Here is a 288,358-nt window from a genome sequence, read left to right on the forward strand (position 1 = left end):
TTATGGCTAAATACCATCTGTTGGCCTTTCAACGCATTTAGAATAAAATCTAATGATTAACATCTACATGAGCTAAGCCATATCCTAATCTGATCTCATCTTCTCCAACTTTTTACCTTTCTTCCTTCCCCTTAATCTACTTAAACTACTTCAGCCACACTGGTCTTACTGCTCCTCAGTGCATTAAATATATTCTCTTTCTGGACCTTTACATAGGCTTGATCAGAAAGACTTCCTCAATTACCTGTATTAATCAGAGTTCTTCAAAGAAACAGAACCAATAGAAGACATGTGTGTAAGTATGCGTGTGGCTGTGTGTGTGTGTGTGTGTAATATATATGTATATATCTATATATGCATATGTAGATATATACTTGTATGTATATATCTCTCTATATAGATATATACATATGTAGAGAGTGGGGGGAGTGAGAGAGATTTTAAGGAATTAGTTTGCACAATTATAGAGGCCTAGAGGTACCATGGTTTGCTGTCTGCAAACTGAACACCCAGGGGAGCTTTTAGTGTAGTTCCAGACTGAGTCTTTACTCCTGCGAACCATGAATGATGATAGCATAAGTCTCAGTCCAAGGGTGGGAGGAGACAAACATCCCAGCTTAAGCAGTCAGAGAGAGCAAATTCTTTCATCCTCAACCTTTTAGTTTGATTCTAAATTCTTGGTGGGTTGGATGACACCCACTTGCATTGGCAAGGACAATCTGCTTTACTCACTCTATTGATTCAAATGCTGATCTCATCCACAAACATCGCACATTCATACTGAGAAATACTATTTAACAAAATACTGGAACACTCCATGATCAGTCAAGTTGATTCATAAATTTAGCCATCATATCATTCCTGCCTCAACTATTCACCATCAACTTCTATCACAATGCATCCCTTTATCCTGATTTATTATTTTTTTACATTTAATTGCATTTGGTTGCATTATAGGCAGCATTCAAACTTTGTTTCTCTCGTTTATTATAAAATATGGGGAAACGATTTAATTTATTATCCTCAGTTTCTACATGTGCATAGTATTGCACAACTTGCCTCATTAGGTCATTGTAGAATAAATAAAATAATAACTTCAGAGTGCTCAGCACATATTTGCAAAACAAATAAAAAAAGACTGGATCATCATGAAAATAACCATCAACAGGTGCTTCTAATTATTTTCATTATTCTTCCATAAGTATTTGATTTTGTAAGATAATATATATTTATGTGTATCTCTGGGTACATTCCTTAGGGAAATTATTATGATTTTATTAAAATATAGTTTATTGAGATGTATATGTAGGTACACATGTCATATATATAGTAAAATATATATATTTACCATATATAGCATAGTAAACTATGCTACATATATATCAATAAATTATATTTTAATTTAGTGATTTTTTACTAAATTAAATTTAACAATTAAATTATTAAGTTTTTTACTAAATAAAATTATTTCTTGTGTTCCCCATGGGTAACCATTGTTCATTGTAATATACAGTATTTTTAAATTTAATTTAATAGTTTTTTCTTTTTTCTTTTTCTTTTTTTTTTTTTTTTTTTGAGCCAGGGTCTTCCTTTGTCACCCAGACTGGAGTGTAGTGGCATCATTACAGCTCATTGCAAACTCAACCTCCGGGCTCAAGGAATCCTACCACCTCAGCCTTCCGAGTAGCTGGGATTACAGACAAGCACTACCACCCCTGGCTAATTTTTGTATTTTTTTTAGAGACAGGGTTTTACTATGTTGTCCAGGCTGGTCTCAAACTCCTGGGCTTAAGTGATCTGCCCACCTCACCCTCCCAAAGTGCTGGGACTACAGTTGTGAGCCACTGCACCCAGCCTAGGATATAGGTTATTTTTTTTTAATTTTTATTTTAGGTTTGGGGGTGCATATGAAAGTTTGTTACATAGATAAGCACATATAACAGGGGTTTGCTGTACATATTATTTCATCACCCCAATATTAAACCTAGTACCCAATAGTTAACATTCTTGCTCCTCTCTACCCTCCCACCATCCCCTCTCAAGTAGACCCCAGTGTCTGTTGTTTCCTTCTTTGTGTTCATAAGTTCTTATTGTCTAACTCACACTTCTAAGTGAGAACATGTGGTATTTGGTTTTTGGTTCCTGCATTAGTTTGCTAAGGATAACAGCTTCCAGCTCCATCCATGTTCCCACAAAAGACATGATCTTGTTCTTTTTATGGCTGCATAGTATTCCGTGGTGTATATACACCACATTGTTTTATCAAATCTGTCATTGATGGTCATTTAAGTTTATTCCTTGTCTTTTCTATCATGAATAACACTGCAATGAACATTCACGTGCATGTGCCTTTATAGTAGAATAATTTATATTCCTCTGGATATACACCAAGGAATGGAATTGCTGAGTTGAATGGTAGGAAATCAAGACATGAAAATCCATTTAAAAGATCAAAGAATCCAGGAGATAGTTTTTTGGAAAAAAATTATAAAATGGATAGGCCACTGGCTAGACTAATAAAGAAGAAAAGAGAGGAGGTCCAAATACACACAATGAAAAATGATTGCAGGGAATGTTACTACTGATCACACTGAAATAAAAACAACCATCAGAAACTACTACAAACACCTTGACACACAAACTAGAAAACCTAGAAGAGATGGATAAATTCCCGGACACATACACACTTCCAAGACTGAGCCAGAAAGAAATTGATTCCCTGAAAAGACAACTAATGAGCTTCAAAACTGAATCAGTAATAAATAGTCTACCAACCAGAAAAAGCCTGGGACCTGACGGACTCACGGTAAAACTCTACCAGGTGCACAAAAAAAAGCTGGTACCATTCCTACAGAAACTATTCCAAAAATGTGAGGAGGAGGCCCACATTTTAAGTTCTCCCCAACTTATTCAATTAGGCCAACATCATTTTGATAACAAAACCTGGCAAAGACACATAAAAAAGAAAACTTCAGGTCAATATCTTTGATGAACATCAGTGCAAAAATCCTCAACAAAATACTTGCAAACTGAGTTCAGCCACACATCAGAAAGCTAATCCACCATGATCAAGTAGGCTTCAACCCCAGGATGTCATGTTGGTTTAACATACGAAAATCAATAAATGTAATTCATCACATAAACAGAAATAAAGACAAAAACCTCATGATTATTTCAATAGATGCAGAAAAGTCTTTTGATAAAAGTAAACATTGCTTCATGTTAAAAACTCTCAACAGACTAGGTTTTGAAGGAACATACCTCAAAATAATAAGAGTTATCTATGACACATCCACAACATTATACTGAATGGGCCAAAGTTGGGAGCTTTCCCCTTGAAAACTTGCACCAGACAAGGATGCCCTCTCTCACCACTTCTGTTCAACATAGTATTGGAAGTCCTAGTTAGGGCAATCAGGCAAGAGAAAGAAATAAAGGCCATCCAAACAGGAACAGAGGAAGTCGAACTCTCTCTGTTTGCAGATGACATGATTCCTTATCTAGGAAACTCCATAGTCTCAGCCCAAATGCTCCTCCAGCTGATAAAGAACTTCAGCAAAGTCGCAGGATACAAAATTAATGTAAAAAGATCACAAGCACCTCTATACACCAACAGCCAAATCACAAATGAACTGCATTTACAATTGCCATGGTAAGAATAAAATAACTAGGAATACAGCTAACCAGGGAGGTGAAAGATCTTTACCATGAGAATTACAAAACACTGCTCAAAGAAATCAAAGAAGACACAAACAAATGGAAAAACATTCCAGGCTCATGGATAGAAATAATCAATATTATTAAAATGACTATTCTACCCAAAGCAGTGTACAGATTCAGTGCTATTCCTGTTAAACTACCAACAACTTTCTTCAAAGAACTAGGAAAAAAAAACTATTTTAAAATGCATATGGAACCAAAAAAAGAGCTGGAATAGCCAAGACAATCCAAAGCAAAAAGAACAGGGATGAAAGCACCATGCTACACAACTTCAAACTATATTTCAAGGCTACAGTAACCAAAACAGTATTGCACTGTTATAAAAACAGGCATATGGATGAATGGAAAAGAATAGAGAGTCCAGAAATAAGGCCACACATTTATGACTACCTGATCTTCAACAAAGCTGACAAAAATAAGCAATGGAGATAAGACTTCCTAGTCAATAAATGGTACTGGGATAACTGGCCAGCCATAGGCAGAGGATTAAACCTAGATCCCTTCCCTATACCATACACCAAAAAAAAAAAAAATCAACTCAAGATGCATTAAAGTCTTAAATGTCAAATCCAAAACTCTAAAAACCCTAGAAGACAAGCTTGGCAATACTACCATCCTGGAGATAGTAATGGGCAAATATTCCATGACAAAACACCAAAAGCAATCACAACAAAAGCAAAAATTGACAACTAGGAACTAATTAAACTTAAGAATTTCTGTACAGCAAAAGAAACTATTAACATAGTAAACAGACTGCCTACAGAATGGGAGAATATATTTGCAAACTATGCAACTGACAAAGTTCTAATATCCAACATCTATAAGGAATTTAAACAAGTTGATAGGTGAAAAACAAACAACCCCATAAAAAAGTGGGCAAAGGACATGAACAGACACTTCTCCAGAGAACACATCCATGTGGCCAACAAGCATATGACAAAAAAGCTCATTCTCACTGATCATTAGAGAAATGCAAATCAAAACCACGATGAGATAACACCTCACACCAGTTAGAATAGCTGTTATTAAAAAGTCAAAAAATGACAGTTGCTGGCGAGGTTGTGGAGAAAATGGAACACTTATGCACTGTTGGTTGGAGTATAAATTAGTTCAATCATTGCGGAAAGCAGTATGGCAATTCCTCAAAGAGCTAATAAATTATTATTAAACGTATTTTTTTCAGAATACATATTACATACTCCTTTGTACTTCTAAAATCTTTAAAGAGATGGAGGGAAATGTTTAGTGGAACATAAACAATAATATTTGGAATGACTTCCTTTAATATAACTCTTACCATGTGGCAAGGACTGTGCTATTTGGCAAGGTTTTTTTTTTTCATAATTTCACAAAAAGAAAAAATTACACATGTTTTCATTTAAAATCTGGATCAATAACTTTAAAACTCTTATTACTTTATCCTTTTTTATATCTTAGCAAGAGAGAAGGAGAGATCTGTATATTAAAATCTTAATAAAGTTAAAATGATTATATAGACCATATTGCTTCAGCAACTTCATTTTCAAACACAGGGATTTTATTTTAGGGTTTTTAGAGTTTTGGATTTGACATTTAAGATACCACCCAGAAAACTTTAGAGTTCCATAACCATGAAAGGTATTGGAAAAAGAGCAAAAGTGAAAGAAGAGAGTTTTTGTTGTGGTGGTGGTTTCCTATGGACACTATACAATAAAACAAAGAAATTAAACCAGGCTTCAATTGCCACTTAAGCATTCAATTAAAATTGTTAACAATGGTGTAACGCATCAGCAAAGCCACTGATGAGGATACACACCTAGCTGAAACCATCTGCTCCCTAATGGAAGAATGGTAACATTTACAATCAATAAATTGTTTGCTTTGGTCCATGGCCATTTTTCCTGAGTTATTGCAGAAATCAAGCAACCCTTTACCATAAATTGACTACCTGTTTAAGTATTTAATACTTGAATATATTTTATTTCAGCCTATGCCTAGTAATTTGGAAGATACTCCCATCAGTATTACTAAAATATTTACTATTACTATTCTAATAAATGCAAATGCAAAAATCAACAATCCTCTTCTAACTTTAATTATACTGAACATTTTTATTCTCTTACTACCTTTATAGAATGATCTAGCCTTAACACTTTTAAATATTAAAATATACAATTTTAACATAATTTTGGATAGTTTCAAGGCTTATACACAGGGATGGTTAATATTAGGTGTCAACCTGACTGGATTGAGGGTTGCCTGAATGGATGGTAAAATATTGTTTCTGGGTGTGTTTGTGAGGCTGTTGCCAGAAAAGATTGACATTTGAGTTGGTGGACTGGGAGAAGAACACCCACCCTCGAAGTGGGTGGGAACCATCCAATTGGCTGCCAGCATGGCTAGAACAAAGCAGGCAGAAGAAGGTGGGAAAAACTTTGCTTGCTGACTCTTCTGGATATCTTTCTTTTTCTCTGTGGCCAGTGCTTGCTTCTGCTCCTCCCACTCTTGGACATCAGACACCAGGTTTTTATTAGTCCATTTTCACACTGCTATAGAGAACTACCAGAGACTGGGTAATTTATAGAGAAAAGAGGTTTAACTGACTCACAGTTCCACATGGCTGGGGTGGCCTCAGAAAACTTACAATCATGGTGGAAGGTGAAGGGGAAGCTAGACGTGTCTTACATGGTGGCAGGAGAGAAAGAGAGTGAGGGGGGGAACTGCTGCACACTTATAAACCATCAGATCTCATGAGAAATCACCCACTGTTAAAAGAATGGCATGGGGGAAACCATTCCCATGATCCAATCACCTCCCACCAGGACCCTCCTCTGATACATGGGGATTACAATTTGAGATGAGATTTGGGTGGGAACAAGAAGCCAAACCATATCAAGGTTCTTCAGCTTTTGTACCCTAGAACTGGCAGCAGCAGCTTCCCGGGGCCTCTTGGGCCTTCAGACAGTAGAATGTAGGTTACACTGCCTGTTTACTGGCTTCTTTCCTTCCCCAACTTGTAGATGGCCTATCATGGTATTTTGCCTTGTAATCACGTAAGCCAATTCTCTGTAATAAACTCCTCTTTATATATACATATATCCTATTGGTTCTTTCCCTCTGGAGAATGCTGACTAATAAGTATCCCAATGTATTATATGAGAAATACATTTTATTAAAAAATATCTGTTAAACCTCGAAGATAAAGATTTATTTCACTTCATTTCTGGAAAGTATTTGCTATATAGCTGAGTTGGAAATACCCATCCATATCATGAAACTCATCAAACAAATTAGAAATAATTCCTTTGAGAACAACCTAACTTTATTTTTAAATTTAAATAAACTGGTTAATAAGCATCCATATGAAAATGTTCTCACTTCCGTATTTTAATTTTAAAACAGAAAAATAGATAAATCAATAACAAAGTGACATTTCCCTTCGAATATCTTGTTAAATCTCTCATGTTTTACTTCAGTGGTTCTTAGCTTTAGGGGCAGTGCATTCCCTAACTGTGCTTTTGTTTTCTTCCTTAGAGAGTCTCATACCTGAAACAACACATCTTTTGTCTGAAAAATGGGAGAAATACAACTGTGAAAGGAGAGATGGAAATCAAGGGCTAATATATTGATATTCAGTCTTGTCAATTTCAGAAAATTCTACTGCCTTAGTCCATTTCGTGCTGCTATAACAAAATACCTGAGACTGGGTAATTTATAATGAACATAATTTATTGGCTTCTGGTACTGGAGGCTGGGAAGTCCAAGAAGAAGGATTAGATACCTGGTGAATGTCTTTTTCTGTGTCATCTCATGATAGAAAGCAAGGAAAGAGCAAGAGATTGAACTGGGGTTCAAGCCCTTTCTTTTTGTTTTTTTTTTTTTTTAAGAGAGAGGTTTTGCTCTTGTTGCCCAGGCTGGAGTGTGCAGTGGAGCAATCTCAGCTTACCTCAACCTCCCTCTCCTGGGTTCAAGCGATTCTCCTGCCTCAGCCTCCTGAGTACCTGGGATTACAGGCATGCACCACATCTGGCTAATTTTGTATTTTTTTAGTAGAGACGGAGTTTCTCCATATTGGTCAGGCTGGTCTCGAACTCCCCACCTCAGGTGATCTGCCTGCCTCGGCCTTCCAAAGTTCTGGGATTACAGGTGTGAACCACCATGCCTGGCCTCCAGCCCTTTTGTAACCAGCATTAATCCATTCAGAAGGGTGAAACTCTCATGACGTAAAGCCCTCTTGTCAAGCCCCACCTCCCAATACTGTTGCATTGAGGATTAAATTTCCAAAGCATGCTTTTGGGTGGACATATTGCAGCCATAGCATCTATCTATGGAATTTAGTATCTGGAAATTGCTATTCACGATCAAGCTAACACCTGAAAGTCTTCTTTTTCTTCAATTTGAAGATTTTTTGTTTAAATCTTCTCCTTTGTGTTTTCTATTATCTCCATTAAAATCTTATTGCAATTATATAAAATGAATTATAAAACATTTAGAGACAGGATGTGCTTTCTGGAAATGTTTTCTTAAAGAAGGGGTGTAATTAAATTCTGATGACTACACCTATATGCCTAATTTTAACACCTAACAAAATTTTTGACCAAATTGCTTAACAGTTGATTTGTAAACCCCAGGGTCACAGAAATATCAGAGGCCTAATTCACGTCAACTTAGTCTTATTTATTACTCCATTCAAACCTTAAGTGGGTGGTACCATACACACTTCTCAGGCCAGAATTTACTTTAAGGTGACAGGGAATTGCTTCATGTGTATATCGTCACTTCATTTTTAGCCCTGGGACTCTTCCTATACAGTGGCCACTTGAAATGGCAAGAGTGCCTCAAAAAGATAGGGAAGTGATCATTCAGGGGCCTTCCTCAGTAATGAAACAAATAAGAGCTGATTGGAAAGCAAATAGCTGTTGGAGGTATTCTGTGGGCTTCGCCGAAGATCCCTGCTGAAACAACCCTCTCATAGTGAGGATCGCAATAATTATCCCTTGTACAGGCTTTTTCTTCTTCCTCATCTCATGTTCTCTCTTCCCCAACTCCTATTTTTTGGAATAATCTAATAAACTAATTTAACATAAGACCTTGTTTCAAATTGTGCATTCAGAGAACATAAGCTAAGGGACTATTGTGGAGGCTAAAGCAACTCTATCTTTGATGCCAACCTGCTATGTTGACTTATGATTAACTCCAGTTCAGGAAATGTTTCTAAGATTTTCACTTTCACTAACTTACTGCAAATGCTGCCTTAGGTCAAAACAATCTTGATATTATTATAAATACTCACTTGCCATAAGCCCTACCCTAGGCAATTTCTCTATAGTATGTAAATCCTGGGTCCAGGGGATAATGGCTGGGGATCTATCATCTCATCTCACCACAAGACATGACTTCTGTTGCTAAGTCTCTTGAATGTTTCTTTCTGAGAAACTGGATTTTTGACCCTCTTTCTTCGCCTCAGAATGTTTGGCCTTTGGGGGTAAGTTTGCATAGACCTGCTTACCACAGAATAATCATTAACAGGAGTAACTCTAGAAAGCTGACCCTGAGGATTCTAGAACTGTTTACTCACTGATTAAAAAGTAATAAAGATTCCCCTACCAGTACGGAGTGAAATTGTGATAACTCCTGGCACAACCATTAAGACCCTCATCTATAGTGGACTGGAACAAAGCACAGGTAAAAGGATATCTTTGGATTGTGCTTTTGAACAATTTTGTGTTTGCCTTACTTTACCGTTTTGATAACTTTGTTAACTATTGCTAATTTGTTAACTTCTCTTATTTTAGAACTTATAAAAAAGAAAAAAGTGCACATTCAGTTTAATGAGGTGTTAATTCAAGGAATGCTGTGAGAGTCAGAAGTTCTAAATGCCAGTGTTTAAAAAGATCCATGTCACAGTGATCTTGGGTAGGCTGGGACACACCAGCTCACTGACGGACCTGAAAATGGATTGCTGTGGGACTACAACCCTACTCAGGATATTCTGAGTTATAAGTGGTATGCTTGGTTGTTTTGTCTTACGTACAGGGAGGAGTCACCTAAGGTAAAAAAAAATATATGTATAAATGCCTTGGAAGGGACAAATGACTCAATGTTTGGTCAGGGTTCTTGGAAGGTTTGACAAAATGAGATCAGAGAATAGGAATATGGATGGATTTACAGGAGCGAGCAAAATATGTGTATTTTTTGTGTTTTATATTAATGCCCAGCAAACATTACTCACTATACAGGAAGCACTTAACAATAAGCCAGGTAGACTAGTGTATCTTTACTTGAAGGGATCATTACTTCTCATACTTCCTGTTACTTGTATGATGATTCCTTAAAAAGAATCTAAATTGTAAAAGGGATAAAATCTGTACATTGGTTCAAGAGCTTGAGCTCCCCTTAACCAAAGCTAACTTCACTACTGATAATGCTGAATGTACAAACAGTCATCAGCACAGAACAATGGATATGGCACTTGCTTTTGATATAAATAAATAAATACAAAGTATATAATGATATGGTAGGTGGAGTCCAATATTACAAAGCAAAATTAATCAGTATGACAGAGAGGTGGATGTCTTTTTGAAAAGGATGAACAGAATTTTTGAATAAGAGGAGACTGGAGCAGAGACCTAAAAGAAAAGAAGGAACAAGGGATATGGATATTTGGAGAAAGGATATTTCAGGAAGGTTGAAATTTAAGTTCAAAGTCTCTGGGGCGGAAGTAGGCCTTGTGTGATGAAATAACAGCCAGTATGCCAGTGTAGCTCGTGTAACTGAAAAAGAGAATATAACTATATGAAGCCCACAGTACATTTGGAGGGATGATTATAAGACTGCAAAAGTCTAAGTTCATGGGTATTATTATGAGTGAAGTGAGAAGCCATTGGAGAATTTGAGAAGAGGAGCCATATGACCTAAATGATAACTTAAGAGAATCTCTCTGTGAGGTGCATTTTGCCCATGGAATAATAATAATACCAGATGCAGGAAGTTACTGTAATAGTCTTTTTGTTTTGTTTTGTTTTGTTTTGTTTTTTGAGATGGAAGCTCACTCTGTCACCCAGGCTGGAGTGCAGTGGCACGATCTCGGCTCACTGCAAGCTCCAGCTCCCAGGTTCACACCATTCTCATGCCTCAGCCTCCTGAGTAGCTGGGACTACAGGCGCCCGCCACCATGCCCGGCTAATTTTTTATATTTTCAGTAGAGACAGGGTTTCACCATGTTAGCCCGGATTGTCTCGATCTCCTGAGCTCGTGTTCCGCCCACCTCAGCCTCCCAAAGTGCTGGGATTACAGGCGTGAGCCACCACGCCCAGCCTGTAATAGTCGTAGAGAGAGATGATCATGGTTTAGACTAGGTTAGTACAAAGAAAGATGGTGAGGAGAAGTGGCCAAATTCTGGATATACATTTGCATACACACACACACACACACACTCTTATGTACACATTTTTAAAGAGATCGACCTAATTAGAAGGGAGATTAGGAAGGATGGGCTCAAAAGTCTATTTTAACTCTCAATTTTTTTAGCCATGGGTCAAAGGGATTAATCAGACAAATATATTTTGTTTCTCTATATAATTAGTAACTGTAGAATTTGGATTATATATATAAATGTACATAAGCATAGTAATAGGTAAAAAAATACATATTTTCAGATTAGACTCAACATTCACTTTTATTCAATCTTTTAATTATATGTAAATATTTGGGTAAGCATGATGTGTGACTTGGATTTTCTTTCACACAGCCCAGAGATTCCTTAAAATTTCACTCACAGCTTTAGGGTTAAGAATATGTGTTCTCTGTAGGTATTTAATGCTTATGCATTTTTATTAACTTTTTTCTTTAGATTGCCAATCTTTTTATATTACTTCACAAAGAATTATGGGAAAGGACAAACTGTTTAAACTTTACAAGTTACTATTTTAGAAATAGAGACAGACTTACTGTGACTTTTGTTAGAGATTGCTTTTATGTCATGATTTCAGCTGATGCACTTTCAGAAAACCTGCAACCTGGATATATCACCATGATGTGCGAGATGCCACATCATGAGTCACAGTTGAGATGTAATTCATTTCCACATACACACGTCTTCAACTTTTACAATAAAGTTTATTGAAAAATGTATTTGTTAAAAAGATCAACTTTCCTCAATAATATTTTTCCCTTGATTTTAACATTTATATTCCTTGTCACCGGTTTTCCATTAGTATTTTAAATTGACATTTGAAATGACTTCTCTAAAGATAAGAGTCCAAACAGCAGAGACACTAACCTCCATTCACCTTAGGGAATTCAGGGTGAACTCTTTCATCCCAGGTCTTCTTTTCTTCTCCAGAAATCCACAAATTCCTTACCTCTAAAGACTTCTGCCATCCTAAGCTCTTCCCTGTGTCTTATGCTAGCTTTCCTCTGCAGCTGCCATAAAAATTTTCTATCATATTTCATGGTTTAGCAGATCTAGAATTAAAAAAATGAATTCGTAGAGTTGAACTCATCACCATTTTAAAGTTTCACATAAATGCTTCTCCCACCAAAATATAATATGCTTGGTTGACAGAATGGTTGTGTGGTTAAAACGCAGAAGAGGAAGCCAATCTTTGACTATATGTGTATTATCTTTATGGATCCAACTAGCATTTTGCAAGTCACCCACTATCTTTTTTCTCCTTACTAGTTTGAATTGGCTTATATATGTATTCATAATTATTTGGGTTATGCCTTAGATCAACGCTCATATTCATACAGACACAGAGGTTATATGTGTAGGATTGCATGTAACATTGAGGATGAAGATTTAACTTCTGTTAATAAATTAGTTGCTCTGGATACCTATTTGTCAAAGAGTTTTAGATCAGAAAAAAAAATAGCATCCAAACTTAATGTTCAATTTACAGATGAGAAAAACAAAGCCCAAAGAGAGGAAGTGACCTATTCCATGGTAGATGGCTAATTATTGAGGGAGCAGTGTCTAGAAGTCATGTCCCTTGTCATTCAATTACACATTTTTTTGATCTATAATACCATAGTTACCAATTGATTAGGGTGTTTGCAAAACTAGCAAACTAATGATGTATTTCCTAACAATGTTAAATTTACAGGAATAATTCATAGATGAAAACATCTACAATTTCCTATTAGGAAAAATATCCAGCACGCAGCCTACAGCATGCTTGTACGTTTTTGAACTGCAAACAAAACTAATCCTCTCGATATTAACCTCAAGTTTAAATTAGTAAGTCATATGTAATTACAGTTCAGTGTTTAAATAGGATTTACTTGAGGAGGGATTGCTTCAGTTTTACACAGAATCTGACAGAATGCCTAAAGTCAATATACTCCTCCAGGCTAACATTGCATCTGCTAGGCAAACTTTGTCTTTACTCAAACTTCAGAGGTGAGGAATGTGAATTATTGCCTAGGTGGATAATGATTATTCACTACAACCTATCCTTTTTTAAAAAAAGATGTTTCTCTGCATAAGACATAAATATTAATAAAGGCTTTTGTTCAGGAATCAGTGCTATGATCAGAAAAGTATGAAGAATCCATACTTCTAGAGTTGAGTTAGCCTAAGGGGAGACAGAAATACCTGACCTATATTAGATGACTCTAGCAATCACTGAGGGAGATAACAAATCTCAGGAATCAAATAAGCACCATTTCCTAAGGACGGAAATACTTCTGAGGACAATGGTAAAGCAGAAACATTTGCTTTGGAACTGCCCTAGAAACGACGCATAAAATTAAAGGGGTACTCCAAACAGACATTTTGTGTAAGACAAAAAGAAAGGTGAAAGAGTGAGATACATGTATGTTGAAAAGTATTCAGAACTCACACACAGCAAAGCCTCTCTTGTAGCCATATGAATTTCACACATCCAGCTCTCTTTATTTTTAGTTTAAAGGAGGCACTTATTTCAAAACTTTATGCTTGAAAGATAATACAAAGTCCAGAAACAAGGACCTTTAGACTTTATGTGAACACATCATCTTTTTCTTCCATAACTGCTGAGGCATTGTCCGTATGTCGCTTTGTGAAACATGTTAGTCTAGTACCTCACTCCTGTATTCTTAGAAGGGCCTAATGTTTGAAATAAATATGCTACTTAATTTCTGCATAACTCATATAAGGTGACTTTAAAATATCAGAAACAATTTTATTCTAAGCTACTCCATTATACTCCTTTTAAATTGGGGTGTGGAGGGGACAGACATTAACATATGTCATAAAATAATTTAATAATCCACTCTGTTGAGCATATTTCAAGTATATTTGCATTCACTCTATTTCCTTGACAAATTGCCAGTCTGAAAACTTTAATATACAAAATTATTAAAATTATTAAAGTATGTCTTAAATGTCCTCAAACTATGTAGCAAACATATCCAACATGTGTATGATGACCTAAATGGAAAATATGGACCATAATTATAATGTAGCAATTTATGAGTAAGGATGATGCGCTGGCTTAGGACCTGCATTAAATCGCTCTACCTCTAAATCCTCACCCTGTTTTTCCTCATGTGTTAGATATAAGTCTTCAGTGTGAGGTCACTCAGACTCGAATTTTATATGAATGAGGTTTTTAGCAGTGATGAAACTATTGAAAACATTCTAAGTTTTTTTATTCAAATACTTCAGATTGTCTCTAGTAAAGTTTTATTTTTATTGGAAAAAACTTTAAAAAATAACATACGAGTTGTTAGAATTACGTTAGCAATGCTAGACCTACAGTAAGGTGCATTAAATGCTAATTAAAATGAATAACACTCTAGGGTAACACTTATTTCTTAGAAAAGTATCTCCAGTGCCCTGAAAACATTAATTAGTAAGGAGCTAGATTATTGATGGGGAGAGTTCTTCAAAGATAACTGGGCAGTTACATCCTTGGGACTAGAAAAGAGAAGATTCCGTGGCTGTAGTCATTGGCTAGTCACTAAGGGAGCAAAAACAAAAACATCAAGAAAGTAAAAACAAAGATTCAATAGTATTAATAAGAAACATTCATCTGGCTCAAGCTGTTCTGTTAAGTAGTAATTTTAGCTTAGTCTCAAATGTCTCCCAAAGAAGTCTGAGATTTTTCAAAACACATGCCCATTGGATGACTTCTACTGACATCCAGGTGGCATGCTTACCACTTAAACCCCTTCCCCATATATCTCTTGTAGGTTCAGTTAATCTCTTCTTCTGGGCAATTTGTGAGCACCTGCCAAACTCTGAGATTGACAATGCTTAATGTGGAGGGTGAAGATGTCTACCTTGAGGCATTGTTTCATCTTGCTGCCAAAGCAGCTGGCAATGCCTTCCATCGCTGCAGAGGCTGCTGGCACCAACACCATGGCTGCTTTGTGCTCCCCAAGTCCTATGGAGATGTTTGAGCTTTTACTCACTTGTTAATTACAGGTCTTAAAGACTCAGGCATAAACCAATGGGATATCATGGGAAGGGAGCTGTGAATGACTAACTGAATTCCAATTGAGAATAATTCCTCCAATCTTATGCTGGTCTTTGAACCACATTTTTGCAACCAGTTTTTCTTAATAAAAATCACACTTTCCCCAGAAATTCTGTATTTCTGGTTTTGGACTGTTCACAAAGCAATTGTTGGCAACTCAAAACTTCCCAAGGCTTAGCTATATTATACCAGAGCTCTGTTTTCAATCAAAAAGTTTTCTGTATAGCAAAGTCAATATTCCTGTTGTACATGACATTCATTCTAAATAATGCTATTACTTGAAACTCTTTCATAAGGCTGATATTTGCAGGACTCATGGGTTACACTGCAAAATAATCATCTTTTGTCTTCCTCATTGCCTCATTCAATCTGCTCATACAGTAGTTAATCTTTATTCATGGTGATAGCTTGGAAAAATTCCATGTTTTCTTTAGTAATTTTGGGTTAATTCAAAGTTCTAGCGTCAAATTTAAATATGAACACAGACTTAGCAGTTAAAATACTGGTCCAAGACATTAATTAAATCATGAACTTAAAGTGAAGTCTCCTCCATTCATTGATCTGGGATCTGCACTAGGTAGGCAGCCTGTCCTAGACAAAGAGGTCATGGTGAGCTCCTTCTAATATCCAGTAAATGAGCTCTAGCCTTTCTCTTTTTTCAATAAGGCTTGCTAGAGATATATTAATTTTATTAATTTTCAAAGGACTTAGTTTTAGCTTTATGATTTTTGTATATTATTTGTACAAATTATTGATTTCCATTCATATTTTATTATTTTCTCCCTTATACTTATTTAGTTCAATTTGCTCTTCCTTTCCCAGTCTTTTAAGGTAAAATCTTAGGTGTTTATTTTCCATTATGAGCATTTTAACTTATAACACTTAAAGTTGAAATGTACATTTTTTGATAAACACTGTGTGTGTATACATCTCACAAGTTTTGCTACACTGTGTTTTCATTATCATTCAATTTTACTTATTTTCTAATGTGCCTTGTTCTTTTTCATTGTTCTAAAATTTATTTAGAATTGTTTAGCTTTATGCTCACATATTTGGGACACTTTAGGTACCTTTTCACACTGACTTCTAATTTGTTTATTATTTATTTTTTAATTTCGTTATTGTTTTTAAAAATTTGTGTGGGTACACGGTAGGTGCATATGTTTATGAGGTGCATGAGATATTTTGACAGGCATGCAATGTGAAATAAGCACATCATGGAATTTAATTCAGTTGTGCTCAGAGAACATATTCCATATTATTCAAATCCTTGGAGATGTATACCATTTTCGGTTCTCACATATTGTCATCTTATTAACCTTTCATGTATGTTAGGAAAATAAGGAATATTCTGCATTGGTTGGGTATAGTATTGTATAAGTGCCAATTAAGTCAGGTTGGTGGTGAATGTCAGAATTTCTATGTTCTTATCACATTTTGTTTTCTTATCCTAATTATTAGGAGATGCATTTAAATCCTAAATTTTACTTGTATTTCTCCCTTTAGTTTTGTCCATTTTCTGTGGACCTGAAGCTCTGTTACAAATGGGTAGATATTAAGGATGACTATATTTGTTGATTAATTGACTCTCTTATTATTGTGAAATGATTTTCTTTTTCTCTATTAATACTCTTTGTCTTGTAATCTACTTTATCTGACATCTACAAAGAAACATTCTTGTGAATACTGTTTGCATGGATTATTTTTCATATTTTTCATTTTATTCTACCTGCAGCTTTATATTTAAAGTCTTTCCCTTGTAATAATCACTTAGATTGGCCTTGCTTTTTATCTAGCCATACCATCTCAGCTTTTATTTAAAATGTTTAATGTATTTATATTTTATGTTACTATTAAGATGGGTTTGAATCAACCATCTTACCATTTGTCATTTGTTTTCTGTGTTCTTGTTCTATCTTTCCGGCAGTATTCCACATTAATCAAACATTTTTAATATTTCATTTTATTTTATAATATTTTTGCATAAATACTTGCTTTATTTATTTAATGCTTACTCTAGGGATTGTTGTATGTATTTTTATATTCAGTGTATTTTGAAATAATATTATACAACTTCAGTTTTAAAGAACCCTACAAAAGTATGTACCTACTTAAATCCTTCCATTCCTAAGAGCTATTATTGTCATATATTTTACTTTTACATATATGATGAATCACAAATTATGTTATTATTACTATCAAATAGGCCACTTTTTTAAATAGAGAAAAGCTCATATTTTTGCGTGTTTTTATCAGGATAAATATGCTGGTGTTTTAAAAACAAAACAGTAAGAAATGGGTGAATGTGGCAATTACAGGTATTAATTTAACACATAAATTTTGAATACTCTTAGAAATATTAATTATATACTAAACAAGCTATGGTTTATTTGTATTTCTGTCTACTACACTTTATCTGCATAACACATGTCTTCTGTTTTAAAGAACAAATTAAATGTAAAAGTAACGTTTACTTTTCCAGGGGATTTGGAAATTTTTTTAATTTTAAATAAGAGAGGGATCCTGGATAACTTAAAAGAATATAAAGCAGCATACTTTATATGGATTTGGATTTAATTCTAATTCTAATATTTTGGAGACATAGTTTTATTTCATTAAAGCTTAAATGGAAAAAATCAAGTTACATTATTTCCTCCAGGGAATTAAAATTAGTTTAAAAATAACTGCCTAAATAATTTTATACTTGATATAATGTCTAATCTCATCAGAAGCCCTATTGCTGCTTTTGTCATTAAATACAGTAAATACATTCTAGCACTCTTCTTATGTCCCTTTTTTGTTTTTTAACAGACCTCATCGAAAGCAGAGTCTGGCTTTAAGTTGAATAAGTTAATGAATTTAGTCAATCTATATTAAAGGAAAAATTAGTTAACATCTTTCTTACCACACCCATGACAGTTAGATTTCCATTTGTCTATATTATTTGGAGAATTCAACTCTTTATTATCAATAGGATGATTGACTATCAGGCAGTTAAATTTTGAGAGTTGAGAGCAGAGGGAGAGGTAAAGGAGAAGCCGAGTAGAGAATAACTGAGCATTTTATGTTTGTTTATTAAGGAAACAAAAGAATGCTATACTGGATTTATTCATTTTCCAACCATTTGTGTTGAGTTCAGTAGCTCCTAAGTATTTGTTTTCTTTAAATTTTTGTATTTTCCAAATGTCACATTTTTGATGAATGTGAATTGGTTTATAAATAAGTAAAATGCATTGCATGAACTCTCGGTATAAAATAGGAGTAAATACAATGAAATCTTGTCATTGCTCATAAAGCCTTCAAATCCAAGGTTTCATTTGCCAGGAAAAGAGAAACTGAATGTAATTTCTTTTCAACACTGAAATGAAATGCTTGTGTTCTAGGACATTTCAGTTTTGTGTATTGATGGGCAGTGGGGAGGGCTGATATACTATTGCTAAATTGCTAAATGTTATTAGGAAGGTTTCCTAAGGTTAAGGGTATAAAAATGTCAGTCAACAAACCACACTTGTGGTGAATCATTCAACAGTATTAAACCTGATGTGCCTCCTAGGTTTAATGTTGCATTAACTTCATCTTGCATTAACTTCAAATCCATTACTGAGTTTTGCGTCCAAAAATACCCTCTTTTTGCCAGCATTTATTTGTAAGATTCTTCTGATTGCACTGAGTTTCCTCTGCTGTCTTCCAATAATGACATTGTTTCAGCTGTGAGAACATATTAGGAAATATATGATGCTTGCAGTTTTGCAGAAGTTGATTTCCCCCTGTGGAATAATCTTCATTCTAATTTGACTGTAAAATCCCCCATAAATTATTTCAATCTCATTTTAGACTGGGACATATTTCATTGATTGGTAATAGCCTTAAATTACTTTTTATTGTGATTGTAATGTTTTCTTGTCAAATAGCAGGAAACAGTAAATTATAGAGTAATTTAACAGGTGGAAATATACACAAGCAAAAATTGTTAGCAACAAAGATAAACCATTAGAACAAATTCTAGTCTGCGCATACCTAATCAGTTCTTCCATGTCTACAGTTTAAGAAAGCAGTTCTGTCTGCCACAAAGTTTAGTTAATATAGAATCCTGAACTCATTTTTAAAATGTAATCTGTATATTTGAAACTCATGGAGCCGTAAAATTAGAATGCAACAAAATATATTTAATGGTATTTATTTGGGGTAAGGTTGCTTTAATACCAGAGGCTCCATATTGAAAGCCTAGTATTAAACTCTTATGCTAGCCATAAACCAGTAAAGACTCCTTGACCTTAAATGAGCTTTTCTAGTACACACTCAGTCAAAATGATGTCATCGCTTTTAGTGAAAGAGAAGTGGGTTACATACAAGAAATATAATTGCATTGAGAATACTGTAACCATAGAGTCTTCATGGAATTTGTTTGCACATTTCTGATGGAAGTCCTCAGGGATTTCTAGTCGGCTCTAATCAGAAATAAAAAGTTATGAAAATCAGTTTTCTTTCATAAGAAGCCTGAATCCGCAAAACCTTCTAGTTATCTGAGTGGCACTGTTGTCTAATCAAACATGAGTACTCCATTTCTAAACCCAAATCAGATCCACTTTAGTGTCCTTAGAAAATAGCTCAACATTTCCAGAATCCAGAGACATAATTAAAGAAAAACATCACTTTGGAGAATTTCAACAACCCTTAATCATCGACCTGTCTTTTTGGAAATTTTGAAATTATTAAATTTACCACATTGATTAATGGAATTAGCAATAGTTGGATATTATTAAACCAGATCAGTGAAGAAATGAGAAAATCCAAATGCAATGACATGACAAATATTTTACTTTGGGAAATGTTAAATAATATTAAATAATTGTGTGTGTATGATAGTATGTAAATTGTATGCTTGACTGCATTTGTGTATCTGCATATCTTTAAAAGTATCTTCAATTGAATATCACATTACATTTTTAATCACTAGAATAGCATACATTAGCATTAAATAAAGCTAAAGAAATGTACTATATGATTTTTTTCAATGAAGTAATGGAATGTGGTGGAAATTATATGGATTTCTGAGCCAAGAGGCTTGGATTCAATTGCTGGTTACAATATATACTTTTTATATAATTTTGTTCATGGAATCTTTTTCTGCATAACTATAAAAAGGGTAAGACTTATTTTAAGCTATGGCACTAAGATTAAATATCATATTTACACCTGCCTTAAATCCATTCTGAAACAATAAATAATGACATAAATTGTTTAGCATAGAGTGGATGCTCCATAAGTTTTAGCCATATTATTTTACCAAGTCTAAACTGTTACTCACATATGAGTGGGTTCCATTGCTTGGCAGGTGACAGCTCAATGACTACAACCAAAGAGGTTTAAATAAGAGGATTTTATTATTTATCAAAAGTAAGAAAACCAGGGACAGTTCCCAAAGCAATGCCTCTTCGAACGAAGATGAAAGTGAGGTATTTATTGTGTTGTTCAGCTGAGTCATTGTACGTAAAGGAAAGGTAAAGGCAGCACAGGCACCGTCATGGATCATGCTTCTTCACACATCACATATATAGTAAATGGTGAATAAGCTCCTCCCTGGGGATGGATGTTAGTGTGTAATATGGTTTGGCTCTGTGCCCCACCCAAATCTCGTGTCAAATTGTAATTCCGTGTTGGAGGAGGGGCATAGTGGGAGGTGGTTGGATCATCAGGGCGGATTTTCCCCTTAGTTATGATTGTGGGTGAGTTCTCATGAGATCTGGTTGTTTGAAAGTGTGTAGCACTTCTCCCTTGGTTCTCTCTCTCTCTCTCTCTCTCTCTCTCTCTTTCTCTCTCCCTCTCTTTCCTGCTGCCATGTGAAGAAGTGCTTGCTTCCCCTTTGCCTTCCACCATGATTGTAAGTTTCCTTAGGACTCAACAGCCATGCCTCCTATATAGCCTGTGGAACTGTGAGTCAGTTAAACCTCCTTTCTTTATAAACTACCGAGTCTCAGGTAGTTCTTTATATGAATGTGAAAACAGACTAATACAGAAAATGGTAATGCCGAGAGTTCACCAAAGTTTGCCTCCAATTTAGGCATCTCTGGATCCAACATGTTTTTGTTTGCCAGGGCTGGGCTTCTTCCTGTAACTTTTGGATGCAACAAAACCTCAAGGTCCAACAGTTACTAATGGGTACTTTTTCACACTGTGCATCTGAAAATATGGGGACCCTGGATTGCAAATCTCCCCAAAACATTCCACTCCTGATTCTTGAGGGGTTAGAGATGGAGCTCATTCTTCTGTATCTACTTCATGTTGTGTCTTCTAAAGTTAGAGGAGTGAAACTCTCCAGCTGCTGAGTTCACATAAGTTTTTGGGTCCTCTAAAATTGCTTGAAGGGGCAAGTATTGTATTAGTAATACAAGCTCAAGATGGAACTGCTACAGTTTGGAGGACACAAAGTTTACTATCAATTTAAATGTACAGGGACTGAAAAGTAACCTGAGAACAATGGCCACTAGGGGCCCCAGCAGAGAAAGAAACCAGGTGAAGTGAGAGTGCATTCTAAACTTGGTTGGTTGAGCTACACTTTTTGTTGAAGGAACACAGCTATTCTGCTTGTTTAAACATTTCCTTTATATTAACCTCTATTTCCCCAAAGGCATTTACCCAGGTGCAATAGAAGATATTGGTGACTGCATGTATCCCTCCTTGTTCTGTTAGTAAATAGTCTAAATCCAATCAGTTATTCAATACTACATTAGCTAGTGAATTTAAAGAAAGATGCATATTTCGGAGATTCTCCATCATTTTAGCTTCCAGATTCTCAAGTGTTCAGGTTAAATTTCTTAGGGTGACCTTAGTCAAAATTCCAACAAGAGGCAGCCACAATTAGTGCAATAACCCTTTGTGGTCTATTATAATGGGTGGTCATATTATGAAACGTTATCTAATGGGCCCCAGAAGGCCCACAGTACATTGTCCTAGCTGTATTACATTGTCAACACAGGGGTGAGCCACTGCAAGTAGCAGAGAGGAAAGAACCATAGAGAATTTATAGCTAAGGAGCTTGTGGTGGGGTGAGCCACAGATGAAAACATATCCTGGAGGTGCACACACCCTCGTGGGAGTGATGAAGTTTAACAACCAAGCAATTGGAGGCCCCAAGGGGCACAGGTAGTCCCATCACATTAGAGGAATAAGGATCCTCCATAAGTCAGGCTAAGATTTACTTGTCCTGTTGAAGCTCTTCCATCAGCTTTGAGGGTGAGAAATAATAGTTTCCAATATCAAGGAATTTATTTATCTCTTGCCAAAGTTTACATTGATTATGATAACCAGTGTTATCGTCTATTATGTCCCCACAGACCTCTGTGAGAAAACACTAATGGTTGGTGTTTAGAGTGCAATGGCTAGTGAGGTTAAAGTTGAAAAGTACATAACAGATTCCTCTCCATAACATATTTGATACTTTACCCCTTTTCCTGAACTATTTAAATGAACAAGGCCTATTCTCCTGGTGACACGGCCCTTAGGGGTGAATTCCACACAATCTATAGGCCAGGAAGGACCTATTCAGATCACAATGGGCACAGGTGGGATCTGGGATTTTCACTTTGCCACCCTGAGGTTAATGTCTCCCCTCAAAGATAAGTAACAAGCCACCTCATAGGAGTCTGGAGATGCCTATGGCATATTCAACATTGGACAGGTTATTCCCACTGGGTATAACATGGGAGAAGTTTACTATGCATTGGCTTCCCAGAGACCACTGGCTGAGAAGCCAATGGTCTAAAGTGGCCAACCAGCATAAGGGAAAGAGAGGGTTCATTCTAAAATATTATATGGAGAGATTCATCACCAACTAAGAATCTCAACAGAATATAAAAGGGCAATAAGCATGAAGATTCCTACAAGGATAAGAAAGATGTCTACTATGTCAAAAGAATGACAAGGAAACATTTTACTTATCTGAGCTTTTTATTCTGAAAACCAATTTGAGGTCTATGACAGGTTCACAAGTGTATGCTGCAGAGGTGTTCTCTGGGAGCTCCTGGGCTTTGTTCACTCTGGAGTGATGGATCCAGGGAGTTATTCCCTGGAGTTTAAGGGAATAATTTGTAGTTAGAAGAGTTAGGCAGGGCCCTATCTTTATGGGGCTGAGTTGATCCTGGGGGAACATTCTCTTCCAGGTCTTGAGCTGTACCCAGTCCCCTGGGTTGTATGAGTGAAATTTTCCCTTGGAGGGGACTGTGAGGCTTAGGTTGCCAAAAGGGTTAAAGAGCAGCTACCATGAAACCCAAATGAATGATGTGCTTTTGTGTCTCTTTCTATATCCTCGTCTGGGCAAGAAAGGCAGCTGGTCAGGCCCAGATAAGGCCTTTCACATAACATTTCAAAGCGCTAAGTCCCACTTTGCCTCTAGGTGCTGCTTGTATGTGGACCAAAGTTATGTATAATAGCTTCAACCAGTTTTCTTTGGCTTCCTGACATAACCTGGCTAAAGTACCCTTGAGAATTCTATTAGCCCTTTAAGTCTTCCCTGAGAATTGTGGTCTCCAGGCAGCATACAACTTCCATTGTTTGCCCAAGACATGGGAAGTTTTTGCCACTAAGTTAGAAGTAAATAAGGACCCATTATCCTTCTGGATGTACCTAGGAAGACTGAATGGAGGGATAGTGTTTGTAAGTAAAGCCTTTATGACTTTTCCTGACTTTTTGGTCCAGCATAGAAAAGCCTCTATCCAAACGGTAAGGATATTAACAAGTACCAAGGACTATTTAAATCCTCCAGGAACCATAGGCCTAAGAGTGAAGTCAACATGCCAGTCTTCCTTGGGCAGTTCCCCCTGAATTGTATCACTTTAGCAAAAGGAGGTATGGGAGGTCTGGTTTGGGCATTGTTTTTCTGACCATATAAATATTAGTTCATCACTTTGCCGTTATTTCCTTGGGGTTCTCATTATGAGAAACCATGCATAGCCTGAGGAGTCAGGTGAATGTTTTACAATAGCCCACCTCAGATTTTTGGGCACTCATATCCCACCACTCTTGCTTAGGGCCTACTGCACTGAGAGGGAACTGATGATATCCTCTTGTGTGACCTCCTACAATTCCCCAGGGGACACTTCAGCTTATATTTGTAAAGATGTACTGAAGAAAGCAAGGAAATTTGGAGGACCTCCCCTCTTCTTACAACTCTTTTAGTCACAGAATCTGCCAGGTTGTTCCCCATTAGTATTTCAGAGTCCCCATCTCATGACCCCAGCAATGGACTACAGTAATCTGTCTAGGCATTTCCATCACCTGCAGCATTGCCAATATTTCTATTGCATATTTGATTTCTACATTAGTGGCATTGAGAAGTCCCCTTGTCTTCCAGAATGCACCATAGGCATGGACCACAAAGAAAGTGTATTTTGTGTCTATGTGAACAAGTCAAGGACTTGTCCTTTCCTAGTGCTAGGGCTGTGGTTAAGACTATTATCTCAGCCTGTTGGGCTGAAGTCCCTTCAGGGAGGCCCTTAGGCTTGGTAGTTTCTTGTAGGGACACAACTGTGCATTCTGCCCTTCTTTGGCATCCTTCCTTGAACTGACTGCCATCTACAAGCCATATGTCTTCCGAACTAGGAAGAGGGTTGCTCTGCAAATCTTTTCTACTGATATATATTTCCTCTATGGTGGTGGAGCAGTCATGGATTAGGGTATCCTTGGTAATGGGCATTAGGTTAACAGGGTTTAGGATTTGGCATATATGCAGCAGAAGTTGGGGGTGTACACCAGCAGGGCCCAATACTGCAGCATTCTGCTTCTTGTTAACCAGTGATGCCCCCTTGGCTTCCAATACACTTACTTGTCACTTGGTGGGAGACCTGAATTGTCAAATCTTGGCCCATTGTGAACTCTCAGCTTCCTGGGTAAGTGTACAAGTGGCAGCCACTGCCATAGTACAGGGGGATCACCCTCTTGCAATACCATTAAGTAGGTCACTAAGGACTTGCTTTATGAATCTGGGTGCTCCTGTATTGGGTGCATATATATTTAGGATAGTTAGCTCTTCTTGTTGAATTGATCCCTTGACCATTATGTAATGGCCTTCTTTGTCTCTTTTGATCTTTGTTGGTTTAAAGTCTGTTTTATCAGAGACTAGGATTGCAACCCATGCCTTTTTTTGTTTTCCATTTGCTTGGTAGATCTTCCTCCATCCCTTTATTTTGAGCCTATGTGTGTCTCTGCACGTGAGATGGGTTTCCTGATTACAGCACACTGATGGGTGTTGACTCTTTATCCAATTTGCCAGTCTGTGTCTTTTAATTGGAGCATTTAGCCCATTTACATTTAAGGTTAATATTGTTATGTGTGAATTTGATCCTGTCATTATGATGTTAGCTGGTTATTTTGCTCATTAGTTGATGCAGTTTCTTCCTAACCTTGATGGTCTTTAAAATTTGGCTTGTTTTTGCAGTGGCTGGTACCAGTTGTTCCTTTCCATGTTTAGTGCTTCCTTCAGGAGCTCTTTTAGGGCAGGCCTGGTGGTGACAAAATCTCTCAGCATCTGCTTGTCTGTAAAGTATTTTATTTCTCCTTCACTTATGAAGCTTAGTTTGATTGGATATGAAATTCTGGGTTGAAAATTCTTTTCTTTAAGAATGTTGAATATTGGCCCCCACTCTCTTCTGGCTCGTAGAGTTTCTGCTGAGAAGTCAGCTGTTAGTCTGATGGGCTTCTCTTTGTGGGTAACCCAACCTTTCTCTCTGGCTGCCTTTAACATTTTTTCCTTCATTTCAACTTTGGTGAATCTGACAATTATGTATCTTGGAGTTGCTCTTCTCGAGGAGTATCTTTGTGGCGTTCTCTGTATTTCCTGAATTTGAATGTTGGCCTGCCTTGCTAGATTGGGGAATTTCTCCTAGATAATATCCTGCAGAGTGTTTTCCAACTTGGTTCCATTCTCCCTGTCACTTTCAGGTACACCAATCAGACGTAGATTTGGTCTTTTCACATAGTCCCATATTTCTTGGAGACTTTGTTCCTTTCTTTTTATTCTTTTTTCTCTAAACTTCTCTTCTCACTTCATTTCATTCATTTCATCTTCCATCGCTGATACCTTTTCTTCCAGTTGATCGCATCGGCTACTGAGGCTTGTGCATTTGTCACGTAGTTCTCATGCTGTGGTTTTCAGCTCCATCCGGTCCTTTAAGGACTTCTCTGTATTGGTTATTCTAGTTAGCCATTCCTCTAATGTGGAGCCAAGATGGCTGAATAGGAACAGCTGCAGTCTACAGCTCCCAGCATGAATGACGCAGAAGATGGGTGATTTCTGCATTTCCAACTGAGTTACCGGGCTCATCTCACTGGGGAGTGCCAGACAGTGGGTGCAGTGCACTGTGCATGAGCCAAAGCAGGGTGAGGCATCGCCTCACCGGGGAAGTGCAAGGGGTCAGGGAATTCCCTTTCCTAATCAAAGAAAGGGGTGACAGATGGCACCTGGAAAATCGGGTCAGTCCCACCCTAATACTGTGCTTTTCCAACGGGCCTAACAAACGGCACACTAGGAGATTATATCCCGCACCTGGCTCGGAGGTTCCTATGCCCATGGAGCCTCGCTCATTGCTAGCACAGCAGTCTGAGATCAAACTGCAAGGCAGCAGCAAAGCTGGGGGAGGGGCACCCACCATTGCCAAGGCTTGAGTAGGTAAACAAAGCAGCGGGAAGCTCAAACTTGGTGGAGCCCACCACAGCTCAAGGCCTGCCTACCTCAGTAGGCTGCACCTTTAGGGGCAGGGCACAGACAAACAAAAGGCAGCAGTAACATCTACAGACTTAAATTTCCCTGTGTGACAGCTTTGAAGAGAGCAGTGGTTCTCCCAGCATGCAGCTTGAGACCTGAGAACTGGCAGGCTGCCTCCTCAAGTGGGTCCCTGACCCCCAAGTAGCCTAACTGGGAGGCACCCCCAAGTAGGGGCAGATTGACACCTCACATGGCTGGGTACTCCTCTGAGACAAAACTTCCAGAGGAACGATCAGGCAGCAGCATTTGCAGTTCACCAATAACTTACTCTTCTTTTTTCTACTTTCCTAAATGGAAACATAGGTTACTGATTTTAGATCTCTCTTCTTTCTCTATAAATGCATTCAATACTATAAATTTCTCTCTAAGCACTGCTTTTGCTGCACACCACAGATTTGTTATGTTGTGTTTTCATTTTCCTTTAATTAAAAAATACACTTTTAGTTTCTCTTGAAATTTTCTTTTCTCTTTTTTTTTTTTGATGGAGTCTCACTCTGTTGCCCAGACTGGAGTGCAGTGGTGCGATCTTGGCTCACTCCAACCTCTGCCTCCCGGGTTCAAACGATTCCCCTGCCTCAACCTCCTGAGTAGCTGGGACTACAGACACGTGCTACCACACACGGCTAATATTTTGTATTTTAGTAGGGACGGGGTTTCACCATGTTGGCCAGGATGGTCTCCATCTCCTGACCTCGTGATTCACCCACCTTGGCCTCCCAAAGTGCTGGGATTATAGGCGTGAGCCACCCCGCCCAGCAGAGATTCTCTTTTTTACTTTATCTTTTAGTTTCTTTGACTCGTGTTATATAGAAGCGCATTGTTTTGTCTTCATGCACTTGAAGATTTTCCAGTTATCTTTCTGTTATTGATTTCTATTTTAATTCCACTGTGGTCTGAGAATAGACATTGTAAGATTTCTATTTTTAAAAATTAACTCAGGTGTGCTTTATGGCCCAGAATGTGGTATACCTTGAGTGTTGTTTGACATTAACAGGCAATATGTCAGAAGGGACACAATATGTATTTGTGAGATGTCATTTACTTAAAGAAGTGTTCACAGATTCATTAAGTGTAAAACTGAATCATATGGAAACAATATGAGATTATAAAATAAATATTAATGAACTATATTGCAGGAGACAGCAAATCGTTTATGGAAACCAAATGAAATGCTATGCCAATAAAAAACAGACAAGAATAAAGAGATAAAGTGCAAAAAAAGAACAAATGACTATAACATCACACATAGGCATTGGACTAAACTAATCAGGAAACTGAAATTATTATGAAGGATCAAAGCACAGGAAAGATGGTTTCTGCTCTACAGCGGTGCAGCAATTTGCTGTGTTATTTGCATTCCATGTATACTTGTTACCTATCTTACTATCTCACATTAAAACAAAATGTTCCCTAACATTTATCCATTTTGGGAACCATCAAGAAAAGACGAGGTCAGACTTATGACAGAGCATGTTTATAATTGCTGAAAACAAGATCAGGTATCTACTGAAATTTCAGGAATTTACATTGATACATCTTATAGCTGGTATCTAAGAAGATCATAAAATTAACAATTTTCTAGAAACATCTTTAAAAATAAATAAACTTCTTATAAACTGATATTTCCCCTTTTTCAAAGGCAAGTTTCAACATTGAGTTGGAAGTTTTGATCTGCATCTATGTCATCTGCTAATATCAGACAAATATCATCATTCTTATAGGTGTGGCCACACATTTTTTTGGATTCAAAAGTTGTGCATATCAATTATTAAAATGTTTTAATTTTTTAAGTTGTAAAGAGAAGAAGTTTCCAATATTGTTTCTGGGTATGCTAATGAGATTACATTATTTATGACATGAAACAAATTATTAAGCAGCTTCACAAAAGACATAAGTCTTAGACCTTCCCTTAAAGTTTGAACTTTTCTCATTTACAAAATTACACTAATCCGGGGGACTAAAGTTTCCCAGGATATGCAAATTTCTGAATTCACTACACCACTATGTCATTTATTTCTATGTTTCTATGTGTGCAATAGGCTTTCCTATAATAGTTTAGGCCACAACACCCACAGAACACAGATGTGTGCCTTTCTCAAAGTGAATGAGCTTAACCTGAAATGGCTTATGATTCATTCTGTTAATATCTGTGCAATTAGAGGAAGCAAAGCTACTTTTGGTTTTCCAGACTTAGCAGTAAAACTTATACTTTCGAAACCCTTTCAATTTGGGAGCATATTAACCACTACATTTCTTTTAAGCCTGACTTAATCTCATCATCTACTTAATCCATAAGTTGTATTTCCTCATTGAGAGCCTCTTCTTTCTGCTTTAGCACTTCTACTGCCCTGCAAATACTGATTATCTCTCAGAGTCCCATGATGACATGACATTAATATGTTTGTTGTTTTAAAAAAATCTCAAGTCATAGAAGAATTTTAAGTTCTGAAGTTTGTAGCAAAATTCAAAATGTCTTTTATAATGTATTTTCTCATTGTTGCTTTCATTTTTTGCTTTCAACACTATTTGGCACACTTTAATGATTTAATTCTGGTTGAGACTAGATTTGATTCTCTGATTTGACGCAGAATAAAATTCCTAACCCTATGAACTATCAATGCTCTATGTTCTAGGACATTGATAGAATAAATCAATGCTCTAGATACTGATGGGAAGGCTTCATAATCATGGCAGAATAGACTGATAGAATATATCAATGCTGTAGATACTGATGGGAGGCTTCATAAACATGGCAGAATAGACTGATAGAATATATCAATGCTCTAGATACTGATGGGGAGCCTTCATATTCATAGCAGGATATACTGATAGAGTATATCAATGCTCTATACTGATGGGGAGGCTTCATAATCATGGCAGAATAGACTGATAGAATATATGAATGCTCTAGATACTGATGGGGAGGCTTCATAATCATGGCAGAATAGACTGATAGAATATATGAATGCTCTAGATACTGAGGGGGAGGCTTCATAATCATGGCAGAATAGACTGATAGAATATATCAATGCTCTAGACACTGATGGGGGAGGCTTCATAATCATGGCAGAATATGCTGATAGAATATATCAATGCTCTAGATACTGATGGGGAGGCTTCATAATCATGGCAGAATATGCTGATAGAATATATCAGTGCTCTAGATACTGATGGAGAGGCTCCATATTCATAGCAGAATATACTGATAGAGTATATCAATGCTCTAGATACTGATGGGGAGGCTTCATAATCATGGCAGAATAGACTGATAGAATATATCAATGCTCTAGACACTGATGGGGGAGGCTTCATAATCATGGCAGAATAGACTGATAGAATATATCAATGCTCTAGACACTGATGGGGGAGGCTTCATAATCATGGCAGAATATGCTGATAGAATATATCAATGCTCTAGATACTGATGGGGAGGCTTCATAATCATGGCAGAATACGCTGATAGAATATATCAGTGCTCTAGATACTGATGGGGAGGCTTCATATTCATAGCAGAATATACTGATAGAGTATATCAATGCTCTAGATACTGATGGGGAGGCTTCATAATCATGGCAGAATAGACTGATAGAATATATCAATGCCCTAGATACTGATGGGGAGGCTTCATAATCATGGCAGAATAGACTGATAGAATATATCAATGCTCTAGATACTGATGGGGAGGCTTCATAATCATGGCAGAATATGCTGATAGAATATATCAGTGCTCTAGATACTGATGGGGAGGCTTCATATTCATAGCAGAATATACTGATAGAGTATATCAATGCTGTAGATACTGATGGGGAGGCTTCATAATCATGGCAGAATAGACTGATAGAATATATCAATGCTCTAGATACTGATGGGGAGTCTTCATAATCATGGCAGAATAGACTGATAGAATATATCAATGCCCTAGATACTGATGGGGAGGCTTCATGTTCATGGCAGAATAGACTGATAGAATATATCAATGCTCTAGATACTGATGGGGAGGCTTCATAATCATGGCAGAATATGCTGATAGAATATATCAGTGCTCTAGATACTGATGGGGAGGCTTCATAATCATGGAAGAATATGCTGATAGAATATATCAGTGCTCTGGACAATAGTAAATATCTATCACAGGTTCAACAAATAAAAGCAGAGAGAAATTCAATCTGTAGCCCCAGATACAAGTTTTAACATTAACTTTTAAATTTGACTTTTTTGTCATGGAAAATTAATGTGCAAGAATAAAGAAGCCAGAGCTATTAAGAGAACTATCAAAGGTAAATCTCCTGAGAGGAAAAATACTGGATTAAAATATATTTGCCCAAATATATGCCTTTGAATAATGGCAACAAATATAAAAATGTTGCATGGCTCAAGAATAATCTATAAACTTACCTTCCTTTTCTAATAATATACACCCAGAAGAAGCTATAAAAATAGTTACATATAGGGTATTGGATAAATAACACTAATAATCTGAATATTTAAAATCCCTCGTTTATTCAAACATTTGTGAATTACAGAAATTCCTTGTTTATATCATTTACAAATAAACTTTGAGTAAATGTCTCATATGACAAAGATTTCACTTAATATCTCCGGAAGCAGTCCCTACCTTTGTTGAACAGTTGTAACTATTATAATTTTACCAAATATTATGAGATAATAACCCTTTTCTTATAATTTTCAATCATTGATTCTATTCCTACATCCCTGAAAAACACGAAAGGAGTTGGCTCCGATTTTACATGGTTATTTTAAAAATATTTTGATAACTTTGATGTCTTTACATTTTCTTTGTCCTTCTAAATAAATTAGATTTCTTCAACCATCCATATATGTAGCACAGACTGTAGCTAACCAAATGAGTCTCTCTGGCTCTTAAGTACTCTTTTTTGTCAAATTTCATCTTAAAATGTGGTCTCAAAAATTGAATCAATATTTTATAAATTGCCTGATTAATTTGATATTCATGGTAAGGCAAAAGTAATTGGATTAACAACTAAGACCTTATGTGGATTTGCAATATAATTCTACTGCAAAATTGACTTCAAGACAGTATGTGATAATTGTTCAAGAATCTTACACTTAGGCCTGGTGTGGTGGCTCAAGTTTGCAATCCCAACACTTTGGGAGGCTGAGGCAGGGGGATCTCTTGACCCCAGGAGTTTGAGACCAGCCTGAGTAACATATTGAGACCCCATATATACAAAAAAATTGAAAAATTATTAGCTATGTGGTGCATGCCTGTGGTCCCAGCTACTCTGGAGGCTGAGGTGGGAGGATCGCTTGAGCTTGGGAGGTTGAGGCTGCAGTGAGCCATGATTGCACCACTGCACTCCAGCCTGGGCACTAGAGTGAGACTCTGTCTCAATAAAAGAAAATGATATTAAACATATTCTTAAATTCTCCTTATAAGCTTATAGGGAAGAGATTTCTGATTATACAAATACTTTAAAAAATATTTTGTTTTGGTTGTGTAGGTGGAACCAGTACATTTGGTCTAACTCATTACCATTCTTCCTTTCACCTTTTTGCTGAAATAGAAATTTGCTCCTCCCCAGACACTGCTTTTTCCGCTTTTCTCTTGAGCCACGGAGGCTTTTGTTTTTCCTTCTACATCCTCCATACAACTTGTTCTTTATTTAGTTTCCTTTCCATCTCCCTAAAAACTCTCAGCTCCAAATCTTATGTTCCAACTTTCCCACATAGTGGCCAAGATCTGTGAACCTACTGTCATTTCTCAATTACTTAAGCTCCTGACACTCTATCTTATTTCTTTGTGATTAAAATAAACCCATAGATCACCCCTTCCACACCTTACCTCCTCAATTCCTTTTTTTATCTTATCTTACCCTGCACCCTTTCTCAGCTATTCCTCCCTATGTTCATACTATAGAACTTCTCATTACCTATAACTACAGTTCTTCAAAATTTTAATTCCATGCATCTCAACAACCACCAAATTTTATCTTTCAAACCAACTCTTTAGCACCTTGTATTAGTCCGTTTTCATGCTGCTGATAAAGATATACTGGGGACTGGGCAATTTACAAAAGAAAGAGGATTAATGGACTTACATTTCCAAATGTCTGGGGAGGCCTTATAATCATGGCGGAAGGCAAGGAGGAACAAGTCACATTGTACATGGATGGCAGCAGCCAAAGAGAGAGCCTGTGCAGGGAAACTCCCATTTTGAAAACCATCAGATCTTGTGAGACTTATTCACTATCATGAGAACAGTGCAGGAAAGACCTTTCCCATAATTCAATCACCTCCCACAGGGTTCCTCCAATGACACATGGGAATTGTGGGAGTTATAATTTGTGATGAGATTTGGGTGGGGACATAGCCAAACCATATCACACCTGGTTCCAACCATCTTTACACTCCACTGAGATCTCTGATTTTGAATTTGTCACTCTTCTCTTCAATACCTCTCTCCTCTCCTTTTCCTGCTTAAATTTCATAGTCATTGTCACCATTTTTTTTGCATATACCATAGACTCTTGTCCCTGTATTACTTGGCTTTTCTCCATTGGCTTCAGATAAGTTAGAAGCCAATTATCTTCACAGTATATTCTTCCCCAGTTATGCACTCATCTATAGCTATAGCAACCTCCTTGCTATGTTCTTTGACAAGAAAGACATGCTCCAGCTCTGGGAGCAGGTCAGAGGAGCCTATTTGAGTTTGACTGTCTCTTCTGCTTTCAATGTGCTTCCAAAAGATATTTTTGTGGGCTCTTACCTCCTCCAAGTCTTCTTGTCTTCTTGTCACGTCTTCTTGTCACTGAAGTCTACACTGACCATTTACTTAAAATTTGCATCTACCTTTTGCCACCTCTATCTTGTTTTTTTTTAAACTGTTCCTTTTTTTATTCCTTTATTATAGAATATACATTTTTTGGCTTTTCTTCACTGGAATGTAAACACCATTAAGGCCATAAATATTATCAGCATATTTTTCTTTTTAAATATGTACCATGCACATAAGATATTACCCAATAATGAGGCATTTAATAATTATCCATTTACTGAATTAATGGGTATTTAAATAAGCATTATAAGGTTATGTCCCACTCATTTATTATTTTATGTTTTTTACATCTTCTAAACCAAATTCATCCTTAGGTAAATCTACAATGAACATGTTCTTTAAGAACAGAAATTAACATTCTCACATGTGTAAATATCTATTCTGGCTCTAGATGCTAACTTTTTAATTTAAAAGAAAAACACCACAAATGAGTCTTTTCCTTTGATATGACTGTCTTGGGTGACCAAGTTTTTTACCTAGTTATGCTGCCATATTTGGAATAAAAAAAAATCTGCTTTCGGAATCAATTTAAAAAGGTAATGAAGAAAAAAAGTCTCGTAACTATATATTCACATTTTATTTCTTGACCATAAATTGTGCTATCCAATTTGATAACCCGTCTTATTCTTTATGTTTAAAACAACATCTGGTTTTTATCTAATTGAAAATCTACTCTTAAGGCATAATTATTTGCCACCATGTAAAATGTTCAAAAGAATGAGTAAGAGATTCGGAAGGCAATTCAAAATATACATCTCTGGAAATAGCAACATCATTTGAATGCATTTTTAGAAGAAACCCTCATTCGAATATTTGAAATTTGGAATGTTTGTTAAAAGATAAGTGTATAGATATACTCTGAATCCTCCACTGACCTCTAGATATAAGGCTCTTTCAATTTTTCAACAAGACAATAATGAGAAAATCAAGCAGGATCTCTCCTAATATTGTTCTCAGACAATAATATTGATAACAACGATTATAAAAGATGAACTTGATTTCTTTCTTTTGTAAAATCTCAATTTTAATTGTATATCCACAGTTTCTTCTTTTCTTAAGTCTTCTCAACTACTAACATCCTGGAAATACTGGTTTCTGAAATTTTAAATATCTTAGTCATTTATTTTAAGTATGTGCTCTACAATCAATACTTACTGTTGTTCCTCATCTAATTCATCATAAATCTACTAATTATGTATATTTTGAGAATGCACATATAAGACAAATTTGTGACACACTCTGACCCACAGATAGATTAGCACTTACTTTAGAAAGTATAAAATGAACAAATATCACACAATACATAAATTTATATTTTTATTATTTATTTCTTAATGATCTACCTTTATAATTTATTCATTGTATATATGAATCTCCTTGGTACATACATCTCTGAAAGTCAAATCTTTCAGATTATTTAGAAAAAATAAAGATTAGATGAAAAAATGTGAATCAATGTGCATTTTATATTGTCGGTGTTATACGTCTTATGTTTTCTTTTGTCTTTGAGCTTTCTCAACATTAACTTCCCAAGTCATGAGTGTGTGGAACCAAACATATGTGACAGGATAAATTCAACAGTGTCTCTGTTTTTCAGGTGTATTTTAGTTATCTCTGTAAAATAAAAGTACACTATGATGCTTTACCTAAGCAACTGTGGTATTTACTTCATAAACACATAATTCCATTCATGTGCCACGTATTTGTTTGGTGGATTCGTTTTCTATTGCTCAAATACAAATTTCCACAAAACTAGAACTAAGTCTTTGTATTAGAAGCTCACTGAAAATAATTGAGGGTAACTATCTAGGTTTATTTAATCAATAGTCCCATTTCCTATAAAATTCTAAGACTCTAAAGGATGTCACCTGTTTATGCCAAGCTGATTTCCTATGAGGTTAACAAGTGATTTTTATTCCCACAGAAATATCCCTGAATTGGAAATTCAGAGGATGTCAATTTGACTTGGTAATAGTTTGGTTTGTTTAATGGTGTTTTGCTTATATATATCCTTTGTGATTTTTATTGTCAAAGATGAGTGACAGATAAGACGGTACGGGGTTTGAGCATGTTGGAAGTTTTATTTAAAGTGTGGGCTTTGTCACCTCACTTTTTACAGGAACTATTTAGGACAGCAGGTGACTTATGGAAGAATAAGGGGATGTCTGTTGAAGCCATTGTGAATGGATTTTCCATGTTTTTATTTATTTTCCAGAAAGTTTTTTTCCATATGGCATAACTGGAAGGCTTCTTGTTTCAAACTCCACTAAGAGTTCTCTGTAGTTGGCTCCTACCTTAGTTATCCTACCTTAGTTATTGCCTCCTTCTTCTCAAGGAGGTTTTGAAATGTCTTTGAGTAAATGATCGGGAAGTCTGGTAGCCTTGGGTACTTGTAAATTTTAATAGATTTTATTATTTTCACATAACATATTTTATCATTATTTTAAAGCAGTTATAGTTTTGCAGAAAAATTGCACTGATAGTACAACTAGTTCCTATATACCCCATCTCTCACCACACAGTTTCTCCTATTAACATTTTGCATTAGTGTGATATGTTTGTTACAGTTGTTGAAACAATATTGATACAGTTATTATTAATATAAGTCCATAGTTTACATTAGGGTTCATGCTTTGTTGTACAGTTCTGTGGGTTTTGGCAAATCCATGTCATGTATCCACCATTAAAGTATTAGGCAGAATACTTTTCAAGTTCTTCATGTTTTTTGTTGGCTTGATAGATCTTTTTATATATATATATATATATATATAATGTACACATATATATATATAAAACAAAACAATATCCAGTTTCATGGATGCACCACAGTTTGTTTACCCACTCACCTACTGAAAAACTGCTCACTTCCAATTTTAGCAATTAAAAAGAAAGCTCCTAAAAACATTCCTGTGCAGGTTTTTGTGTGAGTCTAAGCTTTGGATTCCTTGGGGAAATACCCACGAGTACCATTGGTGAATCATATGGTAAACCTCTGTTTACCTTTATAAGAAACTGCAAACTGCCGTGCAAAGTGGCTGTACTATTTTGACTCCCAACCAGCAATCATTGAGAGTTCCTGTTGCTCCGTATCCTCACCAGCATTGTCAACATTGTGTACTTTAGCTTTTCTATTATGTGTGTAGTGATGTTTTCCTGTTGTTTTTTGATTTGTAATTCCCTAATGACAAATGAGGTTGACCATATTTTTTTCATATGCTTATTTGCCATCTGTATGTATTCTTTGATGAGTTGCCCTGGTTATACCTTTTTAAAAAAGCTTTATAATGTGAACATTATATAAAATTATCCTAGCTCTCCTCCTACCACAAATAAGTGAGCTTTTGGAGCATTGAACCTTCTATTTTAGGGAAAGGGCATATGTTTCCATTTGAAAGAAGCGAAGCAGTGGTTTGGAGATCACAAGGCAGACTACAGCTGAAAAGGGCTATCTTGATACTATATTTTCTCTTTCTTCTTAACACAGACTAGGCTAAATTTGTTTCCCTTCTCACAGTTAGATGTAGACTTTGACTGTGTTCTAATCAATAAAAATGAGTGAAGGCAATGTAATACTTTTTTAGGCCTAACCTACAAGAAACTTACACAGATGATTTTCTTTTTTCTACTTGTGTCGGATGGTTATTGGTCACCTTTGGAATTAAATATTGAGGATACCAGATCCTTCATCAGCCTGGGGTTCTGGCTGACTATATGAAACAATACAGTGTCAGGACCACCACCACCACACCAATCACACTCAGTGATTGCACCGATGTGAGCAAGAAGTAAACTTCCATTGCTTAAATGACTGAGACTTCAAGGTTTATTTGTTATAGTCTCTAGAGATACCTTAATTGATATAATAATGAAATCCATACTCTCACACCTACAAAGGCCTAGATGCCACTTCAAAGTATATTCAGAGGAAATTGGTCTAATAAACAAATTTAATCGCATATATGAAATTTATATTTATATGAAAAGTCTCATTTGTTTGCATGTTTAAATTTGCTTTGATAATTTTAAGGGAATTAGCATCCATAAGGCATGAATGGACTTGAAAAAAGCAAGTAAATTGGTGAAGGATTTGGTCAAACACTCGTGTGTCAACTAAGGTCATTATTTTCATTAAAGTAATAAAACTGGCTGAAGCCTCTTACACACATCCACATGCATACATACACATTATTACTCAAGGTTTCTCTGAATATGGCTGACTTCACAGAAGGTTTAGTAAAATAATGACATCATACAAAAACTAGCAACTCAAATTTAAATAATAAGCATATCTATCTGTTAAGCAAACTCCGCCATCCTGACACTGAGAATTTTTACTGCCTTGTTCTTATGCCAAAGATAGCCTCATCCTCTCTTCATCTCGAGTCTTCTTTTGTTCTTCTCTTTTTCTCTGTATTCCTTTTGATTCTAAAGAAATTTAGACTTTCCTTTGTTGTTTTCTCTTTTTATATATATATATACTCATAGAGTATTAAACTCTCTTCATAAGCAAGACACTTTTTTCTTGCAGGAAAAATTATTTGTAATGCTAAAAGTAATTAATTTATATTATTAAATGTTACAGTTACAAAAAGTTATCTGCCTTTCCAGTTGCACACATTGAAATAGCACACTATTTTAAAATTTTCTGTTTACTCTTTCTGTTGAATACTAATGAAACACATAATTGCATACTAAATGCACTATTTAAGTTTTATTCTTCACTTCTTGAGGTTAGACTTAAAAAACCGTAACAAATTTTTTTTGAAGACATGGAGCTTTGCCTGTAAGTGGCAATAGTTTAAATAATTTATTTAAAAAGTCAGTCTTTCGGCCGGGCACGGTGGCTCACGCCTGTAATCCCAGCACTTTGGGAGGCCGAGGCGGGCGGATCACGAGGTCTGGAGATCGAGACCATCTTGGCTAACACAGTGAAACCCCGTCTCTACTAAAAAAGTAAAACAAACAAACAAACAAAAATTATCCGGGCGAAGTAGCGGGCGCCTGTAGTCCCAGCTACTCGGGAGGCTGAGGCAGGAGAATGGCGTGAACCCGGGAGGCAGAGCTTGCAGTGAGCCGAGATCGCAGCACTGCACTGCAGCCTGGGCGACAGAGCCAGACTCTGCCTCAAAAAAAAAAAAAAAAAAAAAAAAGTCAGTCTTTCATTTTAGTGTAAAAGTACATCTAAGGAACAGTGAAACTTTGTAAACTGTTTACATCTTACACGTTTCCTTGTTGGGAAATGTCAAGGTAGAGTTAAGATATTTAAGATCGAGTGAGAAAGTACAAAGATGAATGAGGATATCATATAATGTAATGACAGCAGACTTCAGCCTCACCAGCATTCACTTTTGTGTTAACATTCTTAGGATTTCAACAGAGCCTCTTATTGTCATGTGGTGCATGATGCTCACTCATAGGTACCAACTGAAAATAGTTATTTTTCAAATCCTATATGTGTAAGCTTGTGAGGCTTCAGATTTTTTTTCATGTTGTTCTAAAATCTTGGCAACAGTGAAAAATGTTCAAAACTCTCCAATAAAGTGACTGATAGCAACTTCTATGCCAAATTTTAGTCATAAAAATGCTCTATTTGATATAGCGTACACATCATTAGACAAGAACCTACAGGTTTTATATTATACGGCTGGGAGCAAAGGAATAGCAATGGATGGTTAAGGAGAAGTACAAAAAAAAAAAGTGTCTCCTCAGCCTAATTTTTTCCTCCATATCCTGCACAGGAAACAGAAATTTCCACCATTTGTATTATTCCCTAAGATTAAGATGGTGACTTCACAGGAAATTTCTAAAAGGGTAACCCATGAATCCTCCTGAATTTTTTTTCTCAGATAATACACCCCTGAAAGCTATATTTTAATGCTGACTGTAAGGTGGGGCACAGAAAGCCTAAGACATGAAAGGAATGTTAGATGTCTGAGAGAAGAGAGCAGGTGGGGTTGTTTATAGACAGTCTGGCCATCTAAGAGGGAGTGAAAAATAAAGAGCAAATAGAGGATGAAAGCAGGGGCACTTATTTATAAAGTCATAGCAATTTGGGATAGCATTTTCCTATCACAGTTATCTGAAACTTTTTTTCCTATCACAGATTTGTTACAGATTGCAGATAAGTTGTTTATAAATCCAAAATCATGCATAGGTAATCTATTTGAATAAGAAATTTATCAGATTTGGTAGAAAGAAGGCAAACATATAAACATAAATTAGCTATGTATATTTTAGGAAAAAATAGTAAAGTTGTAAAATTATATATTATACTAAATCCCCCAGAAAATGTCGAATACAAAATAACAATTCTAATGCCCCCAAAATACGTGAACTCTACACAAATAAAAGCATTATTAAAGAAATTTGAACGTACCTAAATAAATTGAAGAAAAGTCATTTTTGTCAGCTTCACTCCCTATGCAACCGCTTTTCTTTAACTTTTTAATGCACATTAATTCTTAAAATGACGTCACTTCCCGCAACTCCTTCTTAGAGGATGGCCCTCAGGCTGCCAGAGCTCAATGTAAATGGGTATAAGGAGAACCACAGTGTGTGAAATCAAATCCATTGGGCAGCTCCTCCCAAAGGCTGATTGGATCGGGCATAAAAATACTCCAGTTATCTTTGACTCATTATCTCTGATGTGTCTTCCATACACTCCAGAGCTTTCCTATGAGATTGAGCCAAATAAGTTTCATGGGAATTCCAAGGAAATTTACTTGATACCGACTTTTTGTTTGAATTCCTTCTAATAAACGAGGACTTAGTAACAAAAGCTTAAAGAGATTAATGGAATTACATCAGACTAAAAGCTTCTGCCCAGCCAAAGAAACAATCAACAACAAAATAAAGAAATAGCCTATGGAATAGGAGAAAATATTAGCAAAATTTTTATCTTCTAAGGGGTTCACACCCAAAATATATAAGGTACTCCAACAACTCAATAGAAAGAAAACAAAGAACTTGAAAGTAGTCAAAGAATCTGAACAGATATTTCTCAACAAAAGACATTCAAATGGCCAAAAGGTATATGAAAAAATGCTCAATAGCACTAATTTTCAGGTAAATGCAAATTAAAACCACAGTTTATCACATCACCACCTGTTAGAATAGCTATTATCAAATATAAAAAAGATAAATGTTGGTGAGAAAAAGGAAACCCTTGTGCATTGTTGGTGAAAATGTAAATTAGTACAGTCATTATGAAAAACAGTATGGAGGTTCTTTCATGAAATTAAAAATAGAATAATCTTATGATCTAGCAATTCCATTACTAAGTACATATCCAAAGGAAATGAAGTCAGTATGAAAAACATATCTACATACCATTTTTATTGCAGCACTATTCACAATAGCCAATATATAGATGCAACTTACGTGTCCATGCATGGATGAACGGATAAAGCAAACGTGGTATATATACGTAATGAAAAACTATTTCACCTTTAAAAATAAGGAAATCTTATCATTTTTGATGATAAGGATGAACCTGGAGTACATTACGTTAAGTGAAATAAGCCAGGCACAGGAAGACAACTACTGCATTACCTTTGAATGTGGCATCTAAGAGTTGAACTCAACTAATTGTATGTGGAATCTAAGAGCTGAACTCATAGAAGCAGAGTAGAATTGTAGTTTCCAGGGCCTGGAAAGACAGGAGGTGTTGGGGAGATGTTGGCCCAAGGATATGCAATTTCAGTTAGATAAAGAGGAGTAAGTTCAAGAGATGTATTGTACGATATGGTGACTGTGTCAATGACAATGTATTCTTGAAAATTGCTAAGAAAGTAGATTTTAGTTACATACGTATACATGTGCCATGCTGGTGTGCTGCACCCACTAACTCGTCATCTAGCATTAGGTATATCTCCCATTGCTATCCCCCCCTCTGCTTGTGCACATGTACCCTAAAACTTAAAGTATAATAATAAAAATAAATAAATTAATTAATTAATTAATTAATTAAATTCATCAAACCGTAAAAAAAAAAAAAAAAGAAAGTAGATTTTAAGGCTGGGCACGGTGGCTCATGCCTGTAATCCCAGCACTTTGGGAGGCTGAGGCAGGTGGATCACGAGGTCAGGAGATTGAGACCATCCTGGCTAACACAGTGAAACCCCATCTCTACTAAAAAATATACAAAAAATAAAATTAGCCAGGTGTGGTGGCAGGTGCGTGTAGTCCCAGCTACTAGGGAGGCTGAGGCAGGAGAATGGCGTGAACCCGGGAGAGGGAGCTTGCAGTGAGCCGAGATTGCACCACTGCACTCTGGCCTGGGCGACAGAGCAAGACTCCATCTCAAAAAAAAATCAAAAACAAAAAGGTAGATTTTAAGCATTCTCACTACAAAAAATGATAAATATATGAGATAATACATATGTTAATTCACTCAAATTAGCCATTTAATAATGTATACATATTTTAAAACAACCTGTTGTGCAGGAAATACATATATATACAACTTTTGTTAATTAAAAGATAAATAAAATACTAAAATTGATAATAATTACCTTCTGATTATGACAATTATATTCCTTCATTTTTAAGCCTTATATATTTTACTTTTCTGATTTAGTTCATTAGCCAGAACTTCTAGCACCATGTTGAACAGAAATGGTGACAGTGGGCATCTTTATATAATTCCGAAACCAGGGAGGTATCTCTCAATAACCTAAGGTATGCTTTAAAAAATGTTTATTTTATTTACATCTGTGGCAATGCTTCTTGCCTTAAACTATTCCTATCTAACATCTGGATAGTGACATCAAATTTTGTTTAATTTATATTTTCATGTTATTACTGTTTCTACCCATGACTGTCATTACTTCTGTGCCATTTTTAAAGTGTGTCTTCTTAAAGCAGCATATGCATGATTTGTGCATGTGTGTGTGCGCGCGCGCGTGTGTGTGTAATCTGAAAGTTCCCTTTTTAGGTAGCAGTGTATTTGTATTAATTATATTAAAACTTACATTCTCTTTTACTGTATGTTTTATATATTTAAGGTTTCTTTTTTATGTTTCTTTTTCCCTATCTTATTTTGTCTTCCGGCAGATTAATCAAATAACTTTTTAAAAATTCTGTCTCTTGACATGCCTACAAACTGTAAATCAGATGGCATATGTTGTGTTCAAAACATTTGTAGGTGGTATCATGTTTTCCCAGGAGCTTTCACCTTTTTACCAGTTAAAGAGGGGTCTGATCACTTAGTTTGCAGTCTTGGTAATGTGTTTACTTTATTCCTCCCACAAGGTGCATTACTGCAGTGTTTCCAGATGACTACCCAGCACACTCTCTTGGGTCTATTGCACTGATAGGACCTGAACTCTAATTTTTGTCTGCTCACCAGAAAGAAAGCAAAAATCTCACTCTAATTTTCAGAACACTTTTTGTTTAGCTTTATTATTATTATTATTATACTTTAAGTTATGGGGTACATGTGCAGAACGTGCAGGTTTGTTACATAGGTATACAGGTTCCATGGTGGTTTGCTGCACCCATCAACCCGTCATCTACATTAGGTATTTCTCCTGATGCTATCCCTCCTTCAGCGCCCCCGAACCCTCGACAGGCCCCGGTGTGTGATATTTTCCCATTTAACATAGCTTTTTTCTTTTTTTTCTGAGACGGAGTCTCGCTCTGTCACCCAGGCTGGAGTGCGGTGGCGCGATCTCGGCTCACTGCAAGCTCCGCCTCCCGGGTTCACGCCTTTCTCCTGCCTCAGCCTCCCGAGTAGCTGGGACTACAGGCACCCGCCACCACGCCCGGCTAATTACGTTTCTTGAGAGGAATGCTAGCGTCCATGAAATTCAATCTTCATACCATTGCTCCTCACATTCTCCCAGAGGTATTGTCCACTTGAGGCTCTGACTTTGTCTCACCATCTCAATGAGACCACAATTTCAGAAACATTAATCTTCTCAAGTTTCTCTCTCTGTCTTTTTAACTTATCAAGATGTGGGGTACCGAATTTCCCTGGTTCCTGGAGACTTTCCTGGTACTACCACTGAAAGTCCTATGTCCTCAGAAACTACATAGTTTTGGACAAACTAGGATGGGTGTTCTCCCTTCTAGCAAGTAACTATTTGGCCAGTAATAATGAATAATTTTTATTTGACTTTAAATTCTGTCATTTAAATAGATACAGATGGCTCTAAAGGCACAATGAAATTTCCACAAAATAATTTACATAAAAATCCGAGTTATTAAGAATCTGTTTCAAACACTAAGAAATTAGGCTGAAGAGGATTACAGAAAAGGCAAATGGATTAGCACAGTAAGTAGAAATAGAGGATAGAGTTGAAACTGATAAGGTTCCATTGAGGAAAATACATATACTAAATGGCAGAAACAATTTAAATAGCAAATTGAGCTTTCCTGATCTGAAAGTTACATAAACACAGGTGGTATATTAGTTTGCTAGGGCTCCAGTAATAAAATACCACAGATTGGGTAGCTTAAAAGACAGAAATCCATTGTCTCATAGTTGTGGAGGTGTCAGCAGGATTGTTTTCTTTTAAGGGTGTAAGGGAAGGAACTTTTCCAGGTCTTTCTCCTTGGTTTGTAGATGGCCATTTTCTTCCTTTATCTCTTCATATCATCTTCCTTGTATACGTGACTATCTCTGTGTCCCAATTTCCCCTTTTACGAGGATATCAGTCACCCTGAATTAGGGTCCAACCTTAGTGATCTCATCTTAACTTAGCTAATTGCATCTGCATGTATTTCTAGGTAAGTTCACATCCTGATGTGCTGGGGAGTAGAATTTAAATACATGAATTTTGGGATAAAAGAATTCAACCTCTAATAGGGGGCAATTCAATAAGTGAACTGTAAGAAAGGAGGGGAGCAGCAGTGTGCTAGGAAAAAGGTAGAATTTGGGGGCTCTATTACAACAAATCTTCTTTGTCAGACACAGACGTGAATTACCTGTGTACTCATTTCTACAAAGTTGAAAGTATATAAAGTGTTATTTAACCAGCTCATCTATTTAAACATGTTTGTCACAAATGTTTATATCAGCACAGACCACAGAAGGATATGACCCATAAAGACTGATAGAAAAGTTCGCTTTTTCTAGATCATGAGAAATTGTGTCTACGTAACTGCTTATCTCTTAATACTATAGTTGCTATTTTAAATTAATAAACTTTGAAACCATTAAAATATTTATTTAGCTTTTAAATTTTAAAATTATATTTTATAGGATAATGTTAAATTTCTAGACAGAGTTTTAAAATAGTTTAAAGAGCTATGATGTATTATCTTATATGAAATGAAAAAGATTATACAAAATTGTTATTTACAAAATATTCAGTTTGACTCTAATTTTTCAGCTCAAAAAACACAATATTATTTAGTAAGTAAAAGGGAACATTTGGTCATTATTTACCTTAAAGCTAATTTATTCAAAATTATTACAAATATCTACCTACCCTTCAATTTGTTAACATAAGAAATATATTTCTTGAACAAAAATTTATAAAACTTCTTTCAGTTTGCTAAATGCAGTTTTAAATTTAACAATGGCAGTAAAAATGTACAACTATTTACATTTTTAAATATGAGGAAATGGTTTCCAGTTTTATGAAGAGAGAAGACAACGTTTATACAACCTTTAGGTTTTTTCTCCTCTAGAAGCATCCTTGATTAGATTTTACTAATCAGAACCATCCACTCATCTTGAGAAACTGTATGTGTCATTTGACCTTCTCCATAAATTTCAGGCACTTAAGTTGAAATCCATTAACACTCCTTTTCTGTACTGACTGCCAAATTTGCTATCATACCATATGTCCAGCATACAATTTGCATTTCAATTGGGAAATGTAAATGATGCTTTAATGATTTCATGTGCTAAAGTGTAAGGTAAGTGGCGGAAAGGAAAATCAATACACATGCTAGAAAACTTTTATTTGTAATATTATTTCAGTCATGACATTTTGCTAAAGAAAGGCTATGTTCTCTAGAGCTCTTAATGAATAATTTTTGAAAATAAATATTAGATTTAGAAACAATTAGAAGTATGCTATATACTCTTATGAGAGATCAGTTGTTAAGCCATGTTAAATTGAGCATTGACTACACATTTTCTCTAAGATGAGTATTATGATTAGATGATAACTGAAATTTCATGATTTGATGCCTCACATTAAAAAAGTTAACAACACATACTCAAGGTGCGTTTGAAAAATGAAACACATTTTATTAATGCTCATATATATAAATACTATATATTTATGAAAAATCTAACACATTCCACAAAAGTACTAAACAACCCAGAATTATGAGTTATATTTCTGTTAAAATGACAAATATTCCTTGAGAAAATCAAATGCTGATAATTCAGTTTGTTTTATTAATATTTTAGAGAAAAAATATAATTTTATACATTATTGTAAAATATAATGAAATATTTATATATAAATATAATAATATATAAATATAAATTGATATATATATTTATATATAAATATGCATTTATAAATTAATAGACTTGCTTATGGTGATTGTTTATATGTTAAACTCTCATCTGAAATTAAAAAGCATTGAAAACTAAAACATATACCATAACTCATTAATATATTTCAACTATTTGAACAGAAATATTTCCAGGTCAGCATAAGTCTAACCCAGTAGGGCAATAAGGGAAATACAAAGGAAGATAACTATAAGAAATAATATTTGAAATACTCATATTTATGATTTCTACTTTGATATGGTAAATGGTCTATAGAGTACGAGGCCAAAAAAAGCATGAAATAATAATGACAATGATAATGCTACCCTGAAAGAACATGCTTTTTATTTCTTGGGCCTAATAGTTTGATCTACATTTTCAATGAAATTACTAGTAGAAAAGTTTTAAAATTTAGTCGATATGAATATAATCTGTCACAGCCTCTTTTTATTAAGGTGGAAACTGAAGTGCACCAAGATTAAGTGACATGCCTGTTGCTTCACAGAGGCCAAAAAGGAATCAAAACCTAGGTCATCTGATTGGCAAGTGAGGAAGTACTAGTAACATGCCTTTCTCTAAAGGCACGTAAAGCTCACTAGGTGTCAACCTGTGTGTATCACCAAGAACAGGATATGTTTTAGATCTTAATTAATAGCAAATACAATTTAATCTCATTACAAGTAAGTAAATCTAAATATTTATGATAAAGAAATGTTATCTCTAGCTACTTCTCTTCCTCTTTTAAATTGTTTTCTTTCTTTTCTTAAAAAATAATAGATTCTACTATCATTTCAACCCAGGTTAAGTCTGGGATGTAGTTACCAAGATGGCAACTCCATTCCCAGACTCAGTAACCGTGAAATGCAGTTTTATAACTCTGTTGCATCTCAAGAAGAATGAGTGACAGTGTTGTGTGTGACTTCCTCACTGACTCCTCAGTGACAAAGCCCATTGCCCCCTAGCCCTGGGCTTGCTTTTTCTCCCCTTTCTTTTTAGCTGAAAATGGTAGTGGTCTGAAAGCAAGTTATGGATGGCAATCAAGTATTCCTTCTGTGATTGCAATTTTTTATAGTGTGGCAGGTAAAGACTAGTTTTCAAACCTGTGATAAACATTCACACTTACTAGTAATGGAATCCAATCAAATCATTTAAAGAACATGGAATTTAAACTGGGTAAAGGAGAGCTTGTATATAAATACCGAATTTGGTTTCTTCCCTGCCAGTTGCTAAGAAAAAAACACATGATGAAACACATGCTATTAAAATTCCCGGCCGGGCGCGGGGGCTCACGCCTGTAATCTCAGCACTTTGGGAGGCCAAGGCGGGTGAATCACGAGGTCAGGAGATCGAGACCATCCTGGCTAACACTATGAAAACCTGTCTCTAGTAAAAATACAAAAAAATTAGCCGAGTGTGGTGGCGGGCGCCTGCAGTCCCAGCTACTCGGGAGGCTGAGGCAGGAGAACTGCGTGAACGCGGGAGGCGGAGCCTGCAGTGAGCCGAGATCGCGCCACTGCACTCCAGCCTGGGCCACAGCGAGACTCCGTCTCAAAAAAAAAAAAAAAAAAAATTCCCACATAAACTAAAGTCAATTTTACATTGACTTGTCTTTTTGTGTAAATTCTCATGATAGATTTATTCACAAAAGGCCTATTTAAACATATATGTATATTAACTGAAGTTACTTTTTGGAGTGGAGGAAACATTAGCAGTTTTTTTGCCAAGAAAAGGGTAGAATAAGTATATTCGATAAGAAGAATGAAAGGATCAGAAAAGTTATGACCCAGTCTCTGGCCAGAAAGAAATTAATGCAATCATGTAACCCTATATAACATTAGGAAGTATTCAAAAAATTACCCTTTTAGGGTTTAATATATGTCAAGCACAATTCTAAGTTATAAATTAACTCATTTAATTTGTATGATATGCCGATCATTTAATAATCATAATAATATTTGTTTATGGACAAGGATATTATTGTCCAAGGTCTGAACCTAACCCATATTGGTACAGGGATTCAAGCTCAGTCTAACTTCAGATTGCCTATTTTTAACCATCTTCAGCTTGCCTATTTTTAACTATTAACACTATCCTAACCAGCCTTCCATAATGTTATGAGGTGTCTGAGAAATTGGTAATTGTGTGTCTTTGGTTGGGAAATCAAAGGGAAACAGTTTTTCGGAGAACAAGTTTACCAAAGAAAATATGTCTGTATTCATACCATTTAGAACAATGCTTTACATATAAAATGCTGATGATTTAATCATACTAATTTTGTCTAGGGCTCCTCTTGCTTGATGAATCACAGGAATAATTCTGGAAATCAAATATTTGAAATAAAAAGAGAAAAAATATATGCTGTTCATCCAGAGGATAACCAGTAAATATTTGTATTTTGGAAATGTAATACAACAGAGACAATGATTTTTTTAACACCTACTATAAGTCGTTTTACTCATGCTTTTACATTCACCCAAAAACCCCAAAAATGAGCCTCTACCCTCAAGGAAAAGTATAATCTAATGGAAGAGGCACAAAGTACAAAATAATAAAGGAGCATTAACATAGGGTGTTTGGGGATGAGTAGGTAAATACTGAATGCGAAAGGAGTGAGGCAGCAGCCAGTACTATTTCCAAATTGCACAATGGGAACTTCAGTTTGGACAGGTCACTTTGTAAGCCCTGTTCCTATCCCTTCCAACATTAGAAAGTCTTATCCTGACCAAAGGCAGCTAAACAGTCTCCATTGAAGAACACATGTCTAATTGTCTCTTAGTAGCAAGAACAATGGCAGAGAAGAATATCTCAGTATGATCAATTAAATTCAATTAATATATCTTGCTAAAATATCTTAACAAATGAAGGTAGTTTCAGGGAAGTAGCCCAGTGCTGCATGGAACCAGTTAGATGGTGAACCAACATCACACAGAAAGACGCCCTGAGCCTGGCCCATTCTCTATGTGTAGCCGAATCACTAAGTTTATACCCCATCCATGAGCAAGACCTTTCTGCTGAGATTTAAAATAGAAAGAAAAGCACTCAGTAAATGTCTCAGTTTAATCAGTGATACTTTAGAAAGCCAGCCAACAAGCATACCCATCATCCATCTGGGCAAAAGGCTTTATCAGCTTTTAGACATTAAATGACTCACTCGCAAAGCTTTTTCCAGACTAATGGTGGCTCTAATTTCTCTATTAGATGGACCAGAATATTACGGAGGCAAATCTTTGCTATTATGCTCCCAGAGAATGAACTCCCCCAAAGCATAGATGAGTATAATAGCTGATAAAACCTTGAAAAATGCAAGTTTAAAATTGTGTTTATCTGCACCACGCCATCTGTATCCACTAACAGCTTGAACAAGAAGGATTTGTTCCTTAAACATTATTAGTTTTGCTAAAAATTGTCCTTGTTTTTTTGCTACCGTGAGGAAATAAATGGCATTGTGAAAATGAAACCACACTTATTATAACCTAACCTATGGACCACTTTTTCAAAAGCAATTTTGTCATTTGACATTGTATTCCTCCCGGTGAGAATAAATAGAAATATGCATGGTTTTTTTTTCCCTTTTCAAGTTTAACTTGCCCTTTATGTGAGTTTTCCTTTCACATTCTTTTTTGTCAAATTATTGAACACCTAACTGGTTTATATTATTATCTCCCTAAACATCTCATGAACTTATCTCTCAAAGTTAATATTGTACTATTTTGTTAATCTATTGTGTTAGAAGTCAAGAAGGTGTTTTCCCTTGGGAGATACTGAATAGAAGACGGTTGAGGGGACTTCTAGGTGTTGGTAATATTCTACTTTTTGGTGATGAGAGAGACACACCTGGTCCCAGGAATTGCTGTGGCTCCAGGTGACAGGTTATCGACTGCAAGATACTGGAGTGGGGCCATCCAGGACCAATTGGCCCAAGCTGACTTGGAAACTGCTTACAGATATGTGAGCTAATCGTCTGGACCAGTTTATACTAGAAAATCTACTCTTTAGAATCATGAGGTATGAACAAGCCAGTTCAACAGTGAGCTCCTGAGCAGACTGCCCACTGATAAAGTCCAGTGGTAGACAGAAATAATTAGGCTTCTTACCCTAGTCTTAGTCAGTGGTTTGGGCTACTCCAAAAAGAATGTGACCTCAACTAAAAAGCATGGGAACTGAAGGAATTAATCACTAGATATAAGAAATTAATCAGACTCCTCCCAGCTAAACAAGAAACATTTTCCTGAGAGGGAATCTAAGCTGTGCCTCTCTAAATCAGATTAAAAGTACATAACCAGAGTCAGAGGGTAGAGAGAAACGGATTGTTGTAGTTATGCCTCCTGATTTGCTCCCACCTATCTGCATCCACCTTTTGGGTAGTATCCTCCCCACTGACTCTGGGCTTTGACCTGTGCCATTTGATCTATAAGAAAATAGTAAATTCATAACAAGATAAGGCTTGAAAAAGCCATACTCATTGGAACTTGCTTTCTTGCTACTCCAAAACCCTGATAACATGGATAATCCCAAGGTAGTCTGCTAAACTCGCTACCCAACAGCCGAGTACCACTGTGGACTAACTACCCAGCAGCCTAGTACCACTGCTGCCCTAGCGCAAAGCTAGCTAAATGCCAGACACTAGATTAAGATCACCTGGAGATGGTCAACACCTCCTCACCCCTCATCCATCCCTTCCCCTTCACCCCTGCTGATCTGCCAACTGATTACAGACACAGGAGCAAGCAATTGGGGTGATTTGCTATGTAGTCATAGCTAACTGACTTGGTAAGGAAAACTCTCAACATACACTTTGGGGATATAACAAATAAGATTTAAATAAATTAAATATGAGGTTAGAGATTATAATAATATAATTATATATAATTACATATAATACCATATGATACGCTATATCATTATAATTAAGAAATAATATCTATAATGTAGAATATGTAATAATGCAATATATTAAAAGTTTTGAAGGTAATCCATGCTAATATTAACAAATAGAAATTCTACAAAGTATTTACTTGTGAGCAGTGGGTATGAAAAGGGACTACAATGTAAGACATTTATTCTTTATTTTATTCACTTTTGTGCAATTGAACATTTGCTTTCTTGAACATGAACCATATTTATAATAGATTTACAGGCAAAAAGAGAATACAATTATCTTCATTTATTTAAATGCAAGGAATACATTAAACATTTGGTTGGAGGATAAGTTAAATAATTTTTAGATGGGTAAGTTAAATAATTTTACTATGTAATTTAAAATATTATTTTATTTTGGAATGAACAGATATATATCTATGGGATAGAACATAAAATCTGCATTAGATTTTACATTTTTATTGATATAAACAAACTGCAAATATTTAAAATGTATTTCATGTGTTAAGACACATGGATATATCCGTGAAACTCTGATCAAAATCACGAGAATCAACATTTCAATTAACCTAAAAAGTTTCTTTTTGTCCGCTTGCAATCAATCTCATTCTCTCCACACCACCTTAGGCAATAACTGACCTGCTTTCTGTAACTATAGTTCTCATTTATACTATTTCATATAAATGGAATCATAGAGATTGTACACATTTTCATTCATTGTTATTATTTTGAAATTTAGCCATGTTGTATAAATCAATATCTTTATTAAGTAGTATTTCATTATATGTGTACCTAAGAATTTTCTTATTCATTCATCTATTTACGGACTCTTGAGGCTTTCCAGCATCTGGTCATTGCTACTGAGGCTATTATAAACATTTGTTTACAAGTCTTTATGTGAACATATTATTTGATATCGATAAAGAAGTGCTCATTAATGATCAAAGAACAAAGATTATAAACTGATAGAATGGATCTTAGTTTTTTAGGGACACAGAAAGTAAGCGGTTTTTGTTTGAGCATATGAAATCAGGAGAGGTGGGCTGAGATTAGCTATAATACGAATTTTTGCTGCAATGAAATTAGGTCTTAAACAACTCAGTATCTTAGTGGAATATAACTAGTTGTATTTTACTCATAAAAAATTGATGCAACTAGCAGATTCATGGCAGTTGTTCAATTGCTATCTCCTGTACTTACTACACTTATCTCCAGATTGCAGGTCACGTTCAGTTTGGCTTTATATTCATACTTAAAGCAGCAGCTTTCTAGAGCAACTTTTCTCGTAATGGAGGCCAAAATTCCAAGAGGTCAAGCGTATCCATGCAAGCACATGATTTGCAGGTATTGGGTTGCACTAGGTGTATATTATATTCATTCACTGTCCATTGTCCTAAGGAACACAAGGAGCCAAATCCAACTTGCGTGGGTCACGTGGCAAGAGTGCCATGGAATAATGCTGTTAGCTGAAGTGGTAAAGATAATCTATTACAGGAGTTTGTATAGATTGGGGTCATGGTTGCAGAAGGTCAGGATTGCTATGACAACTTTTAAAATAAGACAACAATGAAATTTACTGCATCAATTTAATCTTCCTTTCATGAAAGTTTTCTTTGTAGTGTGCAATGCTGTTTGACAGCATTATACCCACAGTGGAAGTTTTTTTCCAAAATTGAAACCAATCCTCTCAAATCTTTCCCTTGCTTAATAAACTAAGTTTATATAATATTCTAAATCCTTTATCATTTCAACAATGTTCATAGTATCTTCACCAGGAGTAGATCCTGTCTCAAAAAAACCATGTTCTTTCCTCCTCCATAAGTAGCTAGTCCTCATTCATCAAAGTTTTATCATGAGGTTATAGCAATTCAGTCACATCTTTAGGCTTCATTTCTAATTACAGTTCTCTTGCTATTTCCACTACATCTGCAGTTACTTCCCCCAATAAAGTCTTGAACCCCCCAAAGTCATCCATGAGAGTTGAAATAAACTTCTTCCAAACTCCTGTTGTTGATGTTTTGTTTTTTTCTCCCATGAATCACAAATGTTCTTAATGACATCTGGGATGGTAAATCCTTTCCAGAAGGTTTTTAATTTATTTTGCACAGATACATCAGAGGATTTCTATCTATGGCAGCTATGACCTTATGAAATGTACTTCTTAATAAGACTTGAAAATAAAAATGACTCCTTGATCCACGGGCCACAGAATGGATGTTGTGATAGCAAGCATAAATATAACATTAATCTCTTTGCACGTCTTCATCAGAGCTCTTGGGTGAACAGATGCATTGTCAATGTAGTATTTTGAAAGGAATTTTTTTTCCTGAGCATTAAGTCTCAAAATATGGCTAAAATATTCAGTAAACCATGGTGTAAAAGTATGTGCTGACATCTAGGTTTTGTTTTTTTTCATTGATAGAGCACAAGCAGAATGGATTTATGGCATAATTGTCAGGGGCCCCAAGATTTTCAGATTGGTAATGAGCATTGGCTTTAACTTAAAGTCACCAGCTATATTAGCCCCTGACAAGAGAATCATACAGATTATCTTTTGAAGCTGTGAAGCCAGGCACTGACTTCTCCTCTCCAGCTATAAAAGTCCTAGATGGCATCTTTTCCCCACATGATCATGTATAATATTTATTAGTTATTTAGTGTAGTCACGTTCAATTATCTTAGCTCTACATTTTAGCTAACCTGCTACAGCTTCTACAGAATCACTTGCTGCTTTACTTTGCACCTTAATGTTAAGAAGATAACTTAGTTCCTTAAATCTCATGAACCAACATCTGTTAGTTTCCAACCTTTATTCTTCAGCTTCTTTACCTCTCAGTGTTCATAGAATTGAAGAGAGTTAGGGCTTTGCTCTGGGTTAGGCTTGGCTTAAGGGAATGTTGTGACTGGTTTGATCTTCCATCCAGATTACTGAAAACTTATCCATATCAGCAATAAGTCTGATTAGCATTCTTATTATTTGTGTTCATAGGAGTAACACTTTTAAATATTTTTAAGAATTTTTTCTTTGCATTTACAACTTGATTAACTGCTTGGCACAAGGGGCCTAGCTTTTAGCTTGTCTTGGCTTTCAACATCTCAACATGCCATCCTCACTAAGCTTAATCTTTTCTAGTTTTTAATTTAAGGTGAGAGCCGTGCTAAACGTCCTTTCATTTGACTACTTAGAGGCCATTGTCGGCTTATTAACTGGCCTAATTTCAATATTCTTATGTCTCAGAGAATAGGTAGGCCTGAAGAGAAAATAGGAGAGGAGGAAAAGCCAGTTGGTGAAACAGTCAGAACACATACAACATTTATTGACAAAGATTGCAGTCTAAGATGGGTGTGGTTTGTGGTGTCCAAACCAATTACAATATTAACAACAGAGATCACTGAACATGGATTACCATAACAGATATGATAATAATGAAAAAGTTTGATATCTTATAATAATTATCAAAATAAGACAAAATGATAAGAAGTGAGAACAAGCTGTTAGAAAAATGGCATCCAGAGACTTGCTCAATGCAGAGTTGCAACACACCTTCAATTTGTATAAAACGCTATATCTGTGAAGCCCAATAAAGCAAATCACAAGAAAATGAGGTATACTTGTGTAGGGAAAAAGCCTGTTGCATGGCAAGAGTGACACCATTTTGAAGCAAAACCACCATGTTGACCCCTGCATACCAAGGTGTTCTGCAGCTAGGTCTTAAAGAATTGGAAACACAACTAACCCCTCAAGAAGGTGCTTATCTAACCTCCCAGTGGTCACGAGTTTCAGAAAGAAAGTCTGAGACATGACCAGCTGCACATATTTTATTCTAAAACTGTGTTGTATACAGGATACTTTCTGGAGAACAAGTGTGAGGAGCTAGTGTCTTGCAGCTGCCACAGCTATTGCTTCTGTTTATAAAGTCCCTATTAAATATTTTCTTTCTAAAAAACCAGATTTTTCAGCCTCTTCTGTGGGGCTCTCAGCTCTCCTGGCTTTTGGTGTTAGGTTTGTGTGTACCTGCTCAATGTGAAACAACTTGCCATTGTTTTTCCTTTTTCTTCTTCTGTTGAATTTTCTGTACGCTTTTGCTCCTTCCAGAAGATCAGTGAAGTGGCTGTGTGTGTATATCTAGTAAACACATACTGTTTTCACTTGCTTCCTCAAGCTCTAGCTCTCGGTAGATCACTAGAGATAGTGACATAGTAGAAAGACACTCCAGCTGGAGTCACCTCGCAATGACTGGATTGGGTTCCCCACTCCCCGTGGGCAGGTAAGGCCTCAGAGAGGAATGAGGAGAGTATTAAAGACCAATGAGACTATAAAGACCTGCAAAACAAGAAATTGGTCCAAATCCTTCATTTTCTTCCTATTCAGCACAATTCTCTATTTTCAACTTTGCTGAAGGCCTCATCAGTTTGAGTAATGAGCCTAAAAACTAACACAAGATTAATTACTGTAACCCAAGTGTGTTTTAGGCTAGAAGCAGATTTAGATGGATTAAGCACCAATTTTATCACAGGTGATGTAGAGGAGGACAAAATGAGTAGAAAGCAATGTACATAAAGGAAAACTAACATGGGTAACATTTCTTGGTAATTTTTAAAAGTTTTTAATTATTAACACTTAAAATATATATCATTATTTAACAATAAAAAGACTAGGCTTGAAAAAGTCACGTGACCACAAAGTTTATTAAATGGAAGTTTCAGGACTCAAATCCAATTTTACCACTTCACCACCAGAGAATGAAGTGTCTTGCGATTCACCCACTTACCTATGTTGATCAGATTCTAAATGAGCAATAAGAAAATATTTGAAATGAATTAGAGAGAAACTGGGTTTTTTTGTATACAAGCTTTGCATAAGAAGATTCAATAAATATAAATATTTTATAGAATTCACAGAGCAAGTGTTTATGAAATTTTAAAAATTATGTAAATTGCTGAAAATCATTTGGAAGATACCATATTATTCTTAATACAATTATATGGACAAATGTTCTTTTATAAATCATGTTGCATTCCTATGATTACAGTTGTATGTTCTGATTTGTATAGTTACTTATCCTTCTCTGTATCTGTTTAGCTCTACGCATCTTTCCCTCCTTTCCCCTACCCAAACTGAAAGAAAATTTTTCAAAGTTCACAGTTTTGTCTCATTGATTGTTGCACACCACAGCATGATGCCTAATATGAACTGTTAAATTCTGAATTAATGCTCTAACAAGTTAAATAAACCAGAGCCATGAAATACAGTACTTGGGAAGCTCTCAGGTTAGAATGTTTCATTTGCTCTACAGGTTGCTTTTCTCAACACTAGGCAAAGGGTTTTGTTCAAAGTTAAAGTAGCCATAATATAATTGCTTGTTAGAATAAATACATTTACCACTTACTCTTTATGCCAAGAACTTAGAAACTCAATTGTCAAAATAATATTGCTAGTAAAATGGCCAGTAATGACATTTTTGTCATGTTCAAGAACAGTTTTTATCTGTTGAGTTTATCTATTGCAAATACATATAATATAATTTTTCATGGTATAATTCAAAACCTTTCCTTATTTTTTTAAAAAGAAACAGTTATATAGTGCTTACTATGTGCAGGCAATATTCTGAATATACTTATGAATGTTAAATTATTTTCATACCTGTGTAGGATAAAGGTGAAGAAGCAGAAGTATGCAAGGAGAGCCTAGAGACTGCAAAGTAAATATGACATCTGTGAAAAGAGAGAGGAAAGGAAGAATAGTTGGACAGAAAGAGTTGCAGATTGAAGCACAGTTCTAAGAAAGATTCAGTGAGGCAAATAGGGAGTCCATGAGCCAAAGTTGTCAGTAAGTGAAGTCCTGAATATTGCAGGGATGGCAGGGCACTAGACCTTCCATCATGGTAAGTCATTAGCTGGAAGCATTCCAGTACAAGCATAGTTCATTACAAATGCAGTGATACGTTCAGAAGGTGACGGCTAGAGATATCATCATGTCTGCTGTTCCTTACAGCAAGTTTTAATAAAAGAAATCTGAGGCCTGGAATTCCATGTCTACCATTCCTCACAGCAAACCTGTAAGTTATTTTTTTACTATAATTCCATTTTACATATGAGAAAATGGAGAATTAGAGATTAAATAAATTGCCCAAGACCATATCTTATTGTTCAATCAAGCTAAATAAATTTTCTTTGTTTGTGGAGTGATTGTTTTTTATGTTTTTTGACAAAATCTCACAAATCTACATGTGATTTGTTAATTAAGTAACTAATGATAAAATTATCAGGTAATTCTACCATTCTAGGTGTAAATGTTTAGAGAATATTCAGCTTCCATGCGATATGTTTTTAGACTCCCTCTCAGTAGAAATTGCACTAAGCAACAAGGAATTGGGGAAGTACAAAGTTAGTGATATCATTAGAAGCTGTATGAAATAGCAAATAAAAATCCTAAAGAAACTCAGAGAAATTAAAATTTACTTCCTTTTTTATTGATTTTTCATCTTCCCTTTTATATCAAGGTAATATTGGCAATTCATTAGGTAAAGGAAGAGCTCATATGCTTGAGAACTTCCTTTATATTAAGGGTGAAAGTTTCCCATTGTTCCTAAAATAAATATATTGAGTTTTCTCTCCAGGTCAATATTCTGTGATGTATATGTTCATTTTTATTGTTTTCAAATTATACTTCCTCAAACTGTGTGACTACTCTTCACCACCGGAAAACACAGTGACCAAGATGCTATGCACACGGCAAACTATCAGACAGGGCTCTCATCTCCCATCAAACATTTGTCTTAATTCTCTAGGTCTTTGGTTTCTCATCTATACATAAGGAAAGCTAACCTCTACCCAAAATGAAAAACAAAATCATCATTAAAGTCACCCTAGAAGCTATTTTTAAAAAATCAGGTGTCTCAGCCCAAATGTAAAGAACCAGAATATATAGGCTAGTATGAGCCTGGGGAATTTTCTAAAACTGTACAATGATGAACCAGGTTTAGGTATCACTGAACTATATAACCTGTAGTTATTACATTCTTTTTAAAAATCTCTCTACTTACCTAATGTGAATATTTTAAAATTCCTTTGCATGCAAAATCAATTGAATTTGTACATCCAATTAAATTTTTTATGAGTTTTTTGCCTTATACTATGTGAGTAACAAGAGCACTAAAATATACTATAACTATCATATTTGATTTTTAGCCAAATATTATATAAAATATAATATTCTAAGATATCATGTAAATTGGAAACATAAACCATCTTTTATAAAGGCTAATAAAGCTTTTGTATAAAAATTTAAAATATGTTATCTTTAATGATATGTTAATCTATTACCAGTAGAAATACTTAACATTTATTAAAGATAAAATTTCACACAATGACTTGAGTGCAATAAGTTTTCAAGTGGGAATTCTTTGTGCATTTGGAAATACAGCCCTCTACCACTATACACTTTAAAATTTCAATTGAATGATGTTTTTAATTTGTTTCTCTATTCTCATATATCATCAGTAGATTACCACTTCACGTTACAATTACTCACAGTGCTTATCTGTAAATGAAATTTGAAAACATGATGGGTACATAATGCACTGCCAGCATAAGCAGAAACACTGCTCCAATCACACCTTATGTCAACATGTTCATCCTTAATAATAGAAAAATGCACCTTCAAGGAAATAATTTGATTAAACCTTATCAGAACAACTAACATTTCCTATTTTAATGTAACATTTCAAACACTCCAAATCTTACAAGCTGTTCTACATGGCAGTGAAGCACATCACGGCAACATTTTTCAACACACATAAACAAGACACCGGCTTCTGTGCTGTCTTTGTTTCTGTCTCCATGAAACGTTGCAGGTGTGATGAAATGAACATTCCTGAAGTGTTTTGTTGTTGTTTTGAAACTCATACAATCACAAAAGTCTCTCAAGCAGTTGCATTAGATAGGTTAATTCAAGTATATTGAATAACTTGCATCTGCTTCCTGCTACTGCCATCACCAGCTCCCCAAATATGTATCCCCGGACGTTATTTTTATTCAAAGCTTATCACTCTCTTAGAGAACGGTCATCAGAAACACCTCTATGTGCTAATTATTTGATCGTATGCTCTATTTAATTCTGAAATCAGGGAGAAGTCTGGAATTAATTAAAGACTTTTAAAAAGACATGAAGTAACAAAAGTTATGTCATCATTCCAGGGATCATGAAGAAAAATATTTTTAGAAACACAATTGAATTATGCATTTATATAATTAAAAGAGTGACTCATGACATTTGGAAAAAATTAAGCAGTAGATATATGTATACAAACACAAAAATTGTTAAGTTATCTTTACCACAGTCCAGCTCCATCTCTTGGGAGCGATCAATATTAACTGCTGAGTGTGCACTCTGCTACACTTTTCCTATGTCCTTTATGTATACATGCAGAGATTTTGAGGCTAATATGTTTATTTTCTCATAAATTACACATTGCCTCATAACCTGTTTTTTTCAGTTAGCTGGACATTTCAAAGGTAAAGAATCTTTTCAAAATGTATTTATAATTTTATTATAAACATATACTATATAATTTTAAATTTCAAATATATTACTTGCCTTATAATTCAAAGAAGCAGTATTCTGCCTAAGCCACACTTTGACTCACATTTCCCATAGGCAACCTGACTTTTAGCTCTTCCAGCATTCATTTATTCACCAAGTACTTATGGAATGCCAGGTGCTATTCTTAGTACATGGATATGAAACACGGCAAAGAATAAAACAGCTAGCTTTTCTGCTTTCAGAAACAAAGCATTCAAGGGAGGGAACTCTACCAAAAATGAAACAAAAAAGCTTCAACTAATTAATAAATTATATGTGAATGGTGATTAGGTGATGGAAAATGACAAGGAAGTATTTAATTTATTTTAGATATTTCTTCAAATATTTACTTCTGCATTAAAATGTTTTTACTACTATTTCTTGGTTTTCCAATACTGAACACTGTTTATTGTCTTCCGATTTTGCAAGATGACAAATGATCTAATTTACATTCCCTTCCCCTTTCTTACACACACACACACACACACACACACGTATGTGTGTGTGTGTGTATATATATATATATATATACACACACACACATGCACACATACAATTTTAGGTTAAAACAATATCTATGGTTCATCCTTATGATTACATAATATTATTCACAGAAAATTTTAAATACTTTTTATGATTGTATTTCCTTTATTGAGCAACCTCTCTACTTTTGATATTTAAAATTACCTTATTTTTGCCGGGTGTGGTGGCTCCCGCCTGTAATCCTAGCACTTTGGAAGGCCAAGGCGGGGAGATTACTTGAGCTCAAGAGTTCGAGACTAGCCTGGGCAACACGGTGAAATTCCGTCTCTACTAAAAATACAAAAAATTAGCCGGGCATGCAGTGTGTGCCTGTAATCCCAGCTACTCAGGATGTCGAGGCAGGAGAATTGCTTGAACCCTGGAGGCGGAGGTTGCAGTGAGCCGAGATCCTGCCACTGCACTCCAGCCTGGGTGACAGAGCGAGACTCGGTCTCCAATAAATAAATAAATAAAATAATAAAATTACCTTATTTTTTCCCTCCCTCCCTCCCTCCCTCCCTTTCTTCCTTCCTTCCTTCTTTCCTTCCTTCATTCTTTCCTTCCTTCCTTCTTTCCTTCCTTCCTTCTTTCCTTCCTTCCTCCTCCTCTTCCTCTCTTCTTCATTTAATCTTCCTAGGAATGTTTGCATGGGATATGTGTTACATAGGGCGTCATCAGGAAAACTGAAAGCAATCTAGATTCCAAGCATGCTAAAGCTGGAAGAGCAAAGTTCAAGGTAAAATCAGTTTGTGGCTTCCAGGAGAACTGAAGTGTAAGGAGTTTGTTGCTTAAATAACCAAAATGAGTGATTTGGAGCAATTAGCACAGAATCCACTGCAAACTTGGTTCTCTCTGTCCTCGCATCTGCCCACTGCTCCCATAATAGTACATCAATGGCAGCATCTAACTGAAATTTTACTGGCAAGAGGGTCTAGAAAATCTCATTCACAGTTTTATCCCACAAGATGTATAGGAGAATGTGAAGCGAAAGGGATAGTGTTAAATAACAGACAATGCAAAAAATAAATATAAAAATCTGAGACTTTATGTAACTGTTAATTTATTTACCCAACAAATGATAAAAATTAACAGGGTAAGATTTATGTTGGAAAGATTTCTCTTTCTCACTTTTGCTGTTTTTTAGGATATTCTGTCAATCTCCTAGTTGTTGAAATTTAATAAGGGTAAACTTTGAGGTTGATGTTTTTATTTGTTTTGTTTATTTTCATTTACTGAGTTAGAAACAAATGAGTTTTGCAATCTGGAAATTCATGCTTTTCAGTTTTAATACATTTTCTTATGCAGTAGTCCCCTTTTGATGGTTTCAGTTTCCTGAGGTCAACTGAAGTCTGAAAATACTAACTGAAAAATTCCAAAAATAAATGATTTGTAAGTTTCAAATTTCCAATTCAGGATGTCAGTCATCCCTGGGCCAGTGTAGCCACACTGTATACATACCAAACTGTTAGTCACTTGCTTAGCTCTCTAGATTATCAGATCAACCATCACAGTATCTCAATGTTTATGTTCAAGAAACCTTTATTTTACTTAATCGTGACCCCAAAACATGAGAGTAATGATGCTGACCATTCACATATGCCAAAGAGAAGGCTTAAAGTGCTTTCTTTAAGTGAAAAGATAAAAGTTCTTGACTAAAGGAAAAAAGATCATAGATTGTTAAGCGATGAAAAATAATCACTTAGTGAATATCTCTTAGATAATTAGTACCTGGCTTATATTCAAATAATCATAGGTTGTTAAGTGAAAAGAACAAATTTGTGAAATTATGAAGAAGGAAAAAAGAATTCATCCTAGCGTTACTGTCACACCTCAAACTGCAAAAGTTATGGCCACAGTGCATGGTCAAGTGTTTAGTTATGATGAAAAAGACATTAAATTTTTAGGTGAAAGACATAAATAGAAATGAGTTCTGTTTGACAGCAATTGTGTTCTGTAATGTTCATGGATTTAGGCAACTATAGGGAATCTTAGAATGTATTTCTCGTGGTTAAGGGAGGAACTATTATATATTTTTCTTTGATAATCTCCCAACAGCATTTTTCTGTAGCATTCTCAGAAGCTCCTATTAATTGGATATTTGATTTATTGTAGTAGGGTCTATTTTTTCTCTTGTTTTCAATTTGTCTACATTTTAGTTCTATATTCTAAACTATTACTTTCGTTTTTTATCTTCTAGCCTTTCATCATTTTTAGTCAGCTTTTTAATTTACAAAATTGTGCATTTTTTAAAAAAGTTTTTGTTTTACAGCATTTTTTATAAATGCAATATCTTCTCTTAGATTTTGCAGACATTGAATCTAATAGTTCTGTTACAATTCTGCACTAATCCTGAATTTTCTTAAATTGTCTCTTTTGTTATCTATCATTTATGTAGAACAATTTATTGGAATGTCTGTTGAATTGACCACCATTTTTTCTTTAGTATTGAGGCACTAATAAGCTATGTAAAGCTCTGAGAACTGTATGGGAAGTACAGATAGATCGGCCTCATCTTGGTGTGATGGTCCAGGCACCAACCTATTTCACTGGACTATGGCAAATTGAAATCCGTCTATTAGGCAAGCACTTTCCCAAAGAAGGATGCCCAACCTCCCACATAGGGGCTACTTGCCTATTCTATTTGAATTAGTTGCCTATTAGGAGTAATAGTCTCTAATACATATCTTGTAAACAATTTCTCAGTCAATTTTTTCCTTAGACTGTGCTTATGGTGAAAATATAAAAGGGTGCAGAATAAGATATCTGAAAATCTAGGTTCAAGTGTCTATATCTACATTTATTTGATATTTGGCTTTGGACAAGCCACAGACATTCCTTAAGTTAATTTTGTCTTCTTGAAAATGCTGTTAACCTCAGCAAGGAACAAATGAGATAATATGAATAAAATAGTTTCATGGATTATAAAATAGTCCATTATATGAGGTATTATTGTTATGACAGCAATCACTGAAGAGCACCTACTATAATAGAAAATTTTATTTATGCAAAATATGTCATAAAGGAAAAAAATTATATAATGTGTTGAGCATGCTATCAAGTATTGTATATTGCTCAAGGGGCATTTCTATAAGAACTTGGCATTGCTATTCTCTCAGTGTCAAATACATCATTGTGGCTGCATTCTATAACACCATAATTTGGGGCATCTTTCACAAATTTCTCATATAATGAATATACACAATTTTCCATATTGAAGCAAAAATAGAGAGTGCTGGTTTCTTATGACTGAAAAAGATTATAGTTTATTGTAGAAATAAATTCTTATCAAGGGCTCTGTGCCCTTTGTTTCAACAAGCTTTAAAAGCCTAGTTCAAATAGGTTCCTTAATGGCTGATGAAATATACAAAACATACTGAAATATTGGGAAAAATCTGGGGCGGTTCAGCATGTGCAAATACAGATATCTCAGTCTGTGCTTCCTGTTGTGCAGATGGAATTCTCCCCACTGGGCCTGGAATGAGTCCATAATATCCTGCCATATACACACATCCAGGGCTCAAGCCCACGGCAATCTTTTCATTATCAAACCTACTGTCAAAACATTGGCATCATATCAAGAACATGGAGACAACAAAGCTAAATTATCAGTTACTATGACAGAGAATGCTAGATTGGCTACATAGATATTACCTTTGCGTTAGAGATAATTATTCCAAAAAAGAGTGAATGAATCATTTTCATATGATGAGGCAAAATTTCAAATCTTATCTTTCAGGGATTTCTGCATTTAAACATCATATATATGTGGGGTTTTGTGGTGTGTATATGTGTGTGTGTCATATCTCTCTATATATGCACATATAACATGTACATGTACATATTACATATTACATATATTTATATTAAATTATCATTATACTTAGTGAAAAAAATCTATCCTGATCCCCACTTCTACTTAACATCCACATCTACCTAAACATATAAAAAGAAAATTATTTTCCTGTCTTTATTTTTTTGATTTTTGTCTATATTTACATGTGACAAAGGATGTAAAATCTAGTCCCCCTTATTACATATAAAGTAGCATACAACCACACACTTCTGTACCTCACTTTCTTCATTTAATAGTAGTTAGTGTGCTAATACTAATATATACATTTCTCATTATTTTGTACAGAAACATATTTTCCACTTTATGAGAATCCATAATTATTTAACCAGTGCCTTCTTAGTAGCATATTACAAATAATTTAATATTTAAAGACTACTTTAATGGAAACCTACACAAGTCATTTCCCAGGAGAGCAAGCACAAGTAGACACATGGATTAAAAGGTTATACACATTTATAATTGTAAAAGATATTGTCGTGTTTTCTACATAGAGATTGTAGAAATTTAATATGCAAATGGAAGTATATAAAACTGCCTGTTTCCTCACAGCCTCACCAATGTATTATGTAATCTCACTATGGGCTTTGAGTCAATATATTATGTATTTGGGAAGAGAGTGGCTTGGTGTAATTTCAAATGTAATTTTATCTTATTAGAAGTGAAGTTGAGCATTTCTTCATCTGTTTAAAAAACAGCTATACTTATTCTGTGACTGAATATTAGATAGTTTTGCTCATTTGTAATAAGAGTTTTGAACCTTTTCTCATTGACTTCTAGAAACTCTTCATGTAATTAGGATATTATCCCTTTAATAAAGTATGAGATACAAACACCTTTTTATTTCAAGTTTCATGTTTGCTCATCTGAATAGGTGCATGGTGTGAAGTAATATGTAGAAGTTTTTGACTTTTATGAAGTCATGATTATCAATATTTTCATATATATCTTCAGAATTTTAATAATATTAGAAAAGTCTTTCTATTTCAATACTCTGAAGACATTCTCCCTTCGTTTTTATTTTTATTTTTATTTTTTTCTTCATTTAAAAAGTGCCTTTTTGACTTATAAATCTAATTTTATTTTTTTCAAGATTATTATTCAGTTTTCCCTCAATTTTTGGCATTCTCTTTCATTCATTTGGCTTTATAATATTAATTTCTACTATTTTTTATTAAAATGTGTATATATTTAAGGTGTACAGAATTGGTGACATGTTTTATTATATATAGTGATATTATTACTATAGCCAAGCTAATTAACATATCCATCATCTTACATATTGACTCTTGTGCTTGTGGGGAAAACACTTAAGATCTACTCTTTTAGTAAATTTCAAGTACATAATATAACATTATTAACTATAGTCATTATGCTGTACATTAAATCTCTAGAACTTACTCATTCTACCTAACTGAAACTTTTTACACTTTGACTAACATCTCTCCATCCCCACACCATTGTTAACTACCATTCTACTTTATGCTTCTATAAATTTGGCTTTTTTAGATTCCAGATATAAGTGAGATTAGACAGTATTTTTCTTTCTCTGTCTGGCTTATTTCACTTGGCATCATGTCCTCCAGTTTCACTCATGTTTCAGATGGCAGAGTTACCTTCTTTATAAAGGCTGAGTAATATTTCATTATTTCTTTATGCATCAATTTACCAGGTACTTAGATTGTTGCCATACATTGGCTATTGTAAATATGTAGCCATGAACATGGGAGTGCATCTATCTCCTTGGCACACTGATTTCAAATTCTCTGCATATAAAGCCAGAAGTGAGATTCCCGGATAGTAGGCTAGTTCTATTTTTAACAGTGAGGGAACTCCACACTGTCTTCCATAACGGCTATATTAATTGGCATTCCCCAAATCGGTATACTAGAGTTTCCTTTTCTCCACATTCTTACCAAAACTCATTATCTTTTGCATTTTTATAATGGCCATCCTAACAGGTGTAAAGTGATACCTCATTGTAGTTTTTATTTAATGAAAACTACTGACAATTAGTAATGTTGACCATTTTTCATATACCTCTTGGCCATTTGTATTTCTTCTTTGAGAAAATGTCTATTCATGTCTATTTTAAACCCAGGTTATTTGTTTTGTTTTTGCCTCTGAGAGTGTACGTGTTACTTATATATTTTTAATATTAACCTCTTATGAGATATCTGGCTTGCAAATATTTTCTGTCAATCTGTAGGTTGCCATTTCATCATGTTTTTTACTTTTTCTGTGCAGAAGCCTTTTAGTTTGGTATACTCCCAGTTAATTGATTTTTGCATTTTTTGCCTGTACTTTTGCAGTCATAGCCAAAAGGCAATTGCCAAAACCAATGTCAAAACTTTTTCCTATATTTCCTTCTAGGACTTTTAAGGCTTACATTTAAGTCTATAATTCATTTTGATTTTATTTTTGAGTATGATATATGATGAAGGTCTAGTTTTATTTTTTTGCATGTCAATACTCAGTTCTTCTAATGCCATTTATTGAAGAGACTATTATTTCCCTATTATATATTCTTTGTGCTCTTGGCAAAGACTAGTTGATTAATTGATAAGCATGGTTTATGTCTGGGCTGTCTATTCTCTTCTGTTGCTCTATGTGAGTGTATGGCAGTACTAAACTGTTTTGATTACTATGTATTTTTGATTAGCTTTGTAATACAATTTAGGAAATATGATGCCTTCTACCATGTTCTTGCTCAGAATTGCTTTGGTTAGTTAGAGTCTTTTTGTTCAATAAATATTTTAGAATTTTTATTTTTATTTTTATTTTTTTTTTATTTTTATTTTTTTTTTATTTTATTTTTTTTTTTATTATTATTATACTTTAAGTTTTAGGGTACATGTGCACATTGTGCAGGTTAGTTACATATGTATACATGTGCCATGCTGGTGCGCTGCACCCACTAACGTGTCATCTAGCATTAGGTATATCTCCCAATGCTATCCCTCCCCCATCCCCCGACCCCACCACAGTCCCCAGAGTGTGATATTCCCCTTCCTGTGTCCACGTGATCTCATTGTTCAATTCCCACCTATGAGTGAGAATATGCGGTGTTTGGTTTTTTGTTCTTGCGATAGTTTACTGAGAATGATGGTTTCCAATTTCATCCATGTCCCTACAAAGGACATGAACTCATCATTTTTTATGGCTGCATAGTATTCCATGGTGTATATGTGCCACATTTTCTTAATCCAGTCTATCATTGTTGGACATTTGGGTTGGTTCCAAGTCTTTGCTATTGTGAATAATGCCGCAATAAACATACGTGTGCATGTGTCTTTATAGCAGCATGATTTATAGTCATTTGGGTATATACCCAGTAATGGGATGGCTGGGTCAAATGGTATTTCTAGTTCTAGATCCCTGAGGAATCGCCACACTGACTTCCACAATGGTTGAACTAGTTTACACTCCCACCAACAGTGTAAAAGTGTTCCTATTTCTCCACATCCTCTCCAGCACCTGTTGTTTCCTGACTTTTTAATGATTGCCATTCTAACTGGTGTGAGATGATATCTCATAGTGGTTTTGATTTGCATTTCTCTGATGGCCAGTGATGGTGAGCATTTTTTCATGTGTTTTTTGGCTGCATAAATGTCTTCTTTTGAGAAGTGTCTGTTCATGTCCTTCGCCCACTTTTTGATGGAGTTGTTTGTTTTTTTCTTGTAAATTTGTTTGAGTTCATTGTAGATTCTGGATATTAGCCCTTTGTCAGATGAGTAGGTTGCGAAAATTTTCTCCCATGTTGTAGGTTGCCTGTTCACTCTGATGGTAGTTTCTTTTGCTGTGCAGAAGCTCTTTAGTTTAATTAGATCCCATTTGTCAATTTTGGCTTTTGTTGCCATTGCTTTTGGTGTTTTGGACATGAAGTCCTTGCCCACGCCTATGTCCTGAATGGTAATGCCTAGGTTTTCTTCTAGGGTTTTTATGGTTTTAGGTCTAACATTTAAATCTTTAATCCATCTTGAATTGATTTTTGTATAAGGTGTAAGGAAGGGATCCAGTTTCAGCTTTCTACATATGGCTAGCCAGTTTTCCCAGCACCATTTATTAAATAGGGAATCCTTTCCCCATTGCTTGTTTTTCTCAGGTTTGTCAAAGATCAGATAGTTATAGATATGCGGCATTATTTCTGAGGGCTCTGTTCTGTTCCATTGATCTATATCTCTGTTTTGGTACCAGTACCATGCTGTTTTGGTTACTGTAGACTTGTAGTATAGTTTGAAGTCAGGTAGTGTGATGCCTCCAGCTTTGTTCTTTTGGCTTAGGATTGACTTGGCGATGCGGGCTCTTTTTTGGTTCCATATGAACTTTAAAGTAGTTTTTTCCAATTCTGTGAAGAAAGTCATTGGTAGCTTGATGGGGATGGCATTGAATCTGTAAATTACCTTGGGCAGTATGGCCATTTTCACGATATTGATTCTTCCTACCCATGAGCATGGAATGTTCTTCCATTTGTTTGTGCCCTCTTGTATTTCCTTGAGCAGTGGTTTGTAGTTCTCCTTGAAGAGGTCCTTCACATCCCTTGTAAGTTGGATTCCTAGGTATTTTATTCTCTTTGAAGCAATTGTGAATGGGAGTTCACTCATGATTTGGCTCTCTGTTTGTCTGTTGTTGGTGTATAAGAATGCTTGTGATTTTTGTACATTGATTTTGTATCCTGAGACTTTGCTGAAGTTGCTTATCAGCTTAAGGAGATTTTGGGCTGAGACGATGGGGTTTTCTAGATAAACAATCATGTCGTCTGCAAACAGGGACAATTTGACTTCCTCTTTTCCTAATTGAATACCCTTTATTTCCTTCTCCTGCCTGATTGCCCTGGCCAGAACTTCCAATACTATGTTGAATAGGAGCGGTGAGAGAGGGCATCCCTGTCTTGTGCCAGTTTTCAAAGGGAATGCTTCCAGTTTTTGCCCATTCAGTATGATATTGGCTGTGCGTTTGTCATAGATAGCTCTTATTATTTTGAAATACGTCCTATCAATACCTAATTTATTGAGAGTTTTTAGCATGAAGAGTTGTTGAATTTTGTCAAAGGCTTTTTCTGCATCTATTGAGATAATCATGTGGTTTTTGTCTTTGGCTCTGTTTATATGCTGGATTACATTTATTGATTTGCGTATATTGAACCAGCCTTGCATCCCAGGGATGAAGCCCACTTGATCATGGTGGATAAGCTTTTTGATGTGCTGCTGGATTCGGTTTGCCAGTATTTTATTGAGGATTTTTGCATCAATGTTCATCAAGGATATTGGTCTAAAATTCTCTTTTTTGGTTGTGTCTCTGCCCGGCTTTGGTATCAGAATGATGCTGGCCTCATAAAATGAGTTAGGGAGGATTCCCTCTTTTTCTATTGATTGGAATAGTTTCAGAAGGAATGGTACCAGTTCCTCCTTGTACCTCTGGTAGAATTCGGCTGTGAATCCATCTGGTCCTGGACTCTTTTTGGTTGGTAAACTATTGATTATTGCCACAATTTCAGATCCTGTTATTGGTCTATTCAGAGATTCAACTTCTTCCTGGTTTAGTCTTGGGAGATTGTATGTGTCGAGGAATGTATCCATTTCTTCTAGATTTTCTAGTTTATTTGTGTAGAGGTGTTTGTAGTATTCTCTGATGGTAGTTTGTATTTCTGTGGGATCGGTGGTGATATCCCCTTTATCATTTTTTATTGTGTCTATTTGATTCTTCTCTCTTTTTTTCTTTATTAGTCTTGCTAGCGGTCTATCAATTTTGTTGATCCTTTCAAAAAACCAGCTCCTGGATTCATTGATTTTTTGAAGGGTTTTTTGTGTCTCTATTTCCTTCAGTTCTGCTCTGATTTTAGTTATTTCTTGCCTTCTGCTAGCTTTTGAATGTGTTTGCTCTTGCTTTTCTAGTTCTTTTAATTGTGATGTTAGGGTGTCAATTTTGGATCTTTCCTGCTTTCTCTTGTAGGCATTTAGTGCTATAAATTTCCCTCTACACACTGCTTTGAATGCGTCCCAGAGATTCTGGTATGTTGTGTCTTTGTTCTCGTTGGTTTCAAAGAACATCTTTATTTCTGCCTTCATTTCGTTATGTACCCAGTAGTCATTCAGGAGCAGGTTGTTCAGTTTCCATGTAGTTGAGCGGCTTTGAGTGAGATTCTTAATCCTGAGTTCTAGTTTGATTGCACTGTGGTCTGAGAGATAGTTTGTTATAATTTCTGTTCTTTTACATTTGCTGAGGAGAGCTTTACTTCCAACTATGTGGTCAATTTTGGAATAGGTGTGGTGTGGTGTTGAAAAAAATGTATATTCTGTTGATTTGGGGTGGAGAGTTCTGTAGATGTCTATTAGGTCCGCTTGGTGCAGAGCTGAGTTCAATTCCTGGGTATCCTTGTTGACTTTCTGTCTCGTTGATCTGTCTAATGTTGACAGTGGGGTGTTAAAGTCTCCCATTATTAATGTGTGGGAGTCTAAGTCTCTTTGTAGGTCACTCAGGACTTGCTTTATGAATCTGGGTGCTCCTGTATTCGGTGCATAAATATTTAGGATAGTTAGCTCCTCTTGTTGAATTGATCCCTTTACCATTATGTAATGGCCTTCTTTGTCTCTTTTGATCTTTGTTGGTTTAAAGTCTGTTTTATCAGAGACTAGGATTGCAACCCCTGCCTTTTTTTGTTTTCCATTGGCTTGGTAGATCTTCCTCCATCCTTTTATTTTGAGCCTATGTGTGTCTCTGCACGTGAGATGGGTTTCCTGAATACAGCACACTGATGGGTCTTGACTCTTTATCCAACTTGCCAGTCTGTGTCTTTTAATTGCAGAATTTAGTCCATTTATATTTAAAGTTAATATTGTTATGTGTGAATTTGATCCTGTCATTATGATGTTAGCTGGTGATTTTGCTCGTTAGTTGATGCAGTTTCTTCCTAGTCTCGATGGTCTTTACATTTTGGCATGATTTTGCAGCGGCTGGTACCGGTTGTTCCTTTCCATGTTTAGCGCTTCCTTCAGGAGCTCTTTTAGGGCAGGCCTGGTGGTGACAAAATCTCTCAGCATTTGCTTGTCTATAAAGTATTTTATTTCTCCTTCACTTATGAAGCTTAGTTTGGCTGGATATGAAATTCTGGGTTGAAAATTCTTTTCTTTAAGAATGTTGAATATTGGCCCCCACTCTCTTCTGGCTTGTAGGGTTTCTGCCGAGAGATCCGCTGTTAGTCTGATGGGCTTTCCTTTGAGGGTAACCCGACCTTTCTCTCTGGCTGCCCTTAACATTTTTTCCTTCATTTCAACTTTGGTGAATCTGACAATTATGTGTCTTGGAGTTGCTCTTCTCGAGGAGTATCTTTGTGGCGTTCTCTGTATTTCCTGAATCTGAACGTTGGCCTGCCTTGCTAGATTGGGGAAGTTCTCCTGGATAATATCCTGCAGAGTGTTTTCCAACTTGGTTCCATTCTCCACATCACTTTCAGGTACACCAATCAGACGTAGATTTGGTCTTTTCACATAGTCCCATATTTCTTGGAGGCTTTGCTCATTTCTTTTTATTCTTTTTTCTCTAAACTTCCCTTCTCGCTTCATTTCATTCATTTCATCTTCCATCGCTGATACCCTTTCTTCCAGTTGATCGCATCGGCTCCTGAGGCTTCTGCATTCTTCACGTAGTTCTCGAGCCTTGGTTTTCAGCTCCATCAGCTCCTTTAAGCACTTCTCTGTATTGGTTATTCTAGTTATACATTCTTCTAAATTTTTTTCAAAGTTTTCAACTTCTTTGCCTTTGGTTTGAATGTCCTCCCGTAGCTCAGAGTAATTTGATCGTCTGAAGCCTTCTTCTCTCAGCTCGTCAAAATCATTCTCCATCCAGCTTTGTTCCGTTGCTGGTGAGGAACTGCGTTCCTTTGGAGGAGGAGAGGCGCTCTGCGTTTTAGAGTTTCCAGTTTTTCTGTTCTGTTTTTTCCCCATCTTTGTGGTTTTATCTACTTTTGGTCTTTGATGATGGTGATGTACAGATGGGTTTTCGGTGTTGATGTCCTTTCTGGTTGTTAGTTTTCCTTCTAACAGACAGGACCCTCAGCTGCAGGTCTGTTGGAATACCCTGCCGTGTGAGGTGTCAGTGTGCCCCTGCTGGGGGGTGCCTCCCAGTTAGGCTGCTCGGGGGTCAGGGGTCAGGGACCCACTTGAGGAGGCAGTCTGCCGGTTCTCAGATCTCCAGCTGCGTGCTGGGAGAACCACTGCTCTCTTCAAAGCTGTCAGACAGGGACACTTAAGTCTGCAGAGGTTACTGCTGTCTTTTTGTTTGTCTGTGCCCTGCCCCTAGAGGTGGAGCCTACAGAGGCAGGCAGGCCTCCTTGAGCTGTGGTGGGCTCCACCCAGTTCGAGCTTCCCGGCTGCTTTGTTTACCTAAGCAAGCCTGGGCAATGGCGGGCGCCCCTCCCCCAGCCTCGTTGCCGCCTTGCAGTTTAATCTCAGACTGCTGTGCTAGCAATCAGCGAGATTCCGTGGGCGTAGGACCCTCTCAGCCAGGTGTGGGATATAGTCTCGTGGTGCGCCGTTTTTTAAGCCGGTCTGAAAAGCGCAATATTTGGGTGGGAGTGACCCGATTTTCCAGGTGCGTTCGTCACCCCTTTCTTTGACTCGGAAAGGGAACTCCCTGACCCCTTGCGCTTCCCAGGTGAGGCAATGCCTCGCCCTGCTTCGGCTCGCGCACGGTGCGCGCACACACTGGCCTGCGCCCACTGTCTGGCACTCCCTAGTGAGATGAACCCGGTACCTCAGATGGAAATGCAGAAATCACCCGTCTTCTGCGTCGCTCACGCTGGGAGCTGTAGACCGGAGCTGTTCCTATTCGGCCATCTTCGAATTTTTATTTTTATTTCTGTGAAAGAAGCTTAGAATTTTGATAGGATTGCATTGAATCTACATATTGTTTTGGAAGTATGAACATTTAAAAAATAATAATTTTTCCAATCCATGAACATGGGGTATCTATCCACTCATTTGTGTCTTTTTCAATTTCTTTCATCGATACTATAGTTTCATGTCATATATCAATATGTATAGTTTTCAGAATACAAATCTTTCACTATATTACTTAAATTTATTCCTAATTTTTGTTGCTATTTAAAATGGGATTTTTCCTTGATTTTTTGGTACAGTTTGTCTTCATTTCTTCCCTTTCAGAGTCTTCCTGATTAGTCCTTATTGGTTCACATAAATCTAAAATTAACAGGTTTAGCTCCAAACATTACAAAAACCAAAGAAAATTAAAAACAAGGAAACAAAACAAATATTCTCTCTGTTATTACTAATGAAACCATGTTGAATTTATAAACTCATGTCGGAGTTAATTCAAATTTTAAGCCTAGCATTTTAAATTGAATTATTTCAAAAAGATACTTTTGTCTTGTGTTATAGAAGAGGAATAAAAAAAGAATAAAAATGATTTTGAAATGGGATACATTGTTATTTAAATATTATTTTATAGTTCTGTCCAATTATATCTTAAGCATCTTTGAGGTTGATAACAACATATTACAATCTTACTTTTTCCTTCATAAAGAATAACAATTTTTAATACACAAAACAAAGCCTTAGAAAATATTTATTGGAATAAGTCTTAAATATGATTACAATAATTGTGTTTAAGGATATATTAGGCAACTCCTCCCACTTTATATAAAATGCTTACAGTTAGCCACAGCACACAGTTTATAGATATAATTTGTATAGTATTATATATAGTTTATTTTATTTCGCTATTATATGTATATATGTATATATAATGTTTATCCAATGTTAGATCTAATTTGTGTGTATGTGTGTGACAGCGTCTTGCTCTGTCACCCAGGCTGGAGTGCAGTGGTGCTATCTCAGCTCATTGCAACTACCTCCCAGTTCAAGTGATTATTGTGCCTCAGCCTCCTGCGTAGCTGGGCATGCACAACCACACGAGCTAATTTTGTTGCTGTTGTTGTACTTTTAGTAGAGAAGGGTTTTGCCATGCTGCCCAGGCCTGTCTCAAACTCCTGGCCCTAGTGATCCACCAGCCTCGGCCTCCCAAAATGCTGCGATTACAGACATAAGCCACCATGCCTGGCCGGATTTTACATATTATTTAAATTTTATAATACAAAGATACAAAATGTAATGTATATAAAAGTTGAATGATTTCCAGCTGACCAGTTAGCAGATATTTTAACATAAAAAACCATGTTTTTTTCAAGTTTTAAACATTAATAATTCTGGATCATTCACAGAATTGTAGCACTGAGTGTTTAGTGTCATAGACTTGTCCATGGTTCTAACTGGAATTCCAAAATTTCACATCATTTAAATTTTGCCAAATGGCTTGATATTATGATAGTGAACCTATTTTCTCCTGATATCTTAATTGAATTCTGTTCATAATCATAAAATGTATTAATTTAGATTTTAAAAATACTGGTAGATTTACCAATAATTTTACTTTTACTAGTCTGAATCTACTGGTTTGCATCAAATATAATAGAGCCCCAGATATAGAAATTTACATATCAGAGATTGGTATAAATGTCTATGTTCCTTTTGTTATAAATCCCCATCTTAATATTTTAAAACATAGAGTTAATATTATTATAATTAAAATATTCTTCCAAGTTCCCAATGTAAAAAGATACCACAGAAATATTTTAAATGCTACAGATTGTTTTTATATTTTCCATACCACCAGAAAGTTTCATGAAAATTCACGAGTTTTTAATATTAAAAGGAATGTGTGATTGTAAAATCATTCACACATACTGACATGCAGTATGAAAATATCCAAAAATATATGTAACCTACAATTAAAATACCACTAAACTATCTACTTTCAGGACTTAAAGTATATTTCTCAAATATTTTTATCTAGTAAAAAATTGTTGATAAGACATAAAAATAGATTCATGCTTACTTATACATAGATGTAGAAATAGATATAAATAAACAGGAATGTAAAAAGATTATTTTCAGAGTCACTGAATAGTTAGTATAATTGTAACAAAATTGAATATAACCAGACCTTGAAAATTGGAAGTATCAAGAGTGTTCTCAATAATTTTCTCTTTTATATTTTATAAGTGCCCATTTTAAAATTCTTTAAATTTGATTATCATTCTATTCACTTTTTCTAAAAAAAAAAGTCAGATTGGTGTAGATTGTATTACAGTTATTGACATGACAGTTCTCACTCGCATGTCCCCAATGCCAGCCAGAAATGCAAGAACCAGAAAAAAGTATAACTACCCCTCCAAAAATGTGCTACTACCAAAATAAAATTGTTGCTAATAATTGTTAAAGGCCTATTTTCAGAAAGCCTTTTAAAATAGAAAATATTTTATTCATAATTTTATTTCTATATGTCTATATATATATTCATATGTAGACTTATATTTAAGACATCTATGATCATCATTTTGTTTCTTTTCTCAAAATACCAGTTGTTGCACAACTTTACTGAAAGTAAGGAATAATAAAGATACATTTCAAACTTTGCCTTGGAGGAAATCTCTTTCACATTTTTCAGGTATGTGAAAGACAATCATAAGATAAATTTCCCCAAATTTTCTCTGTATTCAGGAAAATGTTTGTCCTTTATATATAAAAATTACAATAATATATTACCTTTTATTATGTTTTTAATGTAATATCCACGTAAAAGTCATTTTTACCAATATGCAAAAAAGCATCAATAGCCAATAAGATGCAATAACATTTGTTTTTAGAAAGAAAAAGGTGATAGGAAAGTGTAAATTTATTGGCATAATATATGCATTCCAACTATCATTATAGACATTTATTAAAGAGTGTTTGTTACAAGAAGATTATTGAACAGAAACCATCAGAGTGCCTTCTTATAAAATAATTGACCACTCAGATGCATGGTTCTGTTTAGAAATCATTGTTGAAAGGTTAATGGTTATAGACACAAAGCAAAAGATTTTATTGCCATTTAATTAACTATTCTGAGTATGGTATGAGATGCTGAGAGTAAAATGGAGCAGAGATTAGATTTAAAGCTTACATTTTTAATAAGCTTTATATAAAACAACTAATTAAGTATGCTAACTGCAGGGTTAATGTTGAGGCCCCAGTGTAAAACATTGGAAATGCAGCATTAAATGTTCTAATTAAAAACACTTTCAATTGCAATTATATCTTTAATAGAAAATTTAATTTTATAGAGTAGTATAGGGACTAAAATTAGCATTCTTATTTTATACACACACACACACACACACACACACACACACGCACATTCACACAGAGTTAAGCATGTACATTGTATTAGTAATGGGTTTCCAATATTTCTATGCCATTATTACTAAGGTAACTTTATTAAGAAAATTAAATACTAATGTTAACACAAAAATCATTTTTACATAAAAAATTTAGAGTAGCATGAATATCAAGCTTTATATTATGAAGTAACAATTTTCTTGATAGAACTAAATTATATCTGAAAGTTGTCAGAATCAAGATGGAGCCCATTTTTTTTTAAAGAAAATCTTGATAAATAGAGCCACCAAAAGCCTTGAAGAGAGGGTTTATATGCTTACAGGCCTGACGACAAAAAACTATCACAAAAGACTGCAAAAACCACAACCTTCCACAAAGGCTATTTGCAACCTTACACAAAAAATATCTCTGCAAAAACATCTGCCCGAGAACTGCCAGACCAATGTCAAACTGGAGTTATCTTTGTTATTGATCTTTTTAGCCAAGGATAATTATTTCAAAACAATAATATAGTCTTCCTCATTTTTTCCTTTAAATATCTTTATCTTCCTTTACCTCTCTGACTACACACATAGTTTACTATGGCACACATTTTCCCACTGCATTTCTCTATTCCCAAATAAATGCCATTTTCTGTTAGAGAACCTCTGTTTGTTATTTACATTATTTACATAGAAATTGTGGCTCCTATATGCAATGACTTAATCTTTAAATATATTTTACTACCTTGCTGTATCTTAATTTTTATTTATTAGAATTCTTGGCAGAAAATGACTCTTCGGACTGAGTTGTAATAGTGAAAAACCCATTTAAACTGGCTGAATTCATGTTGGTTGTGAACCAATGACTAGAATGTAGTTCAGACTCAAAAAATATAGAATCAGGTTATTGAAAGCCATGAGGATCTTCCTTTCTCATCTGAATCTCTCTGTGTCTCTAGCTCCAGCCAAAATTCCTCTATCTAGCAAAAAAAAAAAAAAAAAAAAAAAAAAAAAAAAACATGGCTTTTACCAGTTCCTGAGATTTAGATTTTGTAGTTTGAATCGCCTGTAAGAATAATAACGTGCTCTAGCTTCTAGTTTAAAAACCTTATGCAAAGGATTCATTGCCCAGTCTAGGACTAATCCTAGCCATTCTGTGGCCACCCTACTAACTGTACCTTTGATGAGGCAAGGAGAAGCTATGATACTAACTTGTAATCCCCATGATAATTATGTGATTGTGAAGGAGGTAGTTGCTAGAAAAGGAGTAGAGTTTCAGAAAATTCCAACAATTAAAAAACAATGGAGTATTAAAATTATTTTGTTTTTCAGTTGCCCATTTAAGAAACTTTTCTCTGGAACATTCTTGATGATTGATCCCCTCTTTGTGTTTAAATAATTCTCATTGTTAAGAATGTATTATTTTGATCACTATTTCTTGCAAAATGCAGGCAGGCAGCTATGACTTCCAATCTTTAGTCTGCTTCGTGTTCCATATGTGACTTTTTGCAGAGGCCTAACTTCCATAATCTCAGTTAACTGTCCCTTCTGCCCAGCAGTGTGAAAAGGACTAAGTAGAAGAATGTGGCAGAGCAGCAAGCTTCTCTATGGATGAAGCTTCTGAAAATGTTAGTTCTTGTGCTGTTAGAAAATCTTCTCAGATTCTGCTACAAACTGCCTTGATTTTTGTTCATTCTGCTAGTTCTGTCATGGAGATTCATGCAAACAATGTCAAAATGCTCTTCTACAAAAACACTTCGAATACTTGAGGATAGTTGATACGTTTTCTTTACATGCACCTGCTATATTTGAACCTAAGCAGAATTTTATCTGCATGCAAATTTTATCTTGCTATATTTGACCTCCTATTCCAGTCTGTCAGGATTTTAAACTACGGATTCCGGTGCGTGGAATTCTAGCTGTCAATCTCAGCTAGGTGTATTTGATAACCATAACTTCTATATCTTATCACATCATGGATAATAAATATTTGAAAGTGTAGATCCAGAGCAGATCCTGATCTTCTCTTTAAAGAATTCTATCAAGGTTGACATCTATCAACATACTTTGAATAAATATATTTAATAATCTACAGATCCACCTATTGGCCTTATATTCCAGCCCACATATTTTTACCTTGCCCAAAAATTTGTAAGGGAAGACTTAATCAGTCATTTTCTGCAACCAAGATTTGTAGATTTAACATAATGTCAATAGACATAACTAAGTAAAAGCAAATAAGTCTTTACAATCTCAGAAATTCAATTTTAATAAGATTAGTAACTATTGATGCTTAATATTCAGAATTGTGGATGCACCATATAATAATATACATGAAATAGTATTTTTATCAACAGCTAAGAGAAAGATAAAGTGGTATTATTATGATGCAGATTTCATTTATCTTAAATGAAACAACTACCAAAAAAAAAATAAGCCTAATTTGCCCCAAGTAGTAGTCACTGAATTCATGTTATATACTAGCAATTACTCCTCTCTAGCTCCTCCTATGCCATCTGTCTAGTTCCTCCTGTATTCTGTAGAGATTTGATGATACCACATACTGGATGATAATATTATTTCCTTAGAAATATGTTATACTTAATGCTTAGGTTCACAAGTAAGTCTTCAGGTGCTTAATTATCCATAATGTAGATATGTTTACCTTGGCTACATATTACAAATCCCTGAGGAGCTTAAAATGTTCTAGTGATCAAGCAATTAAATGCAAATTAATTGAATCATAGTCTCCACAGAAATCATTTTTAAAGAACACAAGATTGGTTCTAATGAATAGTCAGACTGGAGAACTGTGGACACCACCATTTCTAAGATTCTAAAAGCAGCATTGCTAAGACAGTGTGAGAAGAACACTCTTCTATGCCTAAGGTAAATTTATTAAATAGGAAAAGTCTATCTTACGTCCAAACATAGTCTTTTTTTTTTTTCTCTATGCCCTGAGAATATCTTCACACCTTAGTGAGCTCTGCACTGCGGAGCTTTTCCATTTCCACGTAACACATTTTTTCAGCAAAACTTGTTTTATTCTTCCTCTTCCATATTCAAAGTTCTCATCCCCTCTCAACACACAACGTATGTGCTTCTCAAGTAGCTTGTGAGGGAATTGGTTGTTACCTATCTAATGTCTCATATGAGAAAAAGAGCTTGTGTCAGAATGCAAATCTAAAGAATACTGTTTGGTTCACCTGTCATTCTTTTCTTAACCACTTTTTCCATGAAGGAAGACTGGTGTTGATTTACATTCTTGCACAAGTTTCTTATCTCATTGCAGAAGAGTAATAGTTTCCAGGTTGCTATGGGTCCACAGGGCCACAGTGTTATATAGCACTACTAATATTTAGCTTCTTAAAGCATAATCTGTAGACCAACAGTAGCAGGATTACTTGGAAGTGTGTTAGAATTGCAGAATTTTAGGCCCCATCTGAGTCAAATCTGAATTTTTAAGAAGATCACCCAAGAAACTCACTTCCACAGTAAAGTTTGAAAATCAGTGATTATCATGCACCTTAAAAAGAAAACAAGCTGATAGACAAATTTACACATGCACTGCTGGCTGACATGCTGATAGAGGAATTATCTTTTTCAAATAAAGTAGTGGTGGCATAATATTAGGAAGTATGAAGAGAATAGCATTTTTATCTATAAATCCCACTCTTCTCTCTATTGACTATGTGATATTAGGCTAGTAATTTAGTCTCTATGAGCCTCATTTTCTTGTCTTGTAAAATGAAGTTAAGAATACTTAACATTTCAGAGATTTCATGAGACTTAGTTCCAATGTACATAAAACACCTGGTACAAGACTGAGATATCATAGATGCTAAGTTAAGTCTATGGTTTCTCACAATATTGTAAAGCAGAAAAATTTGGAAGGAAAACCCCGGACAAAGGTGGTCAGGGTTTATGATGTCAATCATAGTGAGCTGATGGTCAGGAGATGTGGATTCTAGTTGTGATTTGGACTTACTCAGCATGTTGGTCTATGTCCATGGACCTAACATGCCAATGCCTCGGTTCTCTCATATATAAAAAGAGAATTTTGAAAAAGTAAATTTTGACCTTTAAACTTCATGAATCTGAGAGTTAATCAATATTTGACTGCTTTAATTAAATCAGCATTTTCAATTTCTATAAGTTGTATTTTTGACTATGAAGAGTTGAAATTATTTAAAATGGCTAGAAACCACTAATGATTGTCTTATATTACCCTTTAATTTTGGTCTATTCTTTGCATCTGAATTATTCTACATGACAAGAGTGACACAACAAAACATTGGATATGCTGTTTTCATTTCTCTATCATTCTTTAATATTATACAATTTATCTAAATTAATAGGCCATCTCTCCATTTTCTTTTCTATTTTGACCTTTAAAGTCCATGTTCAGTGATTTTATAAACCTTTTCTCAATGCACACATTTTTAGCTGTGTCTTTTCTGAAACTTTCCTTGTCTTGTTAGTGCCTCTTTTTATATTTATGGAAAATAAAATGCCATCTTTTCCTAAATTCTACATTCATTTTTTGTGAGAAGACAGTGCTACCTGCTGTATTACCTTGTTGTATTTTTCTATTTGACCCATATCCACTGTCTGCAGACTCTCCTCTCTCTTCTCAAAATTGGTGCCTCTCCTACATTGAAAGCAATATATGAGCTACATTTTTTAGACTTCCAGAATAATGAGAGGGGTTTGTAAATGACAAGCCAACATTAAAAACTAAGGTATGCCATAGACATTTGTTTTACCACATATTTTAATATCTCCTCATTCAAATACAAGCGAATGTGTAACAGGTTGAAGAAAACATCAAACTCCACATTTGAAGCCTTTTATAAATATGAGGGAACTTGTCCATCCTGGCCATCTTTCATCTACCTGAGAATTACTGGTCAAATATTATATTTTTTTTCGCTTTTTGAGTCATAACTGACAGAGCAGGAGCATCACCATCTTAGACAAGCACCACCATTTTAAAGTACCCCTTGATGTAAAACCACCTAAATCCAAAGGGCATCAGCATAATGGCTAAGGACAACATGACCATAAACCACAAATGACATCTCCAACCAGAAACATTCCAACCTTAAGATAAACCCCTCCCCAACCAGAAACATGCCAGCCCCAAGATAACCTCCCCTCCAGCAGGAGAGATGTCAGCCTCAAGATAACCTCCCCTCCAACCAGAGACATTCCAGCCCCACAATCAACTTCTCCTCCACGGAGAAACATTCCAAGTACTCCTTTGTTAAGTTCTCTCATCCTGAACCCTTAAATACTCTTAGTCTGTAGGAGAGAATGCTCCTGACCAAAATAGGCCAGAAGCCCCTCTCAGGTTTATTCTCCAAAATAAATCTGTCTTTGACTGTTGAACCACTTTCTGTGTTTCTTTCCTCTTTCTTTAACTCTTATATTTGGTGCCAAGACCCGGGATGGGTTTCAGGGGTAGAAGCTCTCTTGCAACCCAGGAAGCAGTGGGCAGTGGCAGCTCATCCCACTGGATCCTGAGAGTCTCTGGCCATCCACCCCATCTTGTCTCTCACTTCACTTTTTGAGTGATTTGCATGAGGAAAACAACTAACATGAAGGGGACTGCAAGGCTCAGGATAGGGCACTCCCCAGTGGACTACAAAACCCTCAGATATCAGGAATCCACCTCCGACCACCCCCAATGGGTATTTTGCTCTGTAACCCTTGTCCTCTCCTCCTCCCTCCTCTTCCTCCTCCTCCTCCTCTCTCTCTCTCTCTTCCTCGTGTGATTTACCAATTCCAACAAGAACATCCAACATGGGACACTAATCTCACTGACTGGTAAGATCTGCCCTCCCCTGGCTTTCTCCTGCTACCCAGGAAAGTCAGGTCTACCATCCCAGTCTTCAGAGAACCAGTGGGACTAAGCTAGAAAAAATACTGGGGACACCCAGTTTTTTCTCAGCTTAAACGTCCTCTTTAGAAAGAGGATTGCGAGTCTCTGTCGTTTGTCTGAGGATGCCGAGAACAAAAACAGACACACTCAGCCTCTTCTCACCAGTCACATGTGTGCCAAACAATCCCACATTCCTAGTCCTCACCACTTTTCACAGCCTCGCTTAACTTGGCTTACAGGAAGCATAAAGCCAAAGTGTTTGGTTTTTTATTGCAACATGGCCTGGCCCCGATATAAATTAGATAATGACAGCCAATGGCCTGAAAATGGGGTTCTTTGACTTTCAAATTCTCAGGGACCTTGAGAACTTTATAACCAGAAATGTCAAATGGCAAGAGGTTCTCTATATTCAGGCTTTCTTCTACCTTAGATCCCGACCCTCCCTGGGTCAAGCTTGCACCCCTCATGAAATCCTTCTTCTTAATGAAAACCCTCCCCTCGTCTCTCCTTGCTCCAAAATGCCTTCCTTAGAAATCCCTTCCTCCAAAACCCCTTTGACCCTATGCACGAACCCCCTCCATATTCTAATACCCTTGCATCCGCTCCTTGCCTGCCAGAACCCTCCGCCACAGTGGTCCTTCGTACCTGCAAGCCTTCGGCCCCAAATCCCACTCCTCCTCTTTCTCCACCTGTTATCTGTTCAGAAACTACTCCAACTGACCACAGGAGATGCAATCGCCTTGGCCTCCCAAAGTGCTGGGATTACAGGCTTGAGCCACACCTAGATCATGACATTGCACTCCAGCCTGGGCAACAAGAGTGAAACTCTGTCTCAAAAAGAAAAATTACTCCAGCTAGTCAAAATACTCTGCCATTCTCCTTCTCTGGAAAGTGGCTGGGGTTGAAGGCATTGCTTGTGTTCATGCGCTTTCTCCAAGTCTGATTTGTTGCAGATCAAACAGCGCCTGGGATCTTTCTCTGTAAATCCTTCTCATTATCGCTGGGAATTCCTGCACATAACCTAATCCTTTCATTTAACTTGGCATGATATTTATATAATTCTAACCTCCACCTTCACCCCGATGAAAAAGAGTGCTCAGCTTAATTAAAATAAATATTCTGAACTTTGAGTATATTCAAAAGGCCTTTATGTTTTTCTTTTCATAAATCTTGTTTGCCTGGAAAAGATTTTTTCCCAGTTGACTGAATTACTTTTCTGTCTTGCCACTCTTGGTGTATGAAAAACCCTAAAATGACTTCTAGTGGCCTCAGACTCCTTGGGAATAGAGAAAAGGCACCACAAATCCCGTTTTGGGAAAAATGTCTGTTTTCCTTATGGAACCAATGGAATTAGAGGTGAATAAGTACCTCTCAGAATCTGTCTTTGTCTTCCAGCTCTACTTGTTTATTAGGACCTGGAATCTGTTTTCCCAGCCCTGTTCTTAAAGGGCCTCACCCAAAGGCTAATAATCCAACTGGGAAATTAGCAAAAAAGAAAAAAATATAACTACTGGATCTTCTGGTTTTCTGTGGGACTGCATATGTGTTATGCGTGCAATGTCTATTAAAAAACTCTAATAGGCCTAAGAAAAATAAGTGCTTAAACCAAATATTTTTAAGGGAAAAGTAAAAGCTGTGTGACCTTCCAGCTCACATGACTTTAATCTTTAAAACTTACTAGTACAGTAAGATTACAAATGTCTTAAGAGTTGCCAGCATACATTTATAATCTTTGCTTGTGTAATTTTTTAATAAATGAAATATTAATATTGGTGTAATAAAGATAGCTACATTTTGAACTATTTAGTGAAATACCCTAACTTCTAATCCTGTGGCCTTAGGCAGTCTAGCCCACAGACATGAAGGAAGATTGTTTTGGGAAAGGACTGTTATCATCTTTGATATTAAAGTAAAGATAATTTATATAAAAAGGAATCTTATATGGTAAATTCTTGTACTAAAGTAAATTAACTGATTACTTAAAGAGAGGGATGTTTACAATAAGTCAGAAAGTCAAGGCATGTCAGAGATTGTCTGTGTAAGTCATGAAAAATTTTCTAAAAGGTAATTTATGCAAGAAATGTTGTGCAGTTTAAAAGTGACTAGGCCTCCTGAATGCTTTATAAAATGCCACTATAACTCTTAGCTGTACAACTTGCCCGCTTTACAGCTAGGTAAGACCTAAGACACATGGAGTTAAATGCTGGAATAAGTCAGACCTTATTTGCACTTCTGTCTAGGTCCTAGGCTCTACACCTAGTACATAATCAAAATCCCAAACTTACCAACAAAAGTAAAGGTTGCTAAAAGTTAACATAATATGTATTTAAGACTATTGAAAAAATAGTTTACATATACTTTTGGTAAAAAGATTATAAGGAGGCATGAGAATTTGGATTTTTACCTAGATTAAAAGGTTAAAGAAATGTTTTAAGTTGAATAAAATAAAAATGAAGGTTTAGGCAAGTTTTGGAAGGTTAATTGTAAAGGAAATTCTGTGTGTAAACATATTGGCTAAAGTTGAAGGGGTATCATCCTGTTTTTCTCTAAATTTTCCAAATTCTGGAAACTATCTGTGAGTATTCTTAAATTATGGCAATATAGTTGTTTGCATAAGTGCAATAAGAATCTGTTTTATTTTGTAACAGGGCACAATTGGAAAACCTAGTTATTTTTACCAAGGCTTTGACTGGAATGGTGTGCTTTCCTTTAAGGAATTAAATTTAACTTATGAAGCCAAGAAGGCCCTTAGGAAACTGGCCTCGTATTTTTTGTACACAGTCTCTGTACAGGGTTTCTGACCTGTGGTAAGTAAAGAATATCACTTTCTGACAGGCCGGGAACCCCAAATTGTTTTGGAATACCAAAACCATAGCATGGGTCATCCCATTCCTGGGTCCTCTCCTAACAATATGCCTAGGAGTAATGTTCTCACCTGCCTAATTAACACTTTTCAAATATTTTTAACTGACAAGGTCATGGCCATTTCACAGATAACTACCCAAAAACATATATAGATGGCATTACTTTTACAGTCAATCTGAGACCAGAAAACTCTCTGTCCCTTCATCACCAGGAAGTAGCCAGAAAGAACACGCCATCCTTCATCTGCTTTTATAACTATAGGGTCTAGATTGACAGAGCAGGAGCATTGCCATCTTGGACAAGCACTGCCATTTTAAAGTTCTCCTTGATCAAAAACCACCTAAATGTAAAGGGCATCTGCATAATGGCTAAGGTCAGCATGACCATAAGCCACAAATGACATCTCCAACCAGAAACATTCCAACCCTAAGATAAACCCCTCCCCAATCAGAAACATGCCAGCCCCAAGATAACCTCCCCTCCGGCAGGAGAGATGTCAGCCCCAAGATAACCTCTCCTCCAACCAGAGACATTCCAGCCCCACAATCAACTTCTCCTCCACACAGAAACATTCCAAGTACTCCTTTGTTAAGGTCTCTCGCCCTGAACCCTTAAATACTCTTAGTCTTTAAGAGAAAGCTCTCCTGAGCAAAATATGCCAGAAGTCCCTCTCAGGTTTATTCTCCAAAATGAACCCATGTTTGACTGTTGACCCACTTTTCGTGTTTCTTTCCTCTTGCTTTAACTCTTACAATAACTTCCATGTTAGTCTGCACATTCATCATGCTTAGTAATTAATTAAAGTAGAACAAGGTCTCACATAATTTTTTTTACGTTCTCTTGTAGCAGGAAGTCTACCTTACATATAGCCCAGCAACCTGGTGACCACCATCCCATCAAGCAAATGGTTTTCTGGCAAATTGGTAGGAAAAACAATGCTGTTTACAGCTGTCAGACACCGCAATTATTTTCAAATTTCCCATAGCTCCTAAATCTCAAATTAATCTAATATTTGTTGTGAATTCCTTTTAAAACCTGTTTTAAGTTTATTACTCAAATCACTCTCTTTAAAAAGTATCAAGAATACTACTCAAACTTGCTCCCCTAACTTGTGTTTGTGTGTGTGTATGTATCTGAATAGCCATGAATCTGTCACCTACTTTTATTTAGGCTTTCATTTTTCAAATTGTAACGAGAAATCTAAACATGATTTAAAACTGGGAAGTATTAGTTTTACATTAAAGAAGTAGAATCATTCAGGTTTACTGCAGTAAAAGTATGCATCCCTTAAAGCAAAGCTTTAATTTAAAGAGGTAGGGAAAGGGAGAAAAGTATATGGTGGTCTCTCCTTATGTTCATTGTACATAATGAGTTCTGCCTTTAGAAGGTGACATTCACATTTTTTTTTAAATCTACAAATAGCTAGATATTATCAAGTCAGCAAACTTTCATAAAAACACCTGGGCTCAAACATGCAAATACTATATACATTTCACTGGCATTTTTACCTCTTTGATTTATAAATGCCAGAGGTTTTGGATTGCTATGAGGGAAAAGAATGACACATTTCCTGATAAAGACAGGAGAGGTTCAGAATAAAAGGTAGCAATCTTTGTCAGGCTATATAGCCTCTAAGATACGTTTTATTATAGTTTACAAACAGAAGCATTTGTCCTGAACTGCCAGTGTTTTCACGCTGAAACATGTTAATGGAATCACATTCTACTCAATAAAACCACTTAACACATTACAGTAGTTTAAGTAGCCCAGTCTAGGAGTTGGCTATGAAAACCATTTGCCACAACAGGAACAAGAGAAAATAACAGAAAAGTCAAAAGAAAATACAGCATGCAGCTCATTATTCACTAAAGCGAATTTTGTATGTGTTTACACCAAAATGAAATGCAAATCTCCAAAATCTTACATAAGATTCTTGCTCTGATTTCATTGTAACAGCTCTCAGAACAATTTAAAATAAAGTCTTAATTAATGTAAAAGCATTTACATATTTTAACTAGCGTGTCTAAGTAATGCGGATATTATTGTTCTTCTCAAAAACAATTCTGGGAAATATATGTGACCTTAAAGATAGTCAAATGTCAAACACAGAGCACACACATACACCCACAAGCTGACTGAAGCTGGCTGTGATTACCTCACTCTGTTATTTTCTTCCACAGAAACAGTCATTATCTTGCCCTGTTCTTTTTGGTATTAACAGGTGATCACCTGCCATGTGGAAAATCTACATATTACTGTGTTAAGTTCAATTCATCCCAATTTTAAATTTGAAGTAGCTTCACTATATTGTGTGTGTCATTTGTGAAAGCAGAACCTAAGTTCAGCTAAATATTTCTGAATATCAAAAAAATTTTTCAAAGTAATGCTTTTCTTTTTCTAATGGAGATATATATTTTCAAAAATTTTTCAAGAGTGCTGGAACTTTTAGACTCAAATAAATTCAAACCCTGATGTATATTTAATGGGACTCAGTACTGTAGCACCTATTTTCCACAGTTTCTTCGAATTATCTAAAGTATGTGTCAAAATTCCTATTCCCCTTAAACTAATCCAGGATCAGTTTATATGATTAATTGTATATTAAATTTCAAAGTAATATCTAACTTACTCATGGAATTTTAAAAGACTTGTTATATATGATATAATGTAGAAAGCTAGATGTACTTGAGTCCAAATTCTTCTAATCAATTCTCCCCTCCTACCCTACAAAGAGGACAGATAAGGGCGAGCTTTATTATATATAGCTGGTGCCTCAGCATAGAATCAATAGTTACTAATACAACATATCCTTAATCTTCACATTTTTGCCTTGCACCAGGTCAGGAGTGTCATCCCTTCATGCTTTGCCAGAGTTCCATTAGTGACTAAATATAACGAGTTGAATAGTTTCCCACCAAATTCAGGTCTATTCAGAACCTCAGGATGTGACCTTATTTGGAAATACGGCCTGTATTAGTCAGATCTCATATCGCTAATAAAGACATACCCAAGAATGGGTAATTTATAAAGAAAAAGGTTTAATGGTCTCACGATTCCACATGGCTGGGAAGGCCTCACAATCACAGCTGAAGGCAAAGGAGGAGAAAGCTCACCTTACATGGCGGCAGGCAAAAGAGTGTGTGCAGGGGAACTCCCCTTTATAAAAACCATCAGATCTTGTAAGACTTATTCACCATCACAAGAACAGCATGGGATAGACCTGCCCCCATGATTCAATTACCTCCCACAGGGTTCCTCCCATGAAGCGTGGGAATTATGAAAGCTACAATTCAAGATGACATTTAGGTGGAGATACAGTCAAACCATATCAGAGTCTTTGCAGATGTAATTAGTTAATGTGAGATGATACTTGATTAGGGTGGGTCACAAATCCTATGACTTTTGTCCTTATAAGAAAAGGAAAAGACACATAGACGTATGTGTCACATGAAGGCCATGTGACAATGAAGGCAGAGATTGGAGTGATGCTTCTACAAGCTGAAGAATGCCAAGGATTGCAGGCAATTATCAATCACAAGTGAGGAATGGAAGAGGGTCTCTCAGAGCCTCCAGAAGGAGCCAGCCCTGCCTGTACCTGAATTACAGACTCTGGCTTCCTGAGCCGTGAGAGAATAAATTTCTTTTGTTTTAAGTCACTCAGTTTGTGGTAATTTAATAGGGTAGCCCCAGGAAAATAATACACTAGGCTTATTTCATTGTAGTTTAACATATCTTCTTGTATTTAACACTATTAATCTCCAAACTTGTGTAAACTTTATGATCCCTTTTGCCTATTTTACTAAAGGCACAGGAGAAAACCTAACGAAGTTTAAATTTCAGTCTCTGCAATGCAAGAGGCTCTTCCAAGGCTCTGTACCAGATACTCCTTTTAAAAAATTATTTATTTATTTATTTAATCAAAGAGAATCCCACAAAACCTTCATTTACTTTTGGCAAAAGAAGTTTCTGGACACCTACTAGAAGCCCAGTAACAGATTGCTAAATAAAGCAATGAATGAATGAATATATTTATATGCTACCCTTCAACTCTAACCAGCTGAAAAGTAATATTTAAAGCTAAAGTTAATATCTTCAAATATTCAGGATTTCCATGAGCATCATCCTTCATTCCTAGAAGCAAGCAGGATTTGGGACAATGATTATATCATTGTTGAGCAACTATAATAGGGTTGGTATGGACCAACAGTGGCAACATTTAAGTTCAAGGTAAATGTGCATGTTAAAATATATTCCCTATGACTTTATCATAAAAAAATTTGAGAAATTTTATAATATAATTTATTAGTATTTAAAAGAATTCATCAATTAATCAATTTTAATCCAGTACAAAATATAATTTGAATAATATTCTACTTGAAAATAACTGTCGTTGTCCCTCTTTACATTAAAACTACTAAATTCCTGTGTGAACAAATATATCATATATAGTCAGTTCTCCTTATTCATGGTACTTATGTTCTATAAAGGTACCATAAATACCAAATTAGCAAATACTGAACCAGTGTTCTTAAGGGAAATGCAGGTTAGGTTCCTGCAAGTCTCTGGTCATAACATTTTCATCAATTGACCAATATATAATCTGGTTTCCTGTGTTCCTCTTTAATTAGGTCTTTAGTTAATATACATTGATGTTTCATTAAAATTTAATTCAGGGCCAACAGCACTACTACTCAGGCCTAAATAAGCTTATCTAACATACATATGTTCTCCATAAGGCATATCCTAGTCACCATGCACTGAACACTACACAACACTTAAGCACTAACCTTGAGGACCATTATTAATCTTGAAATCACCCCCAAAAAAGCACAAAAACATGAAGAATGTGTCACTAAGTAGACTGCATAAGGACGCTTGTTTACAGTGTGGGAACTGAAACAAGAAGGTGAGGGTCACTTTCAACCTAAGCTGGAAATATGCACATTGGGCAACTCAAATTTTTTGCTGCTTTCACGTGTCCATGAATGATCATGAAAGTGTCACAACTATTAATTCTGGGATTACAGATAAATTGTAGGGAGCATGTGAATTTGCAAATACGGAATACATGAATGAGAATCTACTGCATTATGACTTTTTAATGAATCATTTTCCTTTTAGTTTTCATATTCTGTGATGGTTTCTTTCATCACTCTTCTACTTTCTCCCTCTAAGTTTTGTCAACTGTCTTGCCTGCCCACTACCACATCTCTCATCTGTGCTCCATTTCACCATTTGAAATCCCTGGGTCAATGCTACATTTCTTACTGTGTACCATGGAATTTTACATGGATTTCCCATTAAGACGCTGGCTATTTTCTTTTGGAGGGTTGCAATTTCTCCTAAGTATACTATTTTGGTTAATGGCACTGTGAAGGTTAATTTTATGTGTCTACATGTGTGGGTCACAAAGTGCCCAGGTATTTGGTCAAACATTATTCCATGTGTGTGCATGAGGGCGTTTCTACATGAGCTTAACATTTAAATTAGAATGAGTAAAGCAGATTATCCTCCCTAATGTGCATGAGACTCATCCAGTCAATTGAAAAACTTAATAGAGTAGGAAGGAATGTCACCTGACTTATTGCCTGAGCTGGGACTTCAGACTCCTGCCCTCAGACTGCAACTTATACCATCATCCCTCCTTGTTATCAGGAATTCAGACTCAGACTAGAACTACACCACTTCTATTACTCTTGGGTCTCCAGCTTGCTTACTGCATATCTTCTTGGGATTTCTCAACCTCCTTAATAATATGAGCTTATTTATTTATTTATTTATTTATTTTCTTTCTTTCAAGACGGGGTCTTGCTATGTCACCCAGGCTGGAGTGCAGTGATGCAATCATGGCTCTCTCTAGCTTCGACCTCCCAGGTTCAAGCAATCCTCCCACCTCAGCCTCCAGAGTAGCTGGGACCACAGGCATGCACCACTATATGTGGTTAATATTTTTTTTCAACTTTTTTTGTAGTTATGGGGTCTCAATATGTTGCCTAGGCTGGTCTTAAATTCTTGGGTACAGCTGATCCTCTTGCCTTGACTTCCCAAAGTTCTAGGATTACCGGTGTGAGCCACCACACTTGGTCCCAATTTCTTATATGAAATCTCTCTCTCTCTCTTTCTCTCTCTCTATATATATGTATACACACACACACACACACGCACACATTAGCCATATCATATACATACATATATATGTAATATATATATTATATGTGTGTGTGTGTGTGTGTATATATATATATATTTATATATATATATAAAATCTCCTATTGGTTTTCTTTCTCTGGAGAACCCTAACAGAGGCACCACTATTCTCAGAGTCACCCATATTTTGGATTTATCTTCCATTATATTCTTATTCCTCTCTCTCACAAATGAGTTTGTCAAGCCCTCTCATTTGTATCTTCCATTAAATATTCCATGATTATGGTAATAGTGCTCCAACTAGATATTCTAAACAGAATAGCGGCTGTACAAATACAAATTTATTTAAAATAGAAAGCTTCTGTAACAATGATCTATTGAAATATGTGTCCTGATGGTATTATATGTAAGAAAGTTGAACATTATGTCATACACACAATAATTTTATCAAAGTTCAAATACCAGGATACCAGAGAGAGCAAGAAAAATTAGACAAGTTACCATTGTAAACATGGAGGTTAAGTTAGATATTTAAGGATGCATAATATTTAAATACCAGGGAAGGATCAGAAAAGGGCACCCTGGGCACTGAGAATATAAGCAGAGACAGAGTAGGATATGAGCAGAGACAGTAGGATGAGTATATTCAGACAGAGAGTAATCTGCCAGAGTAAAGTAGAAGTTTGTGTAGAAAAATGATTGATTTCAATTTGTGAAGAATAGAAATGGCAGTTCATAATTGTGCATGACATCCAAACAGAAGTGTTGAGATGATGAAATTGGCAATAGTGTGTTAAACCCAGAAAAGCCAGTTAATTAGTTCTAGTTCAAGACCTAAGTCCTAAACACAAGGAGATCTGATGCTATAAATTTTCATCCAAGCTCAGGAGAAGACCTGTGTCTCAGCTCAACCAGTGCTTTTACAGCTCTACGCAAGTGCAGAGTACTGAAAATATCTGGGGAAGATTTTTACATGGCCCAATGACTACAGAATGCTGCTGATATTTAACAAATGGGAGCCAAATATTCTAATCCCACCACATTGCAAAAAGTAGTCACATACAACAGAGAAATGCTACACGTCAAACGTCGATAGTGCCCCAGTTGAAAACAACTGAGAGAAAGTGTTTTTAATTAAAAATACATAGGCAGGCTTTGGGAGATGAGGGATCACCTGGAAATTAGTGTATGCTGTTATTCCCTCATCTTTCTTATAGAAGCCAGCCGCATTTCTCTGAAGAAGTTAGCAATTACTACCTTAAAGCACGATGGTTTTTGGTTGATAGTATACATAACTCAGTAGCTCTCAAACTTTAGCCTGCTTCTTAATCACCAGGTGGTCTTGTAAAAGTATGTATTGCTGGACTCCATCCTAGGGTTTCTGATTCAGTAGCCTGTCCAAGGTAGAATGGAGAACTTGCAGGTCTAACAAGTTTATATATAATGCTGAATACCATTGCTATAGTCGGTGGAGGGAAGAAGCAAAAACAAATACAAAATCAAGGAATGACACCTAGATATTTTCTCCTTGACTTTTTGTTTCATGGTTAGATGGAAGACAGGTGGAGGGGATGACACTAGAAGAAGTCTGGCAAGATATGGCAGTATTTTGGCTTATAAAATCTTTCTGAAAATTTCTTTCTCTTGAATGGGACATGGAATATAATATTACCTGATTTATGAATACTATGTGTCCAGTGAAATCATCTAAAATTCTTAGGCCAAATGTTCCCTGCTCTCCTTTAGGTAATCTCTTTTGTAGTCAGCTGTTACTATAATAGTCAGCATTCCCTAATATATGCTGAAAGGAACAATCTCAAAAACTTACTGGTGTATGTTTATTTCCCATTTATGTGGATATAAACAAAGACAAACAACGAGATGACAACAAACAAATGCTACTTATTCAGAGCTTGCTATAGCAAGAGAGTCAGCCACTATCATCTGCATTTACAGAGATTTACAGGCAAAGGAGCAGGAAAGCTTTAAGGTATAAAAAAGGGAAAGCTTGGGCCGGGTGCGGTGGCTCACATCTGTAATCCCAGCACTTTGGGAGGTCGAGGCAGGAGGATCACGAGGTCAGGAGATCGAGACCATCCTGGCTAACACAGTGAAACCCCGTCTCTACTAAAAATACAAAAAATTAGCCGGGCGTGGTGGCGGGCGCCTGTAGTCCCAGCTACTCGGGAGGCTGAGGCAGGAGAATGGCGTGAACCCGGGAGGCGGAGCTTGCAGTGAGCCGAGATAGCCCCACTGCACTCCAGCCTGGGCGACAGAGCAAGACTCCGTCTCAAAAAAAAAAAAAAAAGGCTGGGGTGGGGCGGTAGTTGGGGGAAGCTCAGGTATGCCTTGATTGGAGGCTCTTGGCAAGGTAAGTTGGAGGCAGGCTAACTAGAAATGGAGCATCATATTTGGTTGGTTATGGGAGAATATTTGCTTTCTTCTTGTTGGTCATAAGCTGGAAATGGGGGCAAAAATTAGAGAAAGTGTTAGTTATTGATGAAGCCCTGCTGTTTGGGGCTGATTGCTACAAAGGTTGTAGCTTGGCTTCTTTGGCTGGTTGCTACATCCAGGTTGTGGGGAGAGTTCTATTTTTATATGGGATCCTGCTGTTGTCCATTTGTATTTCAGTCTCTCACTTCCAGAACCTGTCAGCATCTGCAGGTCCAGATATGCTGCTGTAGCTCTACTCTGAACTATAGATAGGGTGTAAGTCTCCTCCTCCTAATTTTTGAACAGAACTGAGGCACTTTTTTTCTGATGACAGAGTGCACAAGAGCAAGAGAACTGTTGAAAACTCACAATATCTCTGCAATCTTCTAATCAGGATGCATTGGTTATGGCTGCTCACCATTCTATTGACCAAAGCAAGTCATGTGATCAAGATTAAAGAAAATAGAAAAATGCACAAAATAATTTCAAACACTATTATTATCTCTCAGAGCCACAAAATGCCATGACTACACAAATAAGGGGGAAATGGAGCAGGAAGTTGGGTTATTAGTATATGCACACAGAGATGTGTTAATAAAATCTGATTCTGAAGGATGTATTATTTTTACTAAAATTCTAGACCATAGATTATTCATGGGAGTTAACACTTGGTTATTATATCCCTCATTACATATGTTTATGTATTTTACATTATGCATAACTTTAGAAATCTGATCACCAATTGAAAATGTGAAACTATTCTAATCTGCCACAATTTTAGTTATGCATTCAATTTATTTTGTTTTTTACAATATTACAACTATTTGTTATTCCTTTTGTACTTAATTTCTCTGTGAAAAAATAAGGATTAAAAATATATTAACTATATAATAATAATTTCATATATTGCTAGTAGAATGATTCTAAGGCTTATATTTAACTAATGATTATAAACTTATACACAAGTATAGATGAATTTTTTTCTTTTTCATTTATAGTATTACTTTAGTGTTAAAATCATGAATTTAGTATTCATACTAAATGAGAAAGTCTTTCCAGTAAAATGTTTAGCACTTTATAGTTTTATCTTCTCTATTCTCTAAGCTCCGTGAAGTAAGCTTGATATCATCCATCTAAAATGAATGCCACTATAAAGAATAATGAGTAGGGAGGTAAACATACATAGCTATAGGAGAGTCTACAAAATACAGAATTAATAGAAGATCTAGTGTCATCTCTAGTTTATCTTATATATAATAAGCTGGAAAAGTTCCTCTCCTGTATGGACTGAAATTTCTCTTTTATCTGCAAACTGTGATCGATATTCAACCAGCCGGCAAGTAAACTAGTCATTAAGGTGTCCCTCAGCTTCAAACCCACACTTCCAAACTCTGGGGTACTACGGCTGGAACTCTGCAAACACACATTGCTTTGCTAGGGGATTCTTTGTTATGTTTTGCAAATATTAGAAACTAAAGGAAACCAGACAGCCCATGAAGGGCAAAGTTACTTGCTTCTTCAAGTTTTGTTTCCCATTCCTGTTAGCATCACCTCAGCAAAATCATTCACCCTGATAACAGAAGTGGATTCCACTAATATCAGTTGGCCACAGTTTCTCATTTGCGTCCCAAACTCTTAGAACCAGCCTCATGAAACAACCTCAGAGATACACGCCCAGCATGTTTTTTGAAAGTCGGAGCTGCAGCTGCAGAGAGCGGCATCTCCATATTTCTAGATTCTGATTATCTTAACCTATTCCTGTTGGTCTGCAAGTGTTTACAATGGTGGCTACTTTGTGTAGTTAATACCTCTGTGTTCTTTCTATTTTTATAATAATTTCACAGTAGAATTACTAAATAATTCTACTTAATAATTTTTATATACAATGTCTAATTTAGCATTTCACTCTACCAATAGCTATTTATACAGAATTGTTTATTAAATGTTCTCTATTAAAATAACTGGAGTGGTTCAGATTTCTTTACTGGAGTCTAGCTGATAAAAAGATAGTTGAATGCCGGGGGCAGTGGCTCACGCCTGTAATCCCAGCACTTTGGGAGGCCAAGGCGGGCGGATCACGAGGTCAGGAGATCGAGACCATCCTGGCTAACACGGTGAAACCCGTCTCTACTAAAAAATACAAAAAAAGAAAAAATTAGCCGGGCACGGTGGTGGGCGCCTGTTGTCCCAGCTACTCGGGAGGCTGAGGCAGGAGAATGGCGTGAACCCGGCAGGCGGAGGTTGCAGTGAGCTGAGATCGCGCCACTGCACTCCAGCCTGGGCGACAGAGCCAGAATTCGTCTCAAAAAAAAAAAAAGATAGTTGAATTAAAATTTTTCATTAATTAAAAAAAAACAAATGAAACCTTAGATTTTATTACTTCGATTATTTTCCTTTGCACCTAACAAAGGCCAGTTTCAAGCAGAAAGTAGCAGTTTATTAGCAGTTGGGATGAGAAAGAAAAACAAATAATCTCAAAATGTGAAAAGCGCACAGAAAAAGCAAGTCTTGGCATTCTGTTCTGGAGGTATTATGGAAATTAAAACACTGTTTATTCACAAAAAAGCAATAAAGCCCAAAATGTTTACATAGTTCCCCCAAACACTAACAAGCATTGATTGCCTCCTGCCTTCTTGTGCGCATGCCCATGTCATTGCCACATTGCTCTACCGTCTGGCCAAAAGCTTTGGCATTTCTCATAGCTTTCACCCTGTGCTTCATGTTACTTCCTTTATGTGGAGCCTCTTACATTTGTCCCTCAGAATAACTCCTCCACACCTGATAAGGCCAATTTGGAGACGTGTCCCAAACCCTCCAGTCAGTCCTGCCAGCTTCCTTTGCTAGGCTCCCTGAAAGCCTTATTAACATTTTTAAAATAAATCGGTGTACACACACACACACATACACACACCCACACGTGTGTATATATATATTTTATTCTAATTACATATTAGCTTATTGGTTTTCATTATAATTGAATTTTGCCAGGTTAGAAATCATGCTTTATCTATTCCTGTGACACTGTCTGACATGTAGCTGGTATTCAAAAAATGTTTTTTATATGAGAAAATAACTGAATATTAACTTACTTTATGACCACCTGCTAAATATGTTGACAAACTATCCACATTACAAACCCCACAAAGCAAATGTACATAAAGATTTCATACTTGGTTAACAGTTCAGGATTCCATTAAATTGTTTTCTGTTTATACAAAGATGCTGCCACCATTTCATAGCTAGGATTTAGGTCTAGTAATATGTTTAGGGGTAAAAAGACTGACTGAAAAACTAAACAAGAGAGGCAGTGGTTTGTGTGGATAAGCCGGCTGAAATGCGCTTTAGATTACTAATTGTATATGTACTAGATATTTGTTATCTAGTACATATAGAACTATCTCTCACTTCATGTGATTTTTCTGTTCAATTCTTCCAATCCTCAAGTGCCACAATAGCGTGGATTTGTTGTAGGCTCCTTCTGTGAACAACAGAGAGATTTTTCCTGAAATACATTCAGAAGTAAATATAATAAAAGGTTGGCTGGGCGCAGTGGCTCACGCCTGTAATCCCAGCACTTTGGGATGAGGAGGCGGGCGGATCACCTGAAGTCGGGAGTTCAAGACCAGTCTGACCAACATGGAGAAACCTCATCTCTACTAAAAATACGAAATTAGCTGGGCATGGTGGCGCCTGCCTATAATCCCATTTACTCTGGAGGCTGAGGCAGGAGAATCGCTTGAACCCAGGAAGTGGCGGTTGCAGTGAGCCAAGATCATGCCATTGCATCCCAACCTGGGCAACAAGAATGAAACGCTGTCTCAATAATAATAATAATAATAATAATTAATAATAATAAATAAATAAAAGGGTCAATCGAAATACTTATTTTAGAATCCCCCTAAATGCAAGAGAAAGTAGATCTTTATACTTTCCAAGATCAGGAAGTTTAACAATTAGGTGTGCCTGGATATGCTTGTGGCCATATTTCTCAGCACAGACGTGAACTTTCAGAAAATGAAGCACAACAGATGAAATAACCGCCGTGAGAGATGGAGAAAGAGAGAGAGGTGACGAATGTACGAAAAATGAAGGTTTCTAAAAATACAATTCGATCACTTGAGCGTAGTGATGCCTGAGTCTACCTAGCTCAAGTCTAAGACTTTGCTGGCAAGTGATTTTTAAATTTTGGGGGGATTAAGCTAGATGGAACTTTGTCTGGCTTTGACAGTAAGGGTCTTGATCGTACTGCTTTTTAATTATTTCCATTAGCATGGTTCTTTGAGAACTTATGAAATAGTTTATATGACTTTACATCCTACAATATAGTAGTTAATTGTGAAAATCCATAACTCAGGATTCACTTCAGATATATTAAGTAGTACTTATTCACATAACCAACAAATTCTCATAAAATCTAGAACCAAATGAATCTTTGAACAAGTGTAATAATTTCATACATTATATTTTGGAGAGACGGATTATTAACTTAAACTTCATGTATCCAGTAAGTTTGAGCTTCCAGCTTCACAGTGTAGACTACAACAATGATGAAGAGAACATATAAACTTCTTGCCTATGTTGATTTAAAATCTGCATTTGTTTTATTCTGGTTTTGCTAAGTTATTCATTTTTAATTGACAGGTAAAAACTGTATATATTTATATAATATACAACATGGTGTTTTGAAATATGTATACATTGTTATTTAGATACACACTAAGAATGGCTAACACCTGCGTTACCTTACATACTTATTTTTTGTGGTTATTACACTTAAAATCTACTTTCTTAGCAATTTTCATGAATAAAGTACACTTTTATTAACTACAGTCACCATGTTGTAGAATAGATCTTTTGAACACAATCAACATTCATGTAATGTCTAATCTTAACACAATACTGAGCAAGCATACTCTTTCTTACATTTGACAGTTCATCGTATGTTTGAGTACAGCTATTTTTTCTTCTGTGTCTTCTTAATTCTAAGTTAAACAGCTCATATTCCTCAACTATTCCTTTTGAAATAAAATCCAGAGTATCTGCCATTTTCCTTACTTCTCCTGGGTGCTCTCTGTTTTCATTATGTCATTTTTCTCCTAAAATGTATTGGATGTGCTTCTTCTAAATTGAAAGCAATTTGCAAAATGTTTTCTACCCAGATTAGCATATAATGAACACATTACTAATCATGACTAGGATACAATATAGTTATTGGTGCAGTCAAAGTCTGTGTTATATTTTAAGTGTAATTGAACAATATTGAACTGCGGTCAACTAAAACCCACAGATCATTTACACACAAATTGCGCCAAACACGGAGCTTTACTAATTCACATGAAGATGTGGAAAACTAAGCAATTCATCTACTTTCCTCTATTTGCTTTTGTGCATATTTGGTTATTAAGAAGTATGGATCAAGTAATAAACTATTTAGAACTATAATTTTGAAGGTCTTTAGCAGATTATTTTACAAAGATCATTTAATGTAAGTTGGCTGAAATAATTAGCATGAATATGTAATGATCAAACAGCTAGAGGACTGCCGTTTCATTTTTAACTGAATTGTGTAGTTGTGTTTAATTCATTAAATTAATTAAATAGGTTAATACTATTGTAGACTCTACATTTAATATGTATTCTGAGAGCTAAATTTTCATTACCACATATTTTATGTTATGTGATGATAAAATCTAAAAATGCTTAGTTTATAAATTGTGTAAAATAAACAAAGGCATGAATTATTACAAGAAATGCCTCAACAGTAAAGAGGACAATTAATAAAATGTTTAGACACACATGAAGAAAAAATACAAAATACATACAACTGTAGGATTACATATTTTTTCAAACAACTTTATAACATGAAAATATTTCTATTATTAAATAGTCTTCAAAATTACAAATTTTAACTAATAGACCAGGATTTCCTGTGCCTTAGTAATCAGTCTTACAAGTTTGTGGCCTATTTTTTTTTTAATTATTGTTTCTAGCTGAACCGAAGGGAGTTACAGAACAGGACTTATGGCTGTTCTGAGAGCCTTTTAGTATGATGATTCCAAAATATCTGGATAACAGAGCTATTTGTCTAGTGCCTTATGCTAAGTTAGGAAAATCTTTGGATTCCTTGTTAGCCAGTAGAATCTGAAAGTGACAAATACTGACTGACTTCATGCCTGTTTGCACTGTACTCCATTGTACTCTGTAATCTTAATGTATAGCCCATCCCTGGAGATGGATGAAGCATAGCTGGATGAGCTGAGGTGGTCTCTGGTACAACACCCAGATCCATTTCTGTGCTGTATTTTGTCAGCTTAATTTATGCCAGCTTGGACCTGGATGGTAGCAGTGGAGCATCCATAAAGCATCAAATGTTCTTAATCTCTCAGACCTATTATCCACAAGAGTGTATCTCATAGTCATGCTTGTTTGAGACCAGGAAATTGGCACTTTCTTTGTGGCATGTTTCTGATTATGCGGCCGTGTCTCCTGATTATATTGATTTCCTTCAAAATCTTTTGGCATTTAAACTGTGTTTGATTTATTGCCAGGAGATCTACATTTATTACTTGTATCAATATGAGCTCATCATGGAAATTTTTCCATTTAGTAGTCATGTATTTGTACATTAAAAGGTGCAGTGTGCAAAAGAAGGGAGAAGGGAGATTTTCATTTCTCATAAAAATCTCAATTAATAACCCCATCATGCAGATATGACAAATTATGAAATAATTTATTTTCTTGTCATTGTTTTAGATTTTACTTTCTGTTTAGTTTTTGTGTTTGAAAAAAAATGAGAATTTATGCTGTTATCTGCCAGATGATAGGAGAAATTTTTTTAAGTGTGTTATGAAAGGATGCAAAATACATCATACTTGATGAACCAAGACCATTTTAATCCCAGAATATTCTGTGCTATTTGAAGTGCACTGTTATAAGTTCTAGTCTAGTAAATAAGTTATATTATCCTTTCTAAATAATTATGTAGCCTTTTAATAATTCTAAATAATTATTTCCCAAGGAAAACTAAATCCTTACATCAAGTGGGCAACCATTGGAGTTAAGAGGTGTGGCTTCCTAAACATGCCATCCTGCTGAGACTCTGACTGACGTAGAATATGTTTTTGGATACCTAGACTTGCCTTTTTTCATCATAAGCAATGGATGAGATGAATATAATACTTGGGAATACATTGTTATACTATTCAAACCTCTGACATTTCTGCTGTTTTTTGGCTTCTAATACGTGTTTAGGTCTGAAGCCAGCCTCATCATTTTTTATCTTATTTCCTTCTTTTTTAATATATTGATTTTAATATATTTATATTTTTTATGCTCAAAATTCATATGTTCATTAGATAGTTTTTATATGTGAATCACCTAATTCTATGTTGTATTGGCAATCCCTTTCTATCTTCGTAATTTGTCATTTCTTCACAACAGTAATAAAACAATTAAAAACTGTCTTTTTTATTATATATTTGATTATTGAGTTTGCTCAACTTCCTTCTTCAGGAAAACCAATATTTTGAACTTTGTATCTGTTCTCTTTCCTATATCTCTATCACCTTATTATCATTTTTACTTCTTATTTTTCTACTTTTTTGACTTTCAATGACATTTCTATGTTTTAATTTTTCTAGGGTAAATAATAATTATGCTATTCATTTGTAGTTTTCTTATTCTTCCTTATTTCATCTATCTTCATTTTTCTATCTCTTTTTACCAACACTTTCTCCAATTCAATTGTCCTCCATCTCTTCTATTGTCTCCCTTATGTGAATCCAAGCCTTAATACTATCTGACAACACAAAGTAAATGCTTTCCAAATTTTTCTTGTAGTCAATCCTTTCAAGAGATTATTCTTCTCCAACTTGAATCATTATTTTCTCCTTTTCCAATAAATAATCTTGTAAGAGTTCTCACTTTTATTTATTTTCAGTATACTAATACTTCAACCAGAAATATCAGTTCTAGTCATATTTTTGTCTATAAACAAGGTGGAATTCCTTGTTTCTCCTCTTTTTGTATTTTGATGTCAGAAAGTACTCCTTAAGTGATTACCCTGGAAGACTTGGAGACATGTATAACTCATCACCAAATTTCAAAATAGCAGCAATCATTCAGTATTGTGTGGCTGGATGATTAAGGAATGTGTTGTTTCCACTTTCTGGATATCTTAAACACTCTGAATTTATCCTATTAAAGAGAGAGGGAAGGAGATTGAATATGAATAATAAGCAAGAACACCCAGGGAACAGCTTCCCCACGATTTTCCCCACATATATTCTCCGTACTTCTCAATCCACATGTCCTATGTGAACTTCCAAGACCTATCCATTTCTACCTCAGACCTGTATAGTATTTCTGGGAACTACTATCTAAAAGTGATGGGGAAAAATGTTATGGTTGTGTAATAAGGTGGAAGAACAAACAGTGGGTCATAGATGGTGGTTCTCAGCAGTTAAGTGGCACATTTCTTGGTGGTGTAGACCAGGACTTTCTTACCTTCACAGATATATTTGGTCAGGTTTACATAGTCCTTTAAGCTAATTTTTTGTTTCTGTTTTTGTTTGTTTTTACATTTTGAGTTACCTTAGACAAGCCATGTACTCACTTGCTATATAATCCCAACTTTATGAATGAGAATAAAGTCTGATTTGCAGGTTTCTGTTGTCTGCGGCTTCTGGTGGGTATTTGAATTTACAATCTCAGGAAAGACCTCAAATTTACAGGAGAGGGCCAGCAAACTTAATTATGCCATATCTGGAGCATCAGCATGGTGCATTCATTTGAACACATTTTGGCCTAACAAGTTTTGTTTGGCCTAACAAACTTTCACTAACAAGTGAAAGTTTCTCTCCCAGATTTTAGTGATAGAGCAGTTTTTTAGTGTTAGTGTTCAATATAATGATAAAATTTTGTCTCCTGTTGAGCTATCCTTAGATATTTTAGTTGGAAAATAAAATAGTTAAATCATAAACTTGAAAACAATTCAATTTCTAGAAATTTCCTTCAAGGCAAATTTAATCAATTCTCCTCACTTCGTAGATTTATTTTAAGAGTTTCAAATTGCCTTCCCAAGGTTATATTGATATTTATGGTAGGCCTCAATCTAGGGACAACATTCTTTCCACACTCTGCACATGTCAAATATTTCATATGGAGCTTGTTATTTTGCCAGTCTTGTCCAACTTTTAAGGTACTTTTTATATTTATTATTTTCCCCTTAAGGGCATCCATGGAAGTCATTATGTGAAAATTCATGTAATTCTAATAAAATAAAAACCAGTTTAGATAATTTTTTAAAATTTTATTTCTAAAACACTGTTGCTAATCAATTATTCTATTTTTTTTAAAGCTAAAGTGCCTCAGGTTGCTCAATAGTAGGTGATTTCTTAAATTTTCCAGTGAAAATATCCAAAATATTTTTTGTCAATCTATGTAGGTAAACATGAGAGGTGCTAATATTTCTTATGATATTTATTAATTTGGTTATATATTTGACATGTAAAATTATAATTAACAAAATTTTTAAAAGAAAATTATGACATACAAAAATACAAATAAACACGTGTCAAAGAAGTAGTAAAATGTTACAACCAGTTCAAAGATCATCCCAGAAGCTAGGATATTTACAGTCAAAGTTAGGATAAGATTGCCATATTAGATAAAAACTGGTTGATATCCAAAAATGTCACAATTCTCTGGTTTATTTGTTACACTGGATGGAAATTATTTTGCAATTCTACCGTACAAAAGTCTACGAGTTCACAATTAACCTCACTATTTCTATAGCACTTAATCAATATTAAATAGTGAGTTTAAATACATTCCTTAGAAAATTTTTTGTGGCTTTTCAATTCATATAACATTGAAGAATGTACTGACTACCTTTCTTGTCTTATTTACAAATTTTGGACAACGTTTTCTGACATACCAATTTCAAATTGTAGTTTTCCACTAATATTTCATAAAGCAGTTTATCTCATATGAACAATTTTATTTCAATCAATGTCTTTATGATTATTTGGGCAGGTTGTGGGGTGTAAAACACATTTCTTTAAATCACATCATCTTTATTTCTCATTTGTTTTCAATCCAAAGCATTTTGAATCTATTATTTTTGTTGTTCCTTAGCAGAAGGACCCTCTTCTTATTTGTGATCTCCAAAACATAACCATTTACTTTATTACCTTAAGTAATCCACAAAAATTTTCTTTGCAGCAGCAACATTTGAATTTGTGAAGTCAGAGTCAGAAATAAATCAATCTACATTAATTCAATTTCTTTGCTCTTCACAATTTTTCTAATCACTGTCTTGCATGTTCTTTATAAGGATTCAAAATTAGCATAGATCAAAGACATTTTTTGCTAATGTGTATTCCCAATACATCTTTATTAACAACAATAATGTAATTGAGATATTGTCCCCATAAAATAAAAATACAGAAATTAAAACTAAAAGTCTTTCTCAAGATTTATGAGAGTTAATTTTGGGGCCAAATAATAATTTCCATTAATTTTGACATTAACAAAATTTTTTTCAACTAATCTTTTTGACAGAGCAATTTATGGGTGATGCCTGTTACTCCCCCTCTTCCCCAGAAATAACAGGGACATTTTTGATGCTCTCAAGATTAATTGTTAAGTTCACTTAAGAGTTTACTAATTTGTGAATTATACTTTATCCTTAAAGCCAGTGTCATTTGTTTAACCCTTTGTTTACTGTTTAATCACTCCTTTTAGAATAGTTTCAAACTATCTATTTACAAGATCACAAAATTTTTGTCTTATATCTTTGAGAGTTATGTCTTATATTCAACATTTTAACACAGTAGTAAAAAAATCCATGATATATGTTCGAATAACATACCTATTTATTATGATCAATGTTTACAAAAGAGATCCTGGAATTAAACAAAAGATACCCTAGTGTCACTAATAGATACCTGGTAAAATTATCACAATTTTAAAGAAGATGTTGATGTTTTATACCATATGAAAATATTCATTGATTATTAATTATGGTGCTGATAAGTACTACATCTAAGTCTACACGTACCCTAAGATAATGAAAATTTTACATAAATAGCATTTTGAATGACCATAATGTATAAGAAGGTTTGGAGAGTATCTCTGGACTATCTATTATACCATCCTTTCTTCTTTTTGCTTCTTATCACTCAGTACTCCCTTTCAGTTACTGGATTGTGAAAGATGATAAGACCAAAATTTTAAATACATACAGCAATTGGTAGATCCAATAAATAAGACAGCTAGCTACTAATACTCAGTTTACACCAGGGGGTCAGAATCTGCAATAAGGGGCCCCTAATGTTCCATCGTAATTTACTTACAATTAGACGTATGCTTTATTTCTGCTATTTGCTAAGGCTTACAATTATAAACTTTTAATAAAGTCAGAAAAGGAACTGGACTTCTCTGTAGCTCATTAAATCCATTCCATTTTACTTATATGCAGGATTTAAGTACACTTTATTGTCGGTAGTATCCACACTAGTTTTACGTGACAACTGAAAGCCTAACAGCCCATGGTTTATCTCATAACAATTTCCTGTTCTGTCCCAGATTGATATATCTTTGCAAATGATCTAGCTGTATCTCCAAGGCTGTTTTACAAAGGCCTATTATTACTCTGATTTAGTTGTTTCGTCAATTTCCAGACAACCAGTAATACGGCAAACACATTCACATGCTAATATGGCCTCAAGGACATACCTGAATTTAAAGTCAAGTAATCACACTACAAAATAAAACTTTCTTTTCTTCTGAAAGGTGGTGCCTTTCTTATACCAGGCTTAATAATCAAATGACTATTGCATTAATCACGGGTAGTCTCTAAGATATGAAAAATTAGATTTTAAAAAAATTTCTTACTCTCATCCATTAAAACCTAGACACAAAATAAATGTTTAGATTCCATAGTGTAAATTGCACATTAATGTGTCTTCAATTACGACTTTGATAACTACCCATAATATAACTGATCTCAAAGTGAGGGCACAAATCCTTTGAGAATTCAGAGATTTAAATTATTTTTGTTCCCCTACACCATGCCTTCATCTCTGTGTTTGCAACTATGCCTCTCTCTCTCTCTCTCTAGAGTTTGAGAATGAAACAATGCCATTCTTTTCAAATTTGTTCTTCTTCATGGAAGGCTCAACATATGGTAAATTTCTGAGATTGAGTGATTTTCATTTGTTTTTTTAAAAAAAAAACTTCACATTTTCTTAAGGGAATATGTGCAAGTCTAAGATATTGCAATACTCTGGCATGGAATAACAAGAAAAGGAAGCTACAAGGATAAAATATGCTTGGAGAAAGAAAAAGAATATAAGGCAATCTCAAATTTGTATATAAATGTGAATACAACACTGTGATCAATTTAATATGTTAAAACAATTGAGGAAATTTTTTGACTATAAAAATAATCAGGAAAAGCAGAAAATCTTGGACATGGGCAAAAAGGATTTCTGGGTTTTCTTTCAGTGGCATGCCAGTTGTTGCCTAAGAGACTCTGGGGATCATCTGATGCTATTGGGGTGTGTACCACTTAATGTCCTTGACTAAGCTATTAATAGAATTTAACTTGCAGAAAACTGAGAGTAATGCACATTCTTCATGGTCATAGCGATGAAATGGCTCTAATTCAATGCTGATGGAAATCAATTTTAACTGGTAGAGCAGTGGTCCCCAGTGTTTTTGGCACCAGTCACCAGTTTTGTAGAAGACAATGTTTCCAGAGACAGGGGGCAGGGGTGGTGGTTTCAGGATGATTCAAGCACATTACATTTATTGTGTACTTTATTTCTATTGTTATTACATTGTAATATATAATGAAATAATTATACAACTCACCATAATGTAGAATTAGTGGGAGCCCTGAGCTTGTTTTCCTATAACCAGAAGGTCCCATCTGGGGGTGATGGGAGACAGAGACAGATCATCAGGCATTAGATTTTCAAAAGCTGTGTGCAACCTAGCTCCCTCCCATGTGCAGTTCACAGCAGGGTATGAGAATCTAATGCCACTGCTGATCTGATAGGAAGCAGAGCTCAGGTGGTAATATGAGTGATGGGGAGTGGCTGTAAATACAGATGAAGCTTCGCTCACTCACCCACATTGTTCACCTCCTGCTGTGCAGTCCATGGCCCAGGGATTAGGGACCCCTGTGGTAGAGGATGTAAATCTCTGTGATTCAAATCTTTATTTTACTGACTTTAAACTCTTTCTGGTTCCCTCAGTAATCAGAGTTCAAGATTGACATATGCATATTTTATATTTGTATGAGAACAATGGTTTTAACATTTTATAAACTCAACTTTTACTAATTACTACAATTATGTGTGTCAAGAATAAAATAAAAATTAAGAAAGATTATGTTTAGCCCCTAATATGAAAAAGTTACTATTTGCCAGATCATGTGACTATAGACAGTCTAAGTTATTCTTACAAACCAGTTACATTTAAGAAGTTGTGGCTTGAATGAATCAAGTATATTTTAACATAAGTGATTGACTATATTGGAAACAGACTTCATTTTTCTTTATTTTGCCTTTGGAGTATTCTTTCATCCAGTTTCATTTTATCCTAGTTTGTGCTCTCACAGTCTTCATTGCTTTGGTAGATCTGTGTCTGCTTTTGTTGAGAGGACTTGTCCAAGAAGGATGAACAGTCAGTGTCAGTGTCAGAAGACACCAGGAATGCTGTGCAGTGGGGATTGATCTAAAGTCAAATTGGCCTAGCAGATTCTAATATAAACTGCATATTGTACTGTTCTTATAGTTTTCGTTAAGGCTGAGTAAACACAACTTTAAATAATGATAATAACAAAAGTAGCCATCTTTTCTGTAAATTGGAAGGGGACTATACAAAAGGGTAAAATGCTGACAGGTGGTCAGCAGTAACTCCTGGACAAAGTAAATATGGGTGGCTGAAGCTGCATGAGACACTCCTCTGACTAATGGGGAATAGAAGCCTGGTCAGAATACTGTTGATGCCTATGCAGATATAACAGAGAGAGAGGAAATTTCAAAGGGTAGCCTCAGGTTTTCTTGAGCCAAGCATATTTGGACTTTATTTTTGTGACCTCTTTTGTTTCCATTAACTGCTCAGGACTAAAGGACAATCCTTGAGATTATCACAAAGAGCTGAGATGTCTCCCGTTATATGTGCACAGACCCACAGTGGGAGAGATTGCTAGACCTGTGATTTAAATCAAATAGTTTTTATTAAAAACTTTCTCCAATAACTAATAACTTTCACTAAAGTTCTTTTTATTATCCATTATCAAAGTTCCTAACTGCAGCAGCAGCTGAAGTTAAAACTAATATAAAAGTTGCTTTGTTGAGTTTTTTCCTTTCTATTTCTCTCTTATATTTGAGCAGCATGAACAAATTTTTACAATTTTGAAAATATGTATTGATGGATCCTGGCAGCATTCAACTGAGGGATAAGAATAAGAACACTCATGGAATAAAATAATTTAAGAAATTCAAGGTTGTATGCAAATTTATGAAGCTATGTAATATCTTGCTTCATGAATCTATTTCTTTAAATATTTTCTGTGAAAATATAAAAGAGAAAGCTTTTATACCTATAGTGTTTTCCTTAAATAAATTATCATTTTGGAAGAATTTTTATATTTAAATGTAGATGCCCTAAGGAAGGATTTATCTTAGTTCCAATAATTAAACATATTAAATTGCATATAATGGGTAAGATATTGTGAACTAAATTATTAGGTGAGCTGCCTCATGTTTTATGTGGAATACCTTTCATAGTAGTTTTCATGTTAATGCCTGGCAAAATGATTTTTGTGATTTGAAAGCAATAAACATTATTTGCAATTTATGATCAAGTTATTCATCTATCCACTCAATGTATTTTTAGTGAGCTCTAGTTTGGTTCAAGCATTTTTGTTCTGCCTATGGGACAGGGCAAAGATAAAAGTGGGATTAGAAAAGCACGTAGTCTAGGCTGAGCAAAGTGGCTCACACATGTAATCCCAGCACTTTGGCAGGCCAAGGCAGGCAGATTGCTTGAGCCTAGGAGTTCGAGACCAGCCAGGGCAATATGGTGAAACCCCACCTCTGCAAAAAATATAAAAAATTAGCCAGGTTCAGTGGCACTTGCCTGTAGTCCCAGCTACTCAGGAGGCTGACAGATGGGAGGATCCCTTGAGCCCAGGAGGTCAAGGCTGCAGTGAGTGGAGATTGCGCCACTGCACTTCAGCCTGATTGACAGAGTGAGACTGTCTCAAAAAAAAAAAAAAAAAGAAAAAAGTAAAAGGAAAACATGTACTCCTGACATCATTCATGGTAGAGACAGACATATATGCCCCAACTATTTTTCAAATTCTAGTGTAGTTTGTACATTAGAATAATGGAAAACAGTGTACTATGAGGCCAGAAAGAAGGAAGAAATTAATACCAACAAGGATAACTTATAAAGACTTCAGGAAGTAAGGGGAAAATTATCTGAACTGCAAAGATAGGTGTAAGTTTATTGAGCAGAGATGTAGGGAGAGAGGGTGAATAGGCACTAGCTAGGAAGAAGTACACCACAGAGACAGAGCCATAACCATACACAAGGAGTAGAGAGACTAGTAAGAAATTCAGGATGACTGGAGGGTTTCGTATGTATATTGCACATATGAAATGTACGGGTGGGATAGGTGGCTGAATGCTTAGATTGCTGAGAACATTGCATGCCAAAATAAGGAATACTGATAAAATTAGTCCACAGTGGGAGCCACTAAAATTGTTGGTCCATTGTGAAGTGATGTAACAGAGCCTCAAATTTGCATAAATAAGAGGATTATGAATATGGTATTATTCTCACAAAAATGAATGACTAGTCCAATAACTCAAAAACAGTAAATTACAAAGCTGGTAGTAGAACTTAAATCTTGCCAGTACAACAGTTCAAGTCTATCCCGGTTATATATAAATTGGAAAAGTTTCCTTAAATATCAGGCATATTATTTTCATTGATATTTTTAATCTTCCAAAGAAGATTAAAAAAATTATCTGGAATAAATGCCAAAAAATTATTTTTAAATGTATTGCTCCAGAGATATTCAATGAAGTATTAATTTCAAGTTTTTGCACATAAGACTAGAATAGAAATATTGAATAATACTAACAAGTATGTTAAGACAAATAATGAAATCTATTTTAACTATTTTTAAAAGATTCTCTATTATATAGAAAGAAAGGTCATGGAACTCAGTACCCAAAATAAATTATTGAAATTTTCTTTAAACTAACAATGTATATTTAGAATATGTTTTCTGTATTTTAAACATTGTACTCTAGATCATTATCTTTCCATACTAAAAAGCTAACTCCTGTCACAAATATTATACATTTTATGCCTAAAAATATCTAAATATATGTTTTAGTTTTACATTTTATGTGGGAGTCAAAAATGTCCTAAAGAAAGGCATCTTTTAAAATTTCTTAAGCATTTCCATTTTTCTACAAAGTCCATGTTACACTTAGGTTAAAAAGAAGAATGAAAACCCCTCAAGCCAGATTTTATGACTTTTTATATCACACTGAAAAGTCCAATGAACTACAGATTTCAACCATGGAGATTTGTGCCCTACTATGAAACGGTCAGTATTATGAAAACTGCCATTATATTTTATGATGCTATTTGACCTCTACATAGGTACTTTCATTATCTGACAATAATATTCAATTTGCAAAACTAGCCCTAGTCATTTTAAGCGCCCAGCATGCAGGAAAGCATTAAGCATTTTGTGTTGGTTTTTATAGAGGGCCTTGTAGTGACCAGACTGGTACCTTCCATTTTTCTCTTTTAATAGTTGGGTTGCTGATCTCACAAATTATATTTCGGTTGGAAATGAAAGGTCCACCGCTGCCAGCATTTTGTTAGAAATAATGACACACTTTACTACCTGTAAGTGCTGACTGAGTGCTTCTGCCTTTTCTTCCCAAGGTGACTGTAACACAGATTGATGAAAGATTCTGCAGGACGACAAAGGTTAAAGATGTAGACCCGGAGCTAGAAGCCAGCACTGACACTGATGGAGTGGACTGCGATGAGAATGCCCACATTATTGTCCTATCCTCTGATAACCAATGTAATATGAAAACCGACTACAGAAGAAAGGAACAAATTAAATCCATTAATCAAGCATATCTCTGCTAAACAGTTGTTCGAAACTGATGAACAAATGAAAAATTTACTGTTTGTTTTCATGCTTGCAAGGATTGGGGAAGAAAATTAATTATAAGGTACTGGCCACACTATCAGTAAAGTTTTTCTTGAGGAAACTATTGCTTTGTCAAAGGACAAATGAACCTCATTAGGGAGATTAGTTTCAGCTGGTAGTTTTGCATTAGTACAAACTAATAATACACACTTCAAAAGATACCCTGAGTAAGATTATGAAAATTGAAATCCATTTGTTACTTCTTAATTTACTAACTGTTAGAAAATGACCACTCTATTACTTATCATGAAACCAGAAGGAAATCAAACACTGCTCACCTTTCAACTAAGTGCCTGAAAGAGAACTGTTGCAGTGTGGGCTTTGTGAGTGCTGCGATGATGAACTTACGCATACAGGGGTTATAACTTGGCCACGGCATTTTACTCTTAGGTTGAAGCATGTCATGCAGAGCTCCATGCCAAACGCAATTTTTGATAAGCTTCTTTGAAATCCTTTTCTTTTCAAATGTTTTAAATGAATTGGACAAATAGCAAACTGACATCTGATATTCTGAATTCCCCTTAAATCTATACAGAGCAAGAACAGAAAAGAGAAAACGCTACTTTGCTATCAATCCTGTATGGCCAGTGCACTGAGGCTCCTAAGCTGGCCACAGTGAGTGCAGTCCAGCTTCAATGTTCATTGAATCCCTGGCCTTTCTGTCAAGGCAGCTAAGAACAGAGCCAATCACTGCTCTCGGTGACGGGGAGTGCTTGGCTGCAGACACACGTCTTCCAAAACCTGGAGTGAGACCAGTCTCATTCCAAAGAGTGTATAAATCAGCTGTGAAATAATAATGACTTTTTTGGGTTCTACTGACCCGGCCTGGATTCAGACTGCTGACCCAGAAAAGAAAGGCTTCACACATCCCATTAGCAGTCCTTTCAGCCATTGAAGACATCCCCATCCAATTCTGACTTTCTTTCCTTTACAGCAGTCTTGCTCTTTTTTACGGGCATGTAAACCAAATTGACGTTTACTTACTGCTTTTGTTTGGTTCCTTGATGTAACTTCTCTAATTTAACAGCAGCTTTCCAGGCATAGCGTTTGAATGAATCAGGCCAAATAACATTAAAGTTCACTTTCTCAAAGCTTAAACTCTGTTACCGAGAAAAGATGGGGGTAGAGTTTTAAAGTATTCTTCTTAGTATAAAACTAAACGTTTTTCTCTAGACATATTGTCTCGTGATATTTTTAAAAGCCAGCATTATTTTTTTTTCAGGAAAGTTAAGTCAGTCTATAACAGTGATTCCACGGTTTACCCTGTTGTCCTGGAGTGGGTAGGAGCTTTCAGGAGTAGCTAAGGGTTTTCTTTTTCCAAAGTAAGTGTGTCAAGTTGAAAGAAAATTACAGGTTGTGGGACTGAGAAGTTAGATAATATAAGGGCTCTTCTAATGAAAAAAAAAAATCCAAATTTGCAAATACTAAACAGATGTCTTAGTTTGAGTTTTCCGAAGCAAATTCCAAGAGGAGAATATGGGTACAATTTGCTTATATGAGAAGTGATTCCAGAAGCACAACGAAATCATGAAGTGGTGACATGGAGACGGAAGAAAGCCAATAAAAGGGTGGTAAACAATGAGGAATACCACTCTGAGCAATTGGGGCTCAGTCTTGCTGTGGGGCCCTCTGGAAGACATTTTAGATAACGCCTCAGGGTGCCAAACCAGGAGGCAAACACTGGAGTGTATACTACTCCTATTCCTAACAGACTGAGGATTGTTCCTGGGGGTAGTAATTTCCCAGCATTTCCAGCCTTCTCTGTCTTTGCATATGTTCATGGGCAGTGTATATTCCTTAGAAAACCCTAAGGAAGGGAAAGGCTTAGGTGGAAGCCATAGACGTGTACAGGAGCCATCCAGCAAAGCCCCCGTTGAGCTCCAGTGTAAGCTTAGGGTAGAGAAGGATACTAGAAACATGTGACAGCTTCTCCACTAGATATCAAATTGAATATTTAATTAAATAAATCACAACAAATCCCAAATATTAAAAGATGACAAATGTGGTCATTTCATACTCACCAACATGAAGGTCGGTATGACAGAGGAGAAGTCAGGAGAGGTGTGATAACAGGCCTAAATGACTGCTGCCAAGAATCTTATTGTTGCAATAGTAAAATAATAAAGATAATGACAATAATACCTTATGAGCACACTGCTACAGTCTTTCTCAGTGTCTCAAAAGAAATCTGTGTGAGAGCCCCTCAAACGTGGGCTTCAAAAACTTCTTGGTAAATTTCCCATGGCTGCTATTACTGAGTTTCTCTAATATCCTATGTATGTGTAGCTCTGAAATTAAGTTGAATATCATTTTTCAAAGCATTTCTGAACAGCAAGAATAACAACAATGAAAAATAGAAAAATCACTCAAAACATTTATTTTAATATATGCACATACTTATGATAATTGATAAGCCATAATTTTTTACAGCCTGGTTTATTATCCCAGGTGCTACTGACATTTTGAACTAAAAAGTCCTTTGGTCAGAAACAGGGGGGCTGTCCTGTGCATTTTAGGATGTTTACAAATATTAAACAGATGCCCTAGTTTGAGTTTTCCAAAAGGAAACTCCAGGAGGAGAATATGGGCACAATTTGCTTATATGAGAAGTGATTCCAGAAGCACAACAAAGCCATGAAGTGGTGACTTGGAGAAGGAAGACAGCCAATAAAAGGGTCATAAACAATAGGGAATAGGTGACACGGAGAAGGAAGACAGCCAATAAAAGGGTCATAAACAATAGGGAATACTATCCTGAGCAAATTATCCCTGACCTGTCCCCACCAGATACTGATACATGTACCAGTACTACTAGATACACATCTTCCCCAGTTTAAAGAAATAAAAGAAAGTCTCCAAACACTGACAAATGTAAAAAACAACAACAAAAAAACACCTCCTGTTAGAACGACTGATTTAGAACACAGAAAAACTTGCAAACTTAAAAAAGCAGTTCATTTGCTTATACACCTTATGTCTCCCTCTATGCTACTTATGGATTTAGAAAAATTCTCTAATTCAGTCTCTTTTAGTATTCAAACAAGCATAGTATTGTGTAAATGAGAAAATGTTCTTAACGACTAAACCATAAAATATTGTTAAGGATATCAAGAAATGAAGATACTTTAAGGAGCTACCTATCATCCCACATTAATCGACATACCAGAAAACAAAGAATATATCCTATATTTAAACCATTCTAAAAAAGAACCCAGGTATCCTACTAATTATTTAACATTGTAAGTAACAATGGTAAGTTAAGTGCAATGTTTAATATCTCTCTGGTACAATATAAGATTGTTATGATATGTGATATGTATATAAAAAGTATTTAATATGATATTGACTAATAAAAATAGTCTTTTTATCTTCTGCAAAACCATAAGTGTATGGAAAACATTACATTAAGCTTAACTAACATTTAAAAAAACAACTACAGTGGAAGGATCACTGAGCCCGGGAGGCGGAGCTTGCAGTGAGCCAAGATCACACCACTGCATTCCAGCCTGGGAGACAAAGTGAGACCCTGTCCCCTCTAAAAAACAAAAACAAAAAACAAAACTACCGAATTCTATAAAACTTTTCCAAGCTCTTAAAAGTAAGCACTTTTACACAAGATAAACTTTCTGCCCTCAAGAATAAACAATCAAGTGAAGGAAGAAATACAAGTTTGTGGATTATAGCAATATAATTCAATTTTATAGTGCCAAATAATGCTATTTCTCCCTAATAGTATTCTGCGATAAGAGATCCTTGGAGATGTTAAGAGGTGACAAGAAAAAGTTAAATAATTTTACACAATGGAAAGCATATTCTCTTCTCAGAGACATTCACATTGTTATATAAAAGGCTCTGGAAGGTTTGTCAGAAGAAACGTATATTAAAGTTTTTCTAACCCAACATTTTACAAGTAATTTGAGCAGAGAACGATTCTCTCACAACAAGATCAAGATGTGGTGGCTCATTAAATCAGAAATAAATGTATTAAATAATTTAATTTCCACTGAAAGATGAGAATACGCATAAAGAGAGAAATTCGAATTTTAAGTGGACATTATAAAATGGGGAATATTTTGCCGTAGAGGAATGTGGATGGAAACCACCAAAGGTATAAGAAATACCAAGATTAGAAAATGCTGGTCAGGCTGGGCACTGTGGTTCATTCCTGTAATCCCAACACTGGGAGGCCAAGGAGGGATGATCACTTGGGCCCGGAAGTTCAGGATCATCCTGGAAAATATGTCAAGACTTCACCTCTACCAGAAATTTACAAATTAGCTGGGCATGGTAGAATGTACCTGTAGACCTAGCTACTTAGGTGGAAGAATCACTTGAGCCCAGCAGTTCAAGGTGACAGTGAACTACGATCAGGCCACTTGATTCCAGTCTTGGCAACAGGGTAAGACCTTGTCTTTAAAAAAATAAAAAGCAAAAAATAAAATGCTAGTTATATTAGGAAAAAGCCTGACTGAGGTCCAAATGCATGTGGAAGACTGTTTCAGCAAAGGTAACATCCCTCTATGCCACAGCTTGATTGAATTTTAAATAAAGATGATGATAAAATGTACATTTATTAAGGAGATAATTGATGTAATGTGCTCAGTACAAGTTTTGGCATATTACAAGCATTCAATAAACCCTACATCTTATTATCATTAAAATATTAATACATATTGTCTGAGCATCACTACTTTTTTCTGGAAAATAGGGCTATAAATACACTGGAATCCTCACAAAGCTATTACAAATTTCAGGTGGTCTGCTCTATGTAAAAGTGCTGGTAAGTGGAAAGTGCTACCTAAGTGCAAAATGTTACATTTTATTTAAAGTGCTACTTAAGTGAATAATACTATGTTTTATTAGAGTAGTTTGTATTTCTGTCTACAGTTGCTCAATGAGTCAAACTGTTTTCCTCTTTTACCCTGTATTGTTTGGCATGGAAATTCGATTTTCAGCTGTAGGTTTCACTGAAACATCATTTATTGGAAGGGTGTCAAGGTAACTCAGATTTGAAGGAAATGCTGAAGGAACCAGGGACCCTCTGGGAGCCTCACTGAGTATAAACCAGGCCTTTAACCTGGCAAAAACTCTCACCGTCTTTTTCCATCTCATCTCTGCTTCTTAAAGTGGGTCACCTTCATTCATTCAGATTTTCCTTAGAGGCATGGAAACTGGTGTCTCTGAGACTATATTGTCCCAACTCCAGGACCTGAGAGAGGGGATTTCCCTGTGAACTGTGCTTGTAAAACTCTAGGTGAAAGAATTTGACTATCTTTATCACATTTCTATTCTTGTACTGATTCATTCATTCAGTAATATTGTATAAAAACCTAATAATTTCCAGGTCATTTTTTCAGCCTAGCTATATAGAAGTGAGCAAGGAAAAGTGTCTTTCTTTGCCTATTTTAAATTATAATGTGTGAAGTAGAGAACCAGCAAAGAGAAAAGAAAAGAAAATTTAAGTGGAAGTACAGTGAGGAATTTAATACAAAATAGTGTGACATGAAGAGATGGAGTTGAAAGCAGGATGCTTTTAGATAGCCAGAAGAATAGAAGCACTGCGATGGGCCACGCCAGTCCAGTCAGGGTTTTCTGAAAGAGGGTGAATCTGAAATATAAAGTTGTAGTGAAGAAGAAGCAGTTCCCTCAAAGGAAAGGGTGTGGCTATCTCCCAATTTGTAATCCCTAAAGACATGATATTGAGATTTATGGTGTGTCTCTGTGTCCCCACTCAAATCTCATGTCAAATTGTAATCCTTAGGTATCAGGGGAGGGTACTGGTGGGGGTGACTGGATCATGTTGGTGGATTTCCCCCTTGCTGTTCTTGTGATAGTGAGTGAGTTCTCACAAGATTTGATGGTTTAAAACTGTGTGGCACTTCCCCCTTCTTTCTCTCTCTCCTGCTCTGCCATGGTAAGATGGGCTTGCTTCTCCTACACCTTCTGCCATGATTGTAAGTTTCCTGAGGCCTCTCAGTCATGCTCCCTGCAGAACTGTGACTCAGTTAAGCTTCTTTTCTTCATAAATTACCCAGTTTCTGGTAGTTCTTCATAGCAACATGAGAATGGAATAATACATTGAGTAAAGACAACATAGATGTCTACTACATCCTCTCCTTCTGTTTATTTATTTATTTTTTAACTACCTTAGCTGTAAAATTACATGAAATCAGGTTGGGCATGGTGGCTTACGCCTGTAATCCCAGCACTTTGGGAGGCCAAGGTGGGTGGATCACTTCAGATTAGGAGTTCAATACCAGGCTGGTCAACATGGTGAAACCTCATCTCTACTAAACAATACAAAAATTAGCTGGGCATGGTGGTGCACACCTGTAGTCCCAGCTACTGGGAGGCTGAGGCGGGAGAATCACCTGAATCCAGGAGGCGGAGGTTGCAGTAAGCTGAGATTGCGCTACTGCACTCCACCTTGGCAACAGTGTGTAACTCCGTCTCAAAAAATAAAATAATAAAATAAAATAAAATTATGTGAATTCAAGTTTTGGATAAGAAGTGATTTAAAAAGTCACTTTATAGATGGCCTCTTAGCCATCATAACTAGAGATTGCATCTACAGAAAATGTTGCTTAAGCATTTGGTAATTTAGTAGATTATAGAACAATTCTAACACTTCAAACCTTTTATTCAGGAAGTAATAAAATTGTTAAACAATAATCCTGAGAAGTCACTGGAAGTTGTGGAAAAAAGTACATTCTCTAAAAATGTATGACAAAATAATATATAATGTATTTGTTGGAACATATTTATTGCATAACTAAAAATGTGAAACTAAGCCTTGTGATAATGACCGCAATAGTAAAAAATTAATCTAATGATCAACTCATATTCAAATTTAGCCAATAATATTACCAGTTACTTTGTACAAAACTTTTGAGGTTGCCAATAAACTAATTTTATATTTAACGTTTATTTTTGGAAATGTTTTATCTTTCTATCAATGGAGTTGCTAAAGTTTGAAAACGGCAGAAAAAGTACAAAGAGAAATAATCATTTCCTCCTCTGTGCTGCCTCTGATCTCATACACATGATTTTAATGTGTTTTTATTTGTTTACAGTTCTGTCTCTCCTACTGGCCTGGATGTTCATTAGAGCTGGTACTATTTACGTTCAATTTTTTATCTCTAATGCTGAGTTTAGTAATGCTTGACACATCATCACTGGTTAATTAATATTTATTAAATAAATAAATGAGCCCATAACCCTGAAGGACTTTGGTAACATTATCTTCTTCTCTTTACCAGTTGGGGACTATTGGAATAAAATTGAATGATGTGAACAGGAATGAGGTAATTGATTTACATTGTTCAAAATCTATTGCAGAAAAGTGATAACCAAAAAGAAAATTGAATTCTTTTTCCAACTTTAAGTAGGAAATCAAGGGAGCAAAGGGATGTCTTCAATTCCTTCTGTTACGTGGGAGTCTTTGAAAAGGGTTTTTTCCCTTTTGTGGCTTCAGCTAAAATGTTTCGCCTTACAGAAACAGACTAGATGGTGCAAACTGGTGATTACTTATTTCAGTTTTGAGCATAATGTTGAAAGAGCCATAAAATTGTTTCCCTTCATCAGGGGTGTAATGTGGCAAGTACAGGGGTAGCCATGCAAACTCAGTCCAACCTTTGTAGCCATTTAATTGGATGCTATTGGGTGCTGTCTCTGTGGACCATTTCCCATAAGGAAAGGAATCTTTTCTGTGACCTCCAATGCAATCAAAACTATTTGGCTTAATTTTATCTTCTCCAGAAGAACAGATCCAAAGAAAAATTACAAAAGAAATGTAATAGCACTTTTATTCCTTTCTGCTGGAGGGATTTGCAATGTGACTATTTTAAAACTTACTATTTTGCAAAAGCCAATTTTCTTCAAGAGGCCGTTAGCACTCAAATCAGCAGCACAATAAACTTACCAGAATCAGACTATGTTGAATGACGAAAAAAATTGTTGCAATTTTATAAAGCAGAATGACTTGCTTTGTGATATTATTTATTTATTTTACTATACAATACATGTTAGAATTAAGATGAAATGGGTGTTTCTGGTTTAAGGTCAATGCATACTACATAGTTTGGTGAACCTCGAAGCAGGCACTTCATTATATTTCTTAGAAAAGGCAGTGTCATAAGAGGTAACCACTTGACACCTAAGCCTGACAACTTAATTCAAATCTCAGATCTGTCACTTATTTTTGTAACTTATCTTTGCCTTACTACTTTTCTTGGTAAAATTAGATTAATGTGTGTGTTTATATATAAATATACATATACTATGACACAGGCCATTATATATGTATGTGTGTATATGTGTGTGTGTGTCTGTGTACATGCACCAATATGTCAACCCCAATTATGTTTTCAGGAACTGGTAAATATACACCAAATTGGCCCAGAGAACCACTGGACCCACTGGACTTTGGCAAATATTGGGCATTCACGAACTCAGTTGGCCCATTTGTCTTCCATTCTCCGTATAGCTCCATTCTTTTATTATTATTATACTTTGAGTTCTGGGGTACATGTGCAGAACATGCAGGTTTGTTACATAGGTGTACACGTGCCATGGTGGTTTGCTGCACCCATCAACCCGTCATCTACATTAGATATTTTTCCTAATGCTATCCCTCCCCTAGCCTCCCAACCCCCGACAGGCCCCCTTATGTGATGTTCCCCTCCCTGTGTCCATGTGTTATCATTGTTCAACTCCCACTTATGAGTGAGAACATGCAGTGTTTGGTTTTTTGTCTCTGTGTTTGTTTGCTGACGCTAGAAGAATGCCATTCAGGACATAGGCATGGGCAGAGACTTCATGACAAAACACCAAAAGCAATGGAAACGAAGCCAAAATTGACAAATGGGATCTAATTAAACTAAAGAGCTTCTGCACAGCAAAACAAACTATCATCAGAGTGAATAGGCAACCTACAGAATGGGAGAAAATTTTTGCAATCTACCCATCTGACAAAGGGCTAATATCCAGAATCTACAAAGAACTTAAACAAATTTACAAGAAAAGACAAACAACAACATCAAAAATGAGAGAAGGATATGAACAGACATTTCTCAAAAGAAGACATTTATGCAGCCAATAAACATATGAAATAAAGCTCATCATCACTAATCATTAGAGAAATGCAAATGAAAACCACAATGAGATATCATCTCATGCCAGTTAGAATGGCGATCATATAGCTCCATTCTAAGAGGAGGGGCCATAAAAACTCTTCAGGTGTTCAGGTATCCATGTCAACTCACATTCTCTGTGTAATAATTCTTTGAATATATAAGCATGCTGATTTTCTCAATGAGCAGTCACCTTAGAAAACTTTCACCATGGCTTTGACAATTACCAGTCTCCTTGATCATGAGCTTATAGTTCCTTACCCTTGCCTCAAATAACTGCTTATTAAGGTGTAACAAAAATGTGCTTCATTCTTTGTTTCCCCTCAACTCCAGAATCATGGCTACCTCTTCTTGCTTTTCACTCTCTTTCCTTTCTTGATTTCAGGCTTGTATGTATTTCAAGCATCTACCCCAACCCTTCCCCCATATTTTGCTCCTAAACATTATTTTAGCTTCCCAATTCTGGCTTTCTCACTGACACTATGATGCTCCTTTGTTCATGCTTTCTGTTCCAACTAGCCTTCCCAGCAAGAATATCCCACAGCTTCACAGCTGAAATTCCCACTCGTTTTACACTTTCAAACTCTCTAATCTTCCCTTCCCACGGTTGAACTTATTATTTCTCTGAAGTATCAATAAACATTTACTTCTTAATTAACCAAACTAATTTTGTAATTGTGTTTACATTTGATTTTATAAAAGACACGGTCACCTATATTATTGTTTTCTTACTATCATCTTCTAAATTGATTAAGATTATCTTCACCACCTACTTTTTTGTTTTTGTTCTGGCTGCCAAAACAAAAAATGACTCAAAATTTGAAACACTGTAACACATTAGCACATCCCCTTAGAAATACATGACATTTCATTCTAACTACTCATTCTACTTAAATATTTTACGCCCTAGGATACTCCACTGTGTCCTATCTCATATCTTTATGGTTTTCTGACACTTTATTGATAACATAATATTCACATAACAAACAGGTTTAGCATTCTGATATCTTCCTTTTGAATTAAACTCTTTATCATTATGAAATTCCTCTCTTTAGATCTAGTTATAAGTTATGACTGGGTTCTATTTTGGTAAGACTGGAAACTTCTGGCTTACTGCTGTTCCTAAGGTGTTGCCTTCTTTCTGGGGCTTTTAAATAAGGATCTTTGTCACCTCATCACTGCAAGATTACAGGATATATTGAATTCTGCCTGTTAGAAGATTTTAGCTCACTTTTTAATATTTAACCGCACACTGCTTCAAATTTTGACAAATGCCTTGAGGTAAAGAATAGACATGTTTGTAAAGACTCCAATATGTCACCTTAGCCCCGCATGAGAAGCAAAATGCCTCATGGTTTCCTGTCCCTCATTAGTGTACGTTTTTTTGTTTGTTTTGTTTTGTTTTTTTAGGCACAATTCCTGAATTCTCAAGCTCTGACTAACTCTAGTCACTTGTAAATGATAAGTGTTCACATGTAGAAAATAGAAAATAGCTGTATATCCCCACTGTCAATGCACCACTTCCTTTAATGCCATTGTGTACAGCCTCTTTTGTTGTTTCCTTACCCTAGATGGATGGGTCTCCGTTTCTAAGTACTGTGAGCTGTGGGCCACTTAACTTATTCAGAATTCAGAAAACAAGCCACATATTCAAGGCCCCTAAGTCTCCAATTTTGTTACTTTAGCAACCTTTGCCACCACTAAAAGTTCTGTGATTTAGCTTTTGGCCCAGCAGGAGCTCATGGCCTGGTGTATGCCCACATCTGCAGCCACACCCAGGACCAGCAAATGCATACAGGGAAAAATAACAGCTGCCAATTGTCATATTCCCTCTGAACAGTTCTCTGTTCTCTGTTCTCTGGAGGTTCTGTTAGTCCTCATTACTTCCACGGCTCTTGTATGCTTTTTAAAATGCAATTTTCGCAACTCATCCTGTTTCTCTAGCAGTTGTCAGAGGAAGCATTGTCCTGACATTACCAACTACACCTAACTCAAAAGCAAGATTTTTGTTTTGTTTTAATCTTCAATTTCTCCCTCTTGGCCACTAGTTTTCTTCTCTGTAAGTTGAAAGTTCTATCCAATCCTACTTAATACAACTTTCAACACTTATGAAAAAAATACTGTCTTTCTGGCAAGGCTCACCTTGAGTTTGTTTGTCCTAAACATGGAATCAGTTGTTCCACTGCGAATCCTGATTCCTGTTAGTGAAGAATAGCATTAGAGAATTAGGGGCTGAAATCTTGGCATTAAGATTGTATTTCAGATTGTTTCTTGTGACAGCTAAGTAAATGCAACCTGAAATGAGTTATAAAAGGTTATCCGTGAAAAAAAATGATGAGTTCATGTTGACACTTCTATCATGATACAAATATTGCTGCAATAATAGCATATTAACTTATTAACCATTTTTAATAAAATGTGATACACTATTTTATGATATCATTATAGACTTTACCAGATTGTTAACTTCCACTTCTATTTTTCTTTTAACTCGTAGAAGAAGTGTCCAGTCATGGGTTATAAAGTAAGAAAGTCCATTAAGTAACCATTATCAAAATCATTTTAACACCAACTTTCCAGAAAATATAAAAACCTCTTAGCTTTTCTCTGAAAACTGACAAATTCAGTAGCCTAGATATGGCTAGACTGATATGGCTTGGCTGTGTCCCCATCCAAATCTCATCTTGACTTTGCACGTGTTGTGGGAGGGACCCAGTAGGAGGTAACTGAGTCATGGGAGCAGGTCTTTGCTGTGCTGTTCTCATGATAGTGAACAAGCCTCGAGAGATCTGATGCTTCTATAAAGGGAGTTCCCCTGCAGAAGCTCTCTTTTTGCCTGTGGTCCTCCATGTAAGATGTGACTTGCTCTTAGGACAAAAACCTAAGGCATGCAGGGCTGAAAACCTAGATGAAGGGTTGACAGGTGCCACAAACCACTTTGGCATATGTATACCTATGTAACAAACCTGCATGTTCTGCACATGTATCCTGGAACTTAAAAGTAAAAGTAAAATAAAATAAAGACGTGACTTGTTCCTCCTTGCCTTCCACCATGATTGTGAGGCCTCCCCAGTCATGTGGAACTGTAAGTCCATTAAACCTCTTTTTTTTTTTCGCAGCCTTGGGTATGTCTTTATCAACTGTCTGAAAACAGACTAATACAGAGACATATATTTCAGATAAAGGCACAAGCAATTAGGAGCAAAGAAAAGTATAACACAGATTGTATTAGTTCTCACATGGCTATAAAGATACTACCCAAGACTGGGTAATTTACAAAGGAAAGAGATTTAATTGAATCACGGTTCCTCATGGCTGAGGAGGCCTCAGGAAACTTACAATCATGGTGGAAGGGGAAGGAGGCACCTTCTTCACAAGGTGGCAGGACAGCAAAGAGAAGGTGAAGTGGAAAGTTCCTTATAAAACCATCAGATTTCATGAGAGCTCACTCACGATTACAAGAACAGCATGGGGGAAACTGCCCCCATGATCCAGTCACCTCCCACTGGGTCCCTCCCTTGACACATGGGGATTACAATTCAAGATGAGATCTGGGCGGGGACAGAGAGCCAAACCATATCACAGACCAATATAATATTTTGCTTTGTTTTAATCCAAAACTCACCTTCTCTTTGTGGCATTAATGTCATGTAGTTAATTGCTCTGATATAAAAAGATATTGAGCATTTTTTAAAATTTTTTGAGATGGAGTCTTGCTCTGTTGCCCAGGCTGGGGTGCAGTAGCAGGATCTTTGCTCACTGCAACCTCCACCTCCCAGGTTCAAGCAATTCTCCTGCCTCGGCCTCATGGGTAGCTGGGACTACAGGCATGCACCAACAGGCCCAGCTAATCTTTGTATTTTTAGTAGAGATGGGATTTCACCATGTTGACCAGTCTGGTCGCGAACTCCTGACCTCATTTAGTTATTTCCTCAGGTAAGTCAAATTGTTATAACCCATACTTAGTTCCCTAGATAAAGCTCCCCAAGTGCCATAGACTGCAAAGCAATCTCCCTAAGTATTTACCTTTCAAAAGAAGACATGGGAAATATTTCTAGGTCATAAAATCCAGGGACACCAGGTATTTATTTGTCCCTAGGAAAGGCATATTTATGTTCCAAAAATTTAGTGTGAGAACTCAGTCTCTTCCCCATTCAATTTTTAAGAACCAAAACTGTTTTCCATACTTTTGGGAGGAGTGAGGTTGATGGTCTATCTACTGTACATAAACAGAAAAATTCATGTTTTGTCACTCATCAGTGAAATATCTGGCCACTCTTGTAAGAAAATTTTCTACCTGGTTTTCATCATGTTACTACAGGGGTTAGTTATTTCATCAGTGTTTGATAATTTTCAGTATACAGATTTTTCACTTTCTTGGTTAAATTTATTCTTAACTATTTTGTTATTTGTAATGCTATTATAAGTGGAATTGTTTTCTTAATTTTTTCTGAGAATTTATTGTTAGTGCGTACAAATGCAACTAATTTCTGTATATTAATTTTGTCTTCTGAAACTTTACTAAATTTCTTTATTAGTTCTAACAGATTTTTGGAGGAGTCTTTAGGGTTTTCTATATAAAAAATCATATTGTCTGTAGACAGAGACAATTTTACTTCTTATCTGATTTGGATACCTTTTATGTCTTTTTATTAACTAATTGCTCTTGCTAGGACTTTCACCACTTTGTGGAACAAAAGTGGTGAGACTGAGCACTCTTGCCCTGTTCCTAATTTTAGGAGAAAGCTTTCAGCATTTCACCATGGAGAATGACATTGGCTGTGGGCTTGTCATATATGGCTTTCATTGCGTTGATATACATTAATTCTACATCTAATTTGTTAGGAGTTTTTAATCATGAAATATTGTTGAATTATGTCAAATCCTTTTGCTACATCTATTGAGATAATCACGTGATTTCTATCATGTATTCTTTCAGTGTAGTATATCACATTTTATTGATCTGTGTATGTTAAACCTACCTTGCATACCAGGAATAACTCTCACTAGATTGTAGCATCTGATCCTCACAATATGCTGTTGAACTAGGTTTGATAGTATTTTATTGAGGATTTTTGCCTCTGTGTTCATGAGGGATATTGCCCTGTGTTATCTTTTCTTGTAGTCTTCTTATCTGAGTTTGGTTTAAGAGTAATGTTTGGCAGTGCCCCCCCCTTTCCAATTATTTGGAAGATATTGAGAAAGATTAGCTTCAATTTTTCTTTTAATGCTTGATACAATTTACCCATGAAGTGATGTGGTCCTTTGCTTCTCATTTTTGGGGAGTTTTAGATTACTGTTAAATATCCTTACTCATTATTGGTCTGAAGGTTTTTCTATTACTTCATAATTCATTCTTGGTAGGTTATATGTTTCTAGACATTTATTCTTGTCTTCTAAATTATCCAATTTCTTGGTATATAATTGTTTATAGTCATCTCTCATGATGTTAAAAAATTTCTGTGGTATTAATAATAATGTCTCTCTTTCATTTATAATTTTATTTATCTGAGTCCTCTTTCCATTTTTCTTGGTAATTCTAAAAAGCAGATTTATAAATTTTATTATTTTTCCAACACTCAGTCACATTGATATTTCTATTATTTTTCTAGTCTCTTTTTTATTTATTTCCATTTTAATATTTATTAGATAAGTCTCACCTCATCTTTAAACTAATACTGGCATATTCCCCTAAAGAAAATTATGTTGGGGGTGAGAAAAATCAATCAATATATTAGTTGTAATGCCTTGAGACCATTCTAAATTATTATATATAGTAATACCATAAATGAAGATCATTTTAATTATCAACTTCTCAAACATGGATAATAAAAATAGTTACATATTCTACCTGATTTAGCATCACATAGACATTTAAAATCTATTTAACAGAACCAGAGTTTTCTTTGTCTGCACCTTATTCATTTTTTATTGTAAATTAAGTATGACTATTGTTACTTTCATTCATGAGTATAAAATGCACTGGTAAAAATAAGTATGAAGCCAAATTTAGAATAATTTAATATTATCATGATGACGTTAAATTACTTATATCTTTAGTGAGAAGGTAAAAAGACAAAACTATTAAAAATAATAGTAGATAAAATAATTTGTTAAGAGATACAAAATATAAAAAGATGAAAACTATGACATCAAAAACATAAAATGTTGGAGGAACGGATGGAGTAAAAGTGTTGATTATTTTATGCAATCAAAGTTAAGTTGTTATTGGTGTAAAGCCCCCTGTTTTTAGTATAGCATGTTTTATGTAAGCCTCATGGTAACCACAAAGCAAAAACCTATAGTATATGCACAAAAGATAAAAAGTAAAAATCATAGAACTCTACTAGACAAAAATTAATCTCAAAGGAAGACAGCAAGAGAGGAATAAAGGACATACAAAATAACCAGGAAGAAAATAACAAATGCAGTAGTAAGTTCTTATCTATCAATAATTATCTTGACTATAAATGGATAAATTCTCCAATCAAAGACAGAGTAGATAAATGGATTTTTAAAAAGATCCAAGTATATGCTAACTGCTAGAGACTCATTATCTATAAGGATACATGGAGATTGAAAATAAAAGGATACGAATGCTATTCCATGCAAATGTAGACCAAAAAGAGCAGGGGCAAATATATGTATAATATGTAAAGTAAACTTTAAGTCAAAACTATAAAGTAAATTAGATAATTCTATTTTGATAAAGGACTCAATTGATCAAGAGAATAAGACAATTGCCAATATATGTCCAAAGCATCAGAGCACTTAAATATGTATAGCAAATATTAATAGAACTGAAGGGAAAATAGACTGTAACACAATAGTAGAATGGGATTTCAGTACTACAGTTTTAGCAGTGTACAAACCTTCCACACAGATAATTGATAAGGAAACGTTACACATAAATTACACTTTAAATAGACTTAACATACATACAGAACTTTTCATCCAACAGTAGCAGAATGCACATTCTTCTTAAGCACACATGGAACATTTTTCAGAAAAGATCCTATGTTAGGCCACAAAACAATTCTTTTAATACAAAACAGGTTTTTAATAAAAAAGTTAACAACATGCTGTGAAATGACCAATAGGTCGAAGAACAAATTGAAAGAAAATTATAACAATATTTTGAGATAAATTAAAATGGACATACAACATACCAAAACTTATGGGATGCAGCATAATCTGTTCTAAGAGAGAGGTTTATAGCAATAAATGCCTACATCAAATACAAAGAAAGATCTCAAATAAAAAGCCTACCTTACATTTCAAGAAATTTAAAAAATGAATAACCTAAACCTACAGTTAGTACAAGAAAGAAATAATAAGGATCAGAGAAGACACAGATGAAATAGAGACCAGAAAACAATAGAAAGATCAGTAAAACTAAAGTTGTGTCTCTTGAAAGATAAACAACAAAGAAATTTAGCTACACCCCCCAAAAAGAGAAAATACTCTAATAAACCACAAATAAAAGTAAAAACATTAAAACTCCTACATGGAAACAAAGAAATCGTAGGAGACTACTATGAACAATTATATGACAATATATTGGATAACCTGGAATAAATTGATAAATTTCTAGAAATTTACAACCTACCCAGACTGAATCATAAAGGAGAAGGTCTGAAAAGACTAATAATGAATAAGGAGATAGTATCAGTAATAAAAAATCTCCCATCTAAGATGAGAGTGATTCCCAAGACCTGATGGCATCTCTGATTTCTATCAAAAATATAAAGAACTAGCACAACCAAACCTCAAACTCTTCCAAAACTGAAGGAAAGAAAATACTTCCAAACTCATTTTACAAAGCCAGAACTACCTACTGATACCAAAGTCAACTTAGGGGCACTCTGAGAAAAGAAAGTAACAGGCCAATGCCTGTGATCAACATAGATGCAAAAATTCCCAACAGAATACTAGCAAACCAAATTTAATGACATATTAAAAGAATCATGCACCATAACCAGGTGTGATTTACCCCATGGATTCAAGGTTGACATAACACAGGCAAATCTAAAAATGCAAGACACCACATTAACAGAATGAAGGACAAAAACCATATGATCACCTTAATAGATGCATCAAAATAATTTGACAAAATTCATCATCTTTTTGTGATAAAACTCTCAAAAAATTAAGTATGAAAGGAGTGTACCTAAACACAAAAATTCCATAAGTAACAAGCCCACAGCTAACATCACACTCAAATGACTCAAATGTTATACGCCAGCAAAGAACTATGTGAATTAGAAATAAAGAAATCATCTTACTTAAAATAGCTACAAAGATAAAATAAAGGCCAGGCACGGTGGCATACAACTGTAATCCTAGCACTTTGGGAGGCTGAGGCTGGTGGATCACGAGGTCAGGAGTTCAAGACCAGCCTGGCCACGATGGTGAAACCCCATCTCTACTAAAAATGCAAAGAAATTACCTGGGTGTGGTGGTGAACGCCTGTAATCCCAGCTATTCGGGAGGCTGAGGCAGAGAATTGCTTGAACCCAGGAGGCAGAGATTACGATGAGCTGAGATCCTGCCACTGCAGTTAAGCCAACCTGGGGGGTGGAGGTTGCAGTGAGCCGAAATCGTGCCACTGCACTTCAGCCTGGGTGACAAAGTGAGACTCTGTCTAAAAATAAATAAATAAATTAATTAATTAAATAAAATACTTAGGTATCAATTTAACCGAGGAGTTGAAAGATCTGTACACTGAAAACTATGAAACACTGATGAAAAAATTTGAAGAAGACATAAATATTTGGGAAGATATTCAGTTCTTATGGATTAGAAGAAGAGATATTGTTAAAATGGCCTACTAAAAAAAATGCAGACACAGATACAATGCAATCCTTGTCACAATTCCAATGACATTTTTTATAAAAATAGAAAAAAATCCTAAAATTTGTGTGGCACCACAGAGAACACCAAATAGCCAAATAAATCTACAGCAAAAAGAACAAAGCTAGAGGCATCACACTACCTAACTTTAAAATATATTACAAAGCTGTAGTAATCAAAACCACATATTACTGGCATAAAAGCAGATATAGAGAACAAATGAAACAAAAGAGCCCAGAAATGTGCTTGTACAATTATGGATATCTTAGTGTGTTTTAGGCTGCTATAATAGAATACTACATATTGGGTAATTTATAATGAGCAGAAATTTAAGGACTGGAAAATTTATAATTAAAGGGCCACATCTGGTGAGAGTCTTGTTGCTTCATCATACCATGGTGGAAGGCATAACATGTTGACAGAGGGCACTCAAAAGAACAAGACAGGGCCAAACTCACCTTTATAGCAAACCCACTATCACAATAGTAAATCCACTCCTACAATAATGATAATAATCACCTCTCAAAAGTTGCCCCATCTAAACAATGTCATATTAGAGATTAAGTTTCTGACACATAAATTTTGTGGACACATTCAAACCATAACAACAGTCAACTATTTTTCAACAAAGGTGCCAAGAATGCAATGGAGAAAAGACAGCATTTAACAAATGATGTTAAGAAAACTGGATATCCACATGCACATGAATAAAATTAGACCCTTATCTCACAACACATACAAAAAATCAACTTAGAGTGAGTTATATACTTAGAAGTAACACGTAAAAGTGTAAAATTACTGGAAGAAAACATGGGGGGAACTCTGTGACATTAGTCTGGTCAATGAAATTTCGATATGATCCCAAAAGCACTGACAACATAAGCAAAAAAAAAAAAAAAAGACAAATAATATTACATCGAACTACAAAGCTTCATCACAGCAAAAGACACAATCAACAGAACAAAGAGACAACCTATGTAAAATGAGAAAATATTTGCAAACCATACATCTGATAAGAGGTTAATATCCAAAATATGTAAAAAAAAAAACCTCGAACAACTCAAAATCAAGTAAACAGATAACCTGATTTAAAAACTGACAAAAAAATAGACATTTTTCAAAAAAAGACATATCAATGATCAACAGATATACAAAAAAATGCTCAATATTACTATTCATCAGAGAAATGCAAAATATAACCACAATGAGGTAAGTATCTTACACTTGTTAGAATGGCTATTATCAAAAAGACAAAAGATAATAAGTATTGGCAATGATTTCGGAAAAAGAGAACACTCATACACTGTTGGTGAGAATGCAAATTATACAGCCATTATGAAAACAGTTTGGAGATTCCTCAAAGGATAGAAACCAGAACTATCATACTGTCCAGCAATCCCACTTCTGGGTATATGTTCCAGTTTGAATGTTTGCCCCCTCCCAAACTCATGTTGAAATTTAATTGCCATTGTATTAGAATAATGAAGTAGTAGAAACTTTAAGAGTTGATTAGGCCACTTGGAAGCTCCACTCTCATCAGTGGGATTGGTGTCATTATAAGAGGGTGAGTTCAGCCCCTTCTTGCTCTCCCTTGCCCTTTTATATTTTGTCATGGGATGATGCAGCAAGTAGGCCCTTACTAGAGGCTGGCAACCAGATATTGGACTTGCCTGCCTCCAAAACTGAGCCAATACATTTTGTTCATTATGAGTTACTCAGTCTCAGGTATTCTGTTACAGCAGCACAAATGGACTAGGACAGTAAAATGGTAACAAAAATTTCATTATAGTGTTGCTATAATGAATACCTAAAACTGTGGAAGGGGCTTTGGAACAAAGTAAGAGATAGAGATTGGAGCAGTTTTGAAGTTAATGCTAGAAAAATTCTGTATTGTCATGAAGAGAGCATTACAGATATTCCAATGAGAAACAAGAAGAAGAGAAGAGTTGTAGGAAAACTTGGAAACTTCTTAGAGATTAGTGGTTTGTGATCCAAACGTTGGTACAAATATGGACAGTAAAGGCAATCCTGACGAGGTCTCCGATAGAAATGAGGAGCAGCATATTGGAAACTAAGTAAAATCCATTCTTGTTGTAAAGCGGCCAATAACGTGAATGAATTGTGTCAATACCTAAGGCCTTCATGGAAGACAAAATTCAAGAGTGATGAACTAGGATATCTAACTAAAGAAACTTTTAAGCTGCAAAGCATTGAAGAAACCGTATGGCTAATTAATCACATAAAGTAAAATTTGAGAAGAGAAAAGTGATTTAAAGATTGTATTAGCTCATTCTCGCACTGCTATAAAGAACTACCTGAGACTGTGAAATTTATGAAGAGAAGATGTTTAACTGACCCACAGTTCTGCAGCCTTAACAGGAAGCATGACTAGGAGGTCTCAGGAAACTTACAATCATGATGGAAGGCAAAGGGGAAAAAAAGCATGTCTTCTGCATGTCTTCACATAGTTCCAGAAGGTGCAGGAGGTGGGGGTGGGGCGGGCGAGAATGCTACACACTTTTAAACAAGGAGATCTTGTGAGAAGTCACTGACTATTACGAGAACAGGAAGGGGGAAATCCACCCTCCCATAATCCAGTGACCTCCCACCAGGCCCCTCCTTCAACAGTGGGAATTAGTTTGACATGAGATTTGAGTGTGGACACAGAGCCAAACCATATCAAAGATGTAATATAAAATTAAAAGAGAATTAAAATGTAAAAATTTGAAACATTACCAGCCATGTCAAGGACAAAAAAAATGCTGTGTGGGTGAGAATACCAAGAGTTGGTGAGCAAGAGAAACTTTGATAAGGAAGCTCATCTGTATAGAAGGAAACCAGCTGCCACTCATCAGCACAATAAGAAAGACCCAGAAGGCATTTTAGAGATCTTCAGGGTTGTCCCTCCCATTACAAGCTCAGAGCCCTATGCCTTGAGTGCTGAATTGTTATTGGTGAAAGGCACAGTGTGCACATGGTACCTGAGGGAAACCTGTGGCCTCCGCTTTCCAAATTTTCGCACTGCACTTCTTGACACTCCAGCTGTAGCTCAAATGGGCAAAGCATGGCTCAACCTGCTGCTCTGGCATGCAGGATGTAAGAGCTGTGGAAGCATGACTGCCTCCACCTAGATTTGTAAGAATGTATCAGACAGCCTGGGTATCCAGGCAGAGACTTGCCACATGGGTGAATCCACCACAAAACCTCTATTAGGGATTTCTCTGTGCCATTTGGGCTATGGGAGTAAAGCTGCCCCCAATACCCCAGAAAGTAGAGTTTACCAGCTTAATTGCAGCCTGGGAAAGCTTCTGGCAGGAGGTTTCAACTAGTGAGAGCTGCTGTGTGGGCTGAGCTCAACAAACTCATAGAGGCAGGAATGCCTGAGGCCTTAGGGACCCATCACCTTCTTCACTGTGTCTAGGTGATAGGACATGTAGTCAGGGAAAATTATTTTGGAGCCTTCAGATTTAATGTTGTTCTCTCTGTTAAGGTTTTTACTTACTTGGGACAAGTTACTTCTTTTTTTTCTTGTCTATTTTTTTCTTTTTCAAATGGCAGTGATGATCCTATGCTTGCTCCATCATTGTAATTTGGGAGCATGTTATGTATTTTGATTTCACAGGCTCACAGAGGAAAATTTACCACAGGATGAATTGTGCTTTAGATTTAGATATGACTTTGGAGTTTGGACTTTTGAGTTGATGCTAAAATAAGTTAAGACTTTTGGGACTATTTAGATGGAATTCATGTATTTTTTATGTCAGCCAGAACAGAATGCTATAGTTTGAATATTTCTCTCCTCCATATATTAAATATATATATTAACAATTGTTTTGTGTTTTTAACATAAAATTTGGTAGTAGCTGTCTGTGAAATAAATTACAATCTACCAAAGTACATTTTAAGAACAGTAAAAATGAGTTATCACTAAAGTGGTGATTAGGTTTCTATGTTCTCGCATTATTGTTACGACTAAATTTTTTTGAGGAAAACAAATAGAACAACTGGTAAAAAAGTAAAATTCTCCTGAGGACTGGAACAAGACAAGGATGTCCACTTCCACTACTTCTATTCAACATGGTACTGGAAGTCCTATCCAGAGCAATCAGGCAAGAGAAAGAAATAAAGGAGATCCAAATTGAAAAAGAGGAAATCAAATTATCACTGTGTGCCATATACACTAGATATGAGTGTATACCTAGAAAACCCTGAAGACTCATCCAAAAGACCCCTACATCTGATAAAAGAATTCAATGAAGCCTAAGGTTACAAAACCAATGTATACAAATTAGTAGCACTGTTACTAATCAATAACTCAATCAAGAACTCAATCCCTTTTACAACAGTTGTAAAAAGAAAAAAAGTCACCGAGGAATTCACTTAACCAAGGAGGTGAATGATCTCTACAAGGAAAACTACAAAACACTGCTGAAGTAAATCATAGATGACACAAACAAATGGAAACATATGTCATACTTATGTATAGGAAGAATCAGTGTGGTGAAAATGACCATATCTCCCAAAGCAAACTATGGTTTCAACGCAATTCCCATGGAAATACTCTCCTCAATTTTTACAGAACTAGAAAAACCTAATGTAAATGATGAGTTAATGGGTGCAGCACACAAACCTGGCACATGTATACATATGTAACAAACCTGCACGTTGAGCACATGTACCCTAGAACTTAAAGTATAATTAAAAAAAGAAAAAAAATTTTTGAAATTTCATACGGAACTGAAAAAGAGCCCAAATAGCCAAAGAAATACTAAGAAAAAAAAAACACACACACATCTGGAGCTATCACATTACCAGACTTTAAATTATACTATAAGGCTATAGTTACCAAAAAAGTATGGTGCTGGTATAAAAATAGGCATTTATACTAATGGAATAGGACAGAGAACCCAGAAATAAAGTCAAATAATTACAACCAATTGATCTTTGACAAAGCATATGGAAGCATAAATTGGGAAAGGACATCCTATTCAAGAAATGGTGCTGGGAAAACTGCCAAACCACATGTAGAAGAATGAAACTGGATTCTCATCTCTCACCTTATACACAAATCAACTCAAGATGGATCAAAGACTTAAATCTAAGACCTGAAACCATGAAAATTCTGGAATATAACATTGGAAAATCTCTTCTGGACATTGGCATAGGCAAACAATTCACGTCTATAGCCCCAAAAACAAAGGCAACAAGAACAAAAATAAATAAATGGGACCCAACTAAACGAAAAGGTCTGCACAGCAGAAGAAATAATCAGCAAAATAAACAGACAACCCAGAGAATGTGAGAAAATATGTGCACACTGTGCATCTAACAAAAAACTTGTATTAATCCATTCTCATGCTGCACTAAAGAGCTGCCTGAGACTTAGTAATTTATAAAGGAAAGAGGTTTAATTGACTCTCAGTTACACCTGGCTGGAGAGGACTCAGGAAACTCACAATCAAGGTGGAAGGGGAAGCGAACACATCTTTTTCTTCACATGATGGCAGGAAGGAGAAGAGCCTAGCAAAAAGGAAAATACCCCTTATAAAACCATCAGATCTCATGAGAACTCACTCACTATCATGAGTACAGCATCATGAGGGTAACTGCCCCTATGATTTAATTACCTCCTACTGTGTCCCTGCCACCACAAGTTTGGATTACAGGAACTACAATTCAAGACAAGATTTGGGTGAAGACACAGCCAAATCATACCAAGACTAGTTTTCAGAATCTACAAGGAACTCAAACAAATCCGCAAGAAAAAAACAAATAATCCCATCAAAAGTGGGCAAAGGACATGAATAGACATTTCTCAAAAGGAGATGTACAACTGGCCACCAAACATGAAAAAAAATGCTAAGCATCACTAATTATCAGTGAAATGCAAATTAAAACCACAATGAGATACCACTTTACTCCTGCACAAATAGCCATAATTGAAAAGTCAAAAAGCAATAGATATTGGCATGAATGTGATGAATAGGGAGCACTTTCACACTGCTGGCAGGAATGTCAATCAACACAACCTCTATGGAAAACAGTAGGGAGGCTCCTTAAAAGATCGATCTACCATTCGATCCAGTAATCCAAAGGAACATAAGTCATTATAGAAAAGGACACATGCACACACATGTTTATAGCAACACATTTCACAATTCCAAAGATATAGAATCAACCTAAGTGCCCATCAACCAACAAGTGGATAAAAAAATGTGATATATATACATCATGGAATACTACTCAGCCATTGAGGTATAAAATGTGATATATATATATATATATATATATATATATATATATATATAAATGAAATATTACTCAGTGATAGAAAGAAATGAAGTAGTCTTTAGTAACAACTTGGATGAAGCTGGAGGCCATTATTCTAAGTGAAGTAACCCAAGAATGGAAAACCAAATACTGTATGTTCCTGCTTATAAGTGGGAGCTAAGCCATGGGGACATAAAGACACACAGAATGATATAATCGACTGTGGGGACTTGGTGAGGGAGGTTGGGAGGGAGGTGAGTGGTAAGGTTACATAGTGGGTACAGCATACACTGCTCACATGATGGGGGCACTAAAATCTCAGAATTCTTCACTATGGAATTCATCTATATAACCAAAAACCACTTGTACCCCAAAAGCTATTGAAATAAAAATAAGCATACAAATGGTAAAAAAAAACTCAAATAATAAACATTTCTAAAAATTCCCCAAATCAAACAAACAAAAAACCATTAACCAAGATATGAAAACAACTTAAGTGTTTACTGACAGAAGAATGGATAAAGAAATTGTCAGTGGTGAGTACCAGGAACAGAGAAGGGCAAAAAATGGGGAGAAGTACAACAGTACAAAGTTTTAGTTATATAGAATGAATGTCTAGATATCTAACAAACAGCATGAGGACTATAGTTATATTATATACTGAAATTTTGCTAATATGGCAGATTTTAGAAACTCTTACTACAAACACACATGAAAAGAAAAAGATAACTATGAAAGGTGATGAAAAGCATAATTTACTTGACTGAAGTAATTATTTTACTGTGTATATGTGTATATCAAAACACCATGTTGTACACCTCAATATATACAATTTTAAAAAGGGTTCTTCATAATTACAATAAATGTCATAATTATACATACAAAACCTAGTTAATAATTTTAAATAAAATTATTATACATTTTATGTTAATTTTTTCTGTGCAAATTATTTTATTTTTTCTCAAAAATGTAGTCATAACAATTATGCAAAGACATAGAAACCTAATCACCATTTCAGTGCTAACTGTTTTTAAATTAATTTTGGCAGATTATAATTTATTTTGCAGACATCTACCATCACTTTTATATTAAAAACAAAAAACAATTGTTAATTGATTATATATAATTTTTAATATATAGAATATTTGCTATATTTGGTTTTCAGTTCTGCAGCCTATGTTAGATTTACTGCAAACATACACGATTCCTAAGCTCAATATTAGTAGCGACTTTGCCACAGTTATGATTATTTGAGAGATCACCTAATCAAAGCATTTTCCCAGGATCTGCCAAAGAATCATTAAAGCATCAGGAAGAGTTCATTTTTTGTCTGTATAATACACATAAAGACAAAAGATGAATTATCCAATTATACTATGATTCATAAAAAATTCATCATTCTAATACCTATGAGCTGAAGTAGATATATAGATCCTATTAGCGATATGATTCCGTGTAACTTACAGGTGCCATGGTAAATATTTTATTTTATAAAAATAAGACCTTTTCCTTCCTACATTAATTTATTTCTCTGTACCTGAGGCAATATTTTCATTTCATCCTACATAAGAGATGTGAGAAAAATACAATATAACCAGCAACAAGTTCAGACAGGGCTAAACTTTACTAATGATGGGTTTTGAAAAAGATGTATTTTCTTTAGTTGCTCCATTATACACACTAAAATATTACTTCAATTGTGAATTAGGGGCAGTGAGGGTGAATCACCTCTCTACAACCACATCATAAATATTTTTTAGTACATACAGAGACAGCCAAAACACTAACATGATGATTAAACCTGCATTAATTGATGAAAATATGTAAAGTTTACTCCACAGATAAAGCATGAATGTATATAAAATTAAGCTAAAACAATCATGGGTAGCTTGTCTTTATATCTCATTAATTACCCAAGTATATTCTCATCACAGTGTTTCTAGAACATAGTGGGTGTTTTAAGACCTTTGTGTCACCTGCATGGACTTGGGGTCAAGCAAAACTTATAGAATATGCAGATATACATTTTGCCTATTCTGCCAAGACATATAAACCCCTTTAACTCTGACGAGGTGTTTCGTGTCCTTTGTCAGCATTGATGAAATTGGAAGAGGCTGACTTTCCAGCCTTTAAATAGACTAAAGTCTCAAATCTATCACAGATGCTGGAAATTCTAGCAATAAGGATAGAATGCTAAGACACATGGTTGTCTGTTATTAGTGATGAAAGATACAGGCCCTCCTGGGTGATTCAGGTTTATAAGATTCCCCTATGATTTTCTGCCAATGCTCTTGTCCAAGTTGTATGTGAGGAAATAGAGAAATAAGCAACTATCACTGCCCTACCTTCTAATGAAAGGTCTGAGGCTAAGTGGGGAGAGGTGGAATTGAAACAGCTGCCCAAAGACTACTTTGTTTCCTATTTTATTCTGGTGGAGAAAGAAATATTCTTATGATATAGCGCAGCATGTTTCATAGCTCCAGCTAAAATGCAATGTGATTGTGGATGTTGAGTTCCCAAAGCTAAAATAAATGCTTTCAGTGATGAAGACCTTAATATTCACTATAGTGATTTTTGGTGGACCAAATGTTACATATTCACTTGATGGAGCAATGAGTAAGCAGCAAATAACCATAAAAACAAAGCTGATGCAGAGCCTTGCTTATGAGGGCAGAGCCTTGCTTATGAGGGCAGAGCCTCTCCCTCCCTCCTTCCACTTTTACTTGGATTTAGCTGTTTTAAAGAGAATGATAATTTGGCTTGGATTTGAGGTCTTCCTGTCCCCAAGGAGGACTAAAGGCCATACATGTTGATCCATACATGCTGGGAAATTTGAGGAGTAACTCAAACTTTTATGGCTCCATAAAAGTCTCTGTCCTACCTGTTTCCATGTGGGTTAAGAGGTGCTAACTTGGGTAGGTTCAAAATGGGAAAGAGATGAGAGTGTGACTTTGTGGGCTGAAACATTTTGACCAATTCAATTTACCATCATTGTTGCTACACTTAAAAATCCAATGATTTTTTAAATGACATTAATGTTAGCTAATATAAATATTTGATATATTGTACAAAGATATTTGCTGTATTAATGACTGCAGTTAAATTGACTCATTTAGTGAATGTTTTTTTAAAATTCCTATAATAGCACATTGTTGTGGTTATAAAGGCATGCTGTATGTCTTAATACCTGGTACCTAGTAGATGCTTAATGATTTGTTAAACTAATTTAAAGTGAAGCAAATTTTATTAAAAGCTCCTATAAAATGGGGCTTACAATGTACTGGGTAAGAGGTAACCGCCAGAAGTTAAATATAATTCCATCATTCTGAATATATTTGACGAAGTTCTATGGATGAGGAACCAAAAAAATCAATAAATATTTAAGTGCAAAGGCAAATAATTATCAAGGCGATAACAGAGACATAGTTCTAGAAGGACTTTTATGACTCTTTGGGGAAAGTGAGAGTTGGAGGAGGGAGAGAAATTTGAATAATACCACTTCCACTCGTAAGTGTCTGATACTACATCTTCTGTCTTCAGTCTTCAGCCTGAAATCCATTTTGTGATCTAAAGCCACTTGATTTGCACTATGTAATAATATATATTTGAATGGTAAAGGTAGCAGAGTTCAGAGTACTTCACAGGCTTTTCACAGTACTCATAAGCATTTTGTATAAAGCAGCCTGAAGAAAGTAGACTCTTGAAGAGGAAACATACACCAATACCTACTTTTCCCTAAAATGTTTTATTCATAGAAGCTAGAACTTTCAGAAAGCTCATCTATAGAAAAGAGTGGAAAATTAAACTAACCATATGTAAGACAAACAATGTTTAAAACTCAAATCAGTTGTTGTCTAGATGTTAAATCAGGATCTTTTGTCCCTAATAAACTGAATTGTCTCAGTGACAGATACTTTGAATTAGTCAGGATAATAGAAGACAAATCTTGGTCTACATGTTGTTTGAGTAATTTAATTGCAGAAAATAAATTTTGTCTAAATTCCTTAAGTAGCTAGGAAAAAAACTGAAGAATTTATTTTATTTGTCTCCTATAATTATTATTGTATTAACTATTGCTATAATTCAGGCAAAAGAAAAATTTGTTCTTCAATTATTCACTTTGAATTATTCAAATTTTGTCAGTTTTTTCTTATGATAGGAAATACTAGCCCTTATAATTCGAAAACTTTTATAGTCCAACTAGTCTGCCTCTGAAAGAAAAATAGCTCTTGTAGAGGCTCTTACCACTGGCATTGGCTAGAATGAGGAGATAATTAGATCTGCAAATGTTACAGTGAAATCACTCTTCCCAAATGGTTAGCCTCAACCTTGGGAAAATGTTTAGGTCAGCTCTTAATTTATCCATAGTGGGCATCTCGTCCCTAATGTGTTATAATGGGACATTAGTATGCTCCGAAAGTTAAACATTCGATTTATTTACTGGGAACAACTTAAAAAAAAATGCCGCAGAACGCAATGTGAACTTTTCAGGTTTCTGCTTACCTAAATCTGCTAAGATACTCTTGGAATATAAAGGCATTTTCTAGTTATGCTACATTAGCTAAACACAATAAAAACTAAGTATTTACTTAATTAAGTCAATTTTATCATAAGATATGTCACATTAAATTAGTCACCAGAAACAATATGTTTATCTTTCTATGTTTTTTGTTTAGGGAAAGAATTCTCAGCTTGCATTAATTTTTCTTAAATATGAAAAGTTAGCAGACTTATGTTACTTAAGATAATTTATTTCATTATAACATCAAATAATTGATACAAAGATATAAAACCATTTTGAGGATTTAAATACATTTTATTATACTTTCAAAATATTTGAATATATTTATTTGGGACCTGATTATTATTTCTCAATAGCACATTTAATAAATGGCACCCTGTCTTCATAACAAATCAGATTCTTCAACGTAAAGAATTAGTGCTGGCTGGGCATGGTGACTCACGCCGGTAATCCCAGCACTTTGGGAGGCCGAGGTAGGTGGATCACGAGGTCAGGAGATCAAGACCATCCTGGCTAACACGGAGAAGCCCCGTCTCTACTAAAAATACAAAAAATTAGCCAAGCATGGTGGTACACGCCTGTAGTCCCAGCTACTCAGGAGGCTGAGGCAGGAGTACCACTTGAACCCAGGAGGCAGAGATTGCAGTGAGCTGAGATTGCACCACTGCACTCCAGCCTGGGTGACAGACCGAGACTCTGTCTAAAAAAAAAAAATTATTGCTGTAAACTTAATAAGGAAATTACAGTGCACTTTTATATATTTTACATAAGAAATAAACTTTCATTGGACCTTGGTTCAAGATGACTGACTACAGACACCAGACATCCACCCTCTTCAGAAAGAATAACAAAAATGATAAACATGTAATCACACCTCAAATGGATTATCTGGGAAATGACATCAGAGTCCAATGGAGAACTCACGGGAAACACCTGAGGCACAGAAGGAGAAGGAAGCTAGCAGCCACTTGGCTGAGATTGGCTGAGACCCTGAAGGGGCTCAGTATTGCAGGAAAAGGGTAAGCAAGAGGGCTTCAGTGATTTACAGATCAGCTGCATACTACTGCAATCTGAACGATGAGGAAGCTCTTCTACTCTCACAAACCCTGACACTGTGTTGGTGGTGATTTGGAGACCCTGCAAGGTCACTGCCCCAGACAGATAACTCACACTGGATCACTTACCCACGCACTGAGACCCGAGAGGCTGCAGTAGGGCAGTATTTTGGGAGCATAGCCATCAGAGGACTATAGCTAGCCCTGGGGATCACAGCCCCCATATTTTTATATCCTGGGAGCTCCCCTAACATTTCCCAGTGTCCGCCTGGAGAGCTGCAGTGGGTGGCACAATGCTAACTAGACCTGAAGATGCTACAGGGTCCCCAGGACTCGAGCCCACAGGGAGTACGACTCCCTGGGGAAAGGATGGTGCTGCACAACAGAAAGGTAGCCCCGGGGATGAAGGAAACCAAAGAGCTTGTTTGGCAGAGAGTGAAATCCCCTCCCACAGGCAGAGCAGCCTCTGTGCTCAGGCTTTTGTGTAGAGAACGGGACCCCTCCGCTCCCTTTGAATATGTATTTCTGCAGCTGCCAGAGGCTGGAGGCCGGTGAACTAGAGGTCTACCTGTCTGGGCTATAAGTGTCAACTGCAACCCCACACATGGTTGGCCTCCATGCCTGAGCTTCTGTGGAATCCTGTGGTGCAGCAGCACTGCTGCCAAAGACAGCAGGAGTGCCTGAGAGCTGCTTGTCTGGGGATGTGGGTGTCAACCCTGTATTGCACCCACCACCAACACCAGCCAGTACCACTGGGAGCCAGAGACATCCCATCACTGCTATTGCCATAGCCCACACCACACTATCTACCCAGGGACCCAAGAATCTGCTCACCTGCTGGGCCCACTGCTACCACTACCAGCATCTAAGTAAGCCATTGTGAGACTCAAGAACAGACCCTTCTGGACCCAATAAGAACAAAGCCAACATATGCCACTCTGGGCCTCAAGGACAGGCATTCTCAGCCCACCACTGCTACTCCTGAGGCCAGAAGACTGGCCCACCTGCCATTCTTGTCCCAAGCAAAACTTTACCACAATCTCCACTAATAACTGTACCCTAAGACACTGAGGATTTTACAGATATTAATGACACTATTTATAAACAAATATATCATACAGAGACGACAAAACTGCATATACCCAGAATTGAAGCCAAGTGCCCTATACAACCGACACCACAGATATATCTTCAGGAAAAAGTCCTCTTGTACAAATGTAAACTCAAAAATAAAAAGAAGCAAATGCACGCACATTAAAATAAGGACACAGGAAACATGAAAAAGCAAGGAACTATGACATCGCCAAAGGAATACAATAATTCTCCATTAATAGATCTTAATCAAAAAGAAATTTCTCAAATCCCAGATAAAGAGCTCAAAATTTGAATTTAAAGAAGCTCAATGAGATACAAAAGAATTCTTAAAAACAATTTAGGATATGACTGAAAAATTCATCAAAGAGATTTTTTTAAAAAAGGAACCAGACAGAAATTCTGAAAATGAAGAATTCATTGAAAGAAATAGAGAATATATTTGAAACCATCAACAATAGACTAGATCTGACAGAAGAAAAAATCTGAGAACTTCAAGACTGGTCTTTTGAAATAATCCAGGCAGAATAGAATAAAGGGAAAAAGAACAGAAAAGAGTGAGCAAAGTCTTAATGACATTTGTGAGAAAACAAAAAGATTGAATATTTAAAATTGTCAGCATCCTGGAGCGCAAAGAGGCAAGGAAAGCATTAGAAATTCTATTTAATGAAATAGATGAAAAGTTTAGCAAAAAAGTAAAAAAAAAAAAGTCGAAGTCTAGCAAAAAAAGAGAAATTAACATTCAAACACAGGAAGCTCAGTGATCTCTAGGAGGATGTAATGCAAAAATGTCTCCCCCAAAGCACATTCTGCTTAGACTGTCTAAAATTAAAGATAGGATGAATTCTAATAACAGCAAAAGAAAAGCATCCAGACACCTATAAAGGAAACCCCATTAGACTAAGAGCAAACTTCTCAACAGAAATTTTACAGCCAAGAAGAGAATGGAATATTATATTTAAAGTACTGAAAAAAAACTAGCAGCTGAGAATACTATTTTTATAAAATTATCCTTCATAAAAGAAGAAATAAAGTATTTCCCAGCCAAGCAAATGCTGAGAAAATTCATTAGCACATACCATTAGCACACACCACAGCTACGAGAACTCCTCAAGGGAGTCCTAAACCTGGGAATGAAAGGACAGCATTTATTATTATAAAAACATACAAAAATATAAAACTCACTGGCAAAGCCATCACACAATAAAGGAAGGGAAAGAACTCAATTAATACCACTTCAGAAACCCAACAAACTATGACAACAACCAATAGGAGAAAAGGGAAGGAATAGAGAACATAAAAACAACCAAAAAACAATTAACAATATGACAGGAGAACAAAGCATCACATATCAATAATAGCCTTGAATATAAATATATTAAGTTATCTGCTTAAAAGATCCAGGATGGCTGAATTAATTAAACAGCATGATAAAACTATATGCTGCTTACAAGAAACTCACCTTACTAATAAATACGCATAGACTAAAAGCAAAAAGATGGAAAAAGATGTTTCATACAAATAGGAACCAAAAATAAGCCACAATAGCTATATTTAGATAAAAACAGACTTTACCTCAAGAATAATGAAAAACAAAAACTTCATTATATAATGACAAATGGGTCAATCCAGCAAGAGGATATAGTAATTCTAAATATATATGTACCTAATAATGGAGCACCCAGATTTATAAAGTAAATATTCCCATATCTAATGAGTGAAATAGACTGCAATGCCATAATAGTAGGGAACGTCAATATTCCATTCTCAGCAGTAGACAGATCATCTAGACAGAAAATCAACAAACAAATATTAGATTTAAACTAGACATCAGAGTAAATGAACTTAACAGTTACAGAACATTCTATCAAACAAATGAAGACTATATATTATTTTCCTCAGCACATGAAACATTCTACAGGATAGACCATATGTTAGGTACAAAAAAAAAACTCAACAAACTTTCAAAAAATGAAATTATATCAAGTATCTTCTCAAACCACAATGGAATAAAACTAGAAATCAATACCAAAAGAAATGTTGGAAACTAAACAAATAAATGGAAAATAAGCATGATCCTGAATGACCATTAGGTTAGTGATGAATATTTTTAAAATGTTTTGATACTAATAAAAATTGAAACACCGCATACCAAAACCTGAGGAATACAGCAGAAGCAATGCTAAGATGGAAATTTATAATAATAAATGCCTACATCAAAAAAGTAAAAGGATTACAAAACAGCAATCTAACAATGCATCCCAAGGAGCTAGAAAGGCCAAAACAAACTAAACCTAAAATTAGTGGAAGAAAAGAAATAATAAAGATTAGACTAGAACTAAATAAAACAAGATAAAAAATTAATGCAAAATATCAATGAAACAAAAATTGATTCTTAAAAATATAAACTAAATGGATAAACCAGTAGCTAGACTAACCAAAAAAAGAGCAATGACTCAGTAAACAATATCAGAAATGAAAAAATAAGACATTATAACTGATCCCACAGAAATAAAAAAATCATCAGATACAATTATAAACAATTATGTGCTCATACCCTAAAAACCCTAGTGAAAATAGATACAATCCCGGAAACATTCAATCTCCTAAGATTAAATTATGAAGAAATAGAAAACTTGAACAGATTATAATGAGTAGTGAGATTGAATCCATGGTAAAAAGTATCCCAACAAAGAAAAGTCCAGGACCAGATGGATTCACAGTCAAATTCTACCAAATATTCAAAGGAGAACTAATATCAATCTTCCTGAAACTATTCCAAGAACAATTGAAGAGGAGAAAACTCTCCTTACTCATTCTGTGACGCATGCATTACTCTGATACCAAAACCAGGCAAGGACACACACACACACACACTCACACACACACACACACACACACTCACACACACACACACTACAAGCGAATATCCTTAATGAACATGGATTAGTCCATTCTTGCACAGCTATAAGGAACTATCTAAGACTGGGTAATTTATAAAGAAAAGGGGTTTAGTTGGCTCACAGCATTGCAGACTGTACAGGAAGCACAGCTGGGGAGGCCTCAGGAAACTTTCAGTCATGACAGAAGAGGAAGCAGGCACCATCTTTACCCAGCAGAGCAGGAGGGAGAGAGTGAAGGGGGAGACGCTATACACTTTTAAACAATGAGATCACTTGAGAACGCACTCACTGTCATGAGAACAGCAAGAGGGAAGTCCACCCCCATGTTCCAATCACCTACCAGGCCCCTCCTCCAACATTGGGGATTACAATATGACATGAGATTTGGATGGGGACACAATTTCAAACCATATCAGGACATATACACGCAAAAAAATTTGACAAAATACTAGTAAGCTGAATCTAACAGCACATCAAAAATAATACTGTACAATCAAGTGGATTTATACCAGACATACAAGAATAGTTCAACATATAAAAGTCAATAAATACGGTACAGGAAGAAAAAACATATGATCACCTCAATAGATACAGAAAAAGCAACTGATAAAATTCAACATCCCTTCATGATAATAACTCTTAACAAACTAGGCATGGAAGAAACATACCTCCAAATAATAAAGGCTTATAAGACAAGCCAAGAGCTAATTTTATACTGAATCCAGAAAAGTTGGAAGTCTTCTCTTTTAAGAACTGGACCAAGAAGTTACGCTCACTCTCACCACTGCTATTCAACAAAGTGTGCACTGAGAGTCCTAGCCAGAGCAATCACGTAAGATAAAGAAATAGAAGATATTCAGGTTGGAAAAGAGAAAGTCAAATTGTCCCTCTTTGCAATGATATGATCTTATATTTAGAAAGCCTAAAGACTCCACCAAAATATTCTCAGAATTAATCAACAAATTTATTACAGTTGCAGGATATAAAATAAAGATACAAAATCAGTAATGTTTCTATATACCAATAAGGATCTAGCTGAGAAAGAAATCAAGAAGTCAATACCAGTTACAATAACAATAAATAAATAAATAAACCTAAATAAATACATAAATAAATAAATGTGAAAGATCTCTATAAGGAAAATCACAAAACACTGATGAGATAAATTGAAGATAACACATGAAAAAAGAAAAAACATGTCATGCTCAAAGATCTGAATAATTATTGTCTTTATTGTCTTTAAAATGGCCATATTGCTGAAAGAAATCAATAGATTCAATGCAATCCTTATCAAAATACCAATGTCATTCTTGACAGAATTATTAAAACTTATTCCTATAATTTGTATGGAACTGAAAAAAAAAGCCAAAATAGCCAAAGCAATTCTAAGCAAAAACACAAGGCTGGAGGCATGACATTATGTAACTTCTAAATACATTACAAGGCTGGGCTGTAGTAACCAAAACAGCATGACACTAGTGTAAAAACAGACACATGAACTGACATGATTTGATTTTGTGTCCACACTCAAACCTCATGTCAAATTGTAATGCTCAGTGTTGAAGGAGAGGCTTGGTGGGAGGTGACTGGATCATGGCGGTGGATTTTTCCCTTGCTGTTCTCATGATAGTGAGTTCTCAGGAGATATGGTTATTTAAAAGTGTGCGGCACTTCCCCCTTCACTTTCTTCCTCCTGCTCCAGCCATGTAAGACACAACTCCTGCCTCTTTGCCTTTTGCCATGATTGTAAATTCCCTGAGGCCTCCCAACCACGATTCCTATACAGCCTGCAGAACTATGAGCCAATTAAACCTCTTTTCTTCATAAAATGCAGTCTCAGGTAGTTCTTTATGGTAATATGAGAATGGACTAATACAGAAAATTGGTACTGAGGGTGAGGCATTGCCTATCTTTATATCTTTATAAGATATCTGAAAATTTGGAAGCAACTATGGAACTGGGTAACAGACAGAGGTTGGTACAGTTTAGAGGGCTCAGAAGAAGACAGGAAGATGAGGAAAAGTTTGAAACTTCCTAGAGATGTTTTAAATTGTTGTGACCAGAATACTGATAGTGACGTGGTCAATGAAATCCAGGCTGAAGGTGGTCTCAGATGAAAATGAGAAACTTATTGGGAACTGGATTATAGGTCCCTCTTGCTATGCTTTAGCAAAAAGACTAGCAGCATTGTGGCCCTGCTCTAGATATCTGTGGAACTTTGAAATCGAGAGTGATGATTCAGGGTATCTGGTAGAAGAAATTTCCAAGTAGCAACATGTTCAAGAAGTAGCCTGCCTGTTTCTAATAGCATATGGCCATGTGCATGAGCAAAGAGATTATCTGAAGCTGGAACTTATATTTAACAAGGAAGCAGAGCATAAAAGTTTAGAAAATTTGTAGCCTGACCATGTGGTAGAAAAGAAAAATCAACTTTTCTGGGGAGGAATTCAAGCTGGCTGCAGAAATTTGCACAATAAAGAGGAGCTGAATGTTAATAACCAAGACAATGGGGAAAATGCCTTGAAGGCATTTCAGAAAGCTTCCCTTGTACCCCATAAATGTGTGCAAATAGAAAAATGGAATAAACTATTATTTTAGACTTCACATCACATCACTCGTTTTATCCACCTTATACAGTTTCATAGCACAATCGTCATAAGCATAAGTTGAATTATCTGTCTTCCTCTATAAATTTTAAGCTTCTTAAGGACAAGGACCATGTAATTCATCTCGTATAATGTTGGGTCCCCAAAACACAACACAGCTCCTAGAACCAAGTAGGTTTTCAGTAACTATTTGATAAATTGAGTTAAAAAGAGAAATGAGAGCAGACATTACAGAAGTCTTGCAGACAATTTACACTTCCAGTGCAGCTCTTATAAGCCTATACCATTAATGTTGACAGATATCAATTCCTGGCTTCTAAACTTAGGCTATTGTTCACTCTGATTTTAAATAAAAGCTAGGCATTTCCCTAAACCTTATTTGTGGAACCCTCATTTTTAAATCCTGCAACATTTGAATTTGGGCTAGTTATTATTTAGAATTTTTTTTAATTAACCTATCACCTGCTAATATTATGCATTTTTATGTGATATGTAAATAAAGGATCTTATTTAAACTTTTTCTTAAATATTAGGTTAGTGCAAAAGTAATAGTTGTTTTTGCAATACTTTTAACGGCAAAAACGCAGTAATTTTTGAACAAACCTAATATAAAGATACTTTAATTGATTAATGGAGATCACAATGTTTCTAAATAATTTTTCTTTGGGCACATAATAAAAAAAGTCTAATCACATTCTCAAACAATAATTGGAAGCTATTGGTTTTCATTGAATAACTGAAATCGTATTATTTTGTCATTTTATAAATGTTACCTTCTTGATTTGAAACTCATTTAAATTTTTATTCTATGTCATTAAATTTTAAACATATCTTAGCCTTTTGATTATTGTTTACAAATTTGTTCTGCTTTCGCCATTTTACTCCAATTACTTTACTGTATGTATGGTTGTTACTATTATTATTTGCAACTGGCATTCAAGTTTAAGGAATAAAAGAAAAACAAATATTTTGGTTGTAAAGCTCTGTGTGTGTGTGTGTGTGTATGTGTGTAACAGAGAGAGAGAGAGAAATATATCAGTCTAGAACATCATTTCTTGAACAGCCTCTCTTTTTCTGGTCAATTTTATTCTTCTCTCTTTCTAATAATTGTTTTAATCTTGATCAATTAAATTATTTTTATTGTCTTTTAGAAACAATTTAATGTTTCTCAAGAATGTTTCTAAAGTATGATCATTGTTCTTTGATATAGTTGGATAAAATCTCAGCCCAACTTTTTTTCATAGCCAATGTTTTGTGACCTTTCATTCTTGTGTGTCTGTCATAATTGGTAAAATAATGCATACCATCTTTTCCTGGAAGCATTCATTTTATCAAACCTAATTAGTGCATTCTCTGTGGTACTTTAGATACAGAAGAGAGCTCAATGTGTAAGTACCCCATTGCACATTTTTATCTCTGTGATAAAGTGCTCTTTATGTGACTTCATGCGTTCCTGAAGTTTGTGTCTCTAGGTGCAATCCCAAAACAAATTCAAACATAGGGGAAAGGGAATAGTCATTTATTCAATGAACCAATAGTTCTTGAGCATGTACCCTTTGCCTAGCAATATTCTAAACTCCAGAGATATATCAGTGAAAGAAATAGACAAAAACCAAGACTTCATGGAGCTTTGTCTGTATGCCTTGATGTCCAGTAGAACTTTCTGTGATGATGAAAATACCCTACATATGCACATACTGTAGTTAGCCACTATGTGGTTATTGAACACTTAAGATATAATTAGTCTGACTAAAAAACAAACTTGCAATTGTATTTAATTTTACAAAATTTACCTTTGAATCACCACATGTGGCTAGTAGTTTCCGTGTGGCACAGCATGGTCCTATACTTTATGTATAAGCATTTTTAGGAGTTGAGTAGGGGAGAGGAAGTTGTATGAATATGATATAAGAGATTAAAATTGATAAGGGAGGAAGAAGTCAAAAGAGACCTCTTCCTTCAGACTTTATAGTCCATTGAAAGACTTAGAGGCTAGTTGAAGTGATTTTGAGAGCTATGAGATATATGAGTCCCTGAAATACATAATTAAGAACAAAATGGTCTTTTTACTGACAGGCAACCACGTTGATGTCACAGTTAATGCCTGAACACCAGTAAATGTCCACATACAGTAGAATAATTACAAAAAGTCATTAATTAGGGCCTATTTACTGTTCCATTGTAAAAACTAATTGCCCGGAGTGAGACGTTCCCTCTTGATTCGTAGGTTTACACAGGCAAGGCCAAATCTGTAAAGGCTAATCTCTGTTTCCCAGGAAAAGTGCTTCAATTTTTGGTAACAGTTAACAGCCATATTTTGTGTTCTGGCCATGTGGGTCAGGCCTTACTGCTACAATAAGAACAGTACATTGAATTTTGGACAATAAACAGATGATCCACCGAAATACCACTTCTTTTATGAAGGTACAACTCTTTTTTTAAAAAAAGAAACTTCTATTTGTTATCTAATTGCTGCTTTTATTTTGGAAACTTCAGCCAAAAAGTAACATGGAATTATTGTGAAAAACATAATACCCTCTTTTGTTTAGGTTGCTGTGTGTTCACTACACGATTCAACAATTTTATCCACCTTAATTCAATTTTAAATTTTCTTTTGGGTGGTTTGGTTTCCATAGAATCCAGGCTGCAGTGACTTACTGGGGCCTTCAGTGTTGGGGACACATTAAAGCAGCTACATAGTTCACCAGCAAAGCTGGATGCTTTCCCTGATCTAGTTATAACTAATATACCCTTCCTCCAAGCTGCTAAAGCTTATTCTTTATTCCTCTTTTTAGCACTTGAAACAGTTTTCCTCTTAAATAAGGGCATTTTTTTTTTTTTTTTGAGACGGAATCTCACTGCGTCGCCCAGACTGGAGTGCAATGGCGTGATCTTGGCTCACTGCAACCTCTGCCTCCTGAGTTCAAGCGATTTTCCTGCCTCAGCCTCCCGAGTAGCTGAGATTACAGACATCTGCCACCACGAATGGCTAATTTTTGTATTTTTAGTACAGACGGGGTTTCACTATGTTGGTCAGGCTGGTCTCGGACTCTTGGCTTCAGGCGATCCACCTGCCTTGGCCTCCCAAAGTGTTGGGATTACAGCTGTAAGTCACCGCACCCAGCCGAATAATGGCATTTTTAATGCTTATTTGTTCCATTGAACAACTTTAGAATTGAAACAGATATTACTCAACTTCAAATCTGTCCCAATCCAGGAATTAAATACAAGCTTATTGAATAAATACAGGAATCAAAGAACATTTGAATCTCCTAAATTTTGTATTTTTATTAAAAAATGGAAGCTTAAATAACAATTTTACATACTTTCACTCTCATGAACATATTATAATGACTGTCAGTAGATTATAAAGAGCCCTAATTTCACAATTAAAAATGTCTTTCCCCTGAGAGCAGCAAGGAATATTATTCAATATTTTAGTGCTAAATGTTTAGTGTTTGTCAGCAATTTGTAATAGTGGGAGTGGAGATGGACATAAAATCCTTTGTTGGAGGGGAGACTTTAATCCACTTTTGAGAATAATTAACAAAACCATTATCTATCACTCCAATGTGTTGTGGTAATAAAAATGGAGGACATTATGTATCTATCTATCTATATTCATATATATATATATATATATACACACACATACATTTTTCTGATTGTTCTTGCTATACTGTACAGAGGGTTTTTGTTTTGTTTTGTTTTGTTTTGTTTTTTTTACAGAGTCTCACTCTGTTGCCCAGGCTGAAGTGCAGTGATGCAATCTCAGCTCCCTGCAATCTCTGCCTCCTGTGTTCAAGCAATTCTTATGCCTCAGCCTGCTGAGTAGCTGAGATTACAGGCCCACATCACCACACCCAGCTATTTTTGTATTTTTAGTAGACACAGGGTTTTTCCATGTTGGCCAGGGTGGTCTCGAACTCCTGACCTCAAGTGATCCACCCGCCTTGACCTCCCAAAGAGCTGGGATTACAGGCATGAGCCACCATTCCCAGCCTGCTATGCTATACTTCTAATAAAAAGGGAAATCTGAATGAATGTGAAAAGGGTTTTCTACATTTCCTAGACCACTTTTTTAAAAAATTCTTTTGAGTCCTCCAAGTAGTTGCCAAGAGTTGGATATATGAGAGATTTGCTCAGAGCTGCCTAAGGAGAGTAAGGCCTTTAGTGAAAGCTAAAGTAAATCCTGAATGTATGGTAACTAGAGATTGTTAGTTAAGTATATATTCACAGCAGGTCCTTTGTGTAAAGGAGGTCTGAATGACACTTTCCACAGCTACTACAACCTTCAACCACCCTAACAAGAGGAAGGGTAGATCTGCCATCCCAAAACAGTCCTACTTACAAAATCTTAGTAACTACCATTAAACAATTCCATGTTAAAACCATTCTGGATTAAAGGAAATTTAAGGGACATAACTTCAGCATGTTTAGATGCTGGTTTTAACAAACAGTTTAAAATAAAAACAGCTAAAAATATTTGCTAGACAATTGGTAACATCTGAATATAGAGTATATATTCAATAAATTTAGGAAAATATTATTAACTTTTAGATGAGTTAATATTATAGTTAAACAGGGAATATTTATGTTTATTGTAAATGTGTACTGTAATTTTTGAGGCCAAAATGCCATGATAACATTAGTCATCAATAGATCAGCCAAAAATGTAACAAATTAAGTCCAAATGTTAACAGTTGTTAAATAAAAGTTATCAGTACAGATTTGGTTATTAAATATTGTGCCTAATGCAGTGTATGTTTGGATACTTCAAAATAAGGATTTTAAAGAAAAATGAAAGCAAAAATATTTCAACCCAAAGAAGAGGCATAACAAGTAATAATTTTTTCTTCAACTTTTAAGTTCTGAGGTACATGTGCAGGATGTGCAGGTTTGTTACATAGGTAAATATGTGCCATGGTGTTTTGCTGCACAGATCAACCCATCACCCAGGTATCAGGCCCAGCACCCATTAGCTATTCTTCCTGGTGCCCTCCCACCCCCTCACCCCCACCACAGGCCCCAGAAAGTGTTGTTCCCCCTAATGTGTCCATGTGTTTTCATCCTTCAGCTCCCACTTAGAACATGAGGTGTTTGGTTTTCTGTTTCTGTGTTAGTTTGAATAAAGGTAAATTGTACTGCTCTTGATTCTCAGCAAAATTCAAATAAAGAAATTCGGAACCTGTGGATGAAACCATTTTAAATGTTAATTTTTATTTCAAAAAGAGAATCTTTGTGAAATAGGCATTAATTACTGTTATAGAGTGGTCGACAGAATAACAGTTCCTGTGTTTCCAGATTTATGTATTGCAGAAGTTATAATCTGTGCTTAGTTTTAATATTAACATTTTCCTGCTTAGCATAAACACTCAAAACATATGACTAAGGTAAACTATTTAGAAAGTTTTACAATAGATTACATAGTAAGAGAATTATGTAATTCTCTTACTAAATTATGTAATTCTCTAACTAAAAAAGATGCTATTTTAATCGAAAGTTAGCATTGTGGTTACAGAGTGGCTTTCTACTAACAGGTTTACATACGTATCATATTAAAAACATCATCGTTTTCATCCAAATTAATGCTTTCAGTAAAAGGTCTGAATTTACAAGCACAGTTTGAGATGACTGAAAAATGCCGATCATATATAGGAAAATACACAAAGTTGTCTGAGATTCTACAGGGAAATTAATGTGGCCAATAACAAAACAGTTTTATTCCCGATGTGGTTTTTTTGCAGAAGTAGTTTGTGTACCACGAGTAAAGGGATTTTGTTCAGGCACCCTGCTCAGAATGATGAAGCTAAATGATCAGTCCCACATCTAATAACTAAGTTGAATTTTCTCTTCCAAGTAACATAACAGATTTTCAATAGTAGCCATGTTTCAAGCTTTGCAGAAATCCTAAATACCATTTGAATTGATAAAGATGTAACTATTTATTGATAATACAAAATATCTATTTTATGTTATCTTGGTTATTATTCTTTGCTATGCTCAACTCAACTCTGCTTATATGTATTAGATCCATATCCCTTATGTAGTGTAACCTAGTAATCAAATACTCACTAGTACTTCAGTGCCTACCAAACACTATTTTTCCCCTCCGCTGGCAGAAACAAGTACGAGTGCAATATATTTATTCATTTATTCATTCTCTCAGTCATTAATACATTCTTTCAACATTTCAATATTATGCTATATTCTAATAATCTAAAAATAATCAAGGCACCCTTATGGAGTTACATAAGGAGAAGACAAACTATTGATTTTTAATACAAAAAAAAAAGCACTATTATAGAGGTAGGCTGAGGCCCTCACCTGTTGCATTTCCCCAATTATAGGACCACCTCTCCCTGCCAAGAAATTCCATACTTTTAGATCCAAGCTTCCTGGCGTCTAAGCCATTTGTTATTATTTTTTCCGGGTCATTGCATCGAAACCATGTTCAAGGTTGGTAGGTCCATGCTACAAAAATAAAAATCAAAATGCCCATGTTGATTTTTATTCCTTTTAATTCTGGCTTCCTTGATTTTGTACAAGGTCTCTTCTGCTCACTTTCTATTCCTCCTGAAGGGATACCAATAATAGCAAATTTTCATGTACCTTAACTTGCTGTATAATGTTCTGTGCATGGAGGATGTGTTCTAGCCCATCTTCTCATTATCATTTCCTCTCGTCCCTCACACTCATTTCTAATCAAGGCAATATTCTCTTTTCAGAGAATATTTGCTTTATATGTGTCCATATTCAAGGAAACTAGAAACTTTGTACAATACACTAATGTCTACTGTAACTTTGAACAAAGAACTCAAGAAAGGCAAGGAGACTAAAGCTCCTTCATAATAATATAAGAGTGGAGTGACAGATGTTTGGATTATTAACCATTCCCCAGCACTGTACATAGAATTATGGTAAGAGAAAGGACAGACAACTTTTAACGCTTTTTGATAAATTCAGGTAAGGCTCTTCCTAGAATCTAAGGAGGAGTACATCTACTTGTACAGCAAAGGATATTTCTAGAAAATAAAATGACTTTTTCTTGTAAAGAAAGACAAAAAGTGTTCTGTATTGAGAATGGCACATGATATATTATTGTTGAAATATGACTTTTGTTGGAGAGTTTTAGGAAATTAATCCAGACAAGTGGCAAGTACCAGCTAATGAAGGACATTGTACCAAGCAAATAAATTTAGATTTTAAGTTATGTATGAGGATGTGCCATAAATAATTTTAAGCAGAAAATAACATGATTTAAATTGGAATTTAGAAAGATCATCCTTACTCAATAGTAAAGGATGAATAGATAGTTCAGAATCTATGAAGATAAAAGTACCTAGCATAGAGATTAATAAAATCTGGAAACATATGATTTATTTTATTTTTACTCTCACAATGTCTCTATTAGACAGAAATATACAGACATGAGTTATGCATATCCCAATAGAAAAGAACAGCCACAACAAAACCAGTGAAATGGTGGTAGATGATTTTTTAAATGTGTTTGTTTCATAGTAATTTTCCAGCAAATCTAGCATGCTGAATTTAGGCTTTATCCATAGCACATATCCAGGCAAATATCTGTGTCCCATTCCTGTCAGGTATCTCACCAGCAATCTGACAGCAGCAACCCAACTGAGGATCAAAGATATGCACTCAATCTTTTATTCTAAGAGATTTCAATTCTTAATACATCCTTAAAGTTTTCTTTAATAAATATAATAAAGTATAATTTGTAGGTAAGACACATTTTATCTTTATTTTTGCTTTTCATTATCTACTTTACTTACCTATTTAGTTGTTTTCATGGCTGCATGGCTGGTCTAATTCCACAACATATGGGAAAAACTCAACAGCAAGAAATGTATAAAATTAACTCTAAATTTAAAGTCAAAATGGGCATTGAGATATGTCAGCGCTGTAAGATGAAAGGAATCACAGTATGCAAATACATAAGACCAAAACCTCAACACACCTGCTAGAATTGATCCACACTTTGGATCTTAGCTCCCTGTTGATCAAACAGGAAGAAAAATACTGCCAGTTACAAAAATGTTCATTGTCAATGGACCACACTCCAGCGTCTCAGGTAAACAAAGCTTTTCTTACTACATGGCTCTAAAGTTAACTTCTCTTATACAGCTAGCATTAGACATTGCTTAAGACATTTGTTGGCTTTTGATAAATCACTATGATTTTATTTTCAGTTTATAACATTAAATAATGATATTCCTGGCAAACTCTTCTGAGAGAAGCTAAATTACATGTTAAAGGGCAAATGTTTAGTCTATAGTAGTTAAATAACTCTTTATTTTGCAAGGCGAGGTAGAGATTATGAAATTAGTATCACTTGGATCACCAGTCTATATATATTATATTCTACCCCAGTAACGTACAATCAATAAAGATTTATTGACCAACAACAATTTTTTAAATGTTATACTAAAAAAAATTGCTTTTCAGATATTTTAATAAATTATTATACAAATAAAACTGAGCATGATAACTTTATTAAGGCTTTTGTTACTATCAATAAGAGACATCACATATGACCACAAAAACATCATAAAAAGAAAAATTGGTTCAAACAGGTGCGAATGAGAGTATAAGTTTTTACATTTTCTCCATGCAAACAATCCCTTTTTAATCTTGCATAATGGTAATATTGCTAAGATAAAAATAACCAATGCTCTTTAGGAATTGCAAACAAAACAATAAGCAATGTAAAACAAAGGAAGTAATAAATGCTAAAGATTTCTAGATAAAGAAAAATCAGTGAGAAGCCACTTGTCATCTGAAGATACAGAAGGTAGGTATTGATTTATCGAAGGGTTAAATAAATTTAAAAGAGGTTTAAAGACAATAACAAGTAAACATATAGATGATAGTTCTATAGCCATCACTAAATGAAATGAAGAAAGAAGGAAGGAAGGAAACAATGAGAGAGTGAGAGAGAGACACGAAGGATGGAAAAAAGGAAGGAAGGAAGGAAGGGAGGGAGAATGAGGAAGGAAGGAAGGAAGAAAGGAAGGAAGGGAGGGAGGGAGGAAGGAAGGAATAAAGAAGGGAGGAAGAAAGAAAAAGAAAGGGAGAAGGGAAGAAGGAAGGAAAGAAAGAGAAAGGGGGGGAATAAGTGAGGAAAAAAAGAAAAAGGAAGAGAAAGAAAGAATATAGAGCATTTATAGAAACATACTGCAATAGATTATCTGAGCAGAACACCTGTAATCAAAACAGCGAAGATAAGAACATACTTTTAAAACTGTGTATTTCCTAATTGTATAGAATTTTACAGCATCTTTGATGAACATCCAGCAAAAGGGCAGGTCAGGCAGTTTTGCTGAAAATATAGAAAAACTTATTCTGGTTATCTCTTTAAGAATATTTAATTGTACATACAACATAATGTAACATTTTCTCAACATTCATTCACAGATTGACTGTAAATTACCTTAATCTTTATGCAGACTAAAAGAACACTGTCATACACTCATAAGTGCATTTGCCTAGAACTTTTCAGCTTCTCTCATGAGTAGTTTAACAGGCATGAAAATTTGTAATTGAAATACTAAAAAGGAAAGAAAGAAAAAGAGAAGAAAGAAAAAGAGAAAGAAAGAAAGAAAGAAAGAAGGAAGGAAGGAAGGAAGGAAGGAAGGAAGGAAGGAAGGAAGGAAAGAAAGAAAGAGAAAGAAAGAAAGAAAGAAAGAAAGAAAGAAAGAAAGAAAGAAAGAAAGAAAGAAAGAAAGAAAGAAAGAAAGAAAGAAAAAGAAAAAGGGAGGGAGGGAGGCAAGGAAGGAAAGGGAAATAAGAATACAGAGCACAGAAATAAAATGAAAGGATCTATTAACATGCATTATTCTTGTGAGTATGTTGACTGGAGAGAAGAAACAGGGCAAGCATTTAAGAAAAACTAAAACTGTTCGTAATCCTTTAGTGTGTGTGATATGATCTCATTTATATAAAATTATAAGCATGTGGGTATGCATAGAGAAAATAGGAAAGTGTATGCATTAAATACTGATGTTTTAAATCAGCACTGAGAAAGCAGAAGCACATCCAAGACTAGCATCATGGCACTGGGGTTGGTGAAGACAGGGCCATAAGATTGGCCTTTTCCTTATACAGTTTAAATCGTTTTATGTCTTTCCTGTGTGTTACTTTTGCAACATAAAAGCTTTAAATAAAAAATAATTTAATAAGCCATACCATTGAGATATCTTGACCATAAAGTCACTTCTTATAAAACACTTTGACAGAACCACACAAATTTAAATAGTAAAGAATAGTCCATGACTAAAAAATTAATAATAGTTTCAGGAAGAAAATTAGTAATTATTTATAAGAACTTAATGCTACATAAAAATTATCATATTAATTTCTACACCAGAACAACTATCAGACTGAATTAATGGTGTGACTTAATCACACAAAGAAGAGGGTCTTTTTAATATTGCCTTGTACTTAGAAAATCATCACTTAACCAGAAGCATGATTTCAAAATATGCAAAAAATAAATGAATCGAGAATCATTGGTAAAAAGGTATGTATGTATATATATATACACACAGATACAGCTTTTGTCATACACATACAAAATGTATAATCTTGTTGATACAATAAAATAATAATCAAATTTCCCATCTCTAAATGAACAATATAAAATATCAGCAAAACACTCAAGCTGGTGGATCTAACTCTGGTATATGCCATTGTAGAAAAATGTAGATATTTCAAACTTGTGTATGGTCCCTAACAATAAATAATCAGTATTTCAGAGTAAAAGAATGTGTCTGAAATTTTCTGTAGATTCTTCTTAATGGTCTTGTGTCAGTTGTTGAGAAACTCATATGTTCCACCTTTTTGCAGGTTTGTGTGTATGTGTGTGCATATACATAGAAAGAGTATAGGGAGACGTGTTTTGAATTTGCCATAGAAGCTAAATTTTTCTCTGCACATAACCTTGCAGAAGATACTTACTAGAGATGCATCTGAGCGAACACCCAAGGCAGCTGACAAGCACATCTGCCCTTCTGTCCAAAAACTCTTTGAAGGGTTAACTCATGTTGATGCTTCTTCCCACCTGGTAGCATGGTATTTAAGGTTAATGGCAATAGTGCTGGTCATCTGAATTGACAAAAAAAAAAAAAAAAAAAAAAAAAAAAAAAGGAGTGTAGTGGAAATACTAGCGATCTAAAACCAAAAAACGTGGTACTGTCAGTAATTCCCTCTTTGTCTTTGGCTCAGCCGATTAACCTCCCTGGACCTCACTTCCTTTGCTGTACAGCAAAAGCTTTGTAATTTAGCAATATTTTACTGACTGAGTTTTAATTTAAAGAAAAACTGGGTCTCTCAAGATGTTACTGGCAGTACAATGGCAAATCAACTTAGAAATTGTTGCTAATCTGATGAGCATGATGGTAGTAAATCTGTGGAGTCATGCCTTAGATAAATCAGTTTAAACGGCTCAATTCCAAATATCTAAAACATTCAGACAATTTTTTAAAATTTGTGCTCATAAATTTTGAGATTTTACAGAATTCAATTTGGGAAATAAGGTGCTAAATTATATCTAATGTTCCCTCCAAGCATAAAATCATAGTCATTTCTCAAAACAGTCATACCAATGCTCACCAGATACATGAAAAAGTACTTAACATCACTAATCATCAGGAAAGTATAAATTAAAGCCACAAAAAGATCTACCTCCACACTTGTTACAATAGCCATTAACAAAAAGACAAAAGATAGCAGTTGGTGAATATATGGAGAGAAGAGAACACTTGTACACTGATGATAGGGATGTAAATTTGTACAGCCAATTTGGGAAACAGTGTGGAAGTTCATCAAAACATTAAAACAGAATCATTATAGGACCCAGCAATCTGACTTCTGGGTCATATCCAAAGAAAATGTAATCATTATGTCAAAGAGATGGCACTCCCATGTTCATTGCAGCATTATTCACAGTAGCCAAGATATGGGATCAACCTAAGTGCCTATCAGCAAAAGGATGGTTAAAGAAAATACTGTATATGTGCAATAGAATAGCATTTAGCTTTAACAATGAAAGGAATTCTACCATGAATGACATTATGGATGAATCCAAAAAACACTGGTAAGTGAAATAAGCCAGATACAGAAAGACAAATAAATGCATGATCTCACTTACATGTGGAATCTAAAATGTCAAGCTCATAGAAGCAGAGGGTAGAATAGTGGTTGCCAGGGTCTAGGAAAGACTGGGAGATTGAGAGAAGTTGGTCAAAGTGTACAAAGTTTTAGTTAGGATGAATAAATTCTGCAGCTCTATTGTACAGCATAGTAACTATAGTTAATAATTACATACTTTATACTTGGAAATTGCTAAGAGAATAGATGTTAAACATTTTGACGGCAAAAACAAAAAAATGTTAAGTATGTGAGAGGACGCATATGTTGACTAGCTTGATTTAAACATTTCACAATGTATATTTATATCAAAACACCATGTTGTATAAGTTATACAATCTTTATCAATTATACCCTTATAAAATAAAAAATTAAAATAATATTTGCCTAGAATATTTAATAATGATTACAAAAATATAACAAAATATATAAAAATGTTGGAAAACTGAGCAAAATAAAAACAAAATTATAGTTTAAACATTTTGAATATTTGGAATTAAATAATTTTAACTGGTTTACCTAAATAGATTATGCAAACTAAGTAGAATAGTTATCACTATTATTTTTCATCCCAAACTTGACACAGTGTTTCATATCTAGCTGTACTCTGGCATGACACAGACTAAGCAAGATGACACCTTGTCATTCATAAAACAAAAAAGAAAAGAAGAGTTTTCTCCCTGAAACTTTTTTCAAAATGCATATTTATTATCTGTTTGACTCTATTGCTGACAATTATTAGAACTATAGTTGATATTTCTCACCCATCCAACTGAAAATCATAAACAGATTGTTTTCTATAAATTGTTCCAACACAGTGTTCACAGGTACTGAATATTTAAGAGTCCAAAATTAATTATTTTCCTGCCCTCTTGAAATATGCCTGATCCCAGAAGATACTGCCATAAAAAGAACTTACTTAATTTATACCAACTTTAAAATAACCTGGCTGTGGCAAAGCATGACCAGACTGCTGCCCGCAGTCACAGTCTTACATTCAGCTTACGTTTAATGAACTACTTTGCTTACATAATGAGTATCTCTCAGCTTCCCTGGACCTGTCCTTTCTTGAACAGTTTCCAAAGCTTTGAGAGTTTAAGCAAAGAAATAGTATGAGGTAGAAAAAATAAATGGTTCCTGATAATTGCTACCTTCGGCACCAAACAGAGGGAATGGTAGACATCAGTGAGCTGACTCTACCTCTGCAGAACATATGCTCACCCAGAGTCAAAGGCAGCACGCAACACCTCTTCAGTGTACACGTTTTTCTTCTGTTTTCTGCTCTGTTAATTTTTTATTTAAATGCAGAGATCTGACTGGAACATCAAAGAATTGCTTTCCATGGAGTGGATATCCAATTATGATGACAATAGTCAGCAAAGAAAAATTAATTTCATGTGAAAAGTGACAAAGCTCAAACAAAATATGACCTTGAATACAGATGCATTCATACTGGGAAAAGAAACTGCCCTTTCTTCTCAGTCACTCACAAGTTAGCTGAGTTACATAGGGAATGTGATGGCTAGTATGTTTATTTTCAATTTTCAACATTTTAAAAACATACGAGTACATTATTTTCCACACCAAACCTGAACTTTTTCATCAAAATGTAATAATATAAGATGGTATTAGACTCCTTGGCCACACTGGATATTCCTCATGTCATCTCAAGCCTTTTTAGTTAGGGAACAGAAAACACTTCATTGTGAGGAAAATGCAAACACAACTTCTAGAAAAAGAAAGAAAGCTGATGCATATGTAGACAGGCAGTGTTGGGGGAGGAAGGGAACTGATCATATAAAGAACAATTGGCAATGTCCAGAGGTTTGTTTTTTATTCTAATGCCATTAAGCCCACTGCAGGTTTTATAAACAAAGGATATCAGGCGGAGAAACCACTTAATCTGCTGTCTGAAAAACAGACATCAGGGCAGAGTGAGGTGATGGTGTCTTGCAGTGGTACAGAAGTACCAGAAATAAGAGAAGTAAAGACATTTAGAATACATGTTTAGTGGTGCTGAAAGATTTGCTCTTGGATTGGATGTTGAGGAGTGGAGTCAGTTCTGTTAATCAATTATGATTCCTTAGACCATTTCCTGTTAGATTCCAAGACAGCATAGTGATCAGGGGAAATTATTAAGCGAATAGATTAGACATAATTATAATCTTAGTTCTTCCACTGGTGAGTTGTGAAGGCTCCCTACACCTGTTTACTCCTTTGCAAAATGGCCTCCACTTTCCCTTTCCTGCTTGAGAATGCGATGAATGTTACACACCTCAATCTCTTACTGCTCATTGTTTTCATGCAACCCCTTTCTCTGTCTTAATTGCATTATACCATACTTGCTCCTATTGAATGTCAGTTCCATTTGTTTCTCATAACTTCTTCAATTTATCAAAGTCAACTGAATCCAATTCTATTCTCCCAAGGTGTTGACCTTCTCTTTCTTTCCCTTTTTGTTTTCCTCCTGTGTACTTCTAATGAGGCACATTTTCTACTCTCTCGTTTAGATTTGGGATTCTTCTTTCAGCATCTGCCTCCACTATTTACTGGCTTTTTCCACGGCCCTTTGACAACAATGCTTGTAAAATGCCTCCCTTCCTCTTGGTGCTGTCTTTGAATGGTTTTAACTTTTAAAACAAAAGGTAGAGTTTTGCTTTCTAATGCTACATTATAGTCAATCTTCTCCACAATACACTGTATCTAAAACACTGGATTCAAGATAAGATTGATCGAACATCACTGGAGAAACTTGAGACTTCGTACTGTATATTCTGACCATTTGAACACAAATTTCACATTGTGATAAATCTTTCAGATGTTGAAAGTAAATTTGCAAGTATGTAATTCCAGGTTCTACAGGTAACAAGCATAGATGGGATAGCTCAAAAATCACGTGTATAATATACATCAAAATCATATATATGTATATGTTATATATCTATTTAAGGCATATTTTATATATATCATTTTTTATCACTTTTGACACTGGTTTGACCATTCTCTCTCTGTATTTGCTTTTACTTAATGCCCGTTTAAAATAGAGGCATAAGTGAAAGGAAAAAACCCAGTATTAAAATGTCTATTTTTTTACAATGCTTTAAGTAAATTTATTCTCTTGTTTCACCTTATAGATACACATATATACATATATCCTATAATAGTAATATAAGTTAATATATAATGCCCTTCACTTGGGTTTAATACATGACCTTTGAATACTAAGTATTTGAATCTTGCAAACTCCCATCTGCAGAGAAATAAATGTCTAATTAAGTGGGGAAAATAATTAAAATAAGACTGACCTTTGCCTAGGATTGCATATTGTATGTTTTTAATTAGAAAAAATTAATATAAACTTGTGAATACAATTATTTAAAAATATCAGTGTGTTTAACTTAATATGATTAACTTTTCTGAATCAATGACTACTTTTTCTTTATTAATGCTAATACATCTAACTGTAAAAGTATGATATTTTACAGCAGTGAGCAATTTTTTATTTCTTGTTGTAGAATTAAATATGAAAGATTTAGCCTGAGTGCTAAAAGAAATCTATTAAACTATCTAAAATTACACTCACAGCATGGGGCAACAGTACAAAATCCAGTATTTCTAATGCCTCTTATGCACAATATATGCAAGTTTATTTCTAACATTTTAAAATATTTTTTAGCTAATCCGTGTCCTAAATAATACATATATAAAGTAGTTTACATACTTGTGTGCTGGTCCTTAAGGTACATTCTTTAAAATAGGACATATAAATTCTTCCAATGTTAGACTCAACTTTATTTCCTTAGGCAAATAAAATCATCAAAGTATATTTACCATGACTAAAAATAGCAATTCTTTATCTGATAAGTATCTTTAATATGACTAAAAACAGTGATTCTTTATATTTTTCAACTTTGTGTCAGTTTATTTTCTTTTTCTTGTGTTTCTATCTTACAGAAATAGAAACTTTAAAATTTATCACTGAGATAAAATAGTGTAGCAATAGTACATATAACATGACTACAATAAGCCATAAAAGATAATACAGTTTTAAAACTCTGAAAATGAAAATTTAAATTCTTTTATTAAGTCTAAGATAACAATCAATCGCTAATTTGGGGAATATGTTCAAAATAACAGCATGCCAATTACTCCGCCCACAGTTCACAGGCACTTTGGGACAATTTTGTGATTGGAATTTCCTTACATACACAATAATACATGTCTCAATTTTGTGACAGGTTTTATAAATTATTTTAGCTGTATAAAATCATGCCTGTCATTCTCAAAATACCAACAAATGAAACATGTATTTTAATCAAGTGAAGACTTCATCATTAAAAGCCTTGAAATAAATACTTGAAAAATGTATTTTTAAAAGCAGTCATTCAGCAAGAAGTCAATTGGTCCTAGAAAGTAAAGTGTAAAGGATGTCTTTGTGAAAAATCATTTATTTATAAAGGGAATGTCATTAAAAGTTGAAAGTAGTGATCATATAAAAGAAACAATTATGGGAGAAAATTATTTTGGGTTACATAATTATATGTGTCCTTGTAGGCTCTTCATCATTTGAGTCACTTACTTGAAAATAGAACTTTGATATTGAAGAAAAAGTATTTTAAGTTTTCATACTATATAGTTCAAACTCTGACCAATTTTTAAAATAATAGTGCTGACAGTTGTATTCCCTTCAATATTGTTTTATATGCTAATAAAACTATCTGCATAGTTTTAGGAAAATATCAGGAAAAACAGGAATGTCAAATAGTTGATGTAAGGTTTTGTATCTGCGCTATCCTATATGGTAGTCACCATTTTAATAATCAAAACTATTAACATTTAAAATAATAAAAATTAAATTAAATTTAAAATTCAGCTTCTCAATTGCAAAAAAAATTTCAAGTAATCACTAGGTCCATGTTACAGTAAGCTACAATATGGGACAGTGAAGATGTAAACAATTCCAGCATTGCAGAATGTTTTCTTGGACAACGTTAAGTTGGACTTTCTACATATCTTGAATTTTTTTTTTTTTTTTTTTTTTTTTTTTGAGATGGAGTTTCACCCTGTCGCCCAGGCTGGAGTGCAGTGGCGCAATCTCGGCTCACTGCAAGCTCCACCTTCCGGGTTCACATCATTCTCCTTCCTCAGCCTCCCGAGTACCTGGGACTACAGGCACCCGCCACCACACCCGGCTAATTTTTTGTATTTTTTAGTAGAGACGGGGTTTCACCGTGTTAGCTAGGATGGTCCTGATCTCCTGACCTCGTGATCTGCCCGCCTCGTCCTCCCAAAGTGCTGGGATTACAGGCGTGAGCCACCACGCCCTGCCATATCTTGAATTTTTTTAATAAAGTGAAGAGTTTTTATTAAATGCCTGGAAATAAATACTTGAAAAATTTATTTTTAAAACAGACATTGAGCAGGAAGTTAATTGCTCCTACAAAGTATAAGAATGTCTTTTTGAAAAGTCATTTATATAAGGAATGTCTTTAAAAGTTGAAAATAGTCATGATATAAAAGAAGCAATATTAGAAGAAAATTATTTTGGAAAGCACAATCATATGTTCCTGTAGGCTCATCACCTATGTGAGTCACCTATTTGAAGGTAGATGAATAAGCTATTTTTTTTCATGTTTTTCCTGGAACTTCTAGACACAAAATAGAATGAGATGAAATAATGTCTTCTTAAAGGTAATAACAATTGAAACCCAGTCAGTTTGGATGTAAAGTCTTTTCGGAAGGCCAGAAAATAGAAGGCCAATGCTAATATGAAATATCAATGCTTTAAAAATGATTCACAGAAAAGAAGTATTCATTTATATTAAAGAAGCAAAGCACATTTTCAAAAATTTTTATAGTTGAGTACCTACATTTATGTGACTTTAGAATGTTTGATATTTTTACTTTAATAGAATATACCTTCCATATTATATTTTACTTTCACCACTGTTAATTTTAAAATAGATAATAAGAACAAGAAAGAAAGTCCTAGGGTAATGAGTTAGAAGAGCATAATTAGCCTGGAATCTGAATATTTTTTTAAAAGTGCAATTTATTGGAAATAATACTCATGTTAATAATTGATATTTAAACACTGAACTTTTGGCTGTTTTTGTTTTTCAAACTTACTTAGAAATAGCAATATTATACACAAGTCTACTTTTGGAGAATGAAGAAATTGATTCTTTACAATTCTTTACAATTAATATTATATGTAATTAGAATTCACAGTTTTTCCAGGTTTTTCTCCTTTCTAAAAATAACAAAATAAATTAACTTTGAAACAAAGATTTTTCTGAACATGTGTATTTACAAAGAAAATAATAGACTTTATACCATCAGTTAGGAATTTGTTTTGTCATCATAGGAGAGAAATAAAAAACGTAATCATATTTTTCACATTTTTGTGATGAGCTAGGCTTTAAGCGATATTTAGAACAACTAAAATGCACTGAAGGATACTGAGAACCACACTACCAACTGATAATGCTAATCCAAGTTTCTCACTAGGTTTGAAGTATAGAATACATTTGCAAAGAATTATTAACAAAAGTCCTTTAGGAGCCTGGCACCATGGCACACGCCTGTGGTACCAGCTACTCAAGAGGCTGAGGTGGAAGGATCACTTGAGCCTAGCTCAAGTATCACCTGAACTTTGAGTTCAGCCTAGAACCTGTCTCTAAAAAATAATTAATTAAATGAAAAACTCTTTTTGAAAGTTCTCTAACCAAAGTTTTGTTAGAAGAGATATAAAACAGAAATCATAAACTTTTAATGATAAGTGAACATTTTTATGGACAAACACAATCACAATCTAATTCTATATTTCTTCTCCCCTAAATCAAAACTATTGATTAAACAGGTGGTAGCATTTGATATTCTACAGACAAGCATGCCAAAGTTTTCAGGGAGTACCACTTTCATCAAGAAATAACATGAACTAGCGATCATATAGCAAATATATGAGCTTTGACCTTTTGCGGTGGGAGAAAAATTATTTGCTTAAAGATGACCTTTTAAAAACATAAACATAAAACATAGCTTCTAGTTATTTTTCATATAAGAATATTTAATGCAAAACATTAAATAATTACTTATTTTATTTTATTTTATTTAGAGACAGGTTCTTGCTTTGTCTCCCAGGTTGGAGTGCAGTGGCACTATCCTGGGTCACTGTAACCTCAAACTCCTGGGCTCAAGCAATTCTCTGGCTCCAGCCTCCCTTGTAGCTAGGACTACAAGTGCAAGCCACCACACCTGGCAATTTTTTTCTTTCTTTTTTTTCTTTTTCTTTCTTTCTTTCTTTTTCTTTTTCTTTCTTTCTTTTTTTTTTTTTTTGCACAGATGGGGTCTCACTATGTTGCCCAGGCTGGTCTCAAACTCCTGGCCTCAAGCCATCCTCCTGCCTTGGCCTCCCAAAGTTCTGGCATAACAGGCATGAACCACCACACTGCACTTAGACAGCTGCACACATGGGATGCAGAAATAGGATGGTCTACTTTGTATGTGCAGAAACTAGATAATCTACTTTCTGTTATATTTGATGGTAATTCCTAGAAAAAAAATTCGGGGGGGGCATTTTATTACAGAATATAATAAAAGCTATTTATGTATATAATTAGTCATCCTGACTTTGATAAGGACTCTCAGTTAATATTGGATTTCTCTCCAGAAATGTGCCTTAATCTCCAGAAAAAAAAAACAAATCCAAGTGTTCCCCCAACTTGAGGTAGACGGTAGAATTAGTAGTAAGCACATATTTCCGTTATGTAGGGGAGAAGAAAAACTTGTCTGACTACTCTCCAAAATGAATATTTCCATCCTTGACACACTAATGAAAATATTATCTGCTATATACCGTCTCCAAATAACTCCTTTTAAGAAGCGAGTATCAGTTAAAAGTAACATGTAAAAACAAAAGAAAAGCCAAGCTAAGACGTCGTTTCCTACATCTCAGGTAAATTAAAAGTCTCTGTCTCTAATATTGCTAGCTAATATATTTTAACTTGAATATTTGTTTTGAAATCTGATCAAAATATAAATTTGGTCTAAGAGAGCTAGTCAGACAGTGGTTGGATATCAATGTAACTATGCCCATTTAATGATGTTTTAAAAACAGTTTTTCCTTAAAGCTTTTCCCTGCTAAAACTATAAAATTTTCTTAAAATTTTGTGTCAATTCACAAACATATCCAAAGAAATCAGTAAGAGGAATTAGAGATTTGAATGGAAAATAAAGTTAACTTGATTTCATTAAAGAAGAAAAAAACAAAAAACAGGATCATTGGTTTACCTTCTCCTCATAGAAGAATTTTAGCAAATTCTTGTGTGGTGACTTAGCAAGGGCAAGATAACGAATCACTTTAGCAACCTTAGAAAGAGGATGTGCTAGCAATTCCCTTATACCCATGATAACTTAGCAGCATGTAAAGATCATAGGACAATGTTGACTAACTGAAATTTTTTTGTCGGATTGTTTACTTCCAAGTAATTTTCTGGTTAAGAGAAGGTTGAAAATAGAACTCACTGGTTCTATTTTTAAAATCTAACTTTGAAAAATATTTGAAAATATGTATTAGTTTGTTTTTTTTTTCCTTGCGTGTCAAAGTACTACTGTTGAGTCATGACTTCTACCCTTGAACAAATATGGGTTCAAATTGAGGCTTCACTCTTCACTTCGTATCTAAGCTTATATACTATACTTATATTTCTTACTCAGTAAAAGTCTAAAACAAATGTTCCTAGTCATCCAGGAATGGATAGTAGGGAGAAGTGTGAAACCTGAGTTGGTAGAGGAATGATCTTCAATTTCTAACTACCAATGTTGTGTGAATGCTGCTCTGCAGTTATTTGAGAGAAGAAAAGAGCATGCAGGATCAAGCATGGAAGTTGTTTCTGTCAATCACAAACCACTTCTGTTCATTATTCCATTGGCTAAAATTTAATTACTTGATCACACCTAACTGTAAGTAGGTTGCGACTTTGTTTGGTTAAGTGGCTAGAAAGAACAAAAATTTATTTATTGAATAGCTAGAAATTTTTGCCATAAATGATGCACTGTTACTTACCACATAGAGCTATGTTATAGATAAAATGGCATAAGGTAAAGTTCAATATTCTCTGTGTGGGGGTTAAAAATATTTGCTATTATTATTAACATCAGTGTTACCATTCTGAACTTCATTTCTCATTATAGAGCTTTCAAGTTGTGAAAGGAACTGTAAATCGGTTAAATATTTACTCTTTCCCAGAGAGTGCCTGAAAATTTCTTTCTAACACTCTGATACAATTTTTTATTTTGATTTAATACAAAGAAAATGAACTTTGGAATTACACTAACTAAAAACTAAACCTCTGATTTCCCATTTAATACCTAAGTCACTACAACCAAATAAATGATTATTGAATATCAGCAAAGAGTAGTTGACCTTGTGCTGTGTTTTAAGAATATGAAGTAAATTGAAGTTTGGTGGAATAAACATTAAGATATGACAATATTTTAAAATAAGTACAATTATAGTGCTAACTTCAGAGTGAATACGGTCAATGTGAAATTTAGACTCTATCATGGGATATCACGTTAAAAGGTTATTGTGCTAATACAGGCAAGAAATGATGGGACTTGAACTTTAGCAGTTGGGGGAGTGGGGGAGAGAAGAGGAAGAAGAGAAAGAAAAAGAAACCCATTTGAAAAACCTTTTAGATGGGGGTTAATAGTACTTAGTTAATCATTGGAAGCTGCACAAATAAAGCAGAATAAGCCAAAGTTGTTTTCAAGATTTACCATCTGATAGATATATATCACCTGAGGAGAGAATACATGAAAAATCCGGTTTAATAGAGAAGATAGTAATTTCAGTCTCAGGTACATAAGTTTGTTTCTAGTAGGAATTACACTGAAAATGTCTTGTTATCAATTAAAAATTATCTGGAAAACAGAAGCAATTCATGTTTAGAGATATACATTTCAAAATAATGAACACGAATGTGAAATATTGGGTGAAAGCTAATAAGAAAAAGCAAGGAAAGGGACTTTGGAGAGTGACTAAGCAGCGCTCATAAGAAGTAAGAAGAAAACTAAAAAAAAAAAAGCACTGAGGATACAGAATCAAATAATGAGACCAACAAAAAGGAGGAAATGATTAACATAAATGCCAGCTGCTATTTTTATTTTGATGTTTATTTTGGCCAGGTATTTTGGAAATGTCATTTTGCAGAAGAACCAAATCAACCAGAGGTCTAGATGGCAGTTGGTTGAGAAATGGAAGCAATCACAGAAAATTGAGGCTGTAAGTACAGAAAAATCATTCAATAACTTTCCTGGAAAAAAGAAGAAAAAAAAATATGGCAGTAATTTAACAAGAAAGCAGGTCAGAAATGTTAACGTTTTTGGATAGAGGATACCTTAATAAGTTTGAAAATTGAGGTGAAAGTCAGTGGGAAAGCAAGATTTACATTACAATGGGGGAAAAGGCAATGTAAAAATTATAAATTTGAAAAGGAATTGAGGTGTTGAAGAGAGTGATGTCAGCAAGATGACTGAATAAAAGCCTCTGGCACTTGTCTCCTCCAACAAAGATAACCAAAACAATCAATGAACAACTACATTTTGGTGAAAATAACAAAAGGAGAGAGTCAGAGTACACCAAAGGATTTACAGAAACCCTATGGTGCACAGAAATTCAAGATGGCCACATGGAGACTAGGAGGAAACCCTTTACCTGTGCCATCCTGTTCCACAGTTGGGATCAGTTCAGAGCCAGGAGCGACTTCTCCCTCTGGGGAAAAGGTAAGCAAGAGCTCAACGGGAACTCTCATAACTCCCTTGGACACTTACAGTTTTCACCACTGGGGACTCCTGCAGTTCTCACAGGTACTAAGCCTAGCTGAGAGAGCTGCTTGAAGTCAACACAGCTGTGCTACCTCCCTACCCCCAAACCGTGGATGGAGCTGATGCTGTTCCCTGACCCCTATGACCCACGGAACTACTGTGCTATGCCATGTTGGCAACGGGACCACACTGAAGTGTGTTCTGCACTGTCGAGTGAGTAACCACATTATCTTCCCACCCCTGAGCTTTGCTGCTGCTGAAACACAACTGCTTGGGAGCCCACCATTCCTAAGCAGAACTGCTCTACACCCGTCTTCATGGGTCCAAGCTGCCACGCAGCTGCTCCATCTACACCATCCAGTAACTGCTACACCCTGACACTCAGGACCTGAGATAAAGGGAAGTGGTGTCTTGGCCGCCTGGAGCAGTCACACTCCCCAGTGCCTACAGTGAGGCAGCATCCTGTCTCTCAGAGAAATAGTGCCTCGGCTTCCCAGAACAGTCATGTCCCTCAATACCTGAGCTAAAGCAGCTCCCTGCATTTTGGGAAATTAGTGCCTTGCCCTCTCAGAGCAGCAATGCCCCCAAGGTCTGAGCTGAAACTAAGCATAACCTATCAGGGAATTGGTGCCCATCCCAGAGATGAGCTGATGTAGTACCTTGTGTCTCAGGGAAACAGAGCATCAACTGAGCTGAGACACACAGTCCCATAGGTCAAAAACTGTAGTACCCCACTTCCCTGGAATTAGGCTAACCCCTTAAAATCTGAGCTGATGAGATACCCATCTCCCTAGGGAAACAGAAGTATGGCTGTGCTTCTCTGTGCCCACTAGGGACCAAGCAATAGCTATACTCCAACATCCTGGGATTTTTGCTACCACTATACCTCGCTTCACAGTGTCCAGGATACTGCTGTTTCCCACCATCCCCGAGTCCAGAGTCACCACAACGTGTTTCCTCCTTCGCCAGACCTGAGTTGCCACTGTGCCCTATTGGCTCTGGTTCCCAAGTTGCAGCCACATCCTGCTCCCCATGAATAAACGTCCAAAGCATCCCTTCTTTCCCAAAGCTAAGCCGGTGTTGTGCCCTGCCTCCCAGGTTTCGAGTCACAGCAACCCAGCTACCAGGGGGTGCCTCAGCATCACAGATGCTGGCTTTGTGAGCAATCTCCATCCAACTCTGCCTTAAAGAGTAAACCTTTTTGGGCAATCTCCATCCAACCCTGCCTTAAAGAGTAAACTTTCACACCAAGACCCAGATGGCAAAATAGTTTCATAAGACCAACAACCCAAGACCCTGTCTTCAGAGCTGCTCTGAGCACCTGTGCCCTGGAACTCATCATTGCTGCAACTGCTTGTAAACTGTGTCAGACTCAACACCAAGAAGAGTCCTTTCAACTAATACTTCACATTGTGAGGAAAATGAAAACAGGAGGACTCCAAAAGCCCGTTTCACCAAGGACCATAACAACCCATGCTGCCACCACTCTGGCCACAAACTCCTACAGTCTAGGCCACTAAGACACCCATAGTCATCACTGATGTAAATTGCAGCTGAAGAACCTGTATTGAAAATATACAACTGCATCCACTCAGAATCAGAGCCACCACACCTTTTTCAACTGGCAAACTAAGATCCACCTACAGGTGCAAGATTTTCCCTGAGAAATATACTCTGTAAACTTTGAAAGGGATTATTGTTTCATCAGATATGCAGACACCAATGCAGGGACACAGGAAACAAGAAAGAGCAAGAAAACATGGCACCACCAAAGGAACACAATAATTCTCTGGTAACTGACACCCCTAGCCTGAGAAGAAATTTAAAAAATGATCTTACGGAAACTCACCAAAATATAAGATAATACAGATAGACAATCAAAATCAGGAAAACAATTCATGATCTGAATGAGAAATTCAACAAAGAAATAATTATCATAAGAAATAACCAAACTGAAATCTTGGAGCTGAAGAATTCAATGAGAAAAATAAAAATACATAATGGAGAGCTTCAACAAGAGACTAAATCAAACAAAAGAATCTCTGAACTTGGAGACACATTTCTAAAAATTACCCAGTCAGAGTGAAAAAAAAAGAAAAAAAGAAAAAAGAGTGAGGACAGCCTTTGGGACTTAGGGAACCCACTAAGCAAACAAACATTCACAATATTAGAGGTAAAGAAGAAAAAGAAACAAAGATAGGGACAGAAAGCTTATTGGACAAACTATTGTTAAAAATTTCCCAAGTCGGCCAGGCCTGGTGGACCATGCCTGTAATCCCAGCACTTTGGGAGGCCGAGGCAGGCAGATCACAAGGTCAAGAGATAGAGACTATCCTGGCTAACATGGTGAAACCTTGTCGCTACTAAAAACACAAAAAGTAGCAGGGCATGGTGGTGTGTGCCTGTAGTCCCAGCTACTCAGGAGGCTGAGGCAGGAGAATCGCTTGAACCCGGGAAGCAGAGGTTGCAGTGAGCTGAGATCGTGCCACTGCACTCCAGCTGGGTGACAGAGCGAGACTCCGTCTCAAAAAAAAAAAAAAAAAAAATTCACAAGTCTTGAAAGAGACATGGACATCCAGATCCATGAAGCTCAGTGATCCCCAAAAAGATTTAACTGGAATATGTCCTTCCTAAGGCACTTTATAATTAAACTGTCAAAATCAAAGACCAAGAGAAAATTTTAAAAGCAGCAACAGAAAAGTGTCAAGTCATATACATGGGAATTCATTAGAATTTCAGTGTATTTCTCAGCAGAAATCTTACAAACCAGAAGAGAATGGGATGATATATTTCAAGTGCTAAAAGAAAAAAAATAATCTGCCAGTCAAGAATATTATACCTAGGAATGCTATCCTTCAAAAGTGAAAGGGAAATAAACTCTTTCCCAGATAAGCAAAAATTGAGAAAATTCAACACCACTACACCTGTCTTACAAGAAATGTCCATAAGAATCCTTCAAGTAAAAACAAAATAATGCTAATTACTAATATGAAAACATATAAAATAAAAGGTAAATATTTTTTCATATCCAGACTACTCTAATACCAATATGGTGCTCTGTAAATCATAAATATAGAGATACATAGATGATAGAAGACAGACAGATAGATTGAAGGTTAAAAGTCAAAATAGTCAAAATAATGACAGCTACAATAAGTTGTTGAAAAATACATAATATAAAAAGATGTAAATGTTTAAATCAAAAAAGAAAAAATTGTGGGTGGGTGGGGGGAGGATAAATGTCCAGGTTTTGAATGCAACTAAAGTTAAGTTGTTATCAGGGTAAAATATCCTATTATTATTATAAGATGTTATATGTAACCCTCATGGTAATCATGATGCACAAACTATAGTAGAGACACAAATGATAAAGAGAAAAGAATTAAAACAGTATTACAGAGAATCACCAAATTACAAAGATAAAAAACAAGAGAGAAAGAAACCAAGGATCTATAAAATAACGAGAAAACAACAAAATGGCAGTGCAGTAGTAAATCCTTAATTATCACTAATTACTTGGAATGTAAATAGATTAAATTCTCCAATCAAAAGACATCAAGTGGCTTAATGAATTAAGAAACACGATCCAAATACATGCTGCTTATAAGAAACACATTTTAACCTTAAGGGCACACATAGGCTAAATGTGAAGGGATGAAATAATATACTTCATGCAAATGATAACCAAAAGAGAGCAGAAGTGGCTATTTTTACATCAGATACAATATTCTTTATGTCAAAACCGTAAAAAAAGCAAAGAATGCAATTATTTAATGATAAAGGGCTCAGCTTATCAAGAGGACATAACAATTTTAAATATATATGCATACGCCCCCAAAATTGGAGCACCTAAATGTATTATGCAAATATTAGTGGACATAAAGGAAAAAATAGACAGCAATGCAATAATAGTAGAGAACTTCAATACCCTGCTTGCAACAATGGGAAGATCAACCAGAGAGAAAATTAACAACGAAATACTGGAATTGAACTGTACTTTAGACAAAACGAACCTAACAGATATAAAGAAAATTTTTCATCAATAATGGTAGATACACATTCTTCTCTAGTGCACATGGAACATGATCCAGCATAGACCATATAGGACACAAAACAAGTGTGAACAAGTTTAAGACTAAAATTATATTAACTGTTGTTTCTGAGCACAATGGTATGAACGTAGAAATCAATAACTGGATAATTTTGGAAAATTCAATAATATATCAATATCCAGACAGACACAGAGAGAGATTTATTATAATAAATTGGCTTACATGATTTAAAGGATTGTAGCTAGCAAAGCAAGTTCAAAATCGATCGAAATTCCCCACTCTCTTTTTCACAAGTTCATGCTTTTAATCCATCTAGATGATTAAATCAGGCCCATGCAGTTTATCCAGTCTCTTTTACTTAAATTCGACTGATTGGGGACTTTGATTATATCTGTCAAATCCCTTCACAGTAGCACCTAGTATAAGTTTGATTGAATAACCTGAAATTGAAGCCTAGTCAGGTTGTTGTATCATAAAAGCTATTATAGTTGATAGATCGGAAGGAAGAAGTAGGCTAAAGACTTATTTTGGACTTATCAGGTTGCAGGTAGTACTTTAAATCATAAGATTACATGATTTCTCCAAGATAAAAAATATAGAGTGAAATATTTTTAAAATGTTTCAATACATTCTGTTATTGAAAACTAATTACCACATCGTGCATTACACACACACACACACACACACACACACACACACACACGGTCATTGCTGCAAACACATGTGAAAGGGTAGAGGTAGGATTTTAGGTGTGCCTCTTCTATTTAACTTATCACTGCAAACTCAAAAGGTATGAATACAGTGACTGACAGTCTCAGGGTCACAAAAGAACGCCACCTTCTGAGGTCACTAGGGGAAAATATACTCAGGTTTAAACCCTCTTTTTCCACTTGCTGTCTCCAAATCAAGAGTCCTTTTATGCTCCCTATCTCTCTCACAATACCTTCTTTGCAACTTAACTTCACTGTATTCCAAGACAGATATGCGATACAGACAGAGGAGGATAAAAGCCACGAAAGAAACCCTACAGGAGAGGCAGAGATGAAGAGGAATGAAGAGATGATGCTAGGGGAGCAGTTTCAGTGTGTGGTGAAAAGGGATTGAGAAGTGAATTAGCAGTAAGTAGAGTAGGCATCTCATGTGGAAGACTCTTCTGAGAAATAAGAAAATCTACTCAAAGGAAAAATAATTCAAATCTGAGAAAGAACGATGTCAAAAGTCTGAATGATGTGAGCTTATTTGAATGCTGAGGGAATTTTTTGCGTTAGAAAGAGTAAGGGTAGAAAAGTGAAGTAGGATTAAGAAAAACAATGAACTCAGTAAGGGAGTGGAGAACCAGAAGAATTTGGACACCTTCAACCGGCCCCTTGATAGTGGGATTATAGGGAAATACAATGCCTCAAATTGAAAGATTTACATAGGTACTATTGTCAGGGACAAAACATTTACCAGCGCACATGTGAAAATAAAAGTAAAATAAAAGGGCTTAAGATGTTTTCTTGGCCTTAGGTATTATGGTGATAACTTAGATTGAATAATATTAGATCACTTGCAGTTGGAAGATAAACAGAAAGGATACAGGAAACAATTGGACCATGTTTTTTTATCTAGCATCTGAGTGTGAAGTTGTGATGTTGTAATTCCATACTCTGCACCATGTTTTTAGCCTATCGTCTTGGTTCTGAGCTACCAAACGAAATGAAATGGGCCATGGCAAGAATTGGTCACCATATTGCCATTGCTATAGCAGCAGAGTGATGAGGAAAGGGGAAATGTCAAGATTTCCCAATCTAATAATAATTACCTTAAAAGGGCTCTGATTATCAGCCCAGGGAGGTGTAACCCAACAACAGTTTACTGTATTGTGCATAGGTTTACAGAATCTTTTGGTCACTCTATCAGGGAGACACTGAAATACTAAGGACATAAATCAGTAAGTAGATTTCATATATATTCAGATTTCATGGGGGAGAATGTTCTGATTCTAAAATCAAAAAAAAGGGAGGAAGAAAGACAGGAAGGAAAACACTAAGGAGGAGTAAAGGAAGGAAGATGGATATAACGTGTAATTCCTTGTCTTGGTGTACACATAATTAACTTTTTTAAAATGCTACATAACAATAAGATTGTATTAATTTCCCAGTGCTGCCATAACAAATTGTTATAAATCAGGTCTATTAAAACAACAGAAATTTATCTTCTCAAATTTCTTGAGGTTAGAAATCTGAGATCCAGTTGTCAACAGGGCCATAATCTTTCTGAAAACCCTAGGGAAGAATCCTTCCTTGTCTCTTTCTAGCTTCCTGCATTCCTTAGCTGAATCGTTTCAATTTCTGCCTCTATCTTAGCACGGTCATCTTCCCTCTGTGTGTGTCTGTGTTTCTGTCTCCAAATTCTCCCTTTTAATCTTGTAAAACATCAGTCATTGGATGTACGGCACACCCTAATCCAATATGACCTCATTTTAGCTTGATTGCATATGCAAATATTCTATTTTAAAACAAGAACACATTCCTGGGTACTAGGATTTAAGACTTGAACATATCTTTTTGGGAGACACAATTCAATCCACTACAATTATAAATACTTAGCAAATGATTTTTTCTCCGTCTGAAATCAGCTATTTCAAGTTCCAAAATAACTGAACTATCATTTCTTTCTGATCTTACCTCAATATGTTTACTTACCTATAAAATGGGGGCACTACTAATTTCTACCTTATCAGATTGTTGTGAAGATTATGGTTGATAATAGATTAATAGATTACGATTGTTTAGACTAGCTCCTGCTACAAACACTTTGTAGATGTGTGATGGGCAGCCTTGAGACACCTGCTAGCCCTTCTCACAATAATGATTCTGACAACACTTTACCCTGAAGAAATGAAAAGATTAGCTAAATCTTATTGTCCAGACACCGTGGGAAGGAGTTAGCCTATTAGTGAGACAGCGCTAATTAAAGTATTTTTATTATGTTTTCTCCATTGTTTCTGCAACTTACTCTGTAATTGGACAAGTTACTCTATTAGACAATGACCTTGGGCATTGTGGTTGGTTTTAGCGGCCCATTCTAAGTCAATTTTCTAACACAGGCAGATGAACTATCTTAATTGGCATGCCTGGGGAGAAATATAAACATGTCAAATAAATAACCATCAAGTAGCACAGTGTTGGATGACATTCACTTTCTCTTTTGCCAACTGCCTTTAAGGTAAACTTGGTAACAAAGCAGGACAAGTTTTGCTTGTCTATACAGAGGTAAGAATAGCTTATTTAAGAGGTGTACTAGAGAAAGAAGGCAGCCTAAAGTGAACATCATAGCCCAGCAAGCACCAATTCTCACCATATAAGCATTATTAAAAAACAAACCTTGGCTGTACAAAACAATTGATGTGCTACTGAAGTTTATTATTTTCTTTTATATGTCAGTCAAAAGTCTCTTTCCTCATTTTTAACTATCACAGAAATAAGCATACTGAATCTCTCCCCAATAATCTGCCCAATTAAATGGTGGTGCTATTATGCAAGTACTTTAGTTGGGAAATTCTATTACAGCATCACCTCAACCTACATTATGTGTGCTGGATTTTTTTGTTTGTTTGTTTTTGCATGCAAAAGTGCAAATAAATGAAAAATAAAAATAAAACAATAATTCTCTACTAATTTGTTATCCCATAAATCGACATGAACAACACATCTCAATATTGCGAGTAATTTCTTTTCTACAAGAGCTTCACCAAGCAGAAAGACTTAACAAAGGGGCTGTAATAGACACACTGAATCCTAGTCCTTTGTAATTTGGGGTTAGCTTGACACATTGCTCTATAATTCGTTGACCATTGACGGCAGTCAGATATTTGAATTCTTCATTTTCACATTGCGTCTACAAAGAAAATCAGAAAAAATGAGGAGTCCAGAATCAGTCCGAATATTTCAACTATGAAAAAAGAAAACTGATACTCACTCTGTCTGATTCACATACATACCTACATGCATACATACATACATACATATATAGAGATAGCAAAATTGTTTTCTAATTTTTTGTCCTAGTTTCAGAAATTGCATTTTCATCAAACAGATTCACTTCGGTGCTTCTTTAACCTGGTAGGTCATTAGCATCACCTGAAGGGATTTTAAGGCCTAGGGATGCCTTAACTGGACCTAGAACAATTAAATCAGAACAGAGTAGGGTTGGGAAGGTGTTGCTCTATAGGTATTTTTAAAAAGACTTCCTGAATGATTTTAACAGTAGGATTGTGAACCACTGACTTACTTTGCTAGAATTTGACATTTAGGTGCTTCGGTTTGTTCATCTCCACATCTGTTCCTTGTCATTTCCCCAACATGTAGAAATCACTACTCAATGTTAATGAGGTTCTCATATTGAGAAAGCGCATTTGCTTCTTCATTTTTTCCTTCCCCATGGGATTTTCAGCATTTGGTTTTGTAGGCATTAACTTCTTGACCTTTCTAAGACATAACCACGTTAGGTTAGTTTTATGATAACATTAATAACAAAATCACCTATTAAAAATTCTATTTCTGTTTAATTTTCTAGAAAACAACACAAAGTCAATGCCCTTTATAATCCTGCATTGATAACAATGTAAACTTAATCAAAAAAAGTTAGCTTTAAGAAAGTTTCAATTCAATGTCAGAACATCAGAAGAAATTTTGAGATATTTAGCCATAGCTATGCCAGTTTTTCCTAAAGCATGCCCCTTCTTATTGCTTAAATAGGCCTTTAGGTGTTATCTGTCAGATTAACTCTTATCTTTTAAAAATTGTAAATAGTTTAGTAGTGTCAGGAGGCTTAGAACAGCCTCAACACAAGAGAACTATATATTATTCTGTTTCTTAAAGGACAGTGGCCTGAGGAGGAGTATGCATTATAAATAAAATGCACTTCTGGAGAAATGTAATTTCAATATTTATTCATTTATTTCCACACCAGAATGGAACAAAGCTTATGTGTATAGCCAATGGCACTATACATATTTCTTGCATTATAGCTTCCAAGATGTCCCAAACACTGCTATTTTTAAGAAAGCATTCATTTGCAAAGCTTTGTTATCCATTCCTAAAATATTCTTTGCAACCTCTAAAGCTGGGAGGCGGATGTATTTATTATGACAATACTATCTGCCTGGCCAGTATTGTAAAAATAAAATAAAATGTTAGCATTTGACATGAAGTAATACAAGCATTAAAGGGACTGACTAATAGTTTAACCAATAATACTACAAAATTAACCATGGAGTAAAGCCACATAAAAGCAAACCTACAGATAACTTCACTTTGTGACACTTCACTAGATTTGAGCATTGATTTGATTTCTTTCATGTATTTACAGTATAGATAGTAGAGTTACAGAATCAATTGTATAGGTTGCCCCAAAGACCACTTTGTTAAATTTATGAGTAGCTGCTTAGGATCAACAGTCAGAAAATCAATTTCCTTCTATTCTGCTTCTCATTAATGTATAAGTTTTATTTGTTTTTGTACAATTTCCTAACCCATTTGAGAAAGCAATTTAAATGGTCTGTCCTTGCACATACTACTCACTTCCAGTTAAGTCCCTCTATGGCAAACAGGATTTTGCATACAGATAAAATAACAAGAAATAACAACAGCAAGTGGTTTTATAATTGTTCTTTCTATTGAATTAACTCAGTGAGGTCATTCATGGCAAAAATAGGAGGGTCATTTTCATCTTGACTCTCTTTGGAAGAGAGAGTATTAGATGGGATTTAGTTGTGAAGACAGAAATAGAATGTTAGCAAAAACTAAAAATTTCTGGATATTTAACTCAATGGTTATGGGTTCCTTATTGTGGAGCCTGTCCTGCCTGTTAGCCAATAAATATGTATTAGATACCCACAACATCCCAAAAGTAATTAAAAATTAAATAGCTTCTTCATCTCTTGGGTCTACGGTTCGCCATAAAATCATAATCATCAAAATTCATTCTTATTCACTTGGTTCTCTGATATTTTCAGTTCAATCCCATAAATATTTATAGAATGCTGCTTTCTACAATTGAAAAGTTTACAGCCTTGTATGAAGGATAACGCAAGCACATATAACTAGCTACTCAAATGAGCTAAGTGTCATGAGACAAGCATGAGTGAATAACTGGGTCAAAGTACAAGCAGCAAGTCTATTTACCAAAAGCCCATGTACCAAAGTAAGTACTAACATAGGTCAACAAATATTAAAAGAAGATAATTGAGTATATGTAATATATAGAGACTATATGTGGCCTACAAAATGGTGAGGTATCAACTTATGTCAAGAATGACATGAAATGTCTTCCACTTCCAGTCATAATAAACTGTCTGACACCAGAGAGCCCTCTGACTGTAGATAATAAAAATTTGGACAGAATATATCTAATATTGTTTTCAGATACTGGATAATACAGATCTGTGACTTTGAAAAAATAACGAGCAAGGTAAGCTCCACTGTTACTCCATCTTTCTGCATGGATGCATTTTGTATGCCATGGTACAAGGAAGAGAGAAGTTCAAACAGAGAAAATAGGCTTGCCGAATTGAGAAGACAGATTAGAGGTAACTGTACACAGAAGAGGTGTTCCCAAAATCTGCCTATAGGTCCCCTTGCATTTATATTGGAATACTAAGCTGCATACAAAAAAGGGTACAAATGATAGAAATATTTTATTTTTTCATGGGATATAAATTACACAACTGTGTGTATTTTTGAAAACTCACCCACTCTACACTTACCATCTATGCATTCTACTTTCTGTAAAATATACTTTACTTTGGTAGAAAACAGTGACATAACTTGGCTAGTTTTTTAATGGGATCACTCTGGCTGCTTTGTTCAAATTTAAGCTATGTGTGGGGACACATAGAGGCATGAAGAAAAAGTAGGAACTTTTTGCTGTGAGTTGAATAAGAGATAGCTCAACTTGGACTAGGGTTGTATTTGTGGATGGGGTATAAACTGTTACAGTTCTGGTTATATTTTGAAGCTAGATCCATGGGATTTACTGATGGATTGAAAGAGGGCTGGAGGCAAAGAAAGAAGTCAAGAAAGCAAGTGTTCGGCCTGAACAGACATAAGGGTGAAATAATAATGTACTGATACAGGGAAGAATGTGGGTGGAGCATGTGTGGAAAATATTAAGAATTCAGTTATGGATGTGTTAGAAAAGTTGTATGAGACCTTTAAGGGGTCACATGTAGACAGAGAACTGTGCATGGCTTAATCTCTGGGACGCTCTAACTTTAAAAAGCCAGGAAGTTGAGAAAAAGCCAGAAAAAAAAATAGATGGAATGGTGAATGATGCAAAATAAAATTCAGGAGAATGCAACATCCTATCAGCTGTGTTAACTATGCACATTGATGTGCCGGAGGTTAACCTCTCCCTATCAACTGCATCCTTATTCTTTTATACACACTTTTATCTCTACTACTAAAGCAAAACAAAACAAATAACTCCTCATCCACTCCAGTTATAAACCTCCTTTTCTTGTTGTCCAAGTCAAAGTTTTGCAAAGAGTTGTCTCTTTTCTTCCTCCACACTTTCCGTTGACTTCTCAATTCCCTCCAAACTGTCCTCAGCCCCCAGTATTTAAGGAAAAGCCTCATTAAAGTCATCAATAAACTACAGGTCTCTAAACCCAAAGTTTGGGTTTTCCCTTAGATATTATCTTACTTGCTCTTTAAGGAGTACTTGACAATCTCTACTTCTTATAACACTCTGCCTTAATTTTCAAGACATCACATCCAGTTTTCTTCCTACCTTTCTGGATTCCCCTTTTTAGTTGTATTTCTGAGTGCACCTTCTTGCCTTTAAATGCTAGGGTTTCTAAAAGTTTAATCAAAGGTTCCTAATTCAATCTACATTTTGTTTGTAAGAAACCTCATTCATGAGAAGTGGCATAACATGGTGATTGAGAATATTAATCCCTTTTCCAGTCTTCCTTGGTTCAAAATTTAGCCCTGACATCAGTTTTGCCATCATGGCAAAAACTCAGCCTATTTTTGTCTCAGTTTTATTTAAAAATTTTAATTTAAAATTATAATAGTTCTTATAGGATTGTCACAAGGATTAAATGAGTCCATATTAATAAATCACTAATATAAATGAGAGCAGCTTTAGTTACCACATGTAAGTGGCCAGCTCACACTTGATTTTCCCTGGCCTAGACCTCCTTTCTAAACTCGCAACCTACATATCCAACATTTTCCTTTTTATCTTAACTTAAATTTTTCAATAGTATCTCCAACTCAACATGTCCAAAACAGAATTCATTATTTAAAACCCTTGAACATTCCAAGGCTCCCCATCCCAGAAAATGACATTATAACTCAGAAAAATAGGTGATATCCTCGACACAGATTTCCCCCCACCACACCCTTCACATCCCTAACCAATCTATCCACAGTGTATCGATATAGCTTTTTACATGTTTCTTGAATCTGTTTTTTTCCTTGCTAATAAATTATATGCCCACTAACCTATTCTAATCTACTTTTATCTCTAATCTTCATGACTGCAATAGCGTGCTATGTGGGCACCCTGAATCTTTTCTTTTCCCTATTCTCCATGCTATAGCCAGAATCATCTTCTGATTATGTTCTCAAAATTCAGCATAAAATGCTTCGTTGATTTGGCCCGGCGTGGTGACTCACGCCTGTAATCCTAGCACTTTGGGAGGCCGAGGCGGGTGGATCACGAGGTCCAGAGATCGAGACCATCTTGGCTAACACGGTGAAAGCCCGTCTCTACTAAAAATACAAAAACAAAATTAGCTGGGCGTAGTGGTGGGCACCTGTAGTCCCAGGTACTTGGGAGGCTGAGGCAGGAGAATGGCGGGAACTGGGAGGTGGAGCTTACAGTGAGCCGAGATCGCGCCACTGCACTCCAGCCTGGGCGACAGAGAGAGACTCCATCTGTCACAAAAATAAATAAATAAAAATAAAAATAAATAAATAAATAAAAATAAAAACAAAAAAAGCTTCATTGATTTACTATGATTCAGGGCAAAGCCTTAAATTCCTAACATGGCTTATTAATCTTCCCATGGCTGATTTCTTCACGGCCTTATTTCTATCAATTTCTTCATTTTTTGCTCCGTCCTTGCTTTTGATCAATTCTAAAATAACTCATGCTTCCTTCTGCAGAAGAGCATTTGTGCATTCTTTTCTTCTCCACTTATTTAATTCTTACTATCCATTCAGAGTTCAGCTCAATTATCATTTTCTTCTTGAAGCCATTCCTAGTCTCCAGGTGCCATACATAACATCTGCTAATTCATGCATACTTATCAATATGTACCTTTCCTTATTCCACATATTATTTTGTAAAATTTACATGTCAAACTATAAAACTTGATTATTGAAAACTTAAAGAGGGCAGGGCCTTCATATGCTTACCATTTTAAGCCCAGGATATATACATAGCATGGTTCTTGGGAGAAAGCAGTCAATAAATATTTGCTGAATGGATAATTAGGTAGCAGCAGTTATAGTAATGAGAAACAACTAAAAATATTCTATAAGTTATGTGACAAAATAAACCAACTAAGTTTAAGTAACCATCAATATAAGCATAGAGTTAAAATATGTCCAGCCGTTAGCCAGAAGGAATACCGAAGAACAATCATTTCAGAGTGCTAAGATTGTCAAGCAAACATCAGCCCTTCTGGACCTGTTGGTAAAGGTAAAGTAGAGATCTAACGTATTTAGTGATCTTTAGACTTGAAAAGTGGTGGCTGCAATCTTTGTTTTTTGTATGTCCCATGTAAGGGAGAGGAGTTTTTTTGTTTTGTTTTGTTTTTTCTCTTCCAACATTAGGTTCATGTTTGAGACCCTTATTACAAAGACAGATTAATAAAAGAAAAGCACACACATTTCTTTAATGTAAGTTTTATGTAACGTGTTAGCCTTTGTAACTGCCCAACGGGTTCTTCTTGCCTACTGACCAGGTAGAGCTGATTTATCAAGACAGGGGAACTGCAATGGAGAAAGGGCTTAATGCCTGCAGAGCTGGCTAAATGGGAGGATGAAGTTTTATTATTCAAATCGATCTCCCTGAAACTTTTAAGACTGAGTTTTTTTTAAGGATAATTTGGCAGCTTGAGGACTCGGGAGTGGTAATGCTGATTGTTTAGGTCAGAGGTGAAATCATAGTGAGGGTCAAAGTGGATTTTTCTTTCTGTCTTCTGTTCCTGGATGTGATCACAGAACTAGTTGAGCCAGATTATTTAGCTGGATGGCACCAGCTGGTCCATCAGAATGCAGGGTCTGAAAAATACCTCAAACCCCAGTCTTAGGTTTTACAGTAGTGATGCTATCCATAGGAGCAATTGGGGAGACAGGAATCTTGTAGTCTCCGGCTGCGTAACTCCTAAATCATAATTTCAAATTTTGTGGCTAATTTGTTAGTTTTACAAGGGTGGTGGTCTGGTCCCTAGGTAAGAAGGGGTTTTGTTTCAGGAAAGATCTGTTATCTTCTTTGTTTGAAAGTTAAACTGTAAGCTAAATTCCTCCTAGAGTTAGCTTGGGCTCCACCCAGGAATGAACAAGGGCAGTTTGGAGGCTGAAGGCAAGATTTGGGGGTTAAAGGTCAGCGTGAGTTAGGTCAGATCTCTTTCACTGTCATAATTTTCTTACTATTATAATTTTGCAAAGGTACTTTCACCTTCAGAAAAGAAGACCCAAAGAAACAGTGAAACTTTTTTTTTTTGAGACGGAGTCTCGCTCTGTCGCCCAGGCTGGAGTGCAGTGATGCCATCTCGGCTCAATGCAAGCTCCGACTCCCGGGTTCATGCCATTCTCCTGCCTCAGCCTCCCAAGTAGCTGGGACTACAGGTGCCCGCCACCACACCCAGGTAATTTTTTCTATTTTTTAGTAGAGACGGCGTTTCACTGTGTTAGCCAGGATGGTCTCGATCTCCTGACCTCGTGATCCGCCTGCCTCGGCCTCCCAAAGTGCTGGAATTACAGGCGTGATCCACCACGCCCGGCCGAAACCTATGTATTTTTATGAATAGTTACTGTGGAAGTTATGATTGGAGGATAAAGGATATGATTTAATGGTAATGGGAATAAACTGGTGGGAACTAAGCAAGGTCTGTTTGTCAGATTCTTTTTGGCATCTCTATGTCCTAGAAAATAAGGAAGTTCTTTTCCTCTGTGTTATAAAAAGAGTACCTCTAGAATTAAAGCCTACAACCTACTTTAGAGGAAGGTCAGAAAATGATTTTATGACTTGCTTCAAGGGAGAGGGAGAAGGGAAGGTTAGAGAGACTTTCTGCTGTTTTTCAAATGCCAAGGAGCTGCATTTTTGGGATAGCATGTCCTGAATTCTATCATCTGACAAAAACAAATTTACTCACAAAAGGTTAGGAGAAAAAAATAGGCAAAAAGACTGTAACAGGCATACTGGAGCCAGTTAGGAGCACATGATGGAATGGGTTCAGCCATTAGGATGTTTCTCTCTAGAGATCAGTTTGGTCTGCAGACACCTGTAAGCCATTCACTATGCTTTCCATAGGCTCTCTGATTCTGGAAAAGGAGATTAAGAGGAAGCAGACAGCAGGAGGTGGGTTATCCTTTATCAGTCTCAGAGATGATAATGTCCATCCCAGCATGGAACTGATTAGAAGGAGATGCTGAGCAGAGGAAATGACATACATTGAGCAGCATTCTAAGTCTCTCCTGAGTCAGCAGTTCCCCCTCTGGCTTCTTTATATAGTTTGAATTAATATTAAAAGGGCATAAAAGTAGACAGAGTAGATAGCAGGTCAAATTTTTGTAATACTAAGACCAAATATCTTAGTCACTCCAAATATCTTCCTTATTAAATAATCAGTGAGTTTTAAATCTCTAGCATGGGGCCATTGATTCAAAACTGGCCAGAAATAGATACATTTAACCCACTTTCAACTATAATATTGTGTAGGTGAGCAAGAAGATGGTTAAGTATCATAGATTAGCTTTTCTTAAAAAAAAAAAAAAAAAAAAAAAAAAGACATTTGTGGCAGAAACCAGAGCCGTAACATTTAGGATTGCATGAGTTTCAGGAGAATGGTAGTTTTGTAGTTTTGGCTGCTGGCATGTGGGGAAAATATTTAACACTGGAATATTAACATATTTAACAAGAATATTTAACACTTGATCATATAAAGAGGCAAAGTGAGAAAATACTAGTGAGATAATGACACACTGAATAGAAGACAAGCAAGGTTTAGCGGCAGCGAGAAACAACATTGCACGTTTTTTCTAATCATAGGAAATGAGAGTAAGGTAACTACCTTGGATTACCTAGTTCATACTAAATTACCCCCAGTAAAGCCCTCTACTCATCTTATTTTCCTATTTATGTTTCATTTCCAGAAAATAAACCAACAAAATAAACGTGTTGTTTCTATGAGTATTCCTCATGCATTACTGCATCATTCCTGGTCCATCTGAAGCTCCCTGTGTTCCAGAAATAATACCTGTGACATGATTGATTCTCATAATCTCCCTTCTAAATAATTGTAATCTTCCTACATATTTCTGTCGATTTGAAGTTAAGGCACAACCTCCACTAAGCGTCTCTGTAATCTTTGCTTCAAGACAAAATGATTCCTCCCAAATCCTAACTTCTTGTCTTCCTCAACCAGGTGAACCTCTGTTCCTTGGTTTCACAAATCAAAGGATCTGCATGGATGCTCCTGTTACTGCGCCTCCACACGTGATGTCCTGTAATAGAAATTGGTACATATTATTTGAGCCCATGTTTACAGCTCACATGGTTACAAGGCAGCTCTATGTTCTGCTTTCGGGTGATCTTATATTTCATTTATCTAAGTGAATGCTCTGCAACCATTCAGAATTCAAGAATGTACTTTGTCCCTCAATGAACAAAATGGAATTGGAACACATCTCTTCCCTATTACTGACTGAGATGAATTTGACAAATACCCATTAGACCAGCCAACGGCTTGCTCAGTGACTCCTATTTGCTTGAATTTATTTAGCAAAAGACCCTGATCTATCAAGTTAAATGCCTTGATAATTCATCAGTTTACAGATAGTCAAGTGCCCTAGCCTATAGCCAGGTTATCAATCTGTGAAAGGTGAACATTTGGGTAACTCATTTAACTGAGCAAGGTCTAAAGCTTCAAATATTTTAAGTTATTGGAGGCCATGGCTGAGCTGTAATCTTCCCCTTGTCAAATATTACAAACTTACAAGAAGACATTTGTTTCCATGAACTAACTGAGCTCTAAATAAATGTATTTTCCCCTACAGTTAATTTCTGACTAGGTAATTATTCAGGAGATCTTCATTCTATTATTATATTGGGTATGCGTTGGTTTGTGCACAGAAATTATGCTGTTTTGACAGCTTTATTATTTTTACTGGTTGGCTTGCAGTGATTTATCTTATAGTACATGAGGAATTTATTTTTTTAATTGGCTCTGCCTTTCTTTATGAATGTGTTCATGAGACACCATAGCAGTTACGATATTTTCCACCAATTTGGTAATCTTGTAAACAGCAGTGTTTCTGAAGGGCCTCAGGCAGTTTTGAAAACAGGATTAAAAAGAAAAAGCTAGTGAATTTAGTTTCACCTCTACTGCTTTTCTCACAGTGCCACTGTGGCATTGCCCTTCACTCTAAATAAAAGATGTAGAGCTATTTGGGCTCAAGGTAAAATTAAATGTAAAAAATTCTGATCAGAAATAAACCTTATAATTTATTCTTTTAAATTGCATTAGAAACTTACAAAAGAGATGCTCTTAATGGAATAGAATATTAGTTTTATATTGCTGATATTACCAGACAAGCCCTATGCAACTGGTATCCCAGCACGTTACATCAAAGACCAAAGTTATGACATCTCGGTATTTAACTATTATCTCAGGATGCTTAACTCGGGACCCTGGAATGAACTAGCTTTCAATTCTTGAGCCAAAATTTAAAAGTTAAATAATTTCATAGATAGGACTGGTTTTCAGGCTTATCAGTTTTCACAGTCTTCAAGCAGATATGGCTTAGTCAGCTAAAGGCATATTTTTTGTAATCTAAACCTATGTAATAAGGATCTCCAAAATTTATTGCAGTTGCAAAATAGGTAATTCAAGCATTTCTTGACTACCATTTTGTTTCACAATAGCTGAAAATATATTAAATAGCTACTCTAAGTTAGGTCTTGATACAATTTAATAATACATGAAATTTCATCCAAAAAGCCAACTACTTTTAACACAGGGAAATGCCACTTATTAGACTCTCATTCAGCAAATATTTAATAAGCACTTTCTAAGTGCAAAATACTATGTTAGGAGTTTTAGGAGATTCAAAGATAAAATGTAGTATCCTCGGTGCGTATTTTCATTAAGTCTATTTATGTGTACATTAAAACTGCTATTTAACATAGAAAAAATGCACTTTATGGTAATGTCTATAAAGTACTTTGGAAATCCATTGGAAGCAGAGAGAATTTCCAGGATGTAGATTTAGATTTCAGACACAAGAAATGATTGGAAAGGCAAGGCAGGAGGAGTAAACAGCCTGACTAAGTCCTATCTGACATCTAATCAAATGTACTTATGGCCCTCAGGTGACATTTCTAACAGGGTGACCACAAAGTATCTGGAGGAGGAAATGCAGCAATGCATGGCAGAACGAGGTACAAAGTGGCTGTCTCATTAGCTATAGGTTAAAATCACTTGTCTTTAAGCCCCACTTCAGACCAATTAAATGAAGATTTTTGGTGATAGGAACTGGTTTAGGCATCTTTTTAAAATGCTCTAGGTGATTCAAGTATGTACTCATTGCTGGGAAACACCAACTACATTCAGTATAGAAAACGCCACCAACTGGCCACAAAATGAAGTTTCAATTTCAAGCATTCCTGCCTTTGAGTCTCGTTTGGCCTGCAATAGCCATCTTTATAAAGAGAAGAAAATTTAATTTATGTTGTTAAGCCATCTCCTCGTTTCTTCTTCACAACTATAATACTGTTAAACCATACTTCCTGTCATTTAACTGAAAACTTTAGAACCAAAATAATCATCTTTCTCCCCATCTTTGATTCTGTGACAGTTCTGAAAAAATGCCAGAATGTCTTGGTATCAAATTCCTTGAGTTTTGTTTTTTTATCACAAGTCACCTTTCCCTTCCCTTTGTCTCATGGCCATCCTCTTGAGCTGTGCTGTCATCCCTTGTTTCACCTCGGGAATGATGAATTCAACAATCCTAGTCTCTAGTGGAAACCTGGCCTTTCTCTCCACTTTCTCAAGCTCCGCTGCAAGAAATTTTTAACTTTACCATTTTGTGTACTCCGGTGAACCTCTCATTTTTACTCTACCCATCATCTCATTACTGTCTTCACCTCTGTTCATGTCTAGCTATAACACCATAATAAATCTGTACAATCATTACCTAACACATACTCTCACCTTCCCAACACCCTTTTCCCTTCCAATTACCAAAAATAACTCTTGAATTAACACCACAATCTGTTTTCTTCACGACTTACTGCAAAAGGTAAACATTAGTGGAGAAGACTCACATAATCAATGATACTGGTATCATTACGCTTCACAATCTCTAACCAGATCCAGGATTTCAACAGTGTTTTGCCAGATTGCTCTGGTAATATTTTTCTCCCATTATCTGTAACATATATGTCATGAGATCGAGATGATTCTTAATCTTTAATCTTCCCTCCCTCTCTGTCCATCTCAGAAGATAACTTGGCCTCACACATCAAAAATAATTTGTGCACTGACTTTTCTCCCCTCTCTCCACATCATCAATTGCCCCCTGTGAACTGGGCATTTGTATCAGCATAAATACGGTGACTCCATTTCCCTTTCCATTTACCTGTCCTTTTAAAGATAAACTCTTCAGACAACTGTTTTTAATTTCTTCAGTTTGATTCTCTCTTGAGCCCAAACCATTCAGGTTTTCACCAGTTACATTCACTTTATTAAATCCAAGGATGAGTTCTCAGCATCTTACTTGACCTATCAGCAATGTTTGACATCATTGGTTCACTTCTTTCTTCTAAAAACACGTTTGTATTTGTTTTCAAGGGCACTACACTGAACTAATTTTCTTCCTTTTTTGAAATCACTGCTCCTTTTCACTCACTTTGGTTGCTTGGTACTCATTTTCTTGACCTCAAAAACTTCAAATGCCCCAGATATCAGTCCCTGAATTTGTTCTATCTACACACAATTTCTCAGTGATCTCATCCAGTCTCGTGACTCTAAATGCCTTCTACACAATGCATTATAACATTTATACTTTTCAGACTAAACTCTCCTTTAAGCTCTTGACTAATATATATAACTCGATACTTTATATATTGACCCAAATATCTAATTGGTATTTTATACTTAACACGAGAATCCACAATCCTCACATTCTCTCTCCACCTGCGTCTTCAAAATCCTTCATCTAAATAATGAAGTTTCCAAGCTTGTTAATTCAGCCTAAAATATCAGTCCTCTTCAATCCTATTTTTTCTCACTATCTTCATTCAATTATTTTCTAAATTCTATATACTTTACTATTAAAACATACCCATAATGTCATTTCATACACTTTAAAAACATATCCAGAATTCTATTTTTATTAAATTTACTACTGTCACGCTGGAGCAAGCTTGGATTATTTCAATTTTTTAAATTCATCAGTACCTCCAATCCAAAATCCTTTCTAGTTCTTCTTTAAACGGTCTCTTGATTCAATCCTTGCCTACTTCAGTGTATTTTTAATATGGCAGCCAGAGGCCTTCTGTAAAATATAATCAAAATCATGTTGTTCCTCTCTCTTCATAAACTTCTCATGTCTCTGTGTGTCTGTTGGAGTGAAAACTACTCTCTGTGCTGGAACTGCAGAAGCATCCTGTCTCCCTGTTGAATACTTCAGACATATTCTCACATTAGAGATTTTATACTTACTTTGCTCTAGAATGTCCATCCTCCAGATATTTGCATTACTCTTCATCCCCCTCAAATCTCACATTCTCTGTGAGACCTACTCTTATCATCCTATTTAAAAGTAAATCTCCAAAATTCTCTATCTCCATTCCTGATTTTACTTCTTTCCACAGACCTTATCATCTAAAATAGTACATATTTTACATATTTATTTGGAGGGCTATGTGTCTTCCTACCTTCTAATAAAATATAAGGTCAATGTATTAGGGTTCTCGGGAAGGACAGAATTAATTGAATATATATATTTCTTATATATACTATATATATAAATTAATTGGATATATATATATGTGTGTGTTTATTAAGTATTAACTCACATGATCTCAAAGTCCTACAATAGGCCGTCTGCAGGCTGAGGAACATGGAGAACCAGTCCGAGTTCTAAAACTGAAGAACTTGGAGTTGGATGTTCAAGGGCAGGAAGCATCTAGCACAGGAGAAAGATGTCAGCTGGGAAGCTAGGTCAGTCTCTCTTTTCACATTTTTTTGCCTGCTTATATTCTAGCCACACTGGCAGCTGATTAGATGGTGTCCACCCAGATTAAGGGTGGGTCTGCCTTTCCCAGCCCACTGACTCAAACGTTTATCTACTTTGACAGCATCTTCACAGACATACCCTGGATGTATATTTTGTATCCTTCAATCCCATCAAGTTTACACTCAGTATTAACCATCACAGTCAATAATTAAAGAGGATGTTTCCAGTGGATTACTTTTTATGTTCCTATATCCTGAGCAGCTAATGTGGTGCTGGTACATGATAGGCATTGAATAAAAATTGTTCAGTGAACACAAGGATAAAAGCAATCAAACAAAATAGTCATTATGTTATTTTCCTGTCCTCAAATCTGACCATTTACTTTCATCTGATACCATTCACTTTTACTTTCTTGTTCTCACAAAGAAAAGCTATCTCATCTTCTATCAAAAGACATCCCTCTATAAGCACTTTGGACCCCTCGCACTGTCTTTCCAAAGACTTGATTCCATTTACCCACATTTTGCATCTACTAAAACATGTCTTTCAAGATGACAACATCCTTTACTTTATTCCATGATTTAATAACATTTCCTTGCCCCACATCTCTCTCTAGCTGTTTTCCTAGTTCCCTATGCTCCTTAAATAGATAACTTTCTTCCAATAATTGATTATACACTCTTTAATATTCTCATTCTCATTGACTCTTCAAGCACTTTTATTCTTAATTCTGCCTCCCGACTCCACTATATTCTTTCTGGCTGAAGTCACAAATAAGCCCCAATATATAAGTTTCAATAATTATTAATATAATAGTAACTTTACCATCTATTATTATATGCCCAGTCTGTTCTATACATTAAGATGATTAAGATTGTTAGGAAAACAAAAATTACAAAAATATACTCCTTCTAGTACTATCAATAATTTTCTGTGATGGGCAACGTGATTGTCACTGTATACCAGTGGGGAACTGCTGAATAAAGGGATTAAGTAACCTACTTCACTTTAAACCCGAATTCAGTAAGTGGGGAACCCATTATTTGTACCTAAGTGGTTTAATTTCAGAGCACTCGTAGAAATTATACTCTATAATTTCTTCTTATTTGCCTAGTGTATTTCGACTTTGGGAGTTTCTTAAATATACTTCACTGATTTGTTCAGCACTATCCAAACTATAAATGTTGGAGTTACTTAAAAATTAGTCCTGGACTCTCTTCTTATCACCATCTCGGTACATCTTACTAAATTCGCTTATCTCTGATGACATGCAATACCATCACATTTCCAACTTCTCAATGTAAATGTTCTATACAGATCTCTTTTCTAAACTAATTTAACAACATCCCATCAATCTCTTTCAGATATCTTAAATGTATTTTCGAAGTTTAATTCATGATCCCTGCCCACCATTTAAATCCACTTTATCTCTAATATTTCCTATCTCATTTACTGTCACCTGCATCCACCCAAATTCTACAGAAAACTGAGTCCCCCTTGATATCTCCTTCTCCCTTGCTTTTTCCTCCCACCTGTTAAAACATCCTCTTGAGTCTAATCCAAAATATATTTTGAGTCATCTCCTTCTCCCTGCAACTCTAGCAATTATCTCTTTAGCCTCTTATCTATTTTTCTTGATTCCACTGTTACTTTTCTCTAATCCGTTCCTTATACAGAAAGCATTCTCTTGTTTAAATTGTTTGATAGTTCCACATTGTCATTGGTGTAAGATTTTTTTTTTCTTAATTTCTACTAGGCTTAAAAGTCATATATCTGGCCCCTGCCTACCTCTAGATTTATCTAGTTCCATTCATCTCTTCACTCAGTACACTCCAAGTATACTAGCTTTATTGCAATTCTGCACATATTCCATTACACCTGAAGCCATAACTATATTTTCATTCCTCCTGAAGCTATAACTATACTTTCTGGTTTATCTGAGTAACTAGCCTTGTATATAAGGCCTTAGTCCTCAGGACTTTTCTTTGGGAGAATAGCTGGCCCTGAATTATGATTATTATAAATGCACAGACAATTTCATGGAAGCAGAAAAGAATAAGCCTCAGAAGCTTCCTTTGTCAAGAAATGAAAGTACTTGCAATTAGCATTCAAATAGATGATAAATGTAGAGTATCTGTAGGGTATACAATGATTCTAAATTTAATTGACAATTAGCTGTGATTGTGTGACCCTATAAATAAAATTGTAATAAATTGTATTGCATAAATTAAATTTATTAAACACTATTTTTGCTGTATCCTAATATTTATTAGTCTATTTAATCACTCTCTGAAATTAGAAAAAAAAGACAGTCTCCATATAACTTCTCAATTTGATAAATGCTCACTTAAAAATAGGTACATGAGGGAAACAGAGATTGGATGTATTATAATTCAATAGGCCTATACTTTTTAAACGTAATTACTTATATTGGTAATATGTGGAATATGTGCAAAGTTTAAATGGTTATTAAGATTTTAATATTAAGGGAGAAGAGTAGGAGATGTTATTAGAATACATAACACATTAGATATTAGAATACATAACACATTAAGAATACTAGTCATATCCTTAATAGATGGAATATATCTGTCAGACATAGAAGAGAATCACCAGCACTGTAAACAATAATAAGCTAATTTCAAAATAACAAGAATTAATTTGTCAGTTTTTCAGAAGTGGTCAACAGATTTCTCTCATAGAAATTCGTCTGTTACAATATGTTAGAAACTGTGAAGAATAGAAGCTGTGAAGAATAGAAGCACCTGAAAAGCTGTGTTATTCACATTTGCTGTTGTAGCCTCAATGTTTGTGTCCCCCCAAATTCATAGATTGACACCTAATGGCCAATGTGATGATTCGGAGGTGGGCCATTGGGAAGTGATTAGGTCATAGGTGGGGCCCACATGAATGAGATTAGTACCTTTATGAAAGAGGCCCCAGAGGGCTGCTTTGCCCTTTTCCACTATATATAGGCATAGCAAGAAGGCACTACTTATGAACCGGAAAATAGACATCACCAGAGACCAAATCTGCTGGTCCTTGATCTTGACCTTCTCAGTCTGTAAAACCATGAGAAATAAATTTTTGTTGTTGATAAGCCACCCGGTCTAAGGTATTTATTGTGTTACAGCAGCCTTAGCAGAATAAGACAATATCTTATGACAATATAGTACAAGGATTAATGATTATGCTTTAAAAAGTAGTTTTAGGCCGGGTGCAGTGGCTCACGCCTGTAATACCAGCACTTTGGGAGGCGGAGACGAGTGGATCATGAGGTCAGGAGATCCAGACCATCCTGGCTAACACAATGAAACCCCATCTCTACTAAAAATACAAAAAATTAGCCGGGCGTGGTGACGGGCTTCTGTAGTCCCGGCTACTCCGGAGGCTGAGGCAGGAGAATGGCATGAATCCGGGAGGTGGAGCTTGCAGTGAGCCGAGATCACGCCACTGCACTCCAGCCTGGGCAACAGAGGGAGACTCCATCTCAAAAAAAAAAAAACATGTAGTTTTAAAGATATTTTAATAAAAATAAACACGATTTCCTGAGAAAAAGGTTAAAATGCGAAGTTTTTATTTCTAAAAAAATACTCTGAATAATAAATCATAGAAGAAATGTTACATAGAACAGGCTTAAAGTTCAGAATGGAAACTAGTGGGTACATGAAAGATAGTAAATAAGAGAGCCAATAAAGTAGTAATTCTCCATCACCCCACTTGGTACCCAGGATATATAACTGAAGGACAGAAAAAATATAATTTTAAAATGACAGGTTTATCAGACATTCATGTGGGATTACTGAATTTAAAATGTGTAGGCAAATCAAAACTTTAAAATAGGCTAATAAATAATTCAATAAGCCAAAATGATTTCTAACAATGAATTAAAGTTGGAATTGGATATCATCTATAAAATAATAATAAAGACAATCTTTCTTAAAAGTATGTTTTAAAAATAAAAGTGCAAAGAGGTAAAATTCTTTGGTATTTTCTATTAGAAGTATAGGAAAGACATAGCAAAGAAACAAAATAAAAGCAGAATCCCTATTATTACCAAAAAATGCAACCCTTGTGAAAATGAAATGAACACACTAATAATAAAAGATATAAAAATGTTTATGATTTAGAAGAAAAAGGTGAAGGGAGTTTCATTAAGATCAAGAAATGTTGGGTGTTATTTTGTATTTGTTTCTAATAACAGGGCATATATTTACCTGTTCTCTCACTAATTTATTTAATATATATTTATTGAGCACTATCCATTGTCAATATTGCTTGATGATAAGGTCACAGAGATGGAACACAAAATTTGCACGGTCAAGGACTCATAGCCCAGTAAGTAATAGTGAAAGGTGAAGCCGACTGGGCATCTGGGTCAGCTGGGGACTTGGAGAACTTTTCTGTCTAGCTAAAGGATTGTAAACACACCAATCAGCACTCTGTAAAAACGCACCAATCAGCACTCTGTGTGTAGCTAAAGGTTTGCAAATGTACCAATCAGCACTCTGTAAAAATGAACCAATCAGCACTCTGTAAAATGGACCAATCAGCGCTCTGTAAAATGGACCAATCAGCAGGATGTGGGCGGGGCCAAATAAGGGAATAAAAGCTGGTCACCTGAGCCAGCAGCAGCAACCTTCTCAGATCCTTTTCTACACTGTGGAAGCTTTGTTCTTTTGCTCTTCACAATAAATCATGCTGCCGCTCACTCTTTGGGTCCACACTACCTTAATGAGTTGTAACACACACTGCAAAGATCTGCGGCTTCACTTCTGAAGTCAGTGAGAACAGGAACCCACCGGGAGGAACAAACAACTCCAGACATGCGAACTTTAAGAGCTGTAACACTCACTGCAAAGGTCTGCAGCTTCACTCCTGAAGTCAAGCAAGACCAGAAACCCACCAGAAGGAAGAAACTAGAGACACATCTGAAGGAACAAACTCCAGACACACCATCTTTAAGAACTGTAACACTCACCGTGAAGGTCCGCGGCTTCATTATTGAAGTCAGCCAGACCAAGAACCCACAGGAAGGAATCAATTCCGGACACAATAGAGTTCAGGATGGAGAAAAATACACAATTTAAAAAATATTATGAGAGGTATTTTGAAAATTAGAACCAGTCCAGTGTCAGCAGAAGAGATAACTTTTGGGATTTAGAAGTTTGGTAATTGTTCTTAAAGCTAACTGGAATAGGCTTCTTCATGCCAAGCTAATTGGTAAATATTAAAGGTATGAAAAGGTAGTAAAGGCTGATTGTAAATGCACCAATCAGCACTCTGTAAAAATGCACCAATCAGCGCTCTGTGTCTAGCTAAAGGTTTGTAAGTGCACCAATCAGCACTCTGTAAAATGGACGAATCAGCACTCTGTAAAATGGACCAATCAGCAGGATATGGGCGGGGCCAAATAAGGGAATAAAAGCTGGCCGCCTGAGCCAGTAGCAGCAACCTGCCTGGGTTTTACATTATTGATGATTTTTCTACTGGATTTCAATATAGGGGGAGAGAGCTCACAGGGCTGTGCATTAGTGATAATTGCTATGTAAGAAATTACTCAAAATTTAGCAGCTTACAACAGTGAACATTTATTATCTCATAATTTTAAGGGTCAGAAACATCCCCAAAAGTCTCATCCCAATAGAGATTTCACTCACAGTCCAGCATGTCATTATTTAAATTATGTTCAGGAGTAAATACGTTTCCTCAAATAAAATCTGTAATTATTGCTCTTTGTTTACTGTTTCTTTAAATCTGTGCAACTGTGAAATAAAGAACATGTTAGCTGGTTCTAAACATTAAATGAGGGTCATAAAAACATTGTGTCCGGAATTGGTTCCTTCTTGTGGGTTCTTCATCTCGCTGACTTCAAGAGTGAAGCCATGGACCTCCATGGTGAGTGTGACAGTTCTTAAAGATTGTGTGTCCAGAGTTTGCTCCGTCAAATGTTCAGATGTGTCCGGAGTTTTTTCCTTCCTGTGGGTTCGTGGTCTCGCTTGACTTCAGGAGTGAGGCCACAGACCTTTGCAGTGAGTGTTACAGCTCTTAGAGTTGGCATGTCCGGAGTTGTTTGTTCCTCCCGGTGGGTTTGTGGTCTTGCTGACTTCAGGAGTGAAGCCACAGACCTTCACAGTGAGTGTTACAGCTCATAAAGGTAGTGTGGACCCAAAGAGTGAGCAGCAGCAAGACTTATTGTGAAGAGCGTAAGAACAAAGCTTCCACAGTGTGGAAGGGGACCTGAGCAGGTTGCTGCTGCTGGCTCAGGTGGCCAGCTTTTATTCCCTTATTTGGCCCTGCCCACATTCTGCTGACTGGTCCATTTTACAGAGCGCTGATTGGTCCATTTTACAGAGTGCTCATTGGTCTGTTTTTACAGCATGCTGATTGGTGCATTTACAAACCTTTAGCTAGGCACAGAGTGCTGATTGGTGCGTTTTTACAGAGTGCTGATTAGTGCGTTTACAATCTTTTAGCTAGACACAGAGCTCTGATTGGTGAAGTTTTACAGAGTGCTGATTGGTGCATTTACAATCCTTTAGCTAGGCAGAAAAGTTCTCCAAGTCCCCACCGGGCCCAGAAGCCAAGCCGGCTTCACCTCTCAATATCACTGGTCCATATCAATTTTTAAATTGGGGCAAAAAAAGAATGTTGGAATTTTTCTGATTAGCTCTTATTATCAAGAAATAATTTTCCATGGCTCTCAGTTACTCTCTCTCTTGATTTCCCCCTCTGAGCAAACTTTCCTTTTTCAAGAAAGGTAGCTCTGGTTTTCAAATGATTAGTTTTCTCAGTTTGCTTGGTGCCAACAGAAGTTGGAGATAACTTCTGCTTTTTTTTTTTTTCATTTTGTACTGTATCTTCCCTTATCAGTCCAAGCTGACAGTGCTTCTTCCAATATAATTTTCTCAAAACTTCATGAACTTCCTATGTATATCACAGGCATTATCCCATTAGACAAAAGCTATAACCACAAATCTTTTCACAATAAGCTTTTAGCTCCTTGTAGTCCACATTGCTTGAGTGAGGGAATATATGAGTCAGAAATTTGGCTTCATCTCTAGACCAGACTGTCTGTCAGTGCCCTAAGTTTTAAATTTGTTCAGAAGGCATTTCTTAATTTTATCGTCTTCACCATTTGGAAATTCTGAGAATTTTTAAAACCAAAAAATTATATTTTTTTAAAAAGTCCTTTACTCAATTTCTTTCTCTCTTCTCACATTTTACTAAAAGCAGCAAGAATAAACTAGGCTACACCATAAATACTTTGTTTATAAGTATCCTTAACTATTACAACAAATGCTTTGGTTAAATTTTCTACTGTCCACATTATTGTAGACAATAGTGGTGCTAAGCTTTTTGTTCTGCAAAGTAAGGATACTTTCTCCATTTCCAGTAACATGTTACTTTCTTTTCAGTTATCACCAGCATACAGAAAGTCCATATTTCTCATCTATCCAATGCAATTTATAATTTCTCAGATATCCTCCTTAAAATCCTTACAGCTTTTACTCACTACCCAGATCCAAAACCACGCCTACATTTTTCAGTATTTATTAAGGCAGCTTCCTACTTTCAGATACAAAAATCTGCATTATTTATCTACTGCTATATAACAAATATTCCAAAATTTGGTGTCTTAAAACAACAAACTTTTTCTTAATTCTCACTATTCCCATGGGTAAGAAATTAAGTCATGGCCTGCTTGAGCACCTCTTTCATGAAATTTAAACAGAGTCTTTTATAAAACTGCAATCAAGGCATTGGTCTAGGCTATAGTAATCTCAAATCTCAACTGAGGAAGATTTTACTTCCAAACTCACTCATATAGCTGTCGGTAGGCTTCAGATTTTTAAGGTATTTAGCCAGAGACATTAGTTCCTTGCCATATGGGCCACTCTATAGGGTAACTGACAACATGACAACTGGCTGACCTCAAAGCAAGTGAAGAAGAAAGCAACAGATTAGGAGAGGACACTCAACATAGAAGCCCCAGTCTTTATATAATGCAAACACAGAGGTGAGCTTTCATCATATCTGTCATATATTATTCATTAGAAGTAATTTCAACTCATATTTGAAAGCATTCTCCTACCTCAGTCTCCTGAGTAGCTAGGATTACAGGCATGAACCACCACGCCTAGCTAATTTCTGTGTTTTTAGTAGAGACGGGTTTTCACCATGTTAGCCAGGCTGGTCTCAAATTCTTGACCTTGTGATCTGCCTGCCTTGGCCTCCCAAAGTGCTGGGATTACAGGTGTGAGACACCACACCTGGCCAAATGTGGGGAGTTTTGGAGGCCATTATAGAGGCAGCCTACTGCAGACATGGAAGAAGATTGGGAATTGGTTTAACTCTATTTTCAAAAAACGTAATAGGATGCAGACAGATATCTAAATGTTCAATAGACTTGTGTAATAGGCATAATAATGACCCTAAGAAGGTATCCATATCCTAATCCATAGAACCTGCAAATATGTTACCCTATATGACAAAGCGGAATTAAGTCTGCAGATGGAATTAAGTTTGCTTATCAACACACTTAAAATGGGGAGATTATCTTGGATTATCCAGGTGGGCCCAATGTAATCACAGGGGTCTTTAAAAGTGGAAAATGGAGGTATAAAAGGAGAGTCAGAGAAAGAGCTATGGCAATGCAATCAGGGTCAGTGAGATGCTATGTTGCTGGCTTTGAAGAAGGAGAAAAGGGACCAGCAGGCCAAAAAATAAATAAATGCAGATAGTCTTTATACATACTGGAAAATTCAAGGAAAAGGATTCTCTGCTAGAATTTCCAGAAAGCCATGCGGCCCTGCCAATACCTTGATTTTAGTGCAGTAAACCTGTGTTGGAGTTTTAACGTAAAGCATTATAAAGGTACTAACCTAAAGAATTAGAAGGCTACTAAATTTGTGTTATTTGAAGCCACTAAATTTGTGGTCATTTGTTATCACAACATAGAAAACTCATACGGTTTATATTTAGACATGTACTCTACTGAGAGAAAAGAAAACTAAAAATCTACAAAGTTCAAATTGGCTTGTGCATTTAGAAGATGAGTGTATAGTAAAAGATCATTAAGGTGTTTAACAGTAATACTGAAAACATTAGGAGGGTAGAGAATTATTTTTTAATACTGCAGCAAATCTTATTTCATCAAGACAGTGAGATGGACTGTCATATATGTAAACATTAGATAGGCAGATAGATAGATGGATAAGGTTTGAATATTTTGTCGCCTTCTAATCTCATGTTGAAATGTGACCTCCAATGTTGTAGAAGGACCTAGTGGGAGGTGTTTGGGGCACTGGGGTGGCTCCTTCATAAATGGTTTGGTGCTATATCACAGTAATGAGTAAGTTCTCACACGATGAATTCACATGAGATCTAGTGGTTTAGAACAGCCTGATACCTCCTCCTTCTCTGTCTTGCTCCCTCTCTCACCATGTGACACACCATCTCCCCTTTACCTTCTGCCATGAGTGTAAGCTTTCTGATTCCCACACAAGAAGCAGATTCTGGCACTATGCTTTGTCTACAGCCTGCAGAACCATGAGCCAAATAAACCTCTTTTATTTGTAAATTACCCAGTCTTAGGTACTCCTTTATAGCCATGCAAACAAACTAATACAGAAAACTGGTATCAAGAAGTGCGGTATATGGTATGTTATTATTGCCATAACGATACTTGAAAATGTGGAAGCATTGGAACTGGGTAACGGGCAGAGGTTGGAAGAGTTTGGGGGGTCTCAAAAGAATACAGGAAAATAAGAGGAATTTTAGAACCTCTTAGAGACTGGATAAATGGTTGTGACCAAAATGCTGATAGAAATATGAGCAGTAAATACCAGGCTGACGAAGTCTCAGATGGAAATGAGAAACTTACTGGGAACTGGAGCAAATTTGCGCTTGTAACATCTTAGCAAATAACTTGGATACATTGTGTCCACATCTTAGGGCTCTGTGAAAGGTTGAACTTAAGAGTGCTGACTTAGGGTATCTGGCAGAGGAAATTCCTAAGCTGCAGAGCATTCAAGATATGCCATGGTTGCTTCTATCAGCCTAAATTAGATATGGGAGCAAAGAATTACTTAAAGTTGGAATTTTTAATTTAAAGGGAATCAAAGCATAAAAACTTGTAGCCTGACCCCACAGTAGAGAAGGAAAAAGCACTTTCAGGAGAATCCAAGAGGGCTATGGAGCAACTACTTGCTAAAGAGATTTGCATTACTAAAAGGGAACCACATAGTGTTAAGCCTTCAGGTACACAGAATGCAAGGGTGAAAGAAGCTTAGCAGCTTCTACCTGGATTTCAGAGGATGTATTTCAAAGCCTGGGTCCCTAGGCAGAAGACTGTCACAGGAGCAGAGCCCTTGCAGAGAGAGTCTACTAGGACAGTGCCAAGGAAAAATGTGGGATTGGTGCCCCCACACAAAGTCTCTACCAGGGCACTGCTTAGCCAAGCTGTGGGAAGGGGGCTGCCACTCTCCAGACCCCAGAATGGTACAGCCACCAGTAGCTTGCACACTGAGCCTTGAAAAGTCCCAGGCACTTAACTCCAACCCATGCGAACAGCCACAGGTCCTTTACCCTGCAATGCCACAAGAGTGAAGTTCCCCAAAGTATTGTGAGCTCACTTCTTGTATCAATATGTTCTGGATGTGGGACAAGGAGTCAAATGAAATTATTCTGAGCTTTAAGGTTTAATGATTGCGCTGCTGGGTTTCAGATTTGCATGATGCCTATTGTCCTTTTCTTTAGGTTTATTTCTCCCTTTGGGAAAGAAAATGTTTACCCAATGCCTGTACCACCATTGTATCCTAATGTAAATAGCTCGTTTTTTATTTTATAGGTTCATAGGTGGAAAGAACTTGCTTTGTGTCTCAGAGGAAACTTTGACCTTTGAAATTCTGTGTAATGCTGAAATGAGTTAAGACTTTGGGGGACTGTTGGGAAGGGATGGTTGTATTTTGGAATGTGAGGAGGATATGAGATTTGGGTGGTTAGGAGCAAAAAGATATGATTTGGATGCTTTGTCTTCTCCAAATCTCCTGTTGACATGTGACCTCTAGTGTTGGAAGTAGGCCTAGTGGGAGGTGTTTGGGTCATGGGGGCAGATCCCTCATGAAAGGCTTGGTGATGCCTTCACAGTAATAAGTGAGTTCTCCCTCTGTGAGTTCATACAAGTTCTGGTTGTTTAAAGGAGCCTTCCACCTCCTCCCTCTCTTGCTCCCTCTCTCACCATGTGACACGCTGGTTCCTCTTTGCCTTCCACCATGATTGTAAGCTTCTCAAGGCCCTCACGAGAAGCAGATGCTGGAACTATGCTTTGTGTAAAGCCCATCGGCCCATAAGGCAAATACATCTGTTTTCTTTATAAATTACTCAGTCTCTGGTACTTCTTTATAATAATGCAAATGGATATATATATATAGGTATATATATAGGTGTACGTATATATATATATATATAGGTATATATATATGTATGTGTATATATATATATGTATGTGTATATATATATATGCCCACATTATGTGTATATGTGTGTAGTATATACACACACATACATACATATATATGTAGCACATACACATACACACACATAGGAAATAACTGCATCCACTTGAAAAATATAGGCTCATAGTTAAGATTGAAAATCTACTTTTAACAAAGCAGAAATGTATGTATAGACTGTTCAACACTGTTCGGTGTCAAAATTAGATAAAAGGCTTTTCTGGGGGATTTTCGTGTTTCTTTTTTTTTTTTTTTTTTAGCGTTTTCTGTAATTGAGAGCTTTTGCCTAATCTCAAAGGGTTTTCTGAGTAGTTTTACAGACCAGCTATAATCTTTCAAAATAGCCATTACTTTCTCTCCTTTTCAAAATGTTTTTTCCTACTCTACTTCCTCTTTCAGATTATGGTGATTCTATCTACCTATGCATGTAACATGGAAAACAGTCTCCTTAACTCTTCCCTCTCCTCATCATTCATATCTAATTTATCACGGAGCATTGTTTATGCTTCTAAATATCGTCAGCAACTTCACCCACAAAGATACATTTTCCTCTGCACGCTTTTTATGTCATTATAGTTCAGATTCACATAATCATTTTCCTGAACTATAATCTAAACTCGGAATTCATTTTCTAATCTATATTTTTCCCGTCACCTCTTGTGCTTCCTCCTATGCTTTGTCCTCACTACAATCTAAGTTCTCTCTGTAAAAGGCAAATCTGATCAAAACTTCCTTTCTAAAGTTTTCATTGATGTTTTTAAATCATCTGGAGCAATTTGGGAGCCTCATAAAACAACTTAAAATATGACATTTTATATATAAACATGCATGTTAACTTACTATTTTGTCAGTTATAATGTAAAATGTAAACACTTCCCTTCACTATTGCACATCATTTTGTAAAAGAAAGAAATTGTTGAATCAAAGTAGAAATAACAAGATCTCAGAATATAGAATATTCTCCAAGTGAAAACACAATATACTTTCAGAGATATGTATATAAACAGAAAGACAAAAAATAGAAACAGAGAGAAGACAGGAAGGACAGGCCAGACACGGTGGCTCACGCCTATAATTCCAGCACTTTTGGAGGCCGAGGCGGGCGGATCACGAGATCAGGAGATCAAGACCATCCTGGCTAACATGGTGAAACTCCATCTCTACTAAAAAAATACAAAAATTAGCTGGGCATGGTGGCACGTGCCTGTAATCCCTACTCAGGAGGCTGAAGCAGGAGACTCTCTTGAACCCAGAAAGTGGAGGTTGCAGTGAGCCGAGATTGTGCCATCGCACTCCAGCCTGGTGACAGAGCCAGACTCCATTTCAAAAAAAAAAAAAAAAAAAGGAAGCACAAAAATAATGACAAATTTTAAATTTGTTTTCATATTGAAAAAGAACACACTTGACTCCAAAATCACCAACGAGCAATGTAGATCTCTATTGAGTTTTTCTGTTGATGTGATGTGTTTGTGTGACTGGGAGATGATGTGTGAATGCGGATGGGAGATCAGCATAGAAATAAATTGCATATGGCATAAGAAAATTTCTCAAAGCTCCTCTTTTCTGAAGTTACAGATATGTTACTCTCAGCAATTCTGTATAGCTATTTCTTACCCTTTCACTTCCTCTACTCTAAATGAATCTGCCTTGGAGTCATCCAATCACTTTATTATGTAAATTTAATTTATATTTTTCTCATTTCACTTCTTCTCTGATCAACAAACCTGAAAAGTTATTTTTGATATATCTATACATGTAGAAGTTTGGGATGAAGTGAGAGGATATGAGAAATAGAGAATCTAAATATGGAAAATGTTTCTCATCACAAATTGTTTTATTGATAGAAATTTGTAAGTTTTGAAACTAATATTTAAAATCTCTTTAAAAACTTCATTGTATCCTGTTACTATTTTGACACTGTCAAAAATCTTGGGCCAGAAATTATTAGATTGGTTTGAAAGTAATGTCAGTTTTTGCCATTACTTTAATGGCAAATATCTTTAATATCTGGAGCTGCACAGTTCTGGCACCTGATTTGCTAATGAGGAGCTTTCCAGAATTTATATGAAAGAGGATCAGGACCAAGAATTTTGATGAGCAGCAAAGGGGCTCACAAGCATTTCTCTCTGATTGTAAAGGAGGGTGAGAATGCACCTTTGGTACTTTTTTTGAAGCTACATTTGCATATCAAGCACAGTTTTATCACTTATGCTTATTTGAGAAGGCTTTCCCGAAGGATTAAAGCGTTGGTGCAGTCCTCTGCCGAATCTGTTATTTGTAAGAAAATGTGCTATGAAAACCACTGATTTTTAGAAAAAGATCCAAAATCATTGGTATGAAATTCAGTCTTTCATAATTCTATTATGCCACCTTTCTTTCCTCAATCATTTTTACTGCATTCACAATATTTCAGACGTAATCTCTGCTACCAGAAAATGCTATGCTCTTTGTTGCAGCTTGACTTTTGTATTGTGTTGCCTTTGTTCGAAAAGCTCTTGATGTTAACCCACGTTATCTAGTTACCTTAAATGTAGCACTATCCATGTTGTAATTTAATTACACATAATTATTTATGGTCTTTCTCTTCCCTGGAGTGTGGGTTCCATTTGTGTTATACTTCTGTCAAAAGTGCTTCACACGCAATTACAACATGAAAAAACCCTTGTCAGAGTAGAATATCTCAAAATGCCTTTGCCTTCAACCTTATTTGAAGAGTTTCTGGTAGATTTAGCCTGGTTGTTTATGTAATGGTGCAGTGAAGTGTGGTTTGCTAGTCTACGGTGCTAATTATTCCTGGCTAGTTGTTTACCTAAAAAGCTATGACAATTAATAATGGTGACTTGAAAGCTCATTTCTCAGTATGTGCATTGACATGCAAATTTTTCATAATTATTTCTAGTCACCCAGTTAATTAAATAGTGAAGACATAAACTTTATTTCTGCAGAATTCTGTAAAATACTTTATCTCAATATTGATTTACTTCTATTTCTCAATGCAAGTATTGCTTTCCTCTATTTCAAAATCAACAAATCTAACTGGGTTTTATGGTTGCAGTAGTCTGAAAAGTGTCCTCTCACTCCTACAGCATTTTCATATCAAAACTCTGGAATCTGTGACTTTTACTTTATTTGAAAAGAAAGGTCTTTGCAGATGTGATTAAGCATCTCTAGATGAGATAATTCTTTTTTTTTTTTTTTTTTTTTTTTTTTTTGAGACAGAGTCTCACTCTGTCGCCCGGGCTGGAGTGCAGTGGCACGATCTCGGCTCACTGCAAGCTCGGCCTCCCGGGTTCACGCCATTCTCCTGCCTCAGCCTCCCAAGTAGCTGGGACTGCAGGCACCCGCCACCACGCCTGGCTAATTTTTTTGTATTTTTAGTAGAGACGGGGTTTCACCGTGTTCGCCAGGATGGTCTCGATCTCCTGACCTCGTGATCCGCCCGCCTCAGCCTCCCAAAGTGCTGCGATTACAGGCGTGAGCCACCGCGCCCAGCCGAGATAATTCTTGATTATACAGGTGGGTCCTAAATCCAATGATAAGCATCTACAAGAAAGAAAGGCAAAGGAAGGTTTAAGTCAGACCAGGAGACAATAGAAAAGAAAAAGCTATGTAAAACAGGCAAGGTTGGATTGGTGAGACCACAGGAATGCCGATGGATACCAGAAGATGAAAGGCAAGGAATGGCATCTCCCCTAGAGCCCGTGAAGAAAGCATTCTCCTACTGATACCCGGGTATCAGCCCTCTGGCCTCCAGAACTGGGGAAGAATACCCTTTCTTGTGTTTTAACCCACCAGGTCTGTGAGACTTTCTTACAGTAGCTGTAAAAATCTAGTACATTTTGAAAATTTCAACCCTCCCCCTACCCACACACATATCTCCAATGCCATTACTGATTTGTGTTTCTCCATAGTATTGATCATACTCTAAAATACTCCATATATGATTCATTCATCTTGTTCTGTCTCCCAAGATAGAATGTAATGAGGTTGTAGGTAGCATTTTCCATAATGGAAATCTAGGTCAAATAATAATAAAGTCAAACATATTAAAATACATGATACTTCCTGAATAGTAAAAAAGAAAGGATTATTATTACTTTCAGTTTGCTCCGATATAAAAGTGAGGTGCCACATTTTTGTTATTAGCACCGAATCCCTACAAAATTCTCTCTTTAAAATAACATGGTTAAGGTTAGTGAGAAAAAAATTAAATGAAATAAAAGGCAGATTGTTCAGTTAGTGAGGGAAATAAATAGTTATATGGGATAGCAGGTTCTAAATGTGGTACTTAGAATCCATAAGGTAGTCAACTTATCACTGTCAAACTTGATATTTCATGGAACGGAAACGAACATAAGCTCTTGATATTTCCAACTGGGAACGATCTACAAAGACGCCTGTAAATGAGGCAAGAAAGCACAAAATAAATCAGCAAGTATTCATGCACTGATAAGGACACCACAGTTTTACAAGAATTTTATTGATGAATGACAGAAATTTATTATATTTTTATAAGCCATTCAATTAAATAAGACAAAATATTTGTGATGTAAAATAAAGACATTTAAAAGAATAACTGGTGTACTAAAGTTTTATTAACCTATATGAAAATCCTAGTGCATTCTGTGAAACTTACTTTTCCTCATTACTAGAGATGTAATGTCAAACATTTTTACTTTGCCAGATAAATTTAATTTATTTTGCAATTGAATTGTATAGTGGCAATGGATATCTATTGGAGGATAATATCAATTACTACAAATAAAATTGTAATGTGCATTTTATATTAAAAATAAACCTACATTACTTAAATAAGAGAGCTATTAAAACAGTAGACAATATTATTCCATAATTCTTTTGTTTTCTTTGTCCAAAATGAAATTCAGTGCTCACTATCATATTTAAATGATCAACACAATTGGATAATATTAATATTAAAATAAATATTTCTCACACACACATACATACACACACATACACATATGCCATGCAAACATGTACATATATACACATACACACACACCCTTTTAGTGAATATTAAAGTTATCTAAACTATTTTTTTCCAAAAATGTCTACCTTTATAGTTTTAAATCTAGGACAATTGAATAGAAGTATTATAATATCTTCTGCTATTTTTAAAGAATATAAAGTGCATATGGAATTCTTAGAAAACTCCAAATTAGTATGGAAAATTCTACTTCATTTTTATCTTTTATTATAAAGAAAATGTAAATTTATATTCCAAGATTCAGTAAAGCCTTCAGCCTATTTTTGGACTTTCTAATCAAAACTAATACATCGACAAAACACGTGCTCTCACAAATAAGAGTAATGTTACAGCTTCTACAATTTTAGATATTTGATTTCATGAATATGTATGACTGATCAAAACTTTAAAATGTACATTTTAAAGCATTTACCTGAATCTCCATAGGAACTGGTAAAAAAAAGTTGTGGAATAAAACTGGTTTTTATTTTTAAAAAAGGACATTTAAAACTACTATAGCACGGTAGCAATTCCGTGATAAAACCGTGTAGATTTTACAAATTACCAAATAAGCCACCACTGGTAATTGGACCTTGTACCAAGTATCTTTAATACAATAAACTTTGTTTTGTCTGCTGTGATTAAACAGATAAATATAATATTTACTTTCTACTATCTAATTGTTAGCCATTGCTAATGATCTAAAATGTTTTGAGTATTAATTATACAACACAAATGTCCTTAGCTGGAGCTTATCTTATAGATTACAAGTTTATATGCCTACCACATATTTTGACTTGATGCTTACAGCATTTCAAAGTCAAGATAAATGAACCAAAGGACCCTCTACAGCCCCAACCTGTTGTTCTTTCAGTGTTGTTTATCAATAGATATTAATGGATCATATATGATATGCTAGTTATTGTTTTAGGCACTTGTAATACATCAGTGAACCAAATGGAAGAAAATTACTGTCTTCATGGAACTTATATTCTAGAGATCTATCTATTGAACAGAACATTTGAACATCAACTTTGATTCTGCTATCCTCTCTCCCTGTCTTAGGCTTTTTAGGTTGTTCTTTAAAAGGACATTAGACTGAGTAATTTATGAACAGCATACATTTATAGCTCATAGTTCTGAAGGTAGAAAGTCCAAGGTCAAGTCACCAGCAGATGTAATGTCTGTTTAGAATTCACTCTCTGTTTCAAAGATAGCACCTTCTAGCTAGCTGTGTCTTCATGTGGTGGAAAGACAAAAAAGCCCCCTCAGGCCTCCTTTATAAAGGCACTACTCCCATTCATAAGGTCTCATACCTCATGATCCAATCACTTTCTGAATACAATTACCTTAGGGGTTAAGCTTCAATATATGAATTTTGGGGAACACAAATATTCAAACCACAGCATTTTGCCCCTGGTTTTCTGAAATTCATGTTCTTGTCACATGCAAAATATATTAATTTCATCCTAACAGCCCCAAAACTCTTAACTTGTTCTAGCATCAACTCAAAGTTCTTAAGACTAAAATCTCATCTAAATCTCATTTAAATTGGATACAAATGGGACTCAAGAAAATATGACTCATTCTGAGGCAAATTTCCCTTCCTGTAAGAAGATTGGGACTCCCTATAGCTCTTCTTTTCTGATCCATCAACAGAATCACCCTTAATGATCCATTTATTGCATTGCAGGCTTTTTCTAGCAGGCACCTTCAAATCCTTCAGCCTCTAACCATTACTCAGTTCCAAAGCTGCTTGCACAGTTTTAGGAATTTGTTATAGCAACAGCCACTCTCAGTAACAATTTCTATGTTAGGATATTTGGGCTACTGTAACAAAATACCTTAGACTGGGCAATTTAGAAGTAGCCTAAATTTATTGCTCATAGTTTTAGTTTCAGAAGGTGGGAAGTCCAAGAATATTCTTCAATAAGGGTTTGCTTTCTTCCTCAAAGTTGATGCTTTCTAGCTCGTCTTCCTATTATAGTAGGAGCAGAAAAGCTCCCTTAGACCTCTTTTATAAGAGTTACTAACTTCATTAATCATGAGGGCAGAGCTCCTGTAATTGAATCACTTTCTAAACACCCCTATCTTTTAATACCATCACCTTGGCAGTTAGGTTTTAACATACAAATTTAGTGATGAAAGAAACATTCAGACCACAGCACATCCTAATACCCAATCAATAACCAAGTTTTTTCTATGCTATCATTGAAAGAATTCTCTCAAATTCATTTAATATTCTGCATTTCTATTGCCACTATCCAAGTCTAAGCTTAGAGTTACATATACATATATGTGTATAAATGTTTGTATATATATATAATATAATTCCCAAACTCAAATAAATTAAAACATAAAAAAAAAATCAATAGAAAAGGAACAAAAACATCCTCTTCATTGAGTCTATATTCACCATTAGATTTGTTTTGTTTGAATATCTATTATAATCTACTCCCTGGCTGCTGACCTAGTCAGTGAAATTCTCAATATTTTCTTTTAATATCTGGCCACACTGCCTCATTTTCTGTTATACCCCCCAAAAAATAAATTTTTAATTCTCAGCATTTCACTTTTCATCACACATTAAATCATCATGTTATAGGACCAACAGATCTGTATGCATGCTGCACAGTAACATACCAGTTACACCAAAACGGCAGGAATACAGCAGAGAAAGACTTTAATTATTGTAGGGTATAGAGTGAGGAGATGGAAGAAAACCCTCAAATCCATCTCCCCAAGGAGTTCTGAGGTGAATTATGAAGGGTGAAGGGCTGCAAAATTGGGGTCATTTATTGGCTGGGGACAGGAGAATGAAAACTTCAGTATGTGAAAAATGCATTATTTGGTGAGTCAGCTCCTCCTGGGGTCCTTCAGACCAGCTGAGTCAGTAGTTTCATCAGTACACAGGACCTAAAGGAATATTCCAAAGGAATAACTTAATGTTTCATAATGTTCAGATTGTTATGTACAGAGCAGTTAAGGGAACTATAATCTAGGGTCCACATCATTTTAGGACAATAGGGACCAAACGATTATGAGAAAGCAGGTCAGGGAGCAAGCTGACCTAATAATTAATGCTGAGTATGTTGCAAGCTTAGTTTATTTTTGTTTCTCCCTTCTTTTCTCCTCTGATTAATTTTATAAAGCTATAAGGACAGTTTCAATTATATATGCCGTATCTCAAGTTAAGTTGTCACAAATCCATGCCCCCTTTTAGACTCTATCTCTTACCCTCCAAATGACTAATATTTACATATATTTAACGTATCAGCTGAAAAATAGATGAACTGCCTCTGAAGTTATTTACAGCTGAAGTGACTAAAAACAGATACAAATATAGGATAAACATTTATATTTTAAATTTTGTAATCACAAGCCTTGTAATAACCTCAGAGAGATATTATCTCCTTCAGGTTTAAGTATCCATAAGTCAAGGACACCCGTGTACAGTTATACAGGTTGCATACTGCACAACTCTAGGAGTGCTATTTATACAAGTTAGCTCACAGCCCACACATTGAAAGATGGTGAATGATGAGCAGTGAGTCTGAAGGGGCATCTGATGAATGTCCATTATATCTCCTCAGGCCCATGAATCTAGCCCCAGATGATGTGACAAGCCGTAAGAAACCCCGACAGAATCAGCTAAGTATCTAAGAACTATTTAGATAGTTCAGCAAGTTTTCTAGATACATAATAAACTTGAAATCACTGATCAACTGATAGATCTCTTACCAACAACAACCAACTAGAAGTTGAAAGTAAGATACCATTTTTGTTATCAACAAAATGCATAAGCATTTTGGAATCAAATACTGTCAAACACATAAACAAACAAAAATTCTGGTGAATTTTAAATTATAAGACACAAAAGGAGATTTTAATATATGGGAAAATATTCTGTGTTCATGTGTGAAAGCACTTACGTGTGAGTCACCAAGCCAGTTAGAATACACAGCTAACCAGCATCACAAAAATCTTGGGGATAGCACTGGTGATGAACAGACAAATATATTAATAACATGGAAAAGATGATATATAAATATATATGTATGTGTACCTGACATCTCAAAACCATGAAGAAAAGGCAGATTGTTTTAATGATATTTTAGGCAAATTTGCCTCACTGTATAAAGCCTGAGTCCCTTTCTTTCACTTTACACAACAGATTAAAGTTTCCTTTAGATTAAACATTCGGTTATAGAAAAGCAAAATATAAAGCTAATAAAAGAAACTATTGAAGAATATATTTGTGATCCGGATATATGAAAAAATATTTAAAATATCTGAAATATACAAATCATAAACAGAAAACTTGGTGGATTTCACCATATCAAAATTAAAGATCACTTAACAGACACTGGGTTAATTGGAAGAGTTTATTTGCAATATCTAAAACTGATGATAAAGGATTAAGAAAGAGAATATCCAAATAATTGCAAGTCACAAAGACAATGACAAAAAGCTTGATAGAAAAATGAATAAAAGACTTTAAAAGGCAATTCATAGAAAAGAAATTCATATGTCTGACAAGCATATGAAGAGTTGTTTAAACTCAATATTAATCAAATAATTGGAAATTGTAACAACAATGAGATATAACTTCATAATTCATCAGAATAGTGAAAATCAGAAAATGGGATAATTCCAGTTATTGGCAAGGATGTGAGTAGACAGCAACTTTCACACCCTGCTGGCAGTGTATACTGCAGCAGCCATTCTGGAAAGCCATCTGGCTATATTTAGCAAAATTACGTATGCATGTTTCCTATGACACAGACATTCCAGTCTTAATATATGTTCCAGAAAATACATGTACATATCAGTGGGGAACATTTATAAATATACTCATTTTGGCATTTGTAACGGTAATAAAAAATGATGGCATTCTAGTTGTCTATCATCAGGGAATGGGTTTGTAAAATATGGTGGACGTGAACAATACAGAAGCAGTAAGATGCAGCAAGCTGTAAGTACAAATGGCAACATAGACAAGGAAATTAATCAAGGTTTATAGTAAGCTACCATTTATTTAAATTAACACCACACATAACACGTTTATGAGTATGTATGCATGCACAAACACACACACACACACACACACACACAATTAGCTATTTATTCCTAGTTTGAATCAGTTAGAATGATACTAGACCAGATATGGTTAAAAATAAACACTTTTAAATATCTATGGAAGACTTAATCAACTATATATACATTATATATATATATTTAGAGAGAGATAATATAATGTATATACACATATGCACATATGTGTATATGTGCATGTGTTTATATGTGTGTATAAAACATATGTCTAAAAAGCATAAAGTTATCATCACAATATATAAGGATTTAACATATATTTATGGTAGTTTCATGATTCATTTATAAAATGGTGGGATTTAAATCTTCTGATATTCAAATATCCACAAAGGGAGCTTGGAATATTTTCTTAATGGCAACTGTACTGATTATGTGTTTCTGATAATCTACTTTACCAAGTCTATTGAAGAAATGCAGAGAACTGCTTCATAGCCAAGCGGTGACGGTATCAATTATCCTTCACATGAGTTAAATTCTTTTCTGTGACTTCTGTGGTTTTGCAGATTAAAGTAGGAGTTAGAAGAGGGTTCTGAGAACACATAAGGGACAGTAAAATGAATTTTGCCCTTAAAATTTTTGACAGAATAGAAAAGGAAATTTAATCAGCCACTTTACATTTACATTATTGATTACCAGCAGGATTTTGACTGTCGTGGGTAAATATCAAGAATGTTAATTAGATTATTTCACAATTTGTGTGAAGATTAACAGCAGGCATTATTGTATATAAAATGAAAACTCAGAAGAAGGGAGTTCTGTTCTCTTAAATCTTTTCTTTCCTCATAAGGCTGCTTTCTTTTCCTATATCTTTTATATCCATAGGATAATGGGATCAAACTGTGCACTGCACAGAATATAGATTTGTGCTGGATTGTTCTGTAAGTTTAAGTATGCAGACAGTGTGGTTTTTATCCCTGATATACCAAGGGTCTGCATAGCCACGTGGAAAGATTAATTACAGCTCACATCAATTTTGGCCTCTAGATGTCATGTAAAGTACGTAACATCTGAGAGGAAGCTGCGGAATTTTGATTATGGCCATCTGAAAAACTGTGTGAGCCAGAGTGGGAAAAGAAAGCGGGCTTTTATATTTTTCTACAGAGTGTGCACTAGGCAAGCAAAGGCAGATAGGCTGAAAATCGTGTCTTGGAGGTGCTGTTAAGAAATGCTCACTTACTTCAGTCAGTTAACTCATAGGATTAAAAGGAGGGAGATGAGGTCTTATAAGAGGTGTGCCCCATTTGACCAGTTTCTAAGATTGAAAGTGATGTTGTTGACAGCACTTAGAATATTCAAGGTATTACAGCAATTAATACACTATTGCATACCTGAGAGAAAAAAAAAACAGAAAGCAGCAAGTACTAAGATTTATAGTCACTTTTATGACCTTCCTTTAAAAACAGAATGAATAAGAGAGGGGCAGAATTGAATGAATCTTAACTAAATTCTTATATATGTGTAATTCTAGTATTTTGATGTGAGAGAAGGCAAATGATACGGGCACGCTGCTTCACAGCAGGAAAATAAAATGTGTTTCAGTCTGCTTCACAAAACTGAGGAAAAAGAGAACTAGATGAATCACAGAAAAAAAAATCCATCAAAAAAATCTGTAACATGGATTAGAAAAGGAGACCATATCTGTTCGTCTTTATGTTTCTTACAATCTGCAGTTAATTCCTCAGAGTGTAGCTCCCTAGATATTTAAGGACAATGGGAAATGTCCACAAGCCCTCCTCTTATTTCCATTCGCAGCCCTAGAATGCAGTGGGCTGCAAACAACAAGCCATTTAAATGCCTCCCGAGGAGAATAGATATGCTGCAAGTAGGCAAGCTCACTCTAAGATGAGCAAGGAAACATAAAGCAGGCAGACAGTGAGGATAGGGAAATCATGCAGAAGAACCAAAAGAAAGGAAAAGGAGCAGAATATAAGAAAATGAGAGTCTGCTTAAACCGATGTATGGTAACAAGCTCAGACACTGGAAAAACTTCACAGTCAAAACTGAAACAGCACATCTGATTTGCAGAAGCAGAACAGTGCAAAAATGAATAGTGTAGAACATTTTGGTCCTTAAAGCTAGGTTCACATTCATCCCCAGGAAATGCCAGTGATTGAAAAAGTATTGGATTCCTCTTGAGTAGTTAAAGATGAATTTCTTCTTTTTCCCTGGAGCTGTCAAAATTGGGAAAGAAGCTCAGAATAATTGCTGGACTTGGTCTCATAATTAGAGATCTCGTTTGTGTGTCCGAAATGGGCAACCTTTTAACCAAACAAAGTTTCACTGAGTACACAACAAAAAACATTATTATTATTTATATTAAATTATATGTGTACTTTAAGAGAAAAACCACAGTGTTTACAAATCATCATGTTAACCTCAAGCATCCCTTAAGCCATATGCCAGCCATCCTCAATTATCCCTTTTACTACTGATTATTTGGAAAGTTTCCCATAGTAGAAACAATCTTAAAAATTTACTAGGCCCAAATCAAAGTGCCATTAGCAAACAAGACTGGTACCAAACCTATATGCCAAGAGATTAAAAGAAACTGAGAAGAAGTTTCTCTTTGAAAATGGCATCTGTCACCGAGCTCATGACCAAAATATCCTCCAACTTATTACTAGAGTATATATAAAAACATGCACACCCAAAATAGCATATACCAGAACATACATATCATACATATGCTATACACAATAGCATATACAAGAACTTTTGGTTAATCTATTTCCTTTTTTCTTTCTTTATTTTTTTTTTGTTTGAGACGGAGTCTCGTTCTGTCGCCCAGGCTGGAGTGCAGTGGCACGATCTCCACTCACTGAAAGCTCCGCCTCCCGGGTTCAAGTTATTCTCCTGCCTCAGCCTCCCGAGTATCTGGGACTACAGGTGCCCGCCACCACGCCCGGCTAATTTTTTTTGTATTTTTAGTAGAGACAGGGTTTCACTGTGTTAGCCAGGATGGTCTCGATCTCCTGACCTCGTGATCCACCCACCTTGGCCTCCCAAAGTGCTGGGATTACAGGCGTGAGCCACCGTGACCAGCCCCAGTCAATCTATTTCCAGTCCATAGGAATTTCCACTAACAAAAAGTTTGTAGAAACTACTTAGTATATACATTCTGCTTTTTAATTTTATTTTTATTTTTAGGAGACAGAGTCTCTCTCTGTTGCCCAAGCTGGAGTGCAGTAGCATGATCTCGGCCCACTGCAGTCTCTGCCTCCCGGGTTCAAGCAATTCTCATGACTCAGCCTCCTGAGTAGATAGGACTACAGGCACAGGCTACCATGCCTGGCTAATTTTTTACATTTTAGTAGACAAGGGGTTTCACCATGTTGCCCCAGGCTAGTCTCGAACTCCTCAGCTCAGACAGTCTGCCCACCTCGGCCTCCCAAAGTTCTAGGATTACAGGAGTGAGCCATCGCACCTGGCCTACTTAGTATATACATTTTGTATATACATCAATCAGCTGTTCATGCTAAGCCAGCTACAGTCTTGCTAATTGGAAGTAGAAGGAAGACCCTTTGTCTACCCTTCTGCTGCTAGATTAAGTATTTGAGTGCTTTCAAGATTTCTCTATGAACCAGGGAACTGGATTGGACAGAACTAAATATTACTTAAAGACATGTCCCACATCTCCTTAAACAGTATTGTGTGCTCTATCAAGACCCCTCCCCTTACATGCCTGTCAACTCTGTTTCACTACAAATACTTGCATTAGATTATTGGGTCCCTTCGCATTTTTTCCTCTATTCTCATTTGTTTCCATGTGAAACCTCACACCGAGTATCCTATCTGAAGCTTTGAGAACCACTGAGAAAAGTGGAATTCAGTGAAGAGAGAAGGGGCAGGGGTTGTGAACAGGTCTTAATAGTAAGCACTCAGAAATTCAAGAGATAACCCCAAGTCTTTGGTGCTGAAAGGACAGAGGAACAGAGGAAGTATTTGGGGAACTGAATAACAAGAAAGAACTAGGATCAATAAATCAAATACACTCTCTTTTCTCATCTTCATGTTCTATTTCAATCTGCACTTGCTTGGGGATAAGCAAGCCATTTTCTTTTCTCTGTAGTTAATTTTGTGTTCAGTGGAGTATGTAAGTATGCTTCTTAACTCGTAGAAATAATAGTGCATGTGCAGAATATAGGGAGAGAAGTGGCTTAAAGGAAAGACAAACTTTAGCCTCTTTTTAAATCAATAATTCTGTTTTTCCATGATTTTTCAAAGCCATAAGCCAAATCCTAGGGAACAGTTCTGTAATATAGAATACAATGCTTAAAGTCCTTACTCTGATCTGGACATGCTGTAATTTTCTCTCTCTCTCTCTCTCTCTCTCTCTCTCTGTGTGTGTCTGTACATATATATATACACATATACATAGTGAATACACACCATATATATGTATATGCAAACACCGTAACAACTTCACAAGGCAGGTGTTACCTCATTTTCAGATGTGGAATAATAGATTTAAGGAGTTGGGTAACAAGTAGAAGCTCGTAGAGCCTGAAAATGGCTGAGCCAGGATTCAGTCCCAGTTCTGCGTGACTGCAAATTCCACTTGGCCTTCCCATGTCTCCCATTTTCTAATTGTATTGTGAGGATTCTAGCCCTATTCTAGGCTAAACTATGTGTTAATGTTGGCAGAATTCCTTGAAAGTGTTCTTCCCAAGACCCTGAACCCTAATTGTCCCAAGGAGCTAATACACTATACAAAACCACAAAATATTTCTTGTTCTTAGTTTAAATTTGCTGTCTTTTAACTGTTAAGTTTTAGATTAGGCTCACTGAAATAAAACAAAATGGATATAATGTACACAACCAAGTGAACACTAAGATGTAAACATTTCTGCATCTAGAATGCAGATAAGGACACACAGAACTACAAGGTTTCTTGGTCACTAATGTGTGTTACTCATATTATTTCCTACAGTGTTGTACTGAAATTTATAAACAAAAAATTGGTCAAGTATTGTATCCTCTATATTCTCCTCTGATGCATGCAATTAACAAAGTAGCAAATATGAAGCTGCCCATACCTATTAGAGGAGGGAAGGAAGAAACAGAAGGAGGGAAACTGGGAGTGAGGAATGGAGAGAGCGAGCAGAGGGAGAGAGGGAAGAAGAGAAAGGAAGACTTTATTCATATTTTATTTTTTTTATTTCATAGGTTTTTAGGGAACTGGTGGTATTTGGTTACATGAGTGTTTGTTTTGCTGCTGAAACATGGCTTTTGAAGAAACTTAACTAAAAGAGTGTTTGTGGAAAACAATATATTGGCATCCAAAAGTCAAAGGAAAATGGATTATATTCCAACATTTAATCTAACTCATTAGTGTGTTCTGCTCTATTCTTTTGAAGCAGAATGTGACAGCATTGCATGACCACCCTGTATTTGTCATTCTATTTGTTTCCTGAAAAGGTGAGCAGTATGACATATATCCCACATATGTGTCTCAAATAGCAGTTCCTAGATGGAGTTATACTTGTCTCTTCATTTTGTTGTGACGTTAACTCATGAATATTAGGTCACTTTTCTGATGCCTGAAATTACAATAAATAATAAAATAGCACTCTAGGAAGATGGAGAGAAACATTCATTCAAACAAGAAACATTATTTATTTATTATTTATTTTTGAGACTGAGTCTCACTCTGCCACCCAGGCTGGAGTACAGTGGTGTGATCTCGGCTCACTGCAATCTCTGCCTCCTGTGTCCAAGTGATTTTCCTCCCTTGGCCTCCTGAGTACCTGGCATTACAGATGCCCATTACCATGCCCGGCTAATTTTTTGTAATCTTTAGTAGACATGGGATCTTGCCATGTTGGCCAAGCTGGTCTTGAACTCCTAACCTCAGGTGATCTACCCGCCTCTGCCTCCCAAAGTGCTGGGATTACAGGTGTGAGCCACCATGCCTGGCCCGAAGCATTCATTTTTAAAACACAAATAAGTTTCACAGACAAAAATTTTCTAACATAAGATCTTTAATATTCAGAGTTCTCACTTTTTTTTTTTGCAAATGTCCTAAAGCTAACAAATGTTTGGCTGTTTAATATACAAAAAATGTATACCAATTAAGACCTTTTCCTGTCATAACTCTTTCTTTCCAGATTATTTCAGTAGAGGCCAGGACACCCCAAATCCTGTTCTACTTTGCTCACTGGCTGGGGAACTTGCCTGTCAACAATGGGGTTGTGAGGTGGCTTCACAATGAGGCAGTGAGGTGGGTTCCTTCCCTGTAAGTAATTAGCTCACCTGTTCTCATCATGACCAAATGAGAATGCTTGACCAAATGAGAATACACCAGTCAAAAACAAAAGTTCTTTCAAACATGTAAAGTACACTGGATATATAGGATAGAGTACTCTGTCACCTGCGTCAGAACTGCAGGGAAATCTTGTTAAATCATAGATTGCTGAGCCCCAACTCCAAGGTTTCTGATTAAGTAGGTCTGAATGGGGCTCAAGAGCACATTCCCAGGTGATGCTGTTGCAGCTGCTCTGGGTTTTACACTTGGAGAACCATATGGGGAGTTATGGGCATTCATGACACAAGAAAGCTTGTTGCATAATATTTCAAGAGATACCAATCAGTAATTTTATTCCCATGTCACATAATGAATAATGAAAATGAAATGATATAGCCCTCCAAGAATTGTCAAATCGTCAAATCCTGCATTCAAAGTTCTCCTTTTTATTTTTTTAATCCAAGACTTGTAATCTTTGACATTCTTCTTCTTCTTTTTTTTTTTTTTTTTAACCGTAGCACCTTGATACATTACTCAATAAATACAGTTACTTTTTTTTTTTTAACTAGGAAGTGAGAGGAAAGGAACTCTTTCATACTGGTAAGTCTGGCTATTAGAAACAAAACTTCTTTTTTTGACAATAGACGCTGGTCAGGCTTACACAAAATTTTGCAGGCATTTATCTAGTTCTTACGCCAAATGAGTTCAAGAAATCATTATCTAGAAGAGACTTCAAATCATAAGTTCATCATGGCTGATAAAATCCAGAGGTAAATAAATTAGGGTTCCAATTCCCTCTTCTTTAAACCCCACCTTGGGCAGAGTTATAAGAAAAATTGCCAGCTAACTAGCATTGTTATTTTTAAACAGTTATCATCATTATTACATATGTATGTACATGTATTTTCAGTGTTCGTTCTATAAGTATTAACTGGTCTCTAGAAGGCTGCATTAGCACAGCTTTACTCATCTTTCTGAAGAATAATATTTTTCAAAGCTCTTAATAGCTTAGTTTCTTATCTCAAAACAATAACGATCATGTCATAATTTCTACTAATTAATCAAAATTCAGTGCATAGTAATTTAAATATCTTCTCTGTCTTTCTACCAACACCATCCATCATGCATAAACACACATACACATATATATACACAGCATTTTAAAGTAATTTCTAGATTAAGCTTTCATACACTTAGAAAGTAATAGCCCTGTGGCCTTCTCATTTCTAAAATACATTCAACAGCTTTAGTTTTTCTGTGAAAATCCTTTTCCTAACCATATAAGTCCCATTATTTCTTGAGCCTTTTATGGATTTTGTCAGTTTTTAACTGATGCATCTTACTGGGCATGCTCACTAGAAATTTAAAATAAGGTTAATTCTTAAGAAGTATCATTGAAAAGTTAAATCTTCTATATAAAAATTAATTTTTTTTCTGTAGATTTCTGTTCGAGATAGGGCAATTCTAGGTCATCTAACATATAAACTCCCAAACATTAGCGGGTTACATAATAGAAGTTCACTTCTTTCCCATGTGACAGTCCACTATTGGTGTTCTTTCAAAACCAAATTCCCACAGGGCGATTCACAGACTCCACCCCTTAACCCCCCACAACTCTTTCTAATAAGTAGCTCCATCTTCCCACAGGGCAGCAGTAATCCAGCACCACAGAAAATATTCAAGACTTTTTTAGTGATTTCGTGAGTTAATTTTTGTAATAATACTGAAATGTTATCTGTCTTTTTTATTCTCACCCCGATGAGCTAACTGTCACATTCTCCATAACTGTATGATATGTGATAACTTAGTCACTTGAATGAAGAATAAGAAAGACAGTAATCAGATTTTCAAAATGTAAAACAATGCCAGTTTTCTATTTTTTTGAAATATAGTTATATGTCATAAACATGGATTATGTTTACATAATGGGTATTTGTTTTATAATAAATGTGTTAAAATACTTTTTTAAGAATTTCTCAATTGTCATTTTGAATACCATAAGTACTGATGGACTATAATCCAGAAATAAAAAAGCTCTTGAGATCTTCAATATTCTTTAAGGATATAGTGGGATCTTGAGACCAAAAATTTTGAGAGCTGCTATGAGACGGTAATAGATATTTTCTTTTCTGGTTGTGTTAAGGAAAGAGAGAGTGGGGAAGATATAACCACATCTTAAGCTCCATGGCATAAAAGTGGAATCTATCAATTCTGATGCGATCCAATGGTAAGAACTAGCATGTGGTCCATGGTAAAGAAGGGTGAAGGTTCTAGGAAACAAAAGCCCTGTCAGGCAGCCACTCCAGAGCTACAGTTCGATGCTCTGGAAAGAGGAGCACAAATCTTTGGTAGACAGACAACTGTCAGTTCCATAATGTTCAATACAACAGTCATTATTCTCTTGGAAACATATTTAAATCATTTGGAAGAAAATGCCTTAGTTGAGTTTTCTGTATGCCCCCTTATAAAGTAGATGAATCATTCTTCTTTAAATAACGTAGCCATTTTCCAAAAGCAAGATAAGCAAGCCCAACAAAGTGCGTAAAAATTATCCAGGTCATTAAAGAGGTAGATATATCACACTGTGCAGCGTTTACCATAGAAAGTTGTACAGGTTGTTCATCGAATAAAGTTGACAGCCACAGAGCTCCTTGGAAGCTGAAGTCCAGCCAGATCCTCTTAGCAAACTATTCACCCTGGTACTTGCCAGTTTCACCCCCAAAAGAAGCACACTTTATTTTTTTAAGAAAAGCTCAAATTTACTTAATGGTATGCTTTTATGTAATTTGCACAAAGGCATCATACAAGCCATAAGCAGCCCTGTCTGCTGACTCTATGAAGACAGACATTTTAAATGTCTAAATTAGTTCCTGATACATAGTAAAAACTCAATGGATATTTGTTGAATAAATACACAAAAGCATTGAGCCATGGATCGATATGTAACTAGAAAGATGCTTATAATGGCATAGTTTAACACTCTGTCATTGACCTTGAGACTAGTCAACATTTTTATTAAAGCCTTAGCTATAGAAAGAGAAATAATAGGCCAGGCACGGTTGCTTACGCCTGTAATTTCAGCACTTTGGGAGGCTAAGGCGGGCAGATCACGAGGTCAGGAGATCGAAACCATCCTGGCGAACACTGTGAAACCCCGTCTCTATTAAAAATACAAAAAAAATTAGCCGGGCTTGGTGGCGGGTGCCTGTAGTCCCAGCTACTCGGGAGGCTGAGGCAGGAGAATGGCGTGAACCCGGAAGGCGGAGCTTGCAGTGAGCCGAGATCGCGCCACTGCACTCCAGCCTGGGCGACAGAGCGAGACTCCGTCTCACAACAAAAAGAAAGAGAAATAATACTGATTAAATTTTCAGATGACCCACATCTGAAAAAAAAAATTTCAAAGGAATTGATGACAGTATCAAGGTTCAAAAATAAAAATGACAGGGTAAATAATTAGGGCCCTCACTAACACAAGTCAACTTAATCAAAATAAATATCTTGCTTGTACACAGAATAAAAATCAATTTTCTAAGTGTATGCATCTTGACAAAAAGTAGTTTATATTTTTTAAAAGCTTTAAATGCTTTTGTTGACTAAAATTATAAAAGTAATTAACAATATGATGTAGTGCGAAAAATAGCAAATGATTAATTAACATATCCAAACTTAAAGTAGACTGATTTGCCATTATACGTCTTAAGTATTATATCCAGTTTGAGATGTCATACTTTAAAAGCTTGGGTTTTTTCATAAAGGCAGAGTTTTTCCAGAGCAATACTTGGCCTACAGAGATAGAACGAGGGGGAAACAATTAGCGTTTATTCAGTATTTGTCAAGCAAGTGACAATTGTTACCATCTCCTGTGGAGGAGTCCAATGAGGGGAGGATAGTAAAGAGGATAACAGTGCCTACCACTGGGAGCAGCAGTCATGGAATGTTAACCTACTGCATGGTTCGCAGGTGTTGGGATCTCCAAGAAAGACTCACACGAGTACTGGATGGAACAATGCTTTACTATCATATAGAAGAAACAGAGAAAGCCCAGTTTCAACAGTGAGTATCAGTTCAGTTTCTTATGATCAGCGGGTCTCGTCCCACAGTCGACACAGGAGATGACTTGCACGCACCCGTCTTGGGCAGCAGGTGAAGGACCCCATTTCCTCCCAACCAGGAAGAGACATAGCAGGGGATGCCATATGATGAACATGCTTAAGCAGAACAGAAGAATACACATCACGTCTGGAACAGGAAAAATATTCCCAAACAAAGAGATACACCCAGCACAGGCTATGAAAGCTTTCTATCTCTTTTTAAGAACTGGTTCCAGACCCAAAGCACATTCTTAGCCAACCATGCAAGAATTAAAAGACCACATACCCATGATGGCCTTTCGCAGCAATATTTATCTTCAAATATTTGAATAATTGTTTTTGTTGTTGTTGTTTTTGCTTTTTGTTTGTTTGTTTTTGTCTTCCAAAAGAAGTCCAACCTTACTTTGAGTCACTCCAGATGGTAGGACCTGAATTTATACTGGAAAGGTACATGGAAGCATACTACACCTCAAAATAAGAAAAGGTGTCAAACAAATCTATCAGAAACCAAAATGGGCCATATTTAAATAATTGTGCTTTTTCTTCTAGATCATATTCACAAAGATGACACATCTTAGTGCCATGGCAAATAATTGTCCCCTTTATCAGGAAACATAGATGACTTTGAAGATTTCTATCTTGGCCAAGATTCTATGCTACAGTGTCATTCTAATTCTAGTGTGAAGTAACAATAATATTAAGTAGAAAATAAAACAAACAGTATCTTCTTCATTTATTGCTCTAGCAAAATGTTTATGGATTGGGTCATGTAAACAACTGAGCCCCCATCTCACCAAAATATTAGAAACTACAAACGTACACACAATTACCCTCTCTAATTCTGTCTCTCTGCTCCCCACCTCTCTCTTACTCTCAAGAGGGAAGCTATTTTACCAGCTGTAGAGGCAAGCTCTAATGCCACCTATCAATTACTCTGTATCCTTACTTTCTCACTCCCATCAATTTCTAACATCAAACTCCATAAAATGTTAGCATATTCATTCTGAGGTCATCCTGCTTACAGAGAGGGCATCCTATCAACAAGGATATCCAAAAGACATATTCATTAAAGAGTCTTTTTTTAACCCACAGAAATATTGAAGTTATCTTGTGCAGACATGTTTTATTTTTGTCACTTTTAATCACTATACTAACCTAAAAATTAAAAAAAATAGTAAATTTCAGTTTGTCTCACTCATTGTATTTATTCCTACACTAAAAGCTAGCTTTCCCCAAAAGTCTACATATTAGGTTTTCTAAAAAGTGAGATAACACAATGATATTATAGAAAGAAAAGTGGATTTAAATTTTCGAATTCATATAAGCTATATACCTACAGCATATACTATTATAAAATTTGGTGGAAATGCTAGGAATGGCACATAGAGTTAATTTTCTATAAAATTTTTTAGAATACAATAGAAACAACTTGTCTTAATACATTGAATTCAAATAATCTTTGAATGGAAATAACACAAACAGCATGACTGTCATTTATAAAAGGAAACAAAGCCTAGAAATTGATAAATACATACATTACAAATTAAAATTTCACTGTGACATTATTTCTTACCCAGTAGATTAGCAAAATGTTTGAAAGTATATCAAAGTATACTTTATTCTAGACCAAAGGGAAATAGAAAAATATATTGCTGGTGAGCATGCTTAAAAGTGGTACAACTGAAACATTTAACAATATCTAGTAAAGTTGCAGATGCATTTGGCTTTTGTCCCTGAAAATCTCATATCTAGGAATGTATCCCAAAGATCCACTAGAAAAACTATAAAAAGGTATAGGCACAAAGCTGTACATCAAAGGACGGGTTTTATATAAGTAAAAGAGTGGAAACAACCCAAATATGCATCAATATGGGACTTCCTTAAGAAATAACGGCATGCTTCATAAAAAAGAGAGCCCTCTGCTGCTGTAAGAATAAATGAGGAGGCTTCTATATGTTACTATGAAGGGAAACTCTCAGATTTTTCATTATTGGGGGGAAAAAGCAAGATAAATAATAAATGTATTTTGTCACCATTTAAGAAAGGAAGGAATGTGAATATATATGCCTACATTTGACAAACGATGGAATGAAAAACTAAAGTGTGTTTTTTTTGAATACTTAACCTACAGGCAGAGTGAAGGCATAGGATCAATGGCACAGGGATAGGAGCCAGACGTCTTTGAATACACCTGTTTTCATATATTTAAAAAAGCAAACTTCCCAAATAAAAAAGAAAATAAAACAAATAAACCAAATTGTGTAACCTGTTTTTGACATAACCACCCAGAAAGTGGTTATTTCAAGAGCCTGTAATACATCAATTAGCAGTTTATCCCTGATGTGAGATATGCCAGAGGGGGAAAATACTGCAAAAATTGTTTTTAAAAAATTCTTAAATTGATTTCACTAATCAAATTGTTGGTGAAAATTGGCATTGTCTTCTAAGACTTTCATATAAGCAATTATGTGATATCTTCATTCTATCATTGCTGGTATTACTGTGAACTTGTATTTTCCAGGTGGCAGAAAGGAGATTTAAATTAGAGTTGATCAAATAAAAATTCAGTGGTTTTAAACTGTAATTGGAAGAATCAGTTGAGCTCATAATATATTTAAGCTTTTTTAAAAAGTAACCCTACCTCCACTCACTGAAAAGAGTTAAAATTAATGACCTATAGTTGCCTATAAGCTAAAAGGAACTAGGGCTCCTTGGAAAAATGGCCATTCCAGATATGGAGCCGATACATACAAGATGAGACTAGAAGCTTGTACCTCTTAGTAATATAGACATCAAATACTACCTTAGTCATGCCAAAGGGAGTGTAAGTAAATTTGAAGAGGCTTCCATTGGCCAGTGAATGGACAAGAAGGATAATTGCTGCAATGTAGGGAAAATATCAAATATATTTGAAATAATGATTTTGCAATTATATTAAAACACACAAAAAAATCTTATTTGGTTGAACTATACTAGATAACACACAGTTAGTTTAAAAATTGTTAAGTAAAAGAGAAAATCCAATCATTTATTCATCTCTTCTGAGTGCATTTTACCCAGTAGTAACCAAACAGAGGATGATGGGAATTTTGCATTTCTGGAAATATGACATGTAATAAATGAATAAAGAATTTAAATAATCAAAGTAGATAGATTACTAATAGCTGTCAAATAACATAAAGAAAGATAAAATTATGTGCCTACTAATTAAAGAACATATCACCACCAATGAAGGAGATTCAGGAAAAATATCATACATGAATCTGATCGAGCTTCTAAATTCAACTACCAATGAATAGGCTATACATTGACCAGACAAATATGCTCAAAGATACTATGAAGATTCAGTAGTCTAAGTTTGGACTGTGGGGAACTCTAAAGGAAAGATTATAATATTTTCCAACACACAAACATCAAAGAAAAACAAAGAAAGATGAAAGGAAAATCTCTATTGAAGGAGAGGCCAGCAGCACATTTCAAAACAAATGCACTGTGAAAACTTTATTTGGATACCTAGTGAATTAAACTATTAAAAAATATATTCATGAGAAATTGTAAATTAGGATCCTAATTGCTATTTTGTATATTAAGAAATTTTATCATAGGTGTGATCATGGTAATGCTTTTTAATTTTTTCAGGAATTTTTAATAAAGATACATATTGAAATACAGATTAAATGTTATTTCAGGGTTATTTAACTCTAACATTGTAGGGTCTTCGTAGGTGAGTGTGTTAGCTCAGGTTCCCCAGAAGGAGACCTTGAGTCAAGAATTCATGGGCACATTTTTTTACATGAGTATACACACTGCTACAGAGAGCAGAACAAGAGTAGGTAAGAAGAAGTAAGATTTTATGCGAAGTCATGCAGAAGGTAGCTTTAGCAAAATCCTGCAGTGGAAGTCAAGAGTACACACAAATCTTTGAGACTTCCTGATTCAATGCAAAGGAGCTATGCTTCTATACCCTACCTCTGACAATGACTGTTTGAGAGCTGCCCAGGGACTAGTAAATTGCCAAACATTTCTGTCTTGGAAATGAAGGTATGGAGGCACACAAATAGGAAACTGAAGAATTGGCTTTGAATGTTGCAATCGCTTTACGTAGAACAAGATTAATCAGGAGTTGATAATTGTGGAGACTGGGTGACAGATGGTGGAAACACGGATATTCTCTGTATTGTTCTGTGTATTTTTGAAACTGCTTAATCTCATCCCCTCCTTAAAAATGCTTTAAATGATAAAAATATTTCAAAAACTAAAATAAAAGGGCTGATTTCAAACTAGTCCCCATCTAAGGTATACCTTGAGATATCAAGTTGGAGGTTGATGTATCAAGGTGTCAGTGAGGTGCTACAGAAAGGTGTCACTGAGCTCCATGGAGGGAGCATGAAACAGATCTTCAAAAGCTCATTTTCTCATTGCCTCCAGGCCAGCATTTTCTCATTGCCTCCACCTCCATTCCAAGAGTCAATCACCCCTACATGATAATCAGTCGAGAGCTGTCACTTGTAAACTCCTTTAGATGGCAGAAGTCTTTACAGAGAAGACTGTTTCCACAAATTAACTAGAAACAATTTGGGAAAAAAAAAAAAAAGAAAAGAAAAGGTACATTCAGCCTGATGATTCAATTGCAGGCTAAACCAGAATCTAATAATTTGGTCTGCATTTATTCTCAACATGGCTTGGATACAAAAGTACACCCCTGGCTCTCATGGTTTCCATGCAATGCATTTTTAGGTACAAATAATAACGCTCCTATAAAAAGGACTTCTGTTTACCTCACAAAAATTGCACTAAAACAATCCACCACTCTGAAGCCACTAATTTTAACAAGAACCCTGTCTCCAAGCAAATGAAACTATCTTGAGAGTAACTAAGTAAGATTTTCACATAAACAAAACCATTCTAACAAGCAGCAAGCTAGGAAAATGGGTTCTGGATTTTTGTTCTGACTCCACCTCTTTTTTCTTTTTTTCAGACGGAGTCTCACTCTGTCGCCAGGCTGGAGTGCAGTGATGCGATCTCGGCTCACTGCAACCTCTGCCTCCTGGGTTCAAGCGATTCTCCTGCCTTAGCCTCCCAAGTAGCTGAGACTACAGGCGCCCACCACCACGCCCAGCTAATTTTTGTATTTTTAGTAGAGACAGGGTTTCACCATGTTGGCCAGAATGGTCTCGATTTCTTGACCTCATGATCTGCCTGCCTCGGCCTACCAAAGTGCTGGGATTACAGACGTGAGCCACCGCGCCCGGCCCCTGACTCTACCTCTAAACTGACTTTGGGAATATCATTTAACTTTTCTGAGCCTCTATTTTCTTAGCTGTAAAATTAGGAAATAATATTTATATCAAAATATTACCGTGAATAATAATTGAGATAGTAAGAATGCACATTATAAACTGTTAAGTATTATTCACATACCTACATATCCACATATCCTTATTCTGAATCCGATACTTTAACCAAGTTCAAAGGACTACTGTATAAATTAGAGAATTAGTCATCAAAGTTATTTTATCATTGTTCTTTCTTACTTTTAAACAATGTGAATTATAAAGCCTGAGAAATGGAACAGACACAGAGCTTTTACTTTATGTAAATTTCTCCTCTGCACTTGCCTTCTCAAAATATGTTTCACCGTTCAATTCATATATTTATTCAAAAGGTTCACCCAACTACAAAAGGAATAGGCAAAGGAAATGATTTTTTTTTAATTTACTATGAGGCTGAGCTGTTCCTTCTTTCTTTTTTTCTTTTTTTTTTTTTTTTGATTTAACTTTTACTTTAAGTTCAGGGGTTTATTCTGTAGCTAAACTTGTGTCATGGGGTTTGCTATGCAGATTACTTCATCACCCAGGTATTAAGCCTAGTGCTCTTCTTTCTTGATCTGTTCTTTGTTTGATTAGCAAGGGAAATGTTAAATGTCTAAACTCTGTGAACACTTCTGAGATGATCATTTACTAATTCCTTCACTTAATGCTTAGACATTGAATTTTTTAAAAATGCCCAGTTGTTCATATTTCTGTCTTCCAACTTCGTCTCAACTCCCCACTAGCCAACATTTCCAGAATGGTCTCTGGGTATGTATTAGTTTTCTGTTGCTGCCTTAATAAATTGCCACAAACTTGGTGCCTTAAAACAACAGAAATTTATTCTCTTACAGTTCTATAGGCCAGAAGTCCAAAATCATGGTGTCAATAGATCTTTTGTCTTAGCCTGTTTTATGCTTCCATAACAGAATACCTGATACCAGGTAATTTATAAATAACAAGGTTTCTTTCTATCAGTTCTAGAAGCCGGGAAGTTTAAGATTGAGGATCTGGCATCTGGTGAGGGACTTCTAGCTGTATCATCTCATGGTGAAAGGCAGAAGGGCAAGAGAGAGAACCCACCCCTAAAAGTGATGTAAAACAACATGGTATAAAAAAGGGGGGCTGGGTCTTTATGCATTGCTGCCTCTCTTTCCTCTAGTTCTCCATCAATACTTTGGTTACCTCATAGCTGCTTACCCCACAATCATCTGCTGTATGGTCTGCTTAGTGTGAACTGCTAAGTTTACTTTGTGGGAGCTGATTCATAGTCTGAAAGAAGAGAGTCTGCAAATCATCTCATCGTAGAATCTAAAAAGTGGCAAGGAATAGAGGCCACATACTTATTTAATGCAGCATCTCTCCAATTAGGACTTTAGCCCAAAGAGGAGAAAACAGAGACACTATTCTAGCTTCTAGAAAATAAGGACACTCTCTTCCTTTTCTTTCTCTGCTTCTCATTGACCATCCTCAGTGTTATGAAAATTGCCACCACACCTTTTCTTCTTCCCATACCTTCTTTTCTTCCTCCAAAATAAAAAGATGTAGAAACAAAAAATATAGTCTCTAAACCTCAAATGAGCTTTCTCAACTAAGTCAGCCAGACTAACCATTGATATATTAAAGAAATTGATAAAGAAATTTACAAAATCCTTTTTCAGTCTAATTTGCCTGACTTAAAAACCTCACACATCTCAGTGCCAGATCTTTGTAGAAAACATAAAAAGTTAAAGATTTTCTGGGTGCCTCACTTTGATTATTTCAGTAACATTGCTAATAATTTCCCATCCCACCCCCATTTGCCCTAAACCTGTTCAGGTCCTGAGCATGAGAAATGCATATTTTGGCTAGATGTGGTAAAAATCTTGTACTCTGTATCCTAACCTTTTTGATAACAAAATAATAGGCATGAAAATGAAAAAGGCAACCGGAAGATCACAATTAGTAAGAAAAAGCACAGAAACGAAAATGAAGTGGAACTAAAGGCCTCATCATGGATCTTTGTGATGCCAGCAGGTTCCAAGCTTCTAGCAATTTCTCCTCACTGGCCCTGTTTCCCTATTTCTCTCCTGTTTTCTTTTCGTCTTGTTTCCATGAGGGCTCCCCAGCTTGCTTTTCTTCATCAGTACTCCAGCAGTTCCTTCTAGAAGATCTTCCTGTGCTAGGGAGAACAGCCTTCTTGCCACAGTTTCACCAGCTGCTCAGCACTGATGCTGGCATCTCCTATTTAGGGCCTGTTTTTTTTTTTTATGCCCCCCACCCCGATCCCGCTTCCATACTCAGCAAGCAGCTGATTTCCTTTAGCTCCAGTTTAACAGCGTTAACTCAAAGCCCCCGTGTGACAGAAACTTAAAAGAACATCCATCATGGAACTCTTTGCATATATGGAATGGAGAGAAATCTAAAAACCACACAGAGAGGAAGGAGCCCCTTACATGCCTTCACCCATATAAAGGGGGGAAAAAAAGTTTTCCCAGCATAGGTGGGATGGAGGAGAAGTGAGAGGCTTTCCTTAAACCAACTCTGAGGACATGCTTGAACTTTACAGTGCATGTTCAGCTTTAATCAGAAGATCTCTGCACAGCCTCAAGACCTAACCTCAGTTTCCAGCACGCAGCACTCACTGTGCCTTATCCTGTAACATCAGTGAATGCTCGGGTGCACATATGCACAGTAGCTGACTTTACAAAATGGGTAGAAATGGCACTCCAGGGCCAGAGCTTGCCCTTTGTTTAAGGATGGATCAGATTCATGTTACAGTTTATTGTTTTTAAGATTACAAAAGTGTGAGGTTAGTTCTCTTGCCTATAATTCATCAGTCCTTTGAATCATCAAATGACATGATGACTCATGAATTTCTTCCTTCATAGGTCATATTTTAATCTTATACGAATTTCATATGAAAAATGAGAAAAGCATCCACTCATCATACAAAAGGGACACGAGTGAGTTTGGACTGAAAAAAAGATGACAAAAAGGAAAAAGAACCCAGCCAATAATGCAGCAAAATTCTATTCTTTGACGGTCTTATCCACTGGAATAGTCAGAGGTAAGTAAATACACAGTTTTCTTCATATTAGTGAGGAGATCATCCTTCTCTTTAGTCAAACTCAGAGTCTTAGTTTTCTTTTTTGCACCAAGTTTATTTGTTTTTCATTTTCCACTTGGTAAAATATAACTTCTGCTGAGGCTGGTTACTTAAATGTTCTATCTTGAGTTTAATTGTAATCACGTGGCATTTTAAATCTGAAAATTCACAAAAAACTTTTATTTAAATCATTTAAAAAGATCCCTTTCCAACTATTGAAATTTAATTATTATAAGAACAGTACCACTATGTTAAAATATAATCACCTTACTCCTTTTGGCTTCATGACAGTGTTCATAAAGTGCTTAATATTCATGTAACATGCTACCTCACCCTGTAATATCACTATATTTATGGAAAGAAAGTGTAATCCTCTTTACTGGCTCAGGTTAATTCCAATAAAATGTTACATCCATTTTCTAATCTAAATGAGTTCATTAGGAGAGGCATGGTACTGAGAATACCAAACTCTCTACAGAGTTCAGCTTCATTACATTTCCGCACTGTGCGTTTCCAGAGCTGTTGTACTACATTTATGAGGATTTATCTGTACTGTTCCAAAAACATTCATCCTAATTCTACTCCTTCTGTGCATGCTAATCATGAATATGTTAAGTGGAAATACTAAGCTTGTAGCCAATCTCATCCCCAGATGGGTTCAAGTTATGATTACAGAAGCAAATTTGCCATAAGCACTCTTAGAGCAGTGCCAGGGAGGAGGAAATGAAGGTCTGGAGCAGCACTCAGGAGAAAAAAAAAAGAAAGTAAAAAGACAGTTTGAGACAGAGTAGGAGTGTCATAGATGTTAGAGACATAGAATAAAAAAAGGTATTTCCAGATTGCTGTGTCTCAGAAAGACTTCCAATAAATTATAAATAGACCTGTTCTGAAGAAATTTGAAATAGATGCAAGAATCAAACCATTACCTTTAAATGTTTGGAGTCTCCACAAGTCTATAATCCAGAGTTGAACTTTACATTATTCATCTTATTATATCTAGCAAATCTTCACTCCACTAAGGCTTCCATTTGAATAAAATAATGGACCTTTTAGGAAGGAAGACAAGACCAACCTGGGATGTTCACATCGTAAATAATTATACAATCCCCAACTGTCTGCCCATGGAGTGCCTTCACTTCTTTTATTTATTTACTTATAGATTTTTACATATACCTAGCAGATTTGTTTTCTTTCCTCTAAGGTAAGAGAAGCAATAATAGGTTATTTGATTCATGTATCACAGAGGGTGAAACCATCAAGAATCCTTATCACCTCCTTTATGTTAGCATGTGCAGTGACTTCATGGTAAAACCATTTTAATCTACATTTTGTGTATTTAGTCAACAAAACAAAGATTTCCCAAATAGGTTGTAGATATCAACCTATTTTAGTAGAAAAATGAGATGAAGATGAACAAGAAGCAAGATGTTTCTGACTGTTGGTTATTAAAGCCAGATACAGGTTCATCTTCATAAAGTCTGCAATAAAGGGTGAGCCTAAAGTGAAAGGCAGCAGCCACTGGTTGTCACTGTTGTACCACAAAACAGCAATTGCAGGTCTATTCTTTCAAAAGGCTGCCTTTTGAGAACAGTTTGAAATGATGTATTTGACTATTTGGTTTATCATTAAAACTGAGCACACAAACCTGCAAGGCTCCACGGATTGCAGTCTAGTAGTAGACATTTTGATGTGGGAGTTTGACAGAAAAATAGTTCTATATGAATTACATTGAAATATGAAATAAAGATTTCATTATCTACTTAAACAAATATTCTGTTTTTAAATGGTCATGTGAGATACATGCTACATCTGTTAATTAAAGCACACATTCGTTCTGATGTTTAAACTAAATAGTATTATGGTAATGCCTAGTGTATATAATTGATCACTTCAAGGCTTAGATACATTACTCAAATGAAGTGTTTTCTAATGATTGAGCTTATATCATTTTTAAGCAGTAGATGAGTAGACAGCCTGACATAATCTTCCCTTTCCCAAATCTGATTAAAACTGGCAAGACAAGAAATCAATGGGATCCTGAATATAAAATCCCCAAATATCCTGCTGTGTTTGAAATTAATTAAGTACTGTGAGGCAGAAGCCTCAAATCAATAAACATCAATGATGGTAGTGTTAAAGATGGGAAGAGTTGGCAAGAAATCAGCCTGGTGTTCATGGTTGTAAGATGATTGTCTACTCTAAGAAATTAAAGTTTAAAATTAGAACAATTGTGCTTAGGCAAAATGCAGAGACAGGTTTTGAAAGGCAAGAACAATGACTGTGTTTCTGAAGACAGTCTTCTAAATTTGGAAAATTATACTTCTTAAGAAAACATGAAATAGTACTTCAATTGTACCTTCAATGAAATCAGATCTTTCCAAATTGAGTCAATAATCAATTTAAAAAATGGACATTGGTGTCTTCCAGAGATCACAGTGAGAGTGCCATGGAGTAGGTGGGGAAGCTAAAAGTATCAGTGGTGTTTTATATATCATTTCTACATAACTAGCTCAACTATGGAGTCTACTTTCACATGAGTTTTCCAGATTAAATACTATTGTTTTTCAAGGTCATTTTTTCTTGCGTTATCTCTATATTCTCTACTTCTTTCCCTTGTTTCTTTCTTTTTAACTTCTTGCTTTCTTGCTTTCTGTTTTTCTTAACCTCAGGCATAAGCTGTAATCCAAAAGCAATGAGGTAAATGCATAATCAGGAAAGAATATAATTAATGCTACCTATGTTGTTAAGTAATAAACATGTCACATTATTGAAATTTTTCTGATTAAAAATAGGTAAATATGTAAAGAAATCATTACAGTCATACCTCTTGTGTGGGATTCTATTTTCATCCAGAGGTAAACATTTTAAATACATTGATTTTTTCCTTAATATGGCAAATGAGAATAATTGTCTTCTCTTGAAAGAGGCAATCACAGTGGCAGAAACAATTTCACAAGGAAGAGATTTATGTCCAAACAATTATACTATACAAAGAAAGCTTATCAATAATGGTATCTATTCATATAAACTTCTCAATGTGTTCTTTAATCCAAATGTTTTTAAAGTCAGAGGAAGAGTAGCCACATAATCAATACAGGTACTTGTGAAAAATGACAGTTTCAAGCCTTTACATGAGACCTAGAGAATAAAGATCTCTCCATACAGCCTCTAAATACATATTTTCAACAAACTTGAAATGATTAGGAGCATTAAACTTTGAGAGCCACTCTTTCTGTCTCATTAAAGAAGAGAAGAAATGAATATATGACATTACAAATGTTATAATTACATCATTTTCATGGTCAATGGAGTCAAACGACCAGGGTTTTATGACTTAGATGAACAGCTCGGAATAGAAGGTAGCTTTATATTAATATTTATTTCCTAATATAATTATATATTTATAATGAGATATTTCATAAACCACATGGAATATAAACTCTAATTCAAGAAAGGGATCTTTTAAAAACATGTAGGATGAAAGGGGTTCTCACTAAATATATGCATTCATTGGCCACAATAACAACAACCAAAAAAAGGTCTCCACATTTCTTCTGTCCTGTGTCAGCTTTTGTATCATTGCCCTGTTTACTAAGGTTTTATTAGGTACCAACAGGTTGTTATTAAATTACTTGAGGAAAGTTTCTTCGTGTTCCAATTCTTTGTATGTCTAAACTACTCAGTTCTATTCATGTAGTAGGTATAGGGTAACCATTTGGTGAATTAGGAAGTTAATTAAGCACACACTGCATACTTCCCTAAGGCCATAGATATATTCTTTAAACATTTAGAGTAAAGCACATTTTTGTAAATTAAATAACCTTCAATTTAGTGCTTAAAGTAAAATCATTTAATATCCAACTACACTCTAGTGCCACACGACCTCTATGTCCTCTGAAAGAGGTGCAATGAATGCATAAATAGCCTCAACCAGATGCATAAATAGCCTCAACCAGAGGAGAAGGGACATAAAAGATTGGAAGGAAAGAAGGCATCAAGGTGTAGTGCAGACATGGCCAAGCTGAGATTTAAGGCTGTGACCCTTTCTAGTCTCCTCTCCATTTTAGAGTTAGAAGCCACCTTCAGGTTGTAGGGGGGACACAAGCCAGCTAGCTAGAAGACTAGAATTCCCAACTTGCCTGGCGGCTAGGGGTGGCCATGTGACTGAGTTCTCTCCATAGGAATATGAGATTGCACATATCATTTTCATAAAAGGGAATTCCTTTCCCTTTTTATTTTTATTTTCTTCTCTAGGAAGTTAAAATGCTAGCACAGTGGTGACCCAGCCTCAGTCTTGATGAACTATAACACTCTAGAGGAAGCACAGTAATGTAATAGAAGAAATCTTGGTACTTACCAGATGGATGAGAAGAAAGTACAGTTTTAGCTTGTCTGAGGTGCTACATTTTTAGCCCCTCTATCTTAGCCTATAACTGAATTAGACCGCACACAAAAATATGTTGTAACTATGTTTAAATGCATTAATTCACTCCATTTTTTTCATCAATGAGTTGACTGATCATAGTGCTGACCAGAAGGAATAAGAGGAAGTTTAATTGGTGGAGTGAGAGAAACTCCAAAATAAGGAAGCATAAAAAGACAGTCAAAATCTTGGAAGAGAATTGAGAAGAATGTTTGTCCTACTGAATAAGAGAACTTGAGGGCAGGCAGCATTCTTTAGTCTAAAGATAAAGTGAAATGTTTGATATTTTAAAGTGAAAAAAACTTAGCTCTTGTCTTCCCTGGGGATAAATGTCATATCCAGAAGATACCTGGAATAAATACAAATTATTTAATAATTACTTAATAAAATTAGATAGCATGCAGTGTATGAATGAAATCAAAAGTAAAAAAAGCCCCAATTTAAAGTAATTTAAAGAATACTTGGCTCCCCGTTGTAACTCATTTAATACTATGTTTTAAGACAGACACTTTTATGTCTTAAAAATGAGAGTGATACCTGACTACTTCTAATATATGAAATAGTTATATCTTAAACTTAGATTTTAAAGTACACATACTAACACTGTGAGTCTCAATTCATGAATATGCCATTTAAGCTAGATGTTTTAGGTCTCATATTTGTGTATGCCACTTTTTCCTTCCTGTGAACCAAAAATATCCATGACTTTAAAGTTGAAACAAGCTACCACCGCTTAACATTTGTAAAAACTTGATCTTTTGAGAAGTCAATACAGAGAATAAGCAAAACAGGGTGTTAACAGCGCAGAAAGGGGTTTTGTAAAGACAGAGAAAGCTAAAATAAAATTACAAGATAGGTCACATTTATGTTCACAGTCTTTCATTTCCCCCACCTCCCTGTTTATCACCTGCACCAAGACGACGCCTATGAAGCAAAGTCAACCAGCCCAGCCATTGCCTGACTGGCCTCCGGTGATTGCCAGTCACTCAGCTATATAAGGATTCTATTCAAATCTTTGTCAAACTCCCAGATTCTGAACCTAGTTATTTCCCTCAGCTATGCAGGAAGAGGGCATGTGTCATCTCACTCCAACCCTGCACTCTGGCCATGTCTTCTCTCTTTACCCTTAGCAAAATTTCCTGAGTGACCCTTATAGCCTAAAAAATTATCTCTATATAGTAAAAATGCCTGAGTCTTCTGTTTCAAAAATCTCTCTGTATACAGTATAAATGTCAGCGTAATTTTGCAAGAAGCTGTCTCTATGCTTTTTAGCCAAATAGATCAAATAGGACATAAAGGGAAAAGTGATGGCCACTCCTTTCTCTTTTCCTCTATAAAATGAATGTGCGTGTGTGTGTGTGTGTGTGTGTGTACACATATATGTATAATTTTAGGTAGACTTTTTGATCACCACATCTGATTAGAACAGAACAGAGGCTCTAATGTTGAAATTATGAGACAATATGGTAAGGGAAAACCATGTAGTAGGAAGTCTTCTGAAAATTCACTAGGAATAAATTCGTGTGATTTGTTCATACCCATTGATATAATTTTTTAAAACTATAGCATACATAAAGTTACTAAATCAGTGAGAGTTTATATTTGCAAAATTGATTCAATTTCAAGTCAAATTACATTCTTTTTATTAAAATAAAATATTAAGTATGCTTTGAACCTTCAACCTTTTATCATTACATTTTACCTATCTACTATTACAATGATTATTCAATCTGTTCCATTCTTATTTTCCATTCTATGCTTCATGCATTTATAGCAATGAGAATTACTGTATATTTGAACTCTTCATCCTCTCAAGCTGCTACGGAACAGCTAAAAAGAAAAGGAAAAAAAACAACAACACAAGACTGTCATTGTTCTTATCTCAACACTGCCACATAGACAAACTTGAAATATCTAAGATTTTCATTCTTCTTGGAAATGGTTTTCAGCTTAAAGGCATTTGACCTGGAGTGAGGTTATATTTCAGTCAGCCTACTGAATGGTATCTAGAGAGGCCCGTCAGCAGAAGCTTGGCAGAAAAATGTGAATACAAGTTCAAGTGTCTGGTAGCTGAGAAAACTGGAGGAGGGCAAATCAGCTTGAATATCAAAGCTAAATTCTATCAGAATGGCAAAAGTCATTTCTAAAACAAGACATCTCGGGAAGGCATTAATTGTGAAATCTCAAATAAGAGTTGACCTATTTGACTGAAGGTCATCTTAAAGAGTTCTGAAACCATTCCTTGGGACACAAGCCTAAGACATTTTTATGAGGGGTGAAGAGATAAGATGCATGGCCAGAAGGTGTTGGTATAATGTGGCATGTAACCTCTTACAGCATCGTTGATGAATATAACTTATTTCAAAAGCCAAGAGCTTGACAAGGATTCTAGCAGAATACTGACATGGCATATGAGCAAAGAGTCTAAGGAATTTTATTCCAGGATGTCTAGCCAGGATATTTATAAACAGGAATCAATTCTAAATTGACAGTAGAGTAGACTATGCCAGGTTGAGCAATGATGATATTTTCTGATACGTGTAGAAATGATCAGGAGAGAGAAAATGTTTAAAACTCATAGATTGGCACCAGGTTAATCAAGACAGGTGTTAGTGCCTGGGTCACTATTCTGTGTATTCAGAGATGATGGCACAAAAGCCATCACTGCCTGGTCCTATGCAACATTTTTTCTCAAATTGAGCAACCTGATCTGTGAGGGCTGCCCATAAGCGTTGTCTGCTGGGCCACTTGGCAGCAATTTTCAGTCTATTTCTGTAAATTGAGCTTCACAGTGTCCTTTGAATGTTTCCCCTTCCAGATTGCAGGGGCCCCAATGCTGTTTAGTTTACAGGGCTCACTTTCAACATAATGTTGGAAGGGCTGCCTTCCAACATAATGGGGCCTAGATAAATTGAACGGTGCACCTCATTTTTATGAGCCCAGTAAAACTCCCACCAGCAGAGCAAGTGGGGGTTCTTTTCAGGTTTGGTGGAAGATAGAGGAAAATCATCAGAAGGGCAGTTGGTTATCTGTTTCTAGGTTTAGAACAGTGGGATATTCAAACTGCCCCAGTTTCTGGCCCAGAGTTTCTTTCATGATTCTGTAAGATTGTTGTAGGAGGTTCTTCAAGAATAAGTGAGCAGGAGTTCTTATGCTTCTGCAAGCTTGTGCTTAAACTGACTGAACAGTAGTAATCAGATATTCCCTTCCTAAGAATGGGAAGGTGATATGCACCAGGAATTTCTACTTGGGTCTTGTGGATAGTGCCACATTCCAGTATCCATATGTTGGGAGCTTTAGCCCAGGTGTCTCTAAAATGGTAACAAAGTAACTGTTCCTGTTCCCTCACTAAGATTTGAAATGCATGAAATTACTCATTATTGACTCTGAAAAACAACAGAAATTTGTTGTTGAGACCAGATAGGAGTAAATCACTGCCTCCCATTACAAACGGATAGCAAGACATTCCTGTATATGGGTGTATCTGTCCTTCCTTCAGACGCATTCACACAAAGGGCTGGGGGAAGATATCAAGGAAGACCATGAAGGGAGCATGATTTCTTTATAAAAACTGGCAAGCGTTAGAAATAGCATGTCTGTTTTCCTAATAATTTCCTCTCTACCCTGGGAGTTTTCACCAATAGATATTGGTAGAAAAGGAGAGCAGTTTGGTTACAACAACACATTATTGTAATCCTAGTTCAATTTGTAAGTACTACCAAGGAAGTGAGCTCATAAATTGAATATTCATTTATTGTACCAATATTGATAAGTTAGGAGGCCAACACTTTGAGTCTGCTAAAACTCATTTACTTGCAATGACCAATAGGCAGAAAAAAAACTAACAGCCCTGTAGTACATCAGCAATCCTCAAACATGCGTGACTGGACAAATCAAAACCCCTCCTTCCTTTGTGTGTTTTTTATTCCATCTGTGTGCATTTAGTGCCTCTCTCAGTGTTCTAGTTCACACTTTCCTGCAGGAAAGTCCCAAAACACGGTCCCATATTCATACCCAACTTGGCTTACATATCAGCTATAGGAAATGGCTTGGGGTCCTTGGCACTCTGTTGCCACCATCACAATCCTTTCTTGCAGGTAATCCCAAAACCAATTGTTTTTCTTCTAAATATACATAAACCACAGCCTACTTTTGTGAATCAAAACTATGTTTGAACCAGGATTTTATTTTCTGTTATATTAGAGACATTGGTTGATAATAAATTGGCTTATTTTTATTAAAACTCTTATATTTAGGTCTACTTAATTTTTTTCCGAAAGCTTGTTTCCTTCCAGCCATTAATTCTGTTTATTTAATGGTAATATTTGTACTTGAATACATTAATAGTTTCCATTGTTGCTATTACTACTTATCATTTTACTTCCCCAACCTTTTAAATCCAAAACACTAGTACTCCTTGTCGTAGTTACACCTCTATGAACCCAAAGTATTCTTTAATACCACTCGCACATGAATATAAAGGCTTCTAAATAAAAGGTCTGTTTGAAGAGTTTAAGAAAATGACTGTGAAAATTTCCAATAATGTGGATTGAAATAAGGCAATGCCTCAGTAGTCATAAAAACTCAATTTATCTATTTCAAAGCACACCATTTAGCCACTTTTCAGTAATTCGCATATTCTCCTAGCCCTTCTTGCCCAGGCTACCTGAATCTGTGAGATCCTCCTTTGATTTGAATAAAGTTCCCTGAGATTGTGATAAAACCACTGAGGTATAAGTGAAGATAAACATCACACACTATTTTACAGAGTTAGAAGTAATTATTTTTCTCTGTTACAAATTTCTCACTGCTGTTTTATCTATGGAATCTGCACTTGGCAGTGTGGATGGGATCCCTGTATTTCAGTTTCACCTCTTCTACTTTTGGTGATTTAGTTTTCTTAGGCACCACTCCACTCACAACTCCAGCTCTCCTTTTAAACTGGAGCTTAAACATAAGCTTTTCCTTTTAAGCCCCCTGCAGAAAACGTGCTGTTTCTCAATTGTCCCTAATAAAACTGAATAAAGAACACACTTCACTTTTGTATGTTATTTTTACTTTTGTTTTTAATAATAACAGTAGTCATTTTCTAATCTGCGTCTTTATTCAAACACGATTACTCCTAATCCCTTTATTTCTTTTTAGTGACTCTCTTACTGATTATACTTGAACAAAACAGAGAACATTTCTGTATCTCTTCTTTTTCCTGACTCCTTTGACAAGAAAGGATAATGAAAATCCAATTTTATTTATCCAGTTTTTTTCTTCCCACATGGATGAATTCTTTTGGTTCAAAGGGAATTTAGCTAAGGTTCAGGTTTATATCAAAGGAGAAATCCAAATTTTGCACTCAGTACAATGTCTGGAAAACTGTAAGTGCTTTCTAAATATTTATTAAGTGAATAAGCAAATTAAATATTCTCTTTATTATTGCTATATTGATGTAGCAAAATAAATAAAAACAAAAAATGTCATTCAGTTAGCAAAAGTATACTATGTTAATAAGATACAACCAAAAGAGAAAAACATAACCAAATATTAATATATTAAAAATATAAGTTTCTACCTTTTCTCAAAGTTAAAATTCTTCCTGTATTAAAAAGAATTGACCAATTCTAATGTAGATAACCTTTCCATCACTACCATTTTCAAACTTTTTTGAACATACAGTGATCTATGGGAGAAAAACAAAAACAGAGTTCTAAGACTCAAGCATTGGTATACGTAAAAGCTCCAACTGTAGAAAAATATTTATATATGAAGAGCAACTGCAACCTTGAGTAGGCTCCCCAGGCTGCCGGTTTTAAATCAAAATGAATCAAGTGTTGAGGAAGATTCTTGATTTTATATCACCAGTGTCCCCAAGGGCAGGGGTAGAAGCTCAATAAATACTTGTTGAATTGACTTTCAACACTTTGAGAAAGTAACTCTTTGGGGAATTGATGTTTCACTTTCTCTCAATTTTTCATAGCCCGTCCTGCCTAAAAGAGAGAGAAAAAAGAGAGAGAGAGAGAGAGCATCATTTTTAATATTTGCTTTACATTTTCCATGTTTTTCTTAAATATTAACATTTCACAAATGGCTTAGTTAATAATTCTAATTTTTATTGGTTTCAATGACAAAATAGTGAAAAAAAGGAAATGAAGTATAATTTTTTAAAAGGGAATGGAAAGAAATACTTGGAAGGAGAGAAAATCTGCCTGAAGTGGCAAAGAGTTTTATTATCATATAACATAAAATTGTGGGTTTGCATATGTGCAAACATAGATACACTGTATAATTGGAATTTACATTTGGCACAAATGAAATATAAAAGAGTTGAGACATTTTCTCTGGGTTAGTTTCATAATATTTAAGTAGCAGAGATGATTTTTTTTGGGAAATTTAAAATATCAGAACTGTCTAATAATTACTTTAAAAAACACTTTCCAGGAAAATATTTCCTTTCAGGTCACAAACTATTTGAAATATGCTGTTTTTTCTAATACAAAATGCAGAATACTGTCTCCCTGACTTTTAGAGAACTATTTATTTTCACAATATCACAGTATTTATATTCTCAGGAATTCTGATAATTTCAATTTTACAACAACAATAATATGTTTAGGAGATGAGAAGCTATGCAAATGTTGAAAAGTTTTCAGGATTTTACATATTATAAATGTACATACAAACATGTCATATTTATAATTACAGATGACATTTGGATTGATCATTTTTATTTCAACATTTAAAATCAGATTCAATAAATTCTGTTTTAGTTTTGTTTTGTTACAGCAAAGAAATGATAATGGTCTCAAAGAGCTGTAAAGCTCATTCTATTGAGGCTGATATTTGCCCCTAATTTTTTTTTTAATGTCGGATTAGTTACCACCTTGGAATAGTACAGCTTTAAGAAATCCTCAGGGGTTTTTTTCCCCCCTTGATAGATGTCATATTGAAGACAGTGGGTTGTTAGACCTTGGTAAGTAAATTTCACTATACAATACTTGCCTGTATGTAACTGAATTAACACTTTCAGGATAGCAGTGAGTAAACTGAAAGTCATCATCATTAAGTAAGGATTATATGGGTGAGCAAGTTATTCTTAGGCTGTTGACTCCTGGGAAATACAGCCTCCTTTCTTATTCCTTATTCTATCATATAAAGGTATAAATTATTTCAGTAACTAGATACAACTAAATTTTCATCATAGAAAAAAATGATTAATAGGGTTAATTGAAAACTAAACTTAAAATGAATATCAAATATTTTGCATATTCAAAACGCATAATGATTACAAGATTACTTCCTATAGACTGGGAAGCATTCTGAGTTGTTTGTTTGTTTGTTTGTTTGTTTGTTTGTTTTAACAGCATCTGAAAATATTAAATGTGGTTGTTTTCCTGATTATATATCTATTGTTCCTTGAAAATATTTTCTGCAACATCTTTCCGTTAAGCCAAAAGCAAAGTTGCCTATTCATGTGCTGCCCAGAAGTCAAAGGAGGTAATTAACTGTTTTCCACTTTATCTCCTTAGGCAATACCTGAATTATCTATAGAATCTAAACATTTTTCCACTTCCACTACTTAATAAAGAAACCATAATTTCCATATACAGTGTGGTGATTTCCTTCTAATGAGAAATGAATTGGGCTTTCTGTTTATACAATTGCTTCCCTTTCCCCAGCTGCAAAATTCTCTGGGGGCTTAGTTGGTTTAGCAGTGACTAGTTTTTAGTACACTCATAATACCACAGTTTCTAGATAAGCAACACCTATGTATACATATATACACACACACACACACATATATGTATATACACACATATATGTATATTTATATATATACACATATATATTTACATATATACACATATATATATATTTACATATATATACACATATATATATAAAAATATCAATTCTTAAATTTTCAAATCACATATTAAATGATGCCTAACCTTTGGCCATCACAGCAGGCTATTCTTCTCCAAGTCAATAGTGATAATATTTTTACAAGTTCTAGAATATTTACAACAAAAACACATTTGGAAAAATAACTGAAAGGAAGGCTGCTAAAAGTGTCGCTGAGAAGATATAGAGAAATCCAAGCCCTACCAGGGTGATCAGAGAGTTCTTCGTAAAAATCAGATCAGTGAACAGCCAAAAGTCTGCAGGGCTGGAGTGTGATTCTAATTGAGGAAACTGGTCGACAATATAAACCTTAGAAAAACATGTAAGTGGGATCGCAAGATGTTTGTGTTTATCTCATTCATAAAATAGGAGAAACACATTACACTAGGGGAAAATGAGCATTTAAATCATTTAAAAGGCATTTTCTGTTACGGTTATGGATGTTGCCCTAGACTTTACTCTCTATGAGTGAGATATTCCTTTCTAATACTCACCACCATTTTGTTCTCATTCCAAATGTATCCATTTAGCAGTTCCAAAGCATCCTGATACTGAGGAGGGCTTCCACAGAGTGGTGGAGGCAAATTTTCTTGGAATTGGCAAGGTACTTGTAAGTTAATGTGGGATAAGCTTGATTCATACATTGGTTCTTGTACATTGTATTAATGTGAGTCCGTCCCTGCCTGTACAACATCAGCTTTAAGTGAATTAATAGAAAATTGTTTTGGAAAGTACAAAACTAAGGATCAGACACGGAAGCAAAACAATCCTTATCAAGCGGAAGCCACTAAGTCAGGACACGTTTGTGAAGAAAACTGGCCTCTCTCGATGACATTATCAGGAAGTCCTCACTCACCGTGATCCCTTGTGGGCCAGGAGTCATGTCTTATTAATGTTGGTTTTTCTAGCACTGAGCAATTGCCAGTCACATAGTCAGTGCAAAGTAAAGTGCTATGATGTGATTGAATGTATGCCTAGGTTGTTTCTCTCTCAATGTGACACACATTTGCTCATTGTGTTATTTGCTTCTTAATTATTCTTTTTTTTTCGAGATGGAGTCTTGCTCTGTCACCCAGGCTGGAGTGCAATGGTGCAATCTCAGCTCACTGCAACCTTCACCTCCTGGGTTCAAGCGATTCTTCTGCCTCAGCCTCCTGAGTAGCTGGGACTACAGGCACCCGCCACCACACCCGGCTAATTTTTGTATTTTTAGTAGAGATGAGGTTTCACCATATTGGCCAGGCTGGTCTGGAACTCCTGACCATGTGATGGGCCCACCTTGGCCCTCCCAAAATGCTGGGATTACTGGCGTGAGCCACTGCGCCTGGCTTGCTTTTCAATTCTTTAGTTTATCCTAAGATGGATACATTTAACAAAATTTTTATTTATTTTATTTATTTTTTTATTTATTATTTATTTATTTATTTATTTTGGATGGAGTCTCACTCTGTTGCCCAGGCTGGAGTGCAGTGGTGCGATCTCAGCTCACTGCAAGCTCCGCCTCCCAGGTTCACGACATTCTCCTGCCTCAGCCTCCCGAGTAGCTGGGACTACTGGCGTCCGACACCACGCCCGGCTAATTTTTTTGTAATTTTAGTAGAAACAGGGTTTTACCGTGTTAGCCGGGATGGTCTCCATCTCCTGACCTCGTGATCTACCCGTCTCGGCCTCCCAAAGTGCTGGGATTACAGGCATGAGCCACCGCGCCCGGCCCATTTAACAAATATTTATGGGGTGCCCCTTACATGCCAGACACTGTTCTACATATTTGGAGTACACAAACAAAGCAAGCAAAGATTCTGACCTCTGTGGGATTTACTCAGTCCCTCTCATTTAAGGGCTGCCATCTGTCTCTGATGACCCTCTTCATTGTTTTCCTCAGTTTTTCATTTTGCTGAAGCTCGTTCTCTATACATAGCGATGCCTCTTCCTTTACTGACTGACATTCATATGTTGAATCATTTTATGTTCATCTAGCCCATATATCTGTGTTATTTCATATTCCCGGTTAGATCACAATAACTTTCATAGCAGTAATTGTGTGTTAGTACCAAATCCAATGCTTGGTTTTGAACTAAGCAAAGCTCTAGATGGTCTTAATACAGATACTATGTGGGTGCAATCTCTGATAGTGTCTTAGGTCAGGTTGTCCTCCAAGAAAGACTTTGATAAAAAGAACGGTCTGCAGGACGCTTATTAGAGAGTGTTCTCAGCAACAATGTCTGTGATGAAATTAGAGAAACAGAATTAGAGGACGAAATAGAATTTGTTTTGTAATTAAAGCAAACGCCCAAAATTTGACAAGTCCTGGAACTAGGATGACCTGTTAAGAGTTGTTTCTAATTAAAGCAAGTTAAGCTTTAAGCCATCATATTTAATAATCATTGAACATGGGCTATTGAGGACTCACTGTGAGCTATCAGGTGGCAACCCTCAAGAGTAGGTGAGAAATGAATACCTTGGTTTTGCATAAAAGAATCTGAGCAGTGTACATAGCATCCCCTATAATCCACCTCTAGGGTTGCTGTAGCCCCTGGCTTTGTTTTAGATGTTCACCATATCTGGAGACATCTCCTCCAGGATTCTGGATGGTATCTTTTCCTGATGAAACTTATATGAAGATGGTTAGTGAAAAAAAATATATAGTATTATTGCTGCAGCTGCTATCAGGGTAATGCTGATATTTATTTATAATTCCTTTCCTCTGTTAACTATTCAAGATTTCCCTTACCCTCCACTAGCACCTCTGTAAGCCTAAATGGTTTACTTGGGGATAGCCCAGACCTTCATTGCTGAGGGCTCCGAGTCCCTAGCCACCATCTCTTTCTCTAGCCATAGCTTCAGTGCTGCTCATGTGCTGTAAAAATTGGGTAAGCAGTAGCAAGAGACATCCAAGTTGATCACCTGGGAGCCATGCATGTCCTTGCCTTTCCCTGTTATATAATAACAGTTCTCACTCTTCCTGAGGTCAGGGTGAATTATCTCTCCCAACGTGGTGATTCCTTTTCTTGCTTGTTGGTCTCCTCCTGAAAGGAGTCTCTAATGATCTGGTGGCAAACAAAGCTGAAAACTGAAATGGGGCTCTTTTTGTGTCCCCCAGCAGGAGCATTCCACTTCTGAGCATTATGATCCCCAAGCTCACAGAGTCTAACAACTTCTCCAAGTAAGTCAATGGAAATAATGGGTAAGTAGGGCCATTTTTACTTCTATCCCTTGGTGCCTGGACTCAATATTGTCCTTTTTAAAATACAGACCTGTCCTGAAAATTGGTGCTCCTTCTAAACTGGCACCTCAACTATGCTTACCAAAGGCCCTCTGTTGTTCTATTATACTAGCAGCTTCTGGATGGTGAGGTATGTGACAAAACCAGTGGATGCTGCTTCCTTTGCTGTCAAGTGCGTCATTTGGTCTGTCCTGATGTTGTATAGGATTCATATTAATGTATTAAATACTTTGTATGTCTGCAGATATAAGGACTGGCCCAGGCTGCAGTAGGACTGGCTACATAATTTGTTGTTCCCATAAAAAATAAAAATGTGGGGTCCCTTGTTCATGTGGCTATACAGGTCATATGCCAACAAAATTAGCCATTAAATATAGGCATAAATAATAAATTCATAATGGAGTGTGTGTTGATTCTAGGCCAAAAAAAAAATCACTGCCTTTTCCAGGGAGCAATGGGTTCAATGTAATCAATTTGCTGCAAAATGACTGGTCTCAGGGGATAGTACTGTTGGTGGCTCAACGTGGTTTCTTTGCTAAGATTGGATATTCAGCAATGCCAGATTAGCCTTGGTGTATGGAGCTTATGCTGTTGGGTCTATACATAGCTTGCATCCCTGTCACCATGGCTACCCTATTCATGAACCCATCGTGCCAGAATTATTTTGGCCAATGTCAGAGGCTGGCTGACAACAGCTGGCTGAATCACTCTTGTCTAGCTAGTTATTTAGTGGCTCTTTCATGGTGGATAAGCTCTGATGAGAGTTAATATCACATCAAAATGTTAACACATTGCCATGGGTCCATCAACATGCCTCTTACTCAGATCACAAGCTTCCTTATCTATTTTCTTCTGTGCACCTCGCCAATAAGCCAGGCTATTCACCAAGAATATGATTTAGTATATAGTCTTACCTCAAACAACTGTTTCTACTCAAAGTAGATTATTGGGTATACTTCATGAAGCTCAGCTCATTGAGAGAATCTACTTTCACAGCCATGCTTTAAAATCATTCCTGATTTGGGTTCAAGAGCAAAAGTAGACCTTGCATATACACACTGAGGTCACATATCTGTGAGCCAAGCTCAGCTTTTCTCCTCTACCATCAGTTGATCATACGGAATCCCCCATGGGTATGTAGGTGTGAGCTAAGAAAGAACAAAAAGTGTAGCAGTGATAGTGACAACAGCTTATGGATGAACTCTGATCCTGCTGGTTCTAGAACTTGAGTGTAATGAACAGGGTTCTTCAGAGAAATATAACCAATGGAGGAGAGAGAGAGAGAGGGAGAGAGGGAGAGAGAGAGAGAGAGAGAGAGAGAGAGAGAGAGAGATTTATTATAGGATTTGGCTCATGCAATTACAGAAGCTGAGAAATTTCACAATCTACCATCTATCTGCAAGCTGGAGAATCAGGAAAGCCAGTGGGTGTCATTCAGTCAAAAGTTCTGATCTGCGTTCAAATACCCGAGAACCAGGAGAACCGATGTCTGAGGGCAGAAGAGAATAGACATGCTAGCTCAAACACAGAGAGCAAATTCACCCTTTGCTATAGTTTGGCTGTGTCCCCACCGAAATCTCACCTTGAATTATCACCTTGATTATTAAATCCCTACATGTCAAGGGTGGAGCCAGGTGGAGGTAATTGAATCATGGGGTTGGTTTCCCCCAAATTGTTCTCATGGCAGTGAATAAGTCCCATGAGATCTGATGGTTTTACAAATGGGAGTTCCCCTGCACAGCCCTCTTGCCTGCCATAGTGTAATACATGTCTTTGCTTCTCCTTTGCCTTCCACCATGATTGTGAGGCCTCCCAGCCATGTGGAACTGTGAGTCCATTAAATCTCTTTCCTTTATAAATTATCCAGTCTTGGGTATGTCTTTATTAGCAGGATGAAAACAGACTAATATACCCTTCCTCTGTCTTTCTGTTCTATTCCTGCCCTCAGTGGGTAGGATTATGCCCCCCTACATTGGTGAGAGTGTCCTTCTTTACTATACCTAACAATTTTAATGCTAATATAGTCTGGAAACACACTTGAAGACACACCCTAAAATAATGTTTTACCAGCTAGAGGAGCATCCCTGGCCCAGTCAAGTTGACACATAAAATTAACCATCACACTAAGCATATTCTTTCTTTCTTATAAGAGATTGCCACCCAATCTTGTGTGTGACAGAATTCACCTCATAATGTGTATGTTTAGTTTCATGATTAGTCAATGTTCCATGATTAGGCACTTTGTCTGTGCCAGATCTAAGTAACATGCAAGAAGCTATTTTCAAATGGTGTATATTTTTATTTTGCAGATCACATGGCCTTGCTTCAGACACCTATGGCTCCAAGTTGTTATCCTCCTGTTAGGGTTAGCCATTAGCTCTGCTCGGCAATGTTGCCTGTCACAGGTATATCTAATACTCTAGGGCCTTCTAGATGATATGGCCCAAGCGAAAGTACTATTTGCACCATGGGCCAGACCTACTAACACAGCTCTTCTCTGGACCCCTTTCAAACCTGGCGGTTTTCCATGCTACTCAGTGAATGGATTAGAGAAGCATTTTTAAGTGTAGAATTTGTCAATCCCAAATCCAAAGAGACCTACAAGGTTTTGTACCTCCTTCATAGTAGTAGGAAGTGTGAGAGGAAATAAGTTGTCCTTTACTTTATAGGAAATGCCCCCAGCATGTCACAGAGCACTAATGAAATGGGCTCCTGAATCTCTGCAGGTTTTTTCCCATCTTTTTGAGTGCATATGATTGAAAATACCCTCATTGTATTTGGAAATTCTTGCTCATCTTGTCTGATTACATTATATAATCAATGACGGGGCAATGTGATGTTCTGCAGAATATCCTGATGGCCTAAACTAGACTATGATAGGATGAAAGAGAGTAAACACCCACCTGGGTCAAGACTGCAGAGGTATCCTCTTCTCTGCCACATGTGAATGTGGACTACTTCTGGTCCTCCTTACAGACAGTGATAGAAAAAAATCCATTTATCTGACCAATGGACACGTATCAAGTACTTGAGTCCACGTTAATCTTCTTTAGCCAAGATACTACATGTAGGAGAGCAGCTGCAATAGGGGCAAATACTTATTTGAATTTTCAGGAATTTAACTACCCTTTAAGATCTGTCTTTCTTTGGTAGTAGGCTAGTAAATTACATGGAGGTAAGATAACGATTACTACCTCTGCGTTATTTAGAAATTTTAGAATGTCATTAGTATATTACTGTTTTTAATGTATTATATTAGCTGGGGGTTACTTTAAAAGACTTCCACTTGCCTTTCCTTACTGTCAGCTCTTATGCTACAGGCAGATAAACTGATGTTGGGGTTTTGCCAACTACCAGATATGTCCATTCCAGTTGTACACTTGGGATTGAGGAAAGGGCCCATGGAGAGGTGCATGAACACATCTGGGCCAAGCAAGCCATTTATTACCTGACTCTCCCATGTGCCCATGAAAGAAAATTCTAATATAAACCATAAATGAAAAAAAAAGCAAGAAGTAATTGTACAATAAAGGATTTTAATAAAAATATGTATATGAGGTCATTAGTATTCACCAATATAGTAACACTGTCCCTCCCAGTAAGAAGTTCCCATCAAGATAGTATTTAGAAAATCATATGAAATTTTTTTTTTTTTTTGAAACGGAGTCTCACTCTGTCGCCCAGGCTGGAGTGCAGTGGCGTGATCTCGGCTCACTGCAAGCTCCGCCTCCCAGGTTCACGCCGTTCTCCTGCCTCAGCCTCTCGAGTAGCTGGGACTACAGGGGCCCACCACCACACCTGGCTAATTTTTTGTATTTTTAGTAGAGACGCAGTTTCACCGTGTTAGCCAGGATGGTCTCGATCTCCTGACCTCATGATCCACCCGCCTCGGCCTCCCAAAGTGCTGGGATTACAGGCGTGAACCACCGTGCCCAGCCTCATATGAATGTTTGATTCCACTAATAATCTATTTTAAAACAAACAAACAAACAAAAAGAAAGAGGAAATAAACAAAACATCAGGAATTTTGTTTCATTAATTATAACTCCAAGCAATTTGAAGGATTGATTCAATATGGAATCATTAATTTGAAAATAATTTTACATTCAGTGGATATTCAGATTATTTGGGGTAGGAGAAAGATAACAATCAGCAAAACATTTAAGTGATCTTCTGGACAAGGAAGAGGCTTGGACACCAAGGGGTACAAGAGTAGAAAGATTTGGCCCTTATACATTCCTGCTTCATTACTACTCATTAATTACACTACCACCAATGTAAATTTTCCATCACACTCTCACCTAGTCATTCTGTATTACAGAGTTCTTTTACTGCAGAATCTGAGCTTAGGTTTTTCCTTTTTTCGTTAACCCATCGTGTATATGATCTGTCTGACACATGTTCCTGTCACCATAGCCTCAAACACAGCCTGGCAGTTGGTAGGCCTTCTGTAAATAAAGATGGACCAAATGAATGAGGGCACATGTCATGATCTGAGAGTACAGCGCTCAACAAGCCTCAGTTCTGGTCCTTGTGGAACAGTTTTTCAGTATGGAAGATTATCATGTTAGCGTGTAATCACAGTGTAATACTATTAGCCAAACGCAATATAATTGGAGCTACTACAGGGAGCTTCTAAAGCTTGGGGCTGCAAAATAAGGCTCTCCATAAGGAGCGTCACCTCATCGAAAACCTGGAAAATGAGTAGCAGTCAAAGAGGCTATGTATGGGGCGTGACTGGGTTTGTGGTGACACAGGAAAGAGCATTCCAGGCGAAGCGTTACAGCTGATGAAAAGGCCTGGATTCAAGAGAGAATTAGGTAAACAGCACTTGGTTTGCCAAAGTCCCTTGATGTATGTATATTTTTAATATTTTGTAGGTTTCAACTTCCAATCCTTCAGAATACTAAAAAGCAATAGACAATGAAAATAATAAACATGATTTATATCTGCTATTAGGCATACACAACAAACACCTTGATCTTCAGAAAAGCTAAAGATAGAATCCTTATGAAAAAAGATTTTGATTCCATAAGGTACAATATTCCATTTCATTATGCCTTCTTCTAATGTTTATAATGATAAATAGGTTGTCATCCTAATTCATCAGAGAAACATTTTAAAAAACCCCATGAAGACTAATAATATGATAATGTGTGTCTATTATACGCCACCTTGAGGGGAAAATCTATAAGTAGTAAAGTAGTAATTTTGTGTCATGTAGACATTTCATATTATCAAATGACAGAGGCTGAAAGTTAAAGTGTTTACCAGTTTGTAGGCAGGGTGAATTATTTACATGATGCAGTTTTATTTTTACAATCTATTAGATTAAGAATAACTTGAAAAGACATTTGATTGTATCTAATATTCTGGAAAAGTGTGAATATAGCACATTATTTTATACTTACAAATTAATATCTAACAGTTTTCTCAGGGATTTTATATATATTTACTGGAAAATGCCAACAGATGTTTTGTTAGAAGCCTATCGCCTGGTTTATACTGATGTTAAGAGACAGTGCAGGAAATCTAAAAAATCATGATTTAGCTATAAACTTTTTTAGTATTCTGAGTTTATTGTTTTGACATATTGACTATGAGAGCCACTGCTTATGGAGGAAAACTCTATATTTCCATTGTCACTTGGTCTCAGTCATTAGCAATCTTATGGGCAAAGTATTTTTAGGGTTAAAAAATATAGAAAGAGTATAATGTCCTTTAAATGTTCTTTCATGCTGGTGTTTGAATCCTAAAAGTAATGGAAAGAATGCTGCAGCCGTGGTGATATGAACAGCATTGAACAATGTTGTTTTATATGCAATGATGGTGCATAACAGGAGAAGCCAAAATGAGTCAGACGAGAGTATATCAAGTCCATTTTCCTCGTTTTGATTCAGAGGTTTTTTGCTAAAAATCAGAAGCCAGTCTTAGTGGCAAGCTTCAGAAAACTTGCACGGCTCTGATAAGAAAGGACATCGCTCATAAATATTCATTAAAAATTACCTTTTCTGGATCATGAATTTTTCAAGCAGACACTGATTTGACCTCTACAAGGAACAAAATCCAGCCTATAGTGGAGTGTCTCCTATTTCTGACAAAAAAAAAAAGGTGAAAAATTGGTTTTCCCAGCTAAGCAGCTACTTTGTACACTGTGTGAGGTCCGAGGTCAGTTACCTCTGTGCTCCACACACTTGAGCATTAATATTCATTCGAATTACAATCTTTAAATTCTAAAGTCCTGTTCTTACCTCTTTGAAAAATTGATTGTAAGGCAGGCCAAGGTTTGCATTTTAACTAATTTTTAAAGTAACTTCATCTAACTTCTCTGTTGCTAAAAAATGTATGAATTCAGTAATTTTCTTTTTTTAAAAAAATCGCATCTGCCTGTTTTGAATATATATGCCCTCTCACTAAGGATAAAAGCCATTTTTTCCTGGTAATTATCTGCAGAGTGGGTGAATGGATGGAAACGTCTATACTTATGTCTATCAGAGAGCTATTGTCATTTAATCTTCATATAGCGCCTCACATTGGGTACACACAAAAAAAGCTTTGCATTATTTTGGGTGTGGCTTTTGTTGTCATTGTTCTTCCTTCAGGGTCACAGTGGGGTAGTCAGCATTGCCACATGCATTGTTTAAATAAAGTAACTGATAACTAGAATATGAATTATGATAGCTAATAATGTTAAAACTTAGCATCTAAATCAGGATGTTTTTCCGGAACTTATCTCAGGTTCTTGTTTCAGTTTAAATTCTAGACCTTATACCGAAGGTTTAGAATGATGTTTGGGTTACTTCAATGAGTAACAAATAGTGGCCAGAATAACACGTCAAAAACTGTAGTTCAAGCTGTCATGGAGTAATTCTGATTTTTTTCTTATGCAGCTAAACAACAGTAACGGTTTTCTTATTACACTGAATTCTAATCTCAACTTCTTCATTTTCTGGATTTGTGACCTTGAACTTAATTTTAATCTTTCTTTGTATTGCTTTTGTATATGAAAAATGGAGGTACCTAGTTTAGAAGATATACAAGGCACCTAGATTTATGCCTGACACTCAAAAATAGTTATGTTTTAGTATAGAGTTGCTTGATTTGAGTACCTTGTAACTTACCACAAAGACTGGTAATATAACTTTTTCTGTGATGTAGTCTTCAAGACAAATGACAACGGGTCAAACTGGAAGTTTTCTCCTTTGCCCTCTCTAAAAAATGTCTGTAAGGAAGTAGCAGAAGAAAACAGGAAGTATCGCCAAAAAGGTGATTGAATTAGAGGTCCTGTTTCTTCTAGATTCTTCTATTTTTATTCAAAATTCAATCCATACTACCTCCTAATTTAGGTGCATATATGATTGATATAGGACAATTCTTTGGGGATGAAACCTGCATTTTGTATCAATGGCCTTGGTGATTTAATAAGTAAGGTGCTGCTAATGCTGCATCTTGTTGACCTTCTCTCCTTTTCTAAGTCCTACATATCGATACTTCTAGATACAAGAACCCTCAGCCTTTCCTTCCTCAATACAATCGTGTATGACCCCACTTCCACTTCTTTAATTTCAGAGGGTGGAAAAAAGAAGAAAAGTTATGTAGGGGAGGCCCAGAACCAGTCTGGAGTTTATCTGCTCCTGCTTCCATTACCCTTCCTATGCTTTCTTCACGCCAGGGCTGCCAGATTTAACAATGGAAACAATATGACATCCAATTAAATTTGAATTTCAGATAAACACTGAATTTTTACTATAAATATGTCCCACACAATACTTGTGACATAATAAAAGTTGTTTGTTGTTTAGCTAAAATTTAAATTTAACTGTGTACCCTGTATTTTATCTGGCCACTTTCTTGTATTTATTCAAAGATTTATTCAAAGAATCTCTTACATAAACATTTCTTTTAAACTTTTGCCCATTATCCTCCTCACTCATATAGAATGAATGAATAAGTCGCCAATGTAGTTTGTACTTCCTTTTTATACTTCAGATTATGCCTTAGATGTAAATAACCAGATACATTCCCCATGCTTCTATTTCTACTGCAAAGCCATACACAACTAGAGGGAGTTAGGGTCTGCATTCACCAACCTAGATAGAATTCCTTAATGGTCAAACATACCCTTAAATATTTGTTAGGATGTCATCTCGTAGGCTCTCACACAATCTCTTAGCAAACCCATTATGTTCTGTTTATCTTCCAACATTAGAAAATGCTGCTATTATGTTGTTGATGATGTAGTTGTTACTGAGCACCAAATGAATCAGGTGGCTTGGTATTAGCACCATGTTGTATGAGAAATACATGATTAGTCTTTGGCTCCTGATGGTAACCTAAAAATGTTTGCTTATGTAGTTTTTATAACAGAATTTGATCTGTTGTCAGAAATATTATTTTATTACATTTTATATTTCTAAGAAAAGTCAGGAAGGATGGGAAGAAAGAAGCAGGGAAGGAAGGAAGGAAAGAAGGAGGGAAGGAGGGAATGAGGGAGGGAGAGAGGGAAGGAGGGAAGGAGGGAGAGAGGGAGGGAAGGAAGGAAGGAAGGAGGAAGAGAGGGAAGGAAGGAAGGAAAGAGGAAAGAGAGAGAAGCAAGGAAAGGAGGGAGGGGAGGAGAGAGGCAGGGAGAGAGGGAAGGAAAAAGCGAAGAGAAAAAAAGAGAGAGGCAAAGAGAGGGAGAGAGGGAGAAAGAAGGAAGGAGGAAAGAAAGGAGAAAAGAGAAGAGCTTTCATATTTGTAGTATTCAGAACTAGCATTTCCTACATAGTATCCAAGAAAGACCATGATATAGAATGAAAATTCACATAGAGCCATCTTTAGATAAGAATCAAAAGATCATCAAACACATATAATATTTAGTGAATATTAATATATGGCATCTTAAATGTGAGAGAACACAAATGTAGTGCACAAAATTTAGATGAATGCATTTTTTATGAAGACAGGCCTAAAAAATCACTCTACCATAGTGCTTCCAGTACGAATTTTATTTTTTTGGTTAAAGAAGCATGTTTTGTTTTTTAAGAGCTACTCAAACTTTTTCTCTACCAGGCAAACAAAACAGATCATGAGAATCCAAACATGTATTCAGACAACTTTTGTAACAGGACAGTTCATATTAGAAAATGATCGCCCTGCTATGAAACGAGCTCTCAGCACAGGGGCTTTTGGCTACATCACTCTGCAAGCACCATAATAGCTACTTTTTCTCAAATGCTAGAGTTCATTTTTAATATTAAAAGCAATATTTCACTATTCTATTATCTTTTTGTTTTTACATGACACTTAAAATTAGTTTCTGACAGATACAACTACCCATACATAGAATAGTGTATTGAGCCGATGTGTTTGTTGTGAGAAATACAGTCAGAAGAGAATTTTATTATGTTTTACATTTGATTGTTTATGCACGACAGTACATTTAAACTGAGTTTCAGCAAGCCAGTTGCCAGAGATTCAAAGCCTGACAAATAGCACATTCTCTTCACTAAATAAAGAATGTACAGGAACCCACACCAGCTTACAAGTTATTCTTTATGAACAACAGAATTGCTTTTTGCCTATTTCAAACAGAACCCTAAATGTGCCCAGCACAGCAAGAGAGAGCATAGGAAGCAAAGAGAGTTTAATATTCCAGCCCAGCTCACTGGAAACAACCACCACAAAAAACTAAAATGACAGAGCAGTGTTCTGTAGAGCAACATGATTTGTCTGCTTTAAATGGAGAATAATGGTTTTAAGTTTAGAGCAGAACTAAAGGGCTCAATTACTATTCATGGATTCTGAATTGTTCTACTTTAGAAACTCCTTTAGCATGAAATGTTCATCAAAATCAATGCATGAAACTATAGAAAAAAAATAAAAACCCAGTTTCCCATATGAATAAAGGACTTCCCAACTAAGAAAGTCTATAAAAAAAAAAAGTATCACCAGTTTACACAAACCCATCTTAGGCAGTAGGACTAAACATTTTAAAGTAATAATTTTTGGTTGAATGTTGATAGGCAGAAAATTTTATATATATAAAATCCAAAGTCGTCATATAGAAGACTTTAGTACTAAGCTACCATTGATTTTCTTTAATCTTTAAAAACTATACTAATGGTTATCCAAACTATATGGACATGCTTTTTACTGAAACAAACCATTGTCCTTGGAATTGAGTAGGTTTACTGAAGACAATAGTGTAACAGTAAATTGAAAAAATATATGATTTCTTTAACTATTTTTGTATCTGACTGTAAGGATCTGATTAGTAGCTTTCACACTAAAGAACAATAGAGCTGTGAAAAAATTATTCAGTAATAGAACAGTTGATAATCCTTTGGTAATTAGAGATAAGTGACTTTTGTTTGCTTTTTTCCCCTATATATTCCCCCAAATATTATGTTTTTCTAAAATTATGCAAAAAGAGGATGACGTGACTCCCCAATCATGTATTTAGAAAAAGAAAAATGCCTATTAATTTGTGAAATATATTAATTTAGATTGGTTTCCCCCGACTTACTTTCTCATGAGGATAGTATAATCTGAAAATCATTGGTAATAAACTAAGGTAAAAATGCATTACTATGTACAGACTTCTGTAGGAAAACATTTGCTTTTATATTGACATTGGCAAAATTTCATGTGGACTATTATGGATTATAATTGCATTTCATTTTGCTATATTAAAAAGTGTCAAATCCTAAAACCAAGCAAAACATTATCTGTGTTTTTTTTCATTATGTAGGAGAATGGTAAAGTCCTGAAGGCAATTTGAAAGCCGTAGTTAACCAGCTCCTTCTGTTTGCATATTCAATCCCTCAATGTAACATATGCATAATTTGATCATCATTGTGTGCCATCTGGAGTATACTGATTGAACTGCAGTTTGAAAATGAGGGTTCAGAGATAATTTGGTTGCATACATTTAGAACTGAAATGTCTCTCATGGAGCAGAACAGAGTTATTTAAAAACATAACTATGACTAAAAGATGAAAATATATTCCATAAACTCAAGAAAACCAAGGAAGACAATTTTAAGTCCTCAAGCTTTTCACTTTAAAACATCTTAAAATTTTATTAGCAATGGTATTCTACGGGAATTGTGACAAAAAACATTTGTACCTACCTGTTAGAGCAATAATTATACTTTTTCAACCTAGTTTACATATTTTATTTAATTTATCTTGGAAGATTTAACCCATTATCAACAAGCAATATCAGTTAAAACATTGGTATACTAATTTTTTTTCACTAACTGTTACTTAATGTTAGGTTAGGCTTAAAACTTGCATGAGTTCATCACATTTGAGTACCACAGCTGAGCACTAATTGCCATAGAAGCTCATGAGTGCCATATTGAAGACTGAAGATTGTCTAGTCCAGAACTTTTACTTTCAGATGCCAGAGTGTGATGTCAAGTGAGATACTTTATAAAATGAAAGATACAATTTTAAAATGAAATTACCTCTCATATAGTTTTAAGAGCAATAGTTTCTCATAGCCTCCTATTGGAAACCTTATTTTTTTTTTCACGTTTTCTAATACCACTGAATGGCTGAGCCACCATATTATGATGGGTTACTTATATTACATGGTCAAAAGTATTGCCATCAAGAAGGAAATTACATGACCTAGACTTGCTAAAAATACTAATAATTTTCGAAGGGCTTTAGGTGGTGTATGAGCATTAGCCTACCTGCATAATACATGCTACTCTTTCTTACCGGAGGAAGAGAACTTTTCTCAAATTACGGGTTTCCCAATTTATGTAAGAAAGAACCCTATTATCAAACAACCTTCTGTTACTCTATTACCAAGCAATACCACCTCAGGTGCTGCTTTCTTGCTCAAACTAAAGGCAAACATTGAGCTTCCCCCTGTAGCATTGGAGTCTTCTCCCTCCCTTTATTCCTTTAGTAGGCACAACATTTTCTGGGATATTCTCATACTACTATGATTCATTTGCTCCACAACAGAGGAGATGTCAAGGCTTGAGCTTAAATACTTTGAACTGAGAGGTAGAGAGTGCGAGTGGACATTCTCAGACAATCATGGAATCCTCGCCACTGAGTGAGGCAATTCACAACTGCATTTCCCCTTTATTTATCCAGAAGAGCAGAGAGGAGCAAGCATCTAATCTATTATGATCCCGTCACAGAACATGACATTCTAATTCAGTCAGTAGGGACTCACAATAAACTCAAAACCACATTGAGTGCCTCCCTGGTATGACAATTGATTACATCTCTTAACCTTTCTGCATCTGTGGTACCATCTGGAACATTTAGTGCTTACATTTTTGCACACAAAGAACAGGTAACAGCATATAGACCCAAATACAAACTCACTCCTTCTACTGTAAGGCTGCAACAACAATAAAAAGAAAACAGTAGGCAGAATAACCTTGATTTCACAAAAGATGTCATTCTAAAGAAAATTGAACACATAACCCCAAAAATAATACGTTGTGGGATATCTAATATAGGATTATCAATTCAAAAAGTTATCCATTCACCCTTTCAAAATGGATTTAGCCGTAGAAGAGACAAGAAATACATCATATAAGAAACTATTATGTACATACATTATACTTTATTCAAATCTAAGTACAGTAGTGAGTACTAATATCCTATATTAGTATACAACTTGATCAAAGCTACAGAACATTAAATTATGGAGTAAAAATACAGACCCAGTTTTACTCCCCACATCATTATTCTTTATATTGCATTATTAAATTTAATCCAGTTTAATATTAATCCTTTTGACAAATATTTATGAAATGCTATAAAATATGTTAGGAACCTCTTTTAGTTGATGAACAAGTGGCAAATCCCTTTATTATACATAAAGAATTGTGCTAAGTAAAGGATAAAACTTGTTCCAAGCAAAAGTTTAGAACAGGGTTTCTCATTTGGGACCGGATAATACTTTACGTTACCCCAGAGCTCTCCTGAGCATTCTAGAATTATCTAGCAGCATTTCTTCACTACTTGGCATGCCAGGAGCACTCCCTCCCTCAGTCATTACAAATGTCTTCAGACATTGCCAAAGAATGTCTTCTGGGAGCAGCCCTTTACTCCCACCACTAGCACCACTGAGAACTATTTGTTTAAATTAAGGTGGATGGACAAGTTTTTATGAATTACATGAAGAATGTAAACTCCTGGGGGGAACAGGAATTGTCCTAGTAAGCTGCAGCATTTAATGCAGGAACCCTCTCAAAAAAGGAAGGGAAATACTGGTTGATAAAAGGATAAATGAATGAAAAATGAGAGAATAAACTGCAAAAAAACATTCTTCAGTTAAAGCCAGAAATTAACACTATTGCAAACACTAGTAAATTCAAATAAGTGAGAGAAAACAGGCTGGTTTTCCTCTTTTAGATTTCTTGCACTAGTTCCCAGACAGAGGAAAAATAGAAAGTATGTGAGAAAAAGCATTACTCAAATTGGCACACACTTCTGCCATCACCGTGCTTAGAAGTTTTCTTCTCTCATTTGTCTTAGCCAGGCTCTTGGCGTCTGGCAGTGAGCTCTCATGACCCATCGCCAGCTGTGAAGTATGGCAGAAATTCACAAATAATTGTTTTTTCCATAGAATAGAAGGATTATAATGTTAGTCTTTGATAACATCATTCTTACACTCTTGTGTTTCTAAGTACCTTCTTAAGTGAAAGGAAAAGCAGATTTATGGCAACACATGGGGAAAACTCAGCACCCACAATCTCTGTAATCAGTGTAAAAGCCTTAGTGAGTGTGGTTAGGGCTGTACTGATGTACACTTAACTGTTGGGACAATTACGAATCATTGCCGTGCTTGAACATGCAACTTTATAATGACTTCCATTTCCTCTCTAAATTTATTCATAGATAAATTTTTAATAATGATAGAAGCAAGGATAGATGAAGAATAACAAATCAAAAGACAAGATTATTTTAGGGCAACATTCACATCCACATTAACAATGGAAAAACTGGTACTTTGTATGTGCTGTAAATATAAACAATATATTACACAGTAATAGCAGGTAATCTTGAGTTCTTTATGAATTCCATATCATACTATTTAACTCATTCAACAACTTTTACAGATAAGGAAATTGAGAAGTAGGAAGTTTACCAATGATGCTCCCTTAAGAGGACACAGGGTCTCTCTGAACATAAGGCTCTTCTAAGGCTTCCTCCCTGAATTCTGTTTCATTCCCAGATCCCAGAATGAGCTTTCAGAAGCCAGTGAGTGTCTCTGGAATAGCATGTCAGTGAGACCCAAACAGGACACTTAATTCCAGTACTAAAGATGACAGTTCTTCAAGAATGGTCTCCAGCTATTTCCTCTGAGCAGGATTCTGATGGTAGAGGGCTTCTGAGGCTTTGCCAGCTTGAAGCAGGATCAAATCACACCCAAGCTGTGATCTTAGTCTGAAGAGAGCTGAATCTTAGTCTCACAAACAAGAGCACACAGAAGAGGTTTGGTTGGCAATTTGGGAATCATGAGAACATACTGAGATCTACTGCCCCTGTACCTGTTTGTTGGTTACCCATTGCAATCAGACTTGTTTGGTCTCCCAAGTTTTTAGTAGAAGAGTATATATACACTCTATATTCAAACCATTTCTCTCTTGTCAGGCACATTTCTGAGTCACCTACTCAGTTGTCATCTTTATTCATGGCAAGATGTCCATTTTTGACAATTCATTGCTTTTCAGCATGAAAAGAGAACACCACTGCTTAAATATGGAGAAAGTTCCACTTTCAACAGTTGAAGTAAACTGCAGCATTTTTATACTCATCAGTGAAGAAAAGGAGGTTTGCAAATCCTCACATTCCTGCTGTTTCTACAAAGTGCATTACCTAAGGATTATGAATTCTAAAGATTTTACAAACCAGGAGAATTTATCAGGGGACACAAAGAAAAAAAACTTTCCTGTCAAAAATTGTAATTTCTCAAGAAATTACCAATGAATTACAGTCACTTATGAGATCCCATTTTGCAATATGTAATTAACAGACCAAGGCAGGGTCCCAACCACAACCAACCACTTCAAGTACATAGCCCCTGCACCTATGTGCATGGGTGACTGATCAATTTGTCCTTCCCCAGTCCCCATTCCTGTAATTGCATTGCTGGCTGGCATGAGAAGGAATCAAGCTCATTTGGCTCCTGTTTCTTCTAGTCAAATAAAGGGCTCCTTTTCAAACAAATGACAAGTTGTTTGAGTACCTAATGTGGGCTGCACATTTATATTACTGTTGCAAGCACACAGCTCCTGGCAAAGGAAACAAGATATCATTTCTTCGGCAAAAGGCTGCACTATTTGTATCTATCTGGAAAAAAAAAAAAACCCATATGAACCAAATAAAAGGGAACTAGGGGAGGATAAAAGAAATGTGAAAGCAAAACAGGACGTGTGATTGACACATACCTATAAGACATGCCATTGGCTAAGATACTGAATGGGCTTCCGGCCTCGGAGGAACCTACTATTTCCTGGATCTTCTGAGACAGAACTATAGTCATGAGCTGCATCATGATGTTTTGGTCAATGACGGACCACATATTCAGTGATGGTCTCATAAGATTTTAATGGAGCTGAAAAATTCCGATCACCTGGTGGCATTGTAGCTGTGACAGTTATGCAACACATTACTCTTGTATTTGTGGCAATCCTGGTTAATCAAACCTAATGTGCTGACTGTCATTTAGAAGTCTTCATACATACAATTATGTACAGTACATAATACTTGATAATAACTATGTTACTGGTTTGTGTATTTACTATATTATACTCCATCATTTTGAGTGTACTCCTACTTATATAGAAATTATTAACTGTAAAACATCCTCAGGCCAGTCCTCCAGAAGGTATCCAGAAGAAGGCATTATTATCGCAGGAAATGACAGCTCCATACATGCCATTGTCCCTGAAGACATTCTAGAGCAACAAGACCTGGAGATGGAACACCCCATGAATGTGTGTAGGCCTACGCTAATGGATGCATTTTTATCTCAGCGTTTAACAAAAACAGTTTTCAAAGTAAACAGAAAAATGAAAAACTTTGAAAGTAAAGCCTTCAGCATAAGTTTATGAAGAAAATATTTTTGTATAGCTGTACAATGCATATTTGTTTTAAGTGCTATCACAAAAGAATTAAAAAATTTAAAAACATTAAAAGCTTTAAAGTAAAAAAGTTATAGTAATATTAATGTATTATTGAAGGAAGAAAACTATTTTTTATAAATTTAGTGTAGCCTAAATATAGTGTTTATAACATCTACAGTAGTGTACAGTAGTGTCCTAGGCCTTCACATTCACTCACCACTCACTCACTGACTCACTCATAGCAACTTCCAGTCCTATAAGCTCCATACATGCTAAGTGTCCTATACAGATGTACCGTTTTTTAAATCTTTAACCATCTTTTCTATACTTAGATATGTGTAGATACACAAATACTTAATATGGTGTTACTATTTCCTTACACTTTTCAGAACAGTAACATGCCGTACTGATCTGTAGCCTAGGAGCAACAGGCCATACCCTATAGCTTAGGCGTGTAGTAGGCTATACCATCTAAGTTTGTATAAGCATACTCTATGATGTTCGCACAATGATGACATCACCTAACAACACATTTCTCAGAACATGTCTTCATCTTTAAATTAAACATGACTTCCAGAATGATCTTTGTTATTTCCTAAACCAAATATCTTCTTTCTTGAAAGCATGTTGATATGGTTTTGTTCTGTGTCCCCACCCAGATTACAATTCTCATTTTGAATTGTAATCCCCATAATCCCCACGTGTCAAGGGAAGAAACTTGTGGGAGATGGTTGGATCATGGGAGCAGTTTCCCCTATGCTCTTATTGTAACAGTGAGGGAGTTCTCAGGATATATGATGGTTTTATAAGGGCTTGACCGTTCCTCCTTTGCACGCTCTCTTGCTCCTGCTGCCATGTAAGACAAGTTTGCTTCCCCTTCTGCCATGATTGTTAAGTTTCCTGAGGCCTCCCTGGCCCTGCAGAACTGTGCGTCAATTAAATCTCTTCTCTTTGCAAATTACCCAGTCTTGGGCAGTTCTTTATAGCAATGTGAAAATAGGCTAATACACATGTTGAAGAAAAGACAAGACAGAGATGAGAAAGGAAAGAAAATGAGAGCAAGTACTCTGCCTGTTTTTCTATCAGCATCTGGCTTATTTGGTGACTAGGAAAAATATAGATGGAACAGTACTAGATAAATATAGATTTAAAATTATAGCTTTTTTTCCTCTCTTCAGTAATTCTGTTGTTTGCAGTCTACCTCCTTTGTTCTTTTCCTTCTCCTTTGTCTTTAAATGTTTTCAATTGTCTTTACAATATACACATCCCCCTGGCAATCTATACATTCCTAAAAGTTCAATCACTACCCATCTACACCAGGAGTTTGCAAACATTTTATAAAGAGAGCCAGATAGGAAGTACTGTTTGCTGTGTGGGCCTTATAGTCTCTGTCATAACAAAGGTATTTGTACTCTGCTCTGTCATTTAGAAAATGCTCCCACAGATCATATGTAAACAAATGAGTGTGGCTGTGTTCCAAAAAAGCTTATTTACATAACACTTGCAAGGATGGATTTGGCCTGCTGGTCATAGTTTGTCAATATCTGAGCTATACTAATAACTCAGAAAGTTTTATCTTTAGTCTAGAGCCTTCTATTCTTACACTTTCTTTCTGACTCAAAGCTGTTTCTTCCTTGATGTCTCACTGACCCTTCAAACCTCATTCACTGTGTTCCCCAGCAAATCCTGCTTCCGTGTTCTATATTTCAGGGTTTGGCACTACTTTCACTTCCATCTCCCAAGCCAGAGACTTGGAAATTTTCACTAACCATTTTCTTCCTTGTCCCTCTTTAAATACTTTTGTCAAATTTGCCATCTAAATATAATCTTAACTTTCCTCTCACATAATGTCTTCACACCTGATCGTTTAACGCAGTAAAGAAGGATCATTTCTTTCAGTTTTGCCTTCCTTCCAGCTATTACAAGTGTGCTCTTTGTAAAGTGTAAACATGATCATGTTCTGCACCTGTGCAAATCTTTTGGGGCTCTCCAAAGCCTGATACATTGATCCTAAACCAGATTCCAGGGCCTAATTTTAGACCTCCTTAATGAGAAACCCTGGGGATAATATATAATTATTTAAATGATAATTCCCCTGCAGGATGGTACTGGTAAACCTGATGCTAACTTATCTTTATATGAAATCTACATTCTTGGATATGTCCCGAAAAAACCTTCATGATTTAGTACTGGTATACTTTGTAAACCTTCATGATTTAGTACTGGTATACTTTGTAAACCTTCATGATTTAGTACTGGTATACTTTGTAAACCTTCATGATTTAGTACTGGTATACTTTGTAAACCTCAGCTCTTTTCCCCAGCCTCTTATGCACATGCAAATGTTTTTGATGATCCATACCTACCCCATTGATCTCTTTACTTCTAGGGACATATTGGCTATAATGGCTATAGGCATACTGTCATTCCAACAGCCAGCACCTATATACTTCTTTGTTAGAGAAGTGTCCTTAGGCTGCTGAGACAGCTCTGTCTGCTCACACAAATACCTGAGAATTATGTCCCCTAGGAGCCACCATTAACCAATGATTGCAGGAGAGAAAGAATAGATATATTTACCAGCTGACTGTCTCCTGATTGAGATAACTCTTACAATGTGACCTAGACTGTGTTCAAAACTACCAAGTGGGATTGAGCCAAAGTTATTTGCCATGGGGATTTACATGACATCCTGCTCTTGTTCGACCTCTGTGATGGCTAATTTCACGTGTGAACTTGACTAGACCACTCTTCCCAGATATTTGGTCAAAGACAAGTATGGATGTTGCTGTGAAAGCAGTGTTTTAGATGTGATGAATGTTAAAATCAGTGACTCTGAGGTTATCTTTCATAAAATAGATAGGCCTCATTTAATCAGTTGTAGGCCTTAAGAGAAAAAGACTGAGGTCTCCTGGAAAGAGGGAATTCTGCCAGACTCCCTTCACACTCAAGCTTCAGCATCAGCTCTTCCCCCGGTCTCCAGCCTGCCAGCCTAGCCTGCAGATTTTGGAATTACTTTATGTGACTGCATACAATCCTGTGGATAACGCTGACAAATATAGCCTCCTTATTTTCTCTTTTTTTCCATGTCCCCACTCCTGTACCAGGTTTTCTTGGAAACACTTCTTCTGAAAAGTCCCCACTGAGTAGACTAAGAACCACAGATTTAGTGAAGAGATTAAAAAGAAAAAGCTAAGATATCTATATGTTTCATATAGATCGGTTTGATAGGAATCAAAGGGTCAGATTTCAGGGCACTGAATGTAAGATCACATTCTATACCTTATTCACACACACACACACGCACACACGTCTTTACCAAATGCACTCTTAAGCCTCCACACCCTTATCTATCCTATTCCCGCTTCCCCTTCTCTGCTCCACACCTACCAAAAATATTCTATTAATTATTTAAGACCTGCCTGATAGATCTCAACTTCTAGAAGACATTTTCAGAATTCTCAAGGAAGTTTGAATTACCTGTCTTTTTCTCTTACCACGCTTAGGGTTCATTAAGGCAGAGATTTTTTGAGTCCAAATTTAAAGTATAGTCACCTAGCTGAGTACCTGACACACAGTCAGCACTGAACAACTTTGTCCTGGATAAGCATTAGAAAATGAAATCATAATCCTATAGTATAAAAAAGAGTAAGTTTTGGCCGGGGACGGTGGCTCATACCTGTAATCCCAGCACTTTTGGGAGGCCGAGGCGAGCAGATCACTAGGTCAGGCATTTGAGACCAGCCTGGTCAACACGGTGAAACCTCATCTCTACTAAAAATACAAACATTAGGCGGGTGTGGTGGTGCATACCTGCAATCCCAGCTACTCAGGAGGCTGAGGCAGGAGAATTGCTTGAATCCAGGAGGCGGAGGTTTCAGTGAACTGAGATTGTGCTCCAGCCTGGGCAACAGAGCAAGACTCCATCTAAAAAAAAAAAAAAAAGAGTAACTTTTAATATTCCTTTGCCTCACAAATCAATATTGTGTCTGAAAAATATTTCTAAACAAGTATTTCAATAAACAAATAAGTTCAAATTATTATGAGAGTATAGATATGTAACAACCAAAGGAACTCCAAATAGTTCTGCCAGTTAATTTTGCAAACAAAAATGAGAAAGCATTTTTTAAAAATGAAACTTATTTTAAAACCTTATAAGGTAGAGTCTTAGAAAAAGCAAGGGACTACAATTTCAACAGTAACTATAAACCACAGACCCTGCCCACCACCCTCTATCTCCCAGTATATTTTCATTAACTAAGTAAAGACTTTTAGGAAGGACCTTTTGCAAACAGTTCTTTGAAAAGATATTGCCAAGGAGGAGGAGTCATTGATAAAAGAATCAAGAAACTCTATTTTAAAAGCAGCTAGGTATTATGTGTATAAGTTAACAGCTTTAGAAAGAAGGAAACTCATTTTACCACATATCCACATATTTCATTACCAGAGAAGTCATTTTTTTTTTACCGCTTTGCACATATACCTAGTACTATTAGGTATCTATACATATATGTACTTACAAATATATAAAATCTTATATATATTTTATATTTATATATATACGCATATAAACTTAGGTGTTGAACTCACCAATATTCATACAGAGTCTAATGATTTTTTTTATTTAAAATATGTGTAGAGAGTTTGGGTTCAGAAAAAGGAGATAGTATTAGAACCTACCACATACAGTTATTAAGAATTAAATAAAATTTAATCTAATTTATTGGCATGTGGATTCTTGATCAATATTACTTATTATTATGGTCTTATGCCCTTTATAAGACAAATGTTTCCTTGTTTTATCGTCACCAGAATTGTCACATTTGTTTTAATCACAGATGTTTTGTAAAGGTCATATGCCATGCTGACCAGGTCATCTTTCAATCTTGTTGAAACATGTGAATCAAGCTTTTAGGATGTAGATTAATAATGCTTTGCTGTCAACAACCTAGAGAGAGATCATGATGGCCTATTTCGATTTGTGATTTTGTTCAAAAATTTGCTTTTTTTGAAATTATTTCATTTACACAACTACTTTTAATTATTCTTTTTATAAATATCTGGTTTAATACTGCTCAAAAACAACTCTAAAAGGTAAATTTTGGTTAAGTTTATTAAAGAACAATATTTCAATGTGACTTGATCAAAGAAAATCAGTTATATTAAGTCCTTAGTTTGATTCATCTAATCTATTATTTACAAAAATATTTATATTTTCACAAAATATAAAAGCTAACCCAATTCATTTACAGTATCATATGACTATAATTTCATTTATAATCAGTAGATACCTCAATGATTTTCCTGATTTTAGATACTACTCTGATATTCCTATCCTACATAGCAGTATTTTAAAATGACTAATGAATAACCAGTTGATCTTTCCATCACACGATTATATAAATAACATTTTGTATTTGCATCTTCAAAAAAAAGTAATCTTCCAATGATCAGTTTTGGATAGTTTATTTACTAATGAGCTATGGTTGATTCAAAAGGCCTTGGTAAGGCTCATCTTAGAAGGGATAGCTTGTGCTACATAAACAGATGAGTAACAAAAAGCATTTCATATAGTTAAGGCCACTAAGTGGCTCCACACCTTAATGGCTTTAAACTCCATGAATTTCTGAAATGTCTGCTACACTTCATATGTATCGCTTCTCTATTAATGTAGGATAAACTGTTTCCTTGATAGCTGAACATAGCTATAGCAAATATTTGAGTGGTTAATTATTGCAAAGTAGGAACAAAATTGAAAATCCCAGAGAAAAGGTGTATTATTTGATCAAGACTAGAAAGTGCTTCTTTTAAAGTGTTCCAATGCAAATCTTAAAACTGGGATATTAATCTTCATTCAAGTTTATTAACAAAGTAAATTGCTATAGTAGTATATATAGAATAAAAATATGAGGCTGGGGGTGCAATATTTTGTTATCGCAAGTGAATAAGTTAAAATACTTGAATAAGTTATTTTGGGTTTGAAATAGTTGCAGTTTAATACTGCTGTTTCATTAGTTTGTAACAGCGTGCATTTTTTTCCTTAATGTAAATGACAAATGACAGACAAACTTCTACTTCATAAATTTCTTATTAAGTTGTTGGTGTTTGGGAGGTTAAAATATTTTTTCTATTTGCAAAATAGAGCATGTGGAAAATTTTCACACTATGATATGGAATTCTAAGGACTCTTTCAAATAGAGCAGCAACAAGTGAAAGACAATACATATTATTCAACTTTTATTAAGTAATGTGACCTATGCTCTTAATGTGGAAAGGTAACACTCTTTTACTGTTTCCAATGCTTGTAACATGTGATGTCATCTAAATAACCTGGAAGAAATAGAATATTATGACTAGTTGCAATAATATGAAAATATAACATTTTTTAATGTTCATAAATTTACAAAATTTTAAAAATCGTATTTTAAAACACTAGGTATAAAATAGAACAAGAATTAAAATAATGATAGAAAGTTTCTGACATTTTAAAAGGAAAAACTTTCTATACCAAAGTTAACACTTTTAATGCAGAAGAATTAGCCTTAATCATACTTTTCAGTCAGAAGTCAGCTTTTTTTATTCCTAGGCCACTAAAACATATTCAACGGCCTGAATACCACACACCATGATAATGTATTAGACATGCAATTGACTTATTTAAAGATGATAGCATGTTAAGTGTGAAGAATAGAAATATTTTTAAATAATTGAGTTTTTTTTCATTGAAATGACGCAAGAGCATCAAAGATAATGACCAAGCACATCCAAAGAAACGTAGGTGCTTTCAAATCAACAGGACAGTTTAAAGGATGGGGAGAGAACTCAAGGATTTGCTCAGTATAGGAATTTGATGTGAGAGCCAAGGTTAGACTGAAACAGACAAAAAAGAGAATTAACATTTACGATGAATTTACTCTGTTGTGCTTCCTCTACTAGACAATTTACAAGACCACATAGTATCATGAAAACAACTCTGGGAAGAAGTTTTACATTTGAGAAATCTGTAATACAGTTAAATTTTAAAATAATAATGATAAAACTCACACAACAAGTGAGGGTGATGACCACCACCTTCAGATTCCATAGCCTTGCTCTGTACCACCATCCATTCCACCTCTGGTATCATTGACAAGCTCAGGAGAGATTATCCAGAACTTGTTGAGTAAAACACTGTAGGCACAGCCAGGATTGCGAGCAGGCACTGAGCTTCATCAGAATTGAGTCTTCCACGAGTAATTTTGGATTGTGCTGAGTAAACCACCTCTACTGATGACGAGCTGGGCTATCATCTTTAGTTAACAAGTTTCTTATCTCTATCAAGACCATGAGCTACTAGAGGAGGTAGATGACGTAAAGGTGATGATGATCTCAAACTATGACTGCATGAGTGAATAAGCATGAAACATTTTGCTGATATATTATCTCTGCTATTAACACACTAAATGGTTTTAGAGAAATCAACCCACCATTCTGGTCTTCAATTAATCTCTGAAATGCAAGGGTTGACTATAATAACTTTTTGCTGTTTATTTATTATTGTTGTTCTTTGTTTCTTCCTATCCAACTAATCTGTGTTTGTCTGTCATGCTACATGCTCTGAAATGTTAGCCTAAACTCTCTTTTACGTGGTATTACCAAAAATTAAGATGCCAACTATAATTTTTTTAGAGAATGTAAGTCTTTTTCTATTCAGAATATTTTAAATTTTATAAAGTAAATGATTAAAGGATGGACCAAACTACTTTAGCTTTTTAACACAAAATTTTAACAGATTCTTAGGGTATCATTGTCATTACTTCAAATAATTTTAAAGCAAGCAAGATGCTTAGGCATCCAAGGCTATTGCTGCTATTCTGAATTAGCCCACGCTACAAATGATTTGATGTTTCCCCCACTGTGTTTTCTTCCCCCTCCTTACCTCTCACTTCGTAATTTCCTTCTTGGAAATCATAACATACTTATGTTTCTTATATCTTATCTGCTGGGACCTAACCTAAGAAGAAAATAAGAAACTGAGCAAAAAGTTAATTGCACACATAGACTAAAGACCACTCTCAAGCCTTAGTGTGACTCCATAATGTTTTTATCTTTACATTTAAATCTTTTTTATTTAATTCCATTTTTTCTATGAATCTCAATTTCTTTATTTCTGTCTGTTAGATAGAAAATATACTAATACTGAATTTTCTGTCTCAGAAATATATTAGCTGAGACAATATAAGTGGTGTCTTGGGGAAACTGAGGAATAGTTTAAATAATAAAGTTTGTATCTTCTTATGATAAACAAAATTATCTTCTTTATATATGATACCACCTAGTTAAGTTTAGTCACTGCATATATTTCCACATGTTTTCTCACTATTTGTTGACACTTATTTTATAAATTTTTTCTTCTTAGTAGAGACTCTAATCCATTTTTAAGTCTAGGTCTTTAAAGACTTGTCCAAGATTCTTGAGAATCATGTACCATAATATGCTCAACTTGATTTAATAATTTACTTCTTACTAAATTTCAATAGGATATTTTTAGTAATACCACAGTGGCCATACAAAATGAGTATATTTCTAAACATAATAATAACATGCATTTAGGTTGCACTTTATAATGTCCTGTAAACTTCATTACAGATTGTCTTATTTCTTAAAATGTTAAACTTATATCTTCTCCTTTTCCTGGGAAGAAGATATTATATATTCATACAAACACTTTTACATGAATGTTCTCAGCTCTTCCTGTAATCACCAAATATTAGAAAGAGCTCAATGTCCGTCATCAAGGGTATGAATAAATAAAATGTAGTATATCTAAACAGTGGAATACTGCTTAGCAATATGAATAAATGAACCATGAATACACGCTACAATATGGGCGAGTCTCAAATAATTACGCTGAATCAAAGAAGTCAGGCAAAAGCGTGTGCGTGCTCCCTGATTTTATTTCTATAAGGTACTGGAAAATGCAGACTAATTTATGGTTTACAGGAAGCAAATCAGTGGTAACCCAGGGTACAGTGAACAGGCACATCAATGGAAAGACTATGGAAGAGAACAAGGAAAACACTGTTGTCATCCATATTCACTACTATGGCTGTAGTGATGGTTTCACAGGTATATACATATATGGAAATTTATCAGATTGTACACCTTAAGTATGTACAGTTTGTTATATATCAAATATACCTCAATAAAAGCTGTTAAAAATTTTGTCTCATTTCAATCTCAATATCATTTTGTGAAATAGTATTTTCTAATTTTACAGTTATTAAAACTGTGGTTTAGAGAGGTTATATTAAATTGCACCTTAAAAATCTGTTATACAGAATTTTAAATATAGGTTTATCTCAGTTGTATACTCTTTCACTCTCAATATTTTCCCTTTAGAAGACTATGATTGATTTAGTACAACTATTATCATATACAAAACTATGGACTACAAAATCTGAACAAGTGTTATATAACATCTATTCACTGTTTAAATATAATCTTCAATCTTTCTGATAAAAAAAGAAAACCCCATTCTTACATTTGCATGCTAAAACTTTATGGTTTAATATTATATCTAATAATAAACTTAATAAACTTACCAGTTTAATATCACATACAGTACCACAAAGATGAAAGGGGAAGCATTGAAAAGTTATGCATAATAGCACTGAGACTTCAAGTGAACATCAGCCAGTAATCAGAATCTTAAATGTCCACTACCAATTAAAAAAAAATGAGACTTCCATGAGAGACTCAGTTAATGTGCTACACACCCTCTATAACAGAGAAAACCTTCTAACTTAGAAATCAAGGTAATAAAAAGTAAGAGATTTTACTTTCCTCCTGATTCTTTCAAGACCCAAGGTAGGCTTTTCTATCTATAATGATGAGAACTTTTTTTTATTCTTTTTTTATTATTATACTTTAAGTTCTAGGGTACATGTGCACAACACGCAGGTTAGTTACATATGTATGCATGTGCCATGTTGGTGTGCTGCACCCATTAACTCGTCATTTAACATTAGGTCTATCTCCTAATGCTATCCCTCCCGCCCGGCCCCCACCCCACAACAGTCCCAGGTGTGTGATGTTTCCCTTCCTGTGTCCATGTGTTCTCATTGTTCAATTCCCACTTAGGAGTGAGAACGTGCGGTGTTTGGGTTTTTGTCCTTGCGATAGTTTGCTGAGAATGATGGTTGCCAGCTTCATCCATGTCCCTACAAAGGACATGATTTTTCACAGAAGTCTGACTCTATAGTCCTTCCCTCAAAATAAGTTAAATTTTATTCTACATAAATCCAGGGAAAGGCTGATTCTGATGATTTAGGCAGGCAGGGAAATACAGGTGACGATACTTAGAAAGACACAGTTTACTTGTGTAAACTGATATACATGGTGTAATATGACTGGTAGAAGTACATTACAAGGACTCTAATTTTCAAATAGTGCCTTGGTTTAGAGCTTCAAAAAACATGAAGATGGCTTAGGAGACATTTCCATCTAAGTTAAGCAGAGCATTTAATAAATTCTACTAGTTAACAGTAATTACTGGAGGTATCATTAATGATTCCTAAATGATAATGATGCCTAATGATACTTTCTCAGTTGTATATCCGAGAAAAACATTTCACAGCACTCAAATGAACATTAAATCAACACAAGTTTACAAATCAACTTTGTTGTCAAATTTTGCCTTGGATTTGATAAATTTCTCATTATTGAAGTATGAATATATAGGAAGGAAGGTAATGAGTCCGGAATAAAGCTATTTCAACATTCAAAGATGAAGTGAACATTATTTTGTGGACTCAGAGAAGGAATAACAAACTCTGAAAATAATTTATTTCTGTAATGAGAGGGGAAAAACCTAAAAATGGTTAAATGCGTTTAAAATAGTACAAGTAGAGATACTTTCCATGAAATGTGTGCAGAAATCTCCAGGAAGAAAACAAGGTGAAATGAAAGACAGCAGGATATAATACAGATAAATGAGAAAAGCTAAAATTTTCTGAGTGATGGAAAGAAAAATTGCCAGGAGGCTAAAAGTTAAACAGCAAAATCAAAGTTCACACTTTTGGGCTTGAAAGCTAGCAATGAGCATTAAAATAGATTTACTAAATAAATGAATAAAAATTTTAGAATATGTACCTCAAAGGCAAAGTGATAAAAATGACAAAAGAAAATGTAATAGATATAGAATATGAGGTAAACATTAAAACTCAAAATTAAAGATGATTAGAAGAAAAATTAAAACATTGAAAGAGGAAAAAATACTAAGACAGATCTAAAGAAAATTGCACTGACTGTTGGGGATGGTAGAGTTAAGCTGTTTCAGATAGTATTAATGAAAGAAGAATGACAGGCAAATCTAATTATCTCATCTACAATTTGAGAAATATAATAATAAAGTAAAAATATATGCAAATAACTTGTTAGAAAAAGAAAAGAAATAGCTATCTACAAATGCAGACTCCAACCAGTTCATGTTTGTCCACTGCAAGATTAAGTGGAAAAGATACAGGAACAATGTTTAGAGTTTTCAGAGGAAATTTTGTGGATGTCGACATTTTGTGCCCTGCTAAATCATTTTAATTAGTGAGGAAAACAAAAAGATAATTTCATGTAACAGTTATCCTAAAAATATATAGAATGATATTTTTAGAAATATGTTGCATACAATAAGTCTAACTAAAACTAAAAGGGGCAGTCTGTAAAGATAGAGATGTCTAAATAATAACTGCATACATAGTTATGAAAATCAAAACAAATATCAAAAATCATTCTTTAACAAAGACCAGGTATACAATCTAACATAAGAGAAAAAAATATAGCCTTAATAAGGACACTGTTTGAAAGTTAAGGAATAAGGCAGAGGATATACTAAAACATTATTTTTTAAAGTAGTGAATAATATGATCAAGGGCTGAAAAAGTGTAAAATTCTGAACAATAAACTGCTTTTACCAATTGCAGTCAAATTTCCCAACAACCGATATTAATATTGTAGTTTTAAAGATCAAACTAGTCAAGATATCAGACATATTCCTAAGATACAAGATTTAAGCTATTGAATTCTTAGCAGTGGTCTTTACTGCTTCACCATTCTTTGCTTCAAATATCGTAAGGGAGGATTCTCTCTGCATAATGGCAGCTGCCTACGACTGAATCTCTTCATACATCCTTTACGCAGATCTATGAGAATAAGTAAAACCACTCACAACCCATACATACAGTACAACTAAGAGATAGAGAATTCTTCAAACTTCTAAGTATACATCAGTTGAAAAATAACTATCCAAACCAACAGAGCTATCTCCAGATCTGCCTGAGCTGAAAGTTAGGAGACATTTATTGGAAAAGATGAGGGGGTAGTGGGGGACTATAGAGACAGAACACAGATAGAATCATCCACAGAAAGTGAAAGCTCTACACAAGGGGGTAAATATTGAAAACAGGTGTCAGATGTGTTGGACATGGGTAAAATGGACCTAACAACCAACAGGCAAACTGTGCACTGGGAAAAAGTTTTGCAACAAATATTGAGGAAAAATATTTAACGTTACTATGTTCACAATCAAAAAATAAAAAACATGAAAGAGAAATGGTGAGCTGATATTAAATCATATTCTCCAAGAATGAGAATTGCAAATAACTGATAATCTTATAAAAATAGCTAACTTCACTAGTAATCTAAGAAATATATATTTATTAAAAAACTATAATTTATAATTAATAAAATGAAAAATATTAAGAAGACCATACTCAATATTGTCAGTGGTGGGTTTATAAATATTACCAGAAACTATAATGCAGCATATATGACTTTAAATTATTTAATGACTTTATTAAATGACTTCAAATATTCATTATTTGTGGCCAAGTAATTCTAATTCACAGAAATTTATTCCAGGGAATAATCTCAGGGATTGGTTTACAGGTATTTTTTAAAAGTTATATATTGTAATTTTAGATTATGGATAAAATAAAAATGATATAAGGAAATAAAAATAGTGTTAAATCTTAGAGATAAAATTTGGTATAGGGACTTAAATAATGGTTTAACAAGTTATTTTAGTTTTATGAGTAAATGCTAACAATGTGCCAGTTGAAAAATGTGGTATTCAAGCAATAACAAATTCCTAATCATCTCTTACTGCTTTGCTCCAGTGGGGAATATTAACTTCTGGTGTTTTAAAACCAATTAAAAAACAGTGAGACCCTTTCCTCTACGGAGAGGCAGACAATTATTTGACTGTACAACTACCTGAAGGCATACTTACATAGAGGTTTTCACTTCAGATTTTCAAATTACATTGTTTGTACTCGGGTGAAAATAAATGTTGTGTTGAAATGATCACAGATGCATTTTTAATAAATGTGAGAAATTAGGTACAATATATTTACAATTTTAAAACATTAAATCAATGCTTCCTTGGAGTTTTCTGAATGAAACTTAATTCCCCTAAGTACGCTAAATGTAAAAGAGCTTCAAGAATTTGTCTGAAAAGGCCAAGATTGAAATAATAGGAAATTAACTGTTCTCTAAGACTAGAACAGTAAGGAGCTTTATTACTATGTTTAGCAAGACATTACATTACCAAGGTATTTAAGGAACATTTTCTTAACAACACATTTTTTTAAAGTAACTTTTCTTTAGAACTGACAAAAGAAAGAATTATAATAATTATTTAGTCACAAGACAATTTGTAAATGTTACATTTGATTGTATCATGACAGACTCTGTGTGGTTTGATGCCACAATGAACTCGCTCTTTACCATTGCATAAGGAATATCATTTCACATTGAAACTGGGCAGGGATTGTTAGAGTTCACATTTCACTAACATGAGTTGAAAATCTAATTGACATTTTGCTGGATTGCATCTATACAGCACTCCACTGTAAATGGCAACTTCACAAACTGTCTCCTACAGTGATCATTTAAATTGAGATATCTCAGGGGCCATGTTGTTCACCCAGCACAGCATCTTCTGTTTGTCTAAATTTATTGTTCATTGCCACAGTTAAAAACTCATTACAAAATTACATTTTTGTTAGGCTTTAGACAATAGTAGATGTGTTGGGAAAGGGAAACTATTAAATTTTATTTTGAAAGAAAACTACTGCCAAAGTGTAAATATACAAGAAGGAAATCACAAGAGTAAAATATTAATAATTTTATCCTAGAAGTTAAGAATCTATGGTGGCAAAATCAGTTAAAAATAAAATGTAAATCTTCCTGCTGTTTACCCTCATTATCCACTGATTAAACTGAAAGGGATAAAAATATTGAGCTGTTGTTTGCCTAAAACAAGGGAAGTATGAGCATGTTATGATGTTTACTAAGATAATAAATAAGTCAACTAGGACTAGATATTAAAATTAATTACAAAATAATCACATTGGGTACAAATGCTTAAAATGGTATGGTTTAGTATGTGCATAGCAAAAATAAAAAGTTGCATATTTTGTTGTTTTTATAAAATAATAGTGTATCAAGCTCTGGTTCTTGATCTTTTTTATACTAGTTAGATATAAACTTACACTGGATTTTTTGATACTCTATGTAAGGGAAAGATAATGAAATTTTCTTTGTCAGATAAAGGGGGAAAAGTCCCCTGACTCTCCTCCTCTTAGAGTGTTTCCTTGAAAATACCATAGGCCTGATAAGAAGCCCAACCTCTTGATTTTACAATGGAAGATCAAAAACCTTATTTCTGACCCTTGAAACTGTGAGTACATACCTACAAAAATTAACTCAGGAATTGCTCATGAGATATACAAGTTTCTATCAGAAGGTGCATCCATTTGTCTCTCAAAGAAATAGGAGAAGTTTTATTTGCTTTTATCTTCTACTTTTCTCTTTGTTTACTGTTTATGAAATGTTTTTATTTTTTTCAGCCTTATTAAGGTACATTTGACAAAATTACATATATTTAGGATGTACAATGTGATGCTCTGGTGCACATATATACTGTGTGGAATTATTACCACAGTCAATTTAGTTAACACATCCATCACCTTTCATAGTTACACATCCGTGCGTGTGTGTGTGTGTGTGTGTGTGTGTGTGTGTGTGTGTGTGTGTGTATGGTGAGAACATTTAAGATGAAGATTGTTTAAAATGTAAAACTTTAGAAAAGATAAATTAAAATGAAGTCATTTTTAAAGTGCTCTCTTGTATGCCTATTTAAACAGTTTCAGTCATTTAGGATGGTTATCAGGGGGTAATAGTCACATTTTAATCTATGTAAATCACCACCCAATATCCCCCTCATTCCCCAACTGAAATCTAGATCCATTTACGTCAAGTACCACATTCCCCTTGGACTTTATCAATACAGGTAGATCCACTCTCATTGAATCATTTTAGAGGTTCTAACTCAGCTCAGTGAGAAAATTATTTCATCTTTATCATAAATTATCATATTTTGAAGATAATATTTTCCCTGTAGACAATCCTCCATAGAAATAGCATAGGCCCAGCCGGGCATGATGGCTTACGCATGTAATCCCAGCACTTTAGGAGGCCAAGGAAGGTGGATCACGAGGTCAGGAGATTGAGACCATCCTGGCCAACATGATAAAACCCTGTCTTTACTAAAATGCAAAAAATTAGCCGGGCGTGGTGGAGCGTGCCTGTAGTCCCAGCTACTTGGGAGGCTGAGGTAAGGGAATTGCTTGAACCCAGGAGGCAGAGGTTGCAGTGAGCCGAGATCATGCCAGTGCACTCTAGCCTGGAGACAGAGACAGACTCCATCTCAAAAAAAAAAAAAGAAATAGCATAGGCCCACGACTTAACCATTAGAACAACTAAAATTAAAAAGACTAACAACTTCAAATATTGTTGAGGAAGTAAAGCAATTGCAATTCTCATGTACTGATGACAGAAGTATAAAATGGTTAAGCCACATGACAAAAGCTTCTAGAATTTTCTTATAAAACTTAATATATACTTATCTTCTAACCTTCTGACCCAGTAATTTTACAATTCTTTTCCTAGTATTTTCCCAAGAACAACAAAAAAGTGTGTGTGTGTGTACATATATATATGTATATATGTGTGTGAATGCTGCATATATCAACAAATGACTTGTACAAGAATGTTCATAGCAACTTTATTCATAATTGTCCAAAACAGAAAAAAATTCTGATGTTTATTAAGTATGGATAACATATTTCTACAAATGACAGATACATGCAACAGCACAGATGAAATGTGAAAAAAAAACCCTATGCTGAGTAAAAGAAACAGTCACAAAAAAGTACGTATTTCATGATATCATTTACATGAAATTCTAGAACAGTGAAAACTATGATGAGAAGACTGAGAATAGTAGTTGCTAGATAGGGAGGATTAAGGGCATAATAGAACTTGCTGGGGTAAAATTTCTACATCTCAATATGAATTGTGGTTACAAAGATTATATTTTTGAAAATACTCACTGAATGGTACATTTCATATTTATACATTTCATTGTATGTGAATTCTACCTCAAAAAACCCCAATTGACTATAATCAAATACTGAACTCTAATGATATTCTTGAGGATGTGCCTGCTAGTCAGGTATGCTGAGGTCAGAGACTTATTTTGAAGGCAGAAAAAAGATGAATTTATTGTTTGATAGAAGGATATATGGATGCATAGGTATTTGATAAAAATATAAATGTATATATTATGGAATCTAAGTGATGAGTATTGAATGTTTAGTGTATAATTCTTTTAATATTTTTTAATACTTCAATGTTGTCATAATAAATAATGAAGTAATAGAGGGATGTCTAAAATCCTAATAGGCATAAAATCAGTTGTGACTATCAGCACATTAATTATTTGTTGGGTGGGTAATCAATGGCAAAATTTTGGTATGAAGCTATTGAAGCATTTTGCTGATTTTTGTCCCTCCATATCCTTTGTCTCCTCATTCTTTTCTTTAACTTTGGCACATTTCTCAATATCCCCTGCAAATAAGTACAGAAACATTATTAGGTTTGGATTAATGATATGGGGGTGGAAATAAAAAATGTCACTTTGGACTTGTAACACTCCAGTGCATTTCTCTAGCTTCTGTTTCTCTTTATTTTGAGCTAGAATGCAGATGGAATGCAATGACCCATGTTCAATCACGCAGACTCAGACAGCAACCTAGAAAAGAGGCTTGCAACCTATGGTCTGCAATCCAGTGATCCAGTGCCTGTTTTGTGAATTAAATGTCTTTGGAACACAGATGCACCCTTTGTTTACATATTTTCTATGGCTTTTACACTACAATGGCAGAGCTGAATGGTTGAGTCGGACATAATATGGTCCTAAAGCCTAAAAGTTCTCCTATGAGGCTCTTTACCAAAAACAAATGAAAAACAACAACAACAACAACAAAAACAACAGTGCTAACCCTTTCTCTAGAACAAGTAGATCCCCAAATGAGCTCAAACAATAAAAAATAAAAAATAAAAAATAAAAAAAAGCATGGCACCAGATAAGAATGGCCAGACTTTTTAAAAAATAAATTTCTACCAATTTAGCTGCTGGTTTTTATTTGTTCTTTTGTTGTTATGATACTTTTTTTGTTGATCTTTTTTGCTCTTTTTATGTGGAATTAACAAACAAGTATTTTAACAGATATGAGTAATATTGTTTCCAGTTTCTTATTGTTTTATTGTGTTTTATTGTTTCAATGTCATCTGTTTTGTTGTCAGTACATAAGCTAATTTTAACATCTTCTTATTAAAAAATAAACTACTTGCTCCCAGAAAGCAGTATTTCCTGGTATTTGGCATTTTGAAGCTGAAAAATAATGACTTTGATCATTCAGATTGTTTCTCTGTTTTAGTGCCACTCATTGGCTTTTGGCATTTCAAAGAAAAACTTTAGAACTCTTCTTCATAATCCAAAGAGGCAGTCTTTCCCAATTAATTTTTAAACTAGTTTTCATCAATGACATTACATTTCAGTGCTTACCTGTTCTGAGGGAGCACCAGATAATGGCTCTGAAGAGCTGTTTCAGAATACATTTTTTCTCTCTTTTATGCAAGAACTGTGCCAATAGTTTTGCCTAGAGAAAATTATCTGGTTTTTTTTACATCCTAAAGACTGATTTAACAGACATCAACACTGCTATAAACAGAGACAAGATGCCCTACTAGAGAAAGCTGTAGACTTAGAGTCTGAACATCCATAGTGAAGTCCAGGTCTGGCATTTATACCAGAAGACTTTCTTACATGACCCTTCTCTGATCTCAGAGCTCTGATGTACCTAAGAAGGAGTCAGGTTACCAGATGATCTCCAGAGTCTCCGCCAGCTTTAAAATCTCCATGACTTAAAATTGCTTAGTAAAGGTCAGTGGGTAAAGGCCATATATAATCATTTAATATCACACCTCTGTATATTTTATCATTTTTCTCTGTATGTTTTATACAGTTTCTTAAAAGAAAACTTACTCAACAGGTCAATTTTAAAGCAAAAGAGCAGTTAATTTTGTACTGCCCTTCATACTTTATTCATCCTCATACTATCATCTTTTCCTATCCACAGCAATTAGCAATGAGTAGAGCATCATTAGACTTCAACAAATATTTAGTCCAACCTTGCACCCTAAACTGTATTATTCACACAACAACCAGAGTCATTCTTTAAAAATATAAAGTTATATCAAACCATTCCTCTACTTAGAATCTACACAGATGTCCCATTTAGAATAATAGCTAATGTGCTTACAATGTGACTATAGTGTAGTCTACAAGGCCATAGAAAATCTCTCCCCACCTACTCTCTCCCTCATTCATTCTGCTCCAGTTTAATCCTCCTGGCACATCATTGCCTTGGGTGCCTTGTACCAGTTGTTCCCCTAGAAATCTACATGGCTAACTTCACTTCCTTCAATGTTTTGCTCAATCTTCACCTATCCTCAACAACTTAGTTTAAATTTTAGCTTCTACCCGACACCCCTGTCAGGTTCCCAATCCTGACCACCCTTCTCTGGGTCTTTCTGCCATAGCAGTCATCACCTTGTAATATCCTACATATATACTTATTTTTGTGTTGTTTATTACCTGCCTTTCCCCACTAGAATATAAGCTTCATAAAAGCAGGAAATTTTGTCAGTTTAGTTCGTTGAGGTATTTCAGGCAATTAAGAGTGCCTGGCACAAAAGAGATACTCAATAATATTTGTTGAATAAATTTAAAGCATGAAATAAATGGCTGAATTAGTAGATCTTTTTTCTCATTTCCTCTTTTACTATACCCAAAATATACACCTTAACCATGTCCATTCACTATAGCTGTGGATGACGACAATGAAAAAATATTCATTGGAGGCAATTTCAACATTTTTGAAAAGTATTCCCAAATCATTAACATAAATGCAGAATCAATTTATTCAACAAAAGAATTTTAAACATAGAAAAATTTTTTCTTTGTGTAACACATTGTATTAGACATGGGTGACAACAAAAGAAAGCCATGTTCCTGCCCTCAAGGATTTTTTAAACTCCCTAATTGAACAGACACAAAACACGAGTTAAAAATAAGTCTACACATATTATTCAAGGGGAAATGAAGAAGGACTAAATACAAGGAAAAGGCTGAATGTGGTTCTACCAAGCCTTTAGATTCCATGCTGGAATACTAGTGCTGTGAAGTGGCCCTCTTAAAACCCATTGGCAGTAAATGATGATTTAGTCTTAAGAAAGTGTGGGGGCAGAACAGAAGATTAGACAAAAGGATTTTAGTAGTCCTAATATCCAGTGCGGTGTTTCCTAATTTTCAATTTGTAAGAATAGCTTTTGTTTAGAATTGTGCTTCTCTATTATAAGAAACAATTATTTCTCTAGAATCATGGATTTCTGATACCATATTCCCCTTTACCTTCTCCTGTGACTAATGTGTGTCTCAAGTTATTTGCCATTTTCACTTTAAATAGTATTTATGAAGGTCCTGCTATTGCTTTATAAAACTTTTATTTTCATATTACTCTTTGTTTCCCAAATCATCTACAGTTAACTGTCTAAAAGCTTTTATCAAAGGAAAACCCTTTCACTGAGCTAGTCCAAGCATTTAAATTAGTTAATCCACTATTTTTTAAAGTACTTGTGCTGCTTTTACTGTTATAATGTGTACTGTTATGACTTCTAGATTATGTTAATATGGAAACTCTCCAAAGTCTAATACTCGCAAAGCACATCATTGTTCAACCCGCCACAACCCATGCATTTACTCATAGCAATAAATTCAATCACATTACTTCAGTTATGGCAGATTTACATTCAATCGCTATCAGTCAGTACATTGACTATAAAATTTGGCTCAGAGTTTTTCATTACCTCTGTGGAACTTCTCTTTCATTCCTATCAGAATTGGCCTCCATTTATACGTGCCCTCAGTCCTTACTTACTAATAATAAATCTCAAATTCATCAACCCCCTTGTCAGGTATCTCATCCATGGGCAACAGAGCATTCACCTGTTACGCCCCAGAGCTGTGGAATTCCCTGATCTGAACACTCTTCTCCAAAACCCCTGAGCTTTATAAATCCCTTTTTGAGTCTCACTTATTAAAATTTGCTTTAAATATTTGATCTGCCACTGACACATGCTATACGCTTGGCTGTCATAAAAAAGAAGAAGAAACGTATTTTTATTTTCCTTACCATGTATGAGAAGAATTGAAATTTCTTCTTCTTTCTTCATATTTTATATTTTTCATCATTCTTTTCTTTCTCCTTTTCATTACCAGCAGAACAATCAAGCAAAATAGGTTTTGGTTACTAACTAGGGCTTAGAATTAAAGATTTCATATGCTACTAGGCTATAAGTAAACTGGCCGCAATATCATTAATTACTTTGCGGCCTTGAGATGGGTATAGATTTTTTTAAGGAGGCGACATGAAGTTAGAAGAAAAATAGCTAGTTCCTTATAGCCACCCTCCTCCATTGCCTAGCCCACATGGCAGATTTCTCTTTTATTTTTATTTTAATTAATAAATATTCTGGATTACCTCCATTCATCTGCCAGAAGAAAATAGAAAAATACCTTTAGTGGCACTAAAGTAGATATTATTTTTGTACTGCTATGGTGATAATGCTGCTATCTCAAGCATTGATAGTTTTAATCCAAAGTAGTCTATTCTTCCCAGGATTTGCCAACATTAAAATAACCTTTTTCAAGTTTCCCTTGATACATAGCTTAGTGCTATGCACACAGTAGGTGTTTTGTAAATGTTTGTAGAAAATGAAATCAATTACTTCTGTCTCAGCTCTTTAATTTTATTTCTATTCCTCTTTTAAAAGGATCCAGTTTTCTCTCTGATTCTCTACTCATTAGAGTACAGTTTTTCTATCATCCTCATCTCTCTCCTACAGCTGCTGATCAGCCTATTGATTAGGAACCAAAAAGTCAGCCAACAGCCCAAAAAGGGCATTATATTCCAGCACAATTTCCCTCTAAGTGCTTAATGTTCTTTAAACCCCTCATTCAATTAGATGGCACAAGCTATTATATACAAGTGCCCCACCACAGAAAATTACAAGCTCATATCTGAGAGATACAGAGAAAGGAAGGCAAAGAGTAAGTTAATAGGACATTGTCTGTATGTTTGGTAAATCCTGTGGAGTTTGGGGCTCAAGGTTAATATCAGAGTGCCAGGCTATGGAATTTAAACAGCAGGTAGATTTCAATAGCACAGAATATGAGAGAGAACAGAGTACTGATAGATATATTATTCTGTTATTTGAAATGGCTACTGTGCAAAATTCAGCATTTCCTCTGAAACATTTTGAAGCAGGTGATTTAGGCCATGGAAAATAATGGCAAAGTTAAAACTTTTTTTAAGGTTAAGGTAACATAACTGAAGTAGGTGACCTGATTGAATTTCACTAAGTGGCAAAGTTTTGAGAGGTCTGTTGTATTTAAGGATAGTAAGAAGAAAGCATTATTTCTTTGTGGGAAGGACTATAAAATTAACATCATAAGACATAAAACTTAACATATGAAGATTATTAGCCATGACCATTGTAGGTAGGCACTGGATTTTACAGAAGAATGGAAATAATGGTGCTTCCACTAACTATTGCGTGTCTCTTTCAATAGAAAACCACATGGCCAGGGTAGTAGAATGAAAGCTGGTTTTAACCCTACTCACCTCCTCTCCCTGGTGCCTTTGTGCAATGCACAAATGTACAACTGTACCCGAACACCAGAAAAAGTTCTTATAAAAATATAAAAACACGAGCAGACTAGACAGTTTCATCATCTATTCTGGGTAAAGTTTGAAGTTTATAACTACGATACAACCTTTTCTTTATGTAACAATGGAAAATGCTTACAGCAAAATTAATAAATAACAGGCATAATGATACAAGCTTTGCCAAATCTCAATCTTTAAACTGTCAACCTAAAATAATCAAAAGAGTTAGAATTTAGATTAAAAAGAGTAGATTCAAGCTCAAAGTTTGAGGATGGTCACCCTGGAAACACAAATGCCAAAGAATGGAGGTCAGTGTTCTGAAGTGCAGAAGTTTGGGATCATTGACATAGATACAATTTAGAGAAGCCAAACAGAATTTCAACATCTTTATATATAAGGCTTAATGGATAGTTATAACAATCTGATTAATTGAGGTGGTCTTTTTTTTAAAAAAAAGAGGTTGAAACAGAATTTCAACATCTTTGTATATAAGGCTTAATGGATAGTTATAACAATCTGATTAATTGAGGTGGTCTTTTTTTTTAATAAATTAAAGGTATATTTAATATTCTACACCAAAGATGTAACAGCCACGGGGTTTTGAGTAACATCTGGTCTGAGTCAGATACAGGACAGTAAAGTACACAGTTAATCTATAACAAAGATCAGTGATTGAAAAGCAGGCAGGTCTGGTCTCTGGTTTCTCCTAGTCATTTACAGAAAAAGAACAACGGGGAGTAAAATTAATGTATAATCTAAGAAACAGAGGTTGGAGACATGCTATGTGACTCAGTCTCTAGGGCTTAACTTCCCCGTTGGCACAATAAATTTAGAGGGTCCTGAAATTTTATTTTCTTTCACAAAGCTAACTTTATGGAGAAGGTAAATTTATTTTATCCATTTCACAAAAAGAAAATTTAAAATGAGAGAGTAAGCAGTTTGGCTGATGTCACATACAGTTAGTAAGTGTCAGAGACAGGATTGGAATCCATAAAACATGATTATACAATGCTTAACCATGATATAAACTACTAACCTAAAGCAGATTATAGTGTTTATTTGTTTCTTTATTAAATAATAATTTATTCTGTAAAAAATTAAGAATAAATAAACCCAAAAAAGAGGACTAAAATCACCCATAATCTCATTACATAGAAAACTACCATAAATATTTTAGAGATATTTTCAGGTTTTTTTTCTATCGGATAATTTCTGTTAGATAATTTATATGTTGTTTGCAACCAATCTTTATTACTTAACATTTTCCACTTAAATTTAACACTTCTATAATTTAATTCAAGATACTCTGGTTTCTCTTCAGATCATATAAATTTTTCGCCTTTTACTAATTTAATTCAAGTACATGCATATATGCACTTTTTATGCATAACATCTTACCCAATAAATCTCATATTTTTAATAATGTTTCCAGTTTTTGTCTTTGCTGTCAATAAAACAATCCTACAAACATCCTTATCACTAAATATTTAGAATCATGCTTATTTCCTTACTATTTTGAATACTTCTTACAACTTGCTGAGTTGACCTCTTAAAAGTTATACCAATTTACAATCACGAACTATATGTAACAATACCTGTCTATCTCCACACTAACCAACTGAGGATATTTTCATTTTAAAACAACAAATAGCTTTCCAATTGATGAGACAAAGGTGGTATTTCAATACTATTTTAATTTTATTTCTTTAATAATACGTAATTTAGGATATATATATATTAAAAAATATATATATATATATACATATATATATATATATATATATTTTTTTTTTTTCTCTTTTTTTTGAGACGGTGTCTCACTCTGTTGCCAGACTGGAGTGCAGTGGTGTGATCTTGGCTCACTGCAACCTCCGCCTCCTGGGTTCTAGCAATTTTCCTGCCTCAGCCTCTCTAGTAGCTGGGACTACAGGTGTGCACCACCATGCCCAGCTAATTTTTGTATTTTTAGTAGAGATGGGGTTTCACCATGTCAGTCAGGATGGTCTCGATCTCTTGACCTTGTGATCCACCCACCTCAGCCTCCCAAAGTGCTGAGATTACAGGTGTGAGCCACTGTGCCCGGCCTAGAATATTTTTTAATGTTCATTGATCTTTTATATTTTGGAGAGTAGATTGCCAACATTTTGCCTATTATTAGGATATTGTCCTTTCCATTAACTTGAAATATCTCTTCGTCTTCAAGAATATCACTGTTTACCACATGTATTACAGCTGTCTTTCCCATTTCATGATTTGTACTTAATTTTGGTTGGGATGGTTTTGCCATGGTAAATTTTAGTATTTTACACTTAAATCTCACAATCCTCTTTTTTTTATGATTTGTAGAGTATTGCTTTTTGTGGTTGGAAGGCATTACTACAGAAAGATCAGATAAACTTATCCTTTTTCTA

General features: G+C 35.5%; 1 long non-coding RNA gene across 1 annotated transcript, besides 3 other annotated features; it reads left to right on the forward strand.

Annotated features, from left to right (window-relative positions):
* The first annotated feature begins 9,324 nt into the window (after positions 1 to 9,324).
* Positions 9,325 to 111,104, forward strand: LINC02027 (long intergenic non-protein coding RNA 2027). The gene is made up of 2 exons (NR_132411.1): positions 9,325 to 9,384; positions 110,569 to 111,104. It is a non-coding gene; the product is annotated as a long intergenic non-protein coding RNA 2027 (long non-coding RNA).
* Positions 71,765 to 72,498: an enhancer, noted in NCBI's record as "NANOG-H3K27ac-H3K4me1 hESC enhancer chr3:81105459-81106192 (GRCh37/hg19 assembly coordinates)". NCBI's record gives its function as "activates a minimal SCP1, AML or CMV promoter by ChIP-STARR-seq in naive H9 embryonic stem cells {active_cell/tissue: H9 hESC(naive)}" and the evidence as "EXISTENCE:reporter gene assay evidence [ECO:0000049][PMID:30033119]".
* Positions 72,499 to 73,231: an enhancer, noted in NCBI's record as "NANOG-H3K27ac-H3K4me1 hESC enhancer chr3:81106193-81106925 (GRCh37/hg19 assembly coordinates)". NCBI's record gives its function as "activates a minimal SCP1, AML or CMV promoter by ChIP-STARR-seq in naive H9 embryonic stem cells {active_cell/tissue: H9 hESC(naive)}" and the evidence as "EXISTENCE:reporter gene assay evidence [ECO:0000049][PMID:30033119]".
* Positions 231,187 to 232,386: an enhancer, noted in NCBI's record as "MED14-independent group 3 enhancer chr3:81264881-81266080 (GRCh37/hg19 assembly coordinates)". NCBI's record gives its function as "activates an origin of replication core promoter dependent on BRD2, BRD4, P300/CBP and CDK7 cofactors, and independent of MED14, by STARR-seq in HCT116 cells {active_cell/tissue: HCT116}" and the evidence as "EXISTENCE:reporter gene assay evidence [ECO:0000049][PMID:35650434]".

Source organism: Homo sapiens, chromosome 3 (assembly GCF_000001405.40).
Source record: "Homo sapiens chromosome 3, GRCh38.p14 Primary Assembly".
NCBI classification, from domain to species: domain Eukaryota; kingdom Metazoa; phylum Chordata; class Mammalia; order Primates; family Hominidae; genus Homo; species Homo sapiens.